The sequence below is a fragment of the Haliotis rubra genome, unplaced genomic scaffold (genome assembly GCF_003918875.1).
Source record: "Haliotis rubra isolate DU_JTF1 unplaced genomic scaffold, ASM391887v1 Scf80, whole genome shotgun sequence".
Lineage (NCBI taxonomy): Eukaryota > Metazoa > Mollusca > Gastropoda > Lepetellida > Haliotidae > Haliotis > Haliotis rubra.
In genome coordinates this window covers 749,162-970,330 of record NW_025767524.1, presented here as the reverse complement: position 1 = coordinate 970,330, position 221,169 = coordinate 749,162, and the positions used below count along the sequence as shown (strand labels likewise).

Below are 221,169 nucleotides of genomic sequence, written 5' to 3'. Positions count from 1 at the left end.
TGCCTCAGTTCTCCAGCCACGGAACCACGTAATCTTGGAGTGATCCTTGATTCCCACATCACCCATGACAAGCCTACTGAATCTCATTGTATAGATGTGGAACTCAAAGCGCTTTACAGAAGTGCTTATTTGATTTTAGTGCTAAATGTATGTATGTATGAATGTATGTGTGTGTGTGTGTGTGTGTGTGTGTGTGTGTGTGTGCGCGCGCGCGTGCGTGCATGAATGTACGTGTGTGGGTGGTGGGGTGCGCGTGCATGTGCGTGCATGCATGCATATTTTTTTAGAATTTTTCAGTTTGATCTATTTTTTGTTGATCTTCAAATACACACGTATTGATATTTCTAAAGAAAGCGACTTTTAATCTTGGTGCTGTCCACACAAAGTAGGTGAAATGTTCGAGAGTATACACCTTTCTGTGAAAAAGGGGGTGCAATATGGCCCTGGGACCCTATCCACAAGGCTAGGGTTTTGTTCGTAATTTTGTTCTAAATATATTTATTTGCATGTCTAACTAACATAGGAAAATTCATTCATGTGTGTGCCACCTTGACCTGCTGTGATGTCTTGTTTACAACCCGTGCCATAAATATCGCACTGCCTCTGGTTGCATTATTCGTGCGTTCTGTCTTACTCGGCGTCGCTTGTTTTCTGGCAATCTCTGTCTTATACATTAATTCCTTATTATAAATTGTCAGCTTTGCGTCTATCAATCGCATTGACGTCACACAATACGCACGTGCTTTTGTCTCCGGGCACCGTGGTTACCACGTCCATGACGTCATCGCTCCAAAATCTATAGTACTATCGTTGCCCTATGTTTAGAATCCCATTAGAACCGAAGGGCCAAATCGGTACGTCCCCATCCTCCAAGGATAGACACTTCAACACTACCGACTTGTGACTCCATAATGGCGACACAGAAGACAAACCACGTCACGGCGACCATCCTCGCCCATAGCACTGTTTCCCCTGGTCTATGCCTTTTCATTAATAACCATTTCTATAAATATATGTCCCTTATCCAGAGGTGATGTGGTCCAAGAACATCTCAGGCCGAGCCTGACAGAGACACGGTATTGATCCCCCGGTTGCTTTAACTGCCCTAACATTTCTTAGGCAACAGGGGACCTAATTATACGGCTATTTTCAGCATGAAAATCGCTGCTTGTGCAAATTAACAAAATATTTTCTTATAATTGTGACGAGATGAACTTCAAACAAAAGTCGCCACAGCGAGTCTGCCCTGTGTAGACATGAAGCGGAGAACAATAGCAAGGGCATTGGGGCCAATAATTCCCTCGAACTCCTGGGAGAGATTGTAATGTTCTCACGTCGAACTAAGGAGATTCAATGGCGACGTGAAGGACTCTAGCCTCAGACCAATGACTCGCCACACGGTTGAATATGTCGTTAATGTCCTATTCTGGAATCCAGGCAGCTGTTGCACCTTGTATTTTAAGACGTCTTGGCGTGTTTTCACCGTCTAATCACCGACTATCCCATATTCGTCGCCAAATGGAATCATTTCACATTGATCACGTTTAACTGGAAACACCGTGAACATCAAAGCCGTTGGTTAATTAACAAGAAATATTGTTTTCCTCACGAAGCATTTGTGTAACAATTAAATAATGATCCAAGCCTATCGCACCAGCATTCTCCCGTGATAATACAGTAAAACAATTGTGTCTTGAAATAACGAACAATAATGTTCCCGTGTATGTAGTTTTATTACACTGTAAATCATCCCCTGCATGGTATATTCGTCATAACGGCTAAACAGTGTAAAACGCTAACTAGTTTCAGTGACCATTAAATCCATTACAGTCAGTGGGTTGGTCCTACAACACCTTAAAGAATATCGGGTATATATATACCAGGGCGAGAGAGTCTTCGAAACTTGGGAATGATGACCTTTTGTTTTCGTCGACGTTTCATATAACCATATGGAATGCATGATGGGTAAATCGAACCTATCACTCAGCCTTTTAGTCTATCTCAACGTCCAGGAACCGCATTATTTTCCATTCTGCCTAACCTTCTCTGCAATGCTAAAGCCCTAAACGAAGCAAGTCTGGATTCCCATCTCACTGGGGCTCCGTTTCAGTTTTAAAAGGAATTGTTTGAATCTATCAAAATTATATATATTCAGGATGAAGCGTTATTCCGTCTTTGGGACAGTGGGGTAGCCTAGTGGTTAAAGCGTTTGCTCGTCAAGTCGAGGACCCGGGTTCGATTCCCCACATGGGTGCAATGTGTGAAGCCCATTCCTGGTGTCACCTGCCGTGTTAGTGCTGGAATATTGCTATACGCGGCGTAAAACTAAACTCACTCTATCAGTCTTCATGTCAAGTTACCCAGTCTGTTCCTCTAAGGATTATTATGAATTGTACAATCTCATTAGGATCAGCTATTTGACTCCCATGCGGTATCTTTCAGTCTGATTTCCGTCACGCAGAGTGGTATCGAATGACAATCAATACCTAGTTTTTAGTCCAGCGTAAGACTTACGGAGGAATGGAGAAACGTTCATCCAGTGTGGTTCCTTGAGAGTACTTGTTAACCTCTTATGCCGATTGACCCGTGAAGATCCGCGTTAGAATTGATCTTCATTCACCCATGCTTGTCGTAAGAGGCGCTAACGGGATCGGGTGGTCAGGCTCGCTGACTTGGTTGACACATTGCTTAGATCGATGCTCATGCTGTTGATCACTGGATTGTCTGGTCCAGACTCGATTAATTACAGACCGCCGTCATATTGCTGAGCGCAGCGTAAAACTAAACTCACTCACTCGTATGCCGATTAATGGTACTGTTTTATGATAAGTAGGTACAGTACACCCTCCAAAAATAGTCCCTATACCAGCCCTCTTCAGATATATCTTTCAGACAGTTTTAGCGGGAACTTCTCCTTACATGATCGTATTGATCAGGTGTGATAAATAGGCAGACTCTGCGAGCTTCAGTAGACTGACTAGTTCAACCCCACTTTGCAGCAACTGGAAGCTGAACAAACATGTCAGTTTCTGTAATTCAACTAGTTTACTTAATGTCCTCGAAAGAAAGTAATCGGGTAAATATCAAGCCATAGTTACCTTAACCAACCGACACTTTGTTTTTTGACCACCTGGTCATTTAAGACTCGAGAGCACATCATACATCATCATTAAAGACATGGGCTTTGTACACCCGTCAACCGGAATAACATAACCAGTTTAGGTGGTCCCCGTGTGGATCGAAACATTCCATCAGAAGAATTAATTTTCAAGAAATCTGAGAATAGTCTATTGAATGATAAGATGAAAGAATCCGGCTGCGAACGTCGCTTTTCGGGAAAGATCGTAGCGTTCTTCATTAAAAACTGTTGAAAGAGTTATAACCTTTTCTGATCGGAACAGTCTGATTGTATTGTATTTGTAAACCACGATGTAAACGTTTTATCGATTATATATTGTCTTCGATATGTGTTCAACTTTCATCAATAAAATGAATTTCATGACTGTTTATTCAGAGAGGGGACAATGTAAATTGTTTTACATTGTCTTACTCAGCAATGTGGCGGCGGTCTGTACATAATCGAGTCTGGACAAGATCCCGTTACAAACAGCATGAGCATCGAACTCCGATGGCATGTGTTGCCGTGAAATGTGATTCATTTATCATGAGAGACATCCGACTGAACCAAAATACAACTACTTTTGAAAACTTCAAACTCTTATCAATGAGTGCCATTTCCTCTCTTATAAACATATATGCAGATAAACGTGCGCTTCATAATTCAGTAGTTTTGATTTTATTCGAAAAATATCCCGACAGTGAGTGAATGATTGTACGCCGCTTTGAACACTTTTCCAGCTTTGTGAGGTGAGGTGAGGTGAGGTGAGGTGAAGTGAAGTGAGGTGAAATTGGGTTTAACGTCGTGCTTGAGAATATTTCGCTCATATGACGACGTGCATGCGTGTGTATGTGTATGTGCGGCTGCTTGTACTAGCCCAGACTTAAGCTGGTTTTATAGTGCTAGCTCACTGAGATGCCATGCAGCAGTGAATCATGAATACCCGACTCAGACACATTATACTGACTCCGAGCCGACCAGTCCTTGTTGTACCCATTAATGCCGAGCGCCAGGCAGGGACCAACAAGTACCATATTTTAACGTCTTTTGGTATGACGCGGTCGGGGATCGAACCTGCAACCTTCCGCTCTCCGGGCGGACGCTCTAACCACTACACCACGGAGGCGGTTCCAGCTTTGTAACATAAGGAAACACTGAAAAATGGTCTTCCTGCAAATGAATCGGGGAATCGAAGCAAAAGCTGGTCTTTGGGGCTATCTCCTCAAACTCTTCCTACCACGACCGCTTACCCCACGTATTAAAAATAAACTGAGATCGATCCCAAATTCTGAGTTAAAAACACAGCTGAGTTTTGACTGAGTTTGTTTTGAGAAACGCAACTCAAAATCTCAAACTCAGTAATAAATTTGAGTAAAGACTTAAGTTTGTTTCGAAAATCGGAGCTTTACATTGAGTGAGGTCTTTTGTTTTGTGTTATGTGGTTATAGTACGATAAGACGTGAAGCTAATGAGTGAAAAAATACCCCAACACTTCAGACAAAGATACATGACTGATTTTGATGACGCATTCATCGGTCGAGATGTGATATTTTACGAACGACTCTTTCAGTAATCCGCTTCATTCCAAGGGAGATTACTCTAATTTGTGACTTCACCGATTGCAACAACAATGCTGGAATTTCAGCAGTCGCTTTTCTTTGAGGGTGCAACGTTTTGATGTCGACTGTGATCGAATATCAGAATGTCATCCCCTATAGCATTGATATCTCTGCCGTGTCCCCCATCTGCTCTGTCCCCAGGAGTGCGGCGGTTGTTGTGTGAGGGCGAGGCAGCCATTTCAGGAGGCCCCGAGTCTGTGAAGGCGGGTGTTTTAAACTGGGATCACATACACAAGATACTGCCTGGTGAGTATGTCTACAGTTGTACAGTTAGGTAGCCTGGCTGCGACTATATACCCTCACGGTACATCAACCTGTTATGTTATTCGTTAATGCCCATTTGTTCAATGTTTGCAATTGTCAACATGGTGGAACCTTATTTTCCTCTACTGGCTACCGAACAGTTATCGCCGCGTAACAGTTATCCCAAACACATCAGTATCACGCGTGCGCAGTTCCGGTCAATTACAATTCCAGTATTTGTTCCCACGGTATTTGACAACAATAAAGAACAGCAAAAGAAAGTTATTCACGGTAAGTAACATTAGAGAAAAAGTAAAGATAAGGTTATGAACCCTATAAATATTTTTTAACTTAGTTGGGGGTGATGTCACAAGATCTATATAATATAGTATTAGTTCAAGTTCACGAATGTCATTGTTTCGTTCCCTATCAATCTACTGTAAAAACAACCACTCAACTAGACACACAATCAATTATTCACGGTTACTTTATGACATGAATGTATATCATTTCACAAATGACATGAGAAATTCTGTATTGGCGATAACTGTTACAGTTAGTTGTGAGAAAACATCTATTTATACTGCCATGATTCCCTTCTGGCACGTGATATATAAACACGATCGGCGTCAGTGAATGGGCTAGACATATCGGTGAACAGCTAATTAAGTATCATAATTAATTCTGTTTAATTGAAAACTATGATTTTTTTTAACTTAGTTGGGGGGGGTGATGTCACAAGATCTATATAATATAGCATTAGTTCAAGTTCACGAAAGTCATTGTTTCATTCCCTATCAATCTACTGTAAAAACAACCACTCAACTAGACACACAATCAATTATTCACGGTTACTTTATGACATGAATGTATATCATTTCACAAATGACATGAGAAATTCTGTATTGGCGATAACTGTTACAGTTAGTTGTGAGAAAACATCTATTTATACTGCCATGATTCCCTTCTGGCGCGTGATATATGAACACGATCGGCGTCAGTGAATGGGCTAGACATATCGATGAACAGCTAATTAGTATCATAATTAATTCTGTTTAATTAATTTAATGAATGGCGGAGTAACTTTGTAAATATGGCTTTATATGGCAATAACTGTTCGGTAGCCAGTATATAGTGCGCTGGGCTCAAAAGCGGACCGATGAATTGCAATCTATCTCAAAAACTAATAAACATATAATACTCATTGAAACGCTGATCATAATCAAAATATCAGACCAACTCTGTGATTTGTTTGCAGAATTTATGTCCTAAAATTAAAAAAGTTGTTTAACAAACTATCATTAAAATGTTGACACAGTTCACTATTTGTTACGAGGGAGGAGTGCAGAGAAAGGGACAGCCAGGTGTTAGAGAAGCACGTGCACAAGTGCCGACAAAGTTATTGATTCATTGACCTGTCTTGGCCGTCTCCATCCTTTCTCGCACACCCGGCTGTCCCTTTCTCTGCACTCCTCCCTCGTAACAAATAGTGAACTGTGTCGATATTTGAATGATAGTTTGTTAAACAACTTTTTTATTTTTAGGACATAAATTCTGCAAACACCTCTCAGAGTTGGTCTGACGTTTTCATTATGATCAGTGTTTCATTGAGTATTTTATGTTTATAAGTTTTCGAGTTAGATTGCAATTCATCTGTCCGCTTTTGAGCCAAACGGACTATAGCTGTCTTCACAATACAAAACGTTGTGGACTAGGGGTACAGGTACAAGTTGCAAGGAGTGAAAGAAAACCTGTGCTTCCCTGTAATTATACTTAATGCATGATGTCATAACAGATTACATTAGCTACATAAAGTCATATGGAAAAATCAGGTATTCCTAGCCAGTGTGTGAAATAATTTCCAAATTTTGCTAGTCCTGAAAGTTACTAGCCCACAAAATAATTCACTAGCCTGAAATTTGAATGTAGTAACTAAGCAAAAGATTACAAAATGTAGATGAGAATAAGATCTTGTCTGCATGACACAGGTTTCATAATTAAGCTTCCAATATGATGAACATTTTTCTCAGGCCAGTGACTGGAGATTTACTGGCCCGACTGGATTTTTACTAGTCATGGACTAGCAGGCCAGTGGTTATTTCACACACTTTTCTTAGCTTCTTTTGTGTAGTATAGATCATGGACCAATGCATATCTTCTTCAGAGTGGGTGAATGACACAAGCCAGTACTTTCATGAGGCTGCCTCCAGACTGGTGCCTGTGTTCCTGCAGTGTGAGGAGTTGTTGTGTGGTATGACCAGTAGGGAGTTTGCACAGAGATATGACCATCTCCTTCAATGGACTGGGAATTCACAGGTACGCTGGGTTATATTATCAGTTAGTGTATCTAACAAGATTTACAGAAGTTTATGTCAGAGCTAAAAATTCCTTGGGCTCTACAAGACCAAAGAATAGCATTCCAAACACAGATTCTGCATGAGGTATATTACATATATACTACTCACACTTTGCTAAGGATCACAGAAATTCACAACTTTACTTAAACATAGATTTATCATTTGAAATTGTATCCATTTAAAACTAGATAAATAATAATATGGTAACTCCTCATTAGGCAAACAGCCACTCTAATCTAACCTTATGCACTTGTAAGTTGATACATGAGTAATCATAAAAATGGTTTTCATGGCACCAATCAACCATTTTGCAAATCATGGAACGAGTCATGGATAAATAAACAACACATGTCAATAGCAGGTATGGGATCCACAAGATGCAATGACATACTGAAACCTAGGATCCATGGTTACAATCAGCTTAGGTATTTAAATCAAATGTCACCCCACATAATAGTTTTCTGTTGAATCCATGATTTGATCCTTAGCAAAGTGTGAATAGTATAGTCATATATGGTAAAAAGCAAAATGATAGTACTATGTAAGCTCCACACAGTAGCATGCACACAGTGGTAAAAAAACAGAGAACATGTATATAAAATGTCTGTATATCTGTTATCTACAATTCGTAACAGTTCCTAAACAGATGTACTTTTAGTTTTGTCTTGAACACATTGTGTGCTGATATCTTGATGTCATCTGGGACGTTGTTCCATCTAATGGCTGCTGCTGTCAGAAGGAGCAGGATTTACGATTATAATATGGCTAAGATGTCATGAATTCGACTTGATCATAATGGTTGGTCTGTCATCTCATTACCGATGCTTATACCTTATGTCATTATGGACATTTGAATTTGTGCCACTACATCTTTTACCTCCAACATGAGCACCTGAGGCAGCTCCATTCCAACTCGGGTTCAATGCTAACATCTGAGCTGACATGGCATGACCAAAGCATACTGTTGAACCTCAACCTCATTATTGGCGTCAACCTCATTATTTGTGTCACCCTCATTATTTGTGTCAACCTCATTATTTGCGTCACCATCATTATTTGCATCACCATCATTATTTGTGTCACCCTCATTATTTGGCGTCAACCTCATTATTTGACTTTAACATTCCAGCTCTTCCTCGAGTGTTTCCAGTACCTCAGTCAGGGCAGTGACAGTGACCGCCTGCTTGCTCTGCTTATGATGGCATCAGCATTAGAGAGGGCACTAGGAGATGTAGGTGATCCGACAGTCTGATTATCTGATACAGGACTAGTATATGAACACACATACATCAGCTTGGATCATGTCAATGATAATTGCTAAGAGTTTGAAACTCATGTTTATTCCAAAAATGACATTTGGTCTATCAGCATTGTATCTATGGTTTAGTCTACCTAACAGTCCTTGAACCACATTATTTTCCCTCCCACTCAGCCATTTGTGCACTGCAAAATCTCTAGATGAAGCAAATCTAGATTTCCTCAGGTTGTGAATCTCAGAGCTAATTTGGCTCCTTTCAATTTAAATAGTATTTGTTTGTATCAGAATTGTATATAGTCAGAGGGGGCGGTGGGGTAGCCTAGTGGTTAAAGCGTTGGCTTGTCATGCCGAAGACCCGGGTTCGAATCCCCACATGGGTACAATGTGTAAAGCCCATTTCTGGTGTCCCCGCCGTGATGTTGCTGGAATACTGCTAAAAGTGGTGTAAAACCAAACTCAGTCAGTCAGTCAGTATATAGTCAGAGACTAAGTGTTAGTTGATCTATGTTTGATTAGTGGTCGTAACATTTCCGATTCCCATGATGAGATTCGAGCTGTTCGTCTTCTGATCTGAGATGGGCAATTTGTCACATGACCAAAGCGGTTAAACCGGTCGGCAGGCTGATGAGGTGAGGAGGTGCCCTATGGGATCACTACACGTCCTGCTACATACTCCCCTGTCAACAGGAGACATGTACAAGGCAGCATGTTAGAGTGCAGACCTTAATTTGGATCTGATCATGTATGAATATGGTCAACTTCGTGTTGATGCCAATGTAATGACACAAAATAAAATTGTCCTATGGAATTTGGAACACTGACTGACCCATCGTCAAATGCCTTGTGACCAAAGCAGTGAACCCAATCAATAATTTCTCAAGGTAACGGGTTAGAGTTAATGGTGTCGTATGTACAATAATTCAGAATGACTCCATGCCCAGCTATATTTACGTGTTTCATGAATAATGTATATGTCTTTCACTCCTGTCAAGGCGACAACCCTTTGCAGCCAAAACTACTTGTCATGTAATCCCTTTGATACAAAGCTGGGGCGGTGGGGTAGCCTAGTGGTAAAAGCGTCTGATCGTCGTACTGAAAACCCAGGTTTGATTCCACACATGAGTACAATGTGTGAAGCCCATTTCTGGTGTCCCCCAGCGTGATATTGCTGGAATATTGCTAAAAGCTCCGTAAAAACCATGCTCACTCACTCTGATACAAAGCCATGGATCATGGCCTTGTGTGCATCGATGCACCCTGGACCTGTGAAAGCATGGTTGAACAATGTCACGGCAGTCTTTCTGTTCGTTCCAGGTGTTCCTGCTGAAGGGCCAGCAGTGTCCATCAATGCTGAAGGATCTCCTTGTGACCCCTGAACTGCAGGACATCTTTGGGGAAATTGTTGTGAGTTGGCTCATGAGGCTGTTGAGAGATAACACTATAGACTGGCTCCCTTCACACTTGCTTTTGAACGTTACCACCTTTCTCCATCATGAATATAGTGTAGCTGTACAACTCAGTGTTTCCAGGTGTTCAGCACAGTGACATTCAGTCAACCAAGTCTGAACACCTCTTACGACATGTGAGGGGGGGTGGGGTAACCTAGGGGTTAAGGAGTTCGCTCGTCACATCGAAAACCAAGGTTTGATTCCCTACATGGATACAATGTGTGAAGCCTATTTCTGGTGTCCCCCGCTGTCATACTGCTGGAATATTGCTAAAAGTGGGGTCAAAACTAAACTAACTCATTCTTACTACATGTATAGATTTATAGGGCCCGAATCTTGGGTGTTTAATGGCCTGGTTTGTCAAAATGCAGAAACTGGACCTGCTTCACTTATGTAATATTATTACAGCTCTGATTGTGTTGAACTCATTGTCTGGTCTTAGCAAACTGTTACTACGATTTCAACCCACATGTGTTGAACTGGATACTTTGCGTTGCCATTGTCTAGATCTCACGAGTTAAAACAAAAGAGCTGAAATTAATCTCTATCCAGATAGTGAAATTTTGTAAAAGATGCATGACATTTTATGCAAGTACCAGAAAATAGCACTTTTCAAGATTTTGAGATGCTAGTAGTTCTGTATATATGATCTATAAATGAGAATGATCTTCACCTAGATTCAGATTCTGAGGGTGGTGATAGGACCACCCATCTCCCTCAACATCAGGAACGTGGCATGGCATGGATTCCCAGCACCAGGGGAGATTCAGGACAGGTACGAGCCTTGCCTACCTAGAGCATCACAGTCTCATAGATGCTGAAGTTACTTCCTGTCAACCTTCTACATACACATCTGTCATAATGTTGCACCCTTCTACGTACAGATATATCATAATGTTGCACCCTTCTACGTACAGATATATCATAATGTTGCACCCTTCTATGTACAGATATGTAATAATGTTGCATTCCTTCTACGTACAGATATATCATAATGTTGCACCCTTCTACGTACAGATATATCATAATGTTGCACCCTTCTACATACAGATATATCATAATGTTCCATCCTTGTAAGTACATATCTGCCATAATCTCCCTTCCTTGCACATATAGATCTGTCGTAATGTCCTACGCTTCCACCTGAGTGAGTGAGTGGGTTCGGGTGGGCGAGCAAGCCTGGTCTGAGATGCATATTGGTTCAGGGTGTGTAATACGTCATTGGTTTTGCCACCACTTGATGTTGACATAACCTTTGGTTTGTCAGAATTGTACCCAAGGTTGATGGTGTCTGAAATAGTGGAGTTTTATCTACAACCACCATCACATTACACACTACGGTGACATTGGAGTGAACAAGTGTCAGTATACCTATAGAATACCGGATACCTACCAGCCATATTGTTTAGTGTCATGTCACCCTAATCCTAACCCTAACCCTAACCCTAACCCTAAACCTAAACCTAAACCTAAACCTTACCTAACCTAACCCTAACCCTGAACCTAAACCTAAACCTAAACCTAAACCTTACCTAACCTAACCTAACCTAACCTAACCCTAACCCTAACCTAACCCTAAACCTAACCTAAGCCTAAACCTAACCTTTACCAAACCCTAAACCTAAACCTAACCTAACCTAACCTAACCTAACCTAACCTAACCTAACCTAACCTAACCTAACCTAACCTAACCTAACCTAACCTAACCTAACCTAACCTAACCTAACCTAACCTAACCTAACCTAACCTAACCTAAACCTAAACCTAAACCTTACCCTTACCCTTACCCAAACATGGCGGAAGGTATCCAGTATTCTGTAGTCTTACCCAAATGTCATCCCCTAACCCAACCCAACCCAACCCAACCCAACCCAGCCCTACCCTGCCCTACCCCCTACCCTACCCTACCCTACCCTGCCCTACCCTACCCTGCCCTACTCCCTACCCTACCCTGCCCTACCCTACCCTACCCCCTACCCTACCCTCCCCTACCCTACCCTACCCTACCCTTGCCCTGCCCTACCCTCCCCTTACCCTTACCTGGCGGAAGGTATCCAGTATTCTGTAGTCTTACCCAAATGTTATAAGAGTGAGAGAGTGAGTTTAATTTGACGCCGCTTTCAGCAATATTCCGGCAATATCACGGCAGGGGACACCAGAAATGGGCTTCACACAATGTGCCCATGTGGGGAATTGAACCCAGGTCTTCAGCGTGTCGAAGGAACGACTTAATCACTAGGCTACCCCACCGCCCCTAAATGTCATAAGAGACATCAACATGTATATGTACACATTAACCTTTACATACTCTACTATGTTACATATATTACAAATATCAGCTGCAACAAATGAGTTATCTCCCTCACAGCGGCCATGTTTCAGAGACTGACTGAGTAGTTTCTTGTTGCAGGTTGTGCTGGTTCCTGCTTCTCCTTGTCCCAAGTCTTGGGGAGCGTCTACAGCAGAACGGGGTGGATCCTCTCAACATCATGCACAGGACACCTGTCATAGTCAACCAGGACCAACTTCTAGCTGGCTCTCTCCCAGGTAATACCCAGACCCCAGTCTACCTCGTCCAGGTAATACCCAGACCCCAATCTACCTCATCCAGGTAATACCCAGACCCCAGTCTACCTCGTCCAGGTAGTACCCAGACCACAATCTACCTCATCCAGGTAATACCCAGACCCCAGTCTACCTCACCCAGGTAATACCCAGACCCCAGTCTACCTCGTCCAGGTAATACCCAGACCCCAGTCTACCTCGTCCAGGTAATACCCAGACCCCAGTCAACCTCGTCCAGGTAATGCCCAGACCCCAGTCTACCTGTCAGGTAGTACCCAGATAATACCCAGACCCCAGTCTACCTCGTCCAGGTAATACCCAGACCCCAGTCTACCTCGTCCAGGTAATGCCCAGACCCCAGTCTACCTCGTCCAGGTAATACCCAGACCCCAGTCTACCTTGTCCAGGTAATGCCCAGACCCAGACCTCCCCAATCTGTCTCACCTCGTCCAGGTAATACCCAGACCCCAGTCTACCTCGTCCAGGTAATACCCAGACCCCAGTCTATCCTTGTCCAGGTAATACCCAGACCCCAGTCTACCTCGTCCAGGTAATACCCAGACCCCAGTCATACCTCGTCCAGGTAATGCCCAGACCCCAGTCTACCTCGTCCAGGTAATACCCAGACCCCAGTCTACCTCGTCCAGGTAATACCCAGACCCCAATCTACCTCGTCCAGGTAATACCCAGACCCCAATCTACCTCATCCAGGTAATACCCAGACCCCAATCTGCCTCACCCAGGTAATACCCAGACCCCAGTCTACCTCGTCCAGGTAATACCCAGACCTCCACCACAGTCAAACATATCAGCTTTTTGATGTTCCTATCTCAGAAATTTAGATTGTTACTGCTGGGTGTGCATATACAGAAGGTAATTGATTATGTATCCATCTTGTTTAGATGATTTTTTAACGGTTTAGTAGCATACAGCACACATCATTTACCATCTCAATTTTTCAGCACTTAGCACAGATGACCTCATCTCTATAGAGCAGTTATTCACCAGCACAGACTTTGTCCAGCAACAGTTTGTTCCTGTGTGGCACAGATCACTGGATCTCTACAGGGAGGCCAGGTATAAACATATACACATATCTCTATACAACTACATACATGTCTATCATATTGTCCCTCCTTCTACATGCAGATCTATTATGTCAGAACATGCTTTTAACAAACTCATCGATATAACTAATGTTTTCTTTTTGTCCCAACAACAGTTATAACAAACTGAAGAGTAGTTTACTGTATCCAAGTGTTAACCATCCGTAATTTGTTTCCCCGTGACACAGGTCACATGGTTTCAGTGATTGATTGTATTGAGCAACTGTCAGTATTTTAGCAATATCACTGCTGCCTATGTATACTCCTGTTTTTGTAAACCAGTGGTTGACAGTATGGGCAATGATCAGTCTGTATTCACAGCCACCATTTTTGCACCTGTCCGCAGATATGGACAAAGCCTTGTCCTCCTTCTCCCCCAGGTGGAACACAGCCTCAGGCGAGTGTTTGCTGCCATCAATGGCTGCCCAGACAGGGTCCTTACAGCAGAGGTAGAACTCATACCCTTTCCTTGTGCTCTTACATCTATCTATACATCTTCTTCCAGTTTTCTGGGTTGTAGGGGGCTGCTATGGTCGAGGATGGTTGCAGGTGGTAACAGGTGGCTCAGTGTTGACAATTACTAATGATGATTTTATGATGTGTTTTTTTCATTGGGAAATGTTCTTATTTTCCCTTATCCTTACCTTATTGAAGCTCCCTTCAATAAAACATAAGTAAAATCACTACTCACCAGAGTAGCACTCTAAGGCACTCGGAAGGAAGACTTCGCCCATCCTCGGATACGCGGAATCGGACGACCAGCATTCGCGAAGACGCCGCGAAGGACTAGTCGCCTATCCCCAGATCTTGGACTCAGATGATCAGTATTTGAAGGCACTCGCGAAGGGCTAGCAGATACAGTATCTAAGACATCTTCCGCGATCATGCAGATCGCCGAGGGATTCACCGAGTATTCATGAACTCCACAGCCTCATCTCCGCCAAGAGGTCACCCTACAGACGCAGTTCGCCGGGCCACTCTCCACGCCGATCACCATGCAGATCTCGGCGCAGATCTCAGCGCGCTCGAAGGTCTCCCACGGAGTGTCGCCCCGCGAAGTCTCCGCCAAGCAGGTCTCCACACACAGATTCCCTCGCGAAGGTCTCCACCTAGATCACCATTGGAGAGAGGATCAACGCCCCTTTACTCAGCACTCCTGTCACTGAGGACGACAGGGCGGGATCATCTTCGGACTCTGAAATACGCTTACTGGATGGCTAACGGTCTAGACTTGGCGCCACCCTCTAAGGACGATAATACGGCTCATACCTATCTCATGCAGGATGATGATGTCGACATCGAATATCTCCTCCGATGGATCCCATCGCAGCCGGTCCCAGACAACTTGGACACAGCCTTCAAGAAAGCCACGAAAGCCCAGGCACCGCGATCTCGCCACAGTTCAACGCCAAAAGTTCTCTTCCCACAACATGGATCCGTTCCTGAAGGCACAGGACATCGATGAGAACTTTAAAGTCATCAGTGATGCCAAGGCCAAGTCTTACAAAATCGGAAGACAAGAAGTTGGCACAAGTCGTAACTTCTATGACCAGGCGGATGTTCTTCGGCCTCAACAGATCAAGGGCAGTCAACGAAACGCCATCGCTAAATTCGAGACTCTACTGCGGAAGAAGACAGGATGATATACTCGGCCCTCCTTATGCAGAAGAAGGACCAACAGTTTATGACAGACCACCTCTCATCCATCTCCGCAGCGCTAACACTGGCTCGTCGACAAGGTCTCCTCGCCTCCTGCAGTTGGAGTGAGCGCTTCACCAAGTCACTCTACACAGCCCCGTGGTCAACTCCTTCCATCTTCGCTTGAGAGATCGACGAGGTTGCCAAGGAAGTTACCAAAGACTCTAGAGAGGTCCTCATGATCAGATCCATAGATACTCTGGCCAGCGTCATCAGGCAGATATCCCAGCGCTACTCGGGCAGGTCCAAGTTTCCCGGGATACAGAAAGCACGGGACAAGAAAGTGGGTACCTCCAGAGGCGGAAAAGATTCTTTTCGTCGCCCAGCCGGCAATTACAGAGCAAGGTCCGGACGAGGCAGGGCACCCAGAGGCGCCAGGGATCATCGACGATGAAAGATGGGTTCGGACGACTGGAGTCTTCCACCCCCAGCCGTTCCTGTACAACCTTCACAAGTGGGTGGACGTCTTCAGCTGTACTGGGAAAACTGGGGACTACTTCAAGATCCGTTTGTATCCAGCATCCTAAGAGACGGATATCGCATACAACTACAGGCCGCTCCGCCGCTTACAGTCGACCCTCACAAGTTCCAGACTTCCAGACCCATCAGATAGATAAGTTACGAGAGGCGGTCGCATCTCTACTAGTAAAGCGAGCCATAGAGGTCGTGGATCAAGCCAACATCACACCAGGTTTCTACTCCCCAGTTTTCCTAGTGCCAAAGAAAAACTCCAAAGAAAAGTTCCGACTCATCTACAATATGAGCACGTTCAACAGAGACTATCTGAGCAGACCTCCCAAGTTCTGCATGATACATCTACCTCAACTTATCCACCTCGTCCGTCGATGGACTACATGGCCAGCATAGATCTACAGGATGCCTACCTGCATATTCCTGTACATCCAGACTCGAGGAAGTACCTCAGGTTTACACTGGATGGGCTACATTACCAATGGAAGGTCCTGCCATTTGGAATATCATCGGCCCCCTGGTTGTTTACAAGGGTGACAAAACCCATAGTCACTTATCTACATCATCGAGGTCTACGCAGAGCCTTCTACCTCGACGACGGGATTGAAGTACATCAAGATCCCAAGCATCTCAGACTACAGTTTAACTTCACCATCAAACTGCTTACACAGCTGGGGTGGTTAGTGAATCTACTCAAGTCGGACCTAGAACCTACACAGGACCTGCAGTTCCTAGGCATCAGATTTCTCATGACGCGAGAACCGCATCGCCATTATTCAGAGGACCGATGGCTCAAGATTCAACAGACAATCTCACAAGCCCTACTCTCTCAAGTGGCCACTACGACAATGGCAGAGTCTGTTGGGTCTCCTCACGTCCGCACAAGACATGACAGCCAGAGGGAGATTACAGCTACGCCTGCTACAGGTCCTCATCAATGCTCATCTCGACGACCCAGACCCCTTCGGTCTCCTGGACTACCATCTACTATGGTGGACCCAGAGATCGAATGTCTGCGAAGACATCTATTTAGCAGAGCCGGAGTGCAAGACTCATCTGTATGTGGACTCATCACTCCAAGGTTGGGGAGCACACCTCGACGACGATGTGGCGGCCGGGAAATGGACCAAGGAAGAGAAAAGTCTGCACATCAACATGCTGGAAATGAAAGCAGTCGTCAACGCCATACTCCACTGGAGCAACATTCTACAGAATGCGCATCTCATGGTACACACGGACAACTCCACAGTGGCGTTCTACATAAACAAGCAAGGATCAACACGATCATTGAACCTGCTGGACCTCTGCTTTCAACTGTTCGACCTAATCGACGATCTGAACATCCACATAAGAGCATGCCAAATTCCAGGAGCCAAGAATGTCATAGCAGACGCCCTCTCCCGTCCAACTCAACCATCTCCAACGGAATGGATGCTACATCCCGAGATCTTCAAACAGATCATCAAGGAGATGGGAGCCCCTCTAATAGACCTCTTCGCCACACGCTTCAACAATCAGCTGACAACATTCGTCTCTCCAGTACCAGATCCACTTTGCGTGGGCAGCGGACGCGGCTCTCAGCATATCCTGGGAAGGACTAAGCGTCGCGGCTTCCACCGCCAGCTAGTACCGAGGGTGTTGCAGAAAATCAGCCAGACCAAGAACCTCCAACTGATTTTGGTCGCGCCTTACTGGCCAGCGAGAGTGTGGTTCCCCATTCTCATACAAGAACTAGGACCACCACAGCTGCAACTACCAGAGTGGCCGCATCTACTAGTACATCCTCACACAAAGCAGGCGCACGGCAACCCAGGGGCGTTCCACCTACACGTGTGGACTGTATCAAGGCGTGCTTGAACAAGAGAGGGTACTCCGCCAGAGCAGCGAAAGCAGTGACACTAGCTCTACGCAAGTCTACACGCAACTTGTACGACGACAAGTGGCGAAGCTTCGAGACATACGCTGCAAGGAACGGGTTCTCAGCTAGAGCGGACTACCTTTGTAACCTACAGCAAACAAAACGGCTAAAAGGGTCTACACTCTCAACATACCTAGCGGCATTGAGCTCAGTCATCACTATGAGGACAAGTACCAAGCTAACGAAAGTACCAGAGTTACTGGCCTTGCTACGCTCTTATAAATTGGAGGACCAACAACAGAGATTCAAAGCTCCGGGGTGGGACCTCAACGTTGTTCTACGACATCTCACCAGTGAAGTCTACGAACCATTAGAGACGACATCCTTCAAATTCTTGACACAAAAGACGCTGTTCCTTATAACCCTAGCAACAGCAGCCAGGATGTCGGAAATACATACTCTAGACTACGAGAGAACACGCTTTGATGAAAATCAAAACACAGTGCATATGGGACTACGATGGGATTTCATCGCAAAGAATCAACTGCCAGGTCAACCGGACAGACAATTCCACGTCCCAGCATTATCCTCCGTCCTTGGACCACAAGATACGCAGCATGACTTATCCTTGTGCCCAGTGAGAGCATTACAAAGTATATCTACAGCGATCCAGAACTAGGAGGCGCCAAGTTCAAAGCGACTTTTTAGTCCGATATCGACAGCGACACAGACGGAGGTCTCACGACTCACGATATCAATCTGGATCAGAACTGTCATACTACGGGCCTACAAAGCAGCAGGACTTGATCCTCCAAGAGCCTCCAACCCACACGAAGTTAGAGCTCTGGCGTCAACACTCAAGCTCTACATGGGAATTGCTCGCTCAAGGCGATAATGGAGGGCTGCTTCTGGAAATCAGACATGGTGTTTGCAAACCACTACTTGAGAAATATAAGCCACCGAGGGACGTCTCAGGCATTCACCATTTCGGCCCACTGGTTGTAGCACAACAGTTGACAGTTCCTCAAAGGCGTTGAGGCGAAGTCTCGCTCTTTTATCACATGACTTACCAAGCCTACATTCAGCAGAGTTCTGCTTAAGTCTCAATGCTGCGTCTAGCGACTAGCATAAGTGATATGACCCAGTACTTGTAAGATTACTCGTACAGGAAAGGGTCGCTTCTCCACTTGATGCTTGCATCAAGAGATGGAGTCGCAAAATCCACATAAAATGTTAACAGAAGAAAGGACCAAAAGTTAACAATTGTGGTCCCCCCGTCAAAAGGCAGCTGGAAGGACAGGGTCGCAAACAGCAGCAGAGCTTAGCAGTAAATTCAGTGCCAATACGAAGTTCCCATAGGGGGGTATATATTGACGTAAATCACTACATGAAATCCTAAAGTATTTTTTCCCGCCTCCAATCCGTCGCATTCTACAAGCAATAAGCATGAGTCAGGATAAGGAAAAATATGTAAATTTCTGAATAAATTTGATATTTTATACTTATCCTGACTCATGAGGTAAGACCTCCCAACCTCCCCACTAGACACTTTGGATTTCCTGCAAATTCAAGTGTTGGGCTCATAATCAGGAGAGAGTGAAGCGTGGGAGAACAGTGGCGCCACTTTTCCGCCAAAGCGGAAACAGGGATAACTCTGGTGAGTAGTGATTTTTCATTATGTTTTATTGAAGGAGCTTCAATAAGGAGATACAAGTGTTCCACTAGGTTAGCAAGAGGAGGAAGACAAGCAATAAGCATGAGCCAGGATAAGTATAAAATATCAAATTTATTCAGAAATTTACATTATCATCCACTTTAGACTAAGGTGGCCCATTTGTCTGAGGCACTGCGCTGTACACTATTTGTTACGAGGGAGGAGTGCAGAGAAAGGGACAGCCAGGTGTTCGAGAATGGATGGAGACGGCACAACACAGGTTAATGAATAAATAACTTTGTCTGTGAACGTGCTTCTCGAACACCTGGCTGTCCCTTTCTCTGCACTCCTCCCTTGTAACAAACAGTGAACTGTGTCAATATTTTAATGATAGATTGTTAAACAACTTTTTTATTTTTAGGACAAAAATTCTGAAAAAAACTCACAGAGTGGGTATGATGTTTTGATTATGATCAGCGTTTCATTGAGTATGTTATGTGTATTAGTTTTTTAGTTAGATTGCAATTCATCTGTCCGCTTTTGAGCCAAACGGACTGTACCATGTTATTTATTGACAGGCCACCACCCTGTATACAACTTTTGATGAGGTAAGTCAATATTGAGTCTTCTCAATCATTAGCCTGAAGAAACTGTTCATCGTTCGCATCTTCTCTCAGCATTACTGAATGATCAAAAAGAGCATTTTATCTGTGGTTTTATAGGAAAATTTTGAAGTATTCTCTTTGCTGTCTAAAGTAAAAGAAACTCTTTTATCAGGACAAATTGTCTAAGGCACTGCAGACTTGTGTCACTCCCCTCACCTGGAGAAATGGTGAGCAGAATCAACTTCTAATCTACTTTACTTTAAGTGTAGTTTTAAGCAACACCAATGCAGAGTTATGCAGCTTTGTTATGCCAGGAGCTGCTGGTTGTGGGTTCAAATCACAGTGTTTTCCTGATCACTATTCATCAGCATTTGCTCTTCCTTATAGATATTGGACAAGTACCTCCCGTCTCAAGCTGAAAATGGACTGCTAAATGTGATAGGGGAAAACAGCATGGTGAGTAGGCAGATGGACACAGCTGTGCTTGTTGGCTCTGTGTGCACCCTAGTTCAATATTAGGTACGCATTAAATTAAATTAATTAATGGTCAAGAATCCAACAAATAAGGATCCTGGGTTAAAATTAATCTTCAGCAACCCATGCTTGTTGCAAGAGGCGACACTGGTTTAGTGGTAAGGCTTGCTAACTTGTTTGTAATTGTACTTGCATAGATCGATATTCATGATGTTGATCACTGGTTTGTCTGGCCAGACTCTAGTATTTACAGACAGCTGTCATTTGTCAGAAATATTGCTAAATGTGACATTAAACCACAAAGTAACGTATGAGTCATTCTTGGAAGATCAAAGGATCTTCTGTTTGATGTATGATCTTCCAAGTGATGTAGTTTATACATCTACATGGTCTTGTATCTCCACAGGATCTTTTGTTTGATCTTCTGGTCTACCCTGATGGTCCGAGGTTGCGAGACAGACTCAGTCATGGGGAGATAACTCTTGACACCTTACCTCAAGCACTGGCCGATGCTGTGATTCATCTGACAGTACACTTGTCAGCTCTTTTGTTCCGCGCAAGAAAAGTGATATATGTGAGGTAGGAAAATAGTACGACATGTTGGTTACTGTAGTGTCTTGTAAATAAGACCAAAATAAGCGAAATGAAAAGTGATAATTTATATCTATTATTGAATCATAAATTAGAGAACTTTGAGCATGCAAGAGTTTGGTGAGGTGAGGTGAAATTGGGTTTAACGTCATGCTTGAGAATATTTTGCTCATATGACGACGTGCATGCGTGTGTATGTGTATGTGCGGCTGCTTGTACTAGCCCAGACTGAAGCTGGTTTTATAGTGCTAGCTCACTGAGATACCATGCCGCAGTGAAGCATGAATACCCGACTCAGACACATTATACTGAGCCGACCAGTCCTTGCTGTACCCAATAATGCCGAGCGCCAGGCTAGGACCAACGAGTACCATGTTTTAACGTCTTTTGGTATGACGCGGTCGGGGATCGAACCCGCGACCTTTCGCTCTCCAGGCGGACGCTCTAACCACTTGCAAGACTTTGGTCCTGATCCAGAAAGTAATCATACCTGTATAACTGTCATATGTCTGTTATAGTAAGATTGTTATGGCTGTCTTTGCACAAAGATTGCTTTCAGTAACAGGGCCCAGGAGATTGGGAGGAGACAATTTCTCAAATTTTCCAGCTTTCCAATACAGTACCTACATGCAACTACTTACACATATATACCAGTGAACATCCGGGTTAGAATTGGTCTTCAGTAACCCATGCTTGTTGTACGAAGTGACTAACAGGTTGAGGAGGTCAGGCTTGCTGACTTGGTTGACACATGTCATCATGTCCCAGTTGCGTAGATTGATGCTCATGCTGTTGATCACTGGAGTGTCTGGTCCGTACTGGATTATTTACAGACCGTTGCCATATAGATGGAATATTGCTGACAGCAGCTTTAAACAACAAACAAACTTCGACATTTTTACAAATTCACTTGTGCAATTTGTAGTAGAATGTGTAAATGTGTGGTTTATAGTTTATTGGTACCACACCGGTTTTAGGTTTTACATTTTTTTTTTTTCAGGATCCCCATATAGCCAGCATACAGAGAAGAGTCTCCCAGTATCAGTCAATATTTCATCCAATACCAATGGCTAAAACAAAGGTAAGTTGTCTGAAGTCACCATTCTACATCTAGTTTAGAACACAAAACACAACTTCAGCTGCAATATTCTTTGTAGTTTTCTAAGGATGGTATTGTGGCAGAGTGCTTTGTGTTGGCTCATCACGTCTAACAATACACCTTGATGTCCTGATGGGTCCATTTATGGTGCCTCATGATCAGATTTTGGCAGGAATGTTGATAGCAATAAGCCCTTGTCGAAAGAGGTCGAAAGAGGCCACTATCGGGATTGGGTGGTCTGGCTTGCTGACATGGTTGACACATGTCATCGTATCCAATTGCGTAGATTGATGCTCATGCTGTTGATCACTGGATTGTCTGGTCCATACTCGCTTATTTACAGACTGCCACCATATAGCTGGAATGTTGCTGAGTGTGGCAGTAAACAACAAACCAACCAACCAATCATAACAATGGTATGTTGTTGGTTATTTAATGCTGCACTTGTCATAATTCTGCCTCTATGATGGAAGTATGGAAACTCAGATCCTGTGTTTTGCTGTTATCCAGGTGTTGGATCTGGTGGCTCTGTCAGGTGTGATGGTCACCTGGATTGGTCACTCCCCTCTCCTGGAGCCATGGTGAGAAGAATCAACTGCTAATCTACCTTTACTTTGTACTTTACTCCAAAGTTTGATGCAACTCCATTGCAGAGTTATGCAGCTTTGTCATGTCAGGATCTGCTTCTCAATACCTGTTTCAGTATTGCCTACATATAATCTCATCAAAATCCTATCTTTTAGTCAGATACAATGCCTCTATGGGTGGAGATCTGAAGAAATTTCTACAGGTCATGTCAGGTGAACTTTCAAGCAGTCATCACAGGGGCTTCCAGGTTCCTGGTCTGAGCAAATGAAATATTCAGACAAAAATATCTGAATTCTACATGTCTCAAATATGAGCTGAAACATCTTTACCTGAATTTTCATAATGAAGGCTGTGCCATGTTGATGAGCACAATTGGGGGTGGTGGGGTAGCCTAGTGGTTAAAGTGTTTGCTCATCACACCGAAGGCCCGGTTTTGATTCCCCACATGGGTACAATGTGTGAAGCCCATTTTTGGTGTCCCTGGCCGTGATGTTGCTGGAATATTGCTAATTGAATAATTGAATTGCTAATTGAATAATATCTCTGATTGTAATGGGATTCTACACTAGTCTGACAATGACATGACTGAAATCTCTTTAAAGTAGTTCTAAATTGTATTCACTCACTTTAACTTGATCTGGGTGATGAAGATTACTTCGGACACAACTAATTATGTCAACAATGCCATGCACTTGTGGAACTGAACACTTTTTATAGCAATGGATAACAACATTTAAATAAAAGAAGTGATTTTACAGCATCAAGATTATTGGCTCTTCGTGAACAGGATATTCTCAGAGTGTGTCTCTCGCCATATTGGAATTTAAGAAGACTAATATATGAAATATTATGGACATTGAAAATCGATCTTGTTAGATTTGATCCTTTGGTTTTTGTTTGGTTCTCAGAGCATCAGGATTTCACAAGAATAGCTTGACATTTTAGTCATTGTATGTTTTGAATGTTTATCAATAGAATACTTTCAGTACACTGACATGTGATGAAGTGCCAGGTGCAGAAAGCAAAGATTGTTCAAGGTCTCCATGTTGGCCAATTAACAATCACTTAATTAGGTGCATGTTTTGACTGGTAACTTGAAGATAATCTCTCTGCTGTCAAACAGCCAGCTCAGTTTATCTGAAAAGTTCACTAACTTTTGAAGAGGATTTGACCTTGTTGAAGAAGTATTAACAAAGTCAAAAGTTTAAATGCAAAACCTGCTTTGTCAGCAAAGAGCAAACACAAGGTTGATGTAACAGATCAGTTGTCTAATTTCAGCAGTTTAAAAAAACGCCAATGTTGAGCAATATTGAAAAGGGAAATAACTATTTCACTTTTCATTCTCCGTGACAAAATTCATTTGACTTTTTTTATTTGAACAAATCAAGAATATTTTGAAGACACTGAATTTCAATGTTTCCTTAAAAGAAACCAAAATAGATAACGCAATTTGGTGCCACAGTATAGCATTTGGATTAACCGTTACAATGTTATACTTGCACAGGACAACAGCAGATGGGGTGGATGTGTTTGTGACAGACAATGTCCGATTGGCAGAGGTTCTGACCAATGTCCAGCGGGTAGCTGAGGGTCTGAACCGGTCCAGTCTATCTGTGCACCTCCTTTCAAATGACATGATGAGGTAGGAGTAACATGAATACTAGACAGTGCATGTGATAGTCAACTAGTTTTACATGACGTCACTTACTGTTTCTTGCTGTTGTTACCAAAAGATTTAACCTTGCTAAATATATATTTGTATGCCCATCACCATTTTATTATGACATGTTTAAATGCAAACTATATGATGTTAGCAAAAATATTTAGTTATAAACTTCCATGGCGATACAGCTGTTAAATAAGCTGTATTAATCAGGGGTGGTTACTGTGTTTTGTAACCTCAGATTTGGCCAATCAGAATTCAGTATTTTCAAAACAGTGGCAGAAGTCATGTCATTCATGATATCAATCATCACTTTGTTTTGTTGTCAAGGTAGATGATGTTTGTTGACATGTTATGTAAGTACTGTCAGATTACCATGATATAACTTCCAGCATCCTAGTTCCAGTTTTGCCCTGATGTTAAAACCCTTCATTTGACAACTTAAACCCAACTTGACGTGACATCAAACTGAATAATACCTTTGATCTACTTAGGTGCTTCACCTCGGTATTTAACTGAAATGCAGTAAACTATAGAGAATACTAAACTATGTCACATGTAATACCACATTTATGAAATGAGTAAATGGTTTGGTATTTAACGAGTGAAAACAAGTTAGATACCAATACCATTCATGAGTTTCATAAATATTGTTTTTATTACTCAACCAACTTTAGCAAAATAATATCGAGCAAAGTACTTCTTTTCTAAGAATTCAACGAGTGTGATGACTCTCAGCTTTCTGCCAGTCAAGCAAGGTCTAATACTATTGTGACAGTGGTATTAGCATTGTGATGTCATAACTGTAAATCACTTTGACATCATACGTACGGCATCACGCAATGTTATTACACAATGTGTAATAACATTGTAAAACTATTAAACAGTGATATCTTCAACGGGTGAGTAATAAATGGTTATAACAAACTCACACTGACCACTAGCTTTAGTTTAGTTTAACCATATCTTGTCACACGCATTTCAACTATATAATATACAGCAAGATGGTGTGTATTCAGGGTTGCTTTACAGATGGGATATATGAATTAGCATCGATATTTGAAGGTTTATACAAGGGGTTGCCTTATATGTATAGTGGTAGCTTTATAGACATTGATATACCATATTCCTGTACATTGGAGGAGGTGAGAGTACTGAGTGTGTGACACTGTGGTTTGCTCCAGCTGCGTGACCCCCTTCACGGATGCAGGAAGTCTGGTACAGCACATCCTCCTCTCCCCCATCTCCACAGTGTACCGGGGACAGACGGCCACAAACCAGGTACCACACAGTCAACCACACTTTCTTCAGCAGCAAGACTGAGTCCTGGATAATGGACTTCTTTAGAAGTTTAGTTCATCTCACTCTCTCATTACAGCTAAATGAAGAATCTTATCTCATACACTTCCTTAAGTGTATTCTGGTCATTCAGGACGGTGGGGTAGCCTCGTGGTTCGATTCCCCACATGAGTACTATGTGTGAAGCTCATTTCTGGTGTACCCAGCTGTGATATTGCTTGAATACTGCTAAAAGCGGCGTAAAACTAAACTCACTCACTCACTCTGGCATTCAGGGTTGAGTCTGGTGGTTCAATGGGACGTTCCCTCTTCACACAGAAGACTGGGGTTCGATTCCAATAATGTTAACAATGTGTGAATGGAATATTACTAAGGATTAAAAAAACTATTATGACCCAGTAATTAGCTGCAGCAGAGACCATATAGTATATTGTCTGTGACTGCAGATACATCCAGTAGAGGTTTAGTATTATGTGCTTCTAGAATGCCATTCCATTACAGTTGTATATGTTACAAGCATGATGAACACCTATGGTGGTAAAAGAATCAGTTTGTGCCCTACACATGCAGAGATAGGTGTTTAGAGGCAGAGGAACTATTCTCCATCGAGGTTATTAAAGGCCATATTTTAAGAATATCCCTCAGAATAATTCTTTTAACCCTTCTCAGACTCTATTTTGGTTTGTGCAGTTTTACTTAGGCCCTGTTTGTTTTTATGCATCCAATGATGGTGAAGACACTGCAGACGTACACATTAAGGTGAAGGTCGCCAGGACATGAGTAAATAAATGTGGTCAATATGGGGAATTGTGATACATGAACAATGGGGATAATTGGATAGACAACTTCTTTATTACTATATATGTGAAGTTTTGGTGTAGATTCTAACAAGTGAGTGAGTTTGGGTTTACACTGCTTTTAGTAATATTCCAGCAATACCATTATGGGGGACACCAGAAATGGGCTTCACACATTGGCTTTATTACTATAAGTAGGAAGCAGTTTGGTTTTACATGCTTTAACCGTTAGGCTACCCCACCCACACCTATCAAGCAAGTGACAACACCAGTACACCAAAATGTCACACAGAACTATCCCCCTTGTTCATCACACCAACTTCTAAATGCCACTAAAAAACATTGTGATACATGTCATACTACACTTACCCAAAACTGTGTAAGATTTCTCACATTTCCCTGAGCCTGTCTTACGACACTCCCAAATTCGCCCCCTTCTGTTCTGCCCCTCCCATAATATATGAATGGTCCGTGATGTCAGACCCTAACCCAGGGGCGTAGATCCCTGCATTCAGTATCCCAGTGTATGCACATCCCTCCTCATCCCGATGCAGATGCTGTTGTCAGGAGAATTAGTTTAAACCAACTGCAGGAACTGCTTGTTTGGATCGGGAGAAACAGAAGAGACAAATTCGAAATAAATGAGTATTTTAGGAAAGAGAAGCATCCATATTCAGTAAAAATTGCAGTCTCAATGAAGAAAATGTTTCTATGATTAAGCAAGAATTTTGTAGAATGCAATGCAGACACTTAGAATCTGCTTTAAGTTGTGAGCTGCTCATTGCATTACGGGGTGTTGATATTTGGGACTACAGTCAACAGGATCCTCTCCCATTTTGCTGTTCCCCTGCAGCACCCTGGTTGATGCAAACAGGATATATCGGAAGTGTGGTAACCGCAGATCTTGCCAATGTAAAACGAAAACCTTGTTAGGCAGAGCTCATGCTAAAAACTACTGGCAAGGAGAGAGGGGTTTTGGCACAGGATGGTTTTTCGTGAAAAACAAGGTTTTAGCTGTGAGAGGATCCACAGGAATTCGAGTGTTGTCACCTTTTTGTGAGCTCAATTTTTCAAAAAGTAATTGTTTGAATGTTTAACCAGATAATTGTTTTTGCCCATTATGTTACAAAAATGGAATTTGTTGCTCCTGAGCTGATATTTACTTACCGGTACTGAATAATCAACATCTCAGCTGTGATATTAATAGGAAAATGCTGTGGGATAAGAAAGAAAGTACTTAAAAAAGAGAAAAAACACCATTATTTTTTTCCATTTTGTTTATTTGGATGTTTAGTTACCAAATATGATGTATACTTTTTCATCCGTTATGTTACAATCCATATGTTGGTTTCTTTAAGTGGCATTTAGAAGCTGGCGTGATGAAGAGGAACACTTTTTATGGATGGACAACTTCTTTATTGCAATAAATGAGATGTTTTGGTGTAGATCTCCACCTTTTTTTAATTCAGTGTGTATGGATGACAAGTCCCAAACAGTAATGGTTTGACCATCATTGAATTATTTTTTCTCGACAGAATTCTCAGGCCAATCAAGATGGACAAGGAAAGTCGGTTGATATAAAGGAAAGTGAGATCGTTGGACTTATTTCTAGGATAATCACAGAAAAACAGGAAGTGATATCACAAATCAAGGTTGCTATGGAAACACGACAACAGCAATTAACTCGGAAACAATTACGATCACGACAAAGAGACAACTTGAAAAGATTGCTTGAAAGGTCAGTTACAATGTATACACATGAAGGTTATGCTATTAACCAATAGTTTCCATTCCACACATTTCAATTTTTACAGAAGTCAGAAATATAACTTGAAAACTACTGACCGTGACAAGAACTGATGCGCATTCACTCACAACACAGAATATTAAAGGAAAGAGAGAGATTTTATGAGCACTTCAAGTGTTGCTTATTTTGCTCTCTGTCAACAAGGCTTTGCATTATCTATAGCTGTGACAGGAAAGGTGAAATATACTATTTGAAGCTCTTTAAGTCAGGTGACCATTGCTGTTACTTTAATCAAGATGCAAAGACAAATGAGCATGTTATTGTTAAAAACAACTTCTGTGAACTTGATGGTTCCATATTATCAGCTAGTTACTTCATTTATCACACTGCTGGCTGTTACCGTCAGTATTGATAGTAAATTACATGGCAATTGGCAGCCATAACATCTACTGCCATACTTAACTATCAGTGGCAATGTGTTCCCAATTATGTTCAATATTATTATACAGCTATTACTAGAAACTATAATCTTTTATAATTTTTGAAATTTTAAGTTATTGCTAAGTATCCCTACTTTCTTGAATACTATCTATGCTTCAGACTTTTGTTCTTACACTTGGTTAAAAGATTTAGATATATATTGTTCTTGAACAAACATAAGTCTAATCCTGTATTTGTGAAGCCCATTTCTGGTGTCCCCTGCCGTGATGTTGCTGGAATATTGCTAAAAGCGGCGTAAAACCAAACTCAGTCAGTCAGTCAGTTGTAAAGACAATGCAAGAAGGTATTATCTTAGTCCTGGTTAAAGGTAATTCTTATAGGTCTACAGCAGAGGGACAATTCCTCAACCTGACCCATACCCTCATCATCAGCAAACACTGCTGTTCCTCGTCTGACGTTAATCCTCGTGACCTCTGTTTACACAACTTCAGTTGTCCTACCTGCTCTTTGTCCTTACATTAGAGATTCACTTTCCGCTTAAACATTGTTGTTTGGTTTAACTGTTTGATCAGTTGCTATGACCATGTCCATTAGATGTATAAGACGTTTGGCCGGAGTAGGCCAAAGATCTGCTGACCGACTCAGCTCCTTGACAAGGACAGTGGTCAGTGTTAGGTGTCTCAAGGTCGTGGAGAGATGGCTATCAGCATTGTTTTACTCTGCTGTTTCAACTTCAGGAAGTGTTTGTAATAGTTCACGGACCCATTCACTATTGTTTCATTGCTTATTGATTCGACAGGTTCATTTGATAAAATTTGTCAGTGGATTATGTTTGTGAACACAAACATGTATTCTTATAGCTTAATGTCCTGTCTGGAACAAACTGTTTTAGTTGTTTTGAAGAAAAAAGATTTAGTCTCATCCCATTTCAGAATAAATACAATGAACAGTGTATGTCAAGTGGTTTTTTTTGCTCACTTTCCTCCCTATTGACTGTTTTTTCTGTCTTAGATTACCCAGTTTCTTCAATCATGATTGACTACAGACCATGATCTACTATTTCGACACATATTTTGTACCAAGTTAAATCCTGTCTCCAAGCTTACCCAGTTTCTTCCTGATTGGATTCAGTCCCTGTTGTCTTATAGCTTACCCAGTTATCTGATTGAAAACACACTCATGCTGTTTTATCGCCTACCCAAATGTTTTCCTGTTTGAATTCAGTCCCTGTTTTCTTATAGCTTACCACGGGCGGTTGGGTAGCCAAGTGGTTAAAACGTTTGCCTGTCACGCCAAAGACCCAGGGTCGATTCCCTACATAGGTTCAATGTGTGAAACCCATTTCTGGTGTCCCAAGTTATGATGTTGCTGGACTATTGTTCAAAGCAGCCTAAAACCATACTCACTCACTATAGCTTACCAAGTCTTTTCCCTCATTGATTACAATCCATGTTGTCTCATAGCCTACCCATTATATTGCTGATTGACTATAGTCCCCACGGCTGTTGTCTGATAGCTTAACCATTTTTTCCTGATGGACTATAGTTAGGAGATAAACATCATGTGTTGGCGAATTTCCGGGTGTTATTGAGTATTTGAAGCACGGGAATTCATTTGGAACCGACGGCCAGCCGGAGGTTTCAAATGAAATATTCCCCGTGCTTCAAATACTCAATAACACCCGAAATTCGCCAACACATGATGTTTATCGACATTGTAAACACAAAAGTAAACCAAAAGGTCCACACACGTTTTTTGTGTCTGCTCTCATTGATATCGAGTACGGGTACAGCAGTGAAATGTCATCAGCCGGCCGTTTCGGCTGTCTCCCATGGTAGCATCTGGAACTGCTCATTTGTGACGTCATTCGGACTTTACGTCACAATATGATTTTAATGACGTCATCACAGCTGACGACCTAACAATACAATGGTGTGAGCGATGTTTGTATGTATTAATACGCAGAGAATTTCCGAGAATCAAATACCATTTGATCACGTTTTTCAACAAATCAGATTAAAGAACACAGTGACTTTTGGTTTACAATCCCTGTTGTCTCATAGTTACCAACTTTTCCCATGTCAGCCATTGTCCTTCTCGGTTTTGTGCTTACCTGGCATTTCACTGATTGATTAAGCTGCCTCACAATTAGGATTTCCAATTCTACAGCCTACCAAGTCTTCATGTGATGGCCAATGTATTGTGCATCATGGCTGCCTGTCTGTTGGCTCATCTTGATCAACTCAGCATCCTCGAGCAAACACAGATGAAGAAATTGCAAAAGTAAGAACGGAATTGGTGTCAATTGTGTTCATGTTAAGTTGGGAAATGGAAGTTCTTTGGATATATTTTTATAGAGTCTGGATCCAGTTCATGATGGTCTCCAGGTCCCATTGTATGGGGATACTAAAGCATCAGGGGCCTGATCCACAAAGCGGTCTCAACATTAGGCCAGACCAATTTTATTTCTTGTTTTACGGATCTGCTGGTCGTATTTTTTTTTTCAAGAATAAGAAAGAAAGAAAAAGTATTTTTCCCCGCTCAAAAAATAAAATCCTCATGATGTTTTTGGCCAAAAATGTAAACTTACCCCCCAAACATTTTTGATTATTTTTTGCCCCATATACACTTCATAAATTGCCAAAAATATAATACTTTTAGTATTTTAAAGGAATATTACTTTGACTGGTGATTTGTATTTTTTATTTTTTTCCTTCCTACCTTTAGGTTTTCTGATGACAACAATGTGTAAAACAAGAAATAAAATTGATCTACACTTAGGACCTATCGTAGCTCTATACATCATTGGATGACAGGCTAGATTTTGGCAGGACTGGTAACGAAAGACGTAGTGCTATGGACGCTTTGTTGATAGGGTCCCTGGTAGTCAGGCTGTGTGACTTGGTTGATCCAATCTCATCACACACATCATGCTGCTACCTAGATACCGCAGGATGTCATTCCATAGCTGTAATATTGCAGTGTCTTGTGTTAAACAATCAGACAAGAACTAACTCTGTATCGTCCACTAGGTTCCTCAAAGCCTGCCTCCAGTACACAGAGAACCTAAGGACCTTCACTGGATTAGACAGGAACAAGTGGGCTGAGTGTACAGACCTCACCATCAAGTTCCTGCCTCGTCTTGTCACTGCAGTCAACGAGAACATGTTCCTCGGGTAAGAGAATCTAGAAAAAGAAACACCTGAAAATGTGAGTGAGTGAGTATGGTTTTATGCTGCTTTTAGGAATATTCCAGCAAATTCACAGCGGGGGACACCAGAAATGAGCTTCACACATTGTACCCATGTGGGGAAAAGAATAATCACTTTTGGTGAATGAAATATGTTTCAGATATCCATGGACCAAGTGTACCCCTTATCAAACCTTGTCTTTTGAATTTAGAATAAGGCGTTATAGTGGAATGATAGATGATACAGCATTTGATATAGATATTGTGTTAGTTTTCTTGTTGCTGTGTTGATGTTTACATCTGCTTCCAACTGTTAAGTTGATGTCGCTGACATGGATGCCATATTTAAAGCCATGAGTGAGGAAATAAAATTTTGAATGGATATGGACATCCAAGTAAAAACTGGGTATTTAGTAAAAGTTTCGAATATAGTAATGAATTTGAGATAAGCCAGTTTGGAATAAGTGGGGATAAGTAAATTATTGAAATATAAAAATAAGTAAATGCTAACAATAGTAATGATGTAATATATAATAAAGTAAAGATAAATTTTGTAATATTAAATTATTTTTAATAATTTTTGAATTAGGGAATTGTGTTGGATCAAACATGATTATTTTTACCAGTGGTTGTGTATATTTTAGTACCCATGTCACAGAGATACATATTGATACAAAACTATAGCTTGCTTTTCATTCTGATCTTACCTTATATAAGGATATTGAAACAAAATGGGAACCATGTACATGTTATATATGAAGATAAAGATGACCTGTAAATTGTAATGGAACTTGACATCAACATTAATATCTTATCAATGTGTTCACATGAATAGCTATGTCTTGTTTTCATTTTCAAGACGAACATAAACATGAAAACAAGGTTGGGGAATAAATAGCCTAGCTAGGCCAGAATCTCCCCCTTTTGATATAAGAACAAGGGTGGGAAAGAAGTAGCCTTTAAAGTTGATTCAAGGGTTTTGAAACTTTGGCCTCGGGGAAGATTTGGCCAGGGGGAAAGTTTGGCCTTTTACACCACGTCTTCGGTGTGACGAGCGAATGCTTTAACCACCAGGCTACCCCACCGCCCCGAACTGAAAATGAGTTTAAAAGTTTTCACAGTTTCTACGAGTGTTAATATTGTAGAAACTGCAGAACCTGAATCGTATTCTCAAGGAACATAAGCAAGACAGCCTCTTTAGTTGAAACATTTTTTTCAGATAAACAGTCATTACTTTTCCATGCCAGTTTCACTACCTCAAAAATGAGGGTTCACCCAAACCAGGCACTGGAATATTAGTAGAAGCAGTGTAGAACTCTACTCACTACTTGCTCTCTACATACCTAGCGGCCTTGAGCTCAGCTATCACGATGAAAACGGGTATAAAACTGACCAAAGTACCAGAGATACTGGCACTACTACGCTCATTCAAGTTGGAAGACCAACAAAGGAAATTCAAGGGCGCCCGCTTGGGATCTCAATGTGGTTTTACAGCATCTTGCCAGTGAAGATTACGAGTCACTAGAAAGGACATCATATGAGAAATTAACTCATAAAACACTGTTCCTTGTAGCCCTAGCTACAGCGGCAAGGATGTCAGAAATTCATGCAATAGACTTCGAAAGAACAAGATTTGACACGCATCGTGACACAGTGCATCTGGGACTAAGATGGGATTTTATAGCAAAGAATCAACTGCCCGGTCAACCAGACAGAAACTCCATATCCCAGCACTTTCATCGATATTAGGACCACAGGATACGCAAGATCGATCCTTATGTCCAGTCAGAGCATTGAAAATATATCTATAGAGATCTAAATTGAGGAGACGAAAATTCAAGCGCCTTTTCATCCCTCTATCTACGGAGACACCTACAGAAGTCTCACGTACAACTATATCAATATGGATGAGAGCCATCATATTAAAAGCCTACAAAGCAGCAGGACTTGATCCTCCACAAACCTCCAATGCTCATGAAGTCAGAGCACTGGCATCCACACTAGCTCTGCATGGAAACTGCTCCATCTCAACAATAATGGAGGGCTGCTTTTGGAGATCGGAGACGGTATTTGCCAACCACTACCTCAGAGACATGGCTACAGGGGACGTCTCCGGCATCCACCAGTTTGGGCCCCTTGTTGTAGCACAACAATTGACGGTACCTCAAAGACACTAAGATAATCTCACCCCTTTGTCACATGACTTGTAAAAACCAACACTCAACAGAGTACGGTTTTAAAGTCCATGCGCACGTCTAGGACAGACTAAAATGAGTGATGGACCCTGTACTTGTAAGGACTTACTTGTACACGAAGTAGGGTCACTTCTCCACTTGATGCAAGCATCAAGAGATGGAGTTGCATAAATCCACACAGAATGTCAGGAGAAGATTTCCAGGATAAATCTGACAAGTTGTGGTCCCCACACTCATCAGAGGAAGCTGTAAGAAAGGACAAATGCCATTAGAAGTTCCCTAGGGGTGTATAAGGATGTAATTCAGCAGAGAATCCAGAGTGGCTTAACCCTCCACCGTTTCCGTCGGATTCTACAAGCAATTAAGCATGAGTCAGGATAAGGAAAAATATGTAAGTTTCTTATTAAAATTGATATTTTATACTTATCCTGACTCATGAGGTTAGCCCTCCCAACCTCCCCTCATGGCACTCTGGATTTTCCTGCAAATCCAAGTGTCGGGCTCGAACTTAAGGAGAGAGTGACCAACATGGCCGATCATGTGACCAACTTTCGCGCCAAAAGATGGGGGAAAGGGAGACAACTGGGGTGAGTGATTTTACATTCACTTTTTTTAAGGGAGCTTCAAAAGGGGATTCAAGTGTTCCACTATAGTTCGCAAGAAGAAGAAGACAAGCAATTAAGCTTGAGTCAGGATAAGTATAAAATATCAATTTCAATCAGAAAATTACATTTTTGGATTGTTTCTTTTTGCCCGTAAATACTTCATAAATTGCCAAAAATATAATACTTTTGGTATTAGTAAAAGGAATATTGCTTTTCATTATTTATTTTTTTCCCTCCCGCTTTTAGGTTTTCTGAGGACAAAAATCTGTAAAACAAGATATATAATTGGCCTGGCCTAATGAAGGTTCACCCAAGCCAGTCAGTGGTCCTTCAGGAACAAGCCATCATTTCATATATCATATGATAATGGTATCTGGTATGACACAGCTAGATGATCATTAGGGTTCTTTTTTTCCTTTTTTTTTAATTGCAAAAATACTGGCCATGCTTTTGCAATGACATCATGAGGTTTCTTACTTCTTTTGCGAATAACAGTAGAAGAAAATGCTCTATCAAATCAGAATAAATAAGAATAGGACCATGGGTATATCTTGGATAGTTTGTGTGATAAAATTGTAAGACATGTATTTGTTTTCATGAATTCATTATCAAAAAATGATTTACACACTTGATAAGGATATTGAGAAAATCATAATCTTTCTGCCAACAGCTATATTATAACAGTACAAGTAATAGGTTTGGTGCATCAGGAAATAAAGGCTATATTCTATGAGGGATTCACTGACTGACTGAGTTTGGTTTTACGCCGCTTTTAGCAATATTCCAGCAACATCACGTCGGGGGACACCAGATTAGGGCTTCATACATTGCACCCATGTGGGGATTCGAACCCGGGTCTATGGCGTGACGAGCCAACGCTTTAACCACTAGGTTACCCCACCGCCCCTATGAAGGATTGAATAAATCCTGAGGCACTTTAGAAGTTGGAAAAAGATGTTGACATATGATGCTTTTAACAACTTCTACTCCTTGCATCTTCATCATCCTCAAGAATTGAATGGTATAAAGCATCATTGTATAATAATGTATGCTTCAGTTATGCAATAACTCTTATATCAACCATGCTACACAAAAGAAGATAAGGATCACATGACGCTTTATAATACTACAGTTAATCTGTTGTGGCATGATGGATTAACTCAAGTAATATGATAGAATCAGATGGTCCTTAAGTTCTTTTGAGTAGTATATATTCTCATGAATCAGCACACCATTAAGGTTTAACTGGCAGTTACCATATGAAAGGGTGAGTGAGTTTGTAATTTTCAACCCCTCATCAGCAAATTTGAATTTATTTGCATCAAGTAAAACTATATGAAACACATGGTTTTCGTGTTTGATTATTTTAGCATACATCTGAATCAGTTGTATGAAAGCCTGACAACAATCTGCAAATTTATCTAACAGCATAACTGCTTTACACTGCCTCCCTTGTAAACATATGCCGATTGATTTAGGAAGTGTTTTGTGTTTTTCTGACCCCGCTGACACGTGCAGCTCAGTCCGCAAGTGACCTCCATCACCTCTAGGGGTCAAAGCGATGTTTGTTGAACATCCCCGTCTTAGATGTGGTCAGATTATAGGTACGCCACGATCACCATCTTTAATGACTCCGTGTTAATCCTTTGTCATCTGTCAATCTTCCCAGCGACGGACAAACTGAAAAACATTTTGTAGTTGAATTGTGACATGCCTAAGACAGCAGCTGTAATTCTATACAGCCATTGTTTAAACAGGAAATCTTCTGTGGATAAAATACTTGTGTAAACATATCTGGTCCAAGACAGTTTTTCACGCATAGCCCTTAGCACCATGGGAGATGTTTGACCACGTTCCTCAAACAATTAACGCTATATTTGGATAATGTAAAGGTTTGTTGGAGTTAAAAGCTTGTTAGGATTACGTTATGGTTGAGATTTAGTTGGGTCATATGAGGGCATTATTAGATAATTGATATTTTGTTGTCATTTAACATATATGTTTGATGATTAAATTAATTAGTACCGGTAAGTAATGAGTAAGCAGGGTAGGTTGCCCTGTGGAAAGTATATTGTTGATCTTGCAGTAATGTCTTCCAAGAAAAATCCCAATTATATCAGGTTCTTTTTGTGCTGATATGTCATTTATATATATATATTTTTAAACTTTATGCCAAATTTCTGTTTTGAACAATGCTGAAAACAGGGTTTATGTATTTGATCTTGTTTATACATTGATGATTTCTTTTTTATTATAACTTATTTATGAAAGGAAGAGCAGTGATAAATGGCTGTTCTTGTCCTAGTGGATCTCCATCATGATATCACTCACTCACACACTCATATGAATGAGAATGTGACTTCAGTCGTGTCAATACATGCATGTTTTTAAATCAGGCCAAAAGGTGTAAATGTGTCTAAAGGTTTCTTGGAATTTTGTTCTAAGGTTTGAAAATCAGCAGTCTTTGACCTGTGTTGATTTTCTCAGTAGGTCTGGATAACTTCAGTGCCAACCTATTCTAAGATTCATTCTTGCCTATGATAGATTCTCTCATGATGGTGGAAAAGTCAGATTGTGCTCATTTTAGCAATGCTTGTATTCTTGTTCGTATCAGAGGTCCAAAACTTGTCAGTGCACATAACTAAGGTTTATCATTAAGTGGTCAAGTATCTGACCTGTCTTTGGACTGCACTATGAACACTGTTAATCCTGACATTCGTCATGTGCCTTGGCAAGGGACATCACTCGCAACAATAAAAATAACGATCATAATGTAGGCCAATGGGCCTAGAATGGGGAAAGAGCCCGATTTAAATACTGTGAGTGAGATTAGTTTTACGCCGGTTTTAGCAATATGGGCTTCACACATTGTACCCATGTGGGGTATTGAACCCGGGTCTTTGGCATGACGAATGAATGCTTTAACCACTAGGCTACCGCACCGCCCCTGCTTGACTACAGGCAATCCTGGTAAGATGAAGATTATAGGAGATATTGATACAATAAACTGCATCACAATGCTTAGCACACCACTGTCACACATTGCTTACATGACATCACAATCAAGTGACATCACTTATCTCCCTGCCACTGATGCTGGTAGGCTGGTCTTTCTTCAAGACACTGGTTATTACAGTTGCATGAGAGGGTTCCACTACACCCATATGAATGATCTTAGATGAAAACTGGAATCTCAAAATTGTGTATTTTGATACCACATTTGTGATAATGAGTGTGATTCTCTGTTCATTCTCCTATTGGTGCAACTATAATTTCCTGATAAAATGAGTGACAGTGTTTGGGGGATATAAAAATAGCAGAAGCCAAACTCTACTTTCCACATTGGGGCCATGGGATAGCCCAGTGGTTAAAGCGTTGCTTGTCACGCCGAAGACCTGGGTTTGATTCCCCTCCTTATAAAATGATGACAGTGTTTGGGGGATATAAAAATAGCAGAAGCCAAACTCTACTTTCCACATTGGGGCCATGGGATAGCCCAGTGGTTAAAGCGTTGCTTGTCACGCCGAAGACCTGGGTTCGATTCCCCTCCTTATAAAATGAGTGACAGTGTTTGGGGGATATAAAAATACCAGAAGCCAAACTCAACTTTCCACACTGGGGCCATGGGGTAGCCCAGTGGTTAAAGCATTGCTTGTCACGCCGAAGACCTGGGTTCGATTCCCCACGTGGGTACAATGTGTGAAGCCTATCATTGGAACCCCCAACGTTTTATTGCAAGAATATTGCTATAAAACTACACTCACTAACTCACTACTGTTCCCACATCTATTCCTGTTTATCCTGATAAAGTACTTTAATTAGTCATCCATGTCTTAGAGCACAGCCAAATACTTGAGTTCCACAGTCAGCTTATCAGTATACATTGTGTTGAGACTGGTGTTATGTGCTCATGGCAATGTCTTTACATTGGGGCAAAAACATCAAACTTCAGTGAAAGCGTATGTTATTATAATTAGTATTTTAGCCAATGGTGGTCGTTACATTGTACAGAACAACAAGCACAATAACTGACCAATAAGTTAGCTGAATTACACAGCAAGTAATATTAATTAGGGTCTTTTATTATAAGTTTACTGGAATGGTTTCAAAATCTGTATGCATCATCCCAAATGTATTCTATTTTTTAGCTCAGTTAATCTTGTGTAGTGTTTGCGATAAGATCCATTGATGGCTCAGTGTGACTTTAGCCACACAAGCCATAAGCTGTAAGTTCTGTGTTCCATCTGTAGCAAGAGTGTGGGCGAAGACTGTCCTCCCCAAAGTGTGTGACCCCAGGTCATGTTCTGACTGACCCCTGTGACGTTTAGTGATCAGTTCGGTTTGAGAGGAAATGGCGCTAAGAGTCTAGTCTGGTAATTCTTTCTAAGTCCTGTCTCAAAGACATATGGAGCAAGCTGAGGTTTAGCAAGGATTCATTAGCATCATGCAAGTTTATTTTCGGTTCACTATGGCGATGACACAGAATCACTTTGATACAATGTCTTCGATTTGTTTTGCGAAGGAATTCTATTTTAATCTTTAGCGTACAGTGAATGAACTTCCCAGTGTAAAGCAGGAAGCTTGTAAACAATAGAAGAAAAGAGGACGTTGCTCATCAGGTTACGGTACAATTTTGGAACATAAATAGCAGAATTGTCCCCTGTACTTGTATGAGTGAGTGAGTGAGTGAGTATGGTTTTACGCCACTTTTAACACCCAAAATTTGGGCCCTATAAATCTATGTGTAGTAAGAATGAGTTAGTTTAGTTTTGACCCCACTTTTAGCAATATTCCAGCAATATCACAGCGGGGAACACCAGAAATTGCCTTCACACATTGTATCCATGTCTGGGATCGAAACCAGATCTTCAGGGTGGCAAATGAACGCTTCAACCACTAGGCTACACCACTGCCCCTGTACTTGTACAAGCCACTTGAAGTGAGAAACGGGTTTGCAATGTGTCATGTGCCTTTCTTAGGCAGTAAACATGCTCTGTTTTCAATATTGACCAAGGTTATATGTAGATTTAACTGACTGAACTGAATTTGGAACAGAACAGCTCTAAATGTGCCTGCCGACAGAGAAAGAGTACTATTTGAAAATATTCGCTTCAGCTGTGATGGGGGATGTTCAGTTGGGTGATTCAATCAGAGGTGTTTTATTGTGGATTTGACAACCTGTGACTGACTCAGAATGAAGTAATATGTTATGTACTGATCAAGAACATCATGAATAACATTACAAACTTTTCCAACTCCAACACTGAAAATTCACTGTGATTAACTTTTTGCTTAGCATGCATCTGGGTTCGATTCTCCACGTACATTATGTGAAGTTGTTCCTTCTGTCTCCATGGCAGTGTAATAGTCTAGTGGTTAAAGCTTTCATTCATCACGCCGAAGACCCGGGTTCAATTCCCCATATGGGTTCAATGTGTGAAGCCTATTTCTGGTGTCCACTGCCGTGATATTGCTGGAATATTGCTAAAAGCGGTGTAAAACTACAATTTACTCACTCCTTTAGTTCACTAAAATAATACAATGTGAATGCAACCCAACACACTACCATGTGAAAAACCCTTGAAGATCCCAGGTTAGAATTAGTTTTCAGGAACCCATTCTTTTCAAAACAGATACCTAACAGGATTGGGTTGTCAGGCTCACTGACTTGGTTGATATATGTCATAGTACCCCAGTTGTGCAGATCAATGCTCATGCTGTTTATCACTGGACTGTCTGGTCCAGACTCGATTGTTCACATAAAGCTGGAATGTTGCTGAGTGTGGTGTTAAACAACAAACAAACTGACCGACTGAGTTTGGTTTTACGCCGCTTTTAGCAATATTCCAGCAACATCACGGCGGGGGACACCAGAAATGGGCTTCACACATTATACCCATGTGGGGATTCGAACCGGGGTCTTCGGCGGCGTGACGAGCCAACGCTTTATCCATTAGGCCACCCCACTGCCCCTAACAAACAAACAATCCCTGTACAAATTACAGAATACGTCATAGTGACTCCATCATTGACATGATAAAAGGATAAGAAGTAACCCACAAAGGGTAATAAAGACAAAAGTTCGGGCAGCCCCAGTTGACGCAGCGATGTACCTTGTGATTCGTACTGGGAAGAGGTGAAGGAAGCCTGGACCCCGAACTGTCCTTGTAATCCCCGCCTGGTGTCAACCGATGACAGGTAGCTTGGTGGAGAGCCATGTTTGCTTGTTACTATAGTTGGACATGGCCCACAACATATGGGAGATTATCATCAGTTTGCACACAGTCTCACATCATAGACTGGGGAGTTTGGGGCATAACTGTGGTATTCCATCATGCGGCTTGTTAGGGAAGTAGTACGGATTTTGTCATGTAATACATGTAAACATGTGCAGAGTTTGAGAAAGCAAGTCAACCTTTTTTTAAAACTTATTGTGTGTTCACTTAAGGAAATATTTCAAATTGAAATCTTGGGTAATGATTGCTTGAATCTGTGGTTGTTGCAGAGGTGCATGCTGGGAGATTTGTGATTGGGATGGTGGTTGGAAAAAAATATATTGACATATTTAAAAACTGACACGTGTTTGTATAGTTTTCCTTATGCAATCATTCCCTTGTGCTTTGGCAGCCTCTCTTTCAACCTTACCACTGAGGTTAAATTGTTCATTTGATTTCTTTAAATAGAAGTTTGATGTTGTTTCCACCCTGATGCAGAGTTTAGATAGACTGTTATTGTTTATTCATGAAACAAATTAAAGAAAACTTATCCTGAAAGCTGATTTTATAAAGAATAGAATCTAGTTTGAACCAACCTGTTGGCAGATGTAAGCAGGGATGTGTTGTGAACAGGCTCTTATATTTTAATACATGACACGTTTTTATGGATAACAACTTCTATTTATTCTTTGTACAACGTTTCAGTGCTTATTATTGCTCCTGCATCAGGTGATAAAAAGAAGTTGTTATCCATAAAAATGTGTCATGTAGTCATGTTTGTCCAACTCCTAAATGCTTTTCAAGAACTTCAGGCTCTTGTATTGTCTGCAAGTTTATATGATGCTGTGGTGTCGAAGATTATTCACCTCACATGCTTTAAACTTAACATGGGACTAAGAGGTACCTGTACATGACCAGATAATAGTTTCAGAAGGTAACCTCTTGCTGCAGTCAACAATGACAGTGCGAAATTGTGGCTTCCTGCAGATAAATGAGTCTAGGCCAGATGAGCCTTTGTTCATGGACTAACCAGTGCTCCTGCTGTCAGGATATGATGTTACACAATCATCTTGGTATTTCAGTGTAACCATCCACTGAAATTTTGCTGAAGTGGCATAAAGTCCTCCTCACTCACTCCAACAAGCACTTAACCATGAAGATCCGTGTTTGAATTGGTCTTCAGTAAACCATGCATGCCGTAAGAGGCAACTAACGGGATGGGGGTGGTTAAGGCTCGTTGACATGGTTGACACATGTCATCATATCCCAATTGCACAGAACAATGCTCATGATGTTGATCACTGGATTGTTTGGTCCAGACTCGATTATTTACAGACCGCAGCCATATAGCTGGAACATTGCTGAGTGCGGCATAAAACTAAACTCACTCACTTACTCACTCCAACAAGCACTGGATACTGGGGAGTACTAACATGGGAATCCTAATATCCTGCTCTCAAAGGCTACTATAGGTATGTCGAACTATGGGGATTCTACATAGATCCCATTGGGTTTCCAGATTAGAACTGACCCCATGCAATCAAAACTGATCTTAAGAGCCAAATCAGATGGCCAGATTCAATGACTTCGTTGAATGCAAGTTATCATACCTTAGATGCTCAGGTTACAGGGCTTGATTTAGTGCAGGGCTCAATTTAGTGCTTTGTTACTTGCACTGGTGCAACCCAATATTACAAAGTGCAACCTAGTTATTAGTCTAACTTGCATCAGGTGCAAGTCAATTTTTGAGAATAACTCAACAAGAAATCTAACATTATAAGCATAATTATGTTAGCTCATTATTATTCTAAACTTTGAATAGCTGTAGCAGCCAAACATTGCTTTTTATAGAAACCAAATATTGTTCCTGAGATGAATCTGACAAGGTAAATGAGGGGTAAAGTCTCCAGACAGCTGTTGTAAACAGAGATCAGCTGTGTGGCTGTGTTGCTATGGTTTCATAGGTACTACATTGCGAAAATATGTCTATGTGCACTGAAGCCTCTGACGTTTCAACACACTATCATTTTAAGTGATAGCTGACAGATTTATTCTGAAGAAATCAAGTGAAGTAGCTGACAAAAGTGGTAAACAAAATTCAGAAAGTGAGAAACATGCCAATAGGAACAGAGTGGTCCCATTAACATTGCCGATGTGTGTGGCAGTTCAAGGCCAGGTGATAAAACTACAGATGATTAATTGACATCTAAATTAGAGACAAACATAAATCCAGCCACAAGCAACGCTAAAAACTTAACAAATTTAAAGAAGAATGAAAAAAAAATGGGGATTGGTTGCATTATGATGAGATTGAAAATAGCATGTCTTGTGCCACATGTCAAAAGTACAGTATGATAAAAGTGGAAGAAGTTATTATTTTAGGAGTTGTGCAAGTCTATAAGATTAAGTGTGATAGAAATCCATCAAACTAATGATTCCTAGTAATGACAAGTGGGTAAACTTCTGAATAAAACATATAAATAATTAAATAGCATATTTCTTTCATTACATAACACGGGGCTGTGGGGTAGCCTAGTGGTTAAAGCTTTCGCTCGTCACGCTGAAGACCTGGGTTCGATTCCCCACATGGTTACAATGTGTGAAGCCCATTGGTGTCCCCTGCCATTATATTGCTGGAATATTGCTATCAGCGGCATAAAATCACACTCACTCACTCATTACAAAATGCAATAAAAGCAGTGCAACTGGAATTTGGCTGGTGCAACTAGGTTCTTTTCCTAGGTTGCACCTGGTGCAAGTAGGTTAACATCTCTTAATCAAATCGTGCAGTTATTGCTCATAACATCAATCACTGGATTTTCTAGTCCGAATTTATTGGATTACAGGCTGCAGTCACGTAGTTGGAATATAAGTCAAGTGAGTGCAGCATTGAACATCAAACAAACATATACGGCAAGTTGAAGTGCAGTGTACTTTAAAGCACAATGTTTTGTTGTTTTTGAAAGAATATTTATTCATGTGACTGTATTAAATAAGATCCCAGAAATCCGTTGGGCCATTGTTTGAGCAGGATGCTGTTGATCCAAGCCCAGCTGGATGTTGAGGACGCTCAGCTTCTACAACTGTCGTATTTTCTCTCATTGAAGAAAATGAAAAACTTTGAAACTTGTGTAACTTTAAAATTTGCTGCTTTATTTCCTTTCAAGGTGTGACATTTCACACAATATTATGATTTGTTGTGTATGATATCACTTCCAGCTCATGATGAAATTAAAGACAGCAATATTTCAGTTTTAGGAGTGCATGTTCCGTTATTTAAGGAATTTTCTCACCTTGTAAAATCTTTCACTGGAGTGAAGTGTAGAAAGAATTTAAATTTTGAGTTCTAGAAAAATTTTATCCTGTTGGAATAAGGAAGTAGGCTTTTATGTAAGCTGATAATATACAGCTTGGAGGACAACTAATCTTACAACATAATATTTGTTTGTGGTAATCTTCTGAACTGAAGGTGAGAATCTTACCAGTAAATAAAATCAACTCATACATGTACTCTCTTCCCCTTGATGTTTTCTGGAGAATTATTTGCTTTTATCTTGTATCTTTTTCCAAACATATCAAAGAAGGTCTGAAATCTTTCTATTCCAACAAAGTGTGCTATAAAGGGTTTTTAAGACAGACATATTGAATGATCAAGTGCATACTCCAGACTAGATATTTACAGTATTCAGAAGTTTTATGTACAAATAGATCCATATTGTTAGCAGCTAGGTAAATGCTATCTGAAAAACACATCCCAGGGTTCAAATGTTGGTGTATGTCTTTCCTTGTTTCTTGCCAGATCCAGTCCTTGGGGATGTTTTCTATAGTTTATAAGTGTTAACATGTTTAAAAAGTAACAATGTCTTTTGTTTGTTCAAAACTTTTTTTCAAAGATAGAGGTGAAAGATATGCTTTTGAATAAACATATCTGAAAAAAGATGACCATGGATGGCATTGTAATGGATGGAATTTATGGTTTTTTTAATACCAGGAACTATATTTTTACAACTTAACAGGTTGTAGGATAGAAATGCTCTTGTTGGGTTTGAGGAACAAAAGTTGTTATTAATTTACAACAGATGTTTATTATTTACATATGCATGGTTATCACTCATGGTGGTGATATAATATCTCCCCAGGTGTATGAGTTTTGCTGTGTTTTACAAAGGGAGTTTGGTTGTGTTGTACTATTTGTTTAAAAAAATCATATCATAATCACGGGGATATTTCATCAGTTTAGACTATGCTGGAATAAAATACACACAGTGGTAGTGATTGATCATTTATAAGGTGTTTTGAACTGACTGTGTTTTCATCTTGCTGTAGAATTAAGACCATTTGATTTTTATTTTGGGACCAAGCACTTTTGCTAATGGAAATGTTGCTTTCTTCAGTGTCATGGTGGATTATATGTTTGAAGGATGGGTGGGTGATTTTAGTTGGAGTTTTGTTATAGACAGACAGACAGACAGACAGACAGATTTTATTCAGTAACAGGCCTCCGGCCCATAATACAATCATGAAAATATGTAACACATCAGCGCATATTTACAGTATTAGCAGTTTGTGTTTCTTGTTTACATGATATAAGAATAAACATACATTTATTATCATATCCATATTTTCACTCTGTAGAATAGATATAAAATTTATCATTGTGGGGAAATTACTAAAATATTTCTTAATATATTTATTCCTGATACTAGAGTATGTTTCACACACATAAAATACATGCCATTCATCTTCAATTAATAAAATACCATTAGATTTGCAATATAGACAGTACCTTTCATTATAGTTCATATCAGAATATCTGCCCCTTTCCACGGCTAGTCTAAAATTGCAACACCTGAATCTAGCAAATATATTTTTAAATATTGGGGAAGCTCATTACATAACAAATATTTTCTACAGTTAACATAGATTTAAAATGTTTATAATAAGTACACTTACTATTATCTTGTAAAGATGATTGCCATGACTGGAATAAATTGTCCGATAATCTTTGTTTAAATAATGTCATAAAGACTTTTTGATTACCAATCTCCTGACTTATCCAAGCAAAACCAAAACCAAATTGGAAAAGAATATTTTTGATTCTAGGTGCCCATGAAGTGCGACCTACATTGTTTAAGGATAGTAACATAAGCTAACACTGTTTTGGTAATCTATAATCAGGCATGTTTAAGAAGCCTTATTTGCTTGTGACACCAGGCAAGATTTAGCTTTACTCCAAGCTAATTTAGGAGTGAACAAAATTCCTAAGTACTTATAATAGGACACAGTATCTATGACATTTCCTTTATAAAACCATTTCTCATATGAACGCAGAGGACCACCATTTCTAAACACAATCATCTTTGTTATAGTTCACAATGTTTCTAAATATTTTTGTCAACCAAAGTATTCAGGCATAAATATAAATATATTATGTAAAATACTAAAATAATAAGTTTAAAATTTTCAATTTTGATTTTTTTTTTCAACTTAGGGTGCAACTAACATTCTCCTCTGCTCAATTGGTCAGAGTGCATGCAGCATGATTCTATATGCTATATGGTAGTATTTTGAGCATATTGTTGGCCCCATATTCATAATAGGGTGTGAGTGAGTCCAAAAATGCCCTGACCTGCACTCAGCCTATGCAATATCCGTAGATTAGTGGCAAGTCTGAAAACACAGTGTGAAATGTGCCCTCACAGTGGTGGAAATCTTCAGCCTATCATTAGCTTTCTATTGCCAAAGCTTAGGGTTACAAACCCTCTGTCAATGTACCACAATGAACTTAAGAGCACAAGCCAGGAATAATTGTCCGCGTGAGCACCTTTGCAATGGATTACTGGATAATCATTAAATTGATGCTACGGATATCTGCGAAAATTATTGATATTGCTGTTACGAGAGTCTTGTTTGTGATGTTTTTTTTCAAAATGGCTACCAATGGGAATACTCCAGGTTTTTTGGTAGAATCGAAAAAAGGTGCATTGTTGCAATACCACACAGCCAGGCTTCAGAAGCAATCATTTGGTGTGATATCTGACACCTGGGTGATGTTATGAAAAAAAGGGGGTCCAAAGAAATAGTTCGAATGAATTTGATAAACTTGACATAGGATTAAGGGCAAGTATTTTCAATTGGTTGTTTATTGTTTCGGAAATGTTACGTGTTTAGCTGTTGTCTGATTGTCGGGTACTTGGTACAGATGGTTTATTGCCAGATTTGTCTGGTCAGTGATGTCCAGTGGTTTCAGTTCAATGAGTTGGTGAATTGTGTTGAACCTAATGTCTGTTCTATGTTAACTATTCTCAGGTGTAGAATTAGCTTTTGTCTTATTGAAATGGACAGGAATGTTTGGACTTCAGAGTTTGACAGATGTGTTATAGTTGTCCATCAGAACCGTAGGTTACATGACTGCAAAATGTAGAATGGCACTAAATTTTCACGTATTTCTGGCATGTATTTCACCATTTGCTATGTGTATCTATTTGTCTGCAGTGCGGAAGGTTACCTGATGTTCTAGGATGGTGCTTCCCTAAAGGGTGCTCATCATTCAGGGGATATTCAAGGACTGGTCTGCTCAGAGTCAATGTACTGAGTTGGATGTCCATGTAACACCACTCTCAACTAGTACAAACAGACACACATGCTTTATATATGCCCAGATCTTGAACATATAATCTAATCCCAATTTTGCCTGTAATTATTTGTTCTGCTGAATGTAGTGTAATCCCATTTTCTCTCATATTTTGCCTCAATGATTGGTTTCTGCCTGAATGTAGAAACATAATAAATCTAATCTTTTCTCTCATATTTTGCCTCAAAGAAGGGGTGCCTAAGGCCTCAATGAATGGTAAGGGTGCCTAAGTGTTTTGCCTCAAAGAATGAATGGAATTAAGGGGAGCCTAAGTGCTTTGCCTCAAAGAATGGTAAGGGGTGCCCAAGTGCTTTGCCTCAATGAATGGTAAAGGGTGGTGCTTTGCCTCCAAGAATGGTAAGGTGCCAAAGTTCTTTGCCTGAATGAATGGTAAGAAGGGTGCCTAAGTGCTTTGCCTCAATGAATGGTAAGGGGTGCCTAAGTGCTTTGCCTCCAAGAATGGTAAGGGGTGCCTAAGTGCTTTGCCTCAAAGAATGGTAAGGGGTGCCTCAGCTTTGCCTCAAACAATGGTAAGGTGCCTAAGAGCTTTGCCTCAAAGAATGGTTAGGGGTGCCTAAGTGCTTTGCCTCAAAGAATGGTAAAGTTCTTTGCCTGAATGAATGGTAAGGGGTTCCTAAGTGCTTTGCCTCAAAGAATGGAATGGTAAGGGGTGCCTAAGTGCTTTGCCTCAAAGAATGGTAAGGCGTGCCTAAGTGCTTTGCCTCAAACAATGGTAAGGGGTGCCTAAGTGCTTTGCCTCAAAGAATGGTTAGGGGTGCCTAAGTGCTTTGCCTCAAAGAATGGTAAAGGGTGCCTAAGTGCTTTGCCTCAATGAATGGTTAGGGGTGCCTGAGTGCTATGATCCAAACACAAGTTTAAGTACCAGGCTAGCTATTCTCGAAACATTCGTAGCCTTACGACTTCTTAAGCCCATTCTTAACACATTGGCTACGATCAAAGTTAAGAATTCTTAGGGCTACGAACATTTCGAGAATAAGGGCCCAGGACCCAGTTTCTTAGTGCTATGTGATCATTACCCCCATACTTTAATATTGGCCTACGATCACTTTGTGGATTTGGGCCAGGAGCTGTCTACAGTCATGAAATTGACTGTTATTATTGGTAGTACAAATAAAATCCTTTACTGTTTGTTTTTTCCCAAAATTAACATTGTCCTGAAAATTATAAAAATTATGGAAGATTTGTTCACAACTTTATATCAGTTGTAAGACACTTCCCTTCAAATGATAGTGTTTCATCCCAAACTTTATGATGGTATTTTATTGTTAGAACAGTGGATGATATGTGGGTTTTCAGTTGATAAACGATAAACAGAAACATTAATGGCAACATAATTCTCCATTATTTAAGGACATGGTAAAGGTCATCATCATCATCATAATCATCATCATCACCATCGTCATCATCATCGTCATCATCATCATCATCATCATTATCCTATAACTGATCCTTGACCTCATTCAGTCCCTTAGATCGACAATGTGTTCAGGCTTCTAGAAATGAGTAAGTGTTGCACCATGGGTTATCTGTATTCTGTAACACCTTGACCAATGTTCCAACATTGGCAGTCTACAACAGTCTTTTACTGGCAGTGGGTGCCCCCATCCCAGTAGCGTACAAATCCTGGTTGCTGGCCATGGTGGCGGTGGTGTTGGTCAGGCAAGCCATTTACAGAAAGTTCACCAACCACACACAGATGTTGCTGGCTGCTACCAGTGAACTTACTGACTTCTCCCTAGCCAGTCAACACTTTCATTTAGACTAAGCCTCTCTTGTTGTCATAGTTAGAGCCTGCTAGGCCCAGTGTACCGAACCCACGGAGAGTTCATATTTCTGCATGTCAGAAACTCCTCACTGTTGCATTGTGGTGATTAGATTTTGGGGAATGCGGGGTATGTACTCAATTATTGGTAGATGACATGGAGGAAGAATGACCCCATCTCACTGAAAATGTAGGAAAACCTTGTGTTAAAGTAAAGATTTTTCTCTGTCATAATTTTTGTCCACCACCATTATCATCATCATCATCATCAGCAGCAGCAGCAGCAGCAGCAGCAGCAGCATCAGGGGCGATGGGGAAGCGTCTGCGCGTCATGCTGTAAACCTGGGTTTGCTTCCCCACATGGGTAGTATGTGTGAAGCCCATTTCTGGTGTCCCATTGCTATGATATTGCTGAAATATTGCTGGAATATTGCTAAAAGTGGCGTAAAACCATACTCAGTCAGAAAAGCAAGGTTTATGGATGTCAACTTCTTTATTGTGAATAACACGATGTTTCAGAGTTTATGCTTGCTACTTCATCATCAGTCTTGCTTTTCTTGTGCATTCCACTGCTAAATGCCCTTCAAAGATTTCATACTCAGTCAGTCGTCGACATCATCATCATCATCATCATCATCATCATCCCCTGTATCATGCCTGGGGGCGGTGGGGTAGTCTAGTGGTTAAAGCGTCGGTTCGTCACGCCGAAGACCCGGGTTCGAATCCCCACATGGGTACAATGAGTAAAGCCCATTTCTGGTGTCCCCCGCCGTGATGTTGCTGGAATATTGCTAAAAGCGGCGTAAAACCAAACTCAGTCAGTCAGTCAGTATCATGCCTGTTTTCATCTACTCTGTTCCCACCCTGCTTGACATGTATGCCGACAATGCTTCTGCAGCACACATTGTATAGCACTGTTATGTTCAAATATCCTGTAAAGAAAGACCAATGTAAATCTGAGTAAAATACCCCATGATTGACTGAACCAGAATAAGTTTTCAAAACTTCAAGAAAAACTTTAGTTCAAGGTTGGAGACAAATAACAAACATTATTTCAACACAATTGGAATATGCAGACTCCGAGTGTCGCATTTCACATTATAATCTTCACATTGTTACAGCACGTGGACAGTGCACCTAATGTTTTGTAATAATATTGACTGTGGGTAGGGTCTTCGTCATTCAGCCAGTGGTAATTAAGTTCATGTTTCTATTCCTATGAGAAATCCAAAGTATTTCGGCTGCGTAGTATTTGGTTCTTCAGACTTTTTAAATTTACTGATTAAATAGAAGAGTGTAAAGGATTCTGCAACATACAAACAAGCCTGAAACTGTAGGTCTCCCTACAATATTTGGGGATGTCAGACAACAGAAGAAATGACAAATGTTTATGATCCCATGCTCTTGTTATAGCATCAGCTGATGAATGTCAGGTTCAGATGTTATGTGTCATGCATGTTTTTGTCAAACTGATACCAAAATAACTTTTTATTATCATTTGATAGTTCAAATGGGAATGCAATAAATAGACAGATAGTGTTGGAGTGATCTGAGGGTTTTGTCAAAATTGTTATGCAAGATGCTTGCTGTATGGCGTTCATTTTGAAATAAAATCAAAAGAGCCTGTTTTAATGATTCTGACTGTCTATTAAGTGCGTGCTCATGAGTCACAATTAAATTGTGATCATGCCAGGTGTTCACATGTTGAGGGGCGGTGGGGTAGCCTAGTGGTTAAAGCGTTCGCTCATCATGCCAAAGACCCAGCTTCAGTTCCTCACATGGGTACAATGTGTGAAGCCCATTTCTGGTGTACCCCGCTATGATATTGCTGGAATATTGCTAAAGCGGTGTAAAACTAAACTCACTCACTCACATATAATTGAGCATATCCTGATTCACCTTTGGCACCTATACCAAACACATGCAAAGTCAAGTCAATTGTCTACATTAAAAACGTAAGAATATACAATATAAAGCAAAGTGGGAATGTGATAGTGACCAATGTGATAATATTGAAAATGTCTTCCATGAAACTATTAAACACTTAGGCCTTCAATGCTGACACCTTGATCAAACAACTCTTGAACATGAGTCGTATGATGTTCTTTCTGTAGAAAGGTCATATTTGATTGCATCTCAAAAGTTGTGAAATGTTGATACAAGATAAATGAAATGATTTTGTTAATTTCAATTACGAGGTACTTTGGAGTGAGTGAGTGAGTGCTCCAGATTCCCCATGGGGTCAGGCCAAAGTTGAAGCAAATGTGTATATCATTGTGTCAGAGAGTGTAGCTGTTGAAAGGAAATGTTTGATAATTCGTGGAAGATTTCATATATATCTTATATATTTTATATTTATCTGTCCAAATTATACTTTGTCTTATTTAAATATGTATTTTTCTTTTAACTGGCATAACCGAACTTATTTGTGTCATGAATATTGTCAATGCCTTTGTTGTGAATGGTGTGATGAATGGTTTAACATTTTAAATTTAAATTAAGTGTACAATATTCAGGACAGGCTCAGGGATACACTGGTCTGGCCTGGATGAGATTTAAAAGAAAAGGTCACACTTAGTGTTTCATACATTCTTGAGTTAATAATTGCAAACAGAAAAAGGAGTTTTTCATCAAAAGCAAACTAAGTTGTGGCAGACAAACAAAACCGAAGTCTGATCAGACATGTTTCCATTGGTTGAAGAGAACTGATTCTTTGAAGATGAGCCCAGCTCTCAATGACAGTCAAGAGCTGAACTGTTGAACATCCAGACAATTCCTCAGGCTTACCACAATGATCTGGAGATAAACACCACAATAACAGCCTCTTACTGGTTGAGAGACATCAGGAATATTTTAATAGTGCACCACTACAGATACTAAACACTTCTTTTGCTTTTATTATTAATTTCTGTGAGATGTAGCAGATTCTAAAAGTTAGGTAGTGTATGAGTTTATGAGTTCCAAAGAGCGAAATGTGTGTCTAATTCTCCTCTGGCACCAACCCAAGTGTAATACCCCTCACTCACTCACTCACTTACTCACCAATTTTCAGCCATGCACACACTGCTTGACCACATTTCATCATTGCACTCACTCACTCACTCACTCACCAAATGTAGATACTCAATATGGCTGAAATGCCATCAACTGTGTCAACCCTTCAGTTTCCCTGCAGATCAACTATGAAGGCAATTCAGCACTGTTAGCAGTAGAATGATACTAGCATGTGACAACACAGACATAACAATGTTGGATGCTAGAATACCCCGAAACCAAGTTCGCATAAAAATTGAACCAAAATAAACATTCAAACAGATAACGAGCAAGAGTTTGATCATTACGCCATTTCACTATGTTAGGACACCTGATTTCCCATTTCACTATGTTCAGACACCTGATTTCCCCGATATTTCTGTGTTTGGTTTTCACCTGTCTTGACATGGTATCAACGTGTCTGATCTATTTCCAAGCATGCTGATTAGTGAACAATAATGATATGGTGTGTGTTGGATATTTAATTCGTGTATTGACACTATCAAACAAACAATGCCAAAACTTAAGTGATGCCGCACATTCAAGGTTTGTTTATTCGAGAGTGAGAAATAAACAAAGACCCTCGGGGGATAAACAGCAACCTACGAGAAGGTCACATGGCATGGCCTGTGCGCTATATTTAGAACCAAGGTGGCGGTTGTTTGTTTGTGATTGGACAAATCAGAGCTCAGCATTGGGTATACGACTTCAACATTTCAATTCAAGTGGTCCAAGCCATGGAAAATATATCAGAATTGCTTGTGTTATCGTAGTCATTGAAAGGACGGTGTTACATAGCATTGAAGGACTTGTGACATCACAGTGTTAAAACAGTGTTTATCAGCAAGTGTGTTTCTGCCGACTCTTGTGGAATCTTCAGCCATATAGAAGCATTCTTGGACAAGTTATTGTGCTTTGAAGGAACTTGTCATTACTGCATGGTGGTGTACACTCGGTGAAAGCTTCACAACATTACTTATAGAACCTGTTATTGGAGTACTGAATTCTGGGATTTCTTCTGAAAACTTTTTGATCGACTTCAGATGACATCGGTTCAGAAACAGTTTCCAATAAGCTTTGAATCATATTACAATGCTTCTTTCACTTTCTGAAAGTTTGGACTGCATCTGCTTCTCATGGACACACTTGAAGATTAAAGGAACTGATTCTACCAGAATAATCCTAACCTGCAAAGCAGACGCCTTGTGACAGTTCAGTCAAATATTATAGATTCATTGGCGGTGTTGGTATCAAGTCTGGAGATTTTACTCACATAAAAGGTAAGTCTTATTATGGCCATCTTTTATCCTGATATAAGGCTTTTGTCTTAGGATTATCCTGATGCGTAATAGATTATCTATCTGGTTGGGCTGAGGGTGATATATGGTCTCTAGTGTAATGATACGAAAAGTAGCTATTGTCTTTTACTGATATGTTCTTTCTATGTATATACTTTTCCAGAGATCATTATCAACATACATCTGTGGAATGCAGAATATTAGCCATTGGGGTCACTAAGCATAGTGGTTAAAGTATTCAGTCATCGAGCTGAAGGCTGAGTCTGACTCTGAACATGTGTACAATGTATGATGCCCGTCTGCTGTCCCTTGCTGGGATATTGCTGGAACATTGCTGAAGGAAGTGTAAAACTATACTCAATCACTCTATTGCATGATGGTCCATAAAGAAAATAGAATCCTGATGACACCTTTCTTGAACTATTCCTAATACTGGAATATCATTCATTGGCAGTGTAGAACAAAACCAAGGTGACCTCTGATTGATAAGCAGGGGACATGACACCATCATGTAGTTTGAAAAAGTGAGTTGCACACAACCCAAGTCATGAAGTTAACAAAAAACATGATAGTGGGACTGAAACTGATTGACATGAAAGTATCTGAAAAACATGGCAGTGCACACTATCCAAGTCAAGAAGTTAACAAAAAACATGATAGTGGGACTGAATGAGGCTGGTGTGTAAGATGGCTGAAATAATTGGGGTGCACACAATCCAAGTCGTGTGAAGTTAACTGAAACCAAGATTGCAGGACCGAAACAGGTTGACTTGAAAGGTGGCCGAAAATAGTTAGTTGTGCAACTTTTTATCTTGCCTCTTTCTGCATATCTGCAAGTGCATGACATCGGTATGAGTGTGAGTGAGTGAGAGAGTGAGTGAGTTTAGTTGTACGTCGCTTTTAGTAATATTCCAGCAATATCACATTGTACCCATGGACAATCAGAAATGGGCTTCACACATTGTACCCATGTATGAATCGGGTATGGGTGTAGGGAAAACATCAGGGTGAGAGAATCGTTGTATGTTCTGCTAGACTGTTTTGGACTTTGTTTTGTTTTGTTTGTGTTTATGTCAGATTTTTGGGGCATTTTTCATCTGAGATGTAATGCTTGTTACTTTCGGATATGGCAAGATCTCAATGACGTTTATATCTGTAAGTCTGTCATATGAACTCAGAAACAAACATATCCAATACAGCCCATGCAAGTGTAGAATAGCTGTCAAGTTTAGGTTAGTGCAGGAGAGAGTGTGTGCTGATTTTTATGATAATTTATTGAGATATTTTGGTTATTTTTTTTTTTATAAAATATGTCCATTTCAGAGGGAAATGTTAGTCAATATTTCTGTTAACAGATACAAATATCTCACACCGCTGAGAACAAGAAGAATGTCAGAGGTTACATGCAAATACAGAGCACAGCTTAATATTATTCAGATAATGAATTGATAAATAATGAATTAATAAATAATGTACCTACACAAATTTGGCTGAGGTTTGAGTGTTATTGCATCATTGTACCATAGGGACTCAATCATTTCCTTCAGGAAGCAACACCCTTCCACTGGTCTATGTTACCTCTATTTTCCCAGAAACTTGAATGTTGCCAAATTTGAGGAATTTCCTATTTCCCTAGTTTCAAACATCCAGGATCCACCTGTTCCATGTTGAAGAAGTGTTTGAAATATTTATGCAAACCTTCAATCATTGATTTGGATTATGGGGATTTTGTCAAGAGAACCTCAAGGTCACAGTCTGGCCTGATGGCCACGTCTCAGCTCAACCTGTAAATGTGCCAAGCCAGTTTCTTTGAGGTTCCACCTCCAGATCTATATCCACAATAAGGTGTCCCATATCACAGACAACCACAGAATGTGTCAAACAAAGTCAGGTAACTCTTGTTAGATCATCACTTGGGGTTTGTCAAATATGCTGATATCAGCACCCTGGTTCAAATCTACCCAGAATGCATTTCTGGCAGAAAGGTGAAAAAAGCTTCTGATCTATAAACTCAGTGTTGTCACTGTCTGTATTTTTAGATTAAGTTGAATAAGACAAGCCTTGACTTCAACCTGTGGACAAATAATACTGTGATTCTTGTCTCCTGTGAATGTGATGCTATACAGTAGAGGATACAGGAGATATGAATCTGTTTGTTTTGAAGTGCCATATTGAGTTCTTGTTGGGAGGAGGTTTGAAAAAATCTTCTTGTACATATCCTTGAAGGTCTGTAGGTCTCATAAGACATGCAGCTTACTTTTCTCATTTTTAGTGAGTTGACTTATACGCAGCACTCAGCAATATTCCATATGGCGGTCTCATTTTCAGGGGACATGTTAGAAACTGAGGTGTCCTAATGTGAAACCGACATGTTTAAATATGATTCTGAGATAATGTTTTTTTTATTAAATCAGAAGTTAAAGAGGTCAGATACTTTGGGTTGCAGAATTCAACCATTATTTGTCTTTGGAACTCATAGGTGCTTCTTGATCTACTGCAGAATTTAAAAAAAAATTTTTAAATAGTTTCTTGTATATGGATTTTATGTGCATGTTTCTTTTTTGACTGTCATGAGTAATGATTTGTCAAGGACTATTTAAAAATAGTTTTTTGTGATGTGTGGATATTAAGATTAGCAGCATATCATCTATAACAAAGAATAATATTTTGCATATTTTTGTGTATTTGTGATGCAAAATGTCCTGCCACACTTGTTGAAAATATCTATTTTTTTAGCATTCAAGTTGCTTGTAAGGTATTTCAGTAATAACTTTATATGACGGCTTAATGCCTTCAGCTTAGAGATGGTTTTACCTTTATGCTTTATGAAATCTTTGGTCATGAAACTGCCATGTAATTTAATCACATTCAGAATGTAGGGCAGGCCCTCATGAGCAACACTGTATCAAATTATGAATTACAAAAGAATAAAAACAAAATTCACTGTCAAAAATCAGAAACTTAAAATATTTTATTAATTATTGCTGAGGAATAATCTTTTGTTGTTTTTCAGGGGTAATTTTCTTAATGATAATGTTAACATATTACAATACTTTCAGGAATCTGTGTTTAATATCTTGCATACAATTCTTGTAGGAAATAGAAAGTATGTCACTCTGCGCCCAAGATCTTGATATCCTAGGTTTGGTCTACACCCAAGGAATCTCTACAGCAGGCTTTAAAAAATCAGCTCTCCAAGATTCTCCAAGTTTCTGACTGAACATGTAGACACAGAAATGTTTTTTGAGTAATCTTGGCATACTAAGCTGACTGACTCGTCTTTGATACAGTATATGGGTTACATTGTGCTGGATGTTCAAATTTGACAACTGCTGCACTTCCCGCTGTGCCATGACACATAAAGGAACCTTGCTTCCCAGAAGTGTGCTCTACTTGGTAATAAGTAAATTATCGTAGAGCTTTGGCCTTGAAAAATCAGTTGTCACACTGTGTAATGTTTTCCCGATGACCAGTACACGAAATATCTCTTGTTTGTCGCCATCGAATGGCGTGTTTGTCTGCAGCTAATGAAGAAGGAACTAGAGGAATAATTCCCATGGCAACGCAGCGAAAGAATTTAGGCTTGACGTAATAACAACCATGGTCAATTGAACATGTTGACTGATGATCCATTTTATTAGAATAGTTTGTTGATACACTGGAAATTCTTTTGATTTAATTGTTATTTCCTTGAAAAGTTATGTAAATTTGCTTGTGATCTGAACCTGTTCGCACATCCATTTGCGCTAAGAAATTTGGGTCGATGGGGTAGCCTAGTGGTTAAAGCATTCGCTCGTCATGCCGAAGGCCCGGGTTTGATTCCTCACATGGGTACAATGTGTGAAGCATATTTCTGGTGTCCCCCGCCGTGATGTTGCTGGAATATTGTTAAAAGCGGTGTAAAACCCAACTCGCTCACTCACTTACTCACTCTAAGATATTTATTCCAACAAACTAAATGAATCATAGTTGATTCAAAATATTTATGAGTCCAAATTTAATGCAATTGAATCAATAAATAAGACTTATTTTGACTTTGATCATGGAACATTTATTTAGTTGATGAAAAAAAAGTTTTCAACAATATCAGCATTTTTGTTTTTAATATCTTTGTTTCATGATTTTTAAACATTGGCCATTCATAAGAGTTTAGAAAAATGGTTATTGACTCATGTGCAGGAGGAAGTTAATGCCCGAAACAAATGTATTTTCAGTTCTCACACCCAGGTGCAATTGTCTCTTTTCATTCATATGTTCTCGTTGTTCATTTTATATGTTTGATCACTAGCTGGTGTCTATATTTACAAGAGTCAACATCACAAGCTTAGATAAACAGTTGCTTTACTGTGATTGGTCAACAAGCGAGGTGTGCGAATCTCACATGCCACCTCGTGTGATTATGCTCCAATACCTTGTGTTTAATTTGGACTCATCGCGACTGCTCCCTGATCAGTTGTCAGGACACTGGTACATAGGTTTGCTTGGTGCTAGCGACCTGCAAACTAATCAACACCACTGACCAATAGGGTCAGTTTATTTTATCTTCGGTTAGTTTATAGGGGGTAACTAGAAGACCTGTGACATGTGTTCTTTGGTAAATAGCACTTTTACGTACTCAAAAACATCTTAGCCCATTTTTTACTCGCGTAAATGATATGTGTAAATGTTGCCTGTGTCGAATTAAACAACTGTTTTTATTCTTCACAAATACTTTCAGCAACCCAGTTTCTTTAAATAGTTTCTTGTTTTTTTTTTAAGTAAGGTAGTTTTTGTTGAAAATAAACTTGAAAGTTTCTAAAATGGGCTGTTTTTTGACCTGATTGAGAAATTTTATTCATCACATTAACGGACCCATGACTTTTTCCGCACTGGTTCAATGAGATAATTCACATTCTAATTTAACACATTGTTGAACATATTGAGTTTCCTTCAGAAGAGTTTGATTGTTTCAACGGAATAAAAACCTCAGGTTGGTTATCAGTACAGCTAATCTGCACTGATCGGGAATATATTTTTGCAAAATAGTATGGTGTTATGTCAGAAACTTGAGATGTTGATCTCAATATTGGCAGAAGCTGTTCTTTATGTGAAGTTTGTTTGTGAACTTTAATGTAGTTTCATGTAACAGATAAACTGATTTTAAATTATGAAATCTTAGCCTAGAATTTCAGCCTGTAAGGTTAGTGATACCTGATGAGATGCTCAGATTAAAATTATAGTCAGATTTATTTTGGTCGTTTACTGTGTTAGGTTTGTTTGTGGTTTAATACAGCATTCAGTAACATTGCAAGTATTTGATGGCAGGTTGTAAATGACTGAATACACACTAAACAATCTTGTGATCAACATCATGAGCAACGATCTGCACTTCTGTGATACGAAGACGTACTTCAACCATATCAGTGTGTCTGGCTACCTGATCCCTTTACCAGTTATTCTATGTTTCATATCATAACAAGTTCATATTAAATGGACAATTAATAATCATCCATCAGTATCTATTTCTACAATTACCTACCTGAACTGATTATCTGTCATGAGGGAATTAGTTTTGTAGTTTTAGTCGATGGAGCAAAGACAATCTTTAATCCTGAGTTACTTGTAAAGAGTGAATGAGTGAGTATGGCTTAACGACGCTTTTAGCAATATTCCAGCAATGTCACGGCAGGGGACGCCTGAAATGGGCTTCAGACATTGTATATATGTGGGGAATCGAGCCAATGCTTTAACCACTAGGCTGCCACACCGCCCCTACTTGTAAAGGGGCGGTGGGGTAGCCGAGTGGTTAAAGTGTTCATTCATCACGTCGAAGGCCCGGGTTCGATTCCCCACATGGGTACAATGTGTGAAGCCCATTTCTGGTGTCCCCCGCCGTGATATAGCTGGCATATTGTTAAAAGCAGCGTAAAGCTGAACTCACACACTCACTACTTGTAAAGAACTTTGTTTAGTGGCATTTAGCAGTTGGTGTGATGCAGCGGAGAAAGTTCTATGGATATACAATAAGAACAAAGAAGGTGTATATCCATACAAGTTTCCTTGTTGTACTTGTGAAGAACTCTGAAAAAAAGGAACATCAAGTTGCCAAACTGTAGAAATATATGTGGGTTGGTCTGTCACATAAAGGACAATGTCAGTCATGTAATGAGTGAGTGAGTTTAGTTTTACACAGCTTTTAGCAATATTCCATGCAATATCACAGCGAGGGACACCAGAAATGAGCTTCACACATTGTACCAATGTAGGGAATTGAACCCGATTCTTAGGCGTGATGAGCAAACGCTTTAACCATTAGGCTTCCCCACTGCCTCCAATCATGTAATGACTCTGGGTGAACCTCAAATAGGTTTGATGCTCCAACTTTGTGACTTGCTTGGACAGCCTTCATACCCAAAGATTATCCATTTTGCTCGCAATATTGTTCACTAATCTAGTATTCCTGGTCCAGAATTGATGTTTAACAGGTTGACATCATATTAAAATATTAAAACGACATTTACTCATACACACATTAAATGCACACACACACACACACATGCACACACACACACACACACACACACACACACACACACATGCTGACAATCAGTCCCATGTCAAAAGTGGTGACTGACTGGTGGTCAGACTCTCTGACTTGGTAGATAGAATATCATCACAAGTTATACATGGTGGTGGGGTAGCCTAGTGTTTAAAGCATTCACTCATCACCAGAAGACCCAGGTTCAATTCCCCACATGGGTACAATGTGTGAAGCCCATTTCTGGTGTCCCTGCCGTGATATTGCTGGAATATTGCAAAATGCGGCGTAAAACTAAACTCACTCACTCATTCACTCCAAACTCATATGGACATTACTCATCATGTCAATCACTGGTTCGTCTCGTCCAGACTAAATTATTTGCAGCTGATAGAATGTTGCTGAGTGAGATGACATGTACAAAAGATCTCATGTTAAACGATATTCAGTAATAAACCGATACCGATGAAGGAATGAAACAGCCAATCACAGTGAAGCAAAGACTATCTTCTATAATTGTTTCTCTTCTATAATCTACTGAAAACGATTAGAGCAAAGTTGTCATAAATGATTTTCTGTGATCCATCTGTATAATTTTCACATCCTTTTATGCTGAGTGGAATCGGTTTGGGCAGATAATCAGGATTGATTTTTCTCAGGCGTTTACGTTATATATTTCCCTTATATTATGTTCTCCCTCCATGATATCCCATGTCAATCATGTGAGTGGGCATTCTTCATTTGGCTGTGTGGCTACAAGAATGTTTTGCGTGTTGACTCAATCATAGGCAACATTTGCTTCCCGTGCCTATCAATATATTCGGTCAACATTAGCTATTCTTAGATCTCAGAATGCCAGGAATAAGAAGGGACTATAATCTTCCATTACACATACATAAAGTTTCTCACAGTGATATATGCTCCTTAACGTGCCTTATACCATAAATCTCAACTCTTTAAATCTCGTTATGGTATTATGCAGTTTATGCAAAAACCTAAAAAAGGAGATTTGATATAGAAAAACCTTAAAAACCTTAAAAACTTAATGTGATATGTTTGTAAATACTGTTTACGTGTTATCATGTCATTTAATGTATGGAACTTTGACATCAAACATGTTATTAGGAAAACATAATCTAATGTTATGTTATATGGGCATGAAGGATACAAAGGTGTGTGAGGATATGAGATTTTCCTACAACATGTTGTAGAAAAATTGTTTAATTCCAAATGTCTGTTGATTATACTTGTTGCAGAAAGATTCTATTTAATTGTAAATGCATGATAATTATGTTTGTGTCGCAACTCATTTATTTCAGTTTTCTTTTGAAACTGACTTTCTTGCATTTTAATCCCATTATGCTTAACAGATTTAATTTTTATACACTTTATTTCCTGTCTTGTTAGATTTCTGAAAAGCACATCTAATAACTTGCTGCCATGAATATCGTTTGTTTATTAACTGTTCTTTGTCTTCAGGTTGTTTCTTGGAAAAAGTATTTGGCTTGAAATTAAATTTTACACAGGGATTTGCCAGACACAAATTCCTGCGTCCTATACGCATAAAAACTGACAATGGACTAGTGTTGGGAATTGGTTAAAATCTCATGATTGATGATTGGTCCATTACAACCGATCAATCATTGAAAATAATTGGTTAGCGTCATTTATCAAATGGTCCTGTTGTCTTTGTTAATGCACACACAAAAAAGAAAGAAAAACAAACATGTAGTTCTGTGGTTTTTTTAAACAAATTGTACAAAATGTATTTGCACATTTCACATATTTAATGTATAACTAGTATGTCAGGAACATTCATTTCTTGGAGTCTTTAAGATAAATTCAATCATGACTTGGAACAAGCTTGTAGTGCTTATGAAATGTAACAGACAAACCCAAACTTGTGAAAAATGTTGTTGATGCAGACAAGTGTTCCAAAATTGTTTGTGTTCGATTACAAGAAAACATGTTCGATTGCTTGGTCGTTTAGTCACAGCGACTGATCTTCGATTATTCCAATTAATCAGACCACCACTACAATGGACGCAACAAAATTTAATGCGCATCCACAGAGATGCAGAAAAAGTCGAAATATTTTTTGTAAAATTTTAATCAAGTAACAATAAGTTATCACTGAGTTTGCTACTATCTGGGTTATGGTATCATTTGCAATTTAATTACTGTAACAATGTTATGATCATGATACACAATACAACATCAGTAACTGAATTACAACAATATTACCACATAGTTTTAATGATAATATTTACATGTCTGTATTGTAGTCCAGGACCCCCTGAAAATTAGCAGTATGAGTCCCAGGTACTGTCAAAAACAGGACTCAAGAAAAATCCTTATTTACACAACATACCAGGATGTCATAATTAGTGTGACTAACCCACAATCTTATTCAATTCTAATACTTTTGTACCATCCTGAGACAAGAAGAGTTTTGTTTGCTAGTATTCATAGATAGACTTTGTAACTTACTTGTATTCCCTGTGAACTTTCTTTTAAAATATTTTGTCTGTTTACCCCAAAAAGAAATAAAATAATTTAAAAAATGTAAAAAAATACTCAATACCTGGGCAAACGTCTTGAAGCATAATAAATGGTAGTCAAACAAGTTAATCAAGAAAGTTCAATGTTTTCATGACACATGTGACGTTTTGATTACAAAGTAAATTAGCTTGTATGGTTCTGTTGATATTCTGATAAACGTGTTTAGCCATATGAACATGGCGCTGTTGACGGAGCAAGCTGCAAATTTGTATTAATTTGCCATAACTTCCTGCATAATGACTGTCCAGGGAGTTTTTTTCTGACATGGCCGATCAGCACTGCGCCACACTTCACACAGGAAGTGCTACTGGTTTCACTGTTGCTCGGTACAGGGAGATATTCATGTGACGTTTGTGCAAAGTGAAAAAATAAATAACATACGTTTGAAGATCTGTAACAGTTGGAGCCAGAAAGACAAAGTGGGGAGTTGTCATATTTTGTATACTAGCTCTGTTTAGCAAAGGAGCTCCATACACTGACAATAGTGCAAGTAAATAAGATTTGGGTTCCTAACGTCAAGCAAATAACACAGATGTATTACATAAGATTTTCGTGTCAAAAGTTTGTTTGTTGAGGCTCAATCAGATAGACTTCATCTTCTGGCCAAGGGAATCCTGTAGGATATTCACCTAACCACTAATTTTACCTTTTTGTCTTTATTGTTGATTTATACCTACAGAGTACAATACAGTTGACGGAAAGTTCAACTGGATTATTTTTAGATGTAGATTTTCAGCATATTGCTGTTGTGTTGAATTTTAAATAAGAATAACATTGATATTTATCAATGGGTAAGGAATGCCACATATCAAATTAGATTATGATATCAAATTATATGTTTTATATGTTATTTTGTTCTTTTAGAAGTTTCCAATCAACTACTGATGGTGTCTTGGGGTGGAGGAATAATGTGTTTATTATATGGTGCCTGTTTAGCAAATTCATATAAAATATATTACAGCATTCCTATGTTTTGTTATTTCTCCTTTGCATATAATGTTAATATTTCAAACTGTAATGTTTAAACTACGAGGTGAAAGAAACATTACAGAATTTCTGCATGTTATGTTCAAGAACATTATTTTCAGGAAATGTGTATGTTTTATGAATAAAAAATGAATTCAAGGCTATATGGCTTTTCTTTGGTTAAAGTTTAGAATCATTGTCCTGTTGCCAGTTTGTGTAATGTATATAACATCTGTCAACTTTGTATTAACATATCTCTGTATTCCTCATCAAGGAACTTCTCCAGAGTGATCCTTTGAAATCTATTCTGCCGTCTGCTGCTAGTTTTTCTCCATGTTCTTGCAATGGTGAGCGGTACAATTGAAAGGTTTTTGTTTGATGATCAGAGAGTGACTCAGTTCAGAAATTTCAAATAACTAGAAACATAAACAATCAAGCAAATGAACACTGTTCATAGTTATCCAGTGAATGAGAACTGTCCTTGAGTGACCAATGTCTTAGCTACTTCTCTTCCTGCTTAGAGAGTATATCTCAAACATTTTGGGGACGCTTTACTACAGGTGAGTCAGTTGGAAAAATGTCTTCTTGTTTTGGCCAGACATACATCGTCCTAACTGTTAGGGAAGTGGACAAAACATCCAAAGACCCCCGTAGGTTCGCCAATTCAAACAGAGGCAGACATACACGTGAAAGATGAAAGGCCAAGCGGCCATCATGTCGCATGTTTCCGATACCCCTCCTGTTCCCGAAGCTCCCTGGGTGCTCTTGGGCCTTGAGGAAACAGTGTATTGATTTGGGACTTATAGGATATCCCCCGAATTAGCCTCCGATTGGGAAGTCTTAGTGCCCTACTGATAGTTGCCGTTTTCTGGCGCAGGCAGGACCAGTCATGTCACGCTTTGTAACTCGCTTCACCTCTGTGTCCGAATGTCTCTTGTACTCCCTGCCCCGATCTCAGTGTCAATGAGTGGAGTAGTGGTCAGAAAACGTTACATGGATCGGATACTAATTCCTGATGACTGCTTATGAGGTAAGGTGGGGAAAGGGTGGATTGGATAAAATATTGTAAGGGTTTCTATCTGGTTAATTTATTGTTTTCAGAATATTGTATTATGTAAGTTTTTCATGGTTTAGAATTGTGAAGAACTGTCTTCGTGAAGTTTGATGATACTGGTTTGCCCCGAAACCTTTTCCTGAAAGATTGTCCTCTGTGATATGACGATAGCATTGTGTAGAAAGTGGCATCAACATTGCCCCATAATTGATTTCACAAAGTAATGGTTTGAATATAATTAGAATGTAAGCAATACATGTTTGAACTACCTATCTATGATATGCTCTTTGAATATATGGATAGAATTTTTTTTTTATTTAGGAAAAAAACATATTTAACAAATTTAATTTCGATTCTTTATCATACTTGATAAGTAGTTTCATCAAGTTAGTACATCCAGTACAATTTGTCCTGTCCTTTATAGCAAACTGGTGTTAATTGGTATCTGGTACTATCTTGATCACAACTTAAACCTTTAACATGCAGTCATACTTTCGTCCAGTACTAGAGCGGTGGGGTAGCCTAGTGGTTAAAGCTTTCGCTCGTCACTCCGAAAATCCTGATTTGATTCGTGTATAATATGTGAAGTCCATATCTGGTTGTCCCCACTTTCTTATTGCTGGAATATTGCTAAAAGCAGTGTAAAACCTCACTCTCTTAATCACTCACTCACTTCCTCCACTGCTGAGCTGGATAGAAATTTAACATTGTTATCTTGAACTGATTATTCATTTTGTAACTACCTGTTAAATCTCTAGTTGTATGGAATGTACCATCACAACTTACCATCTTTGAAGTTCATCGCCTTTCATGAATAAGAGTGAAAACATCTTTAGTTGTTCTTGTATTCTACATTTTGTTCAGTGTATATAATGTTCTTATGAAAACTTTATTCAACAAAAATCGTCCATGGTGTTAATATTATAATGTCCACTGTTCTGAAAATGATTCTAAATAGTGAAACTGATATTTATTTTAATTTCTATTTCTGTTTCGATTTCGATTTATTTGGTTAGAAATGTTTTAGAAAGGTTTAACCTTCCTTTGTATCTTTTATCCTGATATCGTAATCCTTGTGTAATTATTGAACATTTGGGGGAAAAACTGAAAAAATGTTGAGGCCAATTAGCAAGAGCTCAAGGCTGGAGACTGGAGTTGTGTGTCGAGTAGCAGAGGATGATTCACCGTTGGCAGGTGGAGGGCCTGGTTACAGCATACAAGTCTCTGCTGCAGTAGAACAAGGACACTTCACAACAAACTGCCTTGTTTGGGGACAAAACAGAGGACATTCTGATGGTCCTCGAGAGGTCAATGGCAAGAGCCATCATGGGCTAAATACATGCTTTTAAAGGAGAAAGATTGTGCCTCCATTTCATGATATTGAATCTTATGATGGCTGTGGTGCTGAGATGAATTATGGAATGTTTCTCTGGGTTGTGTGTACTTGCATGTACTTTCAAGGATCCTGAGATAAATAATCATTATAATAATGACAACAAGATGATAATCATACATTTATATGCTTTCAACAAGAAGCAGAAATAACAGGCACTATATGTCCCTATCATTGTGTGTAGGAAGCAGGGAAAACCATGGTTATGCTGTTCATTCTTGCAGATCAGTCCTGGAACTGATTTCCTTTACCAAAAGGGTAGAATACCAGAAATACAAGGCATTAGAGAGGCCTGGAACACAGTACTGGAGTATACAGTTGTACAGGACTGATGTGACACTGTATTGGGGTATATGGTTGTACAGGGCTGATGTGACACAGTATTGGGGTATATGGTTTACAAGGGCTGATGTGACACAATACTGGGGTATACGGATGTACATGACAAATGTGACACAATACTGGGGTATATGGTTGTACAGGACTGATGTGACACAGTATTGGGGTATATGGTTGTACAGGACTGATGTGACACAGTATTGGGGTATATGGTTGTACAGGACAGATGTGACCCAATACTGGGGTATATGGTTGTACAGGACTGATGTGACACAAAACTGGGGTATATGGTTGTACAGGACTGATGTGACACAAAACTGGGGTATATGGTTGTACAGGACTGATGTGACCCAATACTGGGGTATACAGTTGTACAGGGCTGATGTGACACAGTACAGGGGTATATGGTTGTACAGGACTGATGAGACACAAAACTGGGGTATACGGTTGTACAGGACTGATGTGACCCAAAACTTGGGTATACAGTTGTACAGGACTGATGTGACACAGTACTGGGGTATATGGTTGTACAGGACTGATGTGACCCAAAACTGGGGTATACGGTTGTACAGGACTGATGAGACACTGGGGTATACTGTACAGGACTGATGTGACCCAAAATATACGGTTGTACAGGACTGATGTGACCCAAAACTGGGGTATACGGTTGTACAGGACTGATGTGACACAGTACTGGGGTATATGGTTGTACAGGACTGATGTGACACAGTACTGGGGTATATGGTTGTACAGGACTGATGTGACCCAATACTGGGGTATACAGTTGTACAGGGCTGATGTGACACAGTACAGGGGTATATGGTTGTACAGGACTGATGAGACACAAAACTGGGGTATACGGTTGTACAGGACTGATGTGACCCAAAACTTGGGTATACAGTTGTACAGGACTGATGTGACACAGTACTGGGGTATATGGTTGTACAGGACTGATGTGACCCAAAACTGGGGTATACGGTTGTACAGGACTGATGAGACACAAAACTGGGGTATACGGTTGTACAGGACTGATGTGACCCAAAACTGGGGTATACGGTTGTACAGGACTGATGTGACACAGTACTGGGGTATATGGTTGTACAGGACTGATGTGACACAGTACTGGGGTATATGGTTGTACAGGACTGATGTGACCCAAAACTGGGGTATACGGTTGTACAGGACTGATGAGACACAAAACTGGGGTATACGGTTGTACAGGACTGATGTGACCCAAAACTGGGGTATCACGGTTGTACAGGATTGATGTGACCCAAAACTGGGGTATACGGTTGTACAGGACTAAAGTGACACAATACTGGGGTATACGGTTGTACAGGGCTGATGTGACACAACTGTATCATATGGGCTGTGACCTTAGGTAGCCAAGACTGCAAATGTTACTTCACATGTTCAAAGGTTCAGTATTTTTATAACTGACAGTTATTTTGTTAACATGTGTACATGAAGTTGTAGTCTGTCTCACAGTCCCTGAACCACATTATTTTCCCTACAGCCTAAACTTTCCTGCAATGATAAAGCCCTAAATGAAGCAAGTCTAGATTTCCCGTTTCCCTGGGTAATCTTTTCAATTTAAATGGGTGTATTTGTTACAATCAAAAGTATGTATATTCAGAGACTAAGCAGTAGTCTAATGAAGTTGTCATGATCTGCCCAGCTTGTTTCTACACATATGTAATAATTGATCATGTGCATTGTATTTGGTCTCTGGTATTTACAAAAATCTCTGTGTTTACATAAATCTTTTTGAAAACAACATCTATAAAAATATATAATTTGTAGCATTAGTATCATGTGGGAAACAGGAATTATAGAATTGTGTCTATCAGCTGCTAGATATGATTCATACATTGTGTACAAACAATGTGGTGTTTGAATGAGTTAAATACACCCTTGTTAGGACAGCCACTTATCATCTCACTCACTGAGCTCACTCACTCACTCACGTACTCGCTCACTTTCTTTCCATGCCTTCCTCCCTCAGTCACTAATCCATCCAGACACACACACACACACTCAGTCACTCACTTATTCTCACTCAGTCTCTCACTCACTCACTCACTCACTCACTCACTCACTCACTCACTCACTCACTCACTCAGTCCACCTACCCATTCACCCACCCATTCACTCACTCACTCACTCACCCACCCCACCCACCCCACCCACTCACTCACTCACTCACTCACTCACCCATCCACCTACCCATTCACCCAATCACTCACTCACTCACAAAAGATGCACAACATCTTATCACGTTTCTGGTATGATGGTTATTATTAAGCTTCTCCCACCCATCAGGGCTTTCATTACTTTATGGTATTTAAAAAACCGATACAAATTGTGACTTCATATTCTTCTTCAACAGGGTTATGAATCAAACTCCTTGTTTTAGTCCCTCAAGGGTAATATCAACTGTAAATGAACTACTAATTGATTGACGTTGATGAAGTAGCAATGACACAGCTTCCATCCTTGAAAACCTGTGTCCAAACAACTGTGACAATAAACTCTCTGAAGTAAAGTTTGTTGGTCTCACAGTGGCCTGTGAGTTTACAATTAACTGTCAAGGTTGTCCACGTGGATATTGAACCAAGATAAATTGCATCGTTAGCGGTTTGCCTCGCATGTTTGATGAACCAGTGGCACGTACAGGTCTCTGGTAGTTGTGAACAGTGGAGTAAACGACGATGCAGACAAGCTCTGCCGCATGTGCTGTTACTGTAATGGTTTTTTTAGCAGCAAGTTTAGTATTGGAATTCAATTTCTGTTCATTTGGGGCTATTAAGAAAGTTGATTTCTTGTCATAGTTACAACAGAATTCTTGATGTGTCTTTGGAACTTCACCTGTTGGGGCCTGTGTTTGTATGTGTTTTCAGTGTCTTTACTGGTGGCAAATAAGTAAAAGGTTTATGATTTTAACAGTTTTTGTTCGGACATTACAATATCCATACCAAATCCACTGTTATTGTCCTTGAGACATCTTTAATAACAATTAGTCGGTGTCTTATGAAATGAACTTGTTTGATACTGTTGTATTACTGTAGATAGTATAAACAACAACAGAAGGAGTTTCTGAGGTGGGCTCTTTTTATATACTGTAGCTCTCTTAAGGTTCTATTTGATATTGTTAGTGTGTGCATTGTATTAATAGTGGTAGTGTGTAGTGTTGTATTGATGGTGGTAGTGTATAGTGTTGTATTGGTAGTGTGTAGTGTTGTATTGATAGTGGTAATGTGTAGTGTTGTATTGATAGTGATAGTGTTGTATTGATGGTGGTAGTGTATAGTGTTGTATTGGTAGTGTGTAGTGTTGTGTTGATAGTGGTAATGTGTAGTGTTGTATTGATAGTGGTAGTGTTGTATTGATGGTGGTAGTGTATAGTGGTGAATTGGTAGTGTGTAGTGTTGTATTGATGGTGGTAGTGTGTAGTGTTGTATTGATAGTGGTAATGTGTAGTGTTGTATTGATGGTGGTAGTGTATAGTGTTGTATTGGTAGTGTGTAGTGTTGTATTGATAGTGGTAATGTGTAGTGTTGTATTGATAGTGGTAGTGTTGTATTGATGGTGGTAGTGTATAGTGTGGTATTGGTAGTGTGTAGTGTTGTGTTGATAGTGGTAATGTGTAGTGTTGTATTGATGGTGGTAGTGTATAGTGTTGTATTGGTAGTGTGTAGTGTTGTATTGATAGTGGTAGTGTGTAGTGTTGTATTGATGGTGGTAGTGTATAGTGTTGTATTGGTAGTGTGTAGTGTTGTATTGATGGTGGTAGTGTATAGTGTTGTATTGGTAGTGTGTAGTGTTGTGTTGATAGTGGTAATGTGTAGTGTTGTATTGATGGTGGTAGTGTGTAGTGTTGTATTGGTAGTGTGTAGTGTTGTATTGATGGTGGTAGTTTGTAGTGTTGTATTGATGGTGGTAGTGTGTAGTATTGTATTGATGGTGGTAGTGTGTAGTGTTGTATTGATGGTGGTAGTGTATAGTGTTGTATTGATGGTGGTAGTGTGTAGTGTTGTATTGATGGTGGTAGTGTGTAGTGTTGTATTGATGGTGGTAGTGTATAGTGTTGTACTGATTGTGGTAGTGTATAGTGTTGTATTGATGGTGGTAGTGTATAGTGTTGTATTGGTAGTGTGTAGCGTTGTATTGATGGTGGTAGTGTGTAGTGTTGTATTGGTGGTAGTGTGTAGTGTTGTATTGATAGTGGTAGTGTGTAGTGTTGTATTGATGGTGGTAGTGTGTAGTGTTGTATTGATGGTGGTAGTGTATAGTGTTGTATTGATGGTGGTAGTGTGTAGTGTTGTATTGATGGTGGTAGTGTATAGTGTTGTATTGGTAGTGTGTAGCATTGTATTGATGGTGGTAGTGTGTAGTGTTGTATTGATGGTGGTAGTGTATAGTGTTGTATTGGTAGTGTGTAGCGTTGTATTGATGGTGGTAGTGTGTAGTATTGTATGGATAGTGGTAGTGTGTAGTGTTGCATGGATAGTGGTAGTATGTGGCCTAGCTTCGACCACCAACCGTTTTTTGCGGACCTATCGTCATCATTGTGACAAGGATGTTCAGTTGTGGATCAATATTGGCTTTCATTTGCAGAAATAACAATAAGGAATTGGTAGGTGTCATGAGAGGTGATCAATAGGCCAATCATCTATGATAAAAAAGTCAAATAGTGAAGTAGGAAATCTTGTCTTTCCCCCCATACGTAGCTTGCATGAATGTCTCGTCTCTTCTTACAGACAGTTTAATGAAGTGTGTCTTGTTTACAGACAACAACAATAAAAACTGAAACTAAAATATGTGAGATTAATTTTAAAATTCAAATTTTGGTGTGATTTCTATCACAGTTTTTATTCCTGACATTGACAGCAATATGTATTTAACAATGCACTTGTTAAAAGAGAGTATAATCCCAGGAGTTGTTCTGCTGTTGACTTGCGTTGTTGTATTAGATGTCACGAGATACTGCTGAGATCTTGTGTATTCAACAGATGGATCAACCACAATAAGAAAGACATTTGTATAAACCTCATCATTACAAATATTTGATTTGTTACATGGAACTTACTTGAACTATGTTCAGCTTCTGCTGACTGCAACAACTATAAATATCAAACTATCAGTAATGTGTTATTGTAAATGTCAGTTTTAAGAAAGTTTGTTTAATTGATCCAGGATATTCACAGTTTATGTTTAAATGTGAAACCAAACATAAGAAACATTCCCGAAAGATAAAGAAAAGGGCTTAAAAAGATCTTTAATTCAAGGTTATGTAATTGTTTGATGTTAAAACTACACCTTGTTATTTTCCACTTTGAATTTTAGAATTTACCTTTAAGAAACACTTTCAACAATGCTAAATGTTGAATTTTCTCAATGTCGATTCTCAAAACATTGAAACATTGTCACTTGTTAGCAGAAAAGGCTCCTTGAAAAAAGCTCTCAACAAACTGGTAAATTTACAGAGATTGAATTAAAATTGTCCATAAACCTCATGTATAAATACTGGTGGAGGCCATTCTGCTCCAGATGCCATAGCAAATACACAAGTATGTTTGACAGTCCCAACACGGATTAGTGTCTCAAGTGACCATGCTCAGCTTATGGCTATTGTTTTCCATGTCTGCCGTTTCTAAACACAACAAGTTGATTACCTTTTGAGGATGATAAAAACATGTTCAGCCAACTTTTTTCCGCTTGTTTATCCAAGTCATTTGTTTACACCTTGAACCAACCCACACAACAATGTTGCAATCGTAGCGGTTACATGCTCTCTTTTTGTCAGTGTGGGGGTGATGTTTTTTGTCACGTTGAAGTCAGTTTAAGGCCACTGATCTAGTTAGGCTGCATTGTTTTTATGTAATTGTTATACTTTCAGTCAGTGTTGGTTTTCTTTCTAACATTTTATAGATTTTGAATGAAATTTAAAACCATATATTTTATGAACGGATTAGACATGATAAATATTTGTGATAGTATACTGACCAGTGTACGTGGAATAAATTTCATATCTACCAGATATTTTCAGGTGTCCGTCTGCTGAAGTCTATTATGAACTAACGGTATATAGCATATAATAATGAATGGAAAGATGATTTCATCAAAGCAGTTAATGACTATCACTATCATCACTTTCCCCCGTCACTAAACTGTCATGTTGTGATATAACTGAAATACTGTTGTTACAAGTAGCATTGAGGTGAGGTGAAATTGGGTTTAACGTCGTGCTTGAGAATATTTCGCAAGCTCACTGAGATACCATGCCGCAGTGAAGCATGAATACCCCACTCAGACACATTATACTGACTCCGAGCCGACCAGTCCTTGTTGTACCCATTAATGCCGAGCGCCAAGCAGGGACCAACAAGTACCATATTTTAACGTCTTTTGGCATGACGCGACCAGGGATCTAACCCACAACCTTCCGCTCCGGGCGGATGCTCTAACCACTACACCACAGAGGCGGTCACAAGTAGCATTGAAGCCAACTCACACTCATACAGAGAAATAGTGTTATTCAAAGTTAGAGATGAATATTATACATTGATTTATATTATTCTATGAACAAACCAAATTTCTCTTCCAAGAACAGGGCTTTAAAGTATTTATGTTTTCATGTATGAATTCATTTATGACGTTATTGAAATAGACTTACATAGAAATGTCTCCTTCCAATTAAATGCTTGTTATGACTGTATGTGCAGTTTTTCCATTGTCATTTATGTGTTCATGCATTTAGCATCATAAGAAATACTGTGTTGATTATGACATAATGTATCAAAATTAATAATAGTAATGTGCACATGTAACAAAAATCAGGTTTTGAAAGGTTTTCCTTCTGTGTGCTAACATAAACAGTTTCAGAAAATTTTCTTAATCATATTCACAGGTCTGCATTAAGAATTTATCACTTTTTCTTAAATAGGTGCTTTTAAAATTTAAGAGTTCATCTTATTATAATTAGAAATAGTAGGGTGTGTGCATTCTATTGCATCAGACACACTTATCAAACACCTGCACCATTCACACCCGGCTACTTAGGCATACCAACACCTGTCGTGTTTTGTATGTACCATAGTCATGAGATTTAAATCTCTATATACCTTGACTGATTTACCATAGTCATTAAATAAAAATCTCTATATACCATGGCCTTAACCGATTTACCATTGTCATAAGATATAATTCTCTATATGCCATGGCCTTTACCAATTTACCATTGTCATAAGATATAATTCTCTATATGCCATGGCCTTGACCGATTTACCATTGTCATAAGATATAATTCTCTATATGCCATGGCCTTGACCGATTTACCATTGTCATAAGATATAATTCTCTATATGCCATGGCCATGACCAATTTACCATTGTCATTAGATAAAAAATATCTGTATACCAATTCCTTGACTGATTTACCATTGTCATTGGATAGAAAGCTCTATATACCATGGCCTTGACCAATTTACCATTGTCATAGACAAAAATCTCTATATACTATGTGGAGGGCCATGACAGATGAACTTAAATCATCTGAAATGATTGGGGTTCCTTGGCTTCTCATGGAAGAGTGGCCGTGTCCTGCCCTACTGGCACCCATTGCAAACAGCATGAAAAGGCATGTAAATTTGTTGCAAGCATCAAGGGAATTGTGTCGAACATCAAATTTGGAAATTTCATCCACATGCAAACTTTGTGAAAATGTAGCTGAAAACCCTGAATGTTGTAACCCAGTTGTAACAAACAAATAGAACGCTTTAATTATTTCAATGTGTTGATCTAGAATTCAAGTTTGAATAAAACTTGAACACAATATGTTTATTCAAATGTGAACTGATTGAACATGTTTTTGACATGAATTCATAAAAGTCGTGTGAAAGTGTGCATACGAAAGACAAAGACTTTTTCATATTCATCTCAAATTCAAGTTCAGATGCTAGAAGCAGCCTGCATATCATAACACAACCCACAGGCACAGTTATGAATCTTCAGTATTTGTGATGAATGTGTTAACCGTTGGAGATTTTGTGTCACTGTCAAACATGCTAATGTTTTCAGGAGAGGCATTCAAACCCTTTGCATCATTACAAAGACGGTCAGTGTGTGAGAGATACTGTCACAACGACAATACTACAGCTTTGTTATTATGAAATCTTCAAGTCTGACCGAATTATTTTCTTAGTTTTTGAAAAGCCTATGCTTCATTTTTCGTAGATAAAAAAATTTAAAATTACAATTCTCTGTTTGATTGAACATCTTCTTATTGTTACATTTTGTATTGGATTGAGATGTTTATGTCATATTTCATTGTCCATGATGTCATGTTTTATTGTGTATATTTGCCCCTTGTTTCTTCGTTTATCGACAAAGAGAATGTGTACAACAATAATTAGCCTTGCCATATTTGTTTTTGTAAATGTTTTTACTTTTGCTTTTATTTCTTGAGATAAAGGTAGATCTGTTTTTATAACAAATTTGTTTACCATGGTTTCTGATGAATACAGCTAGGATTATTAGAATCTTGGAAAGGTATCCATAAGTGATGGTTTGTGACATCACATTCATGATCAAGTTTGGTTAAACTATGAAAAGATTTCCATGGTTGACATCAGAAGCTTTTCCCAAAACCCAAAGAAAAGATTTAAATTAATCCTTGAATGTGGTTTAATCCTGCCCAATATTGATCAAATATTAGCCTATTAATTAATTAATGACGATAATAGCTTAAATATGCAAAAGTCAATAGATATGGTCCAGAGTGTGTTTGGAAACATGAATACACGTGTCTGGCCTAAATAATTGGCAGACATTTTATGGTTCACAAATAACAGTTTAATGTAATGAAGATGCTTTCTTCTTAGTTTATGTTCATTTGGCAAAGAAATGTCAATTTAAAAGAAAAACACAAGTGTTTTTGTGAAGAAAATGTGACTGTTTGTTCAGAGTAAACTGTTGTCCAGATCCCATCATCGTCACCTGAGCGTGATCGACGCACAGGTGGGATTTCAATGTCAGCGTCAATGTTGGACCTGTTCAATGAAATATTTGGAGGTGTTGTCCTCCATGAATTGATTTAATTGTTCAAATTAAACCATTACCAGGTTTTATATGTTTGTGCTTCCTCATCAAATATTGCAAGTAAACAAATAAACGTGATAATAATCAGCTGTCCACGTGCATGCTCAAATGTTAATTATTATCATGCAATGTTTATATGGGTTTTTTAAATATTGGAGCTCTTACCACAAACAAAATTCTGTTTATCTCTCATAATCTGTTTCAACTGCTTACTTATTTTGAATACAATATACATAATATAAACAATGTTTCAAAGAGGTACAGAATATGTGTTGTAGTCATGTTTTCATACTTTCATACTTGAAATTAATACTACATTGTATTTGGTGTGATGAAAGTATGATCTTAAATAAGTTACTGTGTGATTGAGTGAATGAGTTGGATTTTCTACTTTAGCAATATTCCAGCAAGTTCACAGCAAGAAACAAGGGTAATGGCTTTATAGATTGTATCAGTGAGTCATCTGGAGTGTAAATGTTATATTAGCAATATGTTTTATTCCATTTCGAAAGGTGGTAGAGTAGCCCAATTGTTTAAGTGTTTACTTGTCACATCAAAGATCCGGGTTCAATTCCCAACATGGGAACAATGTGTCAGGCTCATTTCTGGTGTCCCCCCACCAATATATTGCTGGAATGTTGCTAAAACAGCATAGAACCATACTCACAGGGAGGATTTCTGTTCTAAATGTTTCAATTCAAGATATACACATGAATGTTTCTGGAAATGTTGTTCATTTGTGTTGTTCAGATTACACTATGTGTCCTGATCATACAAAGGCTATTGTCCCAATATGTATACCACATTTTATTACTAAATGAACAATTATTGGATTTCTTGTTTGATGTAAGATGTATTTCTCAACATTTTAACCAAGTCTGAGTGACTGAATATTTTGCAAGGTTACATTTGACTACCATGATTCCACTATGAAGAGTTCAGTGCTCCATTGAATGAAATAGGGCTTCATTATATATCACCGCCATGCTCAAAAACACATAAGGGACCTTGATAATTGAACAATATAAAAAGTCAAGGATATGCAAATTGAGATCACATGTGTATACAAAATATTTGCGGAATCTGACTTTTTCACCAGATCTTTTGTGTGTTGCAGCACCAACTGTAAAAGGAATTAAAACAGTACATATTTTTATAGTTAGCTAAAAAAAATTATTTCGGTCAGTTGGCTTTAATATCAATTGGTTGAGGTGCAGCTGTCTTCATTTACGTCCATGTGGCGCCATTGACGTCATTGTAACATCAGTTTTGAAAAAATGTTATTTGAATTTACATTCAGTTGATCAGCATTAGTGTGTTCAGCAAAGTTTACACTCCAAATGTCAATAAAATAAAAACAGTAATTCATTAATTTGAACGTGCTCAGCAAGTGCTTGCTCTAATTATGGGTCCAAGTTCATTACCTGTGCTGTTTGTGGTGGACAAATATGTCTATAAAAGGTCATTAAGTATTACGTAGGAGACCTCGTTTGACCAGAAGAAGGGCAAGGTCAGACTGGAAGTCTTTACACATGGAGGTTCATACATTCTTCAGGTAGTCAATGTGGAATGATGGAATCAAGCTTAGAAAGGATACACTTGGAAGATTATGGACATTTACATTGAATTTGACAGAGTAAATTTCCTACTTGGATACGATTCTTACTTTGCGGATGTTCATGATCTAACTTTCGATTGGGAAAACTTGATTTTGTTTATATCTATCATCTTATATGTGTCCATAATGGAGTTTAGGATTTTCTGAGCTATGTGTGTTTATTCACAAAATGGCTGTTACTTTTATGGATAACTTTATGAGTGTTTGGGACATACGGGACTCTGAAGAAAGTGACTGTTGGTTTATTCGACAACGGACAGTTTTAAAGTCAGTGACCTGTTTCATCTCTGGGTGCATGTCAGTATTTGTGGATTTGGTGAATGCAAGTGTCTGGTGATGACTGAAACATTGCTTAATGGAATATAAAAGGTTTCATCTGAAACAGGTAGGTGTTTGTTGATACTGAGGATCTAGTTTCATGGGGATCAAGATCTAGTCTTGTCATGAGGGTTCAGGGGGGCGGTGGGGTAGCCTAGTGGTTAAAGCGTTGGCTCGTCACGCCGAAGACCCGGGTTCGAATCCCCACATGGGTACAATGTGTGAAGCTTATTGTAACTGCCATGTATATTACCTAAATCATGAACCTCTCCACTGATATACTACATTCCATTTAATATTTTCTTTGGTTCAATTTTTATTCCATCTTGCAAGACTCGTGTTGATATACCTGACATGAAAAGACATTTAGATGAGAATCCTATATAGGTTGTAAGGTTGAAGTGGCAGACAAACAATGTATTTTTGAGGGCTTGATTCAGATTTACTCTGACTGTCAATACGTACAACACCAGGCCCTAATTTCTCGAAACAAACTTAAGTCTGAGTTTTGACTTAAGTTTGAGTTTTTACTCAAATTTGAGAAAATTGCATTTCCCAGAATGAACTGAAATTGATATTAAACATAGTAGACAATTTGAGTTTTGTGGATAGATTACTTAAGTTGTTTGGACTTTTTTATTTAAAAAATGCAATTGAGTTAAAAAGTCAGCTTTTTCAAATTGTCAAACTCAGTTTGAAATTTGAGTAAAAACTTAAGTTTGTTTCGAGAAATCGGGGCTAGTTCGTTTAAAGGATCAGCTAATGTTTCTCAGGCTCTAATCAGTTGCCTTGATGGGTTCTAGTTAAAGGGCCCTTGGTCCACAATTTACTGTCCATGCTCAATATCTGTCCAGAATGGCAGATGTTATGCTCAGAGATTATGGAGAAACTTTAACAATGTCTGTTTCTAACTAGGTTGACCATTGACTGCCTGATTTATATACTGCTCAAAATGTGACTTTTCAGACTAACAAATGCGGATTTGAATGACTTAATTCAAATTTAATATGGCTGAAACCTGACCTGAAGTAGTCTCTACTTAACAGCACACATTTGACAGTGTATTTGAAAAGTAGTAGATAGGTATAATTATTTTTTATTCAGAAAGGGGCAGGTTTCAATCATCAGAAATGATTATTACAAGAGTATTGTCTGAATTGACCAAGCACTTATATGGCCAATAACTGTATGGTCAAAGTACTACATTTTGAAATGGTTGGGACTATTGTAGAAATATTGTTCTAACATTTGTGTAAAGATTTCAAGTTTTAACCTTTATGTGCACAGGGGAGTAAGTGTCCCAGTTATCTCAGCCTGACCTCAACTGTGTAGAGTATCTCTTTGCTCTTTGGCATATCAGGTAGCTAAGTTCTTGGGTTGAATTCCAATCCACTCTGATTTAGTCCCTAGATTTGTCAGAACCATATTCATGGGATTCCACAAACATAAATGTCCAAACCTGCATCACTTCGGCCTTTCCTCACATCAACCTGACATGCCATACCATTATGTCAGCAGTTTTAATTTGGAGTCTTCTTATGGATAGTCTCGAGCTTTTGTGAATATATTCCTAGAATGTGCATCATAATGTTTATGCCTTAAAGGTGGAGGTGTGCATGGCCCTGGCATATTGGCATGTTGTCAGCTAGCAAACACTTTCAGTCCTTCGTGTGCCAAAGTCGTTTTTGTCTTTTTCTATTTCCAAATACTGGAAAATGTTAAAAAATGTCGTCTGGAAAAGAAATAAGTGCCAATGGGTTCATACGCCCATTTATTTTAAGCCCAATTTTCCTGTTGAATACCATGAAATAAAAAGATATTGTTTAAATGCCAAGCATTGCATCTGAGAACTTGAACTTCAGTGTGTTCCGAAATGTTAAAAAGAACAAGCTTCCTCAAACCATAGAATTCTTCTCTTCACCTCTTTAAACAAAAATGTGAAAAAGCAAGAATTTCGATTTTAGAAAGTTCAGAAATGTGTTTTAAATTCTCCCAGGTGTTGGGAAAATTGAGAGTGTCTGTGGTATTGATCATGATGGTGGCGTTGGATAATGTCAGCAGTCTGTCAGATGCCATCGCTGACACTGGATACAGCAGGTGTTTGTTGCGGCAAATTCTTCACCATGTGAGGGTCACTTTAAAAAAATAAAAGAATCATGAAGAGTTGTTCTATAGTTAGCCCTTTCTTTATTTACTGATTCTAAAAACTTGAGGATCATTTGACTTCAAAGAAAATTTTGAGTTTTGTAAATCATTTTTAACATATTATTTTGTTTCAAGTTCAAGAATAGTTTCTAAATCACTAATAAGTTTCTTTATTAAACAATAACTGAATTTGTCCATGCAGAAAGTTCTGCTAAGATTCAAATTGCAGTGAAGGAATTGCATATTTTACCTTTTATCAGTATATACAGAAGGTGCTAACAAAGGTGCTCTCAGATGCAAGTGCAGGAACCTGTCCTCTTTCCCTTCCTAACTTGTGTTGAGTTCCTTCCCTTAGCTTTGCCAGGATCCACTGGTTCCGGGATTTGCCTCAGTTAAGATCCTTGGTCTCAGCACCATACCTGAGGTTTGGGTTTGACTTGTATAGTCTTCTTTCACCTGCATCACCTTTTGGTTGTCTCCCAGTATTAGGCTGACATGTATTGTAGATCCTACCTCACTCACGAACCCCATTTCTGGTGTCTCCTGCCGTGATGTTGCTGGAATATTGCTAAAAGTGGCGTAAAACCAAACTCAGTCAGTCACTCACGAACTCTCGAACACATGAACTCACGAACAAACAAACAAACGTTCATTAAAGGTCATCAGATTATTTACAGCTTTATACTTTATTTAATTTGACTCATGATTATGCTGTAGATGGGTCTGGAGACTGGTCAGCATCACACAACAACCATGACAGGCCTGATCTGACCAAGAACTGCATCTAAATAACCACTATCTTTACTTTAAACTGATTAAGATGGATTATTGTAGGTAATTGCACATTCATCCTGCAAGAACAAAGATCATCATGTCTTAGAATGATCAGTGCATCACCATGCACACAATATCACCATGCACACAATATCACCATGCACACAATATCATAATGCTCACAATTTCATCCTACATTTCTGGTGTCCCCCGCCCGGATATTGCTGGAACATTGCTAAAAGCAGTGTAAAACCCAACTCACTCGCTCACTCAATTTCATCCTAAACACAATATCATCATACACACAATATCATCCTCAACACAATATCACCATGCACACAATATCATCCTCAACACAATATCACCATGCACACAATATAATCATGTCTGAGAATGATCAGTGCATCACTTGGACTGCTGGTTGAGTGGGAGAGTAGGCATACAAGACTGACCTTTGACTGATCGAGGATATTAAGTTAGTTGTGTAGAGTTGTGTCCCTTTGATGCTAGGAACAGCTGATCCTGAGTTTGATTTTCACAATCACCCTGAGAGAGATGTAGGTCTGTCATTCCCATACTCACACACACCAGCATGATTACATGAAACATTTAGGAAAAACAACATTTTAATGTCTGTAGCTATGGTGAAAGGCTCCTTCATGCTTCTCTACCTAATGAGGAAGTATGAAGTAGCATTAAAATGCTTAACAAACAGTAATGAAATTGTGAAACATTTTTGTCTTCATGTTATTCCAAGCGAATCGGGCGGTGGGAAGTAGAATTAAAATTGCATCACGCTGAAGACCGGTTCGAATCCCCACATGGGTACAATGTGTGAAGCCCATTTCTGGTGAAACATATTGCTAAAAGCGGCGTCTTCAGTCAGTCATTCCAAACAAATACTACTTGAAGACTACACTGACACCATGCTCCTACCTTCAGCAGAGTGTGATTCCCTAATTTTAAAGTACATGTGATGAGGTTGCAATGCCCATACATAACTTAGCATTCCATGTAATCCGTCACTTAGGGAAAAAATATAAGAATCTGGTACCTAAACAGCTGTATCAGGTGCTCCAACCTTTCGATCTGCAGCATACCTATACCCCCAACATCGCCCCACAGAGGTCAGATAGTACACATCACTTCAAATGCCTATATGCAACTTGACATTGACTTTTCTTATCGTGTGAGAAAAGCCACAAGGTACCACCACATACGCTAATAAATGTTTGGTAAATTTGAAAGTAAGAAATTAGTTGCTCTATATAAAGCCTGATAGGATTTCACAGACCTATTCCGCAGGCACATTTGTTAAATATATCAGTAAAGTTTGGAAGAGTACAATACTATATATGATTTGTTGTTAGGGAGATAGCCTTCTTGGTCATTAGGGAAATAGTATGGTGAAGCAATATGTGTAAAATGTTAGGCATTGTGATATGAATAAATGGTGGAAAAGAGCAGGTTGTTACCATAAGAGATTTATGAGAAGGATAGTTGGAGGTTTCATACCTTTCACCCTAATTTATGAATAAACTAATCAAATTACAATTAATCTCATCTAGTATTATCAGGATCACAAATGATGCAAATTGTGTGCACTTCACTGTATTTGCTGTTCAGCAAAGTGACCGAAGCATTCGTAAAATACTAAGTAAATGCACACCAAGTACATGAGTAATGATTTCCTTTATGTAAAGTCTGGTAGTATTTGATGTTTGGTTCTGATTTAATTCTGAAAGTGAAAAAAGTTACTTAAAAACTGTTCAAGCTAATCCATTCTCTGAAAATAGAATTTTCTCTCCTTGGCATCAAGGTGTTTTTCAATCCTGTGCTTTATATAGCTCAGATTTACATTGTGTTTCTGTGTCTCTTTAATCCATACATGACTAAGATGTATTTCTGCAGGTTACAAATAAACCCTCTTCACTGCACAGAATCGGCTACTTTTATTGGATATTTATGAATCATTTGCAGCTAGCGGTGAGAGAAGAACTAAAAAATAATAGTATGCGATAAACTATGGTTATGACTAACACAAAGGGAGTGAGTGAGTGAATTTAGTTTTACGCCACAATCGAGTCTGGACCAGACAAATCCAGTGATCAACAGCATGAGCATCGATCTGCACAATTGGGAACCGATGACATGTGTCAACCAAGTCAGCGAGCCTGACCACCGATCCCGTTAGTCGCCTCTTACGACAAGCATGGGTTACTGAAGATCAATATTCTAACCCGGACCTTCACGGGTTCTAACACAAAGGGACCACAAACTGAACTTTGTTATGCACATTTCAGCTAACTTATACAGCAAGTGACAAAAAGAGTTCAATATAAGCGAGTTTGTTATATGCATAGTCTACTGTATGTAAATATAAGATTTAAACAAAAAATAGACAAAAGAGAGTTATTCATTTTTTTTCTTTTCAGGCCACGTAGCACACCGTCCACAGCTGTGTTCCAGTCAACATGAAGGTGAGGTTTGTCTTTTCTCGGTGGAGACAGATAGGTGCATTTGTCATCACCTTGAACACAATATCACAGTGAACACATTAACATCATGAATCACCCAGATCACATTATCATCATACACAATCAAATCATCCTCAACACAATGTCGTCCTAAACTCAATATATAGGCTGTTTGATTATGTTTTTGTTTAAAGTGAAATTCATCGGTACGTTTTCACTGCAAAGAGATTATAATCCTAAACACAATATCATCATGCACACAATATCATCATGCACACAATATCATCCTAAACACAATATCATCATGCACACAATATCATCCTGAAACCCATTGTCATCATGCTCACAATATCATCATGCTCACAATATCATCATGCTCACAATATCATCCTAAACACAATATCATCATGCACACAATATCATCCTAAACACAATATCATCATGCACACAATATCATCATGCACACAATATTATCATACTCACAATATCATCCTCAACACAATATCATCCTCAACACAATATCACCATGTACACAATTTCATCGTCAATGCAATATCATCATGCACACAATATCATCCTTAGCACATTTCTATGGTGTCCCCCGCCGTGAAATTGCTGGAACATTGCTAAAAGCAGCGTAAAACCCAACTCTGTCACTCACTCACTCAATTTCATCCAATATCATCATGCACACAATATCATCCTCAACACAATATCACCATGCACACAATATCATCCACAACACAATATCATCATGCACAGAATTTCATCCACAACAAAATATCACCATGCACAGAATTTCATCCCTCAACAAAAATATCACCATGCACAGAATTTCATCCACAACACAATATTATCATGCACACAATATCATCCACTACACAATATCATCATGCACAATATCATCCTAAACACAATATCATCATGCACACAATATCATCATGCACACAATATCATCCTGAACACAATATCATCATACTCACAATATCATCCTCAACACAATATCACCATGTACACAATTTCATCGTCAATGCAATATCATCATGCACACAATATCATCCTTAGCACATTTCTATGGTGTCCCCCGCCGTGAAATTGCTGGAACATTGCTAAAAGCAGCGTAAAACCCAACTCTGTCACTCACTCACTCAATTTCATCCTTAACAGAATATCATCATGCACACAATATCATCCTCAACACAATATCACCATGCACACAATATCATCCACAACACAATATCATCATGCACAGAATTTCATCCACAACAAAATATCACCATGCACAGAATTTCATCCTCAACAAAATATCACCATGCACAGAATTTCATCCACAACACAATATTATCATGCACACAATATCATCCACTACACAATATCATCATGCACAGAATTTCATCCTAAACACAATATCACCATGCACACAATATCATAGAGAACACATTATCATCAGTAACACATCATCATGTGCTCAATTTTGTCATAATGGACACTGTATGACCATACAAATATATCATAATGAACTTAGCATTGAATTGAAAGCTATAATTTGTATGCTTCTCTCGAGGGTAATACGGTCTGATGTACGCCTCTTTGTAGCAGTGTCACCCAAGCAGGTTATTGTATAACCACACAATGTATAAAATAGCTTTAATAAAGCAGTGAAAGTCACTCACTCACTCACTCACTCACTCACTCACTCACTCACTCACTCACTCACTCACTCACTCACTCACTCACTCACTCACTCACTCACTCACTCACTCACTCACTCACTCACTCACTCACTCACTCACTGAGTTTTTACTCAAATTTGAGAAAACAGAGGAAAATGCATTTCCCAGAATGAACTGAAATCGATATTAAACTCAAACATGGTAGACAATTTGAGTTTGGTGGATAGATTACTTAAGTTGTATGGGCCTTTTAATTTTTAAAATGCAGTTGAGTTAAAAATTCATCTGTTTCAAATTGTCAAACTCAGTTTGAAATTTGAGTAAAAACTTTGAGAAATCGGGGCCAGATTAGCTTGGATAGTTGTAGATCATGAGATGCGGATATGAATTCATCATCCTGTTAGGGCTTTCTTGTTGGAGTTGAGTTAAAAGTTGGAATGAGATAATAAAGAACAGATATATAATATTGACTATTTTAATGATAAAAAATAAGAACTATTTCATAAATGACATGCAAACTGTGATAATGCAAATTTTATGATAATATCACAAAAGACAGTAACAAGTCTATCAATTTCATCATAGATACCAGATATCCTAAGAGTGCACATGTTGAATATTCTGAAGTTACTCTAGTTATGTTCCTGTCTGATTGGCTGGCACAGATGTGCGAACCAATCAGAAAAGTCTTTCCAGTGGTTCCTTCCTACCAGGATATAATTTGCTGCTTTTCTTATACAGTCGGAAGCGATTCCAGTAATGAAATGATAAAGCGTAATATTATCGTTCTACCACAACATCTGTAACTGATAAGAGGGAGCTTCCTGTGGCTTTGTCCTTGAGTAAATTAGACAAGGCTGTATCAGGATATTATTTCCCGACCTCTAGTACATTTTTCCTTTCGGATATTGTTATAAAATTTCTCATATTTTTGAAAAATGAATCTATTTACTTATAAATTAATTTCAGCTTTAATAATTTATTCATAAAAAAATAATTGCATGATAAAGAGGACTAAAAAATCAAAATGAAGATTTCCTAATTGCTTTAACACATATATAAAATCTACGGGAAATTACTTGACAACTCTAAGCAGTGAAATAGGATTTGACAAGTGTTTATATGTGTGCTTTTCTAGAAAATCATGAACTCTAGACAGACACGCTATTATCATAGTTTAACATGCTGAAAAAAGATCTAGCCACAAGACAAAAAGCTGCTAGGTAAGCATCTCAAAAATTAAATCCCCCAAAACTAACAATGAGTATTTCCTGCAAGCTGGTTAAGCTGATGAAAGATAAGTATCCAGCTTTTGTAATATTTGGAATATTTATAGTAGCTTGTGTTTAAGCCCCACTCTGTTAGATCAGTTTGGGATCTATGTGCTGTCGACCCTGTGTGGAGAATAAGGCTGATTTGCCACCGACTGAGCTGGTTTCACACAACTTACGTCAATATTTTATTCTTGTGCGAGTGTTCCGAAAGTTGAGGGAATATGGTTTCTGTTTTTGAGATGCTGGAGGGAATATGGTGATATTGAGGTACGTGTTATTACGATGGCGATTTGTGAATGAAGATGGTTGTGAAGTATTTCTGGATCGTTTGTTTAAAAGGTTATATACACATAACCGACTTCTGTGTTCGTGAAAAGGTTTTGGGGTTAAGGAGATCAGACTTTTGTATCTTTCAAAGTGGTACAAAGATAGAAAACTGTAAGTATCAATTATTAAAATATCTTTGTTTAAATTATTGACTATCTTGCTAAAACATTTTAATAACTCTTATGATATCAACAAACTTAGAGAAAATATTGTTGTTTTATGTATTTATGAAAGACAACTATACTTGATCATCTGTCGAAACAGATTAAATTGGATTTAAAGGAAAAATTTAAAACCCTTAAAAGTTTTATAAATGGATCACTAAAAGATATTTCCATGTTGTCTGTTTGCTTTGAGGGGCACAGGTGGCCAAGTTGTCTAAAGCGCCAGTATTTGCTGTGAAGAGATGGGATGCTTAGACATGGATTGTGGGTTTCACCAAAGTAGTAAATGCCTGAGACCTGCATAACTTAGGGTTTACCTCCCCTAGGAGTTATAATCCAAGACGTTCATTGATTAGGATTCTGGAGTGCCAGCACTATCTACATGCTCATGGTCTTTACCAAGATGGTAGTCTCTTAAATCCGGCATTGTTTTGAGATTTTCCCCACAATTAACTTCTTAACTTTTCTGAGTGGCATTTATAATTTTGGTAAGATGAACAATGGGGTAATTTCTCTGGATATACTTCTTTAATAATGAAGTAGTGTATCCATAGAACTTACCATGTTGTTTAAATTAGCTTCTTCATTTGAAATAATTAGTTATGTTTAAAACAGTGTTAAAACTAGCTCACTCACCTATTATAATTCAAGGATACTGTTTAGCGATTAAATGCAATGTTAACTGTAGATTTTGCTAAAGGGAATGATTAAGGATCTGTCTTTGTCGATGTTCAGATAAAATCAGCTCATAATATATGAACTGGGCAAGTCTTCAGAAAATCTGGCAGGAATCCCAAGATATTGATGAAACAAAGAGCATATAAAGTAGAAGAATGTTTTTACACATAATAACGTTATATGTCCATATCCAAGCACTAGATGAACCTTCCATCATTGCTATGCCCTCCCAGGACCACACTGCCAAAACAACCATCCCCATTCTCTGTTGTAAATGTGGATCCGTTTGTAATCTCTTGTTTAGTAGTCATGGTGATTAGATTGGATTTATTTTAAGCTTTCTTCTGTAGATCCTGTGTGCACAGCAATCTGAACAATTCTCAATCAATGGTTGGTAATCTTGAAATACTTGTTGGATTGATTCGGTAATGCGTTTCCAAACAGTGAATCCTTTTCTGTCTCAGGTGACCACTTCAAAACAATAAAGAGATTAAACTGATTTGACTGGCTCTGTAAGTACTTCCTTTTCTTTACAGTCCAAGAAGAATTTTCAATCATTTGGTCAATAAAGTTAGAATCTATGATTGTCTTTCTTAAAACTTTTTCATTTGAATGGTAATTTGGAAATTACAAAATGTACACTTTTCAAACTCTGTATTTTTTCACCACTGTTCTTGACCCAAGTACCCGTGAACATCCGGATTAGAATTGGTCTTTAGTAACCCATGCTTGTTGTAAGAGGCAACTAACGGGATCGGGTGGTCAGGCACGCTGACTTGGTTGACACATGTCATCGGTTCCCAATTCGTAGATCAATGCTCATGATGTTCATCACTGGGTTGTCTGGTCCAGACTTGATTACTTGCAGACTGCCCCAATATAGCTGGAATATTGCTGAGTGCGGCATTAAACAACAAACCAACCAACCAATCTTGACCCAAGTATATGTCCACATACATGTTCTCAATGTGATCTCAATAGAATAGAAAAAAGTATTCTAAAATTGGGCTTATTAACAGTCATATACAGTGCTTTGTGTTTTTTAAATTGACATGAGTCAGTATAGGACTTCATCCCACATAGCTGTAAGAGAAGTAACTGGCATACTGTATAGTGACATTTTAATCCCATGAAAGTCTCATAAGAGTTTGATTTGATTTAAACATATTTTATTCAGTGAAGAAAAGGATTGGGCACAAGTTATCCAACTTAATGAAGCCCTCTCCACAAAAAGAGTTCATCTGTTACTGTAAGAGATTCCATCTTGAAACTATTCCCCAGCAAACTATGTTGTCATAAGAGACATTTCAATTTGAAACTCATAGGGATTCCGTGTTGGTGCTAGAATGTTGTTAATGATATGACAGGCTTCTATTACAAAAACAACATCACTTCATATGAAATAGTTGCTGGTAATTAAAAAAGTTGCTGATTATCCCTACATATTCACACTATTTATTACCAAGTAATTTATCTCATAAATCTTGAGTTAGTTGTCTGCAAACTCTGGAAGGTTTCAGTGCAGAGCTGTATGACAGAAGATAATATTTCTGTCTTTGAATCAATATCCTCATGCCAAACTATTCCATGTGGACTGGATATAGACAAAGGTTTTGAAATCTCTTGTTTTCTAACCGGAAACAAAATCCTTGCCTAACTTGCAGCCATTGTTCTTGCCTAACTGGAAACATACATAGTGCCTAACTGTCAACAAATCCTTGCCTAACTTGTAGCCATTGTTCTTGCCTAACTGGAAGCATACATGGTGCCTAACTGTCAACAAATCCTTGCCTACCTTGTGGCCATTGTTATTGCCTAACTTGAAGCATACATAGTACCTAACTGTCAGCAAAGGCCTTGCCTAACTGAAAGCCATAGTTCTTGCCTAACTGGACACATTAATAGTACCTGTCAGCAAAGGCCTTTTCTAACTTGCAGTTACTGTTCTTGCTTAACTTGAAACATTCATAGTACCTAACTGACAGCAAAGGCCTTGCCTAACTGAAAGCCATAGTTCTTGCCTAACTGGACACATTAATAGTACCTGTCAGCAAAGGCCTTCCCTAACTGGAAGCCATTCTTCTTGCCTAACTCGAAACATACATGGTGCCTAACTGCCAGCAAAATACCTGGCGAACTTGCAGCCATTGTTCTTGCCTAACTGGAAGCATTCATGGGACGTAAGGGACCGTTCATAATTTATGGCTGGGGGATCGGCTGAGGGGGGTTGGAGTTGTCACCCATTTTGTTCTCGGGAGGTAGGGCGGTCAGCAATTTTGTACACATGTACTAGGGTGGGTCAGCTAATTTGTACATAAAAATATTAAACAATTATGCTTAAAAAATATGAGAAGGGCAGGGGGATCATTGATTGTGTACATGACATGCAGGAGGGGTCACTTACTTTGTACATAAATTTTAGGGGGAAGGGGGTCAGTCACATTGTACATGCTTCCCCATAAAAATCATCATCACTCCCCCTAGCCTTAAATTATTAATGGTCCCTAACTTTCAGCAAAATCCTGGCCTATGTACCAGCCATTGTTTGTGTCTAACTGACATCATCCATGTCCCTGCCTTACTGGCAGCATGGTTTTTCGCCTGACTGGCAGTATAAACATTGCATGAGTGATGATAAGTATTCATGTATCTTTTGTATCTTTTAGTACTCTCTTACCTCAGCATACGTAGAGGTTATCACACGAGTGTGTTTTTGATGGTATATATCCTGTATTAGAAATAGATATTGTATTTAACAACCCTAAGCAAGTTCAATACATAGAGTTTATTCCTATTACAGGATATATACCATCCCAAAACACATACTGATAAAAACAATAACCTATTTATTATATGATGTCATTCAATTTGCATTAATATACATTACGTCAAATATAAACTCTGCAAACATTGAAACGGTAAAAATGTTTTTCATATGTATACATTATGTATTATATAAATAATCAACAGATCAAAATAAATTGTTCAAATTTGGCACGTCATTGTCACTGGCCAAAGTTCCTCATGGCAGACATGAAACAATCAAAGGTGAAGGTCATCTGATCTCAGTATCCTCCTGCTGTGTTTGTGTCAACTGTTGGAGGTTCTGTGGCTGTTGCTGATGTGATCGAAGACATTGATCAAGAATGTCTGATACATGATCGATGGGGTTGGATGTGGAACCTTGAAGTCCATGGCAGTACTTGAATGTTGTGGTTCCTCAAAAAGACTATTGTCCTGTTATAAAATGAAAAAGTCTAGTAATGGTCTTGTAAGTGGAAAAACCTGGCAACGGTCGAAGCCAAGTCACCTGTCCGCAGTCGGCCGGTGACATTGCTGCGTTGAGCTTCTGTCAGTCGTGGCATGTTTTCACTTGCTGTACAATTGTGATGGCAGACAAATGAAAACCCATCATTTTCATGTTTGGCCGCCATGCTTCCACATGGGTTTAGTATATATTTTTGGCTGTACTTCATTGTACCCTCACTAATCACTCCTGATGCATGCAGACATGAGAAATTCATATTTTTCATTCAGTTTGTATGAATATCAGCAAAACTGTGTCAGATATTTCCAATCTTTTTCGACTTTTTTGCAGAGTATAGTTCCCACTGAAACCTATTTCTTAAACAGTGGCATTTCTACATATAGGCAAAATGCCAATATTTCTACCTGCCTTTTCATGGCACTACTGTACAATTCAATACTCTGCACATTTGAGTAACTCCCCTTTATTACAGGGAAGATACTTCACCCAAGTCTATGAGAAACATCGCAGTTGTGTTGTGTCTGCCTGTCCTGAATGCTGCTCAGTAAAATGTACACACAGTCACAAAATGAAACAAAGTTGAAATTCAGACATATTTTGGTTACATTCCGAGAAAAAAACTGTAGCTGAAGAGGTCTGCAAACTTCTTGTAACTGAGGAGGTCTGCAAGCACCAGTATGAACACTGATCCTGCCAGGCTAAGCCTCCTTACTAAACTGTTTCACATATCATATCTCTAAAGTTAATAAAAGTAAAGTTCCAGTTTGACACCTATTTTCAGAGTAGTTCTATTCCAGTAGTTTCTCCAGATTCAAGATGTAAAATTCTGACTAAGTCACTGATTGACCAACACGATGCCCTTGACAGTAGTACCTACCTGACCTTTCATATTGCATTTTATCCCAATGGGATGCCAACTGATGCCGATTTTATCCACTGGCTTTATTCTGTCGAGAAACCAACACATTATGATAGAAGTGACAAAACCCTTCCACATCTGTAAGACATCTGTGCTAAAAGCAGAGTCAAATGTACAATTCTGACTTTTTCATGAGTATGTATTTGTTTCTGCAGTATTACAGCTGAAAGATGTTGTTTGTAAACAGTCAAGTCTGGAGCAGACAATCCAGTGATTGTCACCATGCGCAGTAATAGCGAGCAGCATCACACACCCTGTTCAGCTGTCATGTCCCTGTCATGGTTGGCCTAGCAGAGGAAGGTGTTCACTGTGCATTGTGACATTCTCTGTAGGGGATCCTAGGTTTGTCATCCATACTCATCAAGGTTGGAAGTGTCTATGTCCTGAGTTTGTTTGGACCTCCTGCTCCTATAAACCAGTAGCTGTCTTACTGCTGAAGTAGTTTCCAAAGAAGCATTGAACCTAACTTATAACATCTCAATTGTTGTACTCATGTCGAGAAGAGCCAGGTTTCATTTTCAGTGATCCTTTTGGATAATCTTTCATCACTATTTTGGAATCTGTTTCCACAGACATAATAGACTGTAAATTCTCTGGTGTTGATGTTTGGAATTTACAATTTCTGTTGATATACAAAAAGAGAAATAACTTATCTCAACTGTTGTCAGTAGATATTATGATGATTTGTGGGGCCATCAGTCCTTAACCCTACTTTCTAATTGGTGTTGTGAAAAGCATCAAAGCAGAAAATGAAGTGATAAATGTGTCTTAGCAGGGTGAGAAGATTTAATTGCCAAAGCTTAAAACATTAGTGCAAAAGAATAATCAATCTGGATTATCTGTTAAAACAAATTTCATGAGGTGGTAAATATAAGTGAACATGCAAGAATAGAAATCTTGATAAAGTTACTACGGTAAACAAACACAAGTCTCCCTATCACAATTTTCTGCCTATTTGTCAAAACTCTGCTTAATGATGAAGTACCACATGAAGACACTGTCAGGCTGTTAAACACTGATGTGTCTGTCAGAATACCTTGCCAAATGATGTACAGATGAAGATGTTGAAGATAAAATAATTCCTGATGAATATGGTTCTAATGAAGTTTACAGGAACAAGACTACCAAATTTCTGTGATCAACCTCTGCATAATAAAGACAGTTTGGATGAAGATGTTTACAGGAACAAGTCTCCCATCCTTCTGTGATAAACCTCTGCCAAATGAAGATGGTTTAAATGAAGATGTTTACAGGAACAAGGCTCCCATCCTTCTGTGATACACCTCCATCAAATGAAGATGGTTTAAATGAAGATGTTTACAGGAACAAGGCTCCTATCTTTCTGTGATGAATCTCTGCCTGATGAAGATGTTTACAGGAACAAGGCTCCCATCCTTCTGTGATACACCTCCGCCAAATGAAGATGTTTACAGGAACAAGGCTCCCATCTTTCTGTGATACACCTCCATCAAATGAAGATGGTTTAAATGAAGATGTTTACAGGAACAAGGCTCCTATCTTTCTGTGATGAATCTCTGCCTGATGAAGATGTTTACAGGAACAAGATCCTTCTGTGATAAACCTCTGCCAAATGAAGATGGTTTAAATGAAGATGTTTACAGGAACAAGGCTCCCATCCTTCTGTGATTTGCCAAATGAGATGGATGTTTACAGGAACAAGGCTCCCATCCTTCTGTGATAAACCTCTGCCAAATGAAGATGGTTTAAATGAAGATGTTTACAGTTTACAGGAACAAGGTCTGGCCCTTCTATCTTTCTGTGGTGAACAAGGCTCCCATCTTTCTGTGATGAATCTCTGCCTGATGAAGATGTTTACAGGAACAGGAACAAGGCTCCCATCTTTCTGTGATACACCTCTGCCAAATGAAGATGGTTTAAATGAAGATGTTTACAGGAACAAGGCTCCCCATCCTTCTGTGATAATCTCTGCCAAATGAAGATGGCCTCCCATCTTTCTGTGATGAAATGAAGATGTTTACAGGAACAAGGCTCCCATCCTTCTGTGATAAACCTCATGGAAATGAAGATGGTTTAAATGAAGAACAGGAACCAGGCTCCTATCTTTCTTTAATCTCTGCCTGATGAACATGTTTACAGGAACAAGGCTCCCATCTTTCTGTGATGAATCTCTGCCTAATGAAGATGTTCACAGGAACCAGGCTCTCATCTTTTTGTGATGAATCTCTGCCTGATGAAGATGGTTTAAATGAAGATGTTTACAGGATCAAGGCTCCCATCCTTCTGTTATAAACCTCTGCCTGATGAAGATGTTTACAGGAACAAAGCCCACATCTTTCTGTGATGAATGTCTGCCTGATGAAGATGTTTACAGGAACAAGGCTCCCATCCTTCTGTTATAAACCTCTGCCTGATGAAGATGTTTACAGGAACAAGGCTCCCATCTTTCTGTGATGAATCTCTGCCTGATGAAGATGGTTTAGATGAAGATGTTAACAGGAACAAGGCTCCCATCTTTCTGTGATGAATCTCTGCCTGATGAAGATGGTTTAAATGAAGATGTTTACAGGAACAAGGCTCCCATCTTTCTGTGATGAATCTCTGCCTGATGAAGATGGTTTAAATGAAGATGTTTACAGGAACAAGGCCCCCATCTTTCTGTGATGAATCTCTGCCTGATGAAGATGGTTTAAATGAAGATGTTTACAGGAACAAGGCCCCATCTTTCTGTGATGAATCTCTGCCTGATGAAGATGTTTACAGGAACAAGGCTCCAATCCTTCTGTTATAAACCTCTGCCTGATGAAGATGTTTGCAGGAACAAGGCTCCTATCTTCTGTGATAAACCTTCGCCAAATGAAGATGTTTACAGGAACAAGGCCCCCAACTTTCTGTGATGAATCTCTGCCTGATGAAGATGGTTTAAATGAAGATGTTTACAGGAACAAGGTCCCTATCTTTCTGTGATGGATCTCTGCCTGATGAAGATGGTTTAAATGAAGATGTTTACAGGAACAAGGCCCCCATCTTTCTGTGATGACTCTCTGCCTGATGAAGATGGTTTAAATGAAGATGTTTACAGGAACAAGGCTCCCCATCTTTCTGTGATGAATCTTTGCCTGATGAAGATGTTTACAGGAACAAGGCTCCCATCTTTCTGTGATAAACCTTCGCCAAATGAAGATGTTTACAGGAACAAGGCTCCAATCCTTCTGTTATAAACCTCTGCCTGATGAAGATGTTTACAGGAACAAAGCTCCCAACTTTCTGTGATGAATCTCTGCCTGATGAAGATGTTTACAGGAACAAGGCTCCTATCTTCTGTGATAAACCTTCTAATGCTAAATGAAGATGTTTACAGGAACAAGGTTTGAATAAAAATGAAAATGGTACCATGGTCACAAAGTGTGATTTGTCTGCCAAACCTCTACCTATTTATGATGGTTTAGATCAAGATTAATCTAGGGATGGTGTCATAAAGTCTTTGCAGTCATGGTCACTATGAAAGCTGTAAAGCTGTTTGTATAGAATGTTTTTGTCAACCATTAATTTGTCTGGTCAACATTTTGTAAGTTCTGACCATGATATGACTGTAATGATTGATGTTTAAGACAACATCATTCCTTCACCCTAAGATTTGGTTTAGTTTGGTGAAAATTTCTACATGTCATCGATCCCTGTCGCCTTTGGCTGAGTGACCTTTATACCAGTTCTAATGCATGTAGTGGGTGAACATTGAGGCACTCCACTTTTGAGTTGCATCCCTTAAGTCTGCCTGAACCTGTGACCATGTGTTCAAGTTCCTTATTCACCTTCATTATGATTCTTGATTTATCAGTACCAAACCCATGTTTGCGGCTTTGGAGGGAATAGTTGAAGTCTAGGACATGTATTCTTTTCTTACACATGGAGCTGACATGCTGTGAAGAAGACTTCTACAGTTTCACCAGTGTAAAAAAATAGCTTTTGTTCATCAGTTGGTATGTTTTATGGCAGTGGTTGATGTTTCCACCATTGTCCAACCAGTTATTCTTGTATTGTACTTGTTTCCCTCTAATAATTCTTGTTGTTTCAATGGCTCATGCATTCCACTATTGTTCATCCAGTTAGTCTAGTGGTGCAGCATTTTTGCTCAGAGGCTCTTTTGTCCCACCACTGTCTGCCCAATGGCTTTTGTGTTTCACCATTGTCTCCCCAATGGCTTTTGTGTTCCACCATTGTCTGACTGATGGCTTTTGTGTTCCACCATTGTCTGCCAAATGGCTTTTGTGTTCCACCATTGTCTACCCAATGGCTTTTGTGCTCCACCATTGTCTGCCCAATGGCTATTGTGTTCCACCATTGTCAGCCACATGACTTTTGTGTTCCGCCATTGTGTTCCACCATTGTTAGCCCAATGGCTTTTGTGTTCTGCCATTGTCTGCCCAATGGATTTTGTGTTCCACCATTGTCTGTCCAATGGCTTTTGTGTTCCACCATTGTCTGCCCAATGGCTATTGTGTTCCACCATTGTCTGCCCAATGGCTTTTGTGTTCTGCCATGTGTTTCACCATTGTTAGCCCAATGGCTTTTGTGTTCCACCATTGTCTGTCCAATGGCTTTTGTGTTCCACCATTGTCTTGTGTTCCATCATTGTCCATCCAATGACTCTTGTGTTCCACCATTTAATGTTGATGGATTTTATGTTTCTACACTGTCTGTCCAATGGCTTTTTTGTGTTCCATCATTGAATGTTCGATGGATCTTGTGTTCCACCATTTGGGGGTTGATGGCTCCTGTGTTCGTACACTGTCTGTCCAATGGCTCTTGTGTTCCTACACTGTCTGTCCAATGGCTCCTGTGTTCCTACACTGTCTGTCCAATGGCTCCTGTGTTCCTACACTGTCTGTCCAATGGCTCCTGTGTTCCTACACTGTCTGTCCAATGGCTCCTGTGTTCCTACACTGTCTGTCCAATGGCTCCTGTGTTCCTACACTGTCTGTCCAATGGCTCTTGTGTTGCAGACCTGTCTGTCCAATGGCTCCTGTGTTCCTACACTGTCTGTCCAATGGCTCCTGTGTTCCTACACTGTCTGTCCAATGTGCTACACTGTCTGTCCAATGGCTCCTGTGTTGCAGACCTGTCTGTCCAATGGCTCCTGTGTTCCTACACTGTCTGTCCAATGGCTCCTGTGTTCCTACACTGTCTGTCCAATGGCTCCTGTGTTCCTACACTGTCTGTCCAATGGCTCCTGTGTTGTGTTCCAATGGCTCTTGTGTTCCTACACTGTCTGTCCAATGGCTCTGTGTTGTACACTGTCTGTCCAATGGCTCTTGTGTTGTACACTGTCTGTCCAATGGCTCTTGTGTTCCTACACTGTCTGTCCAATGGCTCTTGTGTTCCTACACTGTCTGTCCAATGGCTCCTGTGTTCCTACACTGTCTGTCCAATGGCTCTTGTGTTCCTACACTGTCTGTCCAATGGCTCCTGTGTTCCTACACTGTCTGTCCAATGGCTCCTGTGTTCCTACACTGTCTGTCCAATGGCTCTTGTGTTCGTGACACTGTCTGTCCAATGGCTCCTGTGTTCTTACACTGTCTGTCCAATGGCTCTTGTGTTGCAGACCTGTCTGTCCAATGGCGCTTGTCTTTCAAGACCAGATTGCCCAGTGGCCCTTGTGTTCCACCATTTGTTTGTTGATAGTTCCTGTGTTGTACCATTAACCGTCTAATGGTTCCCGTGTTCTATTAGTGCCCATCCAGTGGCCATGAAGGACTGATTGGTAACTTTGCAAAAATGTAATTGAAGTAATGTCATTATGTTCTATCATTATGACATACAATTACACAAGAGGGAATGAAAAGCAGCAATGATACTGGCATTCTCATGTGTCTACTGTGCTGTACACAAACCAAGTTTGCTATGGATGAGGAATCATTTGGTATCTTGGGTATATTCTGCTATTCATCTGAATGCACAAAGAGGACAGTACATCCAATAGCTGCTCTAGGTTCAAATCACTTCTTCTAGCCTACCAGACCTGAATGAATAGTGAGTGAGTGAGTATGGTTTTACGCCGCTTTTAGCAATATTCCAGCAACATCACGGCAGGGGACACCAGAAATGGGCATTACACATTGTACCCATGTGGGGGATTGAACCCAGGCCTTCGGTGACGACCAAACACTTTAACCACTAGGCTACCCCACCTCCCCCTGAATGAGGAAGTTGGGGTTACTTCATCATTGGCACCTGAGCTAGCAAGCAAGCAGGCAGGCAAGCAAGCAGTAACCATAATGAACACCTGTAGTCTTCACTGGATTGGATCTGTCCAGACTAGACCATGACCAGAAGCTACCTTATTTAGTGGTACAGGTGTGGAAGCAGTAAACATGATGTGACACCATTGATGTCCTTGTGTAGCATGCCTGCCATCACCTATTTTCAGTAATCCATGTACATAATTTTCTCTACTGTATTGTCTTTTATACTCAAACCAGTATCAACCGAGAACGTCAAGTTTAATTTGTGGCGAATCATAACAACATGGATTGTTGTTGTATAGGCCCGCACAAGGCGGACAACGTTTATTAACCGTTAATGAAAATATAATTACCGTAATAATTAGATGTATATAACAAATAGGCCACAAAGGTGGGGGAAGCCCACGCCAAAGAACCATACAAAGATATAGAGAAAGAGAAGAGGAGGCTTGGAAGGAGGTGGTTTTAAATTCCTGTGGTTACGCGCCAAGATAGTATGGGAACTGTGCCGAGAAATTGAAAACATAAAAGTTGTTTTATCTTATAAAATGAATTTTTACAAAATTCTGCATTTACGATGAATGGAATCAGTTAAAATGACTCATTATTCAATTACATTAAGGTGATATGTTAATAAGAGGTGATGGGTTTTGCCTACCCTTCTAAGATGACTGTCAACTATCAAGAGGTCACAGACATTCTACCAAGTGATCACAGATGTTCCACCAACAGTTCACCAAATTTCTATGATTTGTTCAACAATGTTCTACCACTGGTTCACCAATATTCTTCACAAGCATAAAACCAGTACTTTACAAATGTTTCGCAACTACATACAGAGTGTGACTGTTATATCAAAATATGAAAAACATTCTGATGACAAAACTGAAATATGAATGCATTTTTTATGCATTCTTTAAAATATAATTGAAAGATTTTGAAACTGACTCAGGTGCAGTGAGAATTGCTTAAATCTGTTCAACAAATTCACACTGAAATTGAACATCAGTAGTATCCAAAGGTTTGTCAGTGGTTCCCCTTTGTCTCAGACATCAAACATAAAAGAGGAAATGACGTAACAAGTCGCCACATTCAACCACATTATATATAGCCTACATTACAAATTACAAACTTAATTCTCTCAACATATAATCCCATTCACACTTTTATTGTTCTTTGGTATTCACACATTGTACACAGATTTATCACCGAAGTTAAACTAGCAGTGAAATTTCTTTTGTGGACTGTTTGTTTGTGTTGTCTGTCGGTCAAATGATGTGGAGCCAAATTGTGTATTTCATCAGTTTGGAAAAATGTTCTTGCATGTATGTGATGGCCAGAGATCTTGTATGCTTCTTACCTTGCAACTGAGACCAGATTAATTGTTGTGTGCAGGCGTCATTTGTTGTTCTGATCTATAGATAAAACCCTTAAAAGCAGATGTGTGAATGGAAATAAACATCAATCATTTCTATTTATTTTCTTGTCTGAAACTTTGGCTAAGGTCAGTGGGTCTGTAAATTTCAAACTGAGTGGACTTTGATGAAGACGATTTACCCTCGGCAACAGGAAACGCTTGCGACTGTAACCAGCACAGTTTAATCAGATCTGTGATAGATGAGGAGTGATTAGGATAACAGTATTAAAGTAGCATCACAAATAGACTCAGGGATGTACATAAACTGTCGGTTAATTCCTGCCTCCCACCACACGGATGTCTGGTCTCTGTCCCAAAGGCATTGTGGGATGTCTCCTCGTGTAGGAGTGAGGTGGATGGGATGCTATTTCAGCAGTAAATGATGGATTAGTGAGTGAGTGAGGGTTTACACTACAATACTCCAACAATATTACAGCAAGGGAAACCAGAAATGGGTTCCACATATTTTACCCTTTTGACGAAACGAACTGGGTCCCTGGCATGACAAATGAATGCTTCAGCAGTGAATGAATTATGTGACACTCTGTGGCCTTTATGTCAGGAGATATTGAGGTTTGGGGATTTGCAACAGATATATTTAGTGTAATATCTTTATCAATCTCGATAGCGATTTTTGCTGACATGTTACTGAAAGGTAAATATTCAAAGAATACATAACCTTAAGTGACTGTCAAATTGATTTATCTGATAACATTGACAACATCACCCGAACACAACCACCCTCAGAAACAACATGCAAAATGTGTGGCATGAATGGGCTCCACTCTTCATATGCACCCTGATCGGTGTAAACCTATCTGTAATCATTCCTCTGGCACAACAAGCGGGTCCTAACTTCATTTTTATGGATGATAATGCCCATCCGTGGATGATAATGCCCGAGAAAGAGTTGTTTACGATGTTGTTTAGATCAACATGGACTGGATAGCAAGGTCACTTTATCTTAATCCCATTGAACATGCTTGGGACAGTATTGGAAGTCGTGTTTACCGTCTCCATGTTCACCCCCAGACTCTGGATGACCTTGAGCAGGCGGTACAGAGAGAATGGCAGAACATTCCACAACAGCAACTTTAAGGCTCATTTGGTCAATGCAAAGACATGTAGAAGCTTGCATTTGTGGTCATACGTGTTACTGAACACTGCTTCACTGTCCAAAACTGACTTGAACCTTAATGTTAACATTTTGCTCCATCTATGCAGCACATTTTGCACGACTGTTTCACGGGTACATGCTGTTGATGATTTGTAAGTCTATTATTGCTCAATACCATTTCATTTCATTTTGTTTATCGTGTGTACATATGTTTCACCGTTCAATTGCATCATTCAATGATTTGCAATTTCAATAAATGAAAAGGTAATGAGACTACAAATTTGTGTTGCTTAACTTTTTGTGAGGAGTATATATTCCATTAATACCATGTTGTGGGGACACCAGACTTTGTTATATCCATGTTGGGAATCAAACATGGGCCATCAGCGTTATGAGTGAATGCTTACCCACAAGGCTAATCAAACACCCTTAATGTCAGAAGAAATCCCAACTTGATGCAGATCAGGGATGTTTCCTGCTTCAGTGGTATCCTATCAACTTTTTATGGGCTTTCAAACCAATGTTCATATTGGCACTTCAGAATCTTACATGTGTGTTGCGAGTTACGGTATCTGAGACCACTTAGGTAATCCTGCCCTTTCTGTGACTGAATTCTCCCAAGAAAATATCAAACTCATTTTAGGAAGAGCAACTATATGATGATATTTCTCATCACATTTTACAATAAGTTGATATGTGAGTGACTTACTTTAGATGTGTTTTATGAGATTGTCACTCTAAATGTCAATGGTATTTTATGAGTTAGTTAATGTGCCATTTATGCTGCTTTTAGCAATATTTATTTTACAAAAGGAATCTTTGTTATCGCATAACTTTTATTGTTTTGATTAGAATAAGGCAAGAGCATTATGTATTTCAAGGTCAAGGTCATTTTACCCAAAGCAATTATGCTTGTACATGTCTTCATTGTTTGTTCCACAGCTCATAGTGCTTCATTTGTATATGGAGAGGTGACAGGCACTTCATAGGAAGTCATGCCAGGTGAACTTTCACATCAGCCAATCACTGTGGAGGTTTTACAATTCTCTGTGTGAATGGTAATGCAATTGGTGCAGCGGATCTGATTTCTGTATAAATACAACAGCCATGTTAGGTTGTGGACACATTACACTATCTGATGCCATCACATGTCCAGCTAGGTTTACTGTCGGGGAATATTTGTGGTTTGTGTGGATTTCATTTGTCCAGACCAAAATGTCTGATTCAGACACAGGACTAGTGGTAAAGAAATTTACCAGGCATTAACTCTGACTGTCATCCGAGTGTGTTAACGCAGTTTAGAACGAATTGAATCTGAAATGTTATAGAAAGTTGTCTGTAAAACCCACCTATCCTGTATACTGATTAGGCATTAGAGAGACTGGATATTATTTAAAATATTTGAAAGAATAATCACATTTATGTCAATGATGGAGAAGATGATTGTCAAGGTCAAAGTTTGTGGAATGGGAACAGAGATATTGATAAGACAGAACAAAAAATTTGAAGGTCAAGGTGAATTTCAGAGCATTTGTATACATTTTGATGGAACGAAACAATTATCAAGGTCAAGGTCAAGGTCATAGTTTGATGAACAGTTAAAGCTACTATGACTGAACAAAAGAATCAAAATGCTGAATCTTCAGTTACTAAACAAATACCAAGGTTCTTACCAACATGTTGAATTATTCAACATTAAGCCAGTATCATGTTCAACATCTGAGCCAGGAATTCACTTGCCATGCAGTTTTTGTGCAATTAAACAAAACAACTGTCGATTGTTATACAAACTCATACTGCTGCAACACTGGTTCAAGTCAAAGAAATTGCTCAACTCTTTCGATTCCAGAACAGGGACAAGCAGATTCTTGTTAAGTCTTCATTCGGAACTGCTTCCAAACCGACATGGTTGTGTGGGACTATTTAAGAATAAGGTGTCCGAAATTGCTGCCATGCTTCCTTAATGGAAAACCAACTGTCAGTTCTTGTATGTAGAATGACAGCTTTGATATTGTTGATTCACTCGCTGACATTTACTTAGACGATCTCGAAATGTAACCAGTCCTCCTCATCTTGAGCCATCTCCAAACATGGACTTACTGAAAATGTTTGATTTAGCATGGACATGTATGAGAGAGCTATGTTGAGTTTATTACACAAAGGACATGTTGCTTCAAGCGAATCTCCTGATCCACCTGGTATTGATATGTATGTCCATAAGCTTGTGTTTGTGTGTACTGGACATTGTTGTAAGCATCGCTCATGAAGCATTCAGTCAATCACATTGGAGTTCTGAAACCTTAACAAGCTGATGTACTTGTAATGACAGATACATGCATTTTATTATATTGGAAATGAGTGAGTTGTTTTTTTTAAAGCAATTAAAGCAATACTCCAGCAACATTTCGGCGGGGGTTACCAGATATGGACTTCACACATCGTATTCATGTGGGAAATCGAACCTGGACCTTCGGCGTGACGAGGCAACACTTTGGTCACTAGGCTACCTCCCCACCCTCTCTTTATCCCGATGCCCCCTCTTTCTTCCTTCGTTTTTCTTCTTTTCTTTGAGTAAGGGGCACCATATATATCGGTTTACTCCACCATGAACCATTAATATATTCAGTTTGTTGTTATTCAGTCAGTCTTTCATATACTTACTCAGATTTTCTGAACCAGGCAAGTTAATGGTTGGCTTCTAGAAAGTTAGAACATGAACACAAAGAATTTTTGTAAGGATATTAACTTCTGTATTGTTTTTCATGGCTAATGTCTTCAACTGTGTAAACTTCATCCACTAACTGAAGGAGCAAGAAATAGCTTTGAAACTTCTTGAAAAACGAATTTCACATCTTCAAAGCTGAACCACTTACAGACTGGTTCCATCTAATTTTATGTAATTTTCTTCAAGTTTGGTTCATGAGCACAATTTTGTGTGCACCCTTTTAATTATATCATGTGACCAATATGAATCACAGATGCCGGTACTTGGTTGCTTGTTGCATATTAGGTGGCATAAGTTTAGTCATTTCATCAGATTGAAAGCAAATCATCAGGTAAGTCATTAATTAAATTTTCACGTTTTGAATGGAAGCATGGGGTAGAATAGTGGTTAAGTTGTTCACTTGTCTTGCTGAAGCCCTGGGTTTGTTTCCCCACATGGGTGCAGTATGAAAAAAACCAGTTTCTTTTGCCCCTCACCATGATATCGGTTGAATATTGCGCAGAAAGCACTCTCACCAGTTATGTAAAGAACCAGTTTGGTGTTTGAAACATTTCAGTCTATGAATTTCAAAATTTAAGAAACAAAGAAGTAAATCAAATAAAGTGAAATTAAGATTGCAAATCCTCATAATTTTACCTTGCCAATGGAACATTTAAATCTCATGGGAATTTTATTCAACTTAGGATCGGGTTAGAATATTGTTTAACCCAAACGTCATAAGATCCCGACTAAAGGGATTGGGAAATCAGGCTATTACTGGTTTGTATTACAAGGGTAAAGCAGTTGTTGGATGCTGTTGAAACTGGAATGAACCAGACTTGATTATGTGACCGCCAAATAGCTGGAATATAACTGAGTGCAGCGTAAACTAAACTCACTCACTCAGTGTTTCATTTGATGTGCATATCCCTTGTAATACAAACTGTAAGAGGCAACTAATGGATTGGGTGGTCAGACTTGGTGACTTCGTGAATGTGTTTGCCCTTAACTCTGAAAAGCTGCAGGCCCTAAGGACCCAGAACCATAATAAGTTGTAGGTCTTGACCAGAATGTCTAGGTCCTATGTTTTAATATGGAAATAATACTCGTAGTTATTGGGGATGAAAAAGCTGTCGGCTAAAAGGATGGGTCCGAGTGGTTTTCAGTTGGCTTCGGGACTAAAACACGACGTTAATTTCAAACTCTGCTTTGTGAACGTGCATGCTTATACACAGTTGATCAATTTGTGTAGCCTGAATTTGTCCACCATGTTATATCTTAATTATCATAAAATTTGGTCCTTAACAATGAGTAAATTGTAGGTGATCCTTGATCTCACCATGAACATAATAGAACAGTGTTATGATGAATGGTGTTGAAACTATGGACACAGTGATGACTCTCTTGTTTAGCCCCACTAATGAAAAAATACATGAAAGTTGTCTTGATAGTATGGAAATGATGGTGTGGGAAGTCAGGTGTGTAGAAATATAAATTGTATTAGGTGTGCCATTTCAGGTTTTTCCCCATTTTTTTAGTATATGACAAACTTATTTCAAAATATGTATATACATTAATTAAAAACTCATTACTTTAGTATATGTTATGAGCTCTTATTAAAAGGATAAAATTAATCCAGTGTTAAGGTTAGTAATGAGTAATAATGATATCCAAGGTCAAGGTCAAAGTCAAGGTCATATTGCAAATACTGACTGTGGGTGTCAATGTTCACTCAGTTATCTCTTATTGCAGCCTTAATACTACTACAGTTCTACAGCAGAGCTGTCAACCCCTAAAGATGGTTTAGAGTGAGACTGAAAAAAAATAAGCCAGGGCCGGCGACGCCCTGGTGGGGGTTCTCTGGGGGGCAAAGCCCCCCGCCCCCGAAAATGAAGTTTAGTGATTTTCAGGAGCATTTGGAACCTTCTGGTGGCATTATTTTGACACTAAAAGATGCATGCTAATAAATAATAATAAGCCGAATCATTCGCATAAACATCGTTTTAGTACTTCATTCATTCAGGCGTTCTTTCAATGTTCAACTTTACGCAAAAACTAACGAAAATGCGTATTAATTTTGAAATTATTTTTGGCTACCAGATATGCGTGAGATTATTATTTGGAGGCGTGAGAGCGTGACATTTGTCAATAAAGCGTGAGACTCACGCCAAATGCGTGAGAGTTGACAGGTATGCTACAGTTGTCTTATTTCAGGAAATAGATAACTTTTGAGTTAATCGGTGCTGTGGTACATGCCATAATGTGCTTTGAGGTGGAATAACATTACACAAGGTAATTTACTAAAGATTACATCTTTCTGTGCTTCTTCAGCTGCAGAATAACTCATGCTAATTTAATAAGGCTGACAGGTTTCACATTCACTCACAACCTCTGTTGAAAAGAAATTAAAATAGAGTTAAAACCACTCAGTTCTGACAACAAAAGATAACATGGTCGGTTCATCAAACAGATTACAGAAATAATTCTGTATTTGTTTAAACCGTGTAATATGTAATCATATAAAACTACCCAAATAATCAACCTGAACAGTGTTGTGATTACAAATACCTTCCCCAAATGATTGGAGTCAAACTGATGGATGCCATGCCATGGATACTGTTTTAACTCACTGGCACTGTTTTTTTTATCCACTCCTTTTGAGTGCCAGAGTTTTGTCTGATATTAAGATCCTTGAACAAATGCCAAGAAGTCATCGTGACCACTCAAGTGTGTTGTTTTTTAACCTGGCTTAGGGATCAACCAAATCTGATAATTTGGAAAGTGAAAAAAGAAAGATTCCTGTTCAAGTGTTTTATGTTATGGACAAGCCCGACGTTCCTGATGATAAGGAATCACATGTCACAGCTTCTGTTGTCAGCTAAACTAAGTTTAAGCTCTAAGACTTGCACATGTGCACTCAATACACATGATGTGTCCTTTATGAGTACACTGAAAACAGGACCGCCTCTGTGGTGTAGTGGTTAGAGTGTCCGCACGGAGAGCGGAAGGTCGCGGGTTCGATCCCGACCGCGTCATACCAAAAGATGTTAAAATATGGTACTTGTTGGTCCCTGCCTGGTGCTCGGCATTAATGGGTACAATAAGGACTGGTCGGCTCGGAGTCAGTATAATGTGTCTGAGTGGGGTATTCATGCTTCACTACAAAATGGTATCTCAGTGGGCTAGCACTATAAAACCAGCTTCAGTCTGGGCTAGTACAAGCAGCCGCACATACACATACACACGCATGCACGTCGTCATATGAGCGAAATATTCTCAAGCACAACGTTAAACCCAATTTCACTTCACCTCACCTCACATTCAAAACACGAGAGAGAGTGAGTATGGTTTTATACTGCTGTTAGCAATATTCCAGCAATTTCATGGTGGGAGACACGAGAGAAGGGCTTCACATATTGAATCCATGTGGGGAATCAAACCAGGGTCTTCGGCATGATGAGCATCTGCTTTAACCACAAAACACAAACTGTAGCCTTGATGGATACTATCCACAGCTTCAACAAATCTCTGTATAACATGTATCTTTGTTCCCTTAGAAACGCTATAACATGTTATCAATTTTACATTCCGTTCTCAATGGGGAAATATTCTCGTTAAATCAATTTCTCTCACCTTCACATTCCATTCTCATTTTATAATATGTCAAATAAAAAATAGAGTGTCTGAAATGTAATTGTTCTCATCCTAAAGATATGAAAATGTAAGGGTGTACTTCTACTTTATCATTGTTATATTTCCGACCATATGAACCCCAACCTAAAATCATTAGAAAATTTAGAGACCTTATTTATTTACAAGTGAAATGTTCAAATATTTGTCAATATGAATTGATGTAACAAATGACAATGAGAAAATAGTCTCAGGCATTGGGTGGATAGATCAGATCTCTGCATCAGTTGATTTGAAAGTGTGAAAATAATGAATTCTTGTATTTCTGATGACCATCTAAACCTTTCTTAAAGGTGAAGTGTTGTGTAAAGTTCATCAACAACTCCTGCAAGCAGAAAAATGGTAGGACAACATGATAGGTATACAACTTGTATTGTGTGTTATGACATTGACAGTTAAAGCTGTTTTGGAGCCAACTTTTGTTTGATTATTGTCTTTACAGACCTTGGTCTTATATCAAGCTTATTACATATTTTTCGTCAAAACTTGTATCTATAGTGCAGTGATGACATATACCTTATTATTCTAATATTACTGGTATGAATGTGTAGGTTATGTGTGTCCGTCAGTGAAGATGTAACAGTTTGTACAGTGACAAGGTTGCCTAGGTGTTGCTTGGGACGTAACACCTGCTATACTCTAGGATATACAGCTGGTGTTACTTACTTGAGTGTGACTGCAATTTTCATAGGAATACCTGTCCTGGGACAAAAACACCTTTTTGTTGCCATTCTTTATCCATATGATTGCGTGGGAAATTAGAATGTTTTTCTACCCTGGCTTGAGAATTGCAAGCAATCATTCATTCACTGATACACCAGCTAATGTACTCAATCACTCAGTTTCTCCACTCACCTACTATTATATCAAATTACTCACCCACACTCACCCCCTCACTCACCTGTTCTCTTATCCACTCAACACTCTGCTACTGCTCATCAGCATATTATTTTTATTGGTGTCAGTCTGAACCATAAATATGATCAGAATAATCATAGATTAGACATTCATTCAGCAGTAAACAGTCTGTACTTACCTACAAGGACAGGAAGTGTTCATCTCTGCCATTACCCATAATTCATAGTAAGCCAATTATATGAGTTCCCATCATAATCTGCCCAATGATCAACTTCCTCCATCACCTCCAATTTGAAACTCCCCATCATGAATAGAATCCATAAAGAAGGAGGCAATATCTAGCCCAGTAGAAATGTCACATGTTTTTGTTTCAGCAATCTTGAAATACTAGTATGAATATTACTATAAATTTTATCATCAACCTTTTTGATCTTGTGTGTTTTGGACTTGTGATTATGTACTAGCTAAAATGAGTGAACAAGGGTGATATTATCAACTTCAAGGGAAGCTAACTGTGAGCAAGTCTCTGACCCAAGATGAGTTTTTAACCATGTGTTTGTACTGTCTTCACCTACATTTTCCCAGGAAAGTGTGCATGGCTCAAACCCTGTTATGTTCAAATATTAGAAGGCTGCTTCCTCAAAGCATCTAAACTCAGCAGTTTTCACACATTTTAACCTTATCTCCACATTTAGTGGTGTTACAAGCAAAAAAACATGCAAGTGTTGAAACCTCCAAACTTTCTCAACATGTTTTAGTTGTTCCTATCACTTAAAATATTCAGGTCCTCTTAGCCGAACTAGCCTGTCATACCTTGCCATTTTGGTATTCAAATAGGGGCCACTTGTGCCCAAGATGTCTGAGACACTTTATTTCGACATGCCAAGTTGCATCCTTAGAAACCTACAATCAGTCTGGATCTCAGATTTGCACTCTTGATATATCTAGGTATGCAGCACCATTCCCATGATCATGGGTTTCACCAAACAGGTAAGTGTCAAAGGTATGCATCACATTGGCATTTTCCCCTTTACTAGGCACCCGTGAAGATCTGGGTTAGATTTGATCTTCAGTAACCCATGCTTGTTGTAAGAGGCGACCTACGGGATCGGGTGGTCAGACTCGCTGACTTGGTTGACACATGTCATCGTATCCCAATTGCATAGATTGATGCTCATGCTGTTCATCACTGGATTGTCTGGTCCAGACTCGATTATTTACAGACCTGCTGCCATATAGCTGGAATATTGTTGAGTGCGGCATAAAACTAAACTCACTCACTCCTTTATCAGGCCATCCTTTCTTTTTATGTGTTTCTCATCTCCGACCTCAACCAGCATGAGGGCACTTTGCTTCAAAATCATATTTTTAATAAATGTAGATGAAAAAATATGAAGCTGACCTGTAGTTTTTATGAGTGAGTGAGTGAGTGAGTTAAGTTTTACGTTGCTTTTAGCAATATTCCACCAATATCAATGTAGGGGACACCAGAAATGGGCTTCACACATTGCACCCATCAAACCTGGGTCTTCAGTGTGACGAGCAAACACTTTAACCACTAGGCAACCCCACTGCCCCATATTTTTTGAGTGTTCAAGGGTAAGAGTATATTTTATCACATCATGGCATAAGTATCTACAACACCAGCAGAAATGGTGGCAGAAAACCCTTTACTATTTCACATCGGAATGAAAATTCAGGATGGCTGTAGTTGGGAAGCACAGAAAAAGATACAGACAGCCTTAACCTGGTCCTCCCAGCTCACTCAGTCAGCTTTTGTAGTTATTCACTTCCACATTCCCTCTGACACTGTCCTTCATGTTGCAGATGAATGCAGCCCCCTCAAGATGTGACGGAAGAGGACCATGTTTGGTATGTAGATGGTGTCAGTGTAGAGATGCAGAGAGTACCGTCTGTGTCGCCATTCCGACTGGACGTGAAGCAAAACACATCAAACAGCAAGTATTGACTCTGTTTGGGGTCTTTGGTGTGTGGGGCTGTTGCATTCACAGTATTAAGTGCTGAATCCAAATGTCCTGAGTTCAAATCTTGTATCATGGTTTGGTTTTGTATTTACCTGCTTTTTATGAACCACCAGCTGAAACTAAGTGCTTAATGCTAATTATCCTGTACAATACTGAAACCAATTATTGGTGGGTTGCTTAAATGCCAAATGCTTAAAGGTTCATTGAAGTTGTCAAGGTTTGAAATACGCTCGTCAGATGGCAGGACTAGGTATATTGGCAATCTCATTAAAATCACATCTGAAGGAAGGAGGTCATGAACTTTCTAATCAGCTAATCTGTTTTGAAAATTGTATTAGAAAGCTAACATCTGACAGACTCAAGAGCACATGCATTCTTCACAAACTGTAATTGATAACAACTTCTTTGATTTCATGATTGTGATATTTCGATATAGATACCTGTACCATTGGGTTCACCTGGTACAACCTTCTATGGAGGTGTTGTCAGATCTTGAAGCAGAGACATATTGGTTTTGTGTAAAAGATCTGGTTGTAATGAGATTGAGTTACTTGGTTACACTGTACCCAAACCACTGAACTTATTCAGCATTTCAGTGACTGGTCTTATCCAAACTTGAGTATTTACAGCCATCCTGATTTTACTTGAGTTATTGTTTGTGTGCAGCAAACAGAATGGCCATGAGCACATGTTGACCATGTTGTATCTATGCATCCTTGTGGTAAAAAGTAAACTTGTTGAATTCATTTTAATAAAACAGCTCCCTGAAATACAATGTCTAATGAATTAAATGTGTTTATCTGGACAGTTTTGTCCTTTTGTATCTTTCTCAATTGGGACCAAGGATTGGGACATGCCTACCATGACTGAAGTAAAATATAAATGTGACAAATTTATATGGCTAACAACTTGTTTTATTTTGTGAGTGCGATATTTCTATACAGATTATGGTACCATTGTCAGGCAGGGTACAAGACTCTGTATGGAAACTGCACACACAAAACAAGGAAGTTGTTATCAATGAACAAATGTCATCATTGTACTTCTCTACTTCTAAAATGCCACTTAAAGAAGACGTAAAATGTGTTTTTCTGGTCAGTTTTGCTAGAATGTATCATTTTCAAAGAGGACTTAAGAATGGTGGGTGTGACAGATCAGACAGAACAAGCTTACTCTTTTATTGAACACCTTTGTCATCAATGTTTTCAGTGATCCATATGTATAATTTTCACTGCTATTTTGCTTTTATGTTAGATGGAATCTACTGTGGCAGATAATCAATGCTTTTGTTGCACTGTATTTTTTCATCAAAAATATACCTGTTGTACAAGATTAGATTGCACCTGTATGTATAGCCACAGCCCCATCTACATGAGCAGGGCCTCCTTTCACTAAGCACTAAGGTGATCATAAGTCACTAAGGTAACCTTAGTGAAATGTTAAAGAATGGGAGTTAAGGTTAACCTTAGTAAAGGTTGCTTTGTGAAAGGAGCCCCTGATCTTCTACTGAAGGCCGCCTGTACTTGTTTCATGTGTGGTAATGAGTGAGTGAGTGAGTGAGTGAGTTTAGTTGTAGTGAGTTTTAGCAATATTGCAGCAATATCACGGCAGGGGATACCAGAAATGGGCTTCACATATTGTTCCCATGTGGGGATTTGAACCCGGGTCTTTGGCGTGACTGTGTGGTAATGACCAGCTCAGGGTTCAGTGTTAAACTTGAGGGTGTGGTATGACACTTTCATGTGTTGTGATGTGCAGGTACACATGATTTTCCATCATTGATTTTGCAGATTACCAGTTGTATACAATATTATGACTCTTTAATTGCTGTCCTTCAATTATGGAACTGCTTTCCCTCAAACAGCTAATATTTACTTGAAGACACCTCTCTTTGTTACTAAGGAAAGGTTTTGTCACTTTCATCCTACTGAACATGTTTAGTACCATTGAGGACTTTTAGAGAGAAAAGTGTTTCTTTGCCATTTTGTCTTGAGACAATCAAGTACAAGTCATTGTGTTGTACTTTATGGGAAAGCAATAAGTTTTACAGCATTTATAGAGTTGTATGAGAATTGAAAAACCCAGTGTTTCATCACAATTGTACTTGTTCATCAGTTGTTGGTGTTTCTGGTTAGTACAGTTGGTGGTCGGTGTAGTCAACAGAAAGGTGTCTCTCTGGACTGTAGTACAGAGGACTGTTCAGACGACAGTCCAGATAGCATCAGGTTAAAAGCTCCAGGCACTAAATTTCCTGGATACATGAAGAGCAAAAGGATAAGACCATAAATGCAGTTGCTTAATCACTATTTTTAATTTTTGTCTTTTCAAACTTATAACCTAATATCAGTGGGAGTATAACTGATGGCTCAGTGTTCCAAGGTGTCATCGGGTCAAAGTTAATGAGTGAAAGGTGCTGTGTAGTGTTGCATCCCTTAGTTATGCCAGGATCAGCTGATGTTTGGTTTATGTTTCTGATTATGATCCCTGGTTTGTCAGCAAAATATCTATGCTTATGAGTTTCTAAACATATATCACATGCTTCATTTGAAGCCTTTTCCAACCTTTAGCTGGCATGCAACTTCAACAAAACTTCAGCAGACATGACAGACTAAAATATCTCAACGGGAAGCCTTCAATAGATTGGACATGCTAGAGTCTGAAACATTGAAAAGCAGGATGTTTCATCAAACTGGCTAGACCTCTGCATGCAACATTCAGCCTTGAAAAGACTTGAAGGCCAACTTTTAACTTCAAACCTTTGACATGCTGCACCGTCATGAGTCTTGCTGTCCTGATGAAACCTTGAACAGATTGGACAGACAAGAGTCATGTTCCCAACAGGAAACAGGCTGGACAGGCTTGAGTTATGCTTTCAATCTGAAATCTTCAAGCGAGGAGATATGTTGGTTTCTTCTCTCAACATGAAATCTTCAAGAAATTATGACAACCTAAAGCCTTGCACCCAAAATGAAACTACCAACAGGTTGGATCAGCAAACTGTATTGCCTTCATTAGGAAGCCTTTGACAGACTGCTTCATGTTGTTGGTAAAGTACTACTCTGAAACTGATGCCTGAAAATTGGGCCTAAATGAAATCTGCAACTGTGTAATCCTTCAACAGACTTAACTACCTAAACTAATTTAATGCTCTCAAAATGAATGCACTGTCTGTCAGGTGGACATAGAGTCATTTACCACAATCTGCTAAGGACACCTGTTACTATTCACCGTTGTCTTTTAAGGACAATTGAAACTCTTCATCCTCACTTTCTGCTGAAGAGACCTCTGTCTCCCAAGGAAACCTGTTACCATTCACCTCTCTCTGCCAAGGCAACCTGTTACCATTCACTTCTATCTACAAAGGAAACCTGTTACATTCACCTTTGTCTGCCAAAGAAACCTATCACCATTCACGTCTATCTGTCAAGGAAACCTGTGCCATTCACGTCTACCTGCCAAGGAAACCTGTTTCATTCACTATTGTCTGCCAGAAAGGCCTGGAGATAATCACCCTTGCATTGCTTGGAGGTCTGAAGTAACTCAGTGGGTTTTAATACTACTTTGAATAGAAACCCCAATTGAAGTAATTGCTTCTGTGAGAATCTGTGAGAATTGAATCTGTGATCATCAGACTCCTCACAGGGAATCGCTAGACCTTACAAACCTCTGTCACATATGCCACTGGGCATTAAAACAAATACCATACAGCCTGAACCCATTTTGCAGATTGAGGTACATGGAGCCAACATAACTGGGGCAGTTAACCTTTGTCTTAGAGAGTGACACATAACTGGAGCCAATAGCCATTGTCTTAGAGAAGGACATATAACTGGAGCCAACAACCATTGTCTTAGAGAAGGACACATAACTGAACCCAATAACTATTGTCTTGGAGAAGGACATATAACTGGATCCAATAACCATTGTCTTGGAGAAGGATACAGAACTGGAGCCAATAACCATTGACTTAGAGAAGGACATATAACTTGAGCCAATAACCATTGTCTTGGAGAAGGATACAGAACTGGATCCAATAACCATTGTCTTAGAGAAGGACATATAACTGGATCCAATAACCATTGGAGAAGGAAACGGAACTGGAGCCAATAACCATTGTCTTAGAGAAGGACTCATAACTGGAGTCAATAACCATTGTCTTAGAAAATAAGACAAGTAACTGGAGCCGATAACCATTGTCTTAGAGAAGAACACATAACTGGAGCCAATAACCATTGTCTTAGAGAAGGATACAGAACTGGAGCCAACCATTTTCTTAGAGAATGATACAGAACTGGAGCCAATAACCATTGTCTTAGAGAAGAACATATAACTGGAGCCAATAACCATTGTCTTAGAGAAGGACTCATAACTGGAGCCAATAACCATTGTCTTAGAGAAAGACAAGTAACTGGAGCCAATAACCATTGTCTAAGAGAAGAACACATAACTGGAGCCAATAACCATTGTCTTTGAGAAAGACAAATAACTGGAGCCAATAACCATTGCCTTAGAGAAGGATACAGAACTGGAGCAAACCATTTTATAAGAGAAGGATACAGAACTGGGGCTAATAACCATTGTCCCAAATGGGACAAATAACTGAACCATTTGTCATGCCCTGTTTAAAGTATCTGTTTAAGTTGTCAGGACTCGTTCATTTTTGTATACTGGAATGGTTGGATTCCTTTCACCATTGTCTACAATTGTCTAAACTAGACCCACTTGGGGGGTCTGACTCAATTCTGGGATACCACTGACCATTATTTACCTAGAAGACCTGATATCTATGCAGCACTATCTTCCAAGAAGATCTGGTATCTGTGCATCATTGTCTTCCTAGAAGACCTGGTATCAATGCACTATTGCCTGCGAAGTGAGTGAGTGAGTTTAGTTTTACATCGCTTTTAGCTATATTTCAGCAGTATTACAGCAGGGAACACCAGAAATGGGCTTCACAAATTGTACCCATATGGGGAATCGAACCCAGGTCTTCGGTGTGACAAGCAAACGCTTTAACTATTAGGCCACCACACCCCCCCTATTGTCTGCCTAGAAGACCTGGTATCTGTGCACCGTTGTCTTCCAAGAAGATATGGTATCTGTGCACTGTTGTTTGCCTAGAAGATCTGGTATCTGTACACCATTGTCTTCCTAGAAGATCTGGTATCTATGCACCATTGTCTTCCTAGAAGATCTGGTATCTATGCACCATTGTCTGCCTAGAAGATCTGGTATCTATGCACCATTGTCTTCCTAGAAGATCTGGTATCTATTCACCATTGTCTTCCTAGAAGATCTGGTATCTATGCCCCATTGTCTGCCATTAAGACCTGGTATCTATGCACCATTGTGTTCCTAGAAGATCTGGTATCTATGCCCCATTGTGTTCCTAGAAGATCTGGTATCTATGCATCATTGTCTTCCTAGAAGATTTGGTATCTATGCACCATTGCCTGCCCAGAGGATCTGGTATCTATTCACCATTGTCTGTCTAGAAGATCTGGTATCTATACGCTATTGTCTGCCAAGAAGGTCTGGTATCTATGCACCATTGTCTGCCTAGAAGATCTGATATATATGCACCATTGTCTGCCCAGAAGATCTGGTATCTGTTCACCATTGTCTTCCTAGAAGATCTGGTATCTATGCACCATTGTCTTCCTAGAAGATCTGGTATCTATGCACCATTGTCTTCCTAGAAGATCTGATATGTATGCACCATTGTCTGCCCAGAAGATCTGGTACCTTTGCACCATCATCTGCCCAGAAAATCTGGTATCTATGCACCATTGTCTGCCTAGAAGATCTGGTATCTATGCAATATGCTTAGAAGATCTGGTATCTATTCACCATTGTCTTCCTAGAAGATCTGGTATCTATGCACCATTGTCTTCCTAGAAGATCTGGTATCTATGCACCATTGTCTGCCTAGAAGATCTGGTATCTATGCACCATTGTCTGCCTAGAAGATCTGGTATCTATGCCATTGTCTGCCTAGAGAATCTATTCACCATTGTCTGCCTAGAAGATCTATGCACCATTGTTTGCCTAGAAGTTCTGGTATCTATCATTGTCTGCCTAGAAGATCTGGTATCTATGCACCATTGTCTGCCTAGAAGATCTGGTATCTATGCACCATTGTCTGCCTAGAAGATCTGGTACCTATGCACCATTGTCTGCCTAGAAGATCTGGTACCTATGCACCATTGTCTGCTAGCAAACAAGTGCTAAAAACTATATTTCCACATGAGTATAGTTCAGAAGTCATTTTATTGTATCATGTGATGTTTCTTTTACGAAAGAGTGTTGCCTAACAGGGAGACTTGTCTGTATCCAGATCATTACAGGCACTGCATGCACTAGACAAAAGCATACAAGGAAATATAGATCACCTCCCTTATGAGCTGGTGTCATGATGCCATATCTTACCAAGGAGGAACTTACTACTCTGATTCACAAGGGAGATATAATCTGGTGACCTCTTATCATTGTTACTCAGACTGAAATGTATATTAGTCTGTAAATATAATGATTTCCTCAGTCATAAGGAGCAAATGCTGAAGTCTGCATATGTTACCCACATTGGTGCAATATGCCTAGATGCTGCAGGCAGTGATATAACAAAAGATGCCAAAACTTAGAAGTATGATTCCCACAACTGTAATCAGTTGTCAGAAAATCAATAATACCTACTGGGCATTTAATGCTAAAGTAATAACTTCCATCTCAGTTGCCCATTGGGTAATACATGTGTGTAATGAGGAAGTATTGCTTAAAGTCGAATCAGCAATTTTGCAGCTATTCTCAGCTGTAATAGATGTGAGGATGTATAGGAAATATTATGACTATGGCATGAAGTTCCATACACTCATGATTGCAACCCTCTTCTTGGGACTGGGATTAGTATTGATGGAAGATATTGCAGAGTGGGAAAGTTGACCAGCTACATTAAACGTGTTTATGACTGTCCGGATGAATGCATGCCATTCTCCAGGGTTCTTTCAAATGTACTGATGACTGTCTTTGTCATACAAGATCATAGAAATTACCATCCTCATGCTGGTATCTAGAACTACTTCATATGCATGATAGCCTGTAGGCATACAGCAACCATATAAACGAGGAGATTTCCCTCACTTGAAAATGCTGTCATCCTCAGTTTACAGATATAAGAATTTCGACTGCTCTATTTTGGACAATGTTTCGAGACTACTTCTCGCATCTTCATCCTTATTTTATTTGGGATTCTAGATATCAATCTTGTGATATTGTTAGAACACTGTTGTAGTTGCCGGTGAGCTAATCAATGAGTACAGAAACAATCAAATACAGTCGAGCACTGTTGTGTCTAACTCACATATATCTCGATATAACATCTCGGTCCCCGCAAAATCCTTCATAATTTATCATTATTCAAGCTTTTTTAACTCGATACGGATGTCTTGACTCGATATAATTCCATGGTCCCAACAAGCAAAATTACCCTTTTAACTCGATATTTGCAAAGAAACTTGATATTCACCTACCTTTCTTGGGCAAGTATCCCTCTGAACTGAGGTTGTTTCCACACGTTCCCACATGGTGCGGCATGAATCAAAGGGATGCAGTAGTTTAAACTTATTACGGCTAACTGAGTTGAAGGTGTCACTTGTTTGTTATTTAAGTAGGATTAATTAAGAAGGAATTAATTAGGAAGTACTAATTGTTACGACTAAACACTACTGATAACAAATTATAGTTTCGAATCAAAACATGCTGTGAAGCGTTTTGTTTCATAGTGATATGTGCCGCCATATAGTTCCGAATATTCCTGAGTGTGGCGTAAAACATAACTCACTCACTTAATCATAGTGATATGTGATAATATGGATGTCTCGAAGTTCGGATAACTCGATATTTTTTCTTGGTCCCAAAAATATTGAGACAACAGTGCTCGACTGTACTGTTGTAATCAGTACCTGGTGTGGACCTAAGTGAGTGAGTGACGAGCGAACGCTTTAACCACTAGGTTACCCCACCGCCCCGGTGTGGACCTGAAAAACAGCGCCCCGATCTGCATGCATCATGAGATAGCCAACAGTAGTGATGAATAACATGAACAAACATACCAGGATTGACAGTTTCATTGAGTTAGTTCCCACTTTAACAGCTGCTAGTAGCAGTGGATAACATTTGGTCTCTGAAAATATGCTCTGCAAAAACAGAAACGCAAATATTTCCAAAATATCTAATTTCATTTCTTTTTTTATTCAGAGTATATTTTATTCAGATTAAAATAAACAACTCCATTTAAACTAGAAAGGAGCCCTAGTGAGATTAGAAAAAATCCAGAACAGTGGACAATGTTTCATTAGAGTATGGTCTGGCCATGTGGAAAGTAAAACAGTTCTGGGACCTTGAGACAGATTCCTGGCAAATGTGTTGAATTATGTAACATTGTTAGAGAGGTGAATTATTTAATGTTCTGGAAAGGGCAAGATTAAATCTTCACATAGTCTACGTTTTCATTTCCTTGGGAAGATGCCATTCATTGACCTTCACCTTCACTGCCATCTTCCACAATAATAGGTTCAGATCTTAGTTTCACTATGATGTTCCTTCAGTCTTTGACAGACACTGTGAACATGAAGACATGGCCTTATGATGGACGACAACTTCCATATTGTTTGTGCTTCACGTCTGCTTCTGTCCTTTAACCCGATGAATAATTATAGCACTGAGTTAATATATACTACCCATCAAAAGTTTAGACTCGCTTAAAACACTCACTATATGTTACGTATATATACATGTATATGGTTTCATCGAAGATGAATTTCCCAAACTAACTTGGGGGAACCAACTGCAAACCTTATGCAGATGAACTGCACGAGGATCATGCATCAAATTGCTGAAAGCAAGTGCAAATATCGCGCATGTGAACAGCTGCATTTTGGTGTAAAGTTTTGTTAAGAATTCATCAGTTTGAACTCATGACAATGATGTTTCAATAACGTTACAAATATGTTTTACAATACATCAGTTCATGTGTAGACAGTACCTTTAAACAGTGTGGAATATTTTGCAAAATCTAGTTTGGAACAGTTGCCTGAAGATAGTGGCTACATTCACACTAGTGAGTCTAAACTTTTGATGGGTAGTATGTATATATTCATGGTAATATGTATACTCAAGTTAAGAATAAGAAACAAACGTAACATGTATGATATTTGTTTTTGTTGTCTGCTTGTTTTGTTTTAACATATTTTATTCATAGAGAAAAGGATTAGGAACAAGTTCTCCAACTAGAATACCCTCTAATTGGTATATACATAGGTAATTTAGATTCCCGTAACGAAAGATGACAGTTTGTGGACAAGAAAGTAGTATAAGAAAAAGAGATAGAGCTTATACAGAATGCTATACAAATCAATTTGTCTCACTAACGAATGATTGCACAACTTACATACATTTGTATTTTCACATGATGATAGGTCTGCACTTCCTTCTAACAAAAGTTTGGGGCGGTGGGTAGCCTAGTGGTTAAGGCGTTGGCTCGTCACGCCGAAGACCCAGGTTCGAATCCCCACATGGGTACAATGTGTGAAGCCCATTTCTGGAGTCCCCCGGCGTGATGTTGCTGGAATATTGCTAAAAGCGGCGTAAAACCAAACTCAGTCAGTCAGTCTAACAAAAGTTTAAGGTCAACTGAAATACCTGCTCATGAACAAATGCGCTTAACAGATAACATGAAGTTATTTCTGTTGATTGTACAATGGACATTCAAACATATACAAATGGGATCAGTTTTCAATCCAACTCTGTACAAATCAAAGTTCAAACAACTAACAGAATAACGCAACTTTGTATGAATGATATTTCATTTTCTTTTACCACATGAATAATACAGAGGTGCAGTTATACATGATTTAAAAGTTGAAACACTTTTTGAATTACAAACAGCAGTTGGTAAATTGTTCCAAGAGCATTTTGTAGATGGAAGGAAGGATTCTTTTGAATGTTGTCTGCATTGTGCCCTTGTGTGTTTCACCCAAACTTATGTCCAGGGGGTGGTGGGGTAGCCTAGTGGTTAAAGCGTTGGCTCGTCACACCTGGGTTCGAATCCCCACATGGGCACAATGTGTGAAGCCCATTTCTGGTGTCCCCCGCCGTGATGTTGCTGGAATATTGCTAAAACCGGCGTAAAACCAAACTCAGTCAGTCAGTCAGACTTATGTCCAGTGCAGCTCATGCCATGATATAGCTATATTTACTCACCCACTAACTAACTCATGGTATCCTTATCTTTGGTGGGTCAGTAGTCAGTTGTTATTAGATATATTTATTGATATAAAAAATTGTCAAACTTATAATGCCCATTTAATAATACCAAACATAGAACTAGTGGTGGTCCGATTAATTGAAATAATCGAAGATTGGTCGCAATAACTAAACGACCAAGCAATTGATCATGTTTTCTCATAATCGAACACAAACAATTTTGGAATACTTGTTTGCATTACCAATATTTTTTTACTCGGTTGGTTTTGTCTGTTACATTTCATAAGCACTACTAGCTCGTTCCAAGTCATGGATGAATTTATCTTAAAGAGTCCTGGTAATTTATGTTCCTAACATATCAGACATCCTGTAAAGATGTGAAATTTGCAAATGCATTGTGTGCAATTTGCAAAAAAACCAGGAAGAACGACATGTTTTTTTATATTTTTTGTGCATTAAGAAACAGAAACAAAACCAAGAAAATTTGATAAATGACGCTAACCAATTATGTTGGATGATTCATCGGTTGTAATGAACCCAACATCAATTATGAGATTTTAACTACCGGTAATTCCCAACACTACACAGAACATTTGAATAAGCAAAGTGCAGTCAGTGAAATACTTTAGTGGAAATAGAAATATGTCCAGAATTAATGAGGAATTCTCAAAATATTGTTATTACTGGTCAGATAACATGACTTTCATGGGTCCACTAGGAGGTGGTTTTCTTGGTCATGGAAGTGTCTCACAAAATGGTTATGTGTAAACTTTGGGTATTAAAGTATTAAAGTGATATTAGAAATTTGTATTTAATATCATAATGACTCATTCTTTCTGTTGTTTGTGTTATCAGTGAAATACAAGTCACCTCTGTAAAGATATATAGTTACAACTGATATGGATGTGAAATTGTTATTTTCAGTGTGGGAACTTGTACCTAGATTTGCTGCAGACACATGGCTGAACATTGGCCTCTGACCATTCTAGATAAATCACTGAAGTTAGGTACTTTATTCACCTGTCCATTCCACATTAAATCATGCATCTGTGTTACTTGAAAAACTGCTGTGCAATTACACATCACAAGTGATGCATTTTATTTGTCACAAGATCAAAAGAAACAAAAAACATCCTTGTTTAGTTTGCTGATCACTTTGACTGAGTGCCTGCATGCTGTTCTCGATAGCTGCTCATCAATCAGTGTTGCCGATGTTGCTACAGCAAGTGTTGGGGCTGACCCTTTATCTTTCATGATGCTTATGTCAGGGCTGGAGGGCTGGATAAACCACACAGGAGGTACTTCATCAGGATTCTTGTCATGTGCTTTACAGATCGTCATTACAATATGTGTGTACCTTTCGTCTAGCTGTCTGCTGTGATGCATTTACTAAAGCTATGCAGATGAATGGGGGTAGCTTCATGGTTTAAGTGATTGCCTGTCTTGCCGAAGACCCGGGGTTTGATTCCCTACATGGGTATGTTGTGTGAAGCTCATTTCTGATGTCCACTGTCATGATATGGCTGGAACATTTCAGAAGGCAAAACTCAGACTCACTATGCAGATATTTTGGTGTATGGCTTTGATGTTGAAATAAACATTTGTGATTTGATCTTATATCAGACATGGCTTATAGGGTATTATATGATGCATATCACTTCATTTCACAACATACCAGTTAAACAGCTTGCAAGTAGTTCTGTCTAGTTTGTATTAGTGCAAAGAAAATCATGACTACCAAAGTTAGAAAATGACCTGCCCCAAAATCAGTCTCATTGAAATCAGATCTTAGTTCTTGGTGCTGCTAAACAAAGATCTCACTAGATCCTATTAAGGTCACATCGAATGACCATTCATCCAACCAATCAGAGCGTAGCTTACCAGATTAGGAAAGGGACAGCCAGTGACAGACGGAATGTGTCATCACGCAGTCTTAAAATGGTTTACATGAGCATACTCCAAGCCACAAGTTTTCAAAAATTTAAAAATTTTTTTTACCAAAGTGTAGTCTGAAATATTTGGCACTTGAGAAAGCTAATTTATGGTTCCATTGTTGATTTCTTGTTTGTGGTTTCATTGGTCAGTCCGAGTTCACCAAGGTCATCTTGGCCGGACCCAATGATACATCCTCAGGTCTTTGTTTAGCAGTAGTGAGAACTGAGATTTGATTTGAATGAGGCTGTCCAAACACCCATGGTGACTAATCATGACTCCCATTCTGAAAACGCTGCATAAAGGGCTGTACATGTTTGTTTGCCTGGCTGTAGATCACTTGTGTGAACAATTGAGACTTCATCCAGTTTGTTTGTTCAATTTGATAATGTGGATTGTAAGAGGTTCCAGCAATTCATCTCCAGAGTACACATCTAAATATTTCAGGGGCGGTGGGGTAGCCTAGTGGTTAAAGTGTTGGCTCTTCACGCCGAAGACCTGGGTTCGAATCCCCACATGGGTACAATGTGTGAAGCCCATTTCTGGTGTCCCCCGCCGTGATGTTGCTGGAATATTGCTAAAAGCAGCGTAAAACCAAACTCAGTCAGTAAAACCAAACTCAGTCAGTCAGTCTAAATATTTCAAAGGCATCATGCTGGCAATTTGCTATGAAGAGTTATTTCCCTTAGTCAGGACAGGACATGCTGGTCATTTGTTTAAATGACTGATTGTGAATGTGATGTATGGTCTGTCCACATCCATCTGTATTCAGTACTGTTAACTTGTGATGTTCACAAGATGGTAAATGTCTATCACCTGCATCAGTTTGGACTTCCTGAATCATGAAGTAGACATACTGTAAAATGACTTATACACCTCTTATAATGGTAAAGAACCTCAAGCTGCAGAGGGTGGTGGGGTAGCCCAGTGGTTAAAGCGTTTACTTGTCACACGAAGACACGGCTTCGATTCCCCACATGGATACATTCTCTGAAGTCCATTTCTGGTGTCCCCTGCCGTGATATTGCTGGAATATTGCTAAAAGCAGTGTAAAAGCCAACTCACTCAAGCTGCAGACAAAGTAATAAGTCATAACCTTCACCTTATTATCATCAAACAGCCATCAAAGGCAACATTTAAATGCACATGTTATCTACCCTTGCACGATTTAGCATGATTCATGAACTTTATGCCTGTGCTTGAAGAAACATGATTCTGCTATCATTGCTGAAAACATTTTGGGTGAAGTGAGATACAAACAGTAGAGTATAATGACAGGCATAGAGGAACTACTCTTACCATAAATCATAAGAGGTGAGGTGAAATTGAGTTTCACGTCGTGCTTGAGAATATTTCGCTCATATGACGACGTGCATGCGTGTGTATGTGTATGTGCGGCTGCTTGTACTAGCCCAGACTGAAGCTGGTTTTATAATGCTAGCTCACTGAGATACCATGCCGCAGTGAAGCATGAATACCCCACTCAGACACATTATACTAACTCCGAGCCGACCAGTCCTTGTTGTACCCATTAATGTCGAGAGCCAGGCAGGGACCAACAAGTACCATATTTTAACGTCTTTTGGTATGGACGGATGCTCTAACCACTACACCACAGAGGCGGTCATGAATCATAATAACGTTTGTAGTAGTAAACCAATCATTAGATTTTCTGACCTGGTTTGTTTTATTTGTTGTTTAATGCTACACTCAGCAATATTCCAGGTATATGGTCTGTAAATAATCGAGTCTGGACTAGACGATCTACGCAACTGGGATATGATGTCATGTGACAGCAAACTCAGCTCGTCTGACCACCCGATCCTGTTAGTCCCTCTTACATCAAGCATGGGTTACTGAAGATCAATTCTAAGCCTGGATCTTCAAGGTCCTGCATCACATCTTTTACTGTCTCCAACTCACAACAAAGGAAGTGTCTGTGTGTTCATTTATTTCTTGGATAAAATGCAACATTACTGCAGTCCATGTTACACAGAAATCATGTTTCCCAGGAATCACATAAGTCAGTCTCCACCTGTGCCATGAAATAGTTTCTTTAAGAAAATAAAATACCTCGTCTTATATTTCTTTTGAAATTGCATGACAATCTGATAACAAAATTTTGTGTCCTAATTCCATGAATTTAGGTGTGTGTGTCTCTAAGCCATGTGTCAGTGACTCTTTATGAATGATATTTATGTCATATCTGCTGTGTGACCCACACACATGTTGACCCAGGTCACATTATCTTGAATGTCACGTAGGACGTCTTCCACACGTACACATTGGAAATCGTTCAGAATTAGTTTATCTTTGTTAGCACTGGTTTACACAGGGAAGTAGCGGAGTTGATGTACACTAGAGATTTTTTGTGAGGCTCTCGTTTCATGTTAATATTATGTCTTTAGGATCTCCAGATAATCAGACTTTGTCATCTTGTATTACCAAGATATTGAACAAGTTTTTTATGTTGAAGTGCACATTTTTGCACTATATATACAAAACTAACCTTCTATAATCAGTATCATTTACCTCAAGTATGTTTGCAGGTATTGAAGTAATAGAGATTATGCCAATTTCACATTGCTTATAAACAGAGTGGTGAGGTAGCCCACTGGTGAAAGTGTTTGCTTGTCATTCAGAGGATGGGTTCAATTATCCAGATGGGTAAAATGTGTGAAGCCCATTCAGGTGTCCCCTGGGATATTGCTGGAATGTTGCCAAAAGTGTCATAGCTCACCCACTCACTCACTCACTCGCTCACTCCTCCTCACTCACTCACTCACTCACTCACTTACTACCCTGGATGGATTTGGTAGTTTCTCGATGGATTGTTGTGCATGTGTCTATTCGGTGTCACAAACACTTACTGATGTGGTGCATAACATTGAGATAATTCATATCCAACCAACAGCCATGGTTGATCATAGTCACACAATATATGGGTATGGGTGTCCCAATCATCTAAGACGCCACCATTCACTGTAAAAAGCTGTATCTCTAGGCAGGTAAGAAACCTATTATCATGGGTTCTAATACATGGTCACCCCATATGTTTCTAGATTTCTTGGCACCTGACCTGTAACCATGGGTCTCACAGTGACATTTTTGACATTTCTGAATTTGGCTGACAAAATTGTGTAATATAACTCACTCACATATTGTGTTTTGAGCCTCATCTAGAGTGAGTGAGTATAGTTTTACACTGCTTTTAGCAATAATCCAACTATATCATGGCGGGGACAGAGGACACCAGAAATGGGCTTCACAGATTGTACCAATATGGGGAATTGAACCCGGGACTTCAGCGTGACGAGCAAACGCTTTAATCACTCAGCTACCCCACCGCCCACTTGTGTAGAAGGAATAGGAAGTTTCTGACACAGAACTTAAACTACAGAGTTGCATCCCTTTGCCGCAAGGATCTTCTTGGTTCTAATCCCAGATTCACACCGCCTTTTCGCGATGCTTGGTCCGTTCCGTCGGCACGTTACCGGTGCCCTGGTTTTAACTGAAATGGTAAACATCCCCGATCTGCATCACCTCATTCAGCTGACATTGTGTAGTCTGTAATCACACGTCTAGTACATCTTTAACACTTCAGGCTGACAGTAGTTTCATGTCTGTACACAAACTGAAAACTGGTACTTATCCTTGAACTGCATGGGTAAAGTGTTCCAAGTTAATCAGATGGTACTTCACTCCTTGTGTTTATGTGTGTCTCACATGCTCGATTCCCACTTACATCTCCAGGTACCTGGAGCAATCAAGATCTGTCTTAATATAACAAACTTGAAATAAACAATTGTATCAAGAGTATCACATTTCTGTTATCTCTCTGCATACAGCTGCAGTATTCAACCTCAGGTGACAGCAATGTAGATAATCCTGAATCATAACAGATTCCTATATCCAAATATTTTTTACATTTAATTCAGTTAATTGAAATCAACTCTAAAATATGGCATTTATTTTATCTCCTACAATGCTGTGTGTGAAGCCTATTTCTGGTGTCCCCAGCTGTGATAGTGCTGGAATATTGCTAAGAGTGTTGTAAAAATCACTCACTCACTCACTCACTCACTCACTCACTCACTCACTCACTCACTCACTCACTCACTCACTCACTCACTCACTCACTCACTCACTCACTCACTCACTCACTCACTCACTCACTCACTCACTCACTCACTCACTCACTCACTCACTCACTCACTCACTCACTCACTCTGGGTGTAAGTAAATGTTCAGGAGTCCCAACATGGCTGTCATCTAAGAATGTCACAGTGTCAGATGAGGATGAATGTTACAATGAACTGGATGTTAGTTAATACTGCCAGCTGTATGATACATGTGTACCATATTATTAGTGGTATTGCTGGAACTCACTGTGCAGAGTTGTGTCCCTTGAGGTATACCAGATCCTGTCATCATAGGTTTGAATCTCAGTTCACCTGAATATGTTTCTGGGTTTGCCAGCACCATACCTTGTTGGTTTCATCAAAGTAGTAAATATCTGTAAGATCTCCCTCTTCCCAGGGACCGCCTCCATGGTGTAGTGGTTAGAGCGTCCGCCCATAGAGCGGAAGGTCACGGGTTCGATCCCCGACCTCGTCATACCAAAAGACGTTAAAATATTGTACTTGTTGGTCCCTGCCTGGCGCTTGGCATTAATGGGTACTTGTTTGTTTCATCAAAGTAGTAAATATCTGTAAGATCTGCCTCTTTCCAGGATTGTGTCACATCAAGCAGATACACTGTGATATAACCCACCCACATTAAGCAGATACACTGTGATATAACCCACCCACATCAAGCAGATACACTGTGATATAACCCACCCACATCAAGCAGATACACTGTGATATAACCCACCCACATCAAGCAGATACACTGTGATATAACCCACCCACATCAAGCAGATACACTGTGATATAACTGAAATGCTGTTGAAAGTGGTTACAAACAAAACTATCTCACCCACTCACTATCAGATGTATTTGATACCAGGGGAACTTGTATGAGCTTTTTGGTGATTGAAGCTACATCAAAGTATGTCCAAAAATGGTTGTCATCTGAAACCATATCTGAATAGATTGCGAATTGATAGGGAACAGATCCAACACACCATAAATCAGCTGCAGTGCGAACACAGCCAGTAACCAGTCTGTGTCTGGAGTGAGTGAGTGTGTAAGTTTAGTTTTACTCCGCACTCAGCAATATTCCAGCTATATGATGGTGGTCTGTAATAATCGAGTCTGGACCAGACCTGTGTCTGATTTAGGACACCTCTACACTGTTGGCAGTGGAGACTTGCTGTAAAATGTTTGGGTAGATCTGTCCGCACACAAAATGGTGATGTTATAAATAGCAGTGATGACATTGTTTAGATTGCAGAAACAAAACTATATGAAAGTTATGTACATGGGATACTTAACTATCAGAAAATGAAAATGAAAACAGGTCACAGAAAGTACAAACTTGATCGTAAAAAGCAATGTCTGTTAGGATAGATGGCTAAGGGCAAGGGTGTACCTGTGTAAATATGTACCTCAACAGATGATGCAGGGCAAGGGTGTGTATGTGAGTGCTCCTGCACTCTACAACCTGTAGTATACACACACCTGCTGACTTCCTGTCTGCACAGGAAGTGGCCAGAATACATTTGTTTCTGTGAACTCAGTGACCAAGATCATGTACACTTACAAGTTATTTACAGTCACAGCGAACGTGTCTGTTATTTTTTAAACATATGTAAAAGCTTCCTCTTTGTCAGCTTTTGTGAATGTTAAAAATTGAAATGCAGATTAGATTAGATTTTGTAAGAAATAAGGAGTATCACACCTGGTCAATAAGGCTTGGCACCCAAACATGTATACCCAGGCACACCCTGACTCTAGGCAATACATGTGACAAACCATCTTTTCGGAACAGTAACTGTAATCGTTTCATGTTGTGGACACCTGTAGAGATTCCTATAGGGTTAAGATTCCTCATGTTGTAGGAGCAGGCTACCAGTTTTAGCCTGCAAATCATATTTGTGGCATAGGCAAAAATGGTCAGGGTAAACATTAACCACAAGAGAGATATATACCATAAGATTTGAGTTAGCTGAGTGTAGTTTTTGAAACAAGTTTACTCCTTTAGTATTAGACCCAGCAACCTATCAGGGTTCCAGATAATTGTTCAACACCAGTAGTACATACTCCTTATTTTTTTTCAATATAGGAGTACTGGAAAACTTAAGAATACATTTAGAGTACTGCATGGAATTTAATGGTGTATCAGTAATCTTGTGTTTCATTTCATATATGCACCACAACATTGCTACTCTTGTGTAAACAGGTCAATAAACAATGCTTTTTCAGATAAATACGTCTGTAAATGATTCTAGTCCATACACCATTGCTGTGGTGCGTATCTGCTACTTTTCCTAAATCATTTCCTATTGTATCGTGCATATTTTTTATCCGTACATACGCTGTTACAGCCTTTATCTGGACTGACTGACTGAGTTTGGTTTTACGCCGCTTCGCCGCTTTTAGCAATATTCCAGCAACATCACGGCGGTCCTTTACCTGGAGCCCTGACCTATGCTGGTAGTTAAAGGCATCTTAAAGGATGGTCAGACTCACCTACTTGGTTGACGGCATGTCATTGTATCCCACTTGTGTCGATTCATTAATTATGTCCGTCCATCATGGATTGTCTGGTCTTGACTCGATTACAGAGTTGCTTCCCTTATCTAGGCCAGGATAAGATTATCACAAATCGCTGATTTGACCAGATTTTCTCCTTGGTTTGCCAGCACCACCTGTGTGGAGATGTGTTTTACCAGTTGTAAACATACCATTTGTGACACTTTTGGGTTAGGTAGAGTTATAGCTGAGATACGTTTAAGGAAATATTAAAGCTAACTCAATCATGCTCATTAGCCATCCTGTAGCTGGGATGTTGTTGTAGGAATCGTCTGATATATTTGTATCTATCCTTTGTGATAGATGTAGTTCCATGAAGATCTGGTTTAGAATTGGTCTCCTGTGAAGATTTGGGTTAGATTTGGTCTTCAAATGCACTTCATAAGAGGCAAGCACCAGGATTGGGTGGTCAGACTTACTGACTTAGTTGATGGCTATCATTGTATCCCAGTTACATAGGTAAATCATAACTCATGATGTCAATCATTGGATTGTGTGGACCAGTCACAATTATTTAGAAATTGCTGTCATACGGTTGGAATATTAGTGAGTGTGGCAATGAACAATAGTCAATAAATTGTGATTCATTTGACTACTACACTATTTTCCAGTAAAGAACTTTACTGATCCCTAACTTGTTTTGTGTAGCATGTGATGAATAAAGTGAAAACCGTAAGTGAAGCTGAGCCAGATATTGCTGACAGTCATTATGCATACTGATATTGGTGAGGTGTTCATAGCGATGTGGCTTCTGTCAGCTCTCTCAAGGTGGCTGTATAATATATTGATTTTCTTCAACTGTAGATGCTTTTGATAATACACAGAATGTGATATTTTGCTACATAGCAGACACAATTGAATATTATCTTTTTCCCAGTGAAAAATACTTAGTGGAGATAGAGAAATCTCCAACAGCCCATTCCCTTGGTAGGTTAAAAGTACAACAGTCAACGATGGTGATGATGATGATGATGATGATGATGATAACACAGATATTGAGGTAGTACTGCTGCTGCTGCTGCTGATGATGATGATAACACAGATATTGAGGTAGTACTGCCGATGATGATGATGATGATGATGATGATGATGATGATGATGATAATGATACGGCAATCGGCAATCGTAACCAATTCTGTTCAGAAGCCCAACAGAGATCAAATGAATATATACTTGCCTAGTCATACTACTTGTGGTGGTTCAGGAGTTTGTCGTATGCATCTCCCATTAACACCACTTACTGTGACCGGTAGAGTTACACCAGTATCGTATTGCAGCTACTAAGCGTTATCATCCGATGTTTCAGTTGGATGACATTATTAGTCATAAATACCAAGGCATCTGTCTCTCTAAGAATCTATTAATCCTGGTGTTTAGTCTCAAATAATTACATTTTTTAATGTGTTTTCTGCTCTCCGATTACCTCAATTTACACATCATATGAAAAATAAGGCAATGCAGACCAAAAAGGACAACTTTCAACAGAATGTTGAACCTATTCACAGCAAACATTTAGGTTCACTTACTTGCTCTCTTGGTATTTTTTGGTTCGCCTTAGCTCTACAAATTTCATGTCTTAGTAATTTTTCATTTCAAATTTGCATTTTTCCAAATGTGTCTTCCCATAGAAATGACAGCTAATGCTGAAATTGATGCATTGGAAACGAACACACCCCTTTTTCTGGTTCATTACAGAGTGACTGTTTCAGTTCTTGTCTCTAATGCCTTGATTGACAGGTCCTATGAACTTTGTTTGATGATACTCTTCATTCATTGGCCACTGTCTTTGTGGGCTTGTCAGGTTATGTGCATAAATTAAACAATCACCTGATCGTAACACATCACATAATGTATTCCTACACCTGGAATCTTTATTAATCTCATCATTTATATGCCTTCTTTGATTTATATGACTGGTTAAACTATTGTAGATTACACATTTTTTCATTGTCAGATTTGATTAGAATTATTGTAAATTTCTTTTGTTTGCTGAAGTTTAAATTGAATAGCTGAAGTGCAAACTTTTGGTAGAAAACTGTGGATTCTTAGGTTGCATTCATTCAATGCATTCATTCATTCATAACTCAATGAACAAAATGAATATATCAGTCAATCCTTAAATTCATGCATACGAAATCATTGTATAAAACTGACCTCGGTCTAAGAAAACTAACATTGTTAAAGATTTGACCTCATTCTCTGAAAACTGAGGTTTATTGTATAAAAAATTATTTCAATATATAAAACTGACCCCAGTCTATGAAAACTGACATTGTATAATATAGAACTACAAAGTATAAGTTTTGACCTCATTCTATAAAACTATCTTCGTTGTATAAAAAAATGACTTTATTGCAGAAAAACTTACTTCATTGTAGAAAAACTGACTTCAATGTAGAAAAACTGACTTCAATGTAGAAAGACTGACTTCAATGTAGAAAGACTGTTTTAATTGACATCAGTGTATAACAACTGACTTCATGTTTTATAATTGACTTTTTTGTATAAAACTGACGGGATATGTGTGTGGGACGATTATCTCTTAACAGAGATGGAGGTTCTGTTTATTGAGATTATTCCACTAAAACATATTTTTCTTTTTTTGTCCAGGAGCATTGACAAAATTATCCCAGAATATAATCCTGCAACATCAGCACCAAACCTAGCTTAGGGAATTTACCAACAAGGTTATTTTCTATATCAAAATGATATAAGAATTAGAAAGATGCTCCTTTTCAGAAATATATGCTTTATTTCAACATATTTATAATTGTATTTTGTCTGTTCAGAAAAGTAAACAAACATAAACACAGGCAATGTTCACCTCTTACAAACACCATCAAAATCTGTTAAACAAGGCATGAAGATGGTTTGGAAACATCTAATAAATTCTACATTAAGTGAGCATCATCAGACATCTTATCTATAGTCAGATTCTTAACCAAACAGCAGTCAATGTAGCTGTGTTTAAGTTAAATACTCTCCTTAGTGTACATCACACCAATGTTATCACCTGGAGATCAAAGCCGATGTACACACACATCTGACAATAGATCTTCAAACAGTACTTTACTGTCAACCCTTTTAACAACAGATTATGTTACTTGTATCACTGTATAAGTACCAGCTTCTAAACAATTAATTGTGTTGGTTTTCTTTGTGGGAGAGATTAAGCTGTGTTACTACAGTCAGAGGGATTACCTTGCCTCTCTATTGTTTGGCCAACATTGGGATTAAGGCATGTTTTTCTAGCAATTAATTACTATTGCAATGAGGGCCTGCTCCAGAGCCATGTCTGTAAGTTCCAGGAGAACAGCTTCAGTCGACATGCAAGCTTCTTGTAGATGGAGGGTCACACAGGTGAGGAGGGGATCATTTTCATGAACAAGGAACTTGATAACATTTATATTTTATGCACTATTATTCAGTTTAAAAGCTTTCATACCAGTAAATACAGAGTTGACTTACACACTTCAACTTCTGTCAGTTATGTATGGATACATGTCATACTTATCAAGTTCTTCAAGATATAGATTCTACCACCTGTACTGCAACATGAGATTAAAGGAAAGGATTCAGTCGTGAAAGGATTCTACCTGTCTTCGTAGAAATATATGGCTCTTATCAAACAATTCTGTTGTAAAAAATAACAATTAACATTAGTTTAAATATATATGTATGCCTAGGATGGTTATATGAATACAAAAACGAAACATGTAGAAGTGCTGTGTTTTAATCTAATGTTAGGTCTTACTTTAAGTTAATGTTAGACCTTGTTTATAGGGAACAAGTTTGGTTAGGATGCTGTAATTTTTCTCTGCTCTCTCTTTCACTTTCTCTCTCATGAGACCAAACACAATGTCCCTAATTTCTTTAATGCATTCCGCTGTTTACTGTAGTTGCAACAAAAAGTGTGGAGCTGGATTCTAAACAAGTAAATATTTGTGTTAGTACCACTCCACATGTCATACATTCTCATCACAACAAGGAACAGTAACTGATATCAGTATTTACTCTTCTAAGAGTGAACCCGGGTTTTTGTTCTGAAGTACTAGCCAGGGCTCGATTTAGTGCTTTGTCACTTGCACTGGTGCAACTCATAATTACAAAGTGCAACCTAGTAATTAGTCTAACTTGCACATGGTGCAGGTAAAATTTTGAGAAATAAATCAACAATAAATCTAACAGTATAAACATAATTATGTCAGCTCATTTTTCTTCTAAACTTTGAATAATTCAATAGTGCATTTTTTTTATTACATATTGCAATAAGAGCAGTGCAACTGGAATTTGGCTGGAGCAACTAGGTTTTATATCTTAAGTTGCACCTGGTGCAAGCTGGTTGCCATATCTTAACTCGAGCCCTGACTAGCACTTGGTCCACGTCAGTTTGTAGTGTGAACAACTGTTTTGGAGAAATTTCGAAACTGGTTATTCTAAATATTTCCCTCATGATGCCTCAGATTAAAACGGGGCACTAGGTTCCCTTATGTGGAAGTGAATTTGGACAGTTGAACCTGGTGCTTCTCTGAAGTTGAAAACAAGAAACTATTCAACATAGGAAACAGCTGCTCTAGTGTGTCCATAAGGTGTATGAGAGAGGGAATTTCTGTGTTTGATTGTTCGCTTGATGTTCTGCGTCTTAGTTGTGTGATTAGTTTAGTTTCTGACTGCATACAAAGATTCCCGTGGCACTGCAATAGTTTAGTTTCTGACTGCATACAAAGATACCGGTGCGAGTGAAATAATTTAGTTTCTGACTGCATACAAAGATACCAGTGCCAGTGAAATAGTTTAGTTTCTGACTGCATACAAAGATACCTGTGTCAGTGAAATAATTTAGTTTCTGACTGTGTATAAAGATGCCTGTCAGTCATGAAATAGTTTAGTTTCTGACTGCATACAAAGATACCTGTGTCAGTCATGAAATAGTTTAGTTTCTGACTGCATACAAAGATACCTGTGTCAATGCAAAAGTTTAGTTTCTGACTGCATAGAAAGATGCCTGTGTCAGTGTGATAGTTTAGTTCCTGAAAGCATACAAAGAGGCCTGTGTCAGTGTGATAGTTTAGTTTCTGAAAGCATACAAAGATGCCTGTGTCAGTGCAAAAGTTTAGTTTCTGACTGCATACAAAGATGCCTGTGTCAGTCATGAAATAGTTTAGTTTCTGACTGCATACAAAGATACCTGTGTCAGTGCAAAAGTTTAGTTTCTGACTACATGCAGAGATACCTGTGTCAGTGCAAAAGTTTAGTTCTGACTGCATACAAAGATACCTGTGTCAGTGCGATAATTTAGTTTCTGTCTGCATAGAAAGATGCCTGTGTCATTCTGATAGTTTAGTTTCTGACTGCATACAAAGATGTATGTGTCAGTGCAAAAGTTTAGTTTCTGACTGCATACAAAGATGCCTGTGTCAGTGTGATAGTTTTGTTTCTGTCTGCATACAAAGATGCCTGTGTCAGTGAAATAGTTCAGTTTCTGTCTGCATACAAAGATGCCTGTGTCTGTGAAATAGTTCAGTTTCTGTCTGCATATAAAGATGCCTGTGTCTGTCATCAAATAATTTAGTATCTGACTGCATACAAAGAAGCCTGTGTCAGTCATGAAGGTGTTGATACAGTTTGACTGTATTGATGGCTGAAGTATAGGCCCTCTTATTGTTAAGACTGAGAACAGTTGATCAGGAAATAGTACTTGACATTTTCAATGAGCTAGTATATGTCTGGTAGTAAACGATGTGCTGATCGGGACATGTTACGAGATGACACTGTTAAGCTCCAGCTGTCCAACTACGTACCCAATGTTGACTTGTCTGGAAACTACGTTCTTGATGATCAAGCAATATATGTGAAACCAGTGACAAGGACAATGACTTAATCTTAAAGTACAACTTGCAGTGTCGGTTGCTCTGGAAAGGACATTATGGAGGAACATTGTCTGTATACTGTCAATTGTTGATTATGGTCTATGGTGTAGATCTGAAAACTGTAGCAGAACGACAGGTAGGTCAATATATTTACAAATTTTAAGGTGAATGTTTATTCAGAAATTAAATTTGGGATGTCAGTGCAATATATTTTTAGAATAGCAGCTCGCAGTCATCATTGTCATGTTAAGAAATGATCACCTGAGTCAAACATGATATTCCAGGCATTTATGTTAAAAATTAAAATATTTCAACATTAATATATTATACTTTATTATTAAAAGCCTAACAGTTCATTGGAAAAGATATATATTTTTATTTTCGTGGGATATGGTCTATTATCATAATAGAGAGTTTCTTCTTTTCAAAAACATGTTTGCTTTGAATCGGTAACAATTATTATAAATACTAGTAGTTTCCCTAAATCTTGACATTAGTTATTATGATGGTATTCTGCCATTATTAGTATTCCTTTGTTTTTATTTAACCATATTGAATAATGTTAATCCCAGAATGTTACTATGTGGTTCAAATGAGCATATTGCTTTGAATTCTTTGTTTCATTTCTTTTACTTTAATCCATAATTTTGTTCTGTTTTTATAGATTTTTCAAGATTTAGAAATGATAACACTCAGTGTTCATGTTTGCCCTATCTGAGAATGACCTTATCAGCAATGCTTCTGGCACATGTCCTGTAATTATCAGGCAGTGGGTTGTCTTGGGTGTCCCAGCTGGCCTACTTACTCTCAACCCGTGAAGATCCAGGTTAGAACTGATCTTCAGTAACCCATGCTTGTCGTAAGAGGTAACTAACAGGATCGGGTGGTCAGGCTCGCTGACTCGGTGCACATGTCATCGGTTCCCAATTGTGCAGATCAATGGTCATAATGTTGATCACTGGATTGTCTGGCCCAGACATGATTATTTACAGACCGCTGCTATATAGCTGGAATATTGCTGAGTGCGGCATAAAACTTAACTGACTTACTCACTTTCATTTCATGTGCGGAGTTTTGTCCCTTACGTATGTCCAAACTATGATTGCTGGTCCAAATACAAGAATTATCATGATTATATTTACATTTTGTTAGAACTAAAGCCACGCTTAATGTTTCACCCAAGTGAGTGAGTGATATGTGAGTTCAGTTGTACGCTGCTTTTGGCAATATTCCAGCAATATCACTGCAGTGACACCAGAAATGGGCTTCACATGTTGTATCCTTGGGGAATCGAACCTATGACTTTGGCGTGACAAGCGAACACTTTAACCACTTGGCTACCCAACTGGTAAAGTCAAAGACCTGTATTGTATTGGGCTTTTCTAGCTACATCAAGCTGACTCTAATACTATATTCAAGGGGTGGTGGGGTAGCCCAGTGGTTAAAGAGTTCGCTTGTCATGCGGAACACCTGGGTTTGATTCTCCAAATGGGTAGAATATGTGAAGCCCATTTCTGGTGTCTCCCCCCGCTGTGATATTGCTGAAACCTGTTAAAATTAAACTCACTCACTAATACTATTTAAAGTGGCTCAAAACCTCACTCACTCAGGCAACAAACCACCATCTCACTCACACCTTTGTGAAATCGTAAACAATTCTTTAATAAAATTTAACTGTTAATATTAATAATATCAAATTCTATGGTACAGAAATTTAATTTTTTATACATACGGATGGAAGGAAGTGAAAACACTGGGACCTGCTGGTTTAAATATGAATGATTTCTACAAAATATGCCTGACATGTTATGTGTGCGAGAAAGCATTATTTTAATCCCCATACCAGGAACCCCCTGTGGTTCTCAGTGGCAAACCCCAGCATCTAGCTGAGCATCATGGTGTGGTACAACAAGTGACATATCCTGTGGAAGTGTGTCTTTAAGAGGATTAATCGTACGTCACTGTAAAGATTATCAGATTGATGTTTATAGCGTGCTATCCACAAGTGTCTTACTTTACTCAATACTTGAATGAACTACTTAGCAGAGTATGATTAAGAAGTTAACAATTCTATAAATTGATATATAAATAGGAGGATTATTTGTTGGAGAGATAAGTCTACTTATCATGTAAAAGCAGGGATTTATATTGACCTATACAGAGGCTGACATTTAGTAGTCAGCTGCTGGTGTCAGTGAATATTGCCCAAATTGGAAATAAACATTCCTAATTCACATTATTTTAGACTTGCGACCCATGAAGATCCGCGTTAGAATTAGTGTTCAGTAATCCATGTTTGTCGTAAGAGGCAACTAACAAGATCGGGTGTTCAGGTTTGCTGATTTGGTTGACCAATTGCATGCTCATGATGTTGATCACTGGTTTGACTGGTCCAGATTATTTACAGACCGCTGCCATATAGCTTGAATATTGATGAGTGAGGCATTAAACAACCAGCCAACCAATATTGATGTGTATTTCACTGTTATCAGGGTGTATAACGAGGCTATCATCCTTAGTCTGACATTAAATGCAGTGTTATATAAAACTTTTAGAAATATCTTTATTAAAGTATATAAAATATTTTAATCAGTTTGCTTATTTCTCATACATACATTTTCAGCAGATTGGTGTGACATTTTCTATTGTATGTTGTGGAGAAAACTAGAAGAGTCATATTCTCTATTACCTGTGACACTTTCACATTTTGATAACCGACTGTGATGTTGCTGGACTGTTGCTAAAAGTGGGGTACAACTAAGCTCACACTCACACATTTCAATAACAGGGGTGGAAATAACCCATTGCCTGACGCCCGAGTCCAGTGTTTTTTTCTGTCGGGCAAGCAAATTTGCATATCAAACTGTACCGGTGTCCAGTTGACTTTCCAATATTAATTATGTTGTTTATTTTAAAAATCAACAAGAAAACGGCCGGTATAGTGGAAAAATTATCAGGGCTAGTGATTTTACATGTGCCACTGTATCGAGTACACTAGCAATTTTAAAGTTATTTCCACCCCTGAATAAGTACATATTGTTGCATAATTATTATTATGAAGACCACAAAGTTGAAAGGTCAGTGCTATTTGTGGTGAATGGCGTGCAATTACAAACACTAATTGCATCCTATGTCATAAATTTTGAAATGTTGGAACAAACTTGGGAACTATGAGGAATCCTCATGATGCAATAATGGAGGTATACAATGGCATGGATATATGCCTGCAGCATTCAGATTGTCATCTAGGTGTGAAAGTAATAAATGTAAAATCCTGCCTTGCAGCACTTTGCTATGATCATTTGACCAATGCAAGTGTTTGTGGAATGACCATTGTGAAAGTAGTTGTCATTCACACCCTGAGGGATAAAATATACTCAGCATGGTGGGTTTTCGCAATTAATCAGTCTCACATCGTCAGACAGGCTAAGAAGCACATTAGTAATCTTGGGTTTGTATTTATCATCAGTTCTGTTGTTTGCATTTATAATTTTATGTTCAAGTTTCCATTTAGGATTATTTATTGCACTTAGATAGGCTGGTGATAATTATAACAGAATCTGATTGTAGAGATTTGTAAGTACATTGTACTTCATTGGGGAAATCTAATTTTATAAATTTTTCTTCAAAATTTTATAGAAGGTTTTGGGATAAAGGATATTTTGCTTATTAGTATAATTATTTTTGTGACATTTTTATCATCATCATCATGGCTATTCTGATTATTATTACCAGTTACAATTGTAGTCATTTCAATACTACCAGTGAAGGTCCAGGTTAGAATATTGATCTTCAGTAACCCATGCTTGTCGTGAAGAGCCAACCAACGAAATCGGGTGGTCAGGCTCGCTGACTTGGTTGACACATGTCATTGGTTCCCAATTGCACAGATCGATGCTCATGCTGTTGATAACTGGATTGTCTGGTCCAGACTCGATTATTTACAGACTGCCGCCATATAGCTGGAATATTGCTGAATGCGGCATAAAACTAAACTCACTCACTCACTCATTTCAATATTTTCAGTAAGAGTGATTAATGCTTTACTCTTATCCACACATGTCTGTATCAAATAATCTTTCTCAATTGACATCATGCTTCTATTGTCTTTACACGTAGGTGTTAGATAAAACTAACATAAACAAACTTAAAACTGCGTAGTTAATAAGGTCTCTTAACATTGTCTGAGAAAGTCATTCCGTTTCATTTGTATAATTCTGTTCAATTTGTGGTTGGGAAGAAGAGCTCTGGATTTACTACAGATCCCAGAATTAGCTCTCATTAGCAGCCCACAGACAAATATTTAGTACTACATCCTGCAATCACTTCCATCTGGGCTTTTAGAGCCTCTGTCTGAACATTAACACACATCAGATTTGATTGTACGAAAACCCCTTAGGCTGAGGGAGTTGGCAAGAAGGTTGAAATCATGAAATAGACAGTAAATATATACTCGGTTTGAGCTCATGGGTAAAAGAAGACTATATCTTCCAGAAATAGCCGGTAGTGAGATAATTGGCTATACTTAGTTCCACGCTAGTCACCTGGGGGTTAGGTCTACTTTCCCACAATGCAGTTCTCATATTTACTGTTGTATGGCTTCACGAAACATTGCAGTAGTACTGATACCATGATTTGTGTTGGATTCGTGTGGGATTCTTTCTGTATCAGGTAATATTTGGAAAGATTTGAGATTTGAAAGTTTTGATTTTGAATTGCACTAGCATGGTTTATTAATATGGTTGATCTGTGATAAAAGTCTTGAATAACTGGTCTGCTGTTGTCTTAAGATGAATTGATTTTACACTTGCATCATGTTGTGTGGAAGGCTGGTCATTTCTCCGTTGTTAACTTCAGACTTTTCAATCTAGGAATGCCATGCATGACAATTGAGTTTGAAAAGAGAAACTGTTTATCAAATAGGGACAAAAAGTAATGCATTGTTACACTTTTAATGATTTTCCAGTATTTTATGACCAGTCAACTGAGTGACACAAATAATTTAATTGCATATTCTGAACTGTTTGAGGAATTATATTAAATAAACTACTACTCGTTGAAGGGTTTTAATATTTTTTATATTTCTTTACTAATTTAAGAGATTAAAGAAATAATTTGCTACTAATAGCCAGAATTGCTGTAAGATATATTTGATTTCTTCAGCAAATATGTATTGTTCATACCTTCAGCACCAGGAACTATAAAAATTTAAATTATCAACATCACATTCTTTTTTTTAACTATAATTTTAGTCTTGTTAATGAATAAGGAAATGTTTCTGTATAACAACATTCATTTCCTGTGCTGTCTTGGTGACAAACTGGCTCCGCCCTAAATGATCAATGGTGTAACAGCAGTGATCACATGCTCCACATAGCCGGACAGTAACTGTAGACAGTTTTATACTTATATAATATATACCAGGAAGCAGGCTTCACTTGAGCTGCTGTTGCTGCTGCAGGGTTCATCGCTGATACAGCTGTAGTGTGTTTTTGATGTAGGTCTGCTGATTTCCATGTTCTTGCTGGCTATGGGTTACTTTTGTATAGATTTAATTTTGCATCTATACTCCATTTTATTTGTAATTTTTTATCAGATGGGCTATTTTCAGCTTTCTGAAAAGTCATGTTTTATTTAATGTTTTTAAAATCAGTTATACTTGATGTTGTTTGTGAAATAGTGACCCATGAAGATCTGGGTTAGAATTGATATTCAGTAACCCATGCTTGGTGTATGAGGCAATCAACAGGATCGGGTGTCATCGTATCCTAATTGCATAGATTGATGCTCATGTTGTTGAGAGGCAGTGGGGTAGCCTAATGGTTAAAGCGTTGGCTCGTCACGCTGAAGATCCGGGTTCGAATCCCCCAATGGGTACTATGTGTGAAGCCCATTTCTGGTGTCCCCCGCCGTGATATTGCTGGAATATTGCTAAAAGTGGCGTAAAACCAAACTCAGTCAGTCATGTTGTTGATCACTGGATTGTCTGGTCCTAAACTCCATTATTTACAGATCACTGCCATATAGCTGGAATATTGCTGAGTGCGGTGTTAAACAACAATGTGAATCATGTTTTCAAAACTATGTAAACTGTGTTATGAACAAGAGACTTAATCTTTTTCTGTCTATTCCAGATGAGAGACAAGACCATTGAAGCTATGACCCATCAACTTTAGTTTGCTTCTTCTTGAGGAACAGTTGTCAGCAAGCACTACCATGGTTCTTGTGGAGGAAATAGAAATAAACATTGCCAATCAGAACGTGAACAATGACTTTCCTAGGTTACTGGAAACACAGACGGAGGCGAATATTCCTACGCAACCTTGTGTGACAACAAACCCTAATGCGATCTGGGAGATTGAGGAAATTGTGGGCGTTGTGGTAACAGCCATATTGGTGCCGTTCATTCTTGGAAGCAACTTTTTGGTAATCCTTGCAGTCAGTAAATTCAAACGGCTTCAGATTCCAACGAACTATTTCCTTGTGTCTTTGGCTGCTGCAGACATCTTTATAGCACTCGTCATACCCTTTGTGATTAGTGTGGACATCTTGAAAAACAACATATCCGACATCTTCTTGTGTTTGTCACCAAATCGCATTTTGATGATGGCATGTGGGGTGTCCATTTTGACCTTGGCAGCCATTGCATATGACCGCTACACAGCCCTTGTAAACCCTCTTGAGTATGTGAGTGTTATGACTGTGAAGAAGATTTCAATTCTAGTGTCCTTATCTTGGATCTATTCAGCTGCAATTGCTTGGCTGCCATTGTTTAGCCATTGGCATGAAGACATAGATATCGACAATGAACCTTGCTCATTTCGACTGCTTCACAGTAATGCGCATGTGCTTTTTCTCAGTGCGGTATTTGCCCCAGCATGCCTTGCAATATTCTTTTGCTATTTTAGGATATATATTGTGGCCCGCCATCATGCCCGGCTATCGCAGCAGTGGAATCTTCTGTCCGACACAATATACAAATGAGATATATCATGAAAGATACCAAATATGCCAAAACTCTGGCATTAGTGATGGGAGTGTTTCTTTTTCTTTGGCTGCCATATTTGACTTGTTTACTCAGTGAAGTTATTGCAAATGTGTTTGTTAATGACTGGATCAGAAATTATTTATCGTTTTTAGCATTTCTGAACAGTGGTGTCAATCCATGGGTGTATGCCTTTAAAAACAATGAATTTAAAGCAGCCTTCAAGAGAATATTCAAGGAACATTGTGGAAAATTCAGCATGTGTCGGTCCCGCGATCCCCGCCGGCCGAGCGTGATATCAGACACCAGTGTGTTCCCTGCGTCAAGCAGTACTGTACGACTCAGTCGGACAAACAGTCGTATCGCATCATCAGAAGTGCTTCAAACTGTTGCCAAACTTGGTGAAGTCACAAACATTGAAGTTGACAGTCACTTTGGTACAGTGTCAAAGCTGAACAAAGGGTTCATCCCGGATCTGCTCAAAAATCACATCTCAGGGCCTCATACCAAAATAGACGAGTGTCCCGAAGATGTGTTTACAGAGGTTGTGACGGAGTCAGGTCTCGACAGTGGGGTTGATGTAGACGACTCAAGGGAAGATAACAGTATTGATGATAGCACTGAAAAGTATTGAACAGTGTCGCCATGATTGCTCAATGACATGGAAATACAACTGACAGTTAGAAAGAAGAGAATCTTTCACACAAACATGAGAAATCTGAAGGACTCTTCCTCAGGCATAAGAAGAACACATGACAATCAGATGTGATTTTTGAACAACTAGTTCGACTTGATAATGACTGTTGCAGTCGACAGCTCAAAAGATGACAACAGATATGCACATTATAACACTGACTTGTTAAAATGCTCTTTGTGATTGTGAGACTGTTTGATGCTGGGAGTCTGAATCTCATTGACAAATTGACAAAACTGTGGACTTCATAGCCATTTCTGAACAACAAGGTTCTGTGACCGAGTCAGGAGCTGTATCAGGTGTCAGCCCGATGTCCAGGTTTACGACAAGTTTCACATATCTTACTTTGTTGAGTATTTGTACCAGACCAGGTACAGGTGATATTTCTGATATTTATTATCATACACTGACAAATACATATGAGATGGAGGTCAAAGTTTAAGATAATAATCACATATTTATAGTGTATTTCATATCTGAATGATTAATACAGAACACTGATGTCATACATTGTTAAACATTTTATATCTGATCAGTGATAAGGTTTATAACATCACCATTGTTGAGTATTTCATGACAATCAAACTTCAGTTCCATTGGATGGTGTGTATTTATTTAATTACATGGTATAAAACATCAGTATCACACATCATAGCGGTTTTATTAAATTATAGGAAAATAATTCTGTATCATAGGTTGAATACTTATTTGTCTTATCTTAGGATGGCTTGTCATGATGGCTTCCTCGTAGCAGCATGTTACGGTAGAAATATGTCTATGGGTTGACCTGTGACCTCACCTGTCAAGTTTGTATGTTGACCTGACCTGAGACATATCCTGTCTATACCCAGACCTGGGACCTGATACCGTATACCGGGAAATTTTCGAGGTATCTAATTTTCGAGGTTTTCGAGGTTAGAAACGCAACCTCGAAAATATTATATCCACGAATTTTTCCGAACTTCGTACCTTTGGGCTAGATTTCCTATCGATAAGCATTTCAACTGCTGGCAAACAATGACTTCCTGACATGCGCATTATCTCTTTAATGCCTGTCAACAACCACGCTATTAGACTCATTTTGCCACGTCAAAATGTAACTACATCGACTGAAACAAACTTTTATTCGTGCGATGGCTCGTTTGAGTCCAACTACTTACATGTATAAACTATCGTAAACAAAAGAGTTCAACTTGTCAGCTTTCTAACAACAACATAGTTTCAACATATGTAAACAAGCATATCACTTGCAAGCAAGTTTAATTACAGTTAAAAGCACTGTTAACTTGACAGAGACTCGTCGCTCCTGTGATACTGAATGTACAAACCGGTGATTTGTAAACATTGTAAATACCAACATGTAAACAAGTAGAAAGTATTATATGTATATCAGTATTTGAATTATGCGATTGGGAATGATATGAAGAACAGATGTAAAATTGACATGGAATTTGTAAAAGTAAAGAGGCTGGATATATTCAGTTTGTTTAAGGGATATCATTTTATTTTGCAAAACTATCAAACAAAAAATGCCACTATCGTTAACCAAATTCATGTTAGATGTAAAATGTGTTGGCTTTGAACATCTGTTTTTAATGTATATATGAAGGTAAACCTTTGGACATCATAATAACCAGCTGATTATCTAACAGGATCTAATAAATGACATGCAGAATTCTTAGGTTATTACAGTCACTCTGTGAAACTTAAAATTTGTTTTTTCTGTGCTGGTCTTTTATAGAATTATGACAATAATCTATTTTTATTTTTTCTCATCGATTACAGCATGTTACAAAGAGAAACAGTTGGACAATACGAGTATATGTGTGGCCCTGGAAAGTAAACAGTTATATATACCACGTTGTTACGTTTGTGTTTTTGATATTGTCGCACATTGATGATGTTAGTTTTAACATCATTTTCAGACAAGCATTCACAACATTGAACTTTAGTTTTTATATATTTACTATTTTTACTTTTGACTTGTTGCCAGGAAACATCTAAATTGTAGATTATATTTAATATATAAAGTCATGTTTTGCGCTGTATGTTGTAGACAAGACTCTGACCCATGACAGATACGCACTATTTTGAATTTTTAGTCACAGGGTGTTTAGTTCACAGGGTGTTTATCGCTATTTTAAATCAACTGAGTTCTTTGAAAAGATAGGCACAGTTCAGTAGAATCTACTGCATTTGTCGAGAACAGATATCATATAAAACTAACCATGTCCATTTACTTCAGCTACGTTTAATTTTGGATAATTATTCATTGAATTAAGGCTGACGTTAATAACTTTTAAGCTCTTACTTATGCCTTCATATTTTTTCATTTTAGTCATAAACAGAAAGAGAAGTCATTATGTACATCCTCTTGGATGTGAAAGGATCATTGTGAAACCATTTAACTATGATTGTTGAACTATTTGTTTGAATATATGTACGAATGTAAATAAAGTATTTGAATATATACATAAACTTTTGTTTGATATGAATGCCACCCTACTGATGACATGATTACCACATATTTTACTGATACGAAGTAGACATCTTAATAGCGTATAGTGGTGCCTTAGATGACTAGGCCATCTACAACCACATATTTTGTGGATGGATATGAATTATGTCAACATTATGAATGACAACTAGGAGGTGTTTGTGACACCCAATACACATGCAGAACAGTCCATCCAGACAAAAGCCATCCATGTTGTAAGGGTATGAGCACACACTAACACAACCACCCCAAATAGTGAGTGAGTGAGTGAGTGGCTGGGTTGGGTGAGTGAGGGAGGGAGGAGTGATAGAACATGTTAAAGAATCAAACCTGGGTATCCACAAGCAAACACTTTTAACCTGGATCTTCAAACTGAACCTTTGGATGATATTTTACATTGTCTCCACATATAACAGACCAGAAACTAATCATAAAACACAAATATAGCACGAATTCTGCTCACAGGAAATATAATTACATCCATTGCTTTCATTTTCTATGACTTAAGGAATACGAAAGAATCGGGTTTCTTGAACTCCTTTTGAGTAGTATAGATGAGACTCCTCCAGCTTATCAAGGCAGGATAGAAGCTACCTGGAGGCTGGTGGTCCAAAACATTGTACTTATTATTTGCTTTGGATAAGACGTCTGCCATCCAACCAAAGCCACCTTCTTGATGTTACCCCTGAAGGGTTAGAACGTTGATCGGCTTGTCGTAAGAGGCAACTATCGGGTGGTCAGGCTGGCTGACTTGGTTGACACATGTCTTCGGTTCCCAGTTGCACAGATCGATGCTCAAGCTGTTGATCACTGGATTGTCCGGCCCAGACTCGATTATTTACAGACTGCCGCCATATAGCTGGAATATTGCTGAGTGCTGTGTAAAACTAAACTCACTCACCTTCTTGATGTCAATCTACACTTTGTATGTTTTATATGTTGAGTTTAAAAACTACGTGGGGGTATTTTTAGGTTTATATGCGACAAATTTTCGTAAACGGATTTATAAGATAATTGTAATATGAATAAACCTACTGAGGAAATGGATCTTGAAAATCGCCCACAAGAAAGCGAATTTCAGCGGAAATTGAAGCGCTCATAAAATATACTATTCCCTTGGTGAAAAGATTTTGCCGTGCATTGATAAAATTTTCACGTGAGTATGAGTACCTGTGGTAGCCACCTTTCGCACGGCTAATATCAGCTAGTCTCCTCCTACGGAATCCTTCGCCATTACCCATGGAGTGCCAGCGTCAATTCCTGCAGATTTTGAACTGCAGGATCTCTAGCTCGAAGTTGCCATCTAAGATAGCCCAAAGATGTTCGATGTGGTTCGAGCTGTTTGCCAGCCATGGTAATGTTCCGATGGCATTGTCTGCAAATGGAGGATGATGGCTCGGGAACGGTGTGGTCCAGCTTGTCATCCATAGATATGGGACAACTGGCAAGGGGATGGTTATCAAAATGTGGCACGACGGCGGTATCCACTATTTCCCGGTGATAACGGTGCCCACTGAGTGTCCCAGGTACTGTAATGAGATCTAACTTGAAGTAATACGAAACGAAACCCCACACCATCGCTGATCAAGACCAAAGGGTTCAGTGTGTTCCCATTTTGCCTACGCTCTTATCAAAACAAATTTGCACTCCAGTGGCTATGATCTGCATAGATCATCTCCTGGTGGTATGTCTCGTTACGACGTTTCCATACGCGACATCGGCCGTCGGTAACGTGCAGAAGACCGCTTATAATACTGTTTCATAACACATCAAGAAAAGGTTTATTTTAAGTCCTGTCTTTATGATAACTATACCCCAATGTGCTTGGCGCTTGCGGTCATACGGCCTATACATAGCTTGTGAGAATTATGAGAAGCACATTGTGTATGCTTGGGTAGGATCGCTTGTTTTGACCAAAATGTTAAACATTACCGTTGGTTTGGGGAGGTGCTTAATTAATTCTCGTGTTGATGTATACATGTATTTGCAAAGACATCACGTGTGTATGTTTATGAGATAACGATATATGTGTTATTATATTTAATAATGTAATTGAAAATTTCGCATAATACACAACTGCTAATGGGATCGCGGGCATCATATCTTTGAAACGTAAAACATTTGCTATTTTCACAAATTTACAACATTTCCAGTATGGTAGAGGCCATGTGGTTGCAAATTAATTTCTTACCCCGTTTAAACCGATGTATATTTTCACACAAAGTTACCCAGCTGCAGATTATTTGTTCTCAACCTGTTGCAGGAATGAGATATCGTTCCACAGCATGAATCAAACTGAATAATTAACTCGGTACGCTTTCTTTTGCTCCTCTGTTCAGACCTGTGGGTGTCTGGTCCACATTCTATTATCTAGAGGCCACTGCCGTACAGCTGGAATGCTGCTGAACTCAAGGTGAACAGCAAACGAACAAATACAGAAAACAATATAAGCATCACTTCTTTCCTCCCAGCTAAAGCATACCCGTGAAGGTCCGGGTTAGAATATTGATCTTCAGTAATCCATGCTCGCTGTCTTGGTTGACACATGTCATCGGTTCTCACTTGCGCCCATCGATGCTCATGCTGTTGATCACTGGATTGTCTGGTCCAGACTCGATTATTTACAGACCGCCGCCATATAGCTGGAATATTGCTGAGTGCGGCGTAAAAATAAACTCACTCACTCACCCACCTTAAGCCGATATGTAATATTGAAATACTTTGGACAGCTGCGTTGAATCAAACTGTCTCGCAAAACGATTATGCGTATTAGTTACCGAATGACTACTCCGAAATCCCATAAGCTCCCCAACAATGATAACAAAGTTTATTTACATATCGCCGTGTACTGTTAGAATCAATAACAAGTTTACACGTGCGACATTTGCAGCTTGTACGCCTATTGCCACATGTTATCGTTGGCCACATACGGAAGGAACACTTGCCGACGCGGATATGTGGTATTCCTGTGCCACTGTGTTCCTTGTTGGCCTAACTCACCAGATGGCCTTCTCTTTCGCCAATCAGCGTCATAGAAACTTTAATCAAACGTAGATCTGCTACCAGAGACCATATGGTCTCTGCTGCTACTGCCATATCCTCTTCAACACTCGGGTCGGTGCCCGTGAAGGTCCGGGTTAGAATATTGATCTTTAGTAACCCATGCTTGTCGAAAGAGGCGACTAACGGGGTCAGGTGGTCAGGCTCGCTGACTTGGTTGACACGTGTCATCGGTTCCCACTTGCGCAGATCGATGCTCATGCTGTTGATCACTGGATTGTCTGGTCCAGACTCGATTATTTACAGACCGCCGCCATAGAATATTGCTGAGTGCGGCGTAAAATAAACTCACTCACTCACCCACCTTAAGCCGATATGTAATATTGAAATACTTTGGACAGCTGCGTTGAATCAAACTGTCTCGCAAAACGATTATGCGTATTAGTTACCGAATGACTACTCCAGAAATCCCATAAGCTCCCGGACAATGATAACAAAGTTTATTTACATATCGCCGTGTACCGTTAGAATCAATAACAAGTTTACGTGCGACATTTGCAGCTTGTACGCCTATTGCCACATGTTATCGTTGGCCACATACGGAAGGAACACTTGCCGACGCGGATATGTGGTATTCCTGTGCCACTGTGTTCCTTGTTGGCCTAACTCACCAGATGGCCTTCTCTTTCGCCAATCAGCGTCATAGAAACTTTAATCAAACGTAGATCTGCTACCAGAGACCATATGGTCTCTGCTGCTACTGCCATATCCTCTTCAACACTCGGGTCGGTGCCCGTGAAGGTCCGGGTTAGAATATTGATCTTTAGTAACCCATGCTTGTCGTAAGAGGCGACTAACGGGGTCAGGTGGTCAGGCTCGCTGACTTGGTTGACACGTGTCATCGGTTCCCAATTGCGCAGACCGATGCTCATGCTGTTGATCACTGGATTGTCTGGTCCAGACTCGATTATTTACAGACCGCCGCCATATAGCATTGCTGAGTGCGGTGTAAAACTCAACTCACTCACTCACTCACGTCGGTGGGGTAGCTATGTGGTTAAAGCGTTCGCTCGTCACGTCGAAGACCCGTGTTCGATCCCCCTATTCCTGGTGTCCCCCGCCATGATATTGCTAAAAGCGGTGTTAAACCATACTCACTCACTCTTCGAAACGCTCGACGTTGTGTTTTCCTTTTTTAACGCCATATCCAGCAATGTTCCTGCTCTATGACGCAATCTGTATAAACGAGTCTGGGCCAGATAGTCCGTTGACTGACAGTTGTCACCACATGTGTGGATTTACGCAACTGGGTTACGATGACATGCATCACTCAAGACACTGAGTCTGACAACTCCCGGTCCTTTAACTCGCCTCTAACTACAAGCGTAGTTTTCTGAACACTATTCGAAACTGGATCTTCGTGGGGTCGACGCTCGACGTTAATGCGCACCTTACGGTTAATCATTTTCAGCTAGCATCTCTTTGCTTTAATAAGCTTACTCGTTGATCATAACACCTTAGTCGGTCGTTTCACAATCTCTGGATATAAATGTTTGTTTCTAAGAAATGTCTTAAAAGACATTACAAAGAATTATGTGGTCCATTTGCACGTAATATCAGATTATACCCCGGAGAACATCAACCAGGTGTTATTGCAGTTACCGTTTAACTATATAACCTACCTTGCATCTACCTGTGATCAATTACCAGTTTTAACCTTTGATGTGTGCCGCTCGTTCCCTCAGGCAGGTGAGAGTTGGACATGATTGTAATAACCTCAAGGTGTTTATTGTTCCGTATAAAGATATATGTCTCCAAGTCTATTGTGCCATGATATTGTGAGAGGGTCTCAGACAGAGTAATTGATTACTTGGTGTCTAGTGATTAATTACTGAAAGTGGCTATCCAGAAAATGTAGTGATGGGAAACAATTTGAAACTGACATGAGGCGGTGATAACTATACTATATACGATATTGAGCTGTTATGGCAGGTCCGACATCTCATATTGTACATGGAGAGATCCCAATATAAAACGCCAAGAACATACGCCATGTTCGGTCTATCGGGGTTCGAAATAAGACGTTTTGCTATGTAAGTGTGGTTCTGTGAGACTCAAAGGACAGAAAGGAGAGTTGTGTGCGATATGGATCAATAACCGGTTTTCCCATGAATTGCACAGTATAATATTACTGAGTGCGGCGTAAAACTAAATTCATTCACTCACTCACAGTGAACAGCACACGCGCGTCTCAACAAAGACGTGCCAGTAAGCGGTTTGGTATTTTGTGATAAAGCTATATAAAGGAAGCACATTTTTTACAAAAAAGGAATAAAAAAGAGAAGGATTACTCCACAAGCCATTTATTAACAAAAGCTACCGTAAACATACTTGTATGTACAAAATCGTACTTGGTGCAATTATAAATATACACGAATGAACTAGTCATTTGGACAGATCACGGGAGTGTGTCATTTCGTGGTGGAATAAATTTTATAGAGAGGGAAGACACTATACATGCATATGTACTGTTGTAACAGTTATTGATCTTCAGTAACACATGCTTGTCGTAGGAGGCGACTAACGGAATCGGGTGGTCAGGCTCGCTGACTTGGTTGACACACGTCAGTGTAATCCAATTGCATAGATCGATACTCATGCTGTTGATCACTGGATTGTCTGGTCCAGACTCGATTGTTTACAGACCTCCGCCATATAGCTGGAATATTGCTGAGTGCGGCGTAAAACAACGAACTCCCTCACTTCTTCAGGTGATGTTATTAAACCAGATGCTTTTGATTCAGATTAGTCATGTTTTATCATCTTGGATACAAAGTTGAACCCTGTTTAATGAAAGCGGCAAACCAAAGACGTACGAGGGGCGATCAAAAAGTATGTAGAATCACCAAGAAAACGACACAAATGCAGTTATTTTTATGTTTTATTTTTCAACATATTATCTTTCAAGCTCATCAAAAATATGCAAGAAATATTTTGTGTGTTTGAGATTGACAGAAGTCCCCTAGAATCACACTTATATATTAAAGTTCATAAAAATGCAATTTTAAATTACAAAAAGTGACACACACACACACACACACACACTCACACACACACACACACACACACACACACACACACACACACACACACACACACACACACACACACACACACACCTTCATGTAGACTGAAAGAGCTTGTTTTGGAGACACTTCCCATCCCCCTTTCAGAAGACGTTATCATAAGGGCATAGCTTATTCTAACGTTTTCACCTATGCATACATGATGCAAAGGGTTCAAACTAAATACTGAATGGTCACACAAGTGTCAGCTCAAACTATATTGTAAACAGTGCCAGCTTGAATATCTGGACACAGTGTTTTTGAAAGATTAAAATGGGGGGTGTCCTTAAAAAATAGTCCCCGACTAAATATAAATCAGGCAGTCCAAATCTTTGACTGTTGATCATGACGGGAAGTCATCCAATACTATACTGAATATATTTTACTTGACATTATCTGAGGGCATACCATTATCCAAGAGGTACCAAAAGACAAATCGTTTTTCATTTTCTGCAATTTTGTTAGAAATATTATACCCCAATGTCTTGTGATGACAAATATCTGGTTAACCACATTACCCACACATGTGAACTTTTGGATATGGCTTTGCTAACGATTCCTTCAAAATAAAATGGAAGCTTTTCAAACATTGGACATAGAGAATATAGTCAGGCTACGTACTCTTTGATCTACCCTCGTATGTGCCGTAAGGTGCTCTATCTACAACGGACAGTTGTGTATTTAAGTTTAACAATGTGATCGTCAACGCTCCCGATATAAACACGCAAGTCATGCTTCTTCTTCACTTAAAAAATAGCTTGACATGTCATCCCAATATAAAAGGTAAATGAAGCATAATATTGAAACTTGAAACAAACTTCTATTGTTTATTCTTTTGTAAATTTAAAACAGTGCGCATAAATGGTATTATAATGATTGGCTAGGCTTCGATACATCAGGTCGGATGTCGGGTAATCAAATATAAAGTTGATGACCAACTCAAAAATGAATGTAAATATGCCGTTCGTCGGCGTTAAACTGCTCGATTACTTGTCCTGGCGAAGTTATCGCCCTTCCTGTGACATCTCCGAAAGGTGTCGCTGTCTTGAGAAGGAATGATGGGAAATGTCTATGTGGAGGAAGTGGACAGCTGATGTGATGTCTTATCATTAACCCCTGTCATAATCTGCAATGGGTTAGAACAATGTAAGCATTTCCTTATTTCTCTGATATTTTTCTCTAGTTCTGCAAAATCTGTAGCAAGTACATATCTGTGAACAATCGAAACGAGCCAAGTATTTACACCTGGTATGAGATCGAGAAACCATTTCGTCTGTCATCCGATTTTCTGAGTAGGTGTGGAACAATATTGATTTGTTTTCTCAGAGCGTATCGCAATGGTTCGTGAAAGTATGAATTTCATGAGGACATATGTGCAAAATGTTTATTCATTCAGGTCTATATCGCTACATAAGGCACGAGACCGTGTTGACATTACTTCAACATATTTTCGTAATAAGCTTGGGACATAATGAAAAACAGTGATGTTTCTCTAGGAATTGATCTAGATCGCCCTTCAGCGGTTGGGCACATTTGTTTTTCTCTTGAATACATAGATCACGTACATTATTCAGGCATTACGTAATTTAGACGATACATTTACAAGTTTGAGGCATCCCATTTGAGATCAGACATAAGCTTTGAGTTGATCAGTCCTGGAAATGACAGACACTTTATTTACAGAATCGTAACCTAAATTCGTGGATAACCTTGATTCGTGGATCGCGGAAATTGTCATGCTAGCTCGTGAATTAAGTCTCGTATGAGGTCACGAAGCGGTACTTTTGATGTACATACAATGCCAAGCCTCACTGACAAAAAAGTTCCGAATCTCTGTATTACACGCAAGTACACTAAATATAATTGTCCAGCATTGAGATAAATAGCCCCAGATCACTAATACCACCATTACCAAGTTTTATTTTTACAAAATGTCAAGTAAAAAAATACCGTTAGCTCCAACCTTCTCACTTCTCGTTGTCTGTTTTCTTGTTTCTGGTGTCCCCCGCCATGATATTGCTGGAATATTGCTAAAAGCGGCGTAAAACTAAACTCACTCACTCTTTTTGGCAAATTCTTACTGCAGTGAGATGTCGTACAAAGTGGTATAAAGTAACCGACTACGTAATCCACGAAACAAGGTGACGCCACATTTTGTGGGCACACGAATGGGTGATGATTGCAAATGGCTTCGGGTAAACAAACGTTTCATTCATGAGTGGAATATTAGGCACTTTCAATTTGCTAAATCAAGGAATAAAATTTTCTGTGTATATACAAAATGGAATGATACATTTAAAATATGAATTTCCTCGCGCTTCCCTTATATCCACGAATCAAGGTTACGCAAGTGTATACGCAGGTTTAATTGTTCAGCCTGTAAATCTTAAAATGTTTTGTTCATGTTGTCTGTTAGGTGACATGTGTAAGCCAACCAAGTAAATGTTAGATATATGCCTTACAACAGATGTCTGTTGGTATTGTTGTGACACAAGATGTGCATACCTTTTCCCAGGTCTCGGTGACAGTTTTGCTTATACATGGTGTCAATGTTGTTATGCATATCCCTCCTGACAGACAAATATTGTGTATTTGATAATGGTGAGGTGAGGTGAAATTGGGTTTTACATCATGCTTGAGAATATTTCGCTCATATGATGACGTGCATGCTTGTGTATGTGTATGCGCGGCTGCTTGTACTGGCCCAGACTGAAGCTGGTTTTATAGTGCTAGCCCACTGAGATACCATGCCGCAGTGAAGCTTGAATACCCAACTCAGACACATTATACTGACTCCGAGCCTACCAGTCCTTGTTGTACCCATTAATGCCGAGCGCCAGGCAGGGACCAACAAGTATCATATTTTAACGTCTTTTGGTATGACGTATTTGATAATGACCTGAATCTATGACTGAATATCGCCACATAGGTACAATGAGTAAAATCTCTTTCTAGTGTCTAGCACCACCATATAGCTGGAATATTGCTGAAAGCGACAAAATCCATCTCACCCCCACCTTACTATGACTGTAGTAATATTTATTGATGCAATGCATTAGTGCTTGAAAATTCATGACAAACGAAAACATCAAATTAAACTTTACAAAGTATGTTTCTTATTGTTGTGTTTGTCACAGACGTTGTCAGTATTCGAAATATGAGTTGTTGTTAAGATAAAGTTGTCTTGTATAAGTGAGTGAAATGTTTTGTAATTGTCCATGCCATTAACAGTCAGGGTCTTAAACATCCCAAACCCCACAAAACAAAGATACACAATACACAGATGTGCACCAGGAAGTAAGGTGAGGTGAAATTGGGTTTATCGTTGTGCTTGAGAATATTTCGCTCATATGACGTGCATGCGTGTGTATGTGTATGTGCCGCTGCTTGTACTAGCCCAGACTTAAGCTGGTTTTATAGTGCTAGCCCACTGAGATACCATGCCGCAGTGAAGCATGAATACCCCACTCAGACACATTATACTTACTCCGAGCCGACCAGTCCTTGTTGTACCCATTAATGCCGAGCGCCAGGCAGGGACCAACAAGTACCATATTTTAACGTCTTTTGGTATGACGTGGTCGGGGATCGAACCCGCGACCTTCCGCTCTCCTGGCGGACGCACTAACCACTACACCACGGATGCGGTTGCACCAGAAAGTAACCTTGATTGTCTTGATCATAGTAATAATTGGTGGCTGTTTTGTTTGCACAATGTTATGATTGTGTCCCATTATAAGCCACATAAGTTTTGTGGTAGGGTTTGTGATTACAATCGATTATTGATTGAATACTGAGCTCCAGTAATAGATCATCATGTTGTGAGCAATAACTCAGCACTACAATGCATGTTTCACTTGGAAGATTGCATTGGAATATAACAAACAAGCCTTGATAAACTTTCTGAAAAGTGTATTCACTGATCTTACAAACTGCATATTTAGAAACATTAGCATACTTCACGAGTGTTAATTCACGCTATGCTTTCATGTAATCATGGTAATGGTTACTTCACAGTGTCACTGTTGTTTGTAGGCATGAAGATTGTATCAAACATGAAGCGATTGCCCAGCAATGGATATGATATTTGTATCCTTGAAAGCATAAGTTATAGTGAGTTAATGAATGAAATTGAACTTAGTTCACTGGTTCACCTATTTCCCTATCAGTTTATTTAATGTCTGGTGAACTAATTTTGCATGAAAGTGTCCTCATCTCACATTCTTAGCTTTGGGTCTGGGGCCTCAGATGGACATGATAATATTACAAGTTTCCAGAAACAATATTTTCAGAAGAATTATGTCAGTAAGTTCATTCATCTCATTTAATCACATCCATACCATTTAAGACAATTATGATACACGTCATGAATAATATATGATGTATGGTACTTAGTAATAGTACTTAATGATGTCATTCTTTGTTTCAGAATTATGGCATGACATAAAACTGAAATATTGCAAAATGTCAAACTTCATTCCAATGGTCTCGGCATCACCGCCGCCATTTGATGACCATTCCTTTGGATATGATGATGAGGATGATGACTTTGGCAACTTCACAGGGGCTGGAGATAGTCATGAATCCTCTCCAGATCCCCCGGAACTACCTCCTTTTGAAGCTGACCATTCAGACTCCACAGCTGTGGTGAAGGAAAATATGAAAAATAATAATCCTCTATCTGAGAAACAAAAAAGTACAAATACAAATGAAAATGCAAATGGTTTCCATGAACAAGAGGTCAATTCTAGAAATACCTTAGTTAATGGAACTGAAGAAGAGTCTGAATTTGCAGATTTTGAGCAATATGATGATAATCCTGAAATAGACGTTAGCTGCAAGAAACCTCACATTGAGAAGTTACCCATTCAACCATCTTGTGAAAATACACCATTAACAATAAGTAATCATGATGTGAAGGACTTACAATCAAAAGACTCTCTCAATGTACAGAGTGAAACCTCTCCTGACAATGGCAGCTGTGATTCCAGATCGCCCACCTGTGATGATAAAGATACAGTACCCGCATCAGTTAAAGTTTCACGAGACTCAACAACAGATTCAGGGATGTTCAGCACAGACATCTCGCCTGTGCCCAAATCAGAAGATACAGCTGAGTTCTGTGATAAGAGCTGTGAATCTGACAACGATGACACATTCCCTGAATTGCCTCGAGACAAAACAGAAACCACAGATTCACCTGTTTGTGAATCTTATGAACCAAAAACTGCAGTAGATTCCAATGTGATAGCAAATGAAACAAGGACTAGTCTAGGGTTAGATACATGTTCCTCCACGGATGACTGTGCTAGTGAAGGTAGTAAGGAAGATAACTCTTGTCTTAGTCATACCAAGGTAGAGGAGGAGGACACTATACACAGCAAAGATGATCAAACAGTGTCCTACTCATCCACTGACCAACAGGTCTCGCCTCTGGACAGTCGAGATGATTCTCAAGCTCTCTCTGAACAGAATGAAAAGTCTAGTCAAGATGTTTCCTTTGGCCATGTGGAGAGTTCTGGTCAGATTGAAGATGAGGATGACTGGGGTGACTTTGACTCAGCAGATGATGGTCTGCAGGATCAGGGAGCTCAGATTGAGCAAAGTCAGGTAGATGAGGATTGTGTGAGTGGGACCAGTAGTGCAATTGCAGATGTACAAGAAGAAGAAGACGAATGTTTGGAGGCTATTGAAGAAGCTTTGAAAGATTCCACAAATACAGGAAGTGTTGATTTGGATGAACCAGATCAGTTAGATATGGATATTGATGCAGAGATTCCAAAGAACACATCTGGTATTTGTCTTGAAAAGGATGAAACATGTTGCACTTCTCAACTTCAGACAGATTCTGAACCATCCCAGGTAGAATGTTGTGATGTGTTAGATCAAAGGACAGAAAGTGATATTGATTCAAAGGAACACAATGAGTCTACTGGAGAAAATGTTTGTGCTGATGATGATGCTTCGGTACCTGATGATGCTTCTGTACCTTGTGATAGTCAGGTGGAAGAATCTGATGGTTTTGTGGCAGAGGAGGATGAGTGGAATGCATTTGGTGAGTTCTCTGAAGCTGCTGATGGTGATGACAACAATTGGGCTAATTTCCAATCTACTTCAGATGAGCCCACAGAAACAGAACTCAAATCAACAGAGGATGAAGACTTTGGTGACTTTAACACAGCACAAGATTCCGAGGAAGAGGAGGATAAAGAAGAATTTGGTGGTTTTACCTCAGTCAGTGATAAAGACACTGCAGATGATGATGGTGATTGGGCTAACTTTGAGGATAGCAAACCAAACCAGGCATCACAGATTCCAACTAAACTGCCTGTTCCTGGTACAGCTGCCTCAGTTTCAGCTTCACATTCCAAGGTAGAAATATCCATGTGTTGGTTTATTGTTTATGTGGTTAATAAACATTGAAGAAAATATACAAATGCATACCTTTTGTGTATATCTATATATGTATTTCTGTTGACTGTTTGAAATGTCACTATTTAATCATTTTATGACTTCAAACATGTTTATAATTATACCTTTAAAAATATGGCAATCAGATTATTACTTGCGCAGTTAACAGTCGATTTCTATTTCCAGGTTTCTTGGAACATGTTCACTTACGGATATGATGAACTTAACACATCGGACGTTTTATGTATGGTTATGATTGCAGGTGTCTTCAGAGAAGCTAGATCACATCTTGTCCTCATGCTTCCCGTCCTCAGACTCTGAAGGGACAGAGACCTGCCCATCTCAGCTGGAGGTTCTTATCTCAGCTCGACCAGACATGGGAACAGTCTCCATGCACATATCCAAAACCACTACAGGGTACGACAGATCGACTTCTTCAAGTCCATTGAATCAAATTGCTGTTCAGAGTATATGAAATTATAGATATTCTGTCCATATGCAATATTGCCAAAAAATCAGTCTTCTGTGTTATCAAAATCTAATTGATTATCCAGTCTAGTACAGTCTAAGTAAACCTAGGTTCAGTATTATTCGTTACACTGCTTGTGCTGAGTCTAACAAACCCTAGTAGATGGTCACGTTGGTTAACTTTTGAGCGTCCTATGACTGCCCAATCAAATGCGAGACGGTTGAACGGATTTAACCAATCAGACAACGGCTACTGTTTGGGGTTCGGCGGGACTTACAAAATTCCCCGTTTACTGACACTGATCTCTCAACAAACGAAAATCTGCATAAAACACATATATTTGACCTGCAGTATATTTGCTTAGGGCTTTCTGATGACAAGGTTACCATTAGCTAATATTTCCGCAAGCTGACATTGTGGAATATTGACAAAAACGCTATTTTCAGTGATTGTTCACTCAATATTGTGGCGTGCTCCATGTGCATCACTCGGAAGGGATCGTACGGAAAATAGCATTCGGAATCGTTCGTGTACAAACTTTTTCAGGGTAAAAGTCCAAAAGGTATGTGCAAATGTCAACTTTCGCGATTTGGTAAGCTGTGTTCTGATTGGTCAATTGAAAAGGTTACCTGACGCGACCTTCTACTAGGGTTTGTTACTGTTAGACTTAGTATAGCATTGTAATGAATAATATTGAGGCTAAGATTACTTAGACTGCAGTCTAGCCTATCTCACTTCTAGCATAATGGTTATGTTGAGTATCTTGAACAAATTCAGAATGGGTTTTATTCTCCCATGGATAGGATTTGTTAAGTCCATTTCTGGTTTTGATTGTTGTGAAATTTTGCTGAAAGTGGCTTACTCACTCTCTCAGATGAACACATTCTCTAATGTATCTTCAATTTTAACTTCATGAATTGAAAAATGTGTCCAATAAACAGATTCAGTGAGTGAGATTGTCTTTGCTTCATTATTGTTACCTTTAGTATCAAGATGTGGTGGGGATAATGCCACTCATACAATGGGTCCCAGGTAGATATTGTAATAGAATGGGATATAATACACTTTATAGTTTATGATATACTTACAATGATATGCTAATAGTCCAACAAACCCTCAACTGATTGTGCTTCATTTCAGGAAAGCAAGAGGGCCTGGTGTGGTGTGGCATTCCCTCCGTGATCTGGACAAAACAAGTGCCCTTGTCTACCAGTGGACATCCTCAACTGCTAACAAGCACATGTTTAAAACTCTGCGCATTGACACACAAAATATTGTGAGACTTTGTTTCACCCTTTGACATGTTCTTTAGTATGATAAGCATGTTTAGTAGACAATATCATGAAATATCTGTTTTTCCATTAATGCCCAGGTCTTACACAAGCCCCTAGGAACAAATCTACTGTTGAAAAGATCTCCTGTGGAGTCTGCATTATCATTTATATCTTTTGAATAATACAAGCACATGTTAATGATCTTCCCGTCTTCATTGTGAAATAATACACATATTCTGGTGTCCCCACGCCCGTGAATAATACACATATTCGATATGCATAAATGAATAACTGGTGGTAGATCACAATGCAATGGAAAAAAGGTCATGTCAAACATTTTCTGTTTTCAGCTCATTGGTCACAAGAAACAATCTGTGCCGATATTTGCATCCAATATTGGTTTACTTGAGCCAATCCGAGGCCCAGTTGATGCAAAACCACTGCAGCCCAAGCTGAATCCTACTCTGGTTGATCCTGACAAGGTTGACGACAATGCTGGGGGAGCCCAGGTGAGATAACGAGCTTTTCCGCATCTGTGTGTGTACATGGTATAGGTGCTTCATGTGGTGTCTTTCTCTTATTAATCTCTGCTCTCTTGTCAGTTGTTAACACTTGTTTCATGTCACAGTTCACAAATTAAAACTGAAGCCCATTATTGAAAATTTGTAGAATTTGCATCAATACTGTACACCTTTTTGTGTTTGACCCCCCAAGAAGACTGAATACGTTTACCCTTTTTGAATTGATAGGATTTGGTGATAGGTAGATGTAGTTGTTCGTTGCTTGTATAGTGCCTGTGTTTAGAAGGTTACTTTGATAAGTTATTTATTTCTGAGAGAAGGTGGTGGTGACATATGTATGATAGTTAATGAGGTTTAAGTTTTAATTAGGTTTATGGTATATAAACATAAGTTTGGTTGTTTGCACTTAATCAACAAAAATAAGTAAACTATCATACCTTTCTGTACGTCACTGAGTTCTGGATTTTGGTTTAAGTTACTTGACATCATCTCTGAGGAGTGAACATTATTTTTTCTTGTTTTTCAAAATCGAGTAGAAATATATTTCATTTTGGGGATTTATTTCATAATTGTATTGGTAATGATAGCATGAATTGAAATAGAAAGCCATTATTGCATCATTTGAGCTTACAATGCATGGAGCTAAACCAAATACATGCTGCTTAAACTGACACTTGTGCTAGATCTTATCAGTAGTTGTGTTTCAACCATAGGATTAGACATGTGGAAAGAGCAGGCTTAAAGGAAGGGAGATTACTCTGCTTGTCATTTTAGAACTTCATCTTGAGATTTTTCATGGGTGAAGCATGAACTTTTGGGAGTTTCTCAAGACTAGGGATCTTCTTTTATAAATATCATTTTGTGTTGGTATAAAGGTGTTTATGAATAATATTCTATCATTTGTTTGTCTCTCCATCTATTTTCCTCTCCCTTAGACACTAACAACATATTGGCAAATAGATGACTCTTTATAGTTGTATCTTCCACACTGGATATCACTTGGGCTTATATTTCATGCTTATTCGTACTTTTCGGAGTTTTTGCATATATGAACTTAATCAATCTTAGGTCTTTGTTTAACTGTTCAATTAAAAAGTGTATGTCTGAAGAGTTCTGTTTTCATTTTGGGGCATGGTCTTGAGTTTGGAAAGAAGATACTGATCAGTGCTAAGAATGGAATATTTTTCTTTCTGAGGATATTAAAGTATACATCAATGCAAAAATCTTTACCAGCATAAAAAATATTTAATGTGGTATGTTCTGAGTTAACATGAGTTGTTACTTCCCCTGTTTGCAGGAGCTTCCTCCTGTAGAGTTTGACTGGGATAATAGCGGACTTACAAACCCGCTGACAGGTAGGCTTGTCTTTTCTCATCCTCATGAGGACTCGGTTTTGGCTACAAGTAGCATGCACAGCTAATTTTCATTTCTTTATTTTACGTTATTTTGGACTTAAGTTTGGGGCATTTTTTGATATTTGTGGATACAGCAGGTTATTCATATTAAGAGGGAGTATGTTCTGAACAGTTGAAGTGAAGACCAACGATGTCTTTTCAAAGCATGAACTTTGTTGATATAGTGTTCTTTGTACTAATATTACTTGAAATGTATTCTGATTGATGCATGAACTGGCTGAAGCATCCACTTCACCTGCTCAATGAGTGTCACCTTTTAGTTTACCAATCCTTTGTAAAGTGTATGCTCTATTGTGAAAAGTTGGATTTACCTGTGCATTTTGATGATTATAGAGTTTAGCCTTGTTTGTTTTTTGTGGTTTGAAGTTCTGAGTATATATACTGTGAACCATGTAAACATGCATCAGCAACATCATGCCAGCATAAGGGCAGTTACCATGGTTACACTGAAGAAATAAGGGTCAACTGACCCCCTATACTAAAAGAAGCATTTTTTTCTTTCCTGATATTTACAGCAGAAGAAAAGTCCAAGATGAAAGCAGTTAATGGCGAGAACCCAGTTCAACCAATAAACAGTAGCATGTGTAGGTTTGCCTTGACACTATCCAAACACCACCATCTTTACATTTCCCATCTTATATATTGCAATGCTTTCATTAACATCTGCAACTGAAATGTATGACTTTTCATGTCTTTATTCTGAACAGTTCTGGAGAGGTCTAATCCATATTTGAGACTCGGAACATTTCTATGTTATTGAATGTTATGCATGGAATGGAAAGTCCTGTGTTGTGAAGTAGAGCATTTTAATGTATTGCTATGTTGATTAGTTAAGTCACATTATGCGTCAGTGACCAGCTAGCAACTTCCATTCTATGTGTTGTAGGTGTAAAAATTGTAAATAGTTTGTTTAAGTGTAATCAGTTGATGTGATTGATCTAAGAATTAACACGAGACAGATAAGACTAGTCCCAAGTGTTGTCTTTTCTTTAATTTCTGTTCAGTGTTCATACTGACATGAAATTTAGAGTCATATTGGTTTTCGATTACACCCACCAGCTAGTGATGCAAATCAACTGGCTCTGTGATTGTGTGTCAATACCATCTGGATGTTTGATCATCTCAGAAAACAAGTTTTTAGCTTATATGGCTCATATATGCCATATTGCTTTTTGCTATTGCCTTTTAAGTTGTACAAGTCAGTTGTCTTACTGTGAATCAGGGAATGTAACAGTATGTGTCACCACATTACTTTTTAAAGAAGCTTGTTTATGTGAGACTGAAGGTGAGGAAATATTTCTAATTATTAGTCATAGAAAAGATGTTATCTGAAGTGACATTGGATTTATTCAGTTATCATCATGTTGATTTTAGAGCAGAATGAATTCATGATATATTACACTTTTGAAATGGCTAACAAAAGTGAATAAGTGGTGGTTACCTCTGGGTTTGAATAAAGCTTGCATAGGTGACAGGAAAGATGATGATTCTCACTGCACTCATGGTTCATCATTCTGGTTTATCTGTTCCAGATTCAGTCACTTTATAGACCATTGTGGCATAGCGAAAACAAGGAAAACAAGGCAGATTTCTCTGCAATATTGTTCGTTCACATCAGTCATTCATCAGTGTTTTGTTGAATGCATATCATTGATAGCTATATGTTAGAACATGAAAGGGTCTCAAATATGGCTTTAAGAACTTTCAGTCAGGTGGTAGTCCAGAAGAATGACATTGAAAAGTCTGCAGTTTGGGGTTCTAATGACAACCTCTCCTAGCCTTTTGCATGAGTAGCTACATAACAGAATGTTGTTTGGCTTCGGGAACATTAACTTGATTAATACTTACTGGTATACTATTTCCATTTGGGAATATACCAGTATACTGTTTCACCTTGGATATATAACAGTATACTATTTCACCTTGGATATATACTGGTTATCTGTTTCCACTTTGGAATATACCAGCATACTGTTCCCACTTGGGACTATATACTGTTTTTACCAGGGAATATATTCTTATATAATGCCTAATCATCATAATAACCATGCTGTGTGGTAAGCAGGTTAAGTATAACACATGTGATGCGTACAAGCTTACACAAACTGCTTTGTTTATAGAATTGATGTATTGGAAATACAAGAATGGAAGTGTTTTATGTTTTTTTTATGTGTCACACCTGTAGCTTAAATCATAATGGATTGATGTCCTTCAACTTGTATACACCATGACATACCTGTAGCTTGTCATGCTGATAAAATCTGTCCTCACTCAGTGTAACAGGAATGTTTTAGAAGAGTTTTCATTCATCACAACAGAGCCCCATAGGAGTCCATAGGATGCAGGACACACACCTGAACAACAGCAAATAAAATACAAAGTGTGGTGATGCTTTATGCTTGTTCAGAAAGGAATTGGGGCAGGTGGGGTAGCCCAGCGATTAAAACAATCGCTTGTCACGGCGAAAGCCCAGGTTCAAGTCCCCACATGGGTACAATGGTGTGAAGCCCATTTCTGGTGTCCCCCAGTGTGATATTGCTGGAATTTTGCTAAAAGCGGCGTAAAAACCAACTCACCCCCTCAGAATGGGATTTTCCTATGTGAATCAAGTGATCAGATATGGACTTCCTAAACATCAATTGTACTTTTAATCGTTAGAACTAGAAGAGAAATCAGATAAATCATATTTATGTGTTCTTATTTAATTAGTCCCTATCATTCCATACTTTTGTCATCAAAGTGGTTATAATCTGTATCCTTTTTTAGTTTTTATTCATATTGGATGTGGCATTTTGTAATCAGTAAAACAGTGCAAACATGCAAATGGGTAGCCCATTTTTATAATAGTGCTAGAATTTGGATCATCAATCCCTCACTATGAACATGCTGACTGTTATGGAGTATTATCCCTAAACTGTACGCCATACAGTATTATCCATATACAACACGCACATCAGTTCTGGATGTTGTCACATGAAGTAGCAAATCATTCCAAATTGTTTTTCTCTGAAAAGTTCTTAAATGTTTCCATAGGACAAACTTGGGCTTCACAAATGGGTTACAGGTATCAATATTTATTACCTCATCTTTACAGGCAGTACAGCCAATGGGGATTCTTGGTCATAAATGGTCCCTCTAAATCTATGCCTGTTGTAAGAAGCAACTTAGCATTGTCAGTCTTGTTTGAATGGGAATCAATCTCTGGCAACATGGGTTGTTTTTCATATGAGTCACCGGATTGTTTGGTTCAGGCTCGATTATTTCTGGTGCCCCCGGCCGTGATGTTGCTGGAATATTGCTAAAAGCGGCGTAAAACCAAACTCAGTCAGTCAGTCAGGCTCGATTATTTACAGATTGCCTTTCGCCAGGGGATCCTGTGTCAAGATTGGTCCAAACAACCTTTGCTGGGTTTTAAATATCAGCATAACACTCCAGAACATACTTTTGCAATTTTGTGTCATAAAACACATCTCCGCTGCCATTCACATAACAATGCAGAAGATTTGAGTGAAAAACTTATTGTTGTCTACATAATGGTACTGCACAAGAAATTCGCTATTCTTCCTAGACTCTGATGAGCAAACTATTTAATTACTGAAGATATATTGAATGAGTTAATATTTCTTTAGTACTAGGTTACTGATATCAAATATTAATGCATGTCACAGAATTTTTATTTTTATTTTATGGGATTGGGAAGCACTATTATAAATGGCTTGGCTTAATGGTCTTTTTGATCATGGCATACATGATGTATATACATATATATGTATAGATAGAAGAAATGAGATGTTCTTCAGCAAGGTGGAACTTTCACAAGCATCATGTTGCGTGATGTAAAACATTTCATTGGGGCTATTTATGATACAATATATTTATTAATGACAGAATCCAGAAATATTTGGTATAATCACTGTGAATTTTGTAATATATTGTTGTTGAGATGTAAAGACAGTATTCTTGGAATCTTGGAATATGTGACTACTGGCAAATAGCAAGAGTCACCTGAACACGTGTCATTTCAAATTTATGCCACCTATCTGGATTCAGAAGAAAACATAGTCTCTCCAGATGATCGTTACACATGGAAAAAGTGGAAATTTTAAACAGATCATCCTACCAACATTCATTAATTAAAAAGCATATATGTGCTTCTTAAAGGGCTTTGCATGTGTGTGTTTTGTGTGTATATCTGTACAAAATGTCTCGCCATTTCTTTGTTTTGTCCAAAGTCCTGTCTGCTTACACAACCTGCACCTTTCGTCTCTGTTATGTGTGTCTCTCACAAATGTTTACTATATCTATTGATGTGAACAAGATTTTCATTCTTTAAATTTTCTTCGAATATGCTTTGCATGCTAAATGGTCTTTGAAGTTGTTAAGGGATGGTTGGTATATATTCTGTATGTCTTCCATTAATTTCAAATGGATAGGTTTCAATAGGCAAAGCTTGTTTGATGTAAGAAGTAAACATGTGTTTCTGATGTTACTTTCCAGCAAAGACGCTAGATTTGGATTTTCTGTCAGTGCAAGAGACAGAGAATGTTAACAAGAACACAGGTGAGTTACCTCCCTTTATATCCGTGTTTATGAGCTCCTTCTCAACATGCGATACCTTTGTTACCAGCCTGGTGTGACTGCTGCCACAAGTGAGCAATGAGTCATTACAAGAATCTTTAACAATTTGGTGGCAACCAGAAATGTAGTGACGAATATATATTTTGGGTGTATGTTGTTAGGATTGCTATTTTAATCCTTAGGGAAAGGATGTATGACTAGTTTACTATTTCCCAGAGAAATGTTTTTGTTTGTTAGGTTGGTTCCAGTTTGCAGGATAATGGGAAAGCTCCCAATTTTCCACACTATGTCATTCCAACTATATGAATTACATAACAGCTGAAAGTTACAAATTAAAAGGATAATTTTGCCAGCAGCAGAATATTGAACATCACGACAGTTAGCAATTATCTGTAAATGAAACCTTCAGACAGTTGTGAGATCAACTCCATGCAGTGGCGGATCCAGAGGGGGTGGGGGTGGTTCAGGGGTTCAACCCCCCCCCCTCTCTCTGAAAATGACTTAAGATCACATTGAAGATTTTTTGCGTTGACGGAGCTAATCGGGGGTTCAGTGGGTTCGAATTCAAAATTCCTGGACCTGCCCATGACTCCATGCATGATCATGACCCTCCAGCATTGTGTGAAGCAGTGACTGGTGTCATCAATACATAAATAGTGTGGAGAGCTCCGTGTACAAGCTAGTGCTGTGTGGAGCTTGCCATGCTTGATCAGATTGAGACATTGTGTGTGTGCATGCATTCTTTTTTATTAACCATGGTAAGATCAATACATAATACCAATATCAGGATAAACAAGCAATTTAGATGAATGTTGTCCCATGTGTAAGAATAAAGCCAGTAGTATGCCTGAATTATACGGAATATCTAATTGTCCATAAAACAGTGAAAACTGGAATTTAGACGGTGCTCAGTGATTTGGCTGCATATAATCATTACTGTACCTTATAAAATATACACAGCAGTCTCCAACATGTGTTAAGGTTTATTGCAGCCTGACGGAGAACATGTCAAGGACCCTTGACATTTATTCTTTTTTTTTAGACGCTGTACATGTATTGACACAAATGAAATAGTGCTGTGTGCAGTTGATATGCACTGATGTTGCAAGCACCTTCTTTACTAACCATGAGCCATTTGTCCATGACTAACCACATGCTAGCTCATCCTTACCTCACCATGAACTACCTCCTCCATGACTAACCATGTTCTAACACTATCTACCTGCTTTCTCCCACCCTGCCTTCAAGATGAATGGGACTGGGGTAAGACAATCCAGCTGTGTTCTAAATAGCCCTTGTTACACCTTTTATAGAAGACTGTGTTGTGTGTTTGTTGATTGTGACCTGTCACCATTGTCTTTGTCTCATTCAGAATCCATCCTTTTTATTTGTCTGCTCAAAAATAGCAACCCAAAACCTCATCTTACAAAAGATTGTTTGTCAATTATTTTGTTTGCATGTTTATTGTCATGTCAGTGGATAGGGTTTGGTAATTTCAGTCTGATATGAATCTCACTGTGAGGATTAAGTCTGGGTTCGAACCTTGATCGTGGGTTTCACCAAAGTTGTGTACAGCTATGACCTTCATCCTTTCCAGCCTTCCTCCCTCAGTGTGATATAAAAGCAATACTGTTGAAGGAAGAGTAAAACCTTTCACAGGATGAAGGCAATACCAGATTGATTATTTCTTCATTTTTATTATTTAGAATCAAATAGGGTATGAATGACTGTACATGATCATAATTATTGTGATCAGCCTCTGAAAACACCCCAAACTGATTACTTTTAATGCTGCACTCCCTCTGTATCCAAATAATCTACTGTCACGAGCAACCACACTTCAGGTACAGCTAAATATTTCTCTTGTGCATGAAATGCATGTGGAGTAAAGTTTTTGAATGTAGGGTCTATAGTACAGTTATTGTACATTTGCTCCATGTGATCCAAGGTGACCTCTCATTGCATGAGACTAAGATCCTATCTCTGCAAGGAAAGAAAGTAATTGAATGAGACTGCTGAAGTGTTACTTGATGAGACCCTGGATTCAAGTCTGCCTGATCTTCATAAGGTTTGGTTTTGAAGACTGAAAGTTTGTCATGTTATTTTACAACTGTTTCCATTTCAAATCATGTATCAGTTTTACTTCATTTGCTTCTATTGTGCCTAGTTTGAAATTTTGATATGGTTAACATTTATTTTATATAGGTTCTTTAAAATAGCTACCTCGTAATCAGAAGAACATATAGTTTAAATGTCACTATCTAATTATAATAACTATCTGTGTATGATTAAGTATGTTAAAACTCTTTACGAGAAACTATACCTTGGTGTCAGATCCTACATGTTCTTGTGTGTATGTACGTGTGTGTGAGCGTGTCCGTGTATACATATATACCTGTGCTCACCATGAACTCCTTGGACACTGAGGGACAGCATGCTGGCTTTTCACTTCACCGAGAAACCCTTCAACAGAAAAAAATCATTATTGCTATAAATCTATTTGTAAAAAATAACACAATTAAAAAATATCACTGATAATAGGTTATTGAAATGTTAAAATATTACTATTAAGGTATGTACTGTCAATATTGCTACCAACTGGTAATAACTTGTGGAATGCTTTACTTTAATTTCCTCAGTCCAGAAGACTGATATTTCTTTGTGCATGACACTAATGGTTTCTATGTCATGTGTATGCAGTGGACTTGCTTGATACTGGTGCATGTTTGTGTTTGTCAGTTTCCTTTTGTGCTGTCTTGTTCAGGATTCCATCAAACCCTGGTACCCCATGTATAATATTTATATCTCCATTCTATTCAACCTGACCCATTTACTGCTTGATCTTGAGATGTATCCAAATGACACTGACCAAGTAATGGAAACTGGTGTGTAAGAGGAATTCTGTTGCCAGTTATCATGCTTATGCTAGCAACAGAAAGAAACAGTTGTAGCAGATAAGTTCAGTGTGTCTATGAAATGAAAATTGGAGAGAATACACTGGATCAAGGCTGAGTTCTATCCTCAGTACTATACAATTTATATTCTTATAAAATGATTAGGGAAGCATACATTTAATTTTTGGAGAAATTGCAATAAATCTTTCTTTAGATAATTTAAAGAAACCATTGGCATGAAATGCTACAATCAGTTTTGAAACAAAATCAAATAAAAACGGTTTCAGGGTGTCATAAAGAATTAGTTTTCCCTTTAAAAAATTCAAAAGCTAGCACTGAGATGATTAATGTACTAAATGTTCAAATTGCATTCTGTAACATATAATCAAACAAGATTTAGAAGAAGCTAGTAAGGTTCATCCTATGTGATCAGTTCCATCATACAGGACAAATTTCTATCATTTTCATTGACATGTGACCGTTCTGAATGTTGTTCTCTGTATGTTTCAGTGTTTCAATCCGAGATCCTGGATGCACCCCGGTCATCGGTGAAGTCTTTACCTCCCCTGGAAGATGTCCTCAAGAACATGAAGGTGACGACCACTACCAAGCGGCGCCGTGAGGAGCATCTCTCAGAGGAGGCGGGACGGATAATAGACTCACTGCCTATCCTCTCCTTTATGACATCTAAAGTTCTCATGTTCCCTCTTAGACAGGCTGATGATTAGTCTATAGCTTGTAGGTAGGATTCTTTAGTACTGGTACATTAACAACAGACTCAAAGATCACAGAGTATTTCTGTGCTGGAGTTCACACCTGTCTGTAACTGATATCTCGCCAATCAACAGGGCAAGGAGAGTGTCATTAGGCAGTCAGAAGCCTATGTTAAAGAATGGGAAATACATATGTTGTAATTGTAAGATTCCTTCTATAGGAACAATGCCCGGGTGACAATTTGACATTTCTGAGCCTCTACTCAGATGTGACTGCTTGTGTCAAGCCTGTTTTCAATTTGAAACTGGCAGTTTGGGAAGAGTGAGCTACCCACATTATTTGTGTGTGCATTACAACAGCACTGTGAAAAATGAAGAGTTGGCATTGTGTACCTGATATTTTGTTAGGGACGTTTTTGTTGCGGTCTCAATCTCATTAGAGTTAAATATTTCTCTTCAGTTCAACACACTCTCTGTGTGAAGATCTGACAAACCCTTCTCCATTTGTCTAATTCAGTGAACTTTGTCAGTGTTTAAAATTCTCAATACTCGTTTTGAACCAGTGAAGTATCTGATTCGTATTTAAAAATGTTTAATTGACATGACAGGTGAAGGTGGATCTGATCTTTAGAGAGTGGGTTATATGGAATCTGAATGAAATGTCTGATTTTAATGAGATTGGTAGCTGCATGTTCAGTTGGTCTGCCCTGAATTCTGAAGTTTGTTTACCAGTACTATCTTTATTCATTAAGGTAATCCATCAATATTCTTCATTCAGTCTTGTGTATTCAGTAGTGTACAACTAAGGTCATGTACAACAGAGGCAATAAGAGTCGCTTAGTTTATGTGGAATTCATTCTGTAAATCCCACAGTTATAGATTGCACTGAGTCATTTAAAGCACACTCCACTGTCAAGTTGGTCCCTGTAGGAATGCTGTATTTTGGTCACCATGAACTTTGTCATATTCTGAAGCATTTAGGCAACCAGCTTTCCTTTTGCAAGACATTTTGCAACTTGCAAAGACAACATTGTTGGCTATCACATTATATTGTCTCTGAGGTCTGGTTTTGGTTGAGCAGTGGTGCTTCCCATATGATCATGATCATGGAGACTTGTATGTTATGGATTGACTGTACTTTTTTGTTTGACTGACGCACAATACATGTATTAGTGTCAGCTAATATCTGTTACTTATGAAGTCACCTTTATAATGTTTACTTTGATTGTGTCTTAAAATTGTGAATAATATTGTAACCCTTTCTAAATAGAATTATTTGAAAGAATTTGTTAACAAACAAAATACATATTTAGTGGAGTATGTATAAGATGAAAAGTAATACTGTAACCATAGCCATTGGTAGAATTGCTGCATATTATCCATTTGTGTCTAGCTACATAAGCAGGTCTATTGACTGAGGTAATCTGTCATCTATCATGGAAAGGAGTCTTGTTCATTCAACTGACTGAGTTTGGTTTTACGTCGCTTTTAGCAATATTCCAGCAACATCACGGCGGGGGACACCAGAAATGGGCTTCACACATTGTGCCCATGTGGGGATTCGAACCCGGGTCTTCGGCGTGACGAGCCAACGCTTTAACCATTAGGCTACCCCACAGCCCCCTTGTTCATTCAAGGATCTGCTCCCAAATTGTCCTTTGCAAGTTGACCCAGAGTTATATTCAGGTTTGTTGGTTTGACTTGAGGAGTAAGTCAGGGGTATTAGGGTAACCTTTGTATTGCTTTGTTGAACTTTGTCCAACAGGGTTTCACTGGATCTTCCTTCTCTAAGTTAATCATGGACCAATGGGTTGTCTTCATAGACAAGCTTTTTGACAGAGTATGATATACACCCAGAACCAACTTATTAGGAGAATAAGTATGCAGTCATATCTTATTGGTGCACATATCTTCAAAATATTTGGTACAAATTATGATTGAAATTAATCAGAATTTTTTTTGTTATATGGGAGATGTCCAGTATCTCGGTCTGATATTGACCATGTATGTATAGAGGTGACAGGGACTGCGTTGTTACAGGTTGTTACTGGTGAGAGAGGCATGAATCAGGAAACGAAACTGTGATTATAAACATCTATATGATATGTGCAATGTGATGTATATAATGTGATTTCCTCTCTCTCAATATTGTGGTAGAGTTGTACAGTATTCTGAAAACCCTGTAATCAGTATCTTCTCCATCTTAAGTGCTATAGTGGAAATTACAACAACATACATATAATGCCAAATTATATCTGGATGAAGACCATCTAATATTTAAACCTGTGGTATGTATGGATGCCAATATTTTATTAATCATACTTTCTGTTATTATCATTTACTATTTTACTGTGTTCAGTTCCAAACAGGTTTCATTCCAGTCTCATTTCTTCATATCCCCATCAAGATGTACCTGTGCAGTTGCTTGGCATTATTATCAGGTTTGTTATTCAATCAAAACAGCAAGTATTAGAATATGATATATTATGTTGAGTTCATCTGGTTAAGATCATGTTAGCATACTTTATTTTTGTAATTGAACATTTCCTTGACCAGTAAGACTTCATGGAGTGTTTTACTGAAATACAACCTTATAGGTCAACCTTTACGGCAGGATAGTTTGTGTGTTTCATATTAGTTACTGTGGATTGTCTGTTATTGACCTAAAATATTCTCAAATCATAGACATAATTTTTCAAATGAAAAGTGTGAAACCATTAAAATTATGCCTCAACTCTTTTAATACTTGTTAGAATATTTTGGGGCATATGTTATGATGATAAGCATTTCAACCAGTTTTAATTTAACCATTTAATTATGGTTCTTTTGGAACTTGTCGAAGGGAAATGAAGTTGATATTTCAAAGTAAGCTATGTTAACTGTCCATTTTGAAATCCTATTTCCTTTGTTATAGATGGAGTAGAAGTACAAATCTGTCACTGAATATGAAAATTTTGCTGTAGAATGTTCAGGGGGTTGACGATGAAAGATTATGCACAACTGTCATGATTGTTTCATGATTTTAGACTGGTCACACCACTAGATTATTTTTTTTGAGAGAAATGTTATGAGTCCAAGCAAGAACACTAGATGGACTTAGAATCATCCAGATCAAGTGGTGTCAGTGGTTAAGAAACAGCTGTAGCACTCATAGAGCTTTAATATGATCACTGGATGTACGGCTAGCTGACTAGGTGCTGCTGCAGGGTCTGTTAATCTTATTTATTGGTTGTTTTAGCATTAGTTTGTTATATGTTCAGTCTGCTTGGTTGTGACTTTAAATGCTTTTGGATTATTTTATTGTATCTTTTGTTGTTAACTACAAGCTAAATTCTATCCTGTGATGGGTAGATATTAATGTGTTTTCCAGGTTTATAGGCTATTTATTTGTTTGCTGATATCGACCAGCGTTCGACTACTCCTCAACTTAAAGGATGGTGAATGTAGACTGACCACACATCTGTGCATTCCTGATGTAGGCTTTCTGAACACAGTTAACTTGATGGGTGTTGGTATTCATTGCACTGTTGAAGGTGGTAGAGTTGCAGAGTGGTGTGTTTGTCATGTAGTAAACCCTGGGGTGATTCTCCATAGCCTTGAACAATCCCATGATTGAAAAGTTATCTTCTTTCTTTCTTTCTGGTTTAGTTTCACGCGACTCAAATATTCCCCTGGGGTGATTCAGTGATCCATAGCCTTGAACAATCCCATGATTGAAAAGTTATCTAACTTAGGCCACACTGTTTTAATGGTCTGATAAATATATTAAGCCTTTGTTGGTTTCTATAAAAGTAATGTTCAGTTTAAGATTTGAATTTTTTATAGATTAGAAACATGTAAAGTTTGTGTTTAACATGACAGAAAGTTAACGCTAAATCTGTTTAAGATTTACGTTTTACTATCTATACCAGTATACTGTGCCAGTTATTATGTAAATATTGTTATCATTTCTGCTGTGATTTATAGCCCTATTTTCTGAATCCACTTTTGAGTAGGCAATTAAATTACTGCCATTTTGTTTATTTTGGGGTTGAAAGCTTATCACTTTTGTTGATTGATCTGTGAACTGGAAAGTATAAAACAGTGTGGCCTCACTTTCATCAACTGAGATGTGAACAGTTAACTCATGCGGTAAATTTTTAAATTTCAGAGCAATACGTCCGGCTTTTGCACCTGTTGGTGTTGATATTGTGATTTTGATGGTCCTCACAACTTTTTTTTATGGCACTGCAAGTCATGTTCTTAGTATCAGAAAATATTTCTAAAGTGACCTCATTATTATAGAATAGGAATAATTGTTGTATTTGGATGTAACGTGGAGAACCATATATTTTGATGAATGATTGTAATTTTCACTCCATAAAAAGCCCACCTGTTTGCTATGCAGTTGTAGTGTTGATCTGTAACATGTCCAGTACAAGACTCAATCATTATGCATGATATATATTATATCAGAATTTTACTGTCACTCTATTCAAAGCAATCTACTTTAAAACAATTCTTTCAGTAACCTCAGTAACATGAAACATGTATTTTCAAATATACCATGCATAGTTGTATATAGTCTGTTATATCTTGAAAGTTCTCATCACTAAGAAGCAACATGTGCTTTATTCAGAGACATTCATATTTGTTTGTGAAAGACTATTTTTGACAGTATGAATGTCAGTATGTCCAATGTTTACTCGTCGCTCCTTCAGCCATGGTGTAGAGAAACTTGTTTATTGACGTCCCGTCAGCAGTGGTGACTTGTCAGATAGGGATTTCAGTCAAATAAAGCATTATTGTATACAGATGTCTTTGTGTTTATCATGTGCTTGACATGTAACATATTCCATACGATCCATTTCCGTATAAAGCCTCTCTGAGAAAGACTTGTTCCCCAATGGAATATCGATTATATTCGGACATCATACGACAGTGCTTATTGGGGCAACAACGAGGTGTTGCGTCAAATAGGCATTGTAAATTCTTGAATGATATATTTTATTAATAAGTGATATTGTTTACAATTATTCATGCGATAATCGAGACAACAGATGTTCTTATAATCGAGACAACAGATGTTCTTAAGTGTCCGAAAATCCTATCCACAAGGATATTATACAGGCACTTCCCTAACCTCCATTACCGAGGATGTGCATGAGATTCAGAGTTATCTCCCCCTGCTCTGGACAGTACATGATTCCGCACTTCTCCACATTATATATACTAGGGCAGCAAAAGAAACGTCAGTTTGGAATTTTCCTTCGTAGAAACGGATAATTGTAAACTCATTTAATGTTTTGAATGTATATTTTTGACAACATCTCCAACTTTACCTGAGCAAAGACATTCTTTCCCAAACTCAGAATTGAACCCAGGAATGGTCCGAAAACGCAACCTGATCTCGGAGATGGTACGGTGTTCTCCATGTTTTTCATGCAACTCATGCTGCAGGTGCTCATGCAAGGACCAGCCCTATAAGATGCACCCCCAAACCTGGTTGAAACATTCACATTACAAGGTCAGCAGAATGCCGCGGCTCACGGCAGCTCAGAGAAACCAGGCGCTAGGAAGACTTGAAGCTGGCCAATCACTTCCAGGTCAACGTTCGGATCTTCTACAGGCTGCAGCAACGTTTCCGGGCCACCAACACCACAAATGATCGCCCCCGTACGGGAAGACCAAGGGTCACCACAAGACGACAAGACCGCCATGTTGTGCGACAGCATGTACAGAATCCCTTCATGCAGGCATCTGAAACAGCACGCCAGACAGTGGGAACACACGGAAGACCATTCAGTACTGATACAGTACGCCGACGTCTTAAAACAGTGGGAACCTCCATTGCTGTAGACCTTACCGTGGACCTATCCTCACCCCTCGTCATCGGCGTGAACGTCTACAGTTTGCCCTACAACACCAAAACTGGCGATACAGGCAATGGAGAACTGTTCTGTTCACAGATGAGAGTCGGTACTGCGTATCAACTGCAGATGGCAGAACAAGAATATGGCGACGGGCGTGGCCAGCGTTACTCAGACCAATGTGTTATGGAAAGAGACTCATGGGGAGGTGCAAGCATCATTGTATGGGGTGGAAAAGGCCTGAACCAGAGAGTGGGTCCTGTGGTGTTCCAGAACCTTGGTCCAGGGAGAGGAGGCGGCATCACAGCGGTGCGCTACATCGACCAAGCTCTCAGACCCCACGTCATACCACTTTTCGCACGTCACCCGAACAACATTTTCCAGCATGATAACGCCCGGGCCCATACTGCCAGAGCTACACGGTACTTCCAAAAGCAGATCGGTGTCAACATTATGCAGTGGCCAGCCCTTAGTCTGATTAAAACCCAGTTGACCATCTTTGGGATGAAATTCAGAGGAGACTGAATAATGTCATACCAAGGCCGAACACAGACGATTTATTGCGCCAGGCCTTTCTCAGAGTGTGGTTCCAGGTGCCAATGGCCTTCATCGATCGATTGGTGCACTCCATGCATAGACGCTGTGCTGCAGTTATTGCCGCTCGTGGTGGTCACACTAGATAGTGAAGTCAAGAGTCTGAATGGACTGCAAGCGTTCACGTAATGTCTTGATATTGTGCTGAGTTATTCATTGATGTGTCAAGATATTGTACACATAAAAATGTTTTTGATCCGCTTATTATGTCCATTTCTGTAATGATTTGATTACAGTGCCTATCTAATTTTGAATTCGTACTGACGGTTTTTTTTGCTGCTGAGTATATGTGAACAGATGCGAACCTGCTTCACGTAGAGATGGCAGAGGGCGTTTAGTTACTTAAAACGCAATGACCCGGTTAACAAATTTAAAAGCTATAGTCCCATAATTTTTTAGAAGCTGATTAATTCACAAGTCATATTGGAGTCACATTCCATAGATCAATTAACATGTACACACAAAAAAAATTGTTCAGAAATTTAAAGACAGTCATTCCAGTCTTTAACTAACTCCCCTCTGAACCTGACATTCGATTCCCCACATGGGTACAAAGCGTGAAGCCAATTTTAGAGGTCCACCCCCGCCGTGATATTGCTGGAATATTGCTAAAAGCGACGTAAAATCAACCTAACTCCAGGGCCGTAGGTAACAAATCTCTAACGACAGAAACAGAAACGTCACTGTTAGTAATATCTAACTGAAAACTGCCCCGTGCTTATCTTGTGTTTGCAAAGGATTGTATCAGCCATGTCAGATCAGGTGGTAGTTATAACAGTCCCTTACTATCATTTTGACCACCTGGATCAGTGCCTCAAAGCACCTCCCCGTTAAGGATGCAAGCCGTATTTTATTCGTTTACCTGTCTGAATACCTAAATAGGAATTTATACGGGGAGATTAAAGTGTGTACTTGATGTATAGGGGACGATTGGGTAGCCTAGTAGTTAAAGCGTTCGCTCGCCTCGCCGAAGACCCGGGTTCGATTCCCCACATGGGTACAATGCGTGAAGTCCATTTCTAGTGTCCCCCTCCGTGATGTTGCTAGAATATTGCTAAAAGCAGGGTTACAGCAAACTCACTCACTCTGTCGCATTGCCCACTGCGCACTGTACTTTATAAGGGTGTTCTTGCAGTTGCTAGGCGCACACACAATGTGTTGTGGAATCAAAGACTTGTATACGAACCCGGTGGTCAGCGGCAAGCGTCACATTAACCTGAACACGGGGATATGTCGATTCCTGAACCAATCCCTCACCCAAGGGTGTGGTGTAGATATACTACTTATACTGGAAATGAATTCCAATATTATGTCACGAGTGGGTTGCTTTAGTCTTCAATATACCTGTCGTTATAGAAATAAAACTGCTATTTATCCCTGGAAATATACAGATTAATTGCATGGCATTTTGGAATCTTTGCTCATAATATCAATCACTGAATTTTGGGCTCATTAATTTAGAAACCTCCGTCAGCTCGAATACTGGACGGAATAATAAACTGTCTACACTGATCTCCGTCAATCTTTTGTTTTTAAAGAAATTTACTCCCGAAACCGCTTTTGTGTTTTTCGTTTGCTTGTCCGTCCCTGGATTATGTCCTTCATAAACATTCAGTCTTTCCCTGGGATTTCATCGCAGAGTCAGGCAGTGGATTAGCCTAATGGTTAAAGCGTAAGCTCGTCACCCCAAAAGCCCGGTTCGATTCCCCACACGGAGTCATGCTATGGCTGTTCGTGTGGTCTGTTTCCAGCAAGCTGTTGAAACAGACCCGTAAGGATCTGGGTTATAATTGGTTAGAACCCATGCTTGTCGTAAGATGCGACTAACGGGATCGGATGGTCAGGCTCGCTGCGACTGCGTTGACACATGTCATCGGTTTCCAATTGCGTAGATCGATGCTCATGCTGTTGATCACTGGGTTGTCTGGTCCAGATTCGATAATTTACAGACCGCCGCCATATAGCTGGAATATTGCAGAGTGCGGCGTAAAACTAAACTCACTCACTCACTCAGTGTTGCAACAGTGACTGAACGTTGTTTACCGTCACAGTCAGCATTATTACAGCTACATTACGCCCTCTATAAACAATCCAGCCAAGGTCCGATAACCCGTGGTTGGTAGCCTGTGATCTATGTCGAAGCACGATGACACATAGTAAGCCAGGTTAACACTACCACACTATCACCATTTGTATTTGTTCAAACAAAATATCTCTGTGAATGAAAATGGACAATAGTCGCCATGCTGTACGTGTTGTAATTTGATATCGTTTCATTAAGCGACCAAACCGGTCATATGCGAATATTGCAAGCTTAAGTAAAACATTATTCTGTTGGTAAAATCAATAAATGGGCGACACCAATTATTGACGTGTTTAACAGCTGCGTCCGTACGCGACCCATATAGTCTCATTTCATCTCATCATGTATTATCTACTATACATGCCGTGTTAATAGACCACAACTTTACAGTGGATATATCCTGACAAGGGGTTGAAGCGCGAGTACAGACGCCGTTAGTTGGTATACAGGTAAGTTTGTTTGTTTGTTGCTTATTGCAATATTACAGTTACATGACGTCAGCTTGTGAATAATCGGGTCTGAACCAGACAATCCCGTGATTGACATCACGGGCATCGATCTATGCAAATGAGATGCGATGACATGTGTCGACAATGCCCATCGGCAAGCAAGAAGCTGTGTTTTGAATCCCGACTCTTCACGAAACAATTTTTAGGTCTCTCAGCACCGCACTCATTCTTGAGCTTGCACCAAAGTTATAAACATTTTGAGATCTGTATTACTTCGGGATTTCTTCCCACATTCAGCAGATACGTTTTGATATATGGAATACTGTTCAATATATAAAAATGGCTTGCTTAGGAACGTTCATATTTTGTGGCTAGGAGGGTGATGATTTTTATGGAGGAGCATGTACAATGTGAATGACACCCCCTACTCCTACCTCTCCAGATCAAAATTGGTGCCCCCCCTCCTTTAAAATCACCACTTCCCCTTCTCTCTCCTCATCAACATTTAATTACTTAAAATCTTGATGACAAGTTTTCTGTCATCAAGATTTTAAGTAATTACGATTTTGTTCATTCACCTCAATAACATATACTTTTTTTGGGTGAGGTCTAACTGGACAACGGGCAGGGTTCTCTTCATTGACATATTCTGAGATGGCCTTAGCACACAACCTTTATTTTAACTATTTTATTTTCAACCCATCTGAATTTGTTTTTGAAACCCCTTCAGAGTATACTAATTGCTTTTTGTTGTTTCTTGTAACACCTCGTGGAGATTGACGGGCGGTGATTGAACATATTCACCACCCACTGGCTTTTGGTTCTTTCTTTTTGAAAGGTTTTCAAAACTTTGATATTTAGAAACAATTGCTCATCCGCAGAGCTATTTCCAACAGTATTTCGTCCCCTTGTAAAAACTGACAGCTGAAATGCTTCCATTCAAAAGTTCCTCAAAGTCTGAATTAATGTCACTTTCATATAAAGTTGTAGCTTCGGAAATTCTATTTTGCATGACAAATACATAGCCAAAAGAACCCCATTCGCCTGACAACAGGTGAAATGGATGCAGTAAAATATCTTCATTTGTTTTGAACCCGTCTCGTGCACAGTAGGCGGTGTTCATCACGTGTATATCGTGCATCTCGTGCTACCCAGATCTATGACCCAAGTTTTAATATGGCTGTGTTCGGGTGCGTGGGTAACGAAACTAGGGCGCCAATATGTATGATTTCAGGTTTAAGCGGAATAAACTCCTCAGATCCGCCAATATTCGCGCGGCTGGAGTGGTCCGTGTCCGATAGCAAATATTCGGAGTTTGTTCCTTGCAAAGATTAGTCTAGTGTGCCCCTTCAAACACCATTAATGTCAGCTCGTCTCAGCCCCTTTACAAACATTATTGCTTTTAGTCCCTTGAGTTACTTTTATACACAAATGTAATGAATACAAACATATATACAATGTTAGGCATCTATAATTTATGTTTTGGGCACACTTTACTAGCGATCGGGGCTGAACTTGTGGGGAAGCATATTAGTTCTAACTCGACTAGTTTAGTTTAAGACGTGGTGTGTGTGAACTGAAGTGAGAGTCCTTTCATCTGCACCTTTAAACCCATTATCAGTCACATCTTTTGAATTATAGTCGTTCGCAGCTGAAACGTACGGTGGAATAATAGGGCCATCTGTTTTTTGTTTTTTTTCTTGAAATTTCAAGTAGTAAGTTGAAATTTCAAGATTGTAAGTTGAAATTTCAAGATCGACATCTTGAAATTTCAACTTAATGATCGCGTAAAACATCTTGGAATTTCAAGATACTATGCCGAAATTTCAAGTTACTAAGTTGAAATTTTAACATACCACTAACGCCAGATCTTGAAATTTCAAGATTTTTACGCGATCATTAAGTTGAAATTTCAAGTAAAATATCTTGAAATTTCTACTTATAATCTTGAAATTTCAAGTTACTACTTGAAATTTCAAGACACCCCCCTAGATGGCCCTATTATGCCACCGTGAAACGTGTATGTTTCGTAAGTAAATTTTAATACATGACATTGAAATGTGTAGGTGCAGTATACCATCTTTACTAAATTTACCATGTCCACATTGTGCATGAATAAAGTACTTGACATTTATACCTGTGAAGGGCGGTGGGGTAGCCTAGTGGTTAAAGCGTTGGCTTGTCACGCCGAAGACCCGGGTTCGAATCCCCACATGGGTACAATGTGTGAAGCCCATTTCTGGTGTTCCCCGCCGTGATGTTGCTGGAATATTGCTAAAAGCGGCGTAAAACCAAACTCAGTCAGTCAGTCAGTCAGTATACCTGTGAAGATCCGGGTTAGAATTGGTCTTCAGCAACCCATGTTTGTCGTAAGAGGCGACTAACGACTAGATTCAAACAAAGGAATGTGTATAAGCTAAAGCTTGTAGATGTTGATCACTTGTCTTAAAACAATCATATGCATGGTGCAGAGAGACCAAGGATAAAAATCAGTTTGAATGTTAGAGTAATACTCCCAACCAAGAACCTGTGAAGATCCGGGTTAGAATTGCTTTTCGTATAAGGCGACTAACAGGATTGGGTTGTCGGGCTCGCCGTCTTGGTTGACACATGTCATCGTATCCCAGTTGCGTAGATCGATGCTCATGCTGTTGATCACTTGATTGCCTGGTCCATACTAGATTATTTAAAGACTGTAGCCATACAGCTGGAATATTGCTGAGTGCGGCGTTAAACAACAAACAAAAAACAACCAAATTGTTTTATAAGTTGTATTGACTGATCCATATCTCCATATTTGGTAAAGTTTAGTATTATCGAATGTTACCCACGCACGTCATATCTAACTCAAGCTGTAAGGTGAGGAATAGCGCCGAACAGCGCTCTACTTGTGTACTGCACCGTCTGTTATGACAACTAGCGAGGAAATAAGATCAAGCCTTCAATTCTCACCGTATACTTTAAATTTCCAGCAGCTGACTTTCAGAATTTCCCGTATTTAAACCCATGCGAAATTGAGCCCATGGACCTAAATTAAGTTTTTTAATTTTGCTATCGGTGTCGTTGTCGGCACGGGTAGGCTACTACAGATATGTACCCCTGGTTGTTCCCGAACTAGAAACACTCGATCAAACACAGCAAATCTACGTCAACAGAACTTACAGTAATATCAGCTTGCCTCCTTTGTTACAATGGAATTTACACATGGTTAAAACTTTTCAGTACGACTGATTTATTTATTTGATTCATCCATATGTTTCAAAATTCAGGAGTCCTTGCTGCGGTCTGTGACGGCCAGCTTTAGAAGTGCTCTTCAAATGCCCTTGCTTGATGTAAAACGCCTGGGCCTAGATTTTCGAAGCTCTATTAGCGTTAAGATAGTCGTAAGTGCCATACATTAACATTAACTTACGACTATCTTAGCGCTAAGAGAGCTTCGAAAATCTAGGCCCAGGCTAGCTATTCTCGAAACCTTCGTAGCCCTACGAACTTCTTAAGCCCATTCTTAACACATTGGCTGCGATCAAAGTTAAGAATTCTTAGGGCTACGAACGTTTCGAGAATAAGGGCCCTGGTCAATAACTTGACTTTGGAGCTGGTTGACTGCGCTCCTGTCTACCTAATTATTAAAAACCCCAACAAAACCCAAAGAGCTAAGCGTGTTTGGACAGTGAAACCAGTATATGTCCTTTATATGTCGACCATTTGACAATCATGGGAGGCAGCTGAGTTTGTATGGCGACTACTTATTTTTTCAACTACATTTTGAATACCAGATATTGGTTGCTAAAGATTAATTCCTGCCCGCCAGCAATCCATGCTTGTCGTATGAGGCGTCTAAATAGATCTGATGGTCGCGTGATGGCTGATGCATGTCATTTAATAATATCCTTAATAAGTGCTTAGATCGATGTATGTCTTCAGCAACCCAGGCTGAGAGGCGACTAACGGTGGGTGGTGAGGCCCGCCCATTTTGGTTGATGCGTGTCACCGGGTCCCATTTTAATACGTGGATCGATGTTTGTGATGTCAGTCACTGGATTGTCTGGTCCAGACTTGATTATTTACAGACTGCCGTCATACTGGCATATTGCTGGAGTGCGGCTTTATACAACAAGCAAAATGCCTGGTGAGCCCTGAGAGACCCCTGACCACCCTCGTTTAACGAGCGTTCGCTCATCACGACGCAGGCCCTGGTTAGATTCCCTACATGGGTACAATGTATGAAGCCCATTTCTGGTGTCCCCACCGTGATGTTGCTGGAATATTGCACCCTTTTTCAATGGATAAACTATGGGTCTTTGAGCCATTCATGTGGTTGAAACAATTCGGTTTCAGTCTTTTGCCATTGTTTTGCAGTGGAATGAAAACTCTAAATGTTTAACCAACCTTATATTTTCCCACAATTGTCGATTACTATACTTGTACACACTAACGAATGTAAGATACTACACGAAAGCTGCAGTATCTTACTAAGGTACGACTATGACCGAATCATCAAACGTCTAAATATCTAACATCTAACTCACAGATGTTCGTTCGAGTCTTACCAACTAACTAAACACTCCCTTTCTTGGGTAGGAACACGAAACGTGTTTATATAATAAAATCATGCATGGAATTCACGTGCAGATGTCCTATCCGCGAAGCGTAATGTGTTCGCGTGCACAACACATTGTCTGAGAACAAAAGACATAATCTTTATAATAAACTGAACATTTGTCCCAAACACATCTATGGCATTCACTGAAACCACGTGCATCTGGTAATTATCCGCGAAGCAGATTACATTCTCAAACGTTTCAGACATTCTGTGAACATCTTCAGTCCATCCATTGGGAAATTTCTATTTTATCGAAAGAAATGATCTAGAAAACACAATGACTCCTGTGATGGTATTTTATCTTAGCATGTTACTGACATATCACTCAGCGAAGGGGTGAATAATAAATATATGCCCAACAATGTAACAGCCCGGGATTTATCGTTTACATTCGGAACAAGCCGACTGACTTCGTTTTCGAGATACAGAAATAGGACATGCAGGTTTGAAAGCCACGTTCGTGCGTACCGAGAATCTTACTGTCCCTTGGATATTCATGCAGAGACATGTCGTATAGGAGTTGAACATTTGAATTTAATGAGACTGAAATATTGATAGATTTTGATATGATCTGCTCGCACACCGCCAAGGGATTGAAGGACATATCGATTATGCACCGAGATCAGCGACAACACAACAACATTCAGCCTAGCAACGTGCCTTACATGTGTTTTAGAAATAAACAGTATGTTAAAACCCTCCACACAGGAAAATCGTTGTAACATTGAGTTATTCCCGCACGTCAACACTGCAGCTCTAAGCAGCTAATTTCAGTCCGGCAGCATGGATTGCGGATATTGTTGGGTTTGTTATGAGGGTACATAAACTTAGGCCATCCGTAATTCTAATGTTTTTCATCTCCAACCTTGTTTTTTCACTAATTTTGTACGATATTTTTTATGAAATGTTCAAATTTAGATCACTTTGTATACGGTCTGTAAATTAATTTATGATGCACATCGATCGCTTGAGTTTTAAAAAAAATATTTAAATAATTATATGAAGAACTATCAAGCTGACCTATGTTTTCATGAGTGTGTCCAGCAACCGTTGTTTGTAATCACATCAAGGCACACAGGGGCGGTGGGGTAGCCTAGTGGTTAAAGCGTTGGCTCGTCACGCCGAAGACCCGTGTTCGAATCCCCACATGGGTATAATGTGTGAAGCCCATTTCTGGTGTTCTCCGCCGTGATGTTGCTGGAATATTGCTAAAAGCGGCGTAAAACCAAACTCAGTCAGTCAGTCAAGGCACACATGTCAATAGATACAGAGGAAATTAAAATAAGAAACCTTTTAGTATTTACGTCGGACTGAGACGGCAAGGGGGTTGAAGAACAACGATACCCTTACCTATAGTACATCTGCAATAGCTGCTAATAATTATTGTCAGGACAGTTGTTGTTGCATACGTCGTGAAGGAAAACAATGTCAATGTCTTGACTCTGCGTTGGTGATGTAGATGTGCATGTCGTCACTAGTTTAGTTGGTTACGTAGGACCATTGGTTTTATTTCGCTACAAATGTATCCACACTTAATTCTCGATGCATTGATTTTCCAACTGGAAGTCAGGAATTACCAGATACTGGTTACTTGCAAGTCCTACATTATTAGCTGGTCTGTGGTTAATCGAACCGTTACATTCACTTAAGGGACTAGGAAATACATCAACCGACTCCACCGAGGCTCATAAAACCAATGTGCTGATATAATATTGAAAGGAGTATGACTGATTGTAGTGAAATTGCTCTTTTGGTCTATTCTTGGTCACCAGTCTGTTACATTCCCAGATACAGGGAGGGAATTAGACTTTAAAATGAAAATATTTGACAGGAAGATCAGTTTATGAATTTATATCTCCTAATATGTAATGTATAGGAGCTCAGAGCCACTGCAATAGATTCAGACGCTGTGTATTGGATATATTTGTTTCAGGGTCTGTGTGACATACTAGGAGGGAACGTGTTAGGGATGTCCTTGTCTATTTCCTTTGGAAAAATATCCTTTTAACACCGTTACATTAACCTAGGTATTATTTAGTAATAATTATTACTGATTTTATTTCATAAAGTAAAACACTGTACAAGGCTCAGGTCAAATTCACAACAGCCCTAATAAAGAGCGGATTCTCATCACTACAGAACGTAGTCCTTCATGATCAATAGGGTGGTAAACCATTGGGCATCACCTAGTGTGATATGCCAGTGTGTCTCATGTGAAGGTATTCACAAGTTAATACTCTCTTCTGCTAAACACTCTTCTGGTATACACATGGTATATAGCAGTTATTGTTTCACTCCTTCCTTGGTGGAAAAGGTCGGTGGGATGGCCTCGTGGTTAAAGCGTTCGCTCGTCACGCCGAAGACTCGGGTTCGATTCCCCACATGGGTACAATGTGTGAAGCCCATTTCTCGTGTTCCCCGCCGTGATATTGCTGGAATATTGCTAAAAGCGGCGTAAAACCAAACTCTCTCACTCACTCCTCGATGGAAATGTTTATTGTTTACAAATACAGTTTATCCTCGTTCCAGCAAACAACAGTTCATGACGCTGACAAAAAGTGACGGGCATACCACTTACATGCGTAAATATTTTATGTTCAATGTAAAAAAGAACATGTATGTAAACACGTCCTGTCAATTAGCAGAGACGAAGGTCTTAACAATCAATCCTGTTCACCTTAGAAATCACTTATATATCTAACTATAGCAGGATGTAGAAGACAAATATACCTGAAGCTCTATTGATTAAATATTTGCAGATTCCCCATCGTAATTCCATCTTTCTCATTACTTTGCTTCCAGGAATGTCGTCACCAGGTGAGGATGGCGGGGTGATGTGTTTCATATGAGCACACCCAATGTCAGAGCTGAAAGTAGTTCAAGAGTCGTTCAGGTGTTTGTGTGCAGATCGAATTCCCTGAGCTGCGTAAGTGCAAGGTAATTCCAGTAGTTTACGCCTTGATCGTAGACAAACAGTATTAGGTACCCCTTTATTAGACCGACGCTTCGTAACAGCGCTTCTCATGCGGCCGTGTAGAGTAATGATTAGTCTCGGAAATAAAGTAAGATCATTAAAATCATGTAGTTATCAAATAAAAAACATAATTCAAATGGAACCGAGAAAGTTCCTAATTTCAGAGCTGATGCACTCTAGACTTGCAAATCATTCCAGACTTATCTTGAGTGAGTGAGTATGGTAATACGCCGCTTTTAGCAATATTCGAGAGACATCACAACGGGGGACACCAGAAATAGGGTTCACACATTGTGCTCATGTGCGAATCGACCCCGGGTCTTCATCGCGACGAGCGTACGCTTTAACCACCCACCGCCCTTATCTATAATATATGGTACAGACTATCGGCCTTGTTCTCCGAGTCTCCAGCGCCGCTTTGTACAGTATTTTCAGTTATAATGCATAATATTTTTTATGAAAGTTTCAATTTTAGATCACTCTGTAATAGTCTTAAGTTAATTTATGATGGACATCGGTCTCTTGAATTCAAAAACAATTATTGTTGTTATCTGTGATCCATGTGGCTAACGACTTTGTTCTCTGACTCTTCAACCCTGCTTTGTACAGTATTTCTATTCTGCTGTGCACAGTGAGTGAGTGTTTTACGCAGCTTTTAGCAATATTCCAGCAATATCACGGCGGGGGACACCAGAAGTGGGCTGCACACAATTTACCCTTGTGGGGAATCGAACCCGGGTCTTCCGCGTGACGAGCCAACGCTTTAACACTAGGCTACCCCACCGTCCCTGCTACCATACACAGACACAGGTATGGTGCCGATACACTTGAAAGATGAATCAGGCGAACATGGATTCGAACCAGTGATCACAGGTTGCTGGCACGCCTATGAGAGACACATCGAATTCTGGCACCTTAAACCACTGGGCTATCCATGTCCCAACGGAGATAGCTTTTTCAGATAAATGGTGCCTTTTGTTTACGATGAGTCTATTTTAGACGTTAACTGTGAAGGGAACGTATGAGGACATAGCAACGCTCTACAAGGGAGACTGACTGAGTTTGGTTTTACGCCGCTTTTAGCAATATTCCAGCAACATCACGGCGGACTACAGGGGAGTGAGTGAGTGAGTGAGTATGGTTTTACGCCGCTTTTAGCAATATTCCAGCAATATCACGGCGAGGGACACCAGAAATGGGCTGCACACAATTTACCCTTGTGGGGAATCGAACACGGGTCTTCGGCGTGACGAGCGAACGCTTTAACCACTAGGCTACCCCACCGCCCCTGACTACAGGGGAGAACATACAGGTTGGATATGTTGTTTTCACATCAGTTAATATTAATTAACGCGCCCATGCCCAGCCATAGGCCACAACTGTATATTAATTCTGATTCCGACCTCTCAGACATTCATGGAGATGTAATTGATTACCACAGCTGTAAAGTATCGGTTTTATACCAGGCGCCAGGACCGGGACTGGAAATGAACCATGAAAAATCAATATTCTTCCATGAAAGTAACCTAACGTAACTTAACAGTTCAATCTAAACTATAACGCTCTCAACATATACAAAGGTGCAATTGATGTACATCTAAAAATCAATATATCTATTGTCAGTTTTCCCCTAGCAAATCAATTAAATACACGCCGGACGGGAAACAGTATTGTTGCCAAGAAAAGGGAAGGCTGTGGCTTGAAATTAGGTTCATAAACTTCTTACGAGTGAATAAATATAGCCAAGTAGAACAGAGTTCTGTTGGTGTGAATCTCTCATGAAACCCTTAGTATCTGATTTCTATTAGCATGCATGTTGGCATTCCAGCCAAACTTCACGGTCCTGTTCACAAAGCGATCTTACTGCTACGTCTAGGTCTGTGTTAAACTATGGATATACGATGGATTTGTGGGATGCGGCCCAATGCTTCAACCTGCGTTTCCACCATGAACTTCATTATCTCGAATCATAACATGTTATCCGGCTCAATATTTCTGCATTGATGTTTTAAACTCTTGCTAAGATCACTAGAGATGTGCCGAACTGTAGGTTTCTTCAATCACGACAAGTGCCGAACTGTTGGCTCCTTCAGATGTCTCAGTACTATTCCTCAGCTGCCTGCCATTGGACCTATAACGGGATATACATATCGTACAGTACACCGTCTTAATTTCCTATCAAGCTATTGACAGTACGAGCAGTCTGGTGTCCTACTGGGAGATATGAATAGTTCAATATAACGCTTCCCAACAATCGATCGAAGCACCCAGATCCTATAATTGTGTAACTGTTCGTTCTGTATCGCGTGGCGAGGATCGACCCAGGCGTATACTCCCTACCCCAAGGTCTGTACACGGTCAACGGCATCTTCTGTCGTCCTGGTGAAACTTCATCAACAAGGGCCAGTTCAAAGTCTATAAACCGCGGAGCCGTAGCGTCATAGCCGAACAAACCATTCATCATACATACCTCACTTAATTCTAGTATCTTGACAAGTTTCTTCATTTTTTCCGATGCTAGGAACGAAACGAGAGGAGCGGTCTGGAATCGGCGCCTATCGGATTGGGTAACGTGCGTGGTGAACAGCTAGGCTTAGCAACATTTATTTCTCCCCGTCTGCTGCAGGCGTGACAACTCGCCATGCTGTGGAAGAGTATTGGCATCCTCTTAGCTGTCCTGCTCGTTTACGTTCTCCTGTCAGCGACTGTGTTTCATTTTCTGGAAGAGCCACATGAAATCCTTGTCAAGAATCTCACACGGGATTTTCACCTGGACTTCCTTCGTAAGTAATTATTCTGTCAATATTGAATTACTTCAGTCAATATTGAATTACTTCAGACAGTGATCAAACTGACGGTGAGGTGAAAAGTTGCGTTGAAGAGAGAGAGAGAGAGAGAGAGAGAGAGAGAGAGAGAGAGAGAGAGAGAGAGAGAGAGAGAGAGAGAGAGAGAGAGAGAGAGAGAGAGAGAGAGAGAGAGAGAGAGAGAGAGAGAGAGAGAGAGAGAGACTCTATTCATAGATATTGCCTATTTGGTCCATCTTGGGATACGTACACAACTCCAACAAGATGAGTAGCATCACCACAGCCAAGTATTTCTTTTGATATTTTAGACCACAAGGAATAATAATTACTATCATTATCATAAAGACAACAAGAAGAGGTTCTAACCCTTTTCACTGGAGGTGGTGGTGGTTGTGGTGGTGGTGGTGTGTGTGTGTGTATGCGTGCGTGCGTGCGCGCGCGTGTTTGTGTGTAGTTATCACACCTCTAGATAGATCCGCCAGTGTTCAGAGCTATGAACATGTATGACAAACACACGACAGTACGTGCACCAGTACCTTCCTTTGTCCATGTTACACTGTCGTTTGTTTCTGCATTGATTTCCCGACTCAGTCACTCAATAATACAGATATACTCAAGCTGGCTGTTGAATATCAATGGGGACGGAATGAGCATCAATGGTCGACCATCGGTTATTCCATGTAATGTAATATCCTCATGATTATTATACATAGTTGATTTTTTATGACCACAATGGATAGTTTAGTATGCCACGATGCCTCAGATGTGTGAAAGTATACTGGATGGTAATAACAACTGTGGTCAAGTAAGGTTATGTTCATTAGCACAGTAGCTTTTAATATTCATTGTCCGCGATGCATGCAAATTGATGTTGATCGTCGTTAGGGCTGGGAGGGGTAACCCGGATACACGGGACGGGTGGATAAAGAGTTGGACCCGGGTACCCGTCACGTTACCCGGACCCGCTTTGATCACGTGACTAATATTTAGTAATAAATGAAGACTTAATTGAATGTGTTTATAATTATTATATTTATTTTATTTAAAAAATATTGTTTTTGAGATGACTCCGACTCGAAATGCTTCACAGTACAATGCATGATGTATTTGGTACTGTGAAGCATTTCGAGTCTGGGGTCACCTCAAATTTTTATATATTTATAAAAAAATTCTTTAATCCTCGCATATCACCATACTTTTTTGTATAGTTTTAAATATTTGAATTAGATTTAAATAACTATGAATTCAGTAGGATATGTGCTTTAACTGAAGTGTCGAGTTGCAGGTTAATACTACAGATGTCTTTACCAGACTAAAGACGTCATGATGTATTTACACAATTTAATTTAAGTATCATAATTAAATGTTATCGCTATATCAGCTTAGAATATCACTTTTAAAATATACTCATGCCAATAATGGTTGTCACCCCCTCCCACACCCCACCCCCACCTTACACCACACACCCCTTCTCCAATTAAAATAATTGAAGTTGGTGACAACCATTATTGGCATGAGTATATTGCAATCGTTCATTTATAATTTATACCCTGTGTTGTTTGTTGTTGGATACTGAAGGTTACCGTGTTCTGTTGTCAGTGCGATTTCATCTTCAAGCACAAAATAGCAAATCGATAACAATCTTCCGGTTCGTGTCAAACTGACACTTTGAGGAATCGTAACAATAGGATGGTATCTTGTTTCAGTAATAAAACTTACACTCTGATGAAATTTAAAATTTCATGTGAGGTAATTAGCGAAGTGGTGTTGGGAAAGGCAAGTGTCATGAAGTATTTCCTCTTTTCTATTGTATTAAGTGAGGGAGAAATGAGCACTTGCCCTTGCCACCGGTGCCATGTTGCTTCAAACTATTCAGCCATAAACCCTGAACGTCCACGAGCACCAGCCTGTCACGTTAGAGCCTACAATAGCATGTACTGAACTCCAAATCAAAGGGAAAGCATAATGGCTTAAGGAGGCAAAATAACAAACATACACGCGCATGTAAACCCCACCCCTCCACCCCCCTCTCGCGCTCACGCACCACCACCTAGCCCCCAGTCAACAGGGTTTGAACTTCTCGTCTTGTGTCACGTCTTCATGATATTGTGATAGTAACGATTTTTCCTTGTGGTTTGAAATATCAAAAGAAACACTTGGCTGTGGTGATGATATTCATCTTGGAGTTGTGTACATATCCCTAGATCGATCAAAGTGATGCATTAGTGTCCACAGGGGCGTGTCACGCTTAGAAACAGCGTTAGAAAGACATATAGGTACATAGACCCTACCCTATAGTTCTAGGGTAGGGTCTATATACCTATATGTCAAGGGTCTATATACCTATACCTATTTCTAAGCGTGACACGCCCCTGTGTTAGTGTCCCCCCTTACTGAATTGTTTTACTGCTGTATTAATGCACATATTATCATGATGAGTGGTTTTAAAAATACAAAACCAGTTATGTACCAGACGCCTGCTTAAAAAATCAGACTTAAATATTTATGAACTCGCATATGAATTCAACCCTGAAACACTGCTTAGTAAAATCAATTTAACGCTATCGTCAAAAACTGACTGGTTTATGTAAACATCATGATGCATTTATGCGCAAATGGCCTCGTTGGAAATGACAAGAAAATGTCTGTTTGATTATGTTGAACATGTCATGCCCAGTTATGTTTTCAGTGTGCTCATTGATCAGTTGTCTACGACAATGAAATCACTGAGCCCGTTAAAGCTAAACCTAAGAAATGGAACATTTATATATGCAATGTGTTTTCCTAAATGTTGACAAAAGTTCGCTAGATGAAATATACAACCATATCGTGCAAACGAAAGGTGGTATATTTCAAGGTGACCTACTGACGAGTGTAAGCAAGGGACAACGACCGAGAGCTTGTGCTGGCAGTCACTTGTACTTCAAAGATTGCTTTCTGAAGAACTGGAGGGCAAACAATATATAACAGTATACAAGTTCGTGCGCCTATTATTTATTTAAAGAACAATTTAGCTGTGACAAGTATTTGTATAGACATGAGGTCAGCGAGAACATCATTAGCCCAGTTAACTTGTTGTTTTGTGTTTTACGAAGGAAACGTTCATGCAGTTGAAATATATGTGTGTACTGTAGTCATAACGCTGCTGAAAATTAATATCACGTTCTTGTGGGTGAGTGAGTGAGTATGGTTTTGCGCCGCTTTTAGCAATATTCCAGCAATATCACGGCGGGGGACACCAGATATGGGCTTCATACATTTATGTTATATGAGTACTGTTGAGGATGAACTACATTTCCTTCTAATCTGTCCTGTTTATACGACTCTACGAACGAACTACTTAAAGCCATACTATTATAAGCATCCAAGTGTAAGAACATTAATTTCACTATTAACAGATACTACCACATCAATATTACAGAATCTGGCAATGTACATCTATTTCGCTATGAGATTAAGAAAAAGTATTGTTGCAGAAAAGAATTTATGAATGACTTCTATCTACTCATGTAAACTCTAAATCTACTACAGGCCTGTGGCCTTTTTAAGTACTAAAATAAAGATTGATTGGTTGACATTGTACCCATGTCGGGGAACAGAACCCGGACCTTCGTCGTGACGAGCGAACGCTTTAGCCACTAGGCTACCCCACCGCCCCCATGTTTTTGTGGTATGTGCAACAGCACTATACATCTAAATTAATGAATGTCCATCAAGGCAAAACTTATGTATTCTCATGCCAACTTCAACCAGCAACCTATCACGTGACCTTGCTTTGTTTGTTCACCATGCCTTGTAAAAACCAAGATCACCACTTACTCAATGTAACCTGTGTAAATACTGTGCAATCTACGGTCTACAGTTCAAAGAAATATAACATAAACAAACAATAAGTCATTGTCGGTCGTATGTCAGCCCATATTGCATATATATTAATACCGGGTGCATTTAAAGAATCAGGCTTTCCCATTATCGAAATCCCTATATGACATCAATTAGCACGACTGAGCTATATAAATATCTAATGCCTATAAGCAAACAATAAAATCGCTAAAATCATTCAGCTTCAAACAAATAAAGCAAATGGTAACGATCTTTACAAACGCAAAATGTTCCCTCACCTTTCATGGTCACAGCACTTCACAACCGTGTATACACTACACTCAATAAAAGAAACCTTGTGTATACAAGACCATAGACCATATATATAGCGTATTTGCATTCAGATTTACCTCTCCGTTCGCCTGCATAAGGAAATTAAATGTTCTCAGGCAGATATGTATCTCAAATGTTAGAAAGGAAGCAGAAAACAAGTGATGGGGAGGAACATATATAGGCATTTGTTCCCCCCCCCCCCCTCTCAGAATCCTACAAGAATCCTGTTCAAGAGGACGTCAGTATGGTTAACATATCTGCATTATATTACGCGTGTAATTTGGAACCTTGAAATCTATCTATGTATACTTATGTATATACATGTACATTAATTAAGCACCATATGAATCATAATACAACTAAGAAGACAATGATAAACCCGAATTTGAATCCAACAGATTTAATTTAGGATTATCTTGGACGCCTGATGAGAGCTTGAGACCCTCCGCTTCAAACCTGATTGATCTGACCTAAATACTGCACCAAACAATAGGAGTGAGTAAGATTTTACGCCGCTTTTAGTTATATTTCAGCAATGTCACGATGGGGACTCCAGAAATGGGCTTCACCCTCGTGGGGAATGGAACACAGGTCTTTGGCGCGACAGGTCAAGCTTGAACCACTAAGCTACCCCACCGCAGTACATGGATGCCATAGGGAAAAATCAAACGTCTGATTAACAGCATTAGGAAACATCTCGCTAATGTCATCTGTGCATGGGAGGCCACTCCAGATACTGATAACTGAGCCAGTGTTGACGCCTACGATGACAATAATCATTTGTCACTGCATAGTGTGGCTGCCAGGTGACTACCGTAGTACAGCAACACGTGTTATTACTCTCAGGTGTTATTACTCTCAGGTGAAATATGGACAAGTTGTTCCCGCCACCAAAGTAGATTGCTCTGATTGAGTCTGGAACATATCGAATTCAATATACTTGATTTAAAACTCTGGGCTATTCTCCAGTTTTCAGTTCAACATCATTCTTCAATGATGGATAATTTCATGTTAATGTTATTATTTCTTCAAGTTCTGTAAAAAGTTGAAGAGTTCCAAGTATATATTAATGGTCCCCATGCAGTCTGACGCAATGAGGCCTGAGGGGAAAGCATGCTGGGTAATGTGTGAGACCTCACGGTGCCGCCTTCAGCTAGCCAGTAAAAATTAGCTTGGAACCAGATAAGTCTGTTTATTTCTTCTGAACATATTTGATCTCGATCCCAGGTTTCTGTAGCTTCTGTGATTAGATCTGTGATATAACTGTTACTGCCACAGATTTTAATGATTTGACGAAAAACATTGGTCCTGGGTGGGATTCTTCTCACCCGCGGAGTAGGCACCGAAAGCTAACGAATGTTTTCACACCACTGCATCTTCCCGAAACAAGGGAGCTAACTGACTGCCCAGTTTTCACAGTTGCTGAACTTGATGCTTCTGTGTCTCGACCATAGTGGCACCAGGGGCAATTATGTGTGTCGCTTACAAGCTCCTTCAAAAGACCAGTCAGATTCCACCTTTTCAAATGATTAACAACATGAAGAGACTTGGAAATATAGAGGTCGACGAAGAATGGACAATACAGATGCTCTCCAAATCCACATGTTGGTTTTCAACCGGACGTCAATGTCTTTACTCACTTTTGGTTGGTCTGTTCATAAACTCATTAGTCCAGCCGAAATATACGTCCATAATTCGGCAAGGATGAATTTTTATTTTAATATGTTATCTCTCTTGTCTCGGGGAGATCTCCCCGCGATTAAATATATTGTCCATTATATTATAGTCAATATCTAATTTAGTCTTCACTTGTGAAATGAACACAGGACTTCTATATAGGCTAGAGGACACTCGTTCCTTACGAAGCTGCTACCACCGCGACAAAAATTATTAACAACTAAATGTTAATTTATCTTCTTCGTTATTAGTTTCTCCGTTTGTAAAACGTAAAATATGTTTTTTCATGCTTTATGTTTATATTACTCCATGTTCTGTATTTGTTTGTTATTTGGAGGCTCTTAAGTTCAAAGGAAGGAGACTGGCAGATATGAAGATAATCTTATCTTGAACCCGTATATATTTTTTCATAACAGGCCGATCAACATGGGCTAATGATATTCCAATGAATGAACAAAATGCACGACTTGCACACATAGGGATGAAAAATACGTTACCAAAGGATGTTGCTGAAACGTTTTAGGTGTTAGGGATTTCTGAATGTTAGCCATGCTTTAACACTAGAAAGCTAAGCAAGGTCACGTGGTAGGAGGTGATGTCTGTCCTAACATTAATGATGCAGAGAGCTCCATTAAGATACTCTCATTAAATGTATGTGGCCTTAGAAGGCGTTTACAATATAAGGAATTAGTTGATATGATAAGCAATAATGACATCATTGGATTTCAAGAAACTAAAACTGACTTCTTAGATAATATTGGAATACCTGGATATAAATTATTCTTGCAAAATAGAAAAAGTTTAAGAAACTCTGGTGGCGTTGGTAAGCCTTTAAAAATGAAATACTAGACAATTTCAATAATTTGCTGGGTGAAAGATAAAGTCATCAGAAACCCCATGTACCCCAATGTTTAATTCAAAAATATGGTTTATTATGTTTTTATCGCGAAAGCAGTTTCTGTTATCTGAGCTTCGGCCATTATGCATATTCCGCTGGGACTCACGTGACCTTTCCGCTCGTAACCTCATATGTGACAAGCGTCCGCCATATTGCCAAAGAACGAGCGCTACAGTATTACAAATCGTGTTGTTTCAGCTGTCGTTTTTGTAAATGGTACGATGGTGTATTCCGTTGCCTGGGGATGCACGGAATCATCGAGCAATGGAAAGAGCCACCATTTCTTCCGTTTTCCAAGTAAAGATTTAGGCACGATAAATGCTCCGATCCTTCCGAGTTGGATGCATATGAAAGAGACATGCACACATGGGGTATGGAAATCCCAAAGCTAAACTGAAGAAGGAAGAAGTACCCACGAGATTCATTTATACTCCATCATTCCCTGTTACAACTTACTGTCAGTGGTATTTTTAACATAAATTAGACATAAGTCCGATTGCCAGTCGAATTGCACCCGCTACAAATTGCCCCAGCAAATTTAGTCAAATTGCCCCGAGGTTTTGGTTAAATTGCCCCAGGGGGTAGTCAAAATGCCCCAGTTTATTTAAAATGATTAAATATAGGCCATATATGCATAGTTTTGTCAACTTTGAGATTATGTTCTTCATATAAAATTATATAGATAGTTATGAGTTTACTCAAGGAACATTTTTCAGAAATATTACTTCCTAATAACTTTTATATGAAGAACATAATGTCAAATTTGACCAAAACTATGCATTTACGGCATATATTTAATCATTTTAAATAAATTTGACCAAATTAGAATGAATGACCAAATTTGCTGGGGCATTTTGTAGCTGGGGCAGTTCGACTGGTGCCCATGAGATATATAAATTTATTATCAAAATCAGTAAAAGATTTCACATGAGCTTGAAAATGTTTCGCTATAGCGTTCTTTTCGGTTTGGACCCCTAAATCCCGCAGTCTACCCGAAACATTGTCGAATACAACAGCAAATCATGAAGTACTTGTAGCTTTCATTGTTTTCCATTTTGTCCAATTACGCACGTTGGCATCAGACTCGCTATATATTTTTGTCAGTAGTGTGTGCCGTGAAAGTTGTTCTGTATTCTCATTGGCTGATAAGATGTCATTCTAAAGCTATGACCGAGTACCATAAATATTTCCATAACCAAAAACTAGGGAAAAATACATTGTTCTGACTAGTATTTTATAATTCACCAGTTTTGGGGGAATAACTTACCTGCGTTGCGAATATTATCTCTGCTCGACCAGGCTGGGATCTTGTATGGAGACTTGGTACGTTATTAATGAAAACTAGGATCCTAATTTTTTTTCAACAAAATAATCCCAGTGTAATTTTTGCAGCAGATAATTTCTATTTTCCCCTGTCAGAAGCATAATTATTTTGTTTTTAAATCCCAGACACCCTACAGTCACCCATTTGACACAAATGGAACAGCAATGACATATATAAAAAAAATAATTCTTAGGGACTGGTCATATCTTTATAGGGGGGGGGGGGGTTGCTGGTTGGAACTGTATTACATTTTGCTGACAAACAGTATTTATATTAAATTATATGATCTATTTAAAAATATATTTTGATCTCAAGCGGTGCCTCCGTTTCGCTTGATTCTTTTTTCTTCATTTTCATTGGAAGATTGTCTTGCAAGAAGTAAAATCGGATCGTAATGATACGGTCTAACATCCATTTCAGAAATGACATCAGGAACATCTTTTACTGCTTCAGAATCCATGGACACTGTTAAGTTGTGAGGTAAAATCAAAGAGGAAGCCATCAGCAGCCGGCACGTGTGACGTCATGTCACGTGATACCCCCTTTGCTCATTAACTGTCGGGTGTTTCCGTAATAGGCGGAAATACGAGTACGTTTTTTGTGTTTTTATTGCTATTTTACAAACTTTTTGTTCAATTTTAATCACGGAATGTGACTTTTAGAACATCTTTTACAATATATCAAAAGTTTTGTTTTCGTTCGTATTCTCCTTTAAACACAAACTAGAAAAGCATATCTGACTGAAGAATTATGTGATTACATATTATGGATTTAAATAGACAAAACACTATTTTCTGTTAATGAAGACATTTTCCTTGGTATTGTGTATATAACGCCTGAAAATTCTAAATAGTTTACCAGTGAGACATTCACTAACATTGAACAATCTTTACTATATTATACATCTATCAGTGAGCATAAGATTTTAATGGGAGATTTCAATGCAAGAACAACATTACTAAGTGATTACATTATATTTAAGGAACAATTGTTAAAAGATCTAGACATGAATGCAAGTAATATTAATAATGACTATGAACCTACTAATATTTTGGAAAACATTAATCTGCCTAAGGAAAGGGCAAATGAGGACACAAAAAGAATGAATAATTCAGGAAGCAAACTTATAGAAATATGTAGAAACTTGAGTCTATTATATGTAATGGTAGAATTAGACACGACAGAGGTATTGGTAAAAGAACCTGCAAAGATGCTAGTGTGGTAGACTATGTTTTATGTTCATCCACATGCTTACCTCTTGTCACTGATCTAAATATCTTCTCACCGCTGTATTCAGATGTGCACTGCCCAGTAACATTTAGCTTAGCTAAAATAACTTTTCAGGAATCAGATACAGGCACCCATAGCACCGCTTAAACTACTCACAGCTCATGCTCTAATCCAAAGCGATATCATACGCAGAAAACCGGTGAATTCCTCCAAAAGTTAGATATAATTCGGAGAAATAATCTCGCAGTGAAAACACACGCTGCTAGGCTTGATCAAGATGACCCAGTAACAGTCAATGGCATCACTAACGAGGTCGCGCACGTGCTTACGGACGCTGCACGGAAAACCTTCTGAGTCCGAAAACATAGAGAATTTACGAAGGACCGAACATGTAAACCTTGGTTCGGAACAGAATGTTACAAGTGAGTGAGTTTAGTTTTACGCTGCACTCAGCAATATTCCAGCTATATGGCGGCGGTCTGTAAATAATCGAGTCTGGACCAGACAATCCAGTGATCAACATCATGAGCATCGATCTGCACCATTGGGAACCGATGACATATGTCACCCAAGTCAGCTAGCCTGACCACCCGATTACGTCAGTCGTCTCTTACGACAAGCATGGGTTACGGAAGGTTCATTCTAACCCGGACCTTCACGGGTCAGAATGTTACAAAGCTCGTAAGATATTTCATAAAGCAAAACGACGTTTACGAAAACACTACTCCATTTATAATAAACGCGTATTTAGGTTTGAATAAAACAATTATAAATAGTGTATGGATAGACATATAAAGCGGTACAAAGACGAAATCGGTAAAATGTTTAGGGAGACCCATATGCACTCTCCTAAACAATTCTGGAAAACTTTAAATGGTGATAAGATTGATAGCAATGATAACATACATATTGATGTATTATACAAATTCTTCAAATCAGAACTCGATGCAAGCGGAAGTAATAGTCAACTAACTTGTGAAATATTGAATAGCAATATTACAGAGGAAGAAATAAGGGCAGCCATAAAGCAACTGAAACGATGTAAGGCATCTGGAATAGACTTTATCGAAAAACGAATATTTAATTGATAGTTGCGATTTATTAACCCCCCTTGTTAGTCGAACTTTTTAATTTGGTATTTGAAAAAAGCACTCTTCCCGATTCTTGGTTTACTAGAATAATTAAACCAATTTACCAAAAAAAAGAGGATACATCTGATCCAAACTCGTATAGACCTATTACCATCCAAAGTTGTTTTGGGAAACTATTTACAAAAATATTGAACAACCACCTATCAGACCTTCTAGATGAAAACAATATATTGACACCAGCACGAGCTGGATTTAGGAAATCATTTTCAACTGCCGACAACTTGTTTGTTATCTATAACCTCATGCAGATATTGAAAATTACAAACAAAAATTATATTGTGCTTTTATAGACTTCACCAAGGCTTTTGGCACAGTTTGGAGAGTAGGTCTGTGGAAGAAAATGCAAACTATTGGTATTGAAGGGAGGTTTCTGACACTTGTAATTGCAATGTACAATGGTATCAAATCTTTCGTGCAATATAATAACAGTGTATCGGCCTACTTCACGTGCAATAATGGCGTGAGACAGGGAGAAATCCTATCGCCTTTGCTATTTTCAATCTTTGTTAATGATATTGAATCAGACATCCTTGCTTCTGACTGTAATGGTGTTAGACTAGATTATGTTCAAGATAATGATTTTCAACTCTTCATACAACTATTAATTTTACTATATGCAGATGATACCGTCTTATTCGATAAATCACCCAAAGGATTACAGAAAGCATTAGATTCCTTTAAAACATATTGTGATACATGGAAATTAACTGTCAATATAAGTAAAAACAAAATTCTTATCTTTGGGAGTGGACCAGCAAACACCTCAACATGGAATTTTTGTTATAATAGCAAAAGACTTGATATCGTAGATACATACAACTACCTTGGCATCACGTTTCATAGAAATAGAAGACTGGTAACAAGTATTAAGGATCTCGGTGACAGTGCCACTAAAGCCATGTTCAGTCTGTTATACAAAGCACGAAATATCGACTTGCCGTTGGACTGTTTGTTGTTTGCCTTTGATTCAATGATATTACCTATACTAATTTATGGCTCAGAAATTTGGTGTATTGAAAATGTGGAATGTCTGGAAAAAATCCATCTAAAATTTCTACGACTTATTACAGGACTAAGGAATTGCACACCTCGATTTATGCTCTATGGGGAGCCCGGTAGATTCCCAATCACGACAAATATCTATAAACGTCTCATTACCTTTTGGCATAAACTTACCAACCATAATGGAGTCAAAAAACGTTCACAACTTATTTATAATTACCTGATTGTGGAAAATGAAAGCGGAAAACTACTAGAAAACCCAAAAAGTTAAGGCTATTTTAGACGATACCGGATTATCGTATGTATTCAAAAACCCGTCCTCTTGTACAACTCAGTGGCTAGCTTCACGGGTCGAACACATACTTAAGGACCAATTTATTCAAAAGTGGAGAAACGATGTTGCTTCAAGCTCAAAAGGATTGTATTATCAATACCTTAAACAGTATCCACTATTTGATACATACCTATATATCCCAAAGCGAATATCAATTCCATTACTAAGATTTATTACATCTAATCACAGTCTGCCAATAGAAACTGGCCGCTGGGAGAACATCCCAGGCATTGATAGAACTTCTAAACTCTGTCAATCTGCATCTATTGCTGATGAATTTCATTATATTTTTTGAATGTCAAAATCTCTGTGATGCCAGGAAAATGTTTTTATCATCCCCCAAAACAAAATATCCAAGTCTGAATTTTTTTGGTTAAATTATTCACAACTAATGACACTATAAAGAATTGTAAACCAAAAGTCACTGTGTTCTTTAATCTGATTGGTTGAAAAACGTGATCAAATGGTATTCGATTCCCGGAAATTCGCTGCGTATTAATACATACAAACATCGCTCACACCATTGTATTGTTACGTCGTCAGCTGTGGTGACGTCATTAAAATCATATTGTGACGTAAAATCCGAATGCCGTCACAAATGAGCAGTTCCAGATGCTACCATGGGAGACAGCCGAAACGGCAGGCTGATGACATTTCACTGCTGTACCCGTACTCGATGTCAATGAGTGCCGACACAAAAACGTGTGTGGACCTTTTGGTTTACTTTTGTGTTTACAATGTCGATAAACATCATGTGTTGGCCAATTTCCGGGTGTTATTGAGTATTTGAAGCACGGGAATATTTCATTTGAAACCTCCCGTGCTTCAAATACTCAATAACACCCGGAAATTGGCCAACACATGATGTTTATCTCCTAAATGAAATATAGCGAAATTGCACACTGGGAATGCAGACTTATCCGTCTTAGGCACCAACTCGAGGAAAGTCAGTTTGAGTGTGGTGGCGCTGAAGTCAATACCTCGTGTGACCACCGTGGGCATCCAGAACTGCACGACATCGCCTCGGCATCGAACGAATAAGTCTCAGAATATCGTGTTGCCCAATCGCAGCCCACTTTGCCTGTAGTGCCTGTGCGAGTTGCTGAAGTGTCTGGGGCTGAGGGTGACGGCGTCGCACCCGTCTGTCCAGGGCATCCCGCAGATGTTCGATCGGGTTTAAGTCCGGTGATCTTGAGGGCCAGGGGAGCACATTGATGTTGTGGTTCTGGAGGTCGTCTCTAGTGTGACGTGCTGTGTGGGGCCTGGCATTGTCCTGTTGAAACAACTCACTCTGGCGATCAATGATTGGAAGGAGGTGTGGGCGTAGGATTTCGTCACAGTACCGTTGAGCTGTCAGGGTGTCCTGGATCATCACCAAATCACTTCTCCTACGGCAGGTGATCGCTCCCCACAACATAACACTTCCCCGGCCGAATCTGTCCACCTGGGGAACGCAAGCGTCGGCGAAACGTTCACGTCGACGTCTGTAAACCCGCATTCTTCCATCGCGTCGTTCCAATATAAATCGTGATTAATCATTGAACCAGATTCCACGCCAATTCGGTAGGTTCCAGGCCTGAACGTTGGTGCACAATTGAACTCGATGTCGACGATGTTGTTGTCGAAGCACAGGGCCAAAATAAGGTCTTCTGGCACGTAAACCAGCCTCTCTCAACCTGTTCCTGACGGTCTGTGCAGAAAGCCTCCTCAATCCGGGTATTTGTCGAGCGGTACTGGTCGCCGTAGGTGTTCGATGACGCAGGTGATGTACCCGGATGTAGCGATCCTGCGCCGCAGTGGGCGCCCGAGGTCGCCCACTACGAGGGGCATCTGCTACCGCATTCTGCCGGCGATATCTCTCCCGGAGCCGTGAAATGGTGCTTTGGTGAACATTCATGCGTCAGGCAACTGCACGTTGAGACTGGCCAGCTTCAAGAAAACCAATGGCGATATGACGGTTGGCTTCACTTAGACGTAGCATTTTGCGTTCGTCAACAATATTCCAAATACAGTGAATAATCGACAGACAGCGATCAACCTTTTATACCCATCATTGAGACTATCTGATCCCCAACTTTCACGTGCATTGCATGTGAATTGTGTATTCTGTGACACTACAAGCCGAAATTGAAAATCATGCTGTTAAATACGGGTATTTTACGGATGGTGCGTTTTGTTGTGATGTTTCATAACATAAACACCATAGGACTCATAAACAGAGCAAAACCTTTTGTAAAATGAATCACGAATTAATTCATTGCTACATGAAATTGCTATTTTCATGATGCGTTTCTGTTTGGGGAGAGTTTTACATTTGCTTGATATATAAAATATTTGTATTCGCTCTTGTACCACCAACCGTGGTTAGTTGAGAATCAACTGATTGATTGATTGATAATAACGCTCGAGTTTGTCCTATGTGAACTGTTTACTTGCCCTGTGTCTTCTCGACGAAAAGGTTAGTTACACGACTGGGGTTGAAAGATATACATGTATATTCTACATCTATCAGGAAAAAATACATATTTTTTCTCAACTTGCTGCATCTACAAGGTACGAATAATAATCTTACCTCATCTTGTTACATGTATCAGGCAAAATATAATTATATTCCTAACTTGCTGCATCTGTCAAGAAAAAATACTTATTTTACCTCAGCCTGCTACATCCATCAGAGTAAAATAATTATCTTTCCTCAACCTGAGAATGTTGAAGTCTGACTGGTTTACTGATTCCATCTTTGTCCACATACACGTACTGTGGTTAAATGTCACTACCACTAAACTTGTACAGATTACGCAAAGCCGCTAAATCGAAGAACGTGGTGTAGCTAACATTACTCTAAAGGATTGAGGAATGATGCCAGTGTTTGAATTTCAGGTAAATATCCATGTATACTGCAAGACGACATGGAGGTGTTTGTACAACGAGTGATAGAAGCGTACGATATGGGCGTGGTGGCAACAGTGACGAAGACGTCGGCGAGTAACTGGGATTTCGCAAGCTCTCTTTTCTTCACAACGACTGTTGTTACCACGATTGGTAGGCATGTTAGCTGCGGGCTTGTAGATATGTATTACCTCCCTATCCGTAGCTATACCATACCCCTGAACATCCGGGGAAGAATTGATCTTCAGTAACCCATGCTTGTCGTACGAGGCGACTAACGGGATCGGGTGGTCAGGCTCGCTGACTTGGTTGACACATGTCATCGTATCCCAACTGCGTAGATCGATGTTCATGCTGTTGATCACTGGATTGCCTGGTCCATCATTTACAGACCGCCACCATGTAGCTGGAATATTGCTGAGTGCGGCGTAAAACTAAACTTACTCATTCACTCACTCACCTCTGAAGATCCGGGTTGGAATTGGTCTTCAGCAATCCATGCTTGTCATGAAAGGTGTCTAAAGGGATTGGATGGTCAGAATTGGCCGATGCATGTTATCGTGAAATATTAAATCGCGGGATAAGTATTGGACTAACACATTTCCCCCAAAATGAACATATACATGTACATTTCAGAGAAACATTTCTTAAATTAACTTTATAATATTTTACAAATAGGATTTAAAAAACCCAAGTAGGATTCTCTATTCCTGAAACTGCAGTAGTCAAGACTTGCATAGGCCTTCTTGTCTATGTTTGTTTCATTGTCTGTATACCAGGCTATATATACTGTATAGAAGGATCATATGCTCTCTGTTTCAGGCTACGGGAACATTGCCCCGAATACATTGGCTGGACAAATATTCTGCATATTCTGTGCCTTGTGTGGAATACCATTATGTACTGTGTTGCTGGCGGCCATTGGCCAGAAGTTGAGGTTCCCCATCACTAAGCTCCAGGAGAAGATGATCACGGGCCGATCTCACCGTGTCCTCCGATGTGTCAAAGTCAGCCTGTGTGTGGCACTGGGCGCCATCCTGCTCATCTTCCTGCCTTCTGTCATGTTCACCCTGGTCGAAGGGTGGCACTATGGCGTGTCTGTGTACTATAGTGTTGTAACCCTTACTACAATAGGGTTCGGGGACTATGTAGCAGGTAGGTAGGACTTGGTATTTATGTCTCAAACCCTGCAGTTACTCTTTCTATACTTGCATTACAGTGAAGGTTATTGTGAATGTTGTTTTATGACCAGAGGCTTGTAACCAGAAAAGAAAAGAAAATTCTCATCAATGTGTATATTGTCACTGAAGGGTTCTCAGCATTAAATATAAGATATACTCAGCAGCAAAAGAAACCGTCAGTACGAATTCAAAATTAGATAGACACTGTAATCAAATCATTACAGAAATGGACATAATGAGCGGATCAAAAACATTTTGTGTGTACAATATCTTGACACATCAATGAATAACTCAGCACAATTCCAAGACAATACGTGAACGTTTGCAGTCCATTCAGACTCTTGACTTCACTATCTAGTGTGACCACCACGAACGGCAATAACTGCAGCACAGCGTCTATGCATGGAGTGCACCAATCAATTGATGAAGGCCATTGGCACCTTGAACCACACTCTGAGAAAGGCCTGGAGCAATAAATCGACGGTGTTCGGCCTTGGTATGACATTATTCCTCTGAATTTTATCCCAAAGATGGTCAACTGGGTTTAAATCAGGACTGAGGGATGGCCACTGCATACTGTTGACACCGTTCTGCTGTAGGAAGTCCCGTGTAGCTCTGGCAGTATTGGCCCGGGCGTTATCATGCTGGAAAATGTTCTTCCGGTGACGTGCGAAAAGTGGTATGACGTGGGGTCTGAGAGCTTGGTCGATGTAGCGCACCGCTGTGATGCCGCCTCCTCTCCCTGGACCAAGGTTCTGAAACACCACAGGACCCACTCTCAGGTTCAGGCTTATTCACCCCATACCGTGATGCATGTACCTTCCCATGAGTCTTTCCATAACACATTGGTCTGAGTAACGCTGGCCACGTCGTCGCCATATTCTTGTTCTGCCATTTGCAGATGATACGCAGTACCGACGGAACAGTTCTCCATTGCCTGTATGGTCAGTTTTGGTGTTGTAGGGCAAACTGTAGACGTTCATGCCGATGACGAGGGGTGAGGATAGGTCCACGGTAAGGTCTACGGCAATGGAGGTTCCCGCTGTTAAGACGTCGGCGTACTGTATCAGTGCTGATTGGTCTTCCGTGTTCCCACTGTCTGGCGTGCTAGTTCGGATGCCTGCATGAAGGGATTCAATACATGCTGTCGCACAACATGGCGGTCTTGTCGTCTTGTGGTCACCTTTGGTCTGCCAGTACAGGGGCGATCATTTGTGTTGTTGGCCCGGAAACGTTGCTGCAGCCTGTAGATGGTCCGAACGTTGACCTGGAAGTGATTGGCAACGGGTTGTGCAGTGTGGCCAGCTTCAAGTCTTCCTAGCGCCTGGTTCCTCTGAGCTGTCTTGAGAAAGGACACCCTGCTGACGTTGTAATGTGAATGTTTCAACCAGGTTTGGGGATGCATTTTATAGGGCTGGTCCTGCATGAGCACGTGCAGCATGAGTTGCATGAAAAAAATGGAGAACACCGTACCATCTCCGAGATCAGGTTGCCTTTTTGAGACCATTTCTTGGGTTCCATTCTGAGTTTGGGAAGGAATGTCTTTGCTCAGGTAAAGTTGAAGATGTTGTCATAAATATACAATCAAAACATTAAATGGGTTTACAGTTATCCGTTTCTGCGAAGGAAAATTCCAGACTGACGTTTCTTTTGCTGCTTAGTATAAAAGGGATGCTACATGGTCAGCACACCAAGTTTTTCTCAGGACGAATTCAACAATGCCCACTGTAGATATCAATATAAAACTTTATAATCATTTCAGACCAATAGATTCAGCTACGAAATGAGACATAGATGATACTTTGACCACTGACGTGTGCTAAAGGCGGTGTCAACTCGGATGCTGTAAATCTCGCTACTGTGCAGTTCCGAGCCAAAACCCTGCTCAGATTTTGTACCGCTAACTAACCCAATGTCTTGTTTATTATAAACAACTGCCACGCACCAAATACGCTAAATCGAGAGCACCTTTCATCGGGCTCATCGCCATTCTTTCTGAGAAACAAAGTCCTGTCAGCCGTAATGTGTTATTAACTAACATTTTTTCTTCTTCGTCGAGTCGTGCCGTGCCGTGCCATGCCGTGCCGTGGCTCTTCGCCATTGACGACCTTGACCGTTGTCTATCTCGGCCTGAAAATAGGCCTTTTCATTGGCAAATTTTATTAATATCTAAATCAGATCTCCCTGATTGGCATATTTTATTCATAACCAATCTCCATTGCCGCTCCAATTCTTCGACTTGGGCCATGGGAATGCAGACATTGATCTTTCACTTCACCGGTGATGCTTCCTCCCAAGTTGACTAATGACCGCGTGATCAATGTTCCAGAAAATCCCTGCGTCATACCTGTCAATGATTTGCAGTCGTGCATTCTCTGAATACCTACGTCTTGCAATGTCAAGAAAAGTTAATGTTTAGTGATGTCCTATAAATCAGTTCAGAAAACCGAGGTGCAGATAATTTATACCCCAATGTAAATGGCGCCTTCTCAGCACGTGAACAGGCGACCCATAGCTTGAAGCACGTGCTTTACATGTACATTCCAGTAAGTAAGGGAACAATTGTTTGTGTTGACCAAAAGTATAAACATCGCCATTGGATTCAGGTGGTGTTTATTAATGTTCATGTGTATAGTAAGAAGCACACTGACGACAAGGGAAGCTACATCCTGTTGCCTTGTGCCAGCATATAAATCACAATAACTTCAAATCAACTTAGGGACTGTCCATTTGAAATGCGCGAGGGGGGATTGGGAAAGAGAGTTGTGGAGAAATTGTGCCAGAACATGCTTGAAAAATTAATATATTCCAAACTGTTGTAAATAGAGACACTAACAACTATAAAATATTCATTGTTGACAGATTGAATATATCTAAATTTCTATCAGGGTCACTATTTTTTATTCATATTTTAAAAAAGCCTTTGCTTTTGAATGTCTAGCTCAATAAAAGTTAACCAGAATGTCTAGCCTCAATAAACAGAATAGAATGTGTGAAACCAGAATGTGTAAATCCAGAATGTGTAAACCATGAATGTGTCCCAGATGTGTAGAACTAGAATGTGTAAACCAGAATGTGTAAACTAGAATGTGTAAACTAGATTGTGTAAACCAGAATGTGTAAACCAGAATGTATGCTGTTCGTTTCTGTTGCAGGTCTGAAAGCAGTTCCTTACCGCGATGTATACCGCATTGTCAATGTCATCTGGGTGGTTCTAGGACTTGCCTGGGTAGCGCTGATCATCAATGAGATGACTGGAGACATCAACGACAAGATCGTCAAGAACGAAATGAGATGCAGTACAAAGAATGTCAGTGAAACTATGAAAACCCTTTTGTTTGTGATTAAATGATATGTGGGGCCGGTGGGGTAGCCTAGTGGTTAAAGCGTTCGCTCGCCACACCGAAGACCAGGGTTCGATTCCCCACACGGGTACAATGTGTGAAGCCCATTTCTGGTGCCCCCGCCGTGATATTGCTGGAATATTGCATGAAGCGGCGTAAACCTCAACTCACTTACTCACTAAACGATGCCTCGTCAGTGGCATCAGCCGTTTGTGAATATTACATTACGACGCACGCAGCAATATATATTAGCCACATGACGGCAGTATTTCATAGACGCGAACCCTCGGCAAAATATGGTCACAATGTCTAAACACGGAAGCCCCAGTTCTGGTGGAAATGTGTCGTATCTTCATCCCCAGAATCTACTCGCTGTCCAGCACACAATCCAAAATTCGCAGTAAAAGCATAGGTGACCCAGTTGTCAAGTGGACTGGGCAGAACAGTGTAGTGCGAATGCGCTGTCCCTTAAGCGTACCAGAGAGCTAATATCGTCAGTCTGAGCAGAGACCATATGGTCTCTGGTCTGAGTCACCGTTTGGTCTGACTATATTTCGAGGTTTTTAAGCTCGATATTCGTGCTTGTGGCCTTCAGCAAGGTGGTAATCGCCTGAGACCTCGTTTCCTCTGACTGACGGTGAAATGAACCGTGATATAAATGAAATAGTGTCCAAATCGGCATTAAACCAAATAAACCCACTCACAGTTCAGGTAAGACGAGACATTCCTTATCTGTTGCATGACCCGCTGTTTATTCCACATTCAACGGTTCATGTTCCGTTGTGGTAAATACCTTAAAGTCAATGTTTTTGAATGCGTTTACCTCACGCGCCACCATATAACTGGAAATTGTTCGAAGCGGCGTTAGACTCAATCAATCATCATCGTCAGTATTAGTTAGTTGGCTAGTTTGTTAATTAACGCCTCACTCAGCAATATTCCAGCTACATGTATATGGCGGCGGTCTGTAAATAATCGAGTCTGGACCAGACGTTCAAGTGATCAACAGCATGAGCATTGATCTACCAATTTGGGATACGATGATGTTTGTCAACCCAGTCGGCGAGCCTGACCACCCGATCCCGTTAGTCGCCTCTTACGTCAAACATGGATCGTAACACGGATCTAGTGAGTGAGTGAGTTAAAATTAAAAGTCACTTTGGCAATATTTCAGCCATATAGTGACGACAGTAGTAGTAGTAGTAGTAGTAGCAGTTGTAGTAGTGGTGTTGGTAGTAGTAGTAGTAGTAGTAGTAGTAGTAGTAGTAGTTGCATTAGTAGTAGTAGCTTGGTTTTTTGTCCTTTCGACTTTTTTCTGTTCATCTTAAAAACAATTCAAATGATATTTTCTTGCAGGTCCGTAAACAGGGAGAACTAGAGATGGCAAGTGACGTAATTTGAGATACCTGAGACCCTGTGTCCTGGTTCACGACAACGACTGTTGGACATAGTTCATGTGGATTCATGCTCTATGACCTGAGCGTCAGCCTTCGCAATCGCCTTGATGAAAGAAACATTCACGGCGTACCAGTGTGGAAAAATAAGTGCAATAGAGCCTGTAAGTCTCGCGAGGCGCTACTTCCGGTGCTAAGCTTGTTCCCGGCTCCTTTGCGCCAACTTGCGATATGCGAGACGGGGTCCAGCTTACTTCCGGTACCAGATTTCTGATGACGAACGTATATTCAAGAACCAGTTTTGGTTCCAAATTGCGCGACCGCCAAATGACTTTACTAGGCCGGACCCAGTCTACAATCATGCTTGGCTGTCACAGCTGTTGAGAGTCGTAATAGTACCTAATTTTAGATAGTTAGATCGGAAATTTGTTATTCCTGCAAGGATTATCGGTTCCTTACTGTCAACTGACAGAGCTATCTTGATACCAGTATGCCACGGTGAGGACAGCTATCTTTACACAGTATACCACGGTGAAGACAGAGCTATCTTGACACAGTATACCACAGTGAAGACAGAGCTATCTTGATGTCAGTATACCACGGTGAAGACAGAGCTATCTTGATACCAGTATACCACGGTGAAGACAGAGCTATCTTGATACCAGTATACCACGGTGAAGACAGAGCTATCTTGATACCAGTATACCACGGTGAAGACAGAGCTATCTTGATGTCAGTATACGACGGTGAAGACAGAGCTATCTTGATACCAGTATAAGACGGTGAAGACAGAGCTATCTTGATACCAGTATACGACGGTGAAGACAGAGCTATCTTGATACCAGTATACGATGGTGAAGACAGATCTATCTTGATACCAGTATACGACGGTGAAGACAGAGCTATCTTGATACCAGTATACGACGGTGAAGACAGAGCTATATCTTGATACCACCATGGTGAAGACAGAGCTATCTTGATACCAGTATACGACGGTGAAGACAGAGCTATCTTGATACCAGTATACCACGGTGAAGACAGAGCTATCTTGATACCAGTATACCACGGTGAAGACAGAGCTATCTTGATACCAGTATACCACGGTGAAGACAGAGCTATCTTGATACCAGTATACCACGGTGAAGACAGATCTATCTTGATACCAGTATACGACGGTGAAGACAGAGCTATCTTGATACCAGTATACCACGGTGAAGACAGAGCTATCTTGATACCAGTATACGACGGTGAAGACAGAGCTATCTTGATATCAGTATACGACGGTGAAGACAGAGCTATCTTGATACCAGTATACGACGGTGAAGACAGAGGTATCTTGATACCAGTAAACGACGGTGAAGACAGAGCTATCTTGATACCAGTATACCACGGTGAAGACAGAGCTATCTTGATATCAGTATACCACGGTGAAGACAGAGCTATCTTGATACCAGTATATCACGGTGAAGACAGAGCTATCTTGATACCAGTATACCACGGTGAAGACAGAGCTATCTTGATACCAGTATACCACGGTGAAGACAGAGCTATCTTGATACCAGTATACCACGGTGAAGACAGAGCTATCTTGATACCAGTATACCACGGTGAAGACAGATCTATCTTGATACCAGTATACGACGACGAAGACAGAGCTATCTTGATACCAGTATACGACGGTGAAGACAGAACTATCTTGATACCAGTATACGATGGTGAAGACAGAGCTATCTTGATATCAGTATACGGCGGTGAAGACAGATCTATCTTGATACCAGTATACGATGGTGAAGACAGAGCTATCTTGATACCAGTATACGACGGTGAAGACAGAGCTATCTTGATACCAGTATACGACGGTGAAGACAGAGCTATCTTGATACCAGTATACCACGGTGAAGACAGAGCTATCTTGATACCAGTATACGACGGTGAAGACACAGATCTATCTTGATACCAGTATACGACAGTGAAGACAGAGCTATCTTGATACCAGTATACGACGGTAAAGACAGAGCTATCTTGATATCAGTATACCACGGTGAAGACAGAGTTATCTTGATACCAGTATACGACGGTGAAGACAGAGCTATCTTGATACCAGTATACGACGGTGAAGACAGAGCTATCTTGATACCAGTATACCACGGTGAAGACAGAGCTATCTTGATACCAGTATACCACGGTGAAGACAGAGCTATCTTGATACCAGTATACCACGGTGAAGACAGAGCTATCTTGATACCAGTATACGACGGTAAAGACAGAGCTATCTTGATACCAGTATACGACGGTGAAGACAGAGCTATCTTGATACCAGTATACGACGGTGAAGACAGAGCTATCTTGATACCAGTATACCACGGTGAAGACAGAGCTATCTTGATACCAGTATACGACGGTAAAGACAGAGCTATCTTGATATCAGTATACCACGGTGAAGACAGAGCTATCTTGATACCAGTATACGACGGTGAAGACAGAGCTATCTTGATACCAGTATACGACGGTGAAGACAGAGCTATCTTGATACCAGTATACGACGGTGAAGACAGAGCTATCTTGATACCAGTATACGACGGTAAAGACAGAGCTATCTTGATACCAGTATACGACGGTGAAGACAGCTATCTTGATACCAGTATACGATGGTGAAGACAGCTATCTTGATACCAGTATACGACGGTGAAGACAGAGCTATCTTGATACCAGTATAGCACGTGAAGGAGGAGCTATCTTGATACCAGTATACCACGGTGAAGACAGAGCTATCTTGATACCAGTATACGACGGTGAAGACAGCTATCTTGATATCAGTATACGACGGTGAAGACAGAGCTATCTTGATACCAGTATACGACGGTGAAGACAGAGCTATCTTGATACCAGTATACGACGGTGAAGACAGAGCTATCTTGATGCCAGTATACGACAACTATGACAATACTCTTTTTATACCGCTATACCGCTATGAAGACAATGCCCTCTCTTGTCGTTTTCTTGCATAATTGAGGCGTGTAATTCGCTATCTGTTGAACTATTTTCTTGCATGTTTCCACGTCTCACATATGACTTCCAAACCGCCTGATCAAGGTGATACCAATAATACTGATGTCAACAGACCTAAACCACATGGCTAATTAAGATGGAATAATCCCAATAACAACGCGCTTTGGTACATAGTATGATCCTTTGTTGTTAGAAACGTCAATTTGTTTCAGTATTCAACTATCTATGGATTATATAATATGTTACAAGAATGTATGATTAGAAATGATAAGAGCGTGGCACGCAAAATCGTGATTAATGGTGACTTTCCACGGTAATGCTGTATGTCCCTACATCTGAAACCTACATAGTGATTAATGGTGATGGTCTGTATGTCCCTGTCAGTGATGGTCATACTGACAATGTCATTGGTGTCTTTTATTCAAGCATATGTATTACATTGTTATATTTTTTAATTATCATTTATGTGTGCACGATTGCCCTTAATATGTATGTACAGGTGGTGAGTATATGTGTGTTTATATGTTTTCTACTTGTTCTACATGTTGAAACTGTCCCAAAGTTCCGGTGCCTTTTAGAACCAACTGGTTCTGTTCTTATAAATTTCAATACTGAACTGACGCACAAAAGAAAGTACACCCCTCTGCTTCGGCATTACTGGCAACACGTACATTAAGTCTGTGACTCAACTCAAAACTCTTTCCAAATAATTACGTTGGTTTGGGGGAACAAAACGGGTGGCCACTTTCTATTGTACTTCAGTTCATTTTGCAATCCTCCTTTGAGTGCGCGAGTGTCTTGATTTTGTCCCCAAAATGAATGAAAGAAAATCCTAATTCCGGCATCGAAAACATGCGTCACACAGTGTAGTCAAACGGAGAATTACCGTTATCCCATGCCATACATGTTCATGGCATTGTATATCTTTATACTGATTGTATTACGTGTGATAAAATATATATTTTGACTTTTTATATATAAAGAAATTGAGTTATCAGGCTTCGTTTATTCTATTGTATTCCTGAATAAACAAAATCCAGTAACAAATACCATGGTTGTATGTCCACATACGTTTCGTATGTACTCATAAACACATACGAATCAATGCCCAGTTGGACGTGCCAAGTGGAGGAATACATCCGGTTGCAATCTGCTTGTTCTCATCTACCTGACGTTCACTGTGATGACGTACCATATAATAGCGGTGGAATTGGCATTGCTTGAGTAGTGGATTCCTATGTTAAATTTTTCGATAAAAGAGGTACCCCAATTAGCGAGCTCTGCCGCGGCGAGCGACCGTCGCCCACTAATTAAACACCTCGCCGCGTAGGGTAAACACCAGCCCCGGGAAGCTAGCGAGAAAAGTACACAGACGTCCGGCATCGAGTCGTAAGTAAACAATATACGTACTCGCGAGAACCATAAAACATACAGACATACAAACACCGAACTCATTGTATATTTCGCGATGGATACGAAACAATATCAGTGGGTTATTGTCGCCAAGCCACCACAACGGTATAGAGCGCATTTCGACGACGAAGTCGTGTTGGGATGTAGTCAACGTTGGTATTATTCAAAAGGAGAGTGTGTGCGCCATCTGGAAGAGAAGCTGCGATATCGACCCGTGGACATATCGGACTCGTGGGGAAGCCCGTGCATATATATATATATATTCTCGGACAGCGTACAATCACCGTAGTCCTTACATCATAGCGGACAGGAAATGAACTTACCAACAGAAGTGGACGAAATAGACTCTGAGAGAGTAACGGCATATTTGGAATACTATCTATCGTGCGCCTATGCCTTAGTGGTATGGAAATTCATAAAAAAGTATGAGAGGGAGACAGAGCACGATTTCGATACATTTTTTCATACGTCTATGAAAGCGATTGACGAAGACGCGGTTATTCTGAAGTGGCGTCAGTACGTGGATGGTGATCCGTATCTACGCGTCATCTCTCCATTATATTTTCTGAAATATCAATGTAGAGACTACCGAGACACCAGTGTCAAAACCGACCAGTGGATGAACCATATCAAACGGACGGTTAAACGTTGGTGTGGGAAAGTATAGTCATGCAGGTTGATTATCATCAGGAATACTACGATCCCAGGAAACCAGGCGCTTTCGCGGGTGAACAAAAATTTTATGCCGCTCTGAAGCATCGTAACCCTAATGTCTCTCTCATATGGCGTACGAAGATGGATGAGAACGCAAGACGCCTACAACCTACATCGTTTACCAAAGAAACGATTTTCAAGAAATAAAGTCATCGTGGGAGGAATGTACGTACAAGCAGACGGAGACTTATGCGACGTTTCTAGGGTTAGCGCAAAGACAACGATGGAATTAAGTATATTCTCATCGTAATCGACTGCTTTTCGAGGTATGTCTGGGTCCGACCTATGGAAAATAAAGAATCAAACACGACTGCCAAAGCGATGAGGGAACTATTGTCATCCATGGAGAAACCGCCATACAGTCTAAGAACGGACAAAGGAAAGGAATTTAATAATCAAACAGTGCGACGGATTTACACTCTATTTAACGTCAAACATTTTGTTACGCAAAACTCAGACATTAAAGCGAACTACGCCGAACGTTTCATTCGTACTTTGAGATCTATGATGTATAGATTCCTCACGTACAAGCATACCCATAGGTACATCGACGTATTACAAGACCTTGTTTATAATTACAACCATCGCCCGCACAGGAGCCTGAGAGGAAGAGCACCCGTGGAAGTGAAACCATCAAACGAAGCTAGCATATGGTTGGATATATACGCGGACAAAGCGAATATCAAACCTCTACGAAACAGCAACTTTGCATTTAAAGTAGGAGACCACGTCAGAGCATCATTGGTCAAGAGAACGTTCGAGAAGGAATACGAACAGAAATGGTCGGAAGAAGTATTTAGGATACGTCAGCGACAACTCAGAGACAATATACACGTATATTGGATAGAAGACCTTCAATCCGATCCCATTAAAGGATCCTTTTATCAAAACGAGTTGCAGAAATATCCTCACGATCCCAACGAAGTGAATTGGCGAGTTGAACAAATACTCAAAACGAAATACGTCGGTAAGAAAGGAAGTAAGAAAAGGACCAAACGTGTTTTAGTGAAGTGGTTGGGATATCCAAAGAAATTCAATTCATGGATCGACGCTGACCAAATCAAGAACGTACACGTAGTGAGAGAATGATGTCAACGGAATGGATTGTGACTAAGAGCGACGATAGCGTCGAGTATTTTCCTGAAAATAAACCTTATAAATTTTCCGTGTACCTGAAACAACCACTCAGACTGAACGGACATTGGACCATATCACTACGAGAAGTATACGCCAGAAGGAAGAACGCCAATAAGAAAAGAGATGTTTTGAATGGAATGTTGTATATATTCTGTTCCATTTGCGAACCGATCATAGTACACGGTCAACGTCAACCTCTGTTGAGACGAGTGCAACAGTCAACAGCATCGACGTGGAAGGCTACGTTCTCCGAACCCTACGACATCGGCGTGAGAGTGATTAACGATACCGTGGAGCGGTTGGATGTTTATATAACGGACGCCTGGGGCAATCCAGCCACTTTTCTGACGGACATTTCGTCTATCACTCTGCAGTTGAGACCATATCCTTTAATTACATAACATTTTAGTGTTATGGACGTCGACGACGCACTACCAAACGCAGCAGACAGGATGTATGTTCCGAATCCAAACACGTGGAAGAAATATTACGGCGATGTAGCGCACGGGAAAATAAACCCCTATTTTCACCAAAACAATAACTCCAGAAACAATGTCACGACTATGTCACCAGTATCCGCAGCAAAACCGATGATTATCAACTCACCACGTGACATGCCATCTCTCCCGAAGGCGCGCGTCGAACGAGTGGTAGACGTCGCAAGGGATATAAACCTCGTGAGTCCGGTAGAACAGGCAGTAGAACAGGCCAAGTCGGAGATCGAACACAACCCAGACATCGTCTCCAAGGTAGCCATAAACGAAGGTATGATGATTAAAAAAAGAGGTCGCAAGCACGGAGGAGGCAGTTGGAAGAAGACCCTTACGAAAGGCGGACGTACGAACAAAAATCCGCGCAAGAAGAAAACGAAGAAAGCTCCGAGCAGAAAAAACGGGAAGACGAGGAAAATATCCACATACGGGAAAAAAGCAAAAACAGGGAAATCGCTCTCATACAGAGATATATTTAGCTAATTATGTCTACCATATTCTCTTCAGAGTCCGGGTTTTTCAGCGAAACCCAACCACCAGAACTGGATCTATTTAGTCTACCCCCGACGCAAACGGCAGTAGAAAGGACGTATCTACAAGACTGTCGCCCTATTTCTCCCCTGTCCGGATCAGCTCCTATCGAATTTCACATTAGCGGACAAAACAGTCTAGATTACATAGATCTCAGGCGCTCGTCCTTGTACGTCAAATGTCACGTGACCAAAGCAGACGGGACCAACCTGACCCTCGGGGACGAATGCTCTCCGGTCAATCTTTTTCTGCACTCACTATTCTCTCAAGTGGACGTCTGGTTACAGGGACGCCTTATCAATTCCACAAACAATCATTATCCGTACAAAGCCATCATTAAAACGTTGTTAAATACAAACGAAGTCGACGCCAATTCCAAGCTGACATCGCAATTATTCGTCAAGGACACGGCAGAAAGCATGGACGTTACAAAGCCAAACTCGACTAACAGAGGAATGTTCGAAAGACACAAGCTTATATCGGAGAGTAAGAGTTTCGACATGGAAGGTCCTATTATGCACGATCTCTTTCAGCTGAGACGCTACATCATGAACCAGATCGACGTGCAAGTGAAACTATACAGATCTCCTCCGAGCTTTCTCTTGATGGCCACCAAACCGGATGAAAATTACACGGTACACATAGACGACATCGTCCTTCGCATCATGAGAGTCGAGGTGAACCCCGGCGTCATATACGGACACAACACCGCTCTTTCTACGACAACGGCTAAGTATTTTTACCCTCGCACGGAAGTGAAAATGATGTCCATACCCAGAGGTCAAGTGGCGTTCACGTACGATAATATCTTTCAAGGCGTGCGACCCAATAAAGTGGTCGTAGGCTTCGTACCTTCCAACGCAGTAGCTGGAGATTATAGTCGAAATCCCTTCAACTTCGCCAACTACGATCTATCTCAGATAGCGCTCTACTGCGACGGTCGAAACGTTGGAGAATCGGGACCTATGAAACTTCAATTCGACAAAATGCAAGGTCAAAACATGATGATGGCATTCGCTAATCTCTTCCGGTTCAACGAGTGTTGGACGGCTGACGGAGGAGGTATCGATTCACAAAGCAGCATCTATCTAGATAGGACGGATTTCGACGGGGGATATGCCCTATACGTCTTCCCATTGGAACCCGTCTTAGGACGAAGCCACGAACAATCCTATCTAAATCTACAAAAACAAGGCAACCTCCGCCTAGAAGCTCAATTCGCCACTGCTCTTCCGGAAACGGTCACGTGTATCGTGTACGCGGAATTCGGGGATGGATTTCAGGTCGATAAAACCAGGAATATCATAGTGCGATAGAGAGAATGAACAGACAGAAGGAATGTTATGTATACCGATATATACTGAGACATTAGCTGTATTGTCTCACTACTGTGTCTACCATTAAACCGTGTGGAACACAACGTCGATATGACGAGTACCGCGCGAGACAGAGGCGTCGTACGCGGTACTACAGATGATGACGTTGAAACGACGTCGACGACCTTACCTCTACTCGCCCCGACCACTATTTTCATTAGCGGTGCTACGCAAGCTGGGAAGTCGACCTTCACCAAGAGATTGATAGAAAATGTTGACGCCATGTTCGAAAGAAAAGTAACGAAAATACTATATTGTTATTCCGTGTGGCAAGATATCTACGATACATTGGAAAGAAATGCCCGAGAAAATGCACATCATCCACTCTTAGAATTCCACAAAGGATTACCATGCGAAGAGAGTCTAAACGAATGGGCGAATTCTACTGATCATAAGCTAATGATAGCCGACGATCTGATCGACCAAGCATCACGTGACCCGACAATGTGTAAAGTCTATACGACTCTCGGTCATCATAAAGACATAACGGTGTGTCTTCTCAGCCAAACACTCTTTCCCTCCGTCGCGTATGGAAAGTACGCCAGGACCATATCTTTAAATTCACATTACATCGTACTATTCAAAAATAGACGCGATACCTCTCAAATATCAACGATTGGACGACAGATCCTACCCGGGAAGGTGAAGTTTTTTCTGGATGCCTATGAAAAGGCAACGAGTAAACCGTTTGGGTATTTGATCATAGATCTGTCACCGAGAGGCGACCCGCGCTACCAGCTCCGAACCAACATATTCCCGGGTGAGGTGTTGACGGTGTACGAAGCGTCCTGATAATCACCATGAACCATGCGATATCATCGGCGAGCGCGTTTCTGCATTTTATCAAAGATGCATCGACGGACAGACAGCGGAAGTCGATACTGAACCTGATGACCAATGAGCAAATGGACGTACTGAGCGAAGTGTGTGTAAACATCTTATGCGGAAACATCCCAATTCCGCCCTATCTTAAGGAGAAGCTCAGACGCAAGAAAAGTCAGTTGAGGAAAATCGCCGACAGGAGAATAGGCCGCTCTATCACCAAACGCCTCTTGTTACAACTCAGACATTTGTTGCCATTAATAATTAGTCTATTGAAGCTTAGATCCGAATCTACACTCGAAGACGACGCATCAGAACAAGACGGGCACTATGGCACAGGAGATGGTTCTGATTCCGAAGGAGAAATATGAACGAGAGCTCAACGAGCGATGCGTTCATCAGCACGAGGAAAGAGCGAAGGATAACAACGTTCGAGTCGACGACAATGACAACTCAACGCCATCAAGTCAATACGACGACACTACAACGGAACAACAGCGAACTGGGAAAAAACGCAAACTCCCCGCATGTCAATCGACTATGTATTACCACCCAAAAGCGAAAAGAATGAAGACTCATAGCGTTGGGCATCAACAGTGGATACGGTATTGAAGGAATACTACACCACGAGCCGAACGGAGACATTTTATCAGTGACTATCCTCGCACGTATCACGAATCGAATATGAGAATACAGTATATAGTTCCGTGTACAATCGTAGCGCTACTTCACTATACGTGTATATGTATATGTATGTATTCTGTTTGCGCTATCTATGTATTCATCGTATATAGTTCTCTTGATTATATATTTTATCCATTAACCGACCTCTCAATGATAGTGAATCGAGGTTATGAAAATACAATTTGTAATTAGCTTCACGTAAAATCGTAGCATTACTTCTCTGTTTGCGTATATGGGTGGTGTACAAGTATCACGAATAGTGTTTGTAAATAGGACGATGTGAAAATCGTAGCACTACTTCTCTGTTTGTGTATATGCGTCGTATATGTATGTATTCTGTTTCGCGCTATCTATATATATATATATATATATATATATATATAGTTCTCTTGAATATACGTAATTACTGATTAACTGGTGTTTTGTGACTATGTTGTTTCGACCTCTCAATGATAGTGAATCGAGGTTATGAAAATACAATTTGTAATTAGCTTCACGTAAAATCGTAGCATTACTTCTCTGTTTGCGTATATGGGTGGTGTACAAGTATCACGAATCCGCCGTGTGAATAGAGTTTGTAAATAGGACGATGTGAAAATCGTAGCACTACTTCTCCGTTTGTGTATATGTATGTATTCTGTTTCGCGCTATCTATGTATCCGATAAATATATATATATATATAGGTATAGTTCTCTTGAATATACGTAATTACTGGTGTTTTGTGACTATGTTGTTATATTGACGAATTAAAAACTCATGAACACAGAAGTACATAATAGTTGTATTTTATTTATATAGATATACACCAATACCAAGGATATATAGATATATATGAATCCACATTTCTGCCCAGACCAACACGTGAGATTACAGATCAACATTATCTGGACACGGGTTTCAAAGTCAAACGTAACGGTCGAGTCGTCACTCCGTCAGACATCACTGCTCGTTTCGCGTAGAAATAAGACAGTCCCGAGCGCCTTTGCTGATATGTATACATGGTATTATTTCTACTTCTGAAACCGGTATTGACAATCGATCTCGACATTCCATCGCGCAAGACAGAGCGATAGAGATTCATTGGGTCGTGAACCTTTCTCTTGTTCAACCCCTTGCAGCTCAATTTCACACTATTATCGCTCTGACGAAGGGCATACGTTTTGGAATTCAGCGATACCATCTCATCACCCACGCTCTCAACTTTGAAAAGCCCCGGCGTGCGCTTGTCTCGCATGGCGTGTTTGGCGCAACATTCACGAGGTAGAAAATGCATTTTATCGTCCGCCGCCGATCGATGTCGTCTTTGTCGCAAAACCCGTATAGCATCCTGTCATACTCGGTTAGTTTTTCGGGTTTAATCGCCAGCCGAAGGGTCTTTTCCGATAATGCGAAGTAACAGCTATCAGTATCGCATTGCAACAGCTCGAACGCACTCTTTTCTAGGAATTTCAGTAGGAATTCGTAATGGAACTGTAACATGCGTAGCTTGGCGTACTGTAACACGAAGTAGCCGAGGACGGATGGCATATCGACCGAGATAGACCTTTTAAGCGATATGACCTCGAAGTCATCGTCGTCTAAAGCGCACAAGGACAAGAAATGTCTTTTATTGACCTGAGCCAAGACCGAGTTCTCTCCGTGAACGTACTTACACGTGGTATGTCGCGTTTTGTCCATCAGAAGACTACCGTACGCGCTGTTGCCTATCAGTTTCCACACCTCGCCCATGACAGCGAAATCTTTGTCGGAGTCACCTAGACGGCGACTCGCGGTCACCCTTTCCACGAAGGGTTTGAAGCATTTTATTCCCTTGTATTCGACCGCCTGGTAAATTTTGCTTACCACGAGACCCTGCTGTAAATACCATCTAAGTAACGGTGTGGCTAGTAGTATTCTGCTCGCTTTCATTCCTCCCACCAACAAAGTGCGATCGCGTTGACTAAGTTTCTTTTCTCTGACAAAGTCGCGCATATGATTTCCCATTTCAGCGAAGGGAACTTTACACGTAGCAAATATTGGTGCCATTTCAGAAAAATGTTCGTACTGCTCGTCCGGAACGTGAATATCGACCTCTACCAATCCGAACAAGGATCCGGTGATCACGGCATCGAGTAGGGTCTCCTGGCTAACGGCGGTATTCGCGTGAGCGCTCGTGAAAGGATACTGTCTCGTCTTAAGAAAATCTTGCAGTTCAACATCCGTTTCGCACATCTTACGGAAATCGCATTCCCACATGCAAATAATCTCGTATCCCAAACCCCTGAGGTAGCGCGTTCTCTCTACGGTTCTGTTATATCGGAGTTTTGCTTTCTCGTTCTGCTCGACGCACGAATGACCGTGAAAATAACACCCCATAAATTCGTAACAGGTTCGAGATACGGGATCGTACCCATCCACCAGAAAAGGTCCTATTCTTTTTTCGCGCCCCGAATTCAATCGATGCATCAACGATATTCCTTTCCGGTGACTTTCCCAATCTAACCAATCGTAGCTCATGGTATACTTTTCAGAT

The 221,169-nt window shown here is 39.4% G+C and overlaps 5 protein-coding genes across 15 annotated transcripts; all 5 read left to right on the top strand.

The window, feature by feature from the left end:
- The first annotated feature begins 4,749 nt into the window (after window positions 1–4,749).
- On the top strand, window positions 4,750–140,184 carry LOC124261536 (endoplasmic reticulum membrane-associated RNA degradation protein-like). The gene is made up of 21 exons (XM_046695851.1): window positions 4,750–4,983; window positions 7,145–7,296; window positions 8,467–8,568; window positions 9,910–9,999; window positions 10,721–10,818; window positions 12,454–12,590; window positions 13,571–13,685; window positions 14,061–14,163; window positions 19,974–20,003; window positions 20,388–20,456; window positions 20,881–21,048; window positions 22,066–22,146; window positions 22,675–22,745; window positions 24,257–24,394; window positions 25,600–25,696; window positions 28,047–28,249; window positions 30,869–30,982; window positions 31,732–31,875; window positions 82,872–82,916; window positions 109,051–109,095; window positions 140,103–140,184. Exons 1-19 carry the CDS (start codon window positions 4,821–4,823, stop codon window positions 82,912–82,914), a joined length of 2,118 nt encoding a protein of 705 aa, XP_046551807.1. The 5' UTR covers window positions 4,750–4,820; the 3' UTR covers window positions 82,915–82,916; window positions 109,051–109,095; window positions 140,103–140,184.
- On the top strand, window positions 95,964–96,905 carry LOC124261535 (keratin-associated protein 10-7-like). The gene has a single exon (XM_046695850.1). The coding sequence runs from the start codon at window positions 95,964–95,966 to the stop codon at window positions 96,903–96,905; it is 942 nt and encodes a 313-aa protein (XP_046551806.1).
- Window positions 101,402–141,949, top strand: LOC124261534 (beta-2 adrenergic receptor-like). The gene is given in 4 exon segments (XM_046695849.1): window positions 101,402–101,486; window positions 138,389–138,438; window positions 140,131–140,905; window positions 140,908–141,949. Coding segments are annotated over 4 exon segments (1,590 nt in total). The 3' UTR covers window positions 141,588–141,949.
- A 9,348-nt stretch (window positions 141,950–151,297) lies between these two features.
- Window positions 151,298–172,164, top strand: LOC124261600 (aftiphilin-like). Of its 7 annotated transcripts, none has more exons than XM_046695931.1 (11): window positions 151,298–151,415; window positions 154,699–156,641; window positions 156,943–157,097; window positions 158,290–158,425; window positions 158,774–158,932; window positions 160,242–160,299; window positions 160,878–160,943; window positions 164,857–164,919; window positions 166,186–166,200; window positions 168,342–170,013; window positions 170,182–172,164. In XM_046695931.1, the coding sequence occupies exons 2-10, from the start codon at window positions 154,734–154,736 to the stop codon at window positions 168,557–168,559; spliced, it is 2,778 nt and encodes a 925-aa protein (XP_046551887.1). In that variant the 5' UTR covers window positions 151,298–151,415; window positions 154,699–154,733; the 3' UTR covers window positions 168,560–170,013; window positions 170,182–172,164. The 7 variants fall into 7 exon arrangements, with proteins under 7 accessions (XP_046551887.1, XP_046551886.1, XP_046551889.1 ...); XM_046695930.1 differs by having other exon boundaries at window positions 160,875–160,943; XM_046695933.1 differs by lacking the exon at window positions 160,878–160,943.
- Window positions 172,165–177,417: 5,253 nt separating this feature from the next.
- On the top strand, window positions 177,418–209,095 carry LOC124261601 (potassium channel subfamily K member 16-like). 5 transcript variants are annotated; one of them, XM_046695941.1, is made up of 7 exons: window positions 177,421–177,519; window positions 184,925–185,059; window positions 187,618–187,879; window positions 202,552–202,713; window positions 203,383–203,715; window positions 206,897–207,051; window positions 208,442–209,095. In XM_046695941.1, the coding sequence occupies exons 3-7, from the start codon at window positions 187,738–187,740 to the stop codon at window positions 208,484–208,486; spliced, it is 837 nt and encodes a 278-aa protein (XP_046551897.1). In that variant the 5' UTR covers window positions 177,421–177,519; window positions 184,925–185,059; window positions 187,618–187,737; the 3' UTR covers window positions 208,487–209,095. The 5 variants fall into 5 exon arrangements, with proteins under 5 accessions (XP_046551895.1, XP_046551898.1, XP_046551897.1 ...); XM_046695939.1 differs by lacking the exon at window positions 184,925–185,059 and having other exon boundaries at window positions 177,418–177,519; XM_046695940.1 differs by lacking the exons at window positions 177,421–177,519; window positions 184,925–185,059 and adding an exon at window positions 187,199–187,442.
- The last annotated feature ends 12,074 nt before the right edge of the window (window positions 209,096–221,169 follow it).

Excerpts from the sequence above, each read along its gene's own strand:
- LOC124261600 (XM_046695930.1), top strand. The coding sequence starts at position 154,734 with ATGTCAAACTTCATTCCAATGGTCTCGGCATCACCGCCGCCATTTGAT. Across the intron at positions 158,933-160,241 it reads ACAATGCTGGGGGAGCCCAG|GAGCTTCCTCCTGTAGAGTT; the intron begins GTGAGATAACGA and ends CCCTGTTTGCAG. Across the intron at positions 160,944-164,856 it reads ACCAATAAACAGTAGCATGT|CAAAGACGCTAGATTTGGAT; the intron begins GTAGGTTTGCCT and ends GTTACTTTCCAG.
- LOC124261536 (XM_046695851.1), top strand. The coding sequence starts at position 4,821 with ATGTCATCCCCTATAGCATTGATATCTCTGCCGTGTCCCCCATCTGCT. Across the intron at positions 8,569-9,909 it reads TAGAGAGGGCACTAGGAGAT|GTGTTCCTGCTGAAGGGCCA; the intron begins GTAGGTGATCCG and ends TGTTCGTTCCAG. Across the intron at positions 13,686-14,060 it reads GATCTCTACAGGGAGGCCAG|ATATGGACAAAGCCTTGTCC; the intron begins GTATAAACATAT and ends ACCTGTCCGCAG.
- LOC124261535 (XM_046695850.1), top strand. The coding sequence starts at position 95,964 with ATGGCTCCTGTGTTCGTACACTGTCTGTCCAATGGCTCTTGTGTTCCT.
- LOC124261601 (XM_046695939.1), top strand. The coding sequence starts at position 187,738 with ATGCTGTGGAAGAGTATTGGCATCCTCTTAGCTGTCCTGCTCGTTTAC. Across the intron at positions 202,714-203,382 it reads GACTGTTGTTACCACGATTG|GCTACGGGAACATTGCCCCG; the intron begins GTAGGCATGTTA and ends TCTCTGTTTCAG. Across the intron at positions 207,052-208,441 it reads TGAGATGCAGTACAAAGAAT|GTCCGTAAACAGGGAGAACT; the intron begins GTCAGTGAAACT and ends ATTTTCTTGCAG.